Consider the following 288358-nt stretch of genomic DNA (forward strand, 5'->3'; position numbering starts at 1 on the left):
CTGGGAATGCGAGGCTGCAAGATTGTCCAGCAGGAGCGCTTTACTGGCAGCATTCAGTAAGACACTATCAATAATGAGTTCAGAAACTGTTTGCGAAGCTACTTTTGCACAGAAAGAGGACTCTCTTCAATCAGATTTATATTTGGCGAAGTTGTATCTGAAGTTTTTTTTTTTTTTTAACATTTTATGACAGAAAAACTCCAATTGTTCATATCAAGAACAACTACTTGGTTTTATTGTTATACAGGCTTGTTTGGTTAGGGGCTTAACTACTGTCTAAAGCCGACTCCCGCGTTCAGGCCTAGCCATCAACCGGAAGCCTCCAGCTGATCGGAAGTTGGGGTTTGCGGGCGCTCAGCCAAGCGCAGAGACTTTCTCCGGCTGCTAGCGTAAGGCCGCCCTTCGCTCCGCTCCGCAGCGGTCACTTGGCTGTGGCGCGCATGCGCCGACCCCAACTGGCGTCCTCCTAGGCTCCCTCCCCCTCCCTCCGTCATCCGGGTCCTGGGCGAGCGGGAGCCTTGCGCGTGTCCCGCGGCCGAGCTGCTAATAAAGTTGCAGAGCGGGGAAGCGCCGCGACTGCCCCCGGAGAGCGCGCCCCGCCGGCCCGCGAGTGAGTGAGGGATCCCGGGGGCGGGCAGGTGGTATCGCGGCCTGTAAGTTTGGCCCCGACGGACGCTGGTCGCCCTCCGACCCCAGCGGCCCCCCTCAGGCCGCCGCGGCGGGGGCGTTCGGCCAGGGGCTGGGCAGAAGCGGCTGGGCCTGCGGGTGGGAGGTAGGCCTAGCCCTGGCCTGCCCGGGTCTCGGCGGCGGGGAAGGAGCCACTGGCCAGTGGTGAAGGCCTCGCCCATGGCCCCCGGCGTCCCGAGGCGGGACCGGGGCTGGCCCTTGTCCTAGCTCCGCCGTTCCGCTTGGGACTGTGGAGGGAGGCGTTCGGGACGTCCTCGAGGGGCTCCCACCTCCCGGCTTCTGTCCCGTAGAGCAGTTTGCTCCTACCGCATCTAAGCACCACCCTCGATTCACACCCCTGATAGGATCGCCCTGCTCCACCAAGCTGCTTAGTCTGTGGCACCCAACAGCTGTCCAAAGGCCTGATGAATCCGTGCTACAGTTGCTTTGTGTTTCAAAGATAAGGATCCACCCTTATCGATAGTGGAAATTACACTGGGTAGTGTCGAGTTGCTATTACTCTCACTTGGTACTAAGATCTGTTTCCACTTGCCATGTCAGTTAGCAGCTTTACAAAGATTTCTTCTGCTTCATATAATCTTGCCTGAGCTGCAGAGGAGTATATCCAAGCGCTGTGTTTTTAAAATTTATTTATTCCGATCCTGTTAAGCTTCTTCACTTCAGTATCCGTACTCAACTTCATATTCTGGTCTTTTTGTCCTTTACCACCCGGTTTCCTCTCCTCCCTTTTTCAGCTGCTGTTACTACGCAGAGTTTGGAACCTAAGCTTTGAAAACTCTCATAAGGCGCCTGTCTAAAGTCAGAGCATGCTTAGTAGTCAAAACAGACTTTGGTTGCAAAAAGAACTGGGGCGAGGATAGTTAGGGCATTTGGAGGTTTTCTCAGCTTTCTAACCAAATGCTGCAATTCTAGTTTTGATATGGGTATTGGAGAATAGAGCCTAGATCAGCTAGGAGGTGAGGAATGCCCAAACACCCTAAGCCAGATCTTTATCTTGATTATAAAGACAATGTTTCTTGTCCAGCTGGAGGTGGGTGGGGTGGTGAATGGAGGGGGCTTTGCTCTCTGCTTTAGTGTTTGGATGGGTGTGGTGTTAAATAAATCGTGTTTACCTTATCTTTATGTAAAAAAGGTTTTGAAGTCTGATATGGTTTGTCACTTTATGCATGTTGCCTAGCACTATCATAATGCTCTTATCTAGCAACAGAGACTGGATAGGTGGTGCTTGTGGCTTGCTCTCACTTTAGAGGAGAAAAGAGAGCACAAGTGTTAAAAAAAAATACTTGAATTGCCTTACAGTACCTGAATTATTCCCGGGTGAATTAATTTTAAATTTAAATTTGAAAGTTGAAAGGCTGAACATTTTAGTCCCCATAGGTTTAGTAACATTTTAGATATCTTTCTGCTGGACCAAGGGTGGTAGCGTGCGATGAGAGGAAGCAGTATGCTGAATATGACAGTTTCACATTTACTGATCTAAGTATTATTATGAAATTTGCATGTTTCAGATTCTGTAAGTAAAGATTCATTTGCATTTATCTTAACAAAAATTTTTTTTTTTAACTTTTTGGCAATGTTTTTCTCTTAAGTTGAACCCTCAGATAATAAAAGTACAATGCAACTCAAGACAATTTAACAAAATCCAACCTTCGTGAAGATTATACATATGGTTAGATTTAATTTTTGTTTATCATTGTTTGCATGATCACTGTAGCATCTGCTTTCCTTCCCTAAGTTGCTATGCCCTTAGTTAGTTCTTTCCATGCAACTGCTATTATCGTATAATCCTACCAGTACGTCTTTGTTTCTATCCTTCACAGAGCAGAGCCGAAATAAGCAGTAAAAGTTAGATGAACTGTTTTGACTTTTCCTCTTGACTTTTAAATACATCCCTATGATGTAGTCTAGTGAAAGGAAGAGAGCAATAAACTGAAAAAAAAAATATTTTCGTAGGTTCCATACAGATCTAGTAGTGTTATCTGCTTGTCTGGTTCACTGTGGTCGGCGCCAGAAAAATAGGTGGATTGATACGTGATGCATTTCTTATCCCTCTAGCAAAGTCAGCTATTAATTTCAGTGGGAGGCTGTGGCAGAATGTTGTTGTTAATGAGGTTTGAATCAGATTGTTGTTTACTGTTGGTTATGTAATGTGTTGCTGTATATTATTAAAAGTTGCTTTCTGTGCAAGGTAGAGAGGCAAGTAAATGAAGAGGGTAACTCTTCACTTGGTTTTAATTCTTGGCTGAACCTAAAGGCACATTAGACTACAACCATAATTACACCTGGGCAGCCTGTTTCCTGTTTTCATCATGAACCCCAAACATTATAATTTGCAGTGATGATCTTATTCGTCCTTTATATGTTAAACAGAGGCAGTGTGTTTTTCTTTTCTACTGAAAACATTTGTAACATGGTCAAATCAAAGATTTTAATGTTTTGAAGACTAGGTAGTAAAATACCACTTTTTATTTCTTAGTAACTTATATTGAAATGCCATATAAAATCGTATTTCATATATATTCTTTGATTTGCTTTATGTAAATTTTAATATTACCAGTAGCTTGTAGAGTCCTTGAATGAAGAAAGCCTTTTTGTTTATGACTTATCAGTGTTTATTATTACCAGATGTATATTATATGTTGGTTTAGGCACTGAGCCCCACATTTGGTGAATTTTTGGCTGACTATGCCTTTTATCCCCTGGTTTATCCATCTTCTGTATTCTGTTTCTCGGGGGTCTGTGTTCCTAGTCTTTTCTTTGTGTTTAGTAAGAAGTACAAAAATAAACCAAAATACTGTATTCTTTAGACGTTGCAGGCACCTTAAAGGACAAAGACATTGAAAAGATTCCTTTTTGTAGAGGACATTAATAGCTTGAATAATGAGTCATCTCCACTAGTCTGAATATTCTGGAGAAAAGAGTTATCTGGTAAGGTAGGAACGAATAGAGCTGGGGCGTACAGATACAGGGTGCTTTCCCACATAAGATGTTGATGGAACCGATGTGTGTGTTTTTACACATTGTCTTGAAAGGAAGAAGTCATTATTAAGACATTTCTCTTTATGTGAAATTGCGATTTGAATTCACTTTTGGAAGGTACTTGTCAGTATACTTTTTTTTTTTTTTTTTGTCTTTTTTATCGGTACCAGGTATCGAACTCACAACCACACACTTGCAAGGCAGGTGCTTATGCCGCTGAGCTAAATCCCTAGCCACTTCAGTATACATTTTAAAAATAAGCTTTGTTCTTGAGTCCTTCAGGATTCCAATCTTTGTATTTAGAGATTAGGACTCTATAGGAAATTAGAAATGGTTTGATTTGTTGGTAGTGATATTTTAGCTGGATTTTCCCTTTTGATTTCCATATATGTTTTGTTATACTGAAAATAATAGAAAAAAGTCCAGTATCACCTTTCTACCTACCTCTGAGCATAGCAGCTATTGGCCTGGGAGGAACTTTATATTTTTCACATTTAACTGTGATCTCAGAATACAACTGGTGCTTTCAAGGCAAGTTTTGTTTTGTTCAGTTTGTTTTCATGATGTTAGCATCTGCCTACATCCTATGGGTAGGCTGTATAACGAGATCTAGTTATTCTGGTTTTTGTGTTTCCAGGAAGAGAGAGAACTGTAGTAGTATTTCAAAGCCAGTCTTCTTTTTCTCCCCACTTAGTCACATCTTCCTGCCCTTGTTTGTGTGTCTAGTTAACTCATTGACCATTTGCCACCCTTTGGAGTTGAGTGTAAGTTAGGTAAATGATAACTAGAGCTGAAAAGGTGTCCAGAGCCATGTTTACCCTTTCTTCTAAATAGAGGACTTGATCTCTTTTGTACTCCTGAGGTAACTACATCACATCTTCACAGTGCATTGGAATGTATGTTGGGTATACAGGTTAGGTCTTTCTGCTCCAGGGACACATTTTAAAGTAACGGTTTACAATTTGCATTTTGGTACTTTTGTAATGTAAAGGGAATTGCTGTGAAGATTGACCAGTGTGTCTTTGGCCTGTGCCTGCAAGCCAGTACAAGCATGCTCAGATACTTACAGTAGGCAGTGTAGAAAGTCTTGCTGGCTCTGTGGGGGTGAGTGATACATCTAGATCGGGTACTGCTTAATTAGAGGACTTAGAGGGCAGGTGAAGCTTAAAGGGTGATTCAAAACTGGGAAATCAAAGCCTGGATCTGGGAGATGAAGAAAGTAGACTTGTGTGGATGCAAAGAGAATATATGAGATTCTAGGGTAAAAAGTGTCAGGGGTCATGAGGTTAGCTCCTGGATGACTTTAAAATTCCCTGTGAAAACTTTTGATATCTTTGGAATTTGGGAGTCACAATTGGGAAAAATGATGATGTCTGTATTTCTCTAGGAAAATAATTTGGATGCCCACGTGATTGTGTCCTCGCTTCCTTATAGAGATACCCATTAAGAATAGGATGTATATATCCACAGAGCTGTGGGTGAATTCACTTTCAATTTCTTTGTCTTTTTTGACTGCAATCTTGGATTTGGCTTACGATTCTGTAGTCACAGTGTACTTGGATTTAGAGTTGTTTCCACAAAGGTGGTGGTAGTTCTTCCTAACAACCCATTGATATTAGCATCACAAGGGAAGAGAGTTTTTTTTTAAAGCTTTACCCTGACTAACTCCCTAGAAAGTTACCTTTGGGAAAAGTCTCTACCTACCTACCTACCTACCTGTGTGTGCCTAAGTGAATTTCTTCCATTGTAGGTGATCCGGGCCTCTTGGTTCCCAAACCTACTGCATAACTTGAGATTCCTGTATGAAATGTGAGAAATAAGGCAACTACTTCCCTAGCCTAATGAATCTGGATCTTAGGAATGATTTTGAGAAACTGTTTCTTCAAAACTCCCACCTCTAATGCTTTTATTCTGGTCTTTACTTAGATAATGGGGGTCATATCCCATATGGACATTCATTTGTATGAGATGATATGCTCCGCAGATTTGTTTTGGCTAATGATGTTGAGGAAATTTGGGGGATTGGTTTGCTTGCCTTTTTATTTATTTATTGACCCAATCAGAGATATTGGAGCAAAAGTAAAGGAGTTGTTTTAGAAGTCTGGATGTGAGATGTATGTGTGCAAGTGGGAGATGATGTTGCGTGGCTTGTGTGTATTTATGGATTGTTTAGGATTTCCTGCTTCAGTAGTTATCTGATCAGGATGGCCTACTTCAGTAAAGAGCAGCACTTTTGGGTTATTGCTGTTAATATGATTTCATTTGAAGCCCTCCTAAAGCTTAGCAATAATTTATTCTTACATCTAATGTGTGTAAAATTTAACATTGATCCTGATCTTCCTTTAGTCTTATCACCCACCCTTTTCTAGGTCAGTTGGTAAAATACTTCATTTCTTCCAGGCTGACACCTTGCAATCATTCTTGACTTCTCTATTCTCATATATCCACTTCACTTCTACCAGGAATCTTATTGACTCACCTATGTTGGCTTCTTGCCATACTAGTGTTAGCACCCTGTTCTAAACCATTATCATCCCTTGCCTAGATTTTGTCAGCTTTCCACTGGTCCCCTGGCTTTTCACTCACTTGTGGCCCCATTTATTCTCAGCACACCAGCCACAGTAATTTCTTTTCTCTCTTTTTTCTTTTCTCTCTCTGTCTCTTTCTTTTTTTGTACATATTTTGCTTTTTGAAACTTGCGATGTAGAACACGCAGGTTTCAAACTATGTAGCCTAAGGTAGCCTCAAACTCATAGTTCTCCTGCTTCAACCTTGTCAGTGCTGGTGTTAAAGCCAGGGTAATTCTTTAATAATACATTAGCAAATCATATGTCTCCATTTAAAGGTCTTTAGTGGGTCTATATTTTACTTACTTTAAAATCTATTTTAGCCAGCCTGACCTGTCTAGCTCTCTTACCTCTTTGACCCCATTCCTTACCGTCTCTTCCTTTATTTGCTTTATTGTTACTGAACCTCTAGTTCCTGGAGTTTATCAGGCAAGCTCTCACTTTAGGATCTGTGCCTTGGCCTGTTGTATTTAACTGTAATGGCTTCCCTCCAGTTATCTGTCTGGTTTATTCTTTTTTTTTTTTTTTTTTTTTTTGGTACTGGGGATCGAAATCTCACTCGCCAGGCAGGCACTTACACTGCTGAGCTAAATCCCTGGCCTGGCTTACTTTTACTAGTTTTTAAAAAATTTGATTCATTTGGCACTTTCGCAATGAGGCCTGGCTCACTCATATTATTTAAAATATCTCTCCTATAGCATTCTTCATCCATCTTACCTCATTTTATTTTTCTTCATAGCAGATTTATCTAATGCATTACTTATGCCTTACTATATTTTTTTTGCTTCCCTTCACTGGAATGTAAGCTACATGAGGACAAGGGTTTTGGTCTCTTTTATTCACTTTTTTTATTGACTTTTATAATTCCAGATCTAGAATACTACTTAAATAAATATTGAACTCACTGTTAATCATTTTGTTTTGTTTTTAATAAATGAATAATATATTGAATATTGAATGTCTTGAATGAATTTAGCAACTAATCTCAATGTGGATGCTACTAGATCTTACAGATTAGATTCTAGTGAAGAGGCAAATCAAGTAAATTAACAAAGTATTACAATTTGATTAATAATAGTGAAAAAAATGAACATAATATTGAATTAGATAATGAGGAAAACCTACTTTTATAGGGTTAGGGAAGGTTCTGGAATGTTAGCTGAAGCTGAGACCTGAAAGACAAATTACTGAATGGGGCTTGAGAAAGTGCTGAAAAAGTACATACTGAAAAGTGCTAGATACTCTGAATTAAATGCTCTTCTTCTATCCCTTTTCTCTGATCCCTGGGACCTCAAGCCTATCTCATTGTACTCCCACATAGAATATAGTTTGATGTCTGTCATGCTGTATTGCTCTGTGAAGGGAGATTGTATACCATTTTCATTTTTTGTTGTCTTTACTGCTCATATAGTAGCTTCATATTGGATGTAGAAAAAGGCACATCCACTTTTCTCTTCACCCTTGTGTACTGATCAGACTATGTAACCTAACATCAGTTTTGGTAAGTTCCTGAATACACTACATTGTCTAGTAGATAATAGGTGCTCTATAAATGTTTCAGGACCTGTGTATATCTACGACAGCCATGTCAGTTAACGTGCATCTACTTTCAGAAGTAGTTCTTTACTATAACATAATCAGTTCTTTTTTCCCTGTTGAGTTGCCTAGAGTATTGTTGTTACAAAATGTTTACTGCTAGTTTCTGACTGAGTTCTCTTAATTTCTACCTCCACATTTCTATAACCTTAAATATAAGAGCGGGACTTTTTTCAAAGCATGGATGACACTTCATAATGTGAACCCGCTTCTGTAGTAGGATTTTATTATGATTCAGGCATAGCTGTACTTTAATTTAAAAACCAATGTTTTCTTCTTTATAAAGAAATATGTTTATTTTTAAAAAGTAAATTATGTGAAGCAGTGAGAAATATGCCTGTCTACCCCTCTGAAGCTCCTTTCACAAGTTCTTTATGCACTTTACTTTTTACTTACTAAACAAATATTTATTGAACATGTGTATCACTAGGTATATAGTGATAAGTGAACACAAATTATGGCTTTTCTTGGAATTTACATTCTTATGTGACAGATTACATATATAAATGTGTAAGTATAGATGTGGTAAATGCTGCAAAGTAGAAATGTGGGCCACAGTGAGTGTATATTGAGACATTAGGATGACTTCCTGAAGAAGAGATGCTGGAGCTGAAAGAGAAGTGTGTTATGTATGTGTTTGTATGTGTGTGTGAGAGAGGATGGGTGATAATTTTGTAATACATAGTATCTCAGTTTTATAGGATAGTCATTTATGGCTCGGGTACCATTGTATTTCTTTGGATTTCCAAGTCATGTTCTTAGTTACTGTTTAATCATTAGGGCACCTATCACATAAAGATTTCTAAATATTATTCTGACATCTTTTTTCTAGTACTGAGATCGTTTCTCTAAGAAATAATAAAATACATCAATAAAAAGATTTCATGGGGTTAAGTATTCATAAGCCAGGGGCAAACTTTAAAGGACCAAGATAAGCTGGGCTGCAAACATCCAGGCTACTCCAGAGGCTGACATAGAAGGAAGGCAAGTTTGAGGTCAGCCTGGGTAAGTTAATGAGATCCTGTCTCAAAATAAAAAAAATAAATAAATAAAAATAAAAAAAGACTAGGAATATACCTCTACTCTTAGCATCAACCCTCAGTACTTCCAAGGGGAAAGAGAAAAACCAAGATAATAGCAGATAAGGGGTTCATAGTTACTAAATTCCTCTAATTTCTGATGTAAGAAATAGTGTGTGTTCCTGTCTGCTCAATTACTGAATCTCTGTGCTCATTATACTTTTCCCCTCCCTTTCTGCCTCTATTTTTATACCTTATCTCTGTTGGCCAGCATTGGAAAATAAATCGGGGATAAAGTTGATAGACTAAATAATGTGAAACTCTTTATAGTACCTTTTCTCTGTCTCTCTTTCCCTTTCCTTCCTTTTTCCTTTCTCCTTCTCCCCTTCCTCCATTACTCTCTATGATCTCTGAGATTGTGAGCAGTGTCTTTTTAAGTCTGAGTTCTAGCATGAACTATTCTTGGTAGATAGTAGGAGCCCAATCATTCTTTTTAAAAATGCAGTACTGTCACAGACTTAACTGTCATTTTTATTCGTATGATCTTTCTGTGACATTTATACACAACTATTTTAAAGTAGCTTCTTACGGAGATTTATTGCGTCAAAACCCCCCAAAACTTGATTAAGTTCTTTGAAGCCTACTATAAGGATTTTCTTTACAATTAAATATATCCCTTCATCTGTGTATGGTGGCATACCCCTGTCTCCCAGTCCTTGGAAAGGTGAGACAGGATTGCCATGAGTTTGAGACCAGCTTGAACTGTATAACAAGGCCTTGTCTCAGAAAACCAAAAAGAAAACAACAAAAACAACCTCCCTGCACTGCATATATTATACCCAGTGTATTCTTTAGGTATATTTTAGAGTAGGTGTGTTAGGTGGTCAGGATGAAGATGACGGGTGTAGGTAGAACTCATCGAAGCCATGTTTTAGTTTAGGGCATTGTGTAACATATGTGGGCTATCAAGTGTGTCCTGTCTTTGACACTGTAGTTGACCCATCCTGCAGTACCTGGATTATCAGAGATACAAATTACACAGTCTGTGCTAATTAGCTTCTTTTGAGACAGAGGGCTAGTTCATTCTTTTTTTTTTTTTTTTTTTTTTTTTTGTCTTTTTCCTTTTTATCGGTACCAGGAATCGAACTCACGACTGCCTGCTTGCAAGGCAGGTGCTTATGCCGCTGAGCTAAATCCCCAGCCCCTAGTTCATTCTTTTAGATGTGTATCATATAGTAGGTGAGCTTCTCCCAAATCAACTCCTAGCAGAGGCTATGAAGAATGAGGAAAGAGAAGGCAAAAAAAGTTAAAGGAATGAGAACAAACAAGGATGAGGACAAGTGCTGGTGGCACATACTAAAGAACATCAGAAAGGAGTCTGAGAGCTCAAATGCTGCTATGTTTTTCTAAGATGTGCGTTTGTTTTCTACTACATAGTATCTCTGAAATTGGAATTCATAAGAGTCAGTAACATTTGAGCATTGGGGCTAGGGGTAGTTTTAGTGATAGTTACTGTATGTCTCTGCCTCTTGTTGCTAATGCTTTCATTTCAGTCTCCTTACAGTCATTGTCATGTCCAATAACTTTCATTTAAAAGCTTTGCTTATTCATTGCAAGTCCTCAGACAGTGATGGTAAACCTTTTAGGACTTTCAGTGGTCACAGGCAGCCAAATGCAGCCTGTGCTGTAAGCTCAACACCACTGGTCTGGGAAGATCAAGCAGCTTTAAAGACTGTCCTAGAACAAGAGTTGAATGAAGTCTTGATGGCAAGAAGGACATGTTGTGAAGAAAAAAATTTTAAGTGCTAAGAAAAGTATTTTGGGGGCTGGGGATTTAGCTCAGCGGCATAAGCGCCTGCCTTGCAAGCAGGCAGTCACGAGTTCGATCCCTGGTACCGATAAAAATGAAAAAGACAAAAAAAAAAAAAAATAGTATTTTGTGAGTGCTTTTTTTTTTTTTTTCTTATGTGATAGCAATTTTTTCCTCAGGGTTTATGAAACTGTCTTTTGAAGTAGATGGCTTTGTAAATTTGTTAAATTAGCCCAGCTCTATTTTCATAATCCTTACTCTGAAGTCTTATTTTTCTTTCTTAGTGAGACAAAATACCCAAAGTTGCAGGAGAAAAAGTTTATTTAGCTCACAATTGTAGAGGTTTTCAGTCAGTAATTGGCTAGCTGCAAGGCAGGGGGTGGTATATGGCAGAGGGGCAATAGTTCATGGTGGTGGAAAACAGCAAAAGTGACAAGCCAGAGTCCAGACTTTCTGTACTTCATATTGTATAAGGCTGCCCACACCAGGGTGTGTGTGGCATTCACACCTTTAATCCTAGCACCCTTAATCCCAGAATTACACCATCAGTCAGTCACACACTCTAGATTCAGCCACCTCTGAGAAAGTCCTATGACTGCATAAGGCTTTTCAGGGAGATCTAGACACAAATTATAACACCCAATATGAAAACTTTATAGTTATTGCATAAGTGCTCATCCGATTTAACTCTCAAACTGTTGGGCTGTAGTTTTCATTATTCAAAATAGGAAAAAGTGGAAAATTTAAATTCTTAATGTTTGATCCAGAACTCAAGCTCAAGTTCAATATACTTCAGATCTGATGCTTCTGTGTCATAATACTTGGCAGTATCGCTGTATAGATTTGCCTTCTTAAATATTTCTAGCCAATTACCTTGTTTTAGCAAATTGAACTAAATGTACTTTCTCACCCTGGTAAAATAGACTGTTTGAGTCTTTGCAGATAATAGTTTTTATGCTTAGCATATAACTATTTTCTACTTTTTCATGTCACTTTTCACTTGCTCTCCAAAGGAACATCCCCTAAATTCCTTTTGATATCCTTTACATTATCTTCACTGTATGTAGTGTCTAAGTACAGGCACATATTAGTTCTGTTAGTTTGAAACTCTATAGAGTTAAGGTCTGGATTTGATTTATATTTCAACCCATTTGTATGTGACTTGGTGTCTTTTCTTTTGCAGTGACTCATTAAATATGTGTCGTATTAATGATCAGGCTATAAGTCTGAGACTAAGTTTAGCACTGGTTGTATATATTTGTGTTTCTGCAGACCCTGAAAACAGTATAAAAAGGGAGTACATAACTGAAATTTCCCTATCTGCTAATGGGTACATTCTGAAGACTAGTAGTTGCTCAGTGAAGTCTTTTTCTATTGTTGGTATAAAGTTAGAGGTGATGTAGAATACTGTAGATGTCTATTCTATGTACACATCAGCTGGTTAAATATAAAATATGTATTCTTGGTAAATTAGCTTTAGTGGAAGGCAAAAAAAACCAAACATGAAAAACTGAGTCAACTTTTCAATAAGAGACTTAACATTTAAACATTTTGCTTACCAGAAAACCTAAACAAAGTCTTATTTTACAATTTCACTTCAAGGTCATGTAGCATATGCTACTATATGGAAACCAGAGAAAGTACAACATTCCATTTTTTTGTATACATAATGAGAATTTCTTTCATATTCAAGGACTTATGTGTGGACAATAAAATAATCTACTGCTATATCTCTTGCTTTCTGATACTTTATTTCAATCTGTGGATAAAGGTTTTTTTTGTTTTTTAAATTAATTAATTAATTGACAGATAAGACTAGGGATGAACCTAAGGCTTTGAGCACGCTAGGCAAATACTGTACCCATGAACTATACCTGAGAAAAGATTGGGTTAAAGTTTGTAGGTTGATGAATACATTGTGTTAAATAGTACAGAAAAGTCATTTGAAATTAAGCATATTGAACTGTGTTATTCATGATGTCTTAAACTGTATAATCTTACACATTAGCTTGGGTGTTTTGGAGAAGTTAAAGAGATAGAAAACAACAGACAAGGGTTTTTTATTTTAAAGAGAATAAAACAAAACAGAATAAAGCAAATCAGAACAGAACACTGCAAGCAACATAGGTCTTTACAACAAGACAATAGGAAATCAACAGTGGCTACCATAGTTAATGTCTTCTTGTTTTCTTTGAAATAGTTGTCCATACCTTCACACAAAATACAATCAAACAAAACAAAATAGTATAAAACCAATCAAAACAAAAGCATGAAAGCCCTATGGATTTCAAGACAATAGGAAGTCAACAGTGGCTACCATAATGTCTCTTGTTCTCTTCAAGATAGCTGTCCATACCCTCATACACAATGAGATCCAATAATAGAAAACAGACTAAAACCAATCAAAAGAATGAAAGCGTTACAGGACTTCAAAATCAGATAAGAAATGAACAGTGGTTACTATAATGTCTCGTTTTCTTCAAAATAGCTATTCATACTATCACACATAATAAAATCAAAACAAAACAGAATAAAACCAATTAAACAAAAGAATGAAAACATTGTAGGACTTCAAGATAATAGGAAAGCAACCATGATCACCATAGTACATCTCATTATGTTCAAAATAGCTGCCCATTATCATCAGACAGTAAATAACAAAACGAGACAGAAGAGAACCAAACCTAACAAAATTGTGGAAACATTATAAGAGTTCAAGACAAGACAGCAAGAAATTAACACTGGTTATGACCTTGTCCTCCTAAGTGTTTCCTCCCCTATCACTTGATAATATCTGTTGTGTTTTTGGATCCCCTAACTCCTTTTGTTTTTTATGCTAGTGTTCACCTGTCTGAGTTCAAACTTGTTGCCCATGAACATGATCTACAGTTGCATCCATTTACCTACAAGGCCTTGAGATTATCCTACTTTATAGTTGGGTAGCTTTCCTTTGTATGAAAATACCATTATCTTTCTTATCAATTCTGTGGTTGATGAGCAAGTTGCCCTTGCTTTTTTATGGTCTCCTGTGACATGAAACAGTTGTTTTCTCCCCTTTGATTTTCAGTCTGTGAATTTCCTTTTGCGTTAAATGTGTTTCTTGAATACAGTATATTGATGGATCTTGTTTCTCCACTCTCCATTTCTGTTTATTGCTGAATTGAGGCCATCTCCATTAATGGTTACACCAGCATACTTTGATTTGTTTCTGCCCTGCTATCCTCTTGCTACTGGCCCTCCACTTTCCGTCTTCATTCAATTGCCCGTCCTGTTTGGCGATCCTCTTCTGCTGCTATTCCTGGAACCATGATGATCTCTCTCTTTAGACTATCCTTTAGCACACTCTGTGGGGATTGGTTTGGTGGTCATGAATTCCTTCAGTTGTTCTTTATCATGGATGTATCTTACTTTTCCATCAATTTTGAAAGACAGTTTTGCAGGGTACACCAATCTGGGTTGGAAGTTATTTTCTTTCAGGATTTGAAACACTTTACTCCAAACTCTTCTTGACTTGATGGTTTGTGTTGACAAGTTTGCCATGATTGTGATTGGTTTTCCTTTATAGATGATCTGTTTCTTCTAACAGCTTTTAATATTCTGTTCTTGTGCTGAATTCCTGGGATCTTGATTATTGTATGTCTGGGTGTAGATTTACTTTGGTTATGGCTAGTTGGAGTTCTGTATGTCTTACTTATCTGGATACTAGATCCTTTTTCCATGTTTGGAAAGTTTTTTGCTATTATTTCTTAAATAGCCTCTTTATTTCATTTATGTTGATCCTTGCTTCTTCATTGATACCTATCACTCTTAAATTATTTCTCTTTACATCGTCTAGCAGCCATTGAATTATTATTTCCTTGTTCCTTGTATTTTTAAAAGAACTTTCCTTTTACAAATGCTAGCTGCAATCCTGTCTTCATGAACTGGAAGCCTGTCTTCAAGATCTGAAAGCCTGTCTTCAGTCTCTTTCAAGCAGTTTTGCCAGCTTTCAATTGACTTTTTAATTTTGAATCTGTTTCATGCATTGTAATTCCTTTCTATATTGTTCATTCAAGGTTTCTATCATTTTCCTATGCTTTTTAATCTATATCTTTAGTTATGCTGAGCAATTCTTTCATTGTTTTTCATTTCTTCTTGAGACTTTATTTCTGATTTGATTAATTTTACAGTCTCATGAAGTTGTTTCTTAGTTGTTATCCTTTGGAAATTTTAGGTGTATGACTTCCATTTTCTTCCATGACTGTATCTCCCAGACTTGTTCTGTGTGGGCTTGAGGTCTGAGATTGCCTTTTGCTCCTTTGTCTTTGATATTCTCCTGGATTCCTCCCAACAGGCACTTCCCTTGTTAACTGCCCCTTTGTGGGTAGAGGACTGGAACAGGCATCTGTGTTTCTCTGACTCTGAATTTACATGGAGGTAGCAGGGCATAGGGCAGGCTCTTTAGACCAGTTCAGCTGCGCTGGAACTTCCCCAATGGCCAGGGGTGCTTGGTGATGGGTCTGCCTCTCTCAGCTTGCATGTCTACACTGTGACTCCACCAGTGGTGGCAGGCACACAGGGGTTTGTTTGTCTGATTCTCCCAGTGGGTGGTGGCTGCAGAAGGAAGCAAGGGCCTCCATTGGTGGCCTGTGGGTGGTGTGCATGGGGCTCACTTGGCTGCACGTCCTGTTTCCACTGGCTGCCTGGAGGAAGCAAGCCTTCTACTGTGGGTGACCTGGCAGGCGGAAGCTGATCTGCTGGTTCTCTCTGCCTGAGCAGGCTGCCTGCAGGAAGCAGCCTTCTGGTGGCAGGTGGAGGTGGATCTACTGACTCTCTGCGGATACTGGCTGCCTGCAGGAAGAAGCCTTGCAGTGGTAGCAGCCAGGAGGCAGAGGTGGATCTGCTTAGTAGCCGGGGTTTTTGCGTTAAGTTAAAGAGTGTTAAAGAAAATACAATGAAGCATAAGAGAATGAGGCATTTGAGCCTTCTGGTAATACAAAAACATCAATTTTAAGTATAAATTATTGATGTAATTTGTATGTTATACTATGCATATATATGCACTTAAAATTTTTATATGTTTGATAATCGTTTATTTATCAATCAGTGCTGGGTGGGAGTTGAACTTGACCTTTGCATTGTGGTATAGCCCTTTTATTATTTTTCTTATTTTGATACAGGGTTTTATTATATAGCCCAGGCTAGACCTAAATTTATGATTTTCCTATCTCAGCCTCCCAGAGTTCTAGAATTACACGTTTACCACTATACTCAGCTGGTAATCGTTATAATCAACTTTAGAACATTTTTATTTCTGCACAGAGAAGTCCTATTACTCATTACCAGTTACCCCCTTTTCTCTTAGACCAGTGATGGTGAACCTTTTAAAGCAGTGGTGGCAAAACTGTGGCATGTGTGCTGCAGTGGGTTGTTTGTATCATTGAAAGCTCTAGAAGGTTCACCATTGCTGTTTTAGAGTTTTTATTGATAACAGTACATGTGTCATGGGTTCACCACCACTGCCCTAGACTCTGGCAATCACTAGTTGACTTTCTGTCTTTCTAGATTTGTTTGTTCTCAACGTTTCATAGAAATGGAATCATGCCAGGCGTAGTGGTGCATGCCTATAATCCCAGCTCTTGGGAGACTGAAGCAGGAGAATTGCTGTGAGTTCAAGGCTAGACTGGCCTATATAATGAGTCCAAGGCCAGTCTGTACTACAAAGCAAGATCTTGTCTCAAAAAAAAAAAAAAAAAAAGAAAAGGAAAGGAATCATATAATATGTGGCTTTTTGTGTTTGTGGCTGAGTTCTTTAAGCATAATGTTACAAGATTTAACCGTGTTGTAGCATGTACTTGAATTTTTTTTTTAAACTGTTGAATGATACTCCTCAGTATGGTAGTTGAATCTGTGTGTTTGGTTGTGTGTAAGTTGTACTAGGGATTGAACTTAAGGCCTCCCCTGCTGACATCACTGGCCCTTTTATTTTTCTGTTTTGAGACAGATCTTGCTAAGTTACTTGATTGACTGTGCTAGGCTTGCATTTGTGATCTTCCTGCTTCAGCTTCCTAAAGTGCTGGGATTATTGGCATGGACCACTAATTACAGCTGGCTTTTCTAAGACCTCCACAGCAGCCTTTCTGTATAGGACAATATATGTAGTGAGTAGGAATGTGGGTGCTGTAACTGGACTGCCAGAATTTAATTCCTAGCTCTATTTCTTCTTATAAATAAGTTAGCAAGTTATTTTAAATCTCTCTGCTTGTTTTCTCATCTGTAAAATGTGAATAATGGAATTTACCATTTGTGACTTTTTAAATTAATGATTTTTGGCTTCTAGATGTGAGATCCTTAATGGTATTTGACATGAGTGCTCAATAAACATTAGTGGTTAATGAATACTTTTAAGTAAAAGGTTATCAAAGGAATAGTATGATTCTTTTGCTTAAACAATCGATTTTTAGGGAAGTAGGCTGTTGACATCCTTGAAATAATAATATTGTTTTAGAAAAGTCAAATACCCAAAACTCTTCCTCTATAAGTAACTTTTCAAGATCATTTAAGCCTTTTTTTCTCTTTGGTTAAGTTTGAAGCTTAGCACCATAGCAAGTTTGTAATGATACTGAGTAATCAAGAAAGGTTGATAATTGGTTCAAGAAGAAGCTCATTTAAAACAAAACCAGTTAAAATATAGACTGAAGTAAATAAAATGTGTCTGGGCTTTCCACTGAAATTTTGGGAAAGCATTGGGTTATAATGAACAGAGAATGAATGAATCAAGTGTGAATAGACTTAATTTTTCTCATGAAATAATTTGGTAGTATATGTCATTAGTATGTCATTAGTATGACATTGGTGGCAGTGGCAGTGGCATTAGCATTAGGGGTTTTTTTTTGGCAAAGGTATTGATAGCTACATTTGTAAAAATGAGCTAATCTTTTAATAGCTATTATTCTTACAATCCTTACAAATAGATTACTTTCTCATTATTACAAAAGTAGTAGGCTCAGTATTCTTTGTTTTTTCTTTTTTTGTTTTGTTTTGATATTGGGGCTCGAACTCACAACCTTGTGCTTGTCAGGCAGGTTCTACTAATGCCACTGAGTTAATATCCCCAGCCCCTAAGCTCAGTATTCACAGATGCAAGCAAACAGATGGTCATACCCTCCATCAGGGCTGTAGTGTGTGTTGATGGGAGAGAATCCTGCGTGCAGGAAACTGTAACTGACTAACTTAATTGCTTTAAGCAAGGTAGAATCAGATCCTAGACTCCACACTGTTTGCCTTCATTATTATAAGTTTTGTGAAATCCTATAATTTTAGCAAAAATTTCAGTTTCCTAGTTTATAAACTATTATAAGGGTGATGCTAATGAATGGTATCTAATTTTATAAGTGATAGTTACTAGTAAATTGTTAAAAGATTTTTAAAATTGAAGTATATAACAAAGTACATAAATCTTAGTGTATATAGCTTAATGAACTTTAACATATGTATACACTTATGTCATTACCACCTAGATTAAGATACAGAAAAATTCTAGCTTCCTAGAAGGCTTTCTTCACATTTGGTATCATTGTATTAGCTTTAAGTTAGTTTTGCCTGTTTTTAAATGTCATGTAAATGGAATGATACAATGTGTATTCTTTCTTTTAGTATCATATTGGTGAAATTTATCCATGTTTTGTGTCTTTTTAAAATTCATTACCATGATTTATTTATTGTTGATGAGTATTTGGGTTCAATTTGGGAGTATTACAAAGTTGCTGTGACATGCACTTGTCTTCTGGAGGACAGCACTCATTTATGTTGTATATGTATCTAGGAATGAATGTGTACCTGTGTTAGGTCATAGGGATCATGTTTAAACATTAGCAAATATTGTCAGTTTTCCAAACTAGCTAGTTTGTATACCTGCTAGCAATATACAATAGTTGTTCTGTGAGGAACATTATTTTCTTTCTCTGTTTTTGAAGTGTAACCATGATACCTGACTCTGAAGTTTCGTGTTGTAAGCTGTTCATTATTGTTGGTTTGATTGTTTTTGGGTTTTCTTGACATATAGTAATTTAAAGCCCCCTCCCCTTTCACAGGGTACTCCTGTGTAGATCATGCTGGCCTTGACTTCGCTATGTAGTCCAGACTGGTCTTGGCGCCCATCTTCCTGCATCAGCCTCCTGAGTGCCAGGATTACAGGGGTGCACCACCACCAAAATCTTTTACCTATTTACTAGTCAGTTATTACGATGATTTCTGCTTTCTGTTGTGACTTTGTAAGTTGAGATTAGATACTGAGTACTTGAATAACTGGCACATACTACTTAACGTTGTTGAGAAAATACACAAAGTATTTCTAGAAAGAATTTTATCAAAAATTTAAAACTTTTAGTCATCTGATAGTTAAAGGATTGAGTGCAGTTGCCAGGTGCATGCCTATAATCTGAGCATACCTGTATTCCCAGCATCAGGAGGCTGAGGAAGGAGGGTTCCTGCAATTTCAAGGCCAGCCTGGACTATATAGTGGACCTTGTCTCAAAAAACTGAAAAAAAGAATTGAACACACAATTTGACCTTTCTCCTCGGTTAGTTTTAAGAAAATGCTAATTTTGAATATTAGGGTTTTTAACATCTGACATCCATTGTTCTTTCAGAGATAAATCTGTAGAAGTGTAAACTGATGGCATTCCCATTCACTAAGACACTGGCTAAAATTTTCTTTGTTCACATTCTTGTTAAAGTCTCCCATGTGTTTATTCTTCTGCAGTACCATTGTATTGAGTTCTAAGCCTGTCTTTTTGGTAAATCTTTATCAGTAACTCTTTAAGTGAATTTTTTTTTTTTTTTTTGAGACAAGGTCTCGCTATGTAGTTCAGCTTGATATTGAACCCACTATGTAGTTTGAGGCTTGCCTCAAAACTCCCAGCAATTCTTTTACCTCTGCCTTCGGAGTGCTGGGATTACAGGTGTGTGTCACCATGCCTGGCTAAATTTTTTTATTTTAAGAAGGTCTAGCTGTGTAGTCCAGGCTGTCCTTGAACTCATATAGCCCAGGCTAGCCTTGAACATGCAGTGATCCTCCTGCTTCAGCCTCCCAAGTGCTGGGATTACAGGCATGTGCCACCATGTCTGCCAAGGGAATGTTTCTTTTCTTTCTTTCTTTTCTTTTCTTTTTTTTTTTTGTACTAGGATTGAACTCACACCTTGTGCTTGCCAAAGTGAATGGTTCTTATATTCAGTGTTTACTTTTTCTTTTTACTTTGTTGAAAACCTATTTTCTTACTGCTTTAGTTCTTTGTGTAAAATCTTAAGTCTTTTTCTCATCTTTGACTCACTGACCTGTATTTGCAGTCCTGACCTTTCCTTTGGAGTTTACCATTATCGCTACCAACAGATACACCTACTGAATGTCCTTAATTGTTAGTGGAATTATCCTTATTTTAGTCATTTGGCTGTAAAACTTGAATTTATTTTTAAGGTATAATTGGATCAGTCCTTGTATTAGTCAGCTCCTCATTATTGTAGACAAATGCCTGAGGTAATTAGTTTACAAAGAGTTTACTTTGACTCACTTTCTGAAAATTCCAGTCTGAGATTGAGTAGCCATTATATTGGGCCTCTTAGCATCAGGACTGGAACATGCTGCTGAGCAAACTGCTCACTTGTGGGCCAGGAAGCAGAGGAGACACAGAATGGGATGGAAGAACCCCAGTCTCCTTCAAGGGCCTCCTGCAGAAACTACCTGCCACAGGCTACACTGTCTGTCCTTCAGTAGTGTTTTGCTGGGGACCAAGCCATTAGCACTGGCCCTTTAGAGAATATGCAAGTTTCCAAACCACAGTCATCCTTTCTTAGTTGCTATAATGAAATAGCCAGTGGTGGATAACTTACAAAGGAAAATTCATTTAGCTCACAGTTTTGAAGGCTGAGAGCCCTAATGGCCTGGGTCCTGGCTTTTGCAAAGCTCCTGACTTCTTCACATCATTGCAGGTGGCACCTGGTGGGAGCATGTGTGAGAGGGAAGGTTTACATGGAGCAACAAGAAGGCAAATTGTGGGCAGGGCCAGTCTTGCTGTTTTAGAACAGTTAGTTCTAATGAGAACTAACTGAGGTCCTGTAAGAACTACCATAATCCCTTTCAAAGTAGCACCCTCTGTGGTGCACTTCTTAGTAGGCCTCACCTCCTTAAATTGTCAACTCATCCCACATCACCACACTGAGTTATAAAATATTTTATTTAAATCTACAGAAAAGTAGGCAACATATCTGTATACTACCACAAGTGATTTGCGTACTCTAAACCTAGTTTTAAAAATAAAACAGCTAAATCATTTTATATTATTGTCTGTCATTTCTTGCTAAGGCTGGTATGTATGTTTCTGTGCATATTTCATTTTCTTATATATGTACATATCTATAAATGACAATTTTTAGTCTCAAATTTTAGATAAATGCTTTTATAAAGTTATGAATAGTTGGCCTGCCATGGAGACAGGTTTTGCACCCATTGATTCTATTATCTATGGATCAGAAATACTAAAAAAGCCAGTCATGGTGGCTCATGTCTGTAATATTAGCACACGGGAAGCTGAGGAAGGATGATGGCAAGTGTGAGTCCAGGCTGTGAAATTTAACAAGACCCTACCTCAAAAACAAAAACAAAAACAAAAACAAAAACAAAAACATTAAAAATAGCTAAGGGTATAGATCAGCACAAAGGCCTTGGATTTAAAAAAAAACATGTGTAGAGAACATTTATAGGTTTTGGAGAAGGGTGTCATTATTCTCTACACAGTAGAATCTAACAGCTAATAGCATCCACATTGTAGTGGGTATTGTAAGTAATCTAGAGATGATTCATTAAAGTTATATGTGTTGATTGATGTTCACTAGGGTTTGTGCAAATACTGGATGTCTTATGTAAAGAACTTAAGCATCCTTAGATTTTTTTTTTTTTTTGTGATACTGAGGGTTATTGAACTCAGCGCCATGTGCATGGTAGGCAAGCACTCTGTCACTGAGCTACATCCCCTATATCATATATATATAAAACAGAAAAAATGATAGAAATGATACAGAATTTTTTTAACAGTAGGGAATTAACACTAGTTAATATATTGCATGTTGTTATCTTAGAAGTAGTTGTTTAGGTTATAAAATATAGTCACAAAAGTGATCAATGACAGCACAAACTGGGGTTTTTTTTTTGTTGTTGTTGAACTAACAGATTAGTAGTATAGTTACCTATCTAGCATACATATGCATACATACATTTATATATTTTTACCAACATACATATAATCTTTTCCTTTCTTCCTTTTTTCCTTTTTTCCTTTTTCTTATCCCAGTTGTTCTGTCCTTCTGAGTACTTTGTTTCTCTTTCTTTATTACAATATCTGTTGTATATTTTGGATCTTATTACTCTTTCAGTTTTTTATTTTTTATACTAGGGAGACAATACAGTATTTATAAATGTGAGTTTGGTTTATTTCATTTGTGAGTATGGCCTCAAGTTGCTTCCATTTACCTATAAAAGCCTCAAGATTATCCTTCTTAATAGCTGAGTAATATTCCATTGTATGAGAATACCACATCATTTTTATCCATTCTGTAGTTGATGGGCATTTTGGTTGTTTCCAAGGTTTAGCTATTATAAATTGTGTGCCTATAAATGTAGGTGTACATATATCACTGTGGCATGATATTTTCAATTTTTCTCCAAAAGAGGAATAGCAGGATTAAGTGGGACTTCCAATCCTACTTTTTGGAGGAATCTCCACAATGATTTACACAGTGGTTGCACCAGTCTGTACTCCCACAGCACTGGAGAAATGTTCCCTTTTCCCCCACAGCCCCACCAACATTTGGTGTCGGTTGATTCTTGATGGCAGCCCTTCCTTCTGGAGTGAGATGGAATGTTAGTGTTTTGTTAATTTGCATTTCTCAAGTGACCAGTGATGTTGAGCATGTCTTCATGTATTTATTTGACATTTATATTTCTTCATCTGAGAAGTGTATGTTCATCTCAGGTGCCCATTTTTGGATTGGGTCTTTGAATTCGGGGGGCCTGTTGTTTTTCAATTTTTTATATGCTCTAGATATAAGTCCTTTGTCTGAGGGACAGCTGGCTAAAATTCTTTCCATTCTGTGGGTTTTCTCTTTACTTTGTTGGTGATTTCTTTTGAAGTATAAAGAAAAGATCCCAGTTTTAGATTCTTTGAAGTACTTCCCATGCAGTTTGCGTTTTGTTCATGAACTCTTTGCCTACCCCTACGTCTTCAAGATTTCTCCTTACCTTGTCTTTGAGTAGATTTAGTGTTTCTGTTTTAATATTTAGATCTGTGATCCATTTTGACTTTAGTTTAGTGCATGGTAATAGACATAGACTCTTGTTTCAGTCTTTGGCATGTGGAAAGCCAATTTTTCCAGCAGCATTTTGTTAGAGAAGCTATCTTTCCAGTGAACATGTTTAACCCCTTTGTCAAAGATAAGGTGGCTAAGTGTTTTTGTAGTTGTGTCTATATCTTGTAATCTGTGGCACTGATCCTTAGTATCATGCTGATTTTATCACTGTGACTTTGTAGTGTAATTTCAAATTAGGGATTGTGAAGCTTCCTGCCTTTCCTTTGTTGCCCACGATTACTTTTGCTCTTCTAGGTCTCTTCTGTTTCCAAATGAATTTGAGGAATGTTTTTTCTATATCTTTAAGGTATGCTAATTGTGTATTGATTGCTATTGCATTAAATCTGCATAACAGTTTTGGGAGTATGGTTATTTTCACAGTGTTGGTTCTTCCTAACCAAGAACAAAGGGTATCTTTCCATTTTCTGACATCTTTTTCAATCTTTTTTTTTTTTTTTTTTTTTTTTTTTTTTTTTTAGAGCACTATAATTTTCAACATGTAGGTCTTTTACATTCTTTGTTAGGTTAATTTCTAAGTATTCGTTGTTTTGGATACTAATATGAAAGGGATCCATAATTTCTCTCTGAGTTTTTTGTGTACAGGAATGCTATTGATTTTAAAGTGTTAGCTTTGTATCCAGCCACACTGCTGAATTTGCTTATGAACTCTAGTAGTCTTTGGATAGAGTTTTGGGGACCTTCTGTGTAGAGTATCATGTTGTCTGCAAATAGTGGTAATTCAATTTCTTCCTTTCCTGTCCTTATTCATTTTATTTCTCTCTCTTGTCTAATTGCTTTGGCTAATGTTTCCAGAACTGTATTGAATAGGACTGGTGATAGTGGACTTGCTGTTGTCTTGTTCCTGATTTTAGAGTGAAAGCTTTCAGATTTTGTCCATTTAGTATAATTTTGGCTGGCTGTTTGTTATAGATGGTTTTTATCAGATTGAGGTAGATACCATCTATTCCAAGTTTCTATAATTTTTTTTTTAATCATGAGCAAGTGTTGGACTTTATCAAAAGCTTTTTCTGTGTCTATTGAGATGATCATGTGATTTTTGTCTTTGACTCTGTTGATGTGATGTATTACATTTATTGATTTGCATGTATTAAACTATCCTTGCCTTCCTGGGATAAATCCCACTTGGTCATGATGTATAGTCTTTTTGATAATCAGCGCATTCTGTTTGCCAGTATTTTGTTGAGCATTTTCCAGTGATGTTCATTAGGGAGCCTGGTCTATAGCTTTTCTTTTTGGTTGGGATTTTCTCTGGTTTTGGTATCAGAGTAATACTTGCCTCCAGGAATAAGGAAGAATTGCTTCTCTTTCAATTTCATTGAAAAGTTAGGGGAGTATTGGCTTTAAATCTTTTCTAAATTTCTTACAGGATTCAGCTGTGAATCCATTAGGACCTGGGCTTTTCTTTGTTGGTAAGTTTTGAATCACGTTCTCAATTTCAGTAGCTGACACTGCGTTACTCAAAATTGTTATATTTTCTTAATTCAGCTTTGGTAATTCATACATTTCTAGAAATATTTCATTTCCTCTGTGTTTTCTACCCTATATGAATAAGATTTTCAAACTAGGTATTTATGATCTTCTGAATTTCCATGGGCTCTGTATTTCACCCTTTTCATTCCTTATTGCATGAATTTGAGTTTTTTCTTTCTTTTGCTTGATAAGATTGGCTAGAAGTTTATCAATTTTGTTTATTCTCTTAAAGAACCAGCTCTTTGATTCATTAATATTTTGAATTGTTTTCTTAGTCTCAGTTGCATTAATTTCTGCTCTGATGTTTATAATTTCCTACCTTTATGAGCTTTTGGCTTTACTTACTCTTCTTTTTCTAGAAGTTTGAGGTATAGCATTACGTTTTTTATTTGTGCTCATTTGTTTTCCTGATGTAACAATTCATTGCTATATGTTTCCCTCTTAGGACAGCTTATATTGTATCCAACAGATTTCAGTACACTGTATCTGCATTTTCACTGAATTTTAAGTATTGTTTAATTTCTTCTTTAATTTCACCTGTAACCCATTGATTGTTCAAAAGGTTTTTATTTAATTTCCATGTGTTTATGTAGGTTTTACAGTTTCTTTTGCCATTAATTTCCAATTTCAGTGCACTATGGTCAGATAATATACGTGGGATAATTTCAGTTTCTGCATTTACTTAAGAATGTTTTATGGAATAATACATGGTCTAATTTAGAGACTGTCCTATGTGCTGGTGAAAAGAATGTGTATTCTAATGTGGTTGGGTGGAATGCTCTCTAAACATCTACTAAGACCATTTGTTTGCAGGTTTGGTTCAGTTCTGTTGTTTCTTTGCCGACTTTGTCTAGTTAATCTCTTTGTGACAGTGGGGTGTTAAGGTTCCGTTACAATTGTGTTATTGCACATTTGCTTTTTATGTTCATTAATATTTGTCTTATATAGTTGGGTGTTCCTGTATTTGGTGCATATATATTTATGATTTTTAGCTCTTTCTCTTGGATTATTCCCCTAACAGGTATGTAGTGACCTTCTTTATCACTTTTAGTCATTTTTAGTTTGAAGTTCACATTGGCTGCAAACAGAATAGCTACTCCTTCTTTTTTCTGGGTTCCTGTTGCATGGAATACTGTTTTCCATCCTTTGACTTTTAGTCTATGACTTTCCTTTTGAGTCAGCTGTGTTTCTTGTATACAGCATACTGTTGGATCTTGTTTCTTGATCCATTCTGTCAACCTATTTCTTTTAGTTGGTCAATTGAGGCCATTTACATTTATGGATATTACTGATATGCACTGACTCAGCTTTGTCATGTTATTTTCCTGTTACTGGTTTCCTGCTTTTTCCTCTTGTTTAATTGCTTACTCTGTCTGGTGGTTTGTTTCTGTTGTTGTGCTGGAAACTGTAATCACTTTTATCTCTAATTAGTATGTCTTTCAGCATTCTTTCAAGAGTTGGTTTGGTGGACATGAATTCCTTCAGTTGTTCTTTGTCATGGAAGTATCTTATTTCTCCATTAATTTTCAAAGAAAATTTTGCAGGGTACATTAATCTGGGTTGAAAGGTGTTTTTTTTTCAGGCTTTGAAACACTTCACTCCAAGCTTGTCTTGACTTGCGGGTTTGTAATGGGAAGTCTGCAGTGATTCTGATAGGCTTACCTTGATAGGTGAGTTGTGCCTTTTCTCTAACAGCATTTACTATTTTTTTTTTTGCTTAATTTCTGGGATCTTAATTATTATGTATCTGAGTGTAGATTTATTTTGCTTATGACTGGTGTCTATCTGTTGGTGTCTATCTGAGTGTAGATTTATTTTAGTTATGACTGTTCGGTGTCTCACTTATCTGTATATCTGATTCTTTTCCCATATTTGGGAAATTTTCTGCTACCATTTCTGCGAATAGTTTATCAGGATCATTTGTGTTGATTCCTGAATCTTCAGTGATGCCTATTGTCATATATTATTTCTCTTTGCATCATCTTGAAGCTGTTGAATTGTCATTTCAAGCTCTCTTGTTATTTTTGAAAGTGCTTTCCTTTCATAATCACTAGTTGTGATCTTGTCCTCAGTGTCTGAAATTCTGTCCTTAGCTTCATTCAAATGGTTTCACCAGCTTTCAATAGAAATTATTTCCTGGTATCTCTGAATTTGTTTCATGCATTCTACTTCTTTTCTATCTTGTTCATTCAAGGTTTCCATCATTTTCTCATGGTCCTGTACCTTTTTTTTTTTTTTTTTTAACTATGTCTTCTTTAGCTATGCTGAGAAGCTCCTTTATTAAGGTTGTCATTTCTTTACATGTGAGATTATTTCTAATCTGATTTTCTCTATAGCCTCATGGTTTTATTTCTTTATTTCATTTGCTATCTTTTCAGAAATTTCAGTTGTATGACTTTTAATGTCTTGTATTTCAGTGTCTTTTGTACTTGTTCCTGATGGACTGGACATTTGAGATTGCATTTTGCTTTTTCGTTTTATTATTTTTAGGGGTTAATATTTTGCTCTTTTCAATCCCACTAGTCTCCACTGTCCATGTGTGTGTCTTAGGGTCCTACTAAATGGTTGATATTTGTCCAGTGCTGGTTCCCACAATGAAAGGAAGGGGCCAGTCACCTGAATTCCTCCTGTAGGGCCTGTTGGGTGAGTCCTGTATTCTTCCAGAGATGACTAGCCTAGGAGTATTGATGTAAGCCAACACTTAGCTCATGTTGTTACCGTGACTTCAGGCTTTTCTAGGCTGCCAGATATACCTGGTATAGTGTACAACTCAGCTGGAATCCTACTTTGTCACTGGGTGTCTTATCAGCCCTTTCGATTTTCTCCAGGTTAGGGGATGCCTTTTTGGCACTCTCCTCAACCCACCTAGTGTTCTCTGTATGGAAAAAAGATTCACCCACACTCTTGCCACATTGCCAAGGTCCTACAGCGGGTGGAGAGTTCACTGCTGCACCTATTTACTCACTGAGGTCCTCTAATTGAGGGAGAAGTTCAACACTGTTGTAAGCCGGCTGAGGTCCTCTATGTGGCCAGTGGGTTACTGAGACTCCCACCAGCCCACCAAGGTTCTGCAGGCTGTTAAAGGGGTTGCTAATTGTCTGTGGGCTGCTACAGTCTTTTGGGCGGGTCAGGAGGGTGATGGATGATCCTGCTGATCTCCAAGGTCATGGGACAAGGAAGAGGGGAAACCATCGATACTGCCTGCACTAAGTCTGTAGAGCCAGAAGGAGGCTGAGGCCAATCATCTTGCTGGCCCCCAGGTCTGTGGGGAGAGAAAGGGAGCGAGGTCAGTAATCCAGTTGGCCCCTAGGTCTGTGGGGCGAGGTCATGTATTTTTGAAAGTTGCTTTTTTGTTGTTGTTGTTTTTAACTTCACACATTTATTTTATAAATAGGCACTTCTCCAAGTCAAGGGCATCTGATACTGGGTAGGAAATATAGTACTACCTATCTAACTAATATTTCAGTGGGGGGAGATATAGTAAATAAAATTTATTATAATATCCTGGTAGTAAATGCTGTGAATGATAACTGAACAGGTCAGGGGAGAAACAATGATGTGGGAATGGGACGTATGCTATTTTTAGATGAAGTAGTCAGAATTCTTCTTTCAGAGGTAACATTTGAGCAACTGAATTGAGAGAGTAAACCACATGAAAGTTTGGAAGAAGACAATTCCAAAAGGAAACATCAAGTGCAATGACCTTGCTGGGCTTGTTGGAGCAGGCCTATAATCTCAACACTCAGGAGGCTAAGGTAGGAGGATCATTGTGAGTCTGAGGTCAACGTAGCCTACCTAGTGAGTTAAAGGCCAGATGGAGCTACATAAGAAAACCCTGTCTCAGAAAAAAAGAAAAAAGAAAGATGAAGTAAAGATAACCTTCAAGTGCTTGAGAAAGAGACGTCAAGTGTGGTTAAATGTAGTTACTTGGAGAATGCTTATGAGTTTGGAGGAGAAGCCAAGGGCCCTCCAAATCATGTAGGTCTTACAAAGTAATGTTAAGAAGTTTGTAGTTTGGGTTTAATAAAAAGTCACCAGATGAGTGTTTTTTGAGCAGAGAAATGGTATGAGTTGACCTATTTATGGCATTAGTTTTATGCTGGAGTTTTGTGTGGTAGAAAGAACTACCGAAATTCTTACTATATTGATATAGAAGGATTTTCAAGATATATATCTTGTTCTTTTTCAGTATATAATTATTTACAGGAAACTTTTTGTTACTTGCTTATTTTATGTAAAATTTCTCTGGAAGGATGTTAGAGGCTTATAAAGGGATCCATATGCGAAAGTCTCTCCCCCATTTTCTCTTTACACCTTCCTCCTTTCCCCCTCCCTCTCTTTTCTCTTTTCTCCCCCTTCCTCTCCTCCTTGATATTATAGGGAGTTAAACTCAGGGTTTTGTACATGCTAGGTAAGTGCTGTACCCCTCAGTTTCTTCTCTGGTCCTTTTAAAATTTTATTTTGAGACCAGCATATTTCCCGTGCTAACATTGAACTTTCCTCAGCCATCTGTACTGTATTACAGGTATGTGCCACCATGCCTGGCTCTACTTTATTTTTTTTTTAAGGGACTAAAAACAGTAAAGTGGAAAAAAAAAAAAAAAAAAAAAAACAAATAGTGAGAACAATATTGACTTTCAAAAGCAAGACAAAAGGAAACCCTGCATAGTTGCTATGCTGCATATTGTTATCCTCTAAACAAATGCTTAGACTACCAGCCCCAAGCCTGCAAAGTCAGTCAATACAAGCATTAAGTTGTTTTTGTACCTCAGTTGCTATCATCCAGTCTGTGTTCCTCCAAATCAGCCTGTGGGGTAGGATGTGAGGTGTTTTTGTTATCCCCCAGTCTGCTCTCTGGTTGGCTCCTGGAAAAGGCAGGCTGGCTTTTTGGTTCTTTTCTCGGCCCCTGGTTGCTGCTGGCTTCTACTTTCTGTATGTCAAGAAAGTATGTTAAAATTATACCAAAAAATATACAAATTATTAGTACCTAACTATCTGAATTTTTACAAACTGTCTTCCACCATGCAACTACCCAGAGCAATAAGCAGAATTTTACTAGGCCAGTAGAAGCCCCTTAGTTTCCCTAATGTAGTTATTACCTCTAATCTTCCATGCTAATTTTGTAGGGTAACCTCTATGCCAACTTTCTGTTGCAGGCATGAGTTTTGCCTGTTTTTTTTTTTAACCAGCATTCTGTTTATCATAATTTAATTTTATATTACTCTTTTTATTTTAGCATCCTGAAGGTAATGCTTAAAGGTTTCTAGTTTCACTCCATTGTGGTGCGAGAGATCACTGTAGGATTTCCTTCCTTTAGATATGATAAGGTCTTTATTGTTGCTGTGAACATGTTCTATTTTGAATTAAAAAAAAAAAATTTCGGAATAGGATAATATATGGAGATAGAGAGTAGCTCAGTGGTTGCCTAGAATTAAGGGTGAAGGGTTGGGAGATGACAGGTAGTGGGTGGAGTGTTTTGTTTTGGGATAACAAAAATGATCTCTATTTGATTGTGGTCATAATTGTTCAGCTTTGTCAGTGTGCTAAAATGTAATGAATTTTACACTTTAAGTTTATAAATTGTGTAGTATGAAAATTTTAGTTCAATGAAGCTACCATTTTAAAGAAAAAAGTTCAGAAGTACATAGAACAAATCGTATGGGATCCCTTTCTTCTATCTCTTTCGAAGTTAAGTGCAGTAAATAATTTAGTCCTGTGTGAGTTTCCAGTCTTTATCAGTTTACATACACACAAAACTTTATATTTTTCATGTTAGTACATTAGTACTGTGGTACTTATTGATGATGATAATAGAGTAGTACTTAACATTTATTGTTTTCTATGTACCTGCAGTTCTAAATTATTTATATGTAACAAGTTATTCACATTTTATAGATGGGGGGAAATAGGCAAAGGTGAAATACCTTGACCAAGTTAGCATCTGTTTTATTTTTTGTAATGGCTACATATTCTTATCACATTAAAACTACTTTTATCATCATAATTGTGTTAAGTTATTCACATTTTATAGATGGGGGGAAATAGGCAAAGGTGAAATACCTTGACCAAGTTAGCATCTGTTTTATTTTTTGTAATGGCTACATATTCTTATCACATTAAAACTACTTTTATCATCATAATTGTGTTGTTTGTATTCACTGTTACATTTAGAATGAAGGATCTCTAAATTCATTCGTTAGAATCATTTTAGTTCTTTAAGCTTCTTTCACAGTATATCTAGCCAGTGCTTATGTGGCTTCTGTCACACATGCACTGTGTGGCCTAACCTGCATATGTCTGCCTATGTATTTTTTGTTCGTATTTCTGTGCCTTTGCAATTTCTCTGTTCATCTGAAGCACTCAAACCATGCCTTTATTTTCTGACTTAGATGTATTTTATCTTACATCTTTGATGTAATTGTAACTGAGAACAGACTTTCTTAGGATTTCTTTGCCATGTTACATTTTATGATCTATGTAAACTGTTTTATTACATTTCTGGTTAATGCAGGCAATTTGGCTTGCTTGGAAAGTTACCTTGCTTAGGTTGGGGAAGAGGAGGGACAGGGCATGTAGCACCTGAGATCACCTTCACTTTTCTGTACCTGCCCCACTGCTTCCAGGACAGCAGACTGGAAGCCATTGCCACGTGTTGGTAGTGCCTGGCTGTTAGTATGTTCTCAGGAGGTATATGCTGAATAAATCAATTTGTTGGCTGTTGAGAAGCAGCCTATTTGCTGCGACTTTTTAAAAAGCCCCAATATGGCTACACATAGCAGAGAGCACATAACAACTAACTGGTAATTGTTGAGTTTAACTCAGTTTTATTTTGTTTTACCTGGATTTTAACTGAGTACTTTTAGTCTTTCTGAGAGGGTTCATCCCAATCCAGAATAGTCTTGACACTTAAGTTTGTCAGAGCTGCAGCACTATTTAGTAAAATAGTACAAGAAAGGAAGCATTCTTTGTACTGGACCTTCTTTTTCTAAATATTCCTGTTCACTAGGTGCTTGCTTTCTGTAGTTGGCCGGCTATATAGTGATCTACAAGAGATTTTATTCTTAACAGTAAAGTACCACAGCGTGTCACTTTCTCTTGTTATTGCCAATAACTCTTTAATGATCAAGTGTCTTCATTAAGTGATACTGCTTCACAAACCAGTAAAAATTAGAAAATGTAAGCCGACTTTTGGGTTAGATTCTGTATTTATTTTCTTTATGCTTACTTATATTCCTAGTTTTAAGAATACATGCTTGCCACTTTTCTGGCTGTTATATGTGTTACGATTTATTTGCGGGTTTGTTACATCTTATGAGAACTTGTAATACAGTTTGTAATAATGTGACTTGAATAGTATCATGGCTTTTGCCTAAGACTTGTAAAATACAATTTTTTTTCTTTGATCCTTTTTCTTTCTTTCCTTTTTTTCTTTCTATATTTGACCTGTAATAGTATCTTTCTTTTGTACCAAGAATCAAACTCAAGACCTCACATTTTGCAGGTAGGCAATGTGCCACTGAGCTGTGTCCCCAGGCCCTATTGGTACACGTGTGCAGTATATAATGTTTACATCCATTGGAGAGAATTGATACATGTACATAACGCATTTCATTTTCATTCTTTTCCCCTTTACCTCTACTCCTTTTTATTTTTCCAGCATCAAATTCATTTATATATTTATTGTGCAAGACATTATGAAAGTAACTATCATATATGTAGATTGAAACCAAATTTAATAGACCAAAGAACATATAAAACATGTAAGACAATTGTTCTAAATCAAGGTATGTTTTTAGATACATTGTCTGCATTGGATTACAATACCTTTTTTTCTTTCTGTTTCCTAGTATCTGTCTTTTGTTATCTCTGTATCTAATCTGTATTTCTGTGTATCTACTGAGTTTTTCATAGAAGAGAAACCATGTGATATTTAAGTTTATATGTCTGAGTTACTTACCATTATGGTCTTAGGGTGCATCTATTTTCCTACATATGACTCTTTTACCCTTTTTTAATGGAAGAGTAATACTGTGTATAAATACCATATTTTTAATGCATTCATATGTTGATAGATACACAGACTGTTTTCCAAGATTTAGCTGTTAAGAATTGTGCTTCTGTAAACATGGGTATGCATTCCTCACTGTGGTATGATGTCTTTAACTCTTAGGAAGATAACTACAAGGAAGAATAGATGGGTTGAAAGGAATTTCTACTTTTTTGAGGAACCTCCATACTGATTTCCATAGTGGTTCTATCGGTTTACAATCTTCACCAACAACGAAGAAGGGTGCCTTTCTCCCCACGGCCTTGCCAGTATTTGAGTTTTTGATGAGAGCCATTCTTTCTGGAGATGAAATCTCAGTGTTGTTTTTTGCATTTCTTGAATGGCCAGTAATGTTAACTTTTTTCCCCACATATTTATTGCTTTATCTGAGAAATATCAGTTCATTTCAGATGTCTTTTTTTTTGTGTGTTTGTTTTTTAAGACAGAGTTTCTTTACATAGTTCAGGTTGATTTTGAACTCTCAGCATCCTCCTGCTTCAGCCTCTTGAGTGCTGGGATTATAGGCATATGCTGCTGCCATCCCTGGCTTAGATGCCCATTTTTAAATTGGGTCTTAATGGGGGAGTGTCTTATTTTTTCAAGTTCTTTATATATTCTAGATATTGATCTTTTTATGAGGAGGACCTGGCAAGAATTTTTTGCTGTTTTGTAGGCTGTCTGTACTCTGTTAGTGGTTTCCTTTGCTGTGCATACTAAAACATTTTTAAAAGAACAGTGATTTTTAGGGAAGACATAAATTTCTCTTAGGACTTTTGGTTAGATCAAGATATATTTCAGAATTGGTTTAGTTTGTAACATTTATTTCAGTAAAGGAAAGTACTACTTCAGAAGCAAATCTTAGAAGTCTGTTAAACGGCTAAGTGGTCTCATCAGAAGAAATGAAGTCTAGGCCTGTTTTTTGGATAATACCAAAGTAGAGCAACGTATTTGTGCTTTTGGATGTTTGGCATTGACAGTAGAGTTTGGTATTATAAAGGAGGAAGTCAGTGGTCACAGACTTTTAAGAGAAATTTTTTTCTAGACTTATTTTTTGTTTTGTTTTGCTTTACAATGCTTTTTTTCCCTCTTGCTTACAGACAATGTGCTTTTTAAGTATATTGACTAAAATGCATTAAATTGAATTGGTTTAATTTAGGATCCTTTCCCCCTTTCTCTTTTAGGACTCGAACCAATGAGAGAAGCATATGGCACTTGTGAAGATAAATGTCATTGCTCCTTCTTTACTTGGAACTCCTGCTTAGGACCTGTATGTGACTTTTCATCTGAGATCTGTTCTCCCACTAGCTACTGACTTTGATTACAGGAAGGCTTCTGAAGATTCGTATCAAATGACGTCAATGGCCAGCTTGTTTTCTTTTACTAGTCCAGCAGTCAAGCGATTGTTGGGCTGGAAGCAAGGTGATGAGGAGGAAAAATGGGCAGAAAAGGCAGTTGATGCTTTGGTAAAAAAGCTAAAAAAGAAAAAAGGTGCCATGGAGGAACTGGAGAAAGCCTTGAGCAGTCCAGGACAGCCAAGCAAGTGTGTCACTATTCCCAGGTCTTTAGATGGACGCCTCCAGGTTTCTCACAGAAAAGGTTTACCACATGTTATATATTGTCGTGTGTGGCGGTGGCCTGATTTGCAGAGTCATCATGAGCTAAAACCATTGGATATTTGTGAGTTTCCTTTTGGATCTAAACAAAAAGAAGTTTGTATCAACCCATACCACTATAAGAGAGTGGAGAGTCCAGGTATGTTGTACTCCTTTGAGAAAAAATTTTTTAAAATTGTGTGCCTGATTCATATATATTTAGATTTATTAATCACAAGGTATATTAACCTTGTGTTTCAGTTTTAAAACTTCAGTCTTGCAAAGAGTACTGGATTTGAATTTAGCTTTTTTAATGTAGATGATATTACTCCCAAGTGTCATATCTAATTCATTATACACAGTAAAGACTCATGTATGTGCTCTACCTTTCTGTGGATGACCTGTCTCTATTTATCTAAGAGTTAAACCCCTTGTGTACAGTGGATCCTGTTCCTTTTTATCTGTTCAAGAGCTTTGTACCTACAATAGCATCCCTCTCCTTTGTATTGTATTTTCTCATTTTCCTAGACTATTTCTGAAGCATACAAGCATTTCATAATATTGCCTATCCTAAAATAAAAGTTAAAAAAGAATTCCTGTCATTCACAAATCTCCTACCCCATTTCCCACACTGTTTCTTCTAGCCATTTTATGAGTCTTTTATTATTTCCATATCTCTCTTTCCTTTCTTTCTTATCTTTCCAGTTAGTCTTCCTTCCCTATTGTTTCATATGTCAAGATCACTAGTGACTCCTTTCTTAAATATCCAAGGGTCATTTCTCATTCTCTTTCTACTTACTGTCTCAGTAGCATTTGATACAGTTCATCTCCTGCCCTCCCACTAAAAATTTTCTTTTTGTCTTTTGAAGACACTCCTCTTGTGGTTGTCCAACTTTACTATTCTTGCTCAGGGTGTTTGCTGTTTAGTCTCCTGTTTCACAGTATTCAGTCCTTGGGCTTTATTTGTTATCTATATTCCTTAAGTGTCTCATGTTTTAAAGTAATCTATAACATGTTTTAAAATTATAACATGATGCTGATAATTTCAGTTCTAGAATCAGCTTCTTTCTTTAGTTTTAGAATTGTATAAAGTCAGTTACATAATAGCTCAAATGTCTAGTAAACGTCAGCTATAATATGGCTAAGCCTCCCCACCAAATGTTTGTCTCCTGTTTTCTCTATTGAAGTACATAGCACCTCATTCATTCATACAGCTGTTGCTGTGGCATAAAGGTTGGCTTTTATTCTTTTTAAGTCTTAGATTTGATCAATGAACAAATGCTCTTTGCCGAACCTTCAAAATATGTCTTGATGCCATCACCTTTTGGTAATAGTACAGTTTTTCACCCTTGGTAGTTTCCTAATTGGTCTATCTGCTTCTTTTTCTCCCAACTCACTGTGTTTTCTGCACAGCAGCTAGAATGAAATATAAGATAACATCAAATCATGTCAGTTCTCACAAAAAACACTTAGCACTACTATACTAAAAATCAGAATTCTTAAACAGAATTCTTAAAATTAAACTTAAAATAGATGGTTTCAGCACTACACCTGTCCTTAAACACCCTATGACTCTTGAACTTGCCATACTCCTGTCTAGATTTTAATTCATGCAGTTTCCCTTGCTTACAGCGCCCTCCTTGCAGAATCTTTTCGTGGCATACGTTCTCACTCCATTTAGTCTTTGCTCAAATACCCTCATCACTAGTTCATTCTATATAGATATGTAGTTGATTGACTGGTGCAGAGCCTTTCTCTGTCTCACTTATTACATCCCTAGTGTTCAGGATTAGTACAATTTCCTGAAAGTTGGTAGCTAATGACCAATAAGTATTTTTTGGTAATACATGAATTGCATAAACCGATAGTTCATGTACTGCTACTCTTAACAGAATACCAGCCTAGGTAAATTATAAATGATAAGTGTTTATTTGCCTCATAGTTCTGGATGCTAGAAAATGCAAGATAGGCTGCATCTGGTGATGGTCCTCTGACGGCATTCTAACATGGCGATGGCCAGTGAGTGTAAGGCGGCAAGAAGGGATCGAACTTACAACAAACCCTTTCTCGTGATGAGTAATTTACTCCTGCATAACATTACCTAAGCACCTTTTATCAGATCCAACTCCAATACTTTTGCATTAGTGATTAGTTTTCCAACACATGAACTTTGAGGGATGTATTGTAAATATTAGCAGCTGAGAATAATAACTGTACAACAGATTATCCCAAATGTAATAGCTTTCAATACATATTTATTACTGCACAGTTTGTTTGGAGTAAGTCCAGGAATTTTGTGTATTCCCGTAGCCAGGAAGTGAGTAATAATTGTCCATCACAGCTTAGTAGGATTTTTGTAAGCTTCCAGTCCATGTTGATTAGAGCCAGGATCTTATCAGATGGGAAAGGATCTATTTCCAGAGCTCACTGTGGAGTTGACAGAATTCAGTTCCTTGCAGACCATTGGACTTTGTGGTGATATCAGCTGGAGACTGCATTCAATTGCTTACCACATAGTCTTCTTCAGGTAATTCACATTATGGCAGCTTCCTCAGAGCCTGCAAGGAAGAGAGAAAGAGGGTCTTCTAACAGGAAGGATGTTCATATGGAATGTGAATCCCCCTTCTCCTCCTCCTCCTCCTCCTTCTTCTTCTTCTTCCACCTCCTCCTCCTCCTCTTCTTCCACCTCTTCTTCTTCGAGACAATGTCTCACTAAATGGCTAAATTGTCCAAACTAGACTTGAACATGTGATCTTTCAGCCTTGGACCTCCCAGAGTGTTAAAATCATAGATGTGCCACCACACCTGTCATTTATTTCTTATGCAGGCCACTAAAAATCTATTCTGCTGGTCTTCACATGTACATGGAGATTCCCTAGAGAGAGACATTCCATTCCCTGCAGAAATATTTAAGGTCCTATTCTGTGTCAGGCATTGTGTTAGCTAATAAGGAATCAATACGAACAGAAGGAATCAATACGGATAAAGCTTGTGTCCTCAGGGAGGTTCTTTCTCAGGCACAGGGAAAACATGTGGTGCTCTCAGGAGACAGATAGGGATGGTAAAGAGCAGTTGAGATTGAAGTAGAAATATGTAACACTAACAATTACATGAAATACTAATATTTTTGATTATTGCATATGTTGCATATTATTGCACATAATCTTCTCACCTTGCTGTATGCTGCTAGTGAGGAACAGGTATACCACTGAGGGGGAGAGAGATTAACCAAGGATGTGAATACCCAGAGGCTGTAGTTATAAGGTTGTCTTAGAGTGAATCTGCTGCATTTGAGGGAGTATGAGCGCAGTGTGAAAAAGATTGAAAATAATACTGAGTGTTAAAACTGGCGAAAAAAAAAAAAAGAAAAGAAAGAAATAGCAGTAATTGTACTCTACAAGAACTTAATAAGAGGTTTAGTTGAAGTGAGATGATATTTGAGGTAATTTTTGATTTCTTAAGGCTATGGAATGGAAAATTTGGAGGATTTAATAGAAAAATGTTTGAAAAACTCTCCTAGTTATTTGCTAGGAGAAAGTCTAGGAATTCGTGTATTTCCATAGCCAGGATGTGACTAATAATTATCCAGCACAAATGCTTTATTTTTTGGTAATTCTTTTTTTAAACTATAATCATTTTATAGAAAGAATAAAGCATAGCTCTAATACTTTCAAGTGACTCTGGAAAACCTGTGTCTTAATGTAGAGAGACTGTAGAAGCCAGCTTTTGGTCAAAAGTTCAAACATTTTGGGGAAGAGGACATATTGGCCCAACTAGGTTAACTTGTATTCCTTTTTGACCAAGCTAATATAGCAGGAAGGATAATTTAACAGTACCATGTTAATAAAGTAATAGTGGTGGTAACATTAAGAGCAGTTGACATTTACTGAGCACTTATAGACTAGGTACTTTTCTAATCTTGTGATTGAGCACTTACGGACTGGGTGCTTTTTTTGATGTAGAGGATTATTGTCTGATAGGTTTAGAAAACGGTAGTAAAACGTTAGAGCTCTTTAAGTGTATTTATAAGATTATAGACAAGAAAAGTAAACCTTGAAGAAACATAAGGTCACACAATTTTTGGTATACAGAAGAGTAAGTATTGCAGAAAAGTTAAAAAAAAAAAAAAGGAAGATGGTTGGAAAGCAATAATTAATGTAAGAAAAGTGGAGGGCCAGAGTAGGTGATCTTGTGTTTAATTGGCAATATTGCAAGTAGTTAAGACTGTAAGTTCCACAACCAGACTTCCTGATTTGAATTCTGGTTTTACTGTATCCTACCAGGTTACTTATGCTTTTTGTGAGTTAATATGAGAATAATCCTACCCACTTGCCATAGTTATTATGAGGACTGGATGAGTCAGTGCATGAAAAAGGGCTTAAAGTTAAGCATATTGTGGCTTAGAATCAATGTCAAATTAATTGTATAAAATAACACGTTCTGGAAAAAGGAGCTGAGCCTGGTGACTTATGCCTGTAATCCCAGCATTGTGGAGGCTGAGGCAGGCAGATCCCATAAGTTTGAGACCAGCCTAAGCTATGTAGTGAATTCAAGGCCAGCCTGAATTGCATAGCAAGGCCCTGTCTCCAAAAATAAAAAACGAGAAATAATACTACAACAGTTTGTAGAAATGAGAATTGAAAGAGCCTACTGACAAAGTAGTTAGAACTGGGACAAAAAACTAATACATGAACTTTTAACATACCATGGATTAAAAAATTACATTCTGATAGTGTCCAGAGAAAAAATACAGGAACAAAAGGCTAATACATGAACTTTTAACATACCATGGATTAAAAATTATATTCTGAAAGTGTCCAGAGAAAAAATACAGGACATATTCTGCTAGAAGTCAGAATATTGGATTTCTCCCTGCGATTCTGTATTTTAGAAAAAAAAGTAAAACAAATTCTGCTGGCAGACAAGCAAACATCCTGTTTTTCTTACCTTTTCTTAGGAAGCTAATAGAGGACAAGGCTCATGAAATGGGATACACAGTGACTGAGACACAAAGTAGGGGGTCCGAGGACTTCAGGTTTGTAGGAGGTTTAAGTAGCAACTCATCCAGACCAGAGGAGAAGGTGGAAGATCTGGGGGAAACAGAAATCAACAAAGTATTTGATAATTTATAGCATCTGAAAGATAATCTTGATTGTCATTTGACAAATCTATTGGAATACTGGAAATAATAGTACATAAAACTAAACAAGTGAAAGAATATTAACTTCAATAAAAGCATTATTCAGGGAAAAAAATCACTACACACTTGGCTTACTGATGAATTATAGACATACATAATATAAATATTAGATTGTGATTTAACCCAGTTTTTAAATGTAAATTTACTCTGGGGTAAAGAAGAATAATGTGAGAAAGCTGCCCCATTTGCCATAAGACCAAATTTATAAAGAAAGTCTTCAGAAATTAATAATAACAGAAACATATTGATTGGCAATACATACATAAAGTAAATGGTAAAGAAATGGCTAAAAGGTTAAATTTGCTTATGGTAATGACCTGAGAAAGGCCTAGATAATTATCTTTTTTGTTATAATACCATCTTTTTTTTATATGCTCGTTATAATGTTTTAAACTCCTTACTATTTTGGATGAAAATAAAATAATTCTTAAAAATCATGTGCACAGATAAGATACAAGCAGGAGGGAAGCCAGTGATTTTAACTATGTCTTAAAAAAGAAAATCTTTACTTAACTGAATGGCAGTTATTAAGTCTTTCAGCAGATAAACAGCAGTTCTTACTGCCTAATGCCCCGCTCTCCACGGCAGCTGCCCATCACTCAGGGAAACAGCAGTTGTTATACACAGTGTAACAAAGGCAGTTGGACTTATTGTTGACTGCATTTGTCCAGCAGTAACTCATTCTGCAAAAGATGAAACAGTACAAACACTGACTGAAGAGCCCGTGGTTTGTTGTGTCCAGTCTACTACTTTGGGGAACCAGACTGTGATTTAGTTAACTGAAAAAAGTCATTCATTCATTCATTCATTCATTGATTCATAGTACTGGGGATTGAACCCAGGGCTTTTACACTGACCTACATCCTTTTTCACTTTTTACTTTGATACATGGTTTTGGTAAGGTTTGAACTTAGCCTTGTGTCTCAGCCTCCCAGAGTCAAAATGACATTGACCAATACAGGAAAATTATAAAAGAGATAAATTATATATTAAGAGTGAAGAACTGGTATCAAGTTTCCTATAGGGAAAAGAAATGTTTAAGTGGGGTGATGAAGTGAACATTGGACTTAGGTTAATATTTAACTTGAAAATTTTTCTTTAAATGTTTACACATTACTATATATACAGTAACACAGTGTGGTATCTGAGATTGTGAACTCAATTTGTTTTATGATTTTGGGGAAGATGGCTGCATTTGTATCTGTGGAGAAGATAGCTTTAGTCTTGTTTGTCAACCGATACAGAAGATGCAAACAAGAAGCAAAATTTTGCTGAATGCTTTTGTTTGTGAACTGACTTGCTTGCAAACAGAAGTGTTTGTGAACTGAGGCATGTTTATTATCAAATATGTAGAAGACTGATTTTGAAAGACTGATTTTGAATGGAGGACTTCTGCCTGGAGAATATTCTATGTTCTGTAGAGAAAACCTTACGGAAGAATTTAAAGTTTGAGATTTCTCAAAGTAAAAATGATGAAAGTGTTCAGAATTGGAAATGTGAAAGTTTGCGGGGCATCCACATTCTGACCTTAAATGTGTTGTCTTACTCTGGATCAGTGCATAGGCCAACACTTTTTTCTTTCCCTCCTCCTGTCCTCATCCCTAACACCCTGATGTGAAATTCTTCCAGTTGGTTAAGGTCCAGTTGGGTTTGTCTTTTTGACAATATTTTAATTCCTTAAACTTTCACTGTGCAGTAGTGGCTGTTAAACGTTGTATGTCCCATAGAATAAAGTGGTATCTTTCCTGAATTTTCTTTCTTCCAGAGCCCTTTTATAGGCTAACTGTTGGCAAGAATTTTGGGTCTAGTTTTTATGTAAACATGTATTCAAGTTTCTATAAAACAGCCCTTCCTAAAAGTAAACTGTTCTAACAGATTTATAGTATGTGAATCGTTTCTGCCAGCCCCTTAAGGATTGAATGGTACATTTGTTGTAGTCATTCTTGACCAATTACTTTTGATTTTTGTCTTTCAGTCTTACCTCCAGTATTAGTGCCTCGTCATAATGAATTCAACCCCCAACACAGCCTTCTGGTTCAGTTTAGGAACCTGAGCCACAATGAGCCGCACATGCCACAGAATGCCACGTTTCCAGATTCTTTTCACCAGCCCAACAACACTCCTTTTCCCTTATCTCCAAATAGCCCCTACCCGCCTTCCCCTGCTAGCAGTACCTATCCCAATTCCCCAGCGAGCCCTGGACCAGGAAGTCCTTTTCAACTCCCAGGTAAGACTTCACTGATACAGGAAGGAAAAAAAAAAAAAGAAAGAATCCTGGAGAATCAGTAACCATTCTTACTTTTGCCCTCTAGGTGAACTGTTATACAGAACTCCTTATTTCTTACTGTACATTTTTAAATGTAATTCTTTGATTTTGAGATGAAGTTGGATTTCATTGTGTCAAGTACTATTTGTTTAAAATCTAGAAGTAGAATTAAATACTGTTTAATGTATTAGGAATTTGCTCAAAAGCAAATTTTCATATTTTGTCTTAGATTCAGTGCTTGTTGTAGCTGTATCTCAAAATATATTTTGTACAAACCTTGATGTGAAATACAATTTATATTGTTTTACAGTTACTGAGACAAAAGTTTAGTTGTTTCTGGAAAAAAAATTCACTCATTAATGTTAGTGCTTAAAAGATTCCATGGTTAACATTCAGTTTTCTAAGCTCCTTACTTAATCATTTAATAAGATACAACAGCCATTTTTGAACATTGCAAAAGTATTAGACATTTACTGTTAGTGTTGATGACAAATTCTAAAGGGACATAGTTTTATTTTCTAGTTTTAAGTGATGGTGTGCGGTATGTAATGACTAATTTAAAAATGTCAGTAGTATATATATAAACTAGGATAATCTGTGTCTTTCAGATTATTTTACAGTTTTTCTGAGCATGTGATTCTATGAAAATAAAGATGAAATTGATTTTGAATTCTGTTTCAGTGTATTTTAGTAATATTCTTAGTATTGTGGATTATCAGAGATCTGGACTAAATAAATATGGGTTTGTAGTAGGTTTTGAGTAGCTGTTAGATGAGCTGACTTTTCTGTTTTAGGATAGGATCATATTTTTGTGTGTGTAATGTTGAGTAATGAACCCTGCTTGCTTTGAGAGGATGATGGTTTTACCTGCTCTTTTGGGATTTGTCTCATTTTATTTCTCTTAGCTGATACACCTCCTCCTGCCTATATGCCACCTGATGATCAGATGGGTCAAGATAATTCCCAGCCTATGGATACAAGCAATAATATGATTCCTCAGATTATGCCCAGTATATCCAGCAGGGGTAAGAGAAGTATAGTACTTATTATATTTATTTTGTTGTTGTTAGTTTTATTTTTTTAATTAAAAAATTTTTTGTTATTGGGAATCAGACTCAGGACCTTGCACTTGCCAGGCAGGCTCTGTGCCACTGAGCTGTATCTCTGGCTCTATTTTTATTGTTTTTTAACTTCTTAGCCACTTTCACTTACTTGAATTTTTTTTCAACATTGAGAGTTAAACCCAAGGCCTCCTACATATTAGGCAAGCACTTCACTCTACCATTGACCTACGTCTTGAATCGTGGCAACTTTTAAAAAATCTTCTGTGAAATAATTTATATACTATAAAATGTTTGTAAATATTTACTCCTAGGCTAGATTTCTTTTCATTTTTTAAAAATAATGTCTTTTGAATCACAATAGCTTTAAATTTTGAAGTTTATCAATTTTTGTTTTCTGTATCATGATTTTGGTATCACATCTAAGAAAGTTTTGTTTGTCTACTGATCTTGCAAATATTTGTTGGTATTTTCTTTCTTTAAATTTTATTTTTTTTTGTTTTTTGGGGTTTTTTTTTGGTATTCTATAAAATGTTCTGTAGTTTTAGTGTTTACATTAGTTTAGATTCACTTGGAGTTCAGTTTATGTGTGGTATATGATGAATATATATAGTAAGTTTTTTTCCATCAAAAAATCCAGTTAGTTCCGAACTATTGGTTTTCTCATTGTGCTGTTATCTGCTTGGGTCTCAACTTGCAGTTTATTTGAGTATTATATACTTGGGAGTAGAATTGCTGTGCCATATGCTGATTATGTGTTTCAGTTTTTGAAATACCAAACTTGTTGGCTATTGTGAATAATGTTACTATGAACATGGATGCACCTTTGATACACTCTTTTTAGTTCTGTGCGTTTTGGTCAAACTAGTTGATAGTGTAGTTTGAGCTGTCTGTATCCCACCTTATTTTCTTACTATTCTATTAATTACTGACAGTGAGAGATTGAGTTCCTCAACCATTATTGTTAAGCTGTATATTTCTATTTTCAGTTATTTGTTTGCTTTTGGAACTCTGTTAAAGTTTAAAATTCAGTAGCATTAAGTATGTCCATGTATTATGCATCCATGTCACTATACTTTCCCAGAACTTTTTTATCATCCTATACAGAACTCAAACTATCACAAAACTCCCCATTCTTTTTCATCTAGCCCCTGAAACATACTATTTGACATTGTCTGTATAAATTTGCCTGTTCTAGCTATCTCATCTAAGTGTGATCATACAATACTTGTATTTCCTTTGGTGTCTGGTGTATTTCAGTTAGCATGGCATTTTCAAGGATTATCCACATTACAGTGTATATTAGAATTCCGTTTTTGAAGGCTGAATAATACTCTGTTGTGCATGCATGCAAATTTTGTTTATCTATTTGTCTACTGAGGGATATTACATTTTATTCCACTGTTTTGGCTATTGTGACAAATTGCCACCATTTCTGAGTTTCTGCTTGCAGTGTGTTTGAGCATTACATACTTAGGAATAGAATTGATGTCATATGCTAATTATTTGTTGGACTTTTTGAAATGATGGAGTTGTATCATTTTACATTCTTGCCTTAAGGGCATAAGGATTATAGTTTCTCTATATCCAGGCCATACTTATTTTTCTGAGGCTTTTTGGGAGTGGGATGGGTGTAGAATAATGATCGTCCTCAAATTTCGTAGAACAGTGGTTGGTTTTTTGTTTGTTTGTTTGTCTGTGTGTGTGTGTGTGTGTGTGTGTGTGTGTGTGTGTGTGTGTGTGTGTGTGGTGGTGGTGGTGGTAAAAAGCATTTACAGAAACTGGGTGCAGTGGGGCATGTCTGTTATCCCACCCTTTGGGAGGCTGAGGCAGGAGGTATCACCAGGAGTTCAAGGCCAACCTGTGCTGTGTAGGGAAACTCTAACTCAAGAAACCAAACAAAAGAAAAAATAAAAACAAAAGACACAGCCCACAGATAACATCATGAATAATGGTGGAAAATAGCAGGTTTACTGCTCAAGGATGACTCCTATGAAATACTTCCGTTCCTAGTTTGCAGAAAGTGTTGTTGTTTTTTTTTTTTTTTTAGTTAACCTTTTTGTTTAGAATATTATTACAGATAGTGATAGTTATGTCTTTCTAGTTGCTGAAAAAGTTTTAGGCCTAAAGTAGATTCTCCTAGAAACGTAATTTAAAATATGATACTGCTATTACATTCCAAATTCATATTATGAGGCCCTAACCCCCACTTGTTGTTATTTGAAAATGAGAAGTTTTGGGGAGATAAGTGAGTTTAGATGAGGTTGTAAGGATAAGGACTCACCGTGCAATTAGTGTCCTTATAAGAAGAGGCACTAATCTCTTCCACTTCAGAGGTCCCTTTCTCTGTATCTTTTTCTCTACCTCTGAACTCAAACCAAAGAAAGGCCAAGTGAGTACAAATTGGTAAGGTGGCTGTCTACAAGCCAGGAAAGAGCCCTCACTGAATTCTGACCTATTACTGGCACCTTGGATCTTGGACATAACACCCTCCAGAAGTGTGAGAGATAAATTTGTGTTGTTTAAGCCACTCTGCCTGTGGTGTTTTGTTGTAGCAGCCTGAACCAACTGAGACAATTTGGTACCTACAAGTGGAATACTGCTGTAACACATACTGTGTGTAAAAATATGTAAGTGGCTTTGGAGCTTGACACTAAGGAGAGGTTGGAAGAATTTTGGGGTACGTAGTAGAAAAAGCTGATACTGGTATGTAGGGACTATTGAAGGTGATTCTGTTGAGGGCTTAGAAGTAAAAGAGGAGAGCCATAAGAAAACTTTCATTTTCTTAAGAGAATATATAATTTTTGTATAAAATGTTAGAAATACAAATGTTAAGGTTGATTCTTTTGAGGCTACAGATAACAAGGAACATTGTTATTAGAAAAGGGAAAAAAGGTAGTTTATTGAAACAGTGACAAAGAATTTAGCTGCTGTTTTTGTTCTAGTGTTTTGTAGAAAGTAGAATTTTAAGCTATGAAATTGGATACTTACTTGATGAGATTTCTGAACAAAGTTTTGAAGAAATGGCTTGGTTCCTCCTTGCTTCCTACGGTAAATAAAATACCTGTGGGAGGAGAGCAGTGAATTGAAGAAGAAATTGTTTAGCAAAAAAAAAAAAAAAAAAAAAAAAAAAAAAAAAAAGCAAACCAGAATTTAAAGATTTAGAAACATCTTCATATTTGAGAAATGAAAAAATATATTTGATGGGGAAATTAGTATGGATGTGAATGATGGGCCTGATTAAGCACCTCAATAGGACACTGCTAGTGTAACTCAAAGGGAACAGAGGCCAGAATTAAGGAAAGCTGTCAGACGTAGATTGTGTAAACAGAGCAATGAGCTATTTGGCTGCAATTCCTCAAAACTGAAGTGATTCAGAGAGCCTCAGGATCAGTGTTCTAGTGGCTGCAGGCTGGTTGAAGCCTTAAGGTGCAGTTACCTACAATTTACAGCTCATGTGGTTTTACATGCTATCAATGGAGAGGAATTTTGCTTGGAATGTTGTCTCCAGTCTTAACTTTTTTCTAATTTAGATAAGATTGGACTTGTTATATTTTTTTCTGGAACGAGTTAAGACTGAGGGTTTTGGGAATGGAGTATTTTTTTTTTTTTTGCATGTGAAAAGAGAATGAATATTGGGAGAGTAGGGTTGAACACTGATGGACCAAATTGTGTTCCTCCCACCCCTGCCCCATATGTTGAAGTCCTCACTCCCTGTGTGATAGTACTTGGAGATGGGACTTTTTAGAGGTAACTGAAATTTAGAGGAATTCATGAAAGTGGAGCCTCATGATGGAATTAGTTGCCCTTATCAGAAGGGAAACAGATCTTTGAGTCTTTGTAATCACAAACTGAGGAAAGACCTTATTAGCACACACTGAGAGGGGGCTGTTTATTTACAAACTAGGATGGGAGCCCTAGATAGGTATCACATCTGCTGACATCTTGATCTTGAACTTCCCACTCTTGAACTGTGGAAAAAAATTATTTAAGCCAGCCAATCTATGGTGTTTTGTTACAGTGTCATGAACAGGCTGAGGTTGTTGCCTATCTTTATATTTATCTAATTATTTACATTGCCATAGTTAAACTTATTTTAAATGTTTTTTTGCATATAGATGCAAAGTAAGACTAATTGAAATGATTTTTTTTTTTATGGAATGCTTTTGAAAGAGTAAACAAGGTGAATCTGCCATTAAACTTTTCTGTCTTGTTTGTTCATAGACGTTCAGCCTGTTGCTTATGAAGAGCCCAAACATTGGTGTTCAATTGTCTACTATGAATTAAATAACCGTGTTGGGGAAGCTTTTCATGCATCATCTACTAGTGTATTGGTGGATGGATTCACAGACCCTTCAAATAACAAAAGTAGATTCTGCTTGGGATTGTTGTCAAATGTTAACCGTAATTCAACAATTGAAAACACTAGACGACATATTGGAAAAGGTAATCTTGTGTTTTGCTACATTCAGTTGAATTCCTTTGTTGTACTGTTGGGGTACCATGTATTATTTAAGGTTTCTAGAAGAATATAAAGTATATTAAGGCATAATTGCTGCCTCAAGTTGCGAATATTGAAGAATTAATTAAATAAAGACATGATGTGTCCCCTTATCTTGCTTAGTTTTTCTCTTACTACTGAAGATCTGAAATCATACTGTATCTTTGAATTTTGACTGATACATTGGCTAGAATATAAGTTTCATGGAAATTTACCCTGTTCATGACTGTTGCTGCAGAAGATAGGTTCCTAAACTATACAGTAGTTTCTTGAAGTGTACAGCAAATACTTACTGAAGGTTTGAATGCTGGTGAAAGATTAGAGTTTAATATTTATGTTATTTGTGGAATATCTTTAATTGAATGACCTGTAAGAATTACTGGAGTATTGGAGTTCGAGATAGGAAACCCAATTTGAATGGCAAAAATCTTTAGTGGGTTTATACCCCTTTCCCCATTTTTAAAATTCAGGTAACAAGGTTCTGTTTATAATTCATCCTGCAGTGTCAACACAACACACAAGGTACTTTTTACACTTTAGCGGTCAGGAAAGAAATTTTCCCAGGACGACTGAATTCCATGTTTCTTGAGATATTTTGTTTTTACACCTTGCTACTTTTTTGTTTCTTTGACTTAACAAAAACTTAATTTTTCTTAATTAAGGGACTGAGGATTTAGCTCAGTGACACACCATCTGCCTGCCAAGTGAGAGGTCTTGAGTTCTATCCCCAGTACCAAAAAAAAAAAAAAAAAAGGGAAAAGAGAAACTTAATTCAAAATAGGAACAATAGCTAAGGGAGGGGGAAAAATAAAGCAAAAACCAAAATAGGAACAGTAGGAAAATATAATCATGATGACATAAACATGGTATGGCCAAAAGTGTGTTGACGCCAAGCATGGTGGTTTCTGTCTATAATCCTAGTACTCTGGGAAGCTAAGGCAAAAGAATCATAAATTTCAGCCCAGTCCAAGCAAGTTAGTGATTTAGTAAGATCTTGTCTCAAGATAAACAAATAAGAAGGGCCAAAGGTATAGCTCAATTGAAAGACCCTCTATGTTCATTCCCCAGTATTGCAGGGGAAAAAAAGAAGTTGGAAACTTTTGTTTCTATTCTCTTTTGACTTCATTACCAATTTGCCATGATTTTTTTCTTGTGAAATGCTTTACTTGTATGCATTGGCCCTACCTTCCCTAACCCCTACTATAGCAAAAATACTTTAAGGGAAGTCTGTTTGGTAAACTTTACAATTATACACTCAATTTTCCCTTTTTTTCTAGTATATCATTCTAGGATCCTGTTGTTCATGGGTCATTTTTATTTATTGAAAAGCAAAACACATTTTTCAATAACCACAGCTTGATACAATTCTGTGGCTTGCATATATGCTAAAGTATATTGTGTACAGAGATGGTGCTAAAAAGTACTGTTTGAAAAATTTCCCATTAGAGATAAGAAAAAATACATATTTATCCTAGAATTCTATACAATATTTAGGGTATGTGAACAGTGGCAGATTTATATTTTGGAGCCTAGTAAATTCTCTAAGATTGGTTAGAGATGGTTGTGATGATTAAACTATGCTACCATTTACATTAAAAAACAAAGTAAAACACGCCCTTTACATGAAACCACATAAAAGTATTCCTGAGGAATATACGTATACATATTTATACACACACATGGGTGTGTATATATATATATTCCTGAGGAGTATACATACATATACATATGTGTATGTATAAAATGAACTATATGTTAAGAGGTTTGAAAGGACATACATCAAACTGACAGCAGTTTTTGAGGTGGTGGAAGGGTATATTAGGAAAATACTAGGTGACACCAGCTTTACTTACATAATGTGATTTTATTTTATTTTTGAGGCAGGATCTCACCATGTAGTTCGGACTACCCTTGAACTCACTGTGTAGCCCAAGCTGGCCTTGAACTCATGGTGATCATCCTACCTCAGCCTTCCAAGTGCTGGGATTACACATGTGTGCCACCATGCCTGGCTGTAATTTGAATTTTAGTATTGAAACTGTTTTCATGTAATATATATATATATATATATATATATATATATATATATATATATATATATATATCTCAAAACTTTTTAAAGTAAAATAAATCTGTTATTTAATAGCTTTTCCTGTGACCTGAAATTACATCTATGCTTTGGGGGAAGGTTACTTCTTTGCACTTTTAAAAATTTTAATTTTAAAAACAAAACTAAAAATAGAAAAATAGAAATGATATATATATATTTTTTTAATCGGTACCGGGGATCGAACTCACGACTGCCTGCTTGCAAGGCAGGCGCTTATGCCGCTGAGCTAAATCCCCAGCCCCTGATACAGGATTTTTAAAAAATAGAAAATTAACACTAGTTAATATAGTGTATATTGTTAGCTTAGAAGTAGTTGTTCAGGTTACAAAAATGATGACACAAACAGTAACAGCACAAAATGTTCTTTTTGATGAATTTACAGAGATTAGTAGTATAGTTATCTTTTTATACATACATGCACACACATATGTATACCTGTACACATATAATATTTTACCTTCTTTTCCCCTTTCTCCTATCCCAGTTGTTCTTTCTTTTTGAGCACTTTCTTTGCCTTTCATTTTCATAATATCTGTTGTACATTTTGGATCTTATTGCTCTTTCGGTTTTTTTTTTTTAATACTAGGGAGACAATGATATATTTACACATGAGTTTGCTATTTCACTTATGAGTGTGGTCCAAAGTTACATCCATTTACCTATAAAAGCCTCATGTTTATCCTTTTTATAGCTTAGTAATACTCCTGTTTCTCTGCTTTTGTTTTACCTTTTTTTTTTTTGACTGCTGTCTTTGTTGTTAGAACAAGTGCAAAATTGCCATATGACTATTTATAATGGTTGATAGCATCAGGCGTTCCTTTGAAAACAACTCACGAAATGTAATTTTAGTACACCTTTTTAGATATCTTATTCATAGAAATAATACAATGATTACTAAAAATGAAAAACCCTGTGGATAATATAGTAGATTGAGGCAGACATTAATCTCGTGAGTATATTTGGTGGCAGATGGCCATCTAGTGGTAGGTTCCATTTATGACTTCGGGAGATTGCTGTGGATTTCTGGGAAGGTTGGCTGCATCATTTAACCTCTTGGGTGTCATTATCATTCTTTGTTAAGCTGACTCTCCTGCTGCCCATCTTTTTAAGGTGTTCACCTGTACTATGTTGGCGGGGAGGTGTATGCGGAGTGTCTCAGTGACAGCAGCATATTTGTACAGAGTAGGAACTGCAATTTTCACCATGGCTTTCATCCCACCACCGTCTGTAAGATTCCCAGCAGCTGCAGCCTCAAAATTTTTAACAATCAGGAGTTTGCTCAGCTTCTAGCTCAGTCTGTCAACCATGGGTTTGAGGCAGTGTATGAGCTCACCAAAATGTGCACCATCCGAATGAGTTTTGTCAAGGTGAGTGGATTGTGATGTGTAATGTAATTTGAGTCACTGGAGTGGAAGTATGTGTATCTGTAGGTTATAATAAAAAATTTTGTTAAATTCAAACATGATTATTACTTTTGATCTGATTTACTAGGTTTTAATTTTAACCACAATAGGTCTAAGATTTCATTTTGTAATCCATATATTATAAAATGCATGATTGATTTTGATTTTTGATACTCCTACTGAATAGGTGTTGAGTTAAAGAATTCTAGTTAAAAGATTAAATTACGGGGCTGGGGATTTAGCTCAGTGGCATAAGCACCTGCCTTGCAAGCAAGCAGTCGTGAGTTCGATCCCTGGTACCGATAAAAACGAAAAAGACAAAAAAAGAAAAAAGATTAAATTACTAGAAAGCAGTTAATATGAGTGTCTTCGCTTCCACAGTTTTAATTATTAGATTGTATTAGAATGACTTAACTGAATTAGAATACTAAAATTATTTTACTTACATTTAAGCTTCAATTTGAGGACCTTGCAAAGTTCAAATTTATCAAATTTATGCTCTTGGCCTAATTTTGTTGAACTTTCCAAAGATTATGATTCATGAACAAATTGGGAAAGAATTTTAGTGATACCTATCTATCCATACATCCAATCCGTCTCCTAAACTGTATCCACGTAGTTCTTAAGGAGTCAAGATTTAGTTCAGAAAAAAGCTGACCTGTTTGTAGGGTTTTCTTCCTTCTTGGCAGTAAGGCTCGGTACTTCCTTGCTGCTTTGTTGAATGTCTGTTGTTACGTATCACTTTATCAGTTGCCTTAAATATATTTCCTCCTCCCTCTTCAGAAATATTTATTTTAATCTCTACTCCCTCATCTTCCCCAGTGTTCTGTCCTTTTTATTCTCCTTGTTTTCTTGGGCTAGGCCTCCTAAAACCAGTATGATAGAGAACTTGATAAATTCAAGACAATAAATGTGAAGTTTTTCTCTTAATTTTTATACAGAATTTTAAACTAGCATGTCAGCTCATTGCACCTCATTACTTTTCCACCTTTAAGCATAAAGACTGTATGATTACATTAAATTACTTGGGCACACATTGATCAGTGTCTACAATGTCTCATTTAAAAGTTTTTTTAAACCCTCAAAACCCAAACTTGACTAACAAAGTCTGATGTAAAGTTACATGAGGCTGTTTGTGGGTGTTATTTATCCTAGTGAGGATGTTTCTCGTGGCAGAAATATTAATGTTTAAATTATGTTCACCATATGACATTTTTAAAATTTTGAAAAATTGAAATCTGTCTAGCCCCATGGATTTTTTAAAGAAGAATATATATTATTTAAAAATTCATATATTTTTGAATAAATATATGAATTTATTCTTTAAATATGGTGAGTACTAAGCTTGGTTTTGTGATACTGTTTACATTTGCTATTCTATTGTATTCTATTTAAATATGTTAAGAAAATCTATTTAAATATATTAAAAATCTTTAATGTTAAACTATATTTTGTTTTAAAATTGATTGAGAGCAGTTGACAGCTCAAAGAGGGACTTGCTGTGATACTGTTTATTTCCATAGGGCTGGGGAGCAGAGTATCACCGGCAGGATGTCACCAGCACGCCGTGTTGGATTGAGATTCATCTTCATGGGCCTCTTCAGTGGCTGGACAAAGTCCTTACCCAGATGGGCTCCCCTCTGAACCCCATATCTTCTGTTTCATAATACAGAAGCATCCTTTTCAATTGTATGAGTGGACTTGTTTTAATTTTAGAGAAACCTCCAGTACAGATACTGTGGGTTGACATGGGAAAACAGATATTACAGATTATTTTTTTCTACACAATTGTGACCAACACATTTATATTATGTGATGAATCTACATTTGTTTGTATTCATGTTCATGTGATTAACTCAGAAGTTCTGAAAGAGGCAGAGGATTGTGCCCCCATTGAGAAGTTTGGCGTTGATCTTAGACTGGAACATGCTTTTATTTCCCCAGTTGCTCATTTTTAATTTGTTAAAATTCCTTAAAGTAGTGCATCACATGGTGAAAAAGCGTAGTGTTAAGAGAACATACATAGTGAAAAATAAGTCCTCCTTTCTTGATCTTCCAGAAGCTATTTCCTCCAAATTCTTCATCCTATAAACTTTAAAAAAAGTGTAATATGTTGTTTTTCAAAAGCATATTTTAGGGGTTTAAACTATTAAAAAGTCTTTTTTTTTTTTTGAAGGAACACTATGCACTGCTCTAACAAGTGGTGTTCAGTAAAAACGAGGTGACAGTTTTCTAGATGGCATAAAATTTACGTTTAATAATAGGTAAATGTCAGTGTAATGTGATGTCATGCTATATAACTTTTGTAAAACATTTCCTTTTTTAAAAAATTATACAAGTAATTGATCTATTATATGTCATTTATTCAAAATCTGTCGTAAGTACAGTATAGCTTTATTGCTAGTGACAGTGCATGCACGGTCCTATTCGGCTGTTAGCTGTGTTGGGCCAATGTCGCAAGAACTCTAATTTTGACCTGCATTAATCTTTTATTTTGCACTTTTATGGGTGACAGTTTTTAGTGTAACCTTAGTAAAACATACTCAAGTGACTTGGATTTGATGCTTATCCTTAGTGGGCCCCTTTTGTATTAAAGACACTGCAATATAGATTACAGTTGTAGAAAGCTATGCAGTTTTTATTTTCAACCTAGGTTATAACACAAGTATTCTGCAGCCCCAACTAAGGTGCCTTTTAAATTCCGTACAATTTTATGGATGTTACTAATGCTGGCAAATCATGTACCTAATGATGTTACTGTCACTTTGTATCATTTCTCCCCATGCAGAGCCCTGGAGGTGCCAAGGTTGAGGCTACTGCTCTCGTATTAAATGAATCAGCAGTAGGTGTTAGGATAGCTGATTTTAAAACACTCACATATCAAAAAAAGCGGACTATTCTTTCACCGTCAGTGCTCTTTTTCAAAAGTACCCAGATGGATGCTAGTCCCACAGAACACACTCCTCTAGGAGAAAAGGCATAAAACTCTGAAATGTCCATTGAATCAGTCATGCCTTTGGCACTGATCATAGGACTTTTAACCACTTTTTCTAGGGAGCAGTCAGGTATATCTTAGTTGTGGCATGAGAATGAAGAAATTATTGTGAAAAGATAAATGACCTAAGTTACTTATCAAAATGAGCTTTCTTTTCTGGTACCTTTTTAAAGCATATAGAGCTGTGTCATTCTTCTGTTAAAAATACTTTGGTTTGACTTTTGACTTTGCCCTTTCTGCTTTTATGAGAAAAAGTGCATTTTTAAGGAAAGGACTTTGTGATTTCTTTTGTTTTCTGTGTAATTATTTATTGCTTTTTCAAAGTGCAGCCATTGGATGGTTTTAGTTCCTTCTGATGAAATGCCATTTGTGTGTCAGCCCACCGCAGTCCTTTGCTGGGTAAAATGGATTCTTTCAGTCATCCGAGCCTTAAACATATATGTTATTTACATGTATTCTCACATTTCCAAAGTTGGATCAGCCACATGCAAGAGAATTACTTGCTTATTGATATTATTTAAGTATTTTCTTCATTCTTTTATTTGGCAGGCTCATAGCAATCTTTAGAACAAATTTATAGAAAAAAATCACTCAAGTTGAATGACAGATACATATAATCAGCTTTTGTGGGTTCTGGTAAACTAGTGGAAACTATTATTTAATTGATGTTTTTTACAAGTAAGCTAAAAATTTATTTGTAGTCATTGTGTAATAGTCTTTAGAAGTTGTCCTTTTCCATGTTTTTTTCAAGGAGTTTTTCTCATGAGTTAAAGTATTAAAGATATTAACTGTTAAGAGTTTCATGAGAACCACAGGTGGACCCACCTGTAATCTCAGCACTCCTGGAGTCTAAGGCAGGAAATAACAAGTTCCATCCTAGCCTGGGCAATTTATAGACTTCAAGTCGCTAAGGATGCACATGTATCTGGGAATAGGAAATGAAAATTATTAATAATATTAAATAGAACTAAAATTCTGGCCAACAAAAAGAAGGCATCTTTAAAAAGAAGCCATTTCAGAATAGAGTTAAGTTTTTTGTTTGTTTTATTTTGTTTTTGAGACAGGGTCTCAAAGGAGCAATCCTCCTGCCTTAGCCTTCCAAGTATTGGAATCACAGGTGTGTGCCACTGTGTCTGGCTTTTTTTTTTTTTTCCAGGCAAGGTCATGCCATGCAGTTTAGGCTGGCCTTGAATTCACTGTGCAGCCCATGTTGGCCTCAAATTTGCAGTAATCCTACTGCCTCAGCCTTTGGAGTGCTGGGATTGCAAGCATTGCGCCACCATACCCAGCAAGATTTTTTTTAAATCTAAAGAGTAGCTTATAGTCAAATTTATGAAAACAGCACATTAGAATAATTACATTTTATAGCATTTAAAATATATGTCAGCTAAAAGGTAATAAAATTGTATCATTTGGCATATGTATAAAGTAGAATAGAATAAAAATTAATCTCAGTAATGAATTAAAGCAACAAGTAGATGTTGGCTGGAAAAAGCATGATAAAGAGGTGTATCTGACTGACATTTCTTAGTGTATTAAGATCTGGTTAGTCTAATAAACGGTGGAATGCAAATCAGTAGGCTTGTTATTGGTCTACTGAAATTCATCCTTTGAAGAACTGTAAGAAATCAGTGAAAAACATCAAATGTATCCATCAGAGTATAAATAATTTTTTATGTTTTGTGGTTGTTATTTAAGAAAAGTGATTATAGAACTGGCTGGATTCAGAGGGTGAAATTCAGAATAAGGTTACTAGATAGTTCAACAAGCCACATCTAAATTACAGATAGAGGATACGCTATTTTGTATTTTTCATAATACTTGGGAGTAAGCATCCTTCTGAGATACTAAATAATAGGTAAATCTTCAAACTTGAAATCCACTGTCAGAATAAGATTTGGGGCCACCTTCCAAAATGGCATACGGCATATTATCTGAGGGGTACCTGTGTGGAACAGCTCCTTCTCCATCCAGTGTCCTTTTTCAGGAAAAGGTTTATATAAAAATAAAATCCTATTCAAGCAGACAAAGTCTTATGTTATAGAGAACATTTAGTATACTAGTTTAGATCCATTTCAGTTTTTCCTTCCTTTTTCCTGCCCCCTCTCCCTCCTTTTTTAGTACTTTGAGTTGAACTCAGAGTGGGCTTGAATTTGGAATCTGACTGATCCATTTTCTTTTCTTTTCTTTTCTTTCTTTTGGTGATACAAGGCATTGAACCTAAGGCTTGGTGCATGCTTTGTTTACTCTCTTTAAGTTCCCAGACTGGGTTCGACCTTGTGACCCTTCTGCCTCACGATCCCCGACAGCAATGATTATAGGCCTGCATCGCCACATTGGAGTTCCTTGTTGTTCTAGTCATTTAGTTAACAGTGCTTTGGATCGTTGTCACCTTTCTCACTTAAATACATTAATATCCTTTTTACTTCCTCCGAAGGAAGATTCTTCTGATAATCATTGAACTCAGCCTCCAGTGGTGCCTTACGTTTTAGACTTACTTACTTTAAAGACATCAGAGTCCTTCTTTGTCTTACTAGTTACATCTTTTCTTGATCTCTGGGGTCTGAATATATATGTGTCCTCAGAACCATCAGCTAGATAAGCAAGAATCTTTCAAGGTAGTAGAAAGTCTGATGGTTTTTGAAATGTTTAGTGATTTGCATAGGAAGGAGTTTTCCTAAGTGGTAGTTTTTAGATTTTTTTTAGATAGTAACTAGGCAGCTTTTGGGAAGATAATTTCCAGCTTGATACCTGCTTTTCCCAGAGTAGCAGCATTTTCTTTATTGAAACAGGTAAAATTCTTGAAGGTTTTTCTTATCACAAAATATGCATGTATGGAAAGTAAAAATTCAAGGCATTTTTTTTCCCTTGTGGAAACAAAAGAATTTACATGTGTGAAACTTGCAAAATCTCTTGGAATCCACTGGATTACAGTTTACTATATCCTGATAACATGAGGTAACGGTATTTATCAAGCCTTTGTTGTACCAGATTACTCACAAAAGAAATGTATCTCCCCAGTTGGGGCTGCTCAGAGGCAGACCTTTTACCTAGATGCTGGAGGCCCTGCATTCTGTCCCTACTGACCACAGTGATGGGCTGGGGGAAGACCTTCTATAGTTCCTAAAATACGCCTGTGTTATGATTGAAATGACATGCTAAAATTTGATAGTATACCACAACCAATGAAAGTATTTACACAATGATATTTTTTGGTAGTGGAGGATTTTTAGGTATGAATACATGCTGTAAGATTGCTGGCAGCAGTTGCTATGAAATAAGTGAGGAGTTACTTCATTATAAAGATCTAGTTCTAGAGCAGGGTTCTTTGATCCTTCATGGCAGAGTGAAACAAAGTTATGTGATTCTTGTCTAAACATCTCAGTTCTTAAAATTACCATAAGCCATTATCCTTTAAGGATTTATTTAAAGTTGCTATATTTAAAATGTTAAAAATTTTGTGTACAGTAGATTTCTCTCCCATCAATAGCACCTTTTTAAATACTAGCTGGTGTTAGCTAAACTCCTATTAGGCCAAAGAATCCCACATTTCTAATAAATAAATACATTAGTATCAGATTGTCCCATTTAATACTATTGGAGATGTGGCTTGTTGTACTGATAAAAGTATTTTAACTGTAGGGACTCTTGGTAATGGTTGGCGGAGTGGTATTCATTTTGACCTGGTTGAAAATTCATTTATTTTAAATTCGGATAGGATTGTAATTATGAAATCTGAATGTGTGTAACTACCCACATTCTCTTTTAACAGAATATTTTATGTGCAAATGATAAAACACCAAATTGATGGCTGCACTCTTGGTCTGCTTATTTGTACTTGTTCTGCTTCTGTTTATGTTGTAGAAAATGAAATTCTAGTAACATGCTTCAGTTCTATTATCTTTTTTGATACTTACAAAAATGTATTAGGTTTTACTATATTGTGCTTTTCAAAGCCATAACTCTAAGAAATTTGTTGTTACATTTTGTTTGCTAAATTTTATTTTAATAAACCTCAAAATCTTCTCACTGTGTCATATTTATTTGTGGTACTTTGATCTGATTTACGTTTTATTAAGTGGAGTCATAAAAGAGGCATAAAATTATCAGTTGCTGCAACCAGCTGAATTATTTTTCCGTGTGCTAGTGATAGAAAATACGATTATACCTTCCCTTCCCCACTGAGCTCAAAATAATCAGATATATCAGAACAATCACTCTCCCTTGTAAGCTAGCTTTTCTTTCTTTCTTTTTTTTTTTGAAAGGATGATTTGGGCCTACAGCCTTGGTTTTTCTGAGTTTAACCACTCCTTTTCCTTCTCCAGATTTCACTGTCTGTAAATGAGGGGGCTTCATAAGATAATTGGGAAACATAATAGGCAGATTGCATGTAGGATAGCTGGCTGCGGCATCTGCCTGCCTACATTTGAGTCCTGGTCTTTGTAGCTCCGTGCTGTTAGGCACAGTCTGTGCCTCAGTTAACTCACCTATAAAAGTGACTTCGTAGAACGTGAAATGAAGTAATACAAGTCAAGTATTAGAACAGTACAAAATAACTCATACTTCAGGTTATCATTCTCTTACATTTCTGTTGCTTACATGATTCAGAGTAATGATTTATGATGCTCCTTGATCTTGGTATATCAACCCTTGATTATCTACTTGCGAATTAGGTGTGCTTTTCTTTTTTATCCTTTTTTCCTTTTTTTTTTAAATATAAATCACAGGCTAGCTTTTTATCAGCCTTGTATGGTATACACTTCCACAATACCCTTTATATTACATATAACAAAAGCAGAAAAGCCCAAACTAAACAGCTTCACCTAAAAGAGTAAATACAAAGTTCTTCAAAGCCTTCCTCAAGAATTTGTAGCTCTATTACTTCTCATGTGATTTATTTGAAAGTATTGCAGTAGCTGTTGTAGAAGCATATTTTTTCTGTATAATACTTTTTCTGGCAAAAGATTTCAGTGAACAGAAAGTTGTTGACTTTTTTCAGATGTATGATAATTTTCAAATTGATGTAGCCGAAACAGTTAAAAATGATGAAGTGGTGACACTCAATGGCTAATACTCTCTGTTACAGCAGTTTTTGTATAGTTCATATTTTCTAAACATATAAAAGAAAGCTTTCAGCAGGCTGGGCAGTGCTTGTCAAAAAGTGACTAGAGCTCTGTATAGAATATAGAATTGAAAAGACGTTTTTCAAAACCCCTCTTCCACCTCATCACTGAACATTTAAAATATTACTGTGATTTTTGTTGTTGAATTTGTAATCCTATCTTTAATAAACATTCTGCAAAAAAAGTGTGTTTTTTAATCATAAAGCATTGTTTTGTTTTTGATTGTATTTTAAGGATTAAAGAAGTGAGGCTGAAGGAGCTGTTGGCAGTTTGGTTAAACAGCTCCAATTTAGTGTTGATTGGGAGACGGGAAGGGGAACTTTAAGTGGGTGATTGATTATTTTATGATCCTTGCAGAGATTATAAGAACCTTGTAGTTTAATTTTATTTCCCTGGTTTAGGCAATAAAAAACTCTTCGTGTTCTTCCCTGTGTGAGGGATAGGTCTTCCATTGCACTTGGGTCCCCTGCAGGGAGTGTCTGAGAAAAAGAACACATGACTTAATGTGTGTCACAGACAAATATGTGTCCTATATTTTGCATTTCAGATTAAAATACTAATATTGCTGAATTGTGCTGAGTGTGTGAAGATAGGAGGAGAGCGAGTTAGGGGAGAGATGTCAAAGGAAGAAAAGAACAGGGCTCTGCAGGGCTCTGGATGGTTGTGACAGGTTTTGCCCAGTTTTTAGTTTTGTCAACATTGTTTCAAAAACAATTACTGGAAGCATTCCCTGATTACCTTTTCTTTATATAAATTGTGAAATGTGGTTTCATTAACTTAGAATTGTTTAAACCAGCTTGGTGATGTCAGTGAATGTGAAGATGAATGAATCAGAGTAATAATAGGTAAATAGTAAAGGCTGAAGATACGCTGTTCATATGTTCAGATGCTGTTCGTATCCTTGTCTAATAAACCGCTTGAAGTTTGCAGATCTCACACTTCTGTCCTCCTTTAATTATAGAATGTCTATGGTCAGCTGGATTCTGTATTTCCCACCATCCTTTTCAGCTAGGCATGGTCATGTGACTAAATTCTAACTAATGAGGTATAAGCAGAAATAATACATGCCGTTGGAAGAACAGTGCTCCCACTCCTTTTTCTTGCTCAGAATGCATATACTTGAGTAGCCACTTTCAAGTAGACATGGAAGCCAAGGGATAAAGATTGTAGAGCTGTGCCACCCCTGGAAGGTGACAATGGAAACAGCCCTGTTGGGCGTGGTGGTGCACATGTGTAATCCCAGCACATGGGAGACTGAGGTGGGAGGATCACACAAATTCAAGGCCAGCATGAAATACAAAGCAGAACTGTCTGAGTAAATAAGATAACAAATATAAAAATAACCCCTTGCCATCCATCCTGGTAGGGGGTGTCTTTGTTATAACTACTTGAGTAACCTTGATGTTGTTACCTGGTTACTCAATTACTCTCAGCAAACCTGTATTTAGTGCTTATTCAGTTGAGCTTCTGGTACCTGTGGTCATAGTTAACTGCCCTCAGGAAAAGCAAAACTAAAACAGGATTAAGTTCCTACCTGTCTAGGTGTTAATCTGATTTGTAGTGGAGAAGCAGGAACCGAGAATGAGGGAAACGAAAATACATGTTCTGCTCCTGTATTTCCGAATATATTTTTGTCTAACCCTAAGTAGTAGCATATTGTTCATTTATTCAACCAATAATTGAGAGCTGTTGAAGTCATACTGAGGATTAAAATAATTATTTCCTTCATAGATCTTCATTCTAGTTAGTGGGATCAACCAAGCAAGGTAAATGTACAGTGTGTTTACTGGTAACTTCTAAGAAGGAAAAGCAGAAGGTAATGTCAGAATGGGAAATGGAGAGGAGTTACAATATTTATGTAGTAGGGAATATGTCATTGAGAAACTAATCTAAATTCAAGAAAAGGCAAAGAAGTCAGTAGTGGAAGTAGATGAAACAGTCTTAAGGCCACTGAGAGGGCTTGTGAATGATACTGTGAAGATTGCGCTTTCCTATAGGAAAAGGAATACTTCGAGCAGAAGTTCTTTAGTTTCTGGTGTTACGCAGCTGGAGCAGGACATGTGAGTTGCTAACAACTTTGTGGATCACTATCCCTGGGAGACTGACTGATCAGTAAGACAGAGTCCAATTTAATGTTTCATCTGTTACAAGTTTAGTGTAAGGTGGAAAATCAAAGGAGACTTGTTCAGATAATGAATAGATAGGCAGGCGTGGTGGCACGCATGTACCTGTAATCCCAGTATTTGGGAGGCCGAGGGAGGAGAATTGGGGGAGTTCAAGACCAGCCTGAACTACGTAACAAGGCCCTGTGTCAAAATCAAAAGAATAAACAGGTAAATGTACCTTAACTTCTACTTTGTTTTTCCATTATATACTGCAAATACTGTTGTATGCCTCTTTTGTGTTTGTAAACTGTGCTACACACTGAGGAAATGCAGAATGAAAAGGTGTCCCTGACCTCATACAAGTTAAGTTTTAGTATGGAAAACGGACATTAGGCTATTAATTATGCAGCAACTTAATAGCTGTGTTTAAGAAGATGATTTGAGACTGCTAGGGAATACAGTTGTTCTCTGCAGGCTCAGGAAAGTCCTTTTTGAGAAAGATTTTCATGAAGGATGAAAGCAATAATCAGAGGAAAAAGAAAACTGTGTAAGTAGAGGGGTTAAAAAGACATCATGAGCAGAACCTGGAGTGAAAGAGGAATGTGGGCATATGAGGAGAGTGGGATCAGGAGATTCTGGGCTTTGTAGGTCAAAGTTAGGATTTTGCTTTTAGTCTGAGCGAGGAGAAGCCATTTAGAGTGTACGCTGGGGCTGTAGGCGGATGTGTGTGTTCTGATTGGAGAAAGGCAAAAGTGAGTGGGAATTTGAGATGGAGTATCCACAGTGGAGGTGACTTGATGGAGTAGAGTGGAACCTAAGAAATGCTATTCTGCATATAGAAGGATGAAGAGTTTGGGGTCAAAAATGACTAGATGCTTTTTTTGTTTTTCTACAAAATTTGGACAGCCATATGCTGATACAATGTATCGAAATCGAGAAATTGAAAGAATATCTAATCAGAAAAAGGATGAGTGTTAGATTTGCTGAGTTTGTGGCTTGCTGTGAGATTCCAGAGTTACTGGGTGGGCTCAGAGATGCTGTGGAAAAGCCGCTGGAGCCAAGAAAGTGCTTTGCACCCTAACTTTGGGTGTACCTACTGGGGAGTAACAGACCTCTGTAAGCAGCGTATCCCTGACATAACAGCATATCCCTGACAAGGAGACTGCTGGTCAGTGTTGGAAAGTAGTTGCTGTTTGTACCATTGCAAGCACTTCCAAAATGTTTTCCTGGTTAACCATAATGATAGCTCACATTTAGAGCCCTTCCACATTTCAAACATGAGCTGCACACTTCTATCTACAGTGTCTCATTCGAATTTGAAGATCCTGTGAGGCAGGTACTACCCATTTTACAGATGAGAAAATAGGCTATTGAAAATTCAGAAGTGTGATCCAGGCTTGAGGTAATCAAGCACGGTCACCGGGCTCCAGGACTCAGCATTTTTGTCACCACTCTTTCCTCTCCCTGCAACCCTTGCCCTGTGTTGAAATCTCTTCTTAAACCTCTTGCCTGCTCACCATGGCTGGTTATAACACAGGAGCCCGCACATCTTTGATATGTACTGTATTCCTGTTTTTAGCTTGCCGTGTTCAGCTCTCTAAAGGTAATTTTGAGAAGCTCGGAATTGGTAGGACAGCAAAGGACAGGAGGATGCATGTGTACACATCACCTCCCCAGATGGCCATCTGTCTTACCTTTGGTTACCATAAGAAAATACTGTACATTAAGTGGCTTAAACAACAGAAGTTTATTTTCTCACAGTTGGAAAGCTGAAAGTACATGATTAAGGTTGGTTCCGTTTCTGCAGAGGGCTGTCTTCCAGCCTTGTAGATGAGCAACACCTTGCTTAGCCTTTTTTCAGTTCCTGGAGAGAACATGAGCTCTGGGGGTTCAGAGGATCAAGATCCTACCCATGACTTCATGTAACCTTAATTCCTTACTCCAAATACAGCTATTCTGAGAGTCTAGGTTCAACATACATTGTTGGACATATATTCATTGAGTCCATGACACCGTTCGATTGTATAACATTGGCGCTAACTTACTCTGTGTATTAGCAGAGGGCAGACATGAACTTGGCCATATCCCTTCAACCGAGGGAGAATCTGAGGCAGGATCCAAAGTGAGAAAGACCCTGTAACTTCTTGGCTTTTTCAGTGTTATCCTGAAAAGGGGAATGATGTTGTTTAGGGTCACAGTGCCAACAAATAATAGTCTCATGGGCCCGGCTTGCTTTCTAGGATGCAGGTTTATATAAGCCCAATTACCCAGGAATTTATTCCAGAAGGATCTATCTGAAGTGGCAAGTTTTGGTTTAGGTGGCAGAGGCTACTGTAACTGCACAGAGACATCAGAAAGATACTCTCCAAGCTGTGTCCATCCATCTACACATTTTTTGTTTCTAATACCATTGATTCCTTGCACCAGGGTTTCATTAAGGGACTCTAAGAGTCTCCTCAACCCCTGTGGCTCTAGCTGTGAGGATTTAGGAACTTCAAAGCCAGTCATTCACTCATGTTCTTCCCTGAAGAAACCAGCCCCTACATGTGTTTGTGATTATAGAAGTCAGTGGCCCCAGTAAAGAGCACATGGATCTGCATCTGTCAGCTCTGCTGCCTGAAGCCTTCAGCAGAGTTAAAGTAATAGATATCATTTAGGTGCCCACTTTGTGCAAGCATTGGGCTAGCTGGTTACATTGGTTATACTAATATTCAGCCTTGGAGAGCCAGGGCACAGACTAAGGTTATAATTCACGCAAGGTAACATATTTCTCAAAAGGAGTTGGAATTTCAAACCAGACCACCCAGAGGTGTGCTAGAGGTGTGCTGTGCCCTTGCCTTGGTCTCCTGCTTTTCACAACTCTCCAATCAAGGCTGAAGGGGCTTTTAATTCAGCAGCATACAGTTTTAGGGGTTCAGATTTAGCACTTTTATTCCTAGTTAGTCCTCTGTGCAGCTAAGGGTCATGCAAAATAACCAAGTTACCTTCACTGTGGACCAGATTAGTTTGACCACATTTCCGAAGCCTAAGCTGAAATGCTCTCTGGTGCCTAGAAGGTGGGAATCTTGGAGAGTGGCTGAGGAGACATGACTGCCTGCGGAATAATTCAGTGTCTGATAAACATTATAAATGTTGCAAAACTTCCTAGCTATATATTTTAGCCAGGGGCAAGAGTCATTATCTTGCTTCAGATTCTCAAATAATCTGTCAAATTCTTTTCCAGTCAAAATGTCTTTAAACTCTACTGTACCTTTGATCCAGGAGATTCCTGGAAGGATTTTTTTATTGTTCCCTCTCCACCCCCCCCCCACATTACTAAGGAATAAACCCACAGTTTGCTGTATGCTAGGCTAGTATTTTCATCCCACCTGAAACTCTTAAGCTCCTGCACAAAAAAGATTCTCTGGATGTGCATTAATTTTGAAAATGATCAATGGTATTGCAAACTTCTCTATTTCTTCTCAAGTTTGAAACTCCTCTAACAGGATTTAAAAATTTATTAATTTATTTTTTCTTTCTTTTCCTGTAGGATTTTCCAAGGCTGGCTTCTGCCTACTTAGAAGGAAATACTATGCAGCTGCCCCACTGTCCCATCCTGGATGAGTCTGGTCCAGGATGGCTCTCCTGAGGCTTGAGACCTAATAAAGTTTCTGAGAGAGAAAGGGCAGACAGGTGGGAGGGAGAAACTGCCCAGCAGAGAGTCTAGTGGAGTCAGTCCTGTTACCTAGAATTCTTTCCGCAGGATAGGTAGCAATTTTCCCTGGATTCAGCTCTGAAAAAACTTTGCAGAGTAAGTAATTGGCCCTGAGGAAAGCTAGAAAGGAGGAGGCGACATCAAACTGACCTGGGCCAGCCACAGCGAGCGGGGAGGAGGCCCTTGCAGCTTGGCTCTCTTCCTGCTTCCCTCTACCTCTCTTAATCCTCTTTTCCAAGAGTTGCAAGCAGTGACCAATTTTCTCAACGCTGGATCTAATTCGTTGAGTTTTTAATGTGGAAATGTGATCCCTGAAGAAGTGAGACAAGGATTCCGTCTGCAGCGCCCTGTAGGTGCCCCTCCACCGGGCGCCCCTCCTCTTCTGCCCAACAAAGGAATTAGGTAGTTCAGTCATTTTACTGGGTGAGGTGGTCTCCGAGTGCCATCATTCCAAGGTCCAGCTGAATTCACGCTCGGATCCTGGGATCAGTGCCAAGGAGCAAAAGAGGCAGGAGCAGCCACCGGGAGACAACTGAGGAACCAGGCAGTCCGCGCAGGCACCCCCTGGCTAGTTACACGCTGGTGCTGGCCCCTTTTATGGGCAGCGTAACAAAGTCAGCCGATAGCAGGTAGGGCTCCTGTGCCCGAGTGGACACACGGTCAGTCGGGCTGGTTCCTCGCTGGACCCACAGTCCTGGGAGGAAAGACTCTGCCAGCGGAGGACCTGGTGATACTGGCAGCGGGACCCCGCGCAGCCAGCACTGCCTCTAGCCCCCTTTATTCTCCGGTACTGCTCGGGGCTGAAATGGGTCTTTGGGTCAGGCGAAGTGTTCGGGGCCAGCGCCCCTCGGTGCCAAGTGTGCTCTGCCCGGCTCATGGTGGAGGCTCTGGGCGCCTGGAGGGCTAAACCGGCCGAGTCTTCCAGGGTGCCCGGGTGTCCCTCAGAGAGCGGTCGTGGGGCAGCGCGGCGAAGGCCGAGTGGCGCAGCTGGCAGCCGATGAAGAGGATGACGAGCGCCACGGAGAGCAGCAGCAAGAAGAAGAGCAGCAGGTAGGTAGGCAGGTCGGGCTTGGTGGCCGAGCAGTCCCGCACCCCGCGCGCGGTGGCCAGCTCCAGCGGCAGGGCGCCCTCCGCCTTGACCGTGGCTCCCGGGGCCAGGGCGCCGCCTCCCGCCGCCTCGGGGCTGCCCGTGGCGTTGAACAAGTCGCCGTACATGGCCCGGCGTCTGTCTGGCTGACCCTGGCGGGACCACCTCACTTGGCCCGCGCAGTTCCGCAGTACCCAGTGCCTACATGGCGCTCCTCGCCCTCCCTGCCGCGCGCGGCTGACCCGGGCCGGCAGACCCCGCCAGGCGCTCCCTTCGGGCTCTGCTGTCTCTGCTGCGCGGCAGCGGACTCCAGCCCTCGGAGCTGCACAGCTCTGAGCCCGCGCCCCTCGCCCCGCGCTTTCCCGTTTCTTTCAGATCCCGGCCCCTGACTCCTCACGGTTTTGCAGTCTTTCTCTTAGCTCTCATCTCCAGCTCAGGTGAGCTCGGACTCCGAGGCTCCTCTCGGGTGCAGCAGCGCTAAGATGCCTTGATGTGACCGCAGCTCAGGGACCTTGATAAACCTGGACGCGGAGTGCAAGGCGCGTGGGTGCCGCTGCTGCCTTGTCTCGGAGCAGTCCTGCAGCTGTGGGTGCCTATGGAGTCCTCCGGTGTGTGGCGAGCCTGGCCCCACTGGCTCTGCTGCGGTGTGCCACTCTGGAGATGGAACGCGAGACTGAGCGCTGAGGCAGCTCGCTGCTCCCTCCTGTGTGTGTGTGTGTGTGTGTGTGTGTGTGTGTCTTTCTCAGGGGCGGGGGGGGGTGCGTCTGCCCCCAGGAGAGGCTGCGAACCAATAAGGGCAAGAGAGGACACTGCTGTGACTGCCTTTGGCCAGCCCCACATCCCTCACGACTGAGGATCCTTAGGAGGGAGAAAAAGGGGGACGAGGGGAAAGAGGGAATGGAGGGAGGAGGTGGGGAGAGAGATGGAGGGGCGATGAAGACACACTTCAGACTTAGAGCAGAGCACCAGGCCTAACAGAGCTGCTGATGAGGGCAAGGGCTCAGCGAGCTGGGAACTCTTTCTTTCCCCTTCTTTAAGTCTTCCCTTCAGGCAGAGCCACTTTGCCCCGTGGGGAACTTCCACTGACTGCTGGGTAGCCTGGGCAGGTACCTGGGGCACAGGTGAAGCCTCTGGGGAAAGCAGGTCAGCTGGGGTCTGTGGGTCCATGTGCTCCCCCACCTTGCACTCACTTGCTTTGCAAGCCTTTCTGCTCCTGCTGCAGCAGAGGGGCCACAGGAGGAAGTGGGGCTGGCCCTGAACCACCCACCTGACAGCCGTGGAGAGGCTTGGTGGCCAGGACAGAGGTGGGACCCCTCAAGCCAGGGGATTGAGGGGCAGAGTTCCTTTTTCTAGGAATCCACACCCACCTCCTAACCCTTACAGAAAACTGGGGCCACTAGCCCCTTGCACTTCTACTGCCTGGAGGTCATTGCCCAGCAAGGCCAAACAAGCACTGAAAGGCCCCTGCAGAGTCTCCTATTCAGTCCCATGGGCCTCCAGGGTGTCTCTCTGGGCCAGGAGAGGGCTCTGTGGAAGGCAGGACACAGCCAACTCCTCACTGCCCCTTCTGCTCATCACCATCTCACACAGAGCTGGCTTGTCCTGGGCCATTGCCCAGTGTGTTTTAAGGTCACAGGACCCTGGGGCCCTATGCTTCACTCCCTTTTATGCTAACACTCAATTTTTGGATGGGAAAGCTGGCTTGGAGAGGGGCCAGGGCTTACCCTTGTTAACACAGGAGTGTTACCATGTAACAGGGGTGCAGTGCCTCAAGGGCAGCGGGCAGGAGTCCCTCTTTCAGAAGACCTGACCTATTTTGGACATTTTTCTCAGCCAGTGGGATCTTAGAGAACATTTTGAAAACCAGATCAGGTTTCTAGCATGTTGACTGGATGGAAAGATTTACCCAGGAAAAGGTTCTGATCGCCATTACTCACTTTGTCCTATAAGGCTTGAAAGCAGGATCTGAGTAGCTCAGTTGGGGGCTTGCCTGGAATTTCCTCCTAGGTTCTGCATGGAGGAGTATCAAGGCCTGCTTTCCTTACTTCTTCACAGGGCACACATCATACCAGATGAGAACCCAGGAAGTGGACTTCCTGCTGTCCCCTGGGCAGCTCATGTGGGAGGTCCTAGGTAAAATTCGTGGCAGGGTTCAGCCTTTGGCTACAGAATGAGGAGTGATGGAGGCAATTTGTGGTAGTGCTTGGGAACCATGATATGATCATCCAGGAACTGGCTGTGGAGCAGGGGAGTCTGCAGAGGGTTTGTCGTAAAGGGAGGATCCCTGTAATTCCACTGCTTATGGTAGGAACAAGCTGATCCCTGAGCTTAGGATACTGCTCACTCCTTCCCCGCAGCTGCTTTTCATCCTCAGGCTTCGAGATGCCACACCCAAGAATAATGAGCTGGGGCTTGAACCTTAACAGGGAGCTGCCTCCTCGGGCTGAACTGTTCTGCTAGCTACCATTTGTGATCCTTTAACCACAAGCTGAGCATGACACTTGGGCTTCAAAGTTCATTTTTCTTACCCCCAACACCTGTGATAGCCCTGCTGTCTTCATTCTCAACAGGAGGAAGCAGAACCCCAGGAAGGGGTGTCACTGCCAAGGTCACACAGCTAAGTTTTGGTGCAAGGGGAGCCTCAAACTCAGGAGCCTGTACATGCAACTCAGTACTTGCTGCCTTTCCTAACCAGAAATTTAACAAAGAATATGTGATCAAACTGTCTTTCTCTTTGCAAATTAGGAAGATGTATGCTTCCTTTTTTGGGGAGGTCCTTTAGTCATGACATAAGGAGGGAATGGCTTCTTTTTCAAAAGATGTTTCAAGTCCTGAGAGGGTAGTCACGTTCCCTGCACGTCCTGGACAGGAAATTAAACAAGACTGCTACTGAGTAAATGCAGAGATTAAGTTTACACAGCTTTTTATACAAGCCAGGGCAACCTTCCATTAATGGAGCTTTGTGTACTCATACATTTAAGTCTTCAAAAAGATTATAAAAGGGGACTCAGAGGTCTGCTTTGATAGGCAGAGGTCACAGGGCTGAGACCTCCGAGTGACCTCTTTCCCATTACGTAGTTGTTGAGTGGCACACGTGCCTGTCTGCAGAGAACCTGAAGGAGTCAAGGCAAGGGCGCTTTCCCTGTCACAACAGAGCCATTTGGCAGCTGTTGAGTGGAAACTCAGAGACAGGGAGTAGTAGAGCCCCAGGATTTTGTAAACTGTTTTGCAATGGCTTGTGGTGCTTGATGAAGCAATCTCTATTTCTGCCACATGCGAGCGAACTTATTACTAAACTACATAGTGTCATATGGCAGCTGGCAGCAGAGATCAAGGGTGAAAAGTTGCTGTCGAGAAGGTTAGGGTTGGTTGTTCCTATGGTAGTGTTCCCTATGAATGGAGGTGAGGGTGAGTTTAGACTGCTGCAGTGAATGCTGATAATACTGATGATGATCTGCCTGGAGAACTTTTTTTTAACCATCAGCCTTAGCATTACCCCTTGTTGTTGCTGTTCTATTTCTACCTTTTTTTTTTTTTTTTTTTAAATAGGTGACGTTGACAGTTGTAGTGGTGGGTGACTTAAGGTTTAAGGTCTTATTTTAGAATAGGCATTTTAAGAATGAAGCAGCAAGGAGCCCAAGTCTAGGCTCCAAAGGCTCAATGTGCCTATGGTTTGGATCACGAAGTGAGAAATTGTGAGCTTATAAGGGAGGGATGATTCCCCAAAGAGAGGTCACAAAGGGATACAGATGCCTGTTGCAGGGAAATCTCAGTTCTGTGGGGCTGGTAGTCTATAGTTTCCCGGTCAGATCAGATGGTGGATTGGAAAATCAAGATGCCCAGTTCTGGCTGGGGCCATCTGAAGAGGGTACAAATTCACTTGCAGGCTGTAGGGGTTTTTGGCATTGACACTGGTGATAGCTGACTTGGGGTGTGCTGATTTTCAGACCAAGTCTCGTTGTTCACTGGTTAGTGCCTTCACATCATTCTCTATGTTCCGCTGTTGTATGACCTTGCCAGCCTTAGACTCAGCCATGAGGACTGGAGGCAAGATGAGGAGAGGATGCCGTCCAATCAGTGAGGAAGACCCATCTCTGTGCACAATGATGGAGAACTACTTTATGGGAAGGCCTGAGACTTGGTGGCAAGAGAAGGATGGAAGAATTTATGCAGGAAGAAGTTGTGTTTTGCTAGGTTGCATCTTCCAAAATTTACCTACCTGCAGTATGCAGTAGCACTTTAGGTAGTACCTGCATATAGTGTTAAACATCACTGGATTACCCAAGGGCAAAATTTCTGTCTTCATCTGTGTTTCTTATTCTTATTATGGCAAGGAAACAATTCCAATCTGGTGCTGTGTCACTCCTGGTCCCCCAAGAAACATGTATGTGAGAAGAATTGGGTGAAACACTTGAGTGATAAAAGGCACAAGAGCAGGTGGCAGCAGGGAGAACCTTCAGATGGCAGTGCTGATGTGATCCCTGGGAGAGAAGTGAGGGAAGGGGCGGGAAAGAAGAGCTTCACACTAAAAAGGCTCATCTGGGCCCCTGGAGGGTTCCTAAGCAAATGATAGGAAGTCCCAGTAAGCAGGCCATATGTGAGGTTTGCTGGCCCAGTGCAGGGTTATCTTTTCTCTGTTCAGGCTGGAGCATGGTGATCCTTTGCAGAGGGCTGTTGAGTCTTGGAGAAAGAGACAGGTGCCAGGGGTGGAAGTCTCAGTAAGACTTACCTGTCCTCAGAAGCCCCCTTTACCTGTCCCTAACCCTGACATAGCTCACCTTTTCTCACTGTCACAGTGGGAGAGGCAGTACTGACTGTCTCCTGTTGGTTGTGTGTCTCTCACTCAGGGTCTTCTCAGGGTGTCATTGAGACCCTTGGGTTTGCTTCTGACTCTGGCATGATGAGATCAGTACTCAGGAGATTGGCCAGGGCCTCATTTCTGTGGTCAGTGGTAGACGATCATGTATGTCCCAATCTTTGGGTTTCTGTGAGCACTCTTCCTCTTCTTGCTAGCAGTATTTCTATTGACTTAATTGGTCCTTAAACCCAGAGCTCCATTGCTGAATGCTGAGATTACAGCAGCCTCTTGCCCTTTGCTCAGGCTGGGGTCATCTTCAGGAGTAGATCTACTTGTCTGGAATCTAGACATTGTACATCTTAGGGGCCCTTTATGAAAGTAAGATCCCAGGGTTAGGTTTTAAAATGAATTTCCTTAGAACAGGAAGCAGAATAAAAGTGAATTGAAAATATAAAAAAAAACTGACAAAGATCTCAAATGCAAAATGAATCAAAACATTATGTAGAGTCACTGTCCAGAAAGGAGGAACTTAGGAAGGCCTCTGGCTCAACCGTTGTAGGCTTCAGGAGCAAACCTCCTGGGAGGCCAGGGACTGGGCCAGGTAACCTAGACCCCAGCCATAGATAGGAGAAGCGTCAGCTAGGAAGATGGGTCTGAGATGGTCCTGGGGTTAAGCTAGGCTGGGTGTAGTAGATGGTGCAGACAGGAACCCTCTGCTTGGATTCTTTTTCTGAGCTGGGGGCCTAGGTGGGCAGTTAGGACCTAGCATCCCTCTTGAGATTAGGACTGCCCTACATGGATAAGCATGTCCTCTTTATTACCTCAGCTCTCCCAAGAACCAGTGCACACCTGTGACACCTGTCTTTGACAGAAAGCTCTTCCATCCTTATGGGGACCCATGTGATTGGCCTGGTGTTATGCTTTCTGTCTACATATCTGCCCGAATCCTCATGCACTTTTCCATGGGGCTTTTTCAGAGGCAGCTGCATCTAGAGTTTGTGATTGATTCATCGTTCACTGCTATGTTTAAGGATGCTGGGATTAACGGTGGGCGATTCCTGGATCAGGCCACTGATTGGATTGGCACCTCCCTAATTCAGAAATCTGGCCAAAAGTGAGCAGAAAGAAGTTTGCTTTCCCTTTTTCCCTCTTGTTGCGTTTGCTGTCTTCTGCTGCCATGAACTGTTGCCCCTCTGCCACACCACGATGCCTTGGAGCCAGCTGATTATGGACTGAAACTACCACAAACTGTGAGCTGAATAAACCTTTTCTTCTTTCATTTGGGTGTCCGGTATTTGGTCTCAGCAATGCTGGAAAGGTAACTGAGACCTCTGGTCTTCTATAGAGCTGTCTTCATGGGCACCTATCTCCTCATTACTTCTAAAGGGAGGCTGACCTAGGAGAATCATCCTTTGGCAGCATTCCCTCATTTTGCCACTGACAATACAGGGAATGAGTCCATCCCTGACTAAAAGAAGAAGATCAAGTTTATAAAACTTGGGGGCATATTCCTTCAGGGTTTGAATTTTTTTCACCCCCAAGAGTTGAAATGACTCAATAATTTGGTTTCTCCTCCATAAAACCAGAGTTGACCTTCTGCCATCTACATTGGCAGATTCAATAACAGTGGGTCAAGAATATTCACAATGGAAAACATATATCTGTGTTGATGTCTATAGACTTTTTACTCCTTATTAGATGATACAGTGAAACCCCTATTTACATAGCACCTACATGGAATTAGATATTATAAGTAATCTAGAGATGATTTGAAGTAGATATCAAGATATTTGTGGGTTATATGCAAGTATTACATTTTACATAAATCTTGTATATCCTTGGATTTTGATGTTCAGGGGTCCCTGGATTTTCTGCCCCATCCCGTGATGAGGCCTGACTGAAGAATCCCCATTCTCTTTCTGTTGGGAGCTATTGAAACTAGACATTGAATATATGTGCAGGGCTGCTGCATGTCTGGGGCAAGTTAAGAATGGCTGAGGACACCTGGCCCCAACTCCAGTTAACTAAATACAGACTATCTGCTGGCATTTCATTCTGGTACTGAAATGCAACATGGAGATCTCCTAAGATACTTCTTATTAATGTAATTTGTTACTTGTAAAGTCCTTGAACCACTCCCAAGGTCTGTTCAGTTTCCTGTGTTGTTTGAAAAAAATAATAATAAATACAGTTTCCCAGAGGCTTTCCTGTCTCAGCCCTCAGAGTCATGAACTCTGCAGAAGGGCAGAGCCCTAAAATCATAGCATTTATCTCATTTATTTAAGCCTGTGCCATACACTCATTTGGGAGATGGGGGATCTAGACAGGTCCCCGATATTGTACATTTGGTTAGGTTCCTTCCTATGGCCAGTCACACCCTATTCCCCACCTTCCCTTTGGCCATGGTTTAGGGCAACTCTCATGTCTTTACTGGTGATTGGACAGTGCCATCTCCTTCCACGGGAGGAGTGGTGGATCACAGCTAGTTGCTCTTAGGTGTGTGAGCAGGGCAGAGACAGGCCCAAACCAAGGAAGCAGCACAGTGGACTCTGCAAACCTGAAACAGATGATCCCATCAGCTCTACTACTGATTGACAGGGAGGGAGGGAGGGATGCATGGGCCCGTGGCCTGGTTCGTGAGGAAAAGTAAAAAAAGTTTTGAGAGAGCTGACGCTGTCCTTTAAGTGGCATTTTAAGATCTAAATTGGAAACTCCATTAGCATTGCCATTTTGTGCTGAGGCGATAGAAATTCATCATTCTTCTTCCCTCAGGGGCCTACGGGAGGTATTAGGTTGTCTGGATGCTGGAAACTCTCCTCAGGGGTGGGGCGCATTGATCCCCTGTACCGCACTCCTGCTAAGGAAGGGGTGTCTTCCATCCTGGCCTTTGGGAGGTTTCCTGCAGGCTCGTGTCTAGTGGATGGCAGAAGTGGGCTGGATGGTGTGGAGTCATCTGCACCTGCTGAGAGAGTGCCTTTCAGTTTGCACTCCTCCGGAACTGTGCCATGTTCCCTGAGCGGGTGGAACCACAGCAGGCACTTGGGGGTGGAAAGGGCATTTGAAGATATGACAAGCTACCATCCAGCTCTGGTCTCCTGTTCCTGAATTTGCCTATCATGGTGAAAAAAGCAGTGTACAGCAGATCTCTGATGGGGGCTGAAGGACTGCAGGCGGTATTCTCCAAGGACTGGTGCCCCAGTTTTTGAGACCTCCGCCCTCCTGACTCCATCAGAATCACTGGTTATACTTTTTAAATAGGAGGCTTTGGTCCCAATCTCCAAGATTCATTCCAACCTGGCATTTGGAGTTGCCATGTGGGCTGTATGTTTGCGCCCATGTCCATGTACACATGCGAAGGTGTATGTGACACTGTCAGGTATTAACTGAGGCACGGACTGGTACCTGTGACCCTTCCAGGTAGCTCAGCAGCAGCTAGGCTCCCCAAGCTCAGTTGCCTCAGGAAGGGCACAGCATTGTAACACTCAGCTCTCAAAGGAGTAAACTTTTTGTTTTTGTGTTTTAAAAGCCTAGGCTGAAATTTGGAACTAGACATGATGGACAAGGGCAGGGTCATAACTAGCACATATGGTTAGTGATATAGGTGAGTTATGGCAAGTCCTCCCCTGTCACTTCCTACTTCCAGCAAGGCACTTTGTGCAGAGTGCATACTGTTTAACCTTATGTGGAAGCCCTGCTTAGGGCAAAATTTTCCATTCTTAAGTTGGAAATAATCTCTCTGATCTTGGGGCAGGACGGAATTGAAAGTAAAGAGAGTTGATTCGGAGATAAGGAGACCTTAGAGCAGCCATGGTGAACTTTTTAGAGCTTTCAGAATACAAATAGCCTTGGTGGAACATGTGCCATAGGTTCACTGCCACTGCCTTAGAGACTAATGGGTCCCTGAAAATGGGCCATGGGGCTCTCTGCCTTAGGAGAAATAACAGACCCAAGTAGTCTGTGGAATCAGGATACAGAGGGAAAAAACAAATAGCTTTGTCAAGGAGTGGTCCACAGAGACAAAAGTCCTCAGGGTGTAGCTGGCTCCCCAGCCCCAGCGGGTATGAGACAGTAAGATCATTCCTTCAAACTCACCTGTGTGTACACAGAAGTACCCAAAGAAGCTGCTTCAGAGTTTCAGAGTGCTTTGGAGACCCAGGGCTTCTGACTTAGTGCCCCGAGCAGGGGAAGTTAACAGATGAGCAGGCATTCTGAGTGTTTCTGGATGGAGATGAGGGTCTGTGCACAGGCAGGACTCTGGATATCAGTGCATACAGAAAGGACTGGGGTGGGACACTGTGTGCCTTCCCATGTGGAAGCTAGCCCAGTCCCTGGAAAGTGGGCATGGGCATTCTGGGCTAAGCCCTGAGATTTTGTAGCCCTCAGAGGAATGGAAAGTTCCTGATAGAGGCTGACAGGAGAGAGATAAAGAGAGAGAGAGGAACCGTGCATATCCTACCCACTTGAGTTTGTGGATTAACATTTATATAAATATGCAAAGAAAACCACAAGCAAGTACCCCTTAATAGCTATTTTTGGGTGGCTGAATTAAGGTTGATTATCATTTCCTTTTTTGAGTGCTGTGGTTTTTGAAAATTTCTCCAGTGACCATGGCTTTGTAATGAGAACAGTATTTTAAGAAACTGTATAAAACAAAACAGCAAAAGTAGTTTGTTTTGTTCCTTCTCTCCTCCTTGCTTAAGTGCCTCCTCCCTGGCTTCCTCTGACCCCTCCTCCTGCACAAAGCAGAGGCCTGGCACCCACTAGGGCAGCCTCGAGTCATGATGACAGTGATAGTCCTGTCACAAAAACAGTTTTTCATCCTCTCTGCACCACTTAGAAGTACAGCCAGAGCAGAGAGAGAAATTCATCTCTGGCTTGGGGAAATGGTGTCTGCTCTGGCCACACGAGCACATCTGGTAGGGTTCTACTGAGACAGAGCAAGAGTGGATTGAACTGTTTCATCATATCCAAGCTCCGAAAATAGCACCCAGATAGTTCCCCACGTCATTACAATCTGCTTCTTTGGCCCTGTGGAGCCCTTACTCAGAGCATCATTCTGAATCATGATAGAGGAACAGGCCCACCCTCAAGGTCCCACTTGGACACTTGGAAAGAATGACAGAGCCAGCAGGACTCCTTTAAGGAATCCTCACCTGGGCAGTACAGAGATGAAAATAGAACCAGGCAGGCAGGAGGGGGAGGCTTAGTGGGCTGGTGGGAGAAATGCTGATTATTAAAGAGCAAATTACCTGGGTCTAATTATGAATGTGCTTAAACAGCACATTTCCTCCTGGCGCAGATCGGAAGCGGCTCCCTTTTAGTGACAAAGAATAGGGAAGGATGAGACAGGTAAACAGTAAATCTCCAGGGCAGGGGCCAGCCCCAGGGCCTCGCCTTCCCTCCCTGTTGCTCCTACATTATTTGTGCTGCTAAGAGGAGTGGACCCCCTTTCCTCCACCAGCCCCACACTTGCTCAGTCTGACTGGGCCTTTTCATCCTGCCATTTTGTCACAGCACATGCCAGCATGATGGGGACCAGGCCTCCCCTCCGCCAGTGGATGTCATGCCAGGCATCTTGGCAGCTCGATGCTTCCTTCATGCCCACCTGTGGTTACCTGCTTAGGCTCTGCTCTCTGACTCCTGGTGAGTTCGGAGATCTGAGGACAGAGGGAAGGGGAGCTTGCTCTAGCCTCCTTACATAAATGGTAATTCTTCACCTCTGAGGAACAGGAGACAATTCCAACTCTGCCCTCCCTGGACCACTGTCAGAATGTTTGCTGGCCCTTTACTGTGAGTCTTCACTTAATAGCAACACTTCTGATGATAGCATAGTTTAAGGTAGAGTGAGCTATTCATTCCTATTTCTTTCTTGCTACCTCCAGTGCTTTATCACTTTTCTCCATGTTTAAATCTTAGCTATCCTTCTGAATCTGGGTCAGTCTCAACCCAAGCTAGGGCCCTGCACCAGGCTTGAAGTCCGATCTCATCTCTCCTACCCACTAGTCAGGGGGATGACAATGATGCCACCCAGTAGAGGATATCTCTTGCAATAGTGCTCAACTATGGTTGAACATCAAAGTCACTGGGAGGCATCTAGGTCTACACTGCCTCTAGCTCTGCATTAGCAATGCACGTCCTAGGAGATTTTAGGTAGGAGTTCCCAGGAGCACTTTGGGAAATACCCCTTAAGAAGCATCCCTCCTCCCCAGGGTGCCTTCCAGGAAGAGTACTCTATATCCACTGCCCAGGCTAAGAAAGAGCTGTCTTCCTAGTCAGTATTTTTCATTTTGTATTCACTCTGCAGCCAGGCTTTTTGATCTTTCAGTTTATAGGGGAGTCTCATTCTAAGGGACACCCACTCTGCATAAGCTCTTTCTCTGAAATGGAGGTAATAAAACCTCCTTACCCCACTCACTAAGTCGTTTAAACCAAATGAGATAAAGGTTATGAAGACTCTAGATAGTACAAAATTGGAATTCTAAGAGGGTGTTGTTATTGTCCATTGGACAATGTTAGCTGGCTTTTTGTTGCTATAATGAAATACAAGAGGATTACATTTTTTTTTATAGAATAAGGTTTATCTTGGCTTATGGTTTTGGAAGTTTTAGTCTGTGAATGATGGCACCATTTTGGGGAACCTGTATCTAGGCAGCCTATCATGGCAGGAGCACACTGCAGAACAATAATGCTTACATCATGGGCCAGGACCAAAGAGGAAAGATACAGCGGGCAGGTCCCACAACCTTCTTTGAGGGTATGCTCCCTGAAATCTGCAGAATTAACACTATGCTACTTTCTCTGAAGTATCTAGAACCTTCCAGTAGAGCCTCTCTGCGAACCAAGGCTTTAACACATGGGCCTTTGGTGGATATTCAACAACCAAAATATAGTAGGCAGTAATCTACCGGTTTCCTAGTGACAGTTCCTCTATAACACTCACCACTCATGGGGCTGGGGATTTAGCTCAGTGGCATAAGCACCTGCCTTGTAAGCAGGCAGTCGTGAGTTCGATCCCTGGTACCGATAAAAAAACAAAACAAAACAAAACAAAACGAAAAAAAGAATATTTACAAAACACTCACCACTCTTACTAAAATCTCATCAACCTGCCTAACTGTTCTCAGCCTTATTTCTTTCCAGTGAGATGTAACACCCCCATGCCCAGTGTTAAGTCTGTGGAATCCTTCCAGTCTTCCATGCACGGCAGTATGTGAGCTAAGATGAAGACCAAGTTATCTGGCTGCATTCACCTTGTTCAATAAAGTATCCATCCCCCTGAAAATGGCCAAAGCTATTTGCAGGAGGGAAAAGGAGGAGGTTCTGTTGGTATCTAGAAATAGTGGGGCATGGCTGCCCTGGCTAGGCTGGGAACCCTGACTGTAGTTTTATTAATACTTACCAACTTGTACTTGTTGAGTACTATTATGGTTTGTGTCTGGATGTCCCCTCAAAGCCCCATGCAGTCATGGGAGCAGGCTTCTAGAATTTCTGATTGACTCATGGTCCAATGTTGGGATTATGGATATGAGTGCTACATTCACCCTATGGTGGTTAGTCTACATACAATATAAGGGACAGAAAAATGTCTTCTCGTCATGCTCCACCCTATTTGTGCTTGCTGTTTTTTGTCTTCTGCCATCGTGAACTATTATTGCCCTCTGCCACGAACCACCCTGAGTTGGACCCAGTAGATTATGGACTGAGACCTCCATGAACTGGGACCTGAGTAAACCTTTCCTTCCTTTGTTTTGGGTGTTGGGTATTTTGTCTCAGCAACAAGAGAAAATAACCAAGACAAATACTGTCAATTGATGCTCAGCCACATAATTCAGGGATAGATTATTCTTTTGGGATGAATGGGTAAGATTACTTTCCTATATATGTGCAGAGTACACCATCAAAAATTCCTGGACCATCCCACAGCCCTTTTGTTTTAATTTTGTTACTCGAACAAACCATCCCAAAATTAGTGGTCTAAAGCAATAACACTCTACTATTCCTCATGATCCTGTGGTTGACAAGAGTGAGCTGGGTGGTATTCTGCTCCATGTAGCTGAATCACTCATGCGCCTGCCCTCACCTGCAGGCTCAACTAGACTGTAAAGTGTGAGGCCTCTCATCCTCTGAGGTTTATCCCCACGTATCCTCTACATATTCAGTAGTCTAAATGACTGCTGTCTTTCTAAACATCAAAAGGCCTCGGAGTCTGTGGCGTAGCTGTTGGGATTCCTAGTGGTCTCACTAGTCTATGCTTATGGAAAGCAGAAAAAGTCCTCATTACCCAGTATTGAGTTTATGTAAATTGAATAACCCATTTCATCAATTTGTAAGTACAAAATAAAGCTACACATCTCCTATTTATAGCAGCAACTCACCAGCCCAAAATTGGTCATCTTCAAACTGTCTACTGGTTATTCCCGGAATCTCTGAGGGATGGCCCCATAAACTTGCTCAGTCTCTCTGCTTTCCCTTCCTTTTAGCTTCCTCCTTGTTATCCACCTCCATAGCTGTTGAGAGCTGCTTCACTGGGTCCACTAGTCCTCATAGAAATGCCTAACATGCTAGTTACAGGTCCCCCTGAAACCTGGGCAGAGCAGGAAGGCTGTCCGCTTGTCAGCTCCCATAGCTTGGTCGATTCTCTCTTGAGCAGCTAGAAGAGGTCTTTATCATTGTCCAAAATCTAACCAAATCTCAAGGAAGTCAGCCCTGGCTGATTCTCATCTTGGATTCTCTAACCATAGAAGCTCAAAGCAGACTCAGGGGATGGGTGGGAGAAAGAAATTACAGTGTCATTTCAGTGTTGATCAGGACTTGGAGGAGATAAATGAAAGAACATCAGCATGAATTAGCTTAAACAAAAGTGAGGTTTGTTTGGTGGTGAACTGTGTCATCACGTGGAACAGGTCCCCAGATCTAAGCTGTAGGAAACAGCACCAGGGTTGGGCTTGACCCGGGGTCAGTGTTCTGCTTCGTCTGTCCCACCTCCATTCTTTCTTCTCTTTTCATCTTTCTTCTGTCTCTCATTGTCCTTTGGCTTTTTACAGATTATCCTCTTCTAAGTGGCAGGGAGGAATCTATTGGTGTCAGTCCTGGCAGATGTGCCCTCTGGCTGGCGACACTGGGTTAGGTGCTAGCCTCTGTCTGGGAGGGGGTGAGATCTGCTTGCAGCTAGCACAAGGCCTGTATGCTGCATACCCTTCTTCCCAGTGCTCTCCCCTCACCTCTGTACCTGCCATCTCTCTGTTTCTCCTCCTCGGACAGAAGTGACACAGATGAACGTCATCTCCGTCCCCAGCATTAGCTATCCTACAGAAGCCCGAAAGCTACATTTTTATTTGGCATATTTCAATTTTTTGAAAATTGTCTTCTCTTTTCCTAACATGCTCCCCATCTGCCAACTCATGGTGCAGGCTATTGACTTTGGGCAGTGAGGACTTGGGACAGCTTCTGCCTACAGTCACCCTACAACACATGGACCTCTTTGTCAGCCAGTGTGGCTGACACTGCATCTATGTTGTGGTACAGATGGCTCTTTTTAACCCAGATATGCTGAGGACCTGACATCTGTATTTTTGAAAGTTACCATTGAAAGAGGAAACTTTGCCCTTCCTTGGCTGGGGAACCCCCCTCCATGCCTCCGCATCTTCCCTCCCAGGTCCAGGGCAGAGACTGTCTGCTGCAGAGTTGTCCCTGGATGCTGACAGCAGATGGCCGAGCCGGTCTCTGCTCCTATGGGGCCGGGCAGTGCAGAACTGCTCCTTGTTTCTGCAAGTGTTGGAGAACTGGTCTCCCACCAGACCCTCTCTGCCAGCTGTCTTGGCAGCTCTGTGCTCATGACCAGCCTCTATTTCTCTCCTGCTCCAGTCTGAGAAAAGTCTTCCTGTGTAGAGGAGAGCCCTTTGCTCCTTTCTCACCGGTTTTCTCCAATTTAGATTCTTCCCTCAGTCCCCTCCTGCTTCCCCCAAAGACCCAGGCCTTAGAAACCAGAGCCACACACCTTGATTTTTCCCCTCACTGTGTCTTTGTTTCCCTGAAGCAGGGGCACAGGATGGCGGTGGGGGACCTATGGCACATGTGCCACGGTGGGCTGCCTAGGCTGTCCCATCTATTTGCTATGGGAAGCAGAGGAGTGACCCCAGGCACCTGGGCAGCGGGCAGTGTTCCACGGTGCACTCAGCCCATGTGACCTTGGACCTCTGAGCTTGGGTTTGCTTAGGAGTTTTCTCTGTCTGCGAGTTTGGGGCCAAAGGGTTTCAGAGCCTTTGACCTGTGTAGTCTGACTTACATTTGTGTGATTCTCCTGACGTCTCTTTCCCCCTGTATTTTCATGTGCCAGAGATGAAGGGGAGAGCTGAGACAAACACAGAAAGGAGGCGCGTTTGCCTGCATCAGCAACCCGACAGCTCTGGGGTCTCTGACTCTACGTTTCCTACAAGCACAAAGGAGCCCTTGGGGAGCTATATGAGGAGGCCACTTATGTGAAGAGGTCCTGGCCTCCCTAGAAGGCATTTGGTCACAGCCTTCTCAGGCCTGTGGCTATGCGAATAGCTTTCTTCGAGTTGGACCCGTGCCAGGGAATCTCCCAATCTTGCGTGTATCCAGCGATTTTTGTCTTGAGACCTTGCTGGAAGCAAAGGAGATAATCTTCGATGTACAAAGGCTGGCGTTGTGCTTTTTCAAGTGTGTGAGCACATGCCCATCAGCAACAGCTCTGGAGGCTAATTGGGGTTTTTGTCTGGGAAGTGTCACTAGGATTTGTTGAGTTCTATTAATTGGGTCCTATTAATTGCCGTCAGAAAGTGACAAGTGATTGGAGACGTCTGCTTAACCACCGGTTATCCCTGAAGTGTGGCAGGGGCTGCTGCCACTTGAGTTCCTCAAGCAGGAACAGGGTGGTGCATTGGGAAAGGCATTGGGGCCTCCTGCTAGGCTGTGACTGGAAGGGAAAGGGGCTGCATGGTTCAGTCACACCCAGGCAGGAGGGTGAGTACGGGATGGCTCATGTCTTTGTGCAAACTCCTGGAGTGTTTTGGGATCTAAGGGTTCTGTGTGAAGGAACCTCAGAAAATTTGGACCACAAGGGGCCAGCACAATACACCAAGTACCTTCCTTTTTGCCCTACACTAGATCTCAGGGACAGACTTGACACCCCCATCTGTTTTTTGCAGTTCTGGGAACTGGACCTAGCGGGTCCTCAGTTACCTCTCCAGCCCTTTTTACTTTTGATTTTTTAATTTGTAGACTGTCTCACTAAGTCGCTCAGGCGGGCCTCAAACTTGCTGTCCTCCTCCCTTAGCCTCTCAGTGTGCTGGGATTATTAGATGCTCTACGATACCCAACTCCACCCAGGGAAGCGTAAGCCTGGAGGCAGGCACGAAATGCCTAGACACAAAATTAAAGTCATGGGCGGAATGATGACAGGCGTGTAGAGAGAGCTTCAGGGGACAGGCAGAGCTTTGGAAACATGTATGCTTCATGGGAATTTTGTGAGTTTTCAGGGAGGGTCTGGGCCCTTTCTCCTCCCCAACTGTTAGTGAGTTCTCTCAGGTTCCTTTCTTCATTTCCCTGTTTTGTGTCTCCAAAATCTGCCTCCCATGTGTGGTTAATTCATTGTGAGCCAAGTACATGAGAGTGGTTGTCTGTACCTGAAAAACTGGGAAGCTCCAGGCTAATGTGCTCTGCAAGCCTGAAGTTTCAGCCTTCTCCAGCAGCACGCCACCCCAGAAGGATTCCTGCCCCGTTTTTCCGCATCAACTTGTGTGTATTGCTGGGCCACACTTACCTCCAAGTCACGCTGTTAAAAGCCAAATTGAGTGGAGCTGTTTTGTGTTTTTGCAGTTTTAATTACTCAATGATTTGTGCTTTCCTTTGTCTCTGTAAGAAGCCAATTTGAAACCCAGGTTTGATAGACAAATGGTACCATATGGTTTGAAAACCAGCTGCCCTTGGTTGAAGGCAAATAGAGAAGTTGAATAATGTATCTCAGAAGTGTTTATTGGCATTCTGATGAAGAGAAGTGGGAGATCTGAAAGAAAATCTGTCAGAAATGGTGATAATTTATCTCCTGGGAAAATCAACTGCTCTGTCTTCAAAACGTATCAGTTTCTCTGTTCAGAGTCCAAGGCTGGGAACTCTCCTAGACCCTTATGGACATTCCAGGTCCCTGGAAGGGACTGAGTAAATATCTGCTGAAGGATATTCATTCCTCTGTGGGATCATGGGCCTAGAAGTGTATAAGGGAAGCTGCTGAGATGTGTCATTGCCAAGAAGTAGCACACAATCAGAACTCCATCTGTGACTGATCACCCCATGCAGCCCAGGTTAATACTGCTGAACCAGGGTTCACATCTGCAAGGTGTCCTGTACATGCAGAGGCCCAAAGAGGAGCCCATTGGATGCTTGCATTTCCCTCTTGCTTGAGCCTGGAGTGGTGGTACAGGTGGGGCTGCCACATCTTCTCTGGTCACCTGTCTCAGGGGTGCAACAAATGTTGACATTTTCTACGTAGAAATGGGTCAGATTTGGCGAAACTGGGATGGCTCACTTATAGCAATTGTCAGCTGGGCTGAGCATCTGGAACCTATTTTCAGTTGATGGGTTTGTCACGGCTCATCCCAACCCTCCTCCATTATGGGACCAACTTCACTTCTATTTATCAATTCACCTGATGTCTCTTTTCTTATGGTAGCATTAAGTAAAAAAAGTTTTGCCACTGATGATATACTGTATATCTTGAAATATAAGCTGTTTCTCTATGCTTTTACATACAGACATTCTCCAACTTATGGGGAGGCTGCATCCTAATAATATCAGCATAAATTGAAAGTACAGTGTTTTGTATTTGACAAATGCATCTAATGTGCCTTAATCTACAGAGCATCATAACTTAGCCTCACCTACATAAAGTGTGCTAAGAGGCCTTACATTATTCTCTATTTGAATAAAATGATTCAACACAAAGCTGATTTTATCATTAAAAAGTTGAATATCTCATGTAATTTATGGAATAACTATCTCTAAAAATGCTGGCAATAGAGTCCACTGTAGAGTGTTGGTTGTTTACCCTTGTGATTGCTCAGCTGCCAGGGATCTGCCACTACTCAGCAGCATGAGTGTGTTGCACTGCATACCAATCACCAAGGAAAAGATCAAAATTCAAAAGTATGGTTTCTGTTGAACAGTATCATGTTTATACTATTGTAAAGTTAAAAAATCATTAAGTCAAATCATCTTATGTCAGGGACCACCTGTACATATATAATTATACATATTTAAATACAAACAGGTTAGGGAGTAAGACATATAAACATATATGTGTATAATTTTATTTCTTCCCTTTCCAAGGCATCTTTGAGATAACCCTACCACTCCTCACAAGGTTACTGTGAAGACTCAGGGATCTGATGCACACAAAGTCCTGAGCACAGTGCTCAAGCCACAGTAAGAGTTTCCTGTCTCTAACAACATTATTAATACTTTCTTGGGACCAGTGGACTCTTCTGGAATCCAATGGCATCTTCTGTGGGCTGCTCAGAATGGGCATTGTTTGGGACTGCACGCCCTCTAGTGGCTGTTCTCCCCACTCACACAGGCTCCTACAGACCAGAGTTTTGGGTCTCCTTCCTGGCACCTTCCTCTCCCTCCTATGCACTGGAGGAGAGCAGTTCCAAAGCTGGGCTGGGAGAAAGCTTTCCAGCTTCTTCACCATTCCCTCTGCCTCCTACCTGCCCTTGATAAGGCTGGGGTCACTCAATCTGGGAATAGAGTCTTGGCTGTGAGCATCCCCGGTGGTTGGTGCCTCTCTTCCCAAGGCATCCCTTGTCCAAGGGTTCACAAGTCCACCTCCAGACAGGGTGCAGGATTCCCCCAGAAGCACATCCATAGAGATCCCCCAGGCTCTTGTGAGGTAATTTTATTTCTTTCCATTTTAGGTAAAAATAGTAAATACAAGATAATCTTAATAAAGGTAAAAATACATCATTTGGATTTTCTTGTTCTCTAAACAGTGCTACCTACAGTACAATTTTTGATTTAGGATTTTTAAATTTTTTTATAAACAAATAGAGCTATTTTGCTATTAGGCTATCTGTGTTCTCATCTGGCACTTAAGAATAGATCACAGGTCACCTCCCGGTTCTGGTTGGATATGGGGGTAGGCGAGGAGAGTGAGAAAGCTTTGGAGGGATGAGGAGGTTCAACTTCCCAGGACAAAGCCTGAGCTGTGGTCCCATGTGCAGTGGAGGACATACAAATGCATCCAAGATGGCCTTTTCCTGCTCTGGCCACAGGGACGGATTACACTGAGGTTGGACTGAAGGTTTCAGTAGTCACTTCCTACCTTCCTCTCACCCACCAACTCAGTTTCACAACAATTCTGGGTCCAGGCAGGCTCCTGGGCTGGAGAGTCAGTGATATGCTCCAGACTGAGCCAGTGGGTCTCCTTGTGTTCTAGAGGAGTGGGCGGGGCCCTTCTCCACTAGGCAGCAGTGAGGGCCAGGACATCCAGCCTGACCTGGGAATGCTGGTAGAAGTCACAGATGCCCACTGGGCTGCTAAATGTCTTTGCCCTTATTTACCCTCAAGTGGTCTTTGTTTAAGTTCTTTCCAAATTTCTCACTGAGCTGTTGGATCAGGTCTGCCAGTTCACCTGTAGCTTGGGACTTCTCCTCAAGAAGCTCATAGCGCAGGCTGGAGATATCTTGCTTAATTTCCTTCAGCTCCCCTGCAAGGACAGATGAGAGTTTGCTGAGTGTGACTGAGGAGAAGGAAGTTGCTCATCCTCCATGTAGCAAGTCCAGCCCACAGGGGCACAGTTGAGGTGGTGGGTACCACCCAGCTTTCTACCACCAAAGAACACATCCATTCAAAACCCTCTCTCTTTATAGCTGGAAGCAGGAGTAGAGATCTGAGCTGTGAATTGTGTCTAGTACCTACTTTATATTATGATAGTTAAAATGTTGGTTTGGGAACCATTAAGGGCAGATTTGAAGACTAAGCAACACCCTCATTAATTGGAACATTTATTTTCATGACACTTAATGTTTTATTGTGTTGATACTTGCAGAGAAGAGAAACTCCAAGTGCCCAAGAGAATGGCTCAGTGCACTGATGTTTTCAGGAAACTGTCTAGCCAGCTTCCCACTCCAGCTTCTCTAGCTCAGGAAGCAACTTCCCTGTTACAAACCTCATTGCCACCTGATACCATAGGTGCTTATAACCAGGGACCACCAGGGGCCCTTTCACTTTTTAAAATTTCATAGTGAGCCATGAAGTCCAATGAATCTGGGCTACAGGAATCTTTTTATTCACCAGAGTCAGAAGGTTCTTTCCTGATTCCAGAGATACAGAACTTGACTCAGGTAGAGCGTATTGGTTTAGAAATACTATTTATTCATATCTATTTCCGGGTATGCTTTACAGAAATAAAATGCAGTGATCTCATTAAATGCATGGTTTGACCCATTTTGTGAAATGCACTCACGTCCTGTGTATTTTTGTCCAGTGCTTCACTGGTCCCAATTCATGGGACCGTAGAGCCGTGTTTAAGTTTCATGACAGTGGGGTATCCCTTCTCTGTCAAATGCACTGAGGTCAGCCACAGTTATGCACTGTGGAGGAGGCAGGCAGGACATCTGGAGGTTTTGTATTTGAGATCTATAGGCATATGTGGGGGTTTTGAAGGGCTGCTACCCAATCCCAAGGCAGTGTTGGCTAAGGAGTCAGTTTGGTCACTGTTGAGGTTGAGCCTGTAACCTAGGTGGTCCTGGAGTGACCTGGTAGCCCCCATGGCTCAGTCAAGGGAAAGACTTAGGTTCTCCTGTCACAGAGGGGGCTGTTTCTAGGTACTAGGTGTTTATCCTAGGTGTGCCATAAAGATTAATGACCTACTACAAGGTCATTTGCTTTTGACTTAAGAGTACTTGCTTAAAATAGACTGGAAAATAGGGGAAAGGAGAAAAGAAAGAAGGAAAAGATATAAATTCACATATATATACACATGAGATAGCTCAGATGATTACACTGCTAATTCTATTCTTGGTAAAGAATAGTTAATATTCATATACCATTTGATCATTTTGCTTATCTATATCTGATAATCTAAGCAACTCTTTTAAAGATAAAAGTATGCAACCATTGTTAAGTTCTTATCATCTTATTTTAAAAGCATATATTGTTATTGTTTTGGGTTCTTTGTTATTCTTATAATTGTCTCCTTTTGTTTTTCTTTTCTGTTTATTTTCTCTTTAAAATAAAAAAATAGACTGGAAAATAACTCCAGTGGTGAACAATGTAGCTGGAAAACTTTGGTGGGCATGAGTCACCTGGTGCTATCACCCAAGAGTGGACCCTCAGGCCCCTCCCTGGCATGCTGATTCATTAGGTCATGGTGGGCTTGGGATCTGCAGTTTTAACAGCTAGTCCAGTGGAGGGGATACTTCGAGGAACACAACTGGTCATCAAAGACTGAGAACCTGAACCTGAGGCAGGATGGGGTGGCTGACACTGGGTCAATGGCAGACCCTAAAAATGGTGTGGAGACTGCTTCCTGTACGTGTGCAGCCACACAGTGAAGTGTGGCCACGGGACTCCGGACCATCCTGAACTCAGGGGGCCTGAGGTTGACTCAAGGCAGCCATCGCTGTGGAAGGGACAGAAGTGTTTCTCTCATCCCTGATGTCTCTGGCCTAATCTCTGGCGTTTTACCTGAGAAGATGGTACGCTAAATACAAACGGGAAATAAAACTGTAAGCAGAATAAAGGTTGCTTGACTACTCAGGTGGAGCCAGTCTAATCACACCCTTCTTAAAACTGAAGGGGGAAGCTGAAAACTGGGGTAGAGACATGGGATGACAGATGCCAGGCAGAGAGGCAGAGGGTGACATGATGCGGGCTCTGGGCTGACTGACAGACAGAGCCATATACATACAAGTGCTGCAGTCTGTGCCCTGGCTTTGGGCTCACAGCAGCCACAGCCACGTTGGCAAAGAAGTGGAAACTTGGGTGCTTCCTCCCCATAGAAATGTGTCATGACTATAGTGGACAAGTGAGGGAACTGGTCTTCCTCAAGAGCCACCAGACAGGAACCCAGCACCCCAGCCACACACCCCAGCATTGGGAGATTCATCCCTGGCCTCCGCTCTGCAGAACGTGATGTCTTAGAGCCCCTCATTTGTGGCTTACCTTCGTTGACTTCATCATTTTCTCTGTCCACTTGGGCTTTCAACACGTATCTTTTTATGAGCCGTTTCATGATTTTCTGAAATGAGAGAAAGCAAGGAAGGGCTAAAACACACCTGATCCAGCACCACATAGGGTGGCACAGGGCCTTCTCCCCACATAGCAACCCAAGAGTCAGTAGGGCTCCCACACCTGGCACCTCACTCTGGAGGGGAACCCCGTGCAGTGGGGAAGCCTGGTCAGTCACTTTGTTTAACTTCCTTGTCTCCCAGGATTCAGTGTCCACCTGACCCTGGGATATAAGAACAGAATACTCATCAGTGGCAGGAGGCTGAGCCAAGGAGAGACTCAACTTGGTTGTCTAGCACTGCTAAAGGGTCCTAGGCTGATTCTGCCTTGACCGGTCACATCCTCTTTCCTGGATATCAGTTCTGTTTCAAGACGAGAATCCTGGGGTGCCTTAGCAGGCCAGCCCAAGTGTAACTGCATCCCTGGCAGGTGATAATAAGAAGTGTGCCATTCATCACAGGAGACTCATTTTGGTGTAGAAGTCAGGGCCAGACTTGGAGGACAGGGCCATTGCACGCTGGAAGATTCTAGCCAGAATCAGCAACAGTTATAGCTGGGCCTCTATAGGTTTCGTGGAGAGATAACTTCTCTCACAGCCCCAAAGCCTGACCCTGTGTTGTCAGCCATGCTGGATGAGAGGGATTTGGCTCTCCGGTATCATAATTATGCAGGTTCTGTAATCTTTAAGTAAAGGAAGCATGAACAAACACTTAAGAGACACCAAGAATAGAGGCAAGTGCAAGAAAGACTGCAGGAGATGAACTTTGGATTTTGCCAGCTAGTCATTCCAGGGTTCCTGTGAAATCACAGAATTTAAAAATATTCTGTAGTCTGAGACTTTTGACTTTTGCAAGAGATGAGCAGCATGGAGAGGTGGGAGGGATTTCCCTGCTTCTTGGTCCTTCCATTCTGTGATATCTGCTTACGCCTAGGCAAGAGGATGGAGAAAGCATTTGCTATATGGAAGAAACCCCCTCCCAATCCAGGGATTTGAACTGTTTCCCTGCAGGTTGCTAGCTTCTCTCTGACTATACAGGCTCTGCACAAGCTTCCTGTAAGTTAAAGGGGATAAAAGTGGGTGCAAAGAGCTGGAAGAGTCAATTCATTTTAATCACCAAGTGATGGTTTCCTCCATTACTTTAATAGTGAAGACCTTGCTAATGAGGTCACTCCGGACTGAGATTCCCAGGCTTCTTGGGCATCCTCCTGCACTCACTCAGGGCAGCCTGCCCTGACTGCCTGAACCAGCTGGCCCCATGGCTTAGGTGGTGGGAACAGCTGATAAGCAATTTGTCTTCCTGCTACTCTACCCCAGAGAGCCTGCATTCTAATCATATCGGTGACTGAATTACAGAGTTTGATTTCTCAGGGACATTCTTCTAGTCAGGATAACAAATTATCTAAGTTATAAGACTCAGGGATGATGCTTCCTCTTGACTAAGAAAAAGAACAAAATCACAGTCCTCATCTAGATCTCATGGGAAAAAATCCTGCAGACACTTAAATAGCTATCATTCTGATTGAAAAAGTTCAGAAATAGTCTTCTACTGTACATTTTCAGGCTGATACAAGTTAAAGGGACTTACAGTTTGCTACCTTATCAAGACAAACCTCAAATTAAGTTTCTGGGCCCATCTACTAATTAATAGCCTTACTGTTTATGATGGAAATGACCAGCCAGAACCTGGAAGTGGAGTGGCATTGAATGAGAGCCTTTCATGGGTACAGCACCAGTCAGTTTCAGCCCTTTCTGTTCAGTGAAACATGATTAAAATGACTATTTTAAAATAACCTATGGGCTGTGTTTATCATTATTACAAAATATGTCCTGCAAACACCTTTCGTTGTGAATATATGGGGTCCCACTCACAGCCTCCTTCTGTGCAAAGAAGCCCTGAGGAGGAAGGGAGACAAGCTGAAACAGAGAAACAAACATACTCAGTGCTTCCTAAATGTAGGATCATGTTAGACTCATTCATAACAGTGATCTGAATCTTCCCAGGAACTCAATGAGATGATAGTTATTATTTCCACTTAGAGTAGACGAAGACACCCAAAAAGCCTCAAAGAGCAACGTGGCCTCTCCAAGGTCACATAGATGGAAAGCTTGTAGCTGTAGGATTTGACCAAAATGAAAATGAAAGCAGTGGTTTGTCTGAACTTCAGAAAAGGATTAAAATTAATCTGGTTGAAGGACTGAGGTTCATTACTCATCATCTAGGTCTCATTAGTCAGGTAGAGTTTGGGCTATTTCTACATGCCAGGACATTTTATGAAGAGGAAGCCTCACTAGATTTCAGGGGATGGGTAACTTCATGCAGTGGTTACTCCTTGGGAAAGAGGATCGATGACAGGGCATTACCACGAGTGCTGCTGGCCCCCTATTGAGTACTGGCATGCCTGAGCTGAGTGGGTTTTCTTGCAGACCTGGTATCCAAAGACTAGAAAAGTAAAGGTTTGCTTTTAAAACCTCAGTGTGAATTAGAATTATAGAGGCTTCAGGTAGACATAGATTGAGATAAGCACTGTAGACATGAAGCAATGTTTGACCTTTTTTCTTAACCCCAAATTATTGCTAGTGGCAGGGACCTTCTGAAGGAGCATTGTGATCACTTGCTGTCCTCAGAGACTTCATGTCCTCGTGGGGACCCAGTTTACCTTCTATTAGGCAACATGGAATCTGCAAAAGCAAGATGCTAGCATTACCACTAGAAAGTGTACAATGCTTGGAAAATCCCAAAAGTTCTATTTAACATGGGTGCCAGATGTCTGTGGACATCAAAAACTTCTCTTCTTCACTATGGGAGGAAAAGTGTGTTCTGCTGTGATAAGTTTGGGGTATCTCTTTGGTTTCTTTCATAGGGTACTTTCAAGTTATGAAGATGAACTTTGAACAAATTAATATGCCTCTGCCTCTTTCCCCAAGCAAGCGCTGGGGATGAGTCTATTTAGAAACATTATCCAGGCAAAAGGAGACACAAGCAGAAATGCACAATGGGTAGAAATTGTCGCCTCACAGGTGCCTACATCCGGGGAGGAAGGCAATCGCTTCTCCAGTCCAGACTCCAGGAACCAGGTGGCCTCCGGCTACTTCTAGTGGAGGGGAAGACAGAGTATCCTTCCGAGGGAAAGACAGGCTCCCTGTGCAGCCAGATGGCTAAAACACAAACAAGGAAGAGAACACATACTGTATGTTGAAGACCCTCAACAAAGTAGAATCCAGAGGGAAGCATTGTTGCTACCTAGGAAGACAGAAATTGAGGAAGGTTTGGAAGAGAGTGGAAAAAATGAATCCCAGGACAAGTCATTTTTGAGATTAGGGTTTTTTGGATACACCAGAATAGAGGAAATAAGCACTGACAAATATTCTGTTCTATTAACTTTGATCTCTACAGCTAACATCTAAAAGGGAAAAAGGAGGACTCTCTACTGGATTTGGAGAAGACAGCATCATAAAGATTGCGATTTGAATAATAGGATTTGTCTGGATTCTACAGTTTGAGATGTGGCTTTATTTTTTTGTCAGTGAAGAAATGTACCTCTCAGAGATTAGGTATATGGAGTCTGTAACATACTTTTCTCCCCAATTTGACACAAAGCCACAAGGTAGGTTTGAGAGGAGGTGCATTTTGACCATCTTGCCAATACTGTGATTTTATTCCATTGTTTGGTCTCATGTCACAGAGCCCAGATTGGAAAGAGATGCTACAAAAGCAAGAAACTAGTGTTTGTGGAATGTAACAACTGAGACTCTTGGGAGCCTAAGCAAAACAGAGAGTCCAGAGAACCCCTGAGTCTAGTCTGCCACACTGTCTTTCTTCACAACACAGGGGGCCACAAAATTGAAGGATTGACAGGCTTAAAATAAATTCTCAACACACCTTCCATCACAAAGATCAACTGAAGAGACAGAAATGAAGCAAGTTTACTAACTAAATGTGTCTGAAAGACTGTTGGGTCTTCTTGGGAATGCTACAGGATTTATTTGGATCCACGATAGTGTGTGAGGCCCATGGACTCATTGAGATGGCAGTTCTGGGGATATCCTGGAGAGGAGGGGAAAGAGAGTGAACTGGGCTCTCATGTGCTTTGCACATCTGGGAACCGTTATGGGATGGAAGCAATGTGGAAGGTCCCCAAGTGGCCTAGGAACCAGATGCACATTGTTAGATTCTTGTCTGTGTCTGTTCCTCAGTTTCTGCTGCTGCTGCTCCTGCTAAAAACTAAGGGATACCAACGCCTCCTCCTGATCATTGTGGTTGCCTCAGGCTCGGAAGGCTCAGACAGACCTACCCGAGTGATCGTGGAACCCAGGCAAGGAAGGTTCTAAGGAAGGGTAGGAAGCAGCACTACGAAGATGGATGACAGAAGGGGGCCTGGGCAACATGATGTGGTGAAAGAATCAGACACATATAAGCTGTGTGAACCAAGACACAGGGCCTCTGTTCCCTTGGCTGGCAGATGGGGTAAAAGGAGCATGGTGAGACTATACCCAGTTTGTGTCTTTCCTGCTCACAAGTGACTTGTGGGACCCTTACAAGGTTTCCTCCTACAGCCAGCAGATGGAGATTGCTTAGGAAGATGCCCAGATGCAGCCTAACAGGGTGAAACAAAGTGCCCACGTGCAAGTAGGTAGAGGGTGCTCCAGCTCCTAGTCCTACTGTTCTCTCAGGCCTTTCCCTCTGATGTCTATTAACTAGATTTTTCACTTCTTTTTTGTGACAACTATTTGAATAAGTATCCCAAGGATTTTCTCCTTGTAGTCACAAAATACAAGGTGAGTAAAGGTCGCTTTGTGTTTTCCAAGGTCACCAATAGCTTGAAGCTGCAAACTAAGCAATCTTTGTAATCACAGTAGGACAATCTCAGGGAGATTTAAGAAAGAAGGATTCAATTGGCAATGATGGAAGACAAACAGGATTGCTCTGAGACTGATTTTGAAAACAATCTGTTCAGAAAAGATTCATTCTCAGTAGAGGACATACACACATAATCAGTCTCTATCTCAGGAGCTGATTCTGCTCAAAATCAAAAGAAAGAAGGCCCTCACTCATTAGATTTTTCTATCTGTTCTGTGACATATCATCTTTCTCTGAGAAACTGAGAAATAGAAATTCTTCCACCGATCAAAGGGTCTGGCCTGTAAAATAACTCAAGGCAGATAAGGGTGGGCAGTCCCAATTTTGTGCATGATTAAATACAAGATTATCCTATTGCCGATTTTTAGCCCATGCCACCTAATAAAACTGTAAGTGCTTTGGGGGATGAGCTGTTTCTTAATTGTACAATTAACTGTTCCTCACTGCACAGCTATCTTCTAAAATATGGATGGAGAGATTCAATTAGAGACCTGTGTCAGGAAAAAGCTAAGTTTATAATTGCTCCCCGTGGGAAGCTGGCACCAGGAGATAGTCACCTCGACCCAAAGGAACAGTCAGGACAGCTTTAAATTTACATCTGATATGGATCAAACTGTTGATGGTAGAGAAGTAGAAGGCTGGCAAAGAATGGCCTGCACTTTTATATCATTAAATGGTAGTTATCAATTATTATTGGCTCATATGCTGGTTCAAGTTTTTACTGAGACTTGTTTTTCATTTTTAAAGACAATGTAAGGATTGCCAGCATAGAAGGCCTTTTTAATAATTTTTCTAATCATAGATGTGGTAGACTGACAGTCTAAGGATCCATCCTTACTGAAGACCCCAATATATATCTGGTTGCTTATGGCACATACCTGGGAGTCATGCTGGGTGCTGGGTATCCATCCCCTAAGAATAATCTCAGCACCAGATCTCACTGACAATATGCCAAGAACATATACTGAATCTAACTTTCTCTATTGCCCTAGTCATGCTCCAGGTGAAAACTACTAATTCTTGTACCAGAATGACTGTTCCATCTTCCTCACTAGTATTCTGTTTACTCTCATTAAGACATAAATACAAGGGAAGATGGCAGAATGGTGAGCAGCAGAGAAAGAGTCTCTGAGATTTGACGTCCAGATGCTGAAATACAGCAACATGAGGCAGAGAAGAAGGATGGAAGTGGGTTCCTGTGGCTCAGGAAGGATCTTAAGTGAGAACTGAAGCCAGAAGGAAGAACACAGCAGAGGAGAAAGAGAGAGAGAGAGAGAGAGAAAGAGAGAGAGAGAGAGAGAGAGAGAGAGAGAGAAGAGAGACAGAGACAGAGAGACAGAGAGAGAGCAATGAAGAAGGAGGTGGCCAGTGGTGCTTTCTTCCTGATCCTGAACTTGCTGTGTAGGAAGAGTGGCTCAAACCTACAGATGCATGGTAACTACTGGAGACCTTAGAGGCCTCCATAGAGAAACACACTAGTGAAACAGCAGTAGACACAGTGAACTGCAGTGGCTGGTGAGTTATTCAGGTTCAGATGCCCCCAGGATAGTGCAGCTGGCTGGAGAGGGGACAACTAAGCTTGGAACTCAGAACAGCTGCAGGCTGGATCTATCTAGTGGCTCCCAATGCCAGAGTGAAGTTTCCAAGTTCAAATCAGCAGAAGATCAGAAAGTCCACTTCAAGCTGGCAGGGAACCGAGTTCAAGCTGGCAGGAGGCACATAGAATGTTACAAGCTGAGCAAATTGGGTTCCAGCCTCATAGTCAGAAACCAGCCTGAACTTCACTGGACTTGAAGGTGCAGGCTTGCTGGGATTATCTACTACCCTGCCATAAAGCTATGGCTGGCTTGCTGCAGTGAACCAATTGGAATCTGTCTGTCCACATTGCTACTAATGACAGCAGAAATACACCGTAATGTGGACTTTTCTTTCCTTTCTTTCTTTGTTTTCTTGTTTTTTTTCCTTCATTACTAGTTCTTGTTATGAGTGTGAGCATAGTCGCTAGTGTTTTTGTTGTTCTGTTTTTCTTTCTTTCTTTTCTCTTTCCCCCTTCTTCACCATTTTTTGAAATTTGTGCAATCTTCTTTTGCCCTCTAGTCTTGCTCTTCCTTTTCTTTTATTTCTCTATTTTTCCCCCTAAGCACTTTGAAATTTTCTTTCCAGGGGGTAAAATCACCATACTGAGGTTATTTTCTATATACAATTTTCTAGTTTGTTTTAGATTTTGTTATAAAATGACAAATAGAGTTCATTTGGTTAAAGGTGGAAAATTAATAGCTACCTCAGTTTGTCATTTTGATACTACTGGAATTGTTAATTGCTCTACATTTGTCAAGGTGACATAATTGTTGTATGTTCTTCCTGGTGTAAAACCAAGACTGAGATTGCCTAAGGGTATGAACAATATTGAAGGCCAGTGCCAAAGAACCAGGGACTGGGCCAAGTAGGCAGGAACTTCTCATCCACAATAAATGAAGAGGCAAGATCTTGCAACAGACTCAAAACTCAAAAGCCAACTATAGCTAAAAAACATCTCTGAGAAGTAGTCATTTGCTAAGGCCTCTAAATACTAACAATAAAGTTACTCACCACAGATAATTTACAAGCATCCCCAGGAATTAGACAAAAAAAAAAAAAAAAAAAAAAAAGAGAGAGAAAAAATAAAGAAAATGAGAAGATACTTAAGCAAGATGCAACTATAGACTTCCAGCTCACTATAGGCAAATCCAGTGGGCAATGAGGTGAAACAACTAAAAAACCACCCACCTGGACTCTCTGAAGTGGTAACAGCAGAAGTAACAAAGCAGATGAAAGAAACTGTAGAAAAAATCAAACCAGAAACAATTTCTCGTTAACTACAGAGATAGTCACCATAATGAAAGTCATGCTTAGTGACTGTAGATCAGACACAGATACAGAAACAGATGAGCTTAAGAGAATGATGGAAATCATGAACGCCAAATATAGGAAAGAAATGGAATTCATGAAACAGATTCAAACAGCTATCCAAGAGATTAAAAATTCTATTGAAAGTATACACAGCAGAATGAGTCAATGTGAGCATAGAATAGCAGATATAGAAGAAAAATTATGGTTACTGACCATGAAAAGAATGATTTCTTAAAGATAGCAAAGCACCATCAAAAATCAATACAACAGCTACTAGCTGATGAAAAGGAGACTAGCATAAGACTGATTAGAATCAGGGAAATAGCAGGAGATCACACAAATGACATTATAGTCTGTTCAAAGAAGTAATGGTAGAAAATTTCCCAAACACAGAAAAAGAATTTGACATACAGATAAATGAGGCATATAGAATTCCAGTTAGTCGTGATTAAAAAAGAGTCTACATGAAAGCATGTAATAGTCAAGATTCCAAAAACTCAACACAAGAACACATTGAATGGGTTATTAAAAATGAGTAGAGAAAAAATAACCCGTCAGAATCACAGCAGACTTCTCTACACAAAGTCTCAAATCAAGGAGAGCTTGGAATGAAGTATTTCAAGCCCAAAAGAAAACAGTCTCCAAACCAGACTGATGTACCCTGCAAAACTATCTTTCAAAATTGATGGGAGAAATAAGACATGACAACATTTGAGGAAATTCATGAGCACCAAATCAGCACTTCAGAATGTTCTGAAGGACATTCTAGAAAGAGATAACAAGGACTACAACTCCATGAACTTCAACAGAATGATTCCAGTAGGCAAGGAAAACAGTTAAACAGAGAGGGAAAAAGGGAACCAACAACAGGAAAATAACATGGCAAGGATAAGTCAATACATATCAATTATAACCATCAATATTAATGGTCTCAATTCACCAATGAAAAGAAATAGACTAGCAGAATGATCAACAAGCAAGATCCAACAATATGCTACATTCAAGAAAAACATTTAATTAAAAAAGAAATGCATAAGCTGAAGGTGAAAGGTTGGAAAAAATGCAAAATAAAAACCTGGAAGGAAGCAGAAGTAGCTATTCTATTTGCAGACAAAGTGAATTTCAAGTCCAGACATTAACGGAAACAGAGAAGGTCACTACACTCTTGTAAAGGGAAAAATCCAAGGGGAAGCAATAACAATCATAAATATATATGCACAAAATACCAGGGCACCCAATTATATATAACCAATACTAACATATAAAAAATCAAGTAAGCACTAATACAATTGTAATGGGTGACATCTGTCCCACTATCACAAATAGACAAATCAACTGAATAAAAAAATCAACAATGAAATAGCAGAATTGAACCAAACTTTTGAACCTAGTAAATGTCTATAGTGTTACACTTGAGAACGTCAGAAAACACATTCTTCTCAGCTTCACATGGGACATTCTCCAAAATAGATCACATATTAGTGCATGGGACATGCTTCAGTAAATGAAAAGAAACTGAAATTATCCCATACACATTATCAGGTCATAGTGCAATGAAATTTGAAATCAATGCAAAAAGAAATCACAATAACTTCATAAACACATAAAAGATAAATAATGCCCTCCTGAACAACCAATGGTTCACAGATAAAGAAGAAATTAGGGAGTTCCTACAATTAAATGATAATATCAGTAAATCATACCAGAATATTTGGACACAATGAAAGCAGTCTACAAGGGAAATTTGTAAGTGGTAAACACCCACATCAGATAAACACAGCAAGGTCAAGTAAACAAGCTAATATTGAACTTCAAGCTTTTAGAAAAAGAAGAGCAAGTCAAGGCCAAAGAAAATTATACAAGGGAGAAAATTATAAATGTCAGAGCAGAAATTAATGCAATGGAGACTAAAAGAACAATATAATCAATGACTCCAAGAGTTGGTTTGTTGAAAGATTAAATAAAATTGACAAATCATTAGCTAAACTTATCAGAAAAGGAAAGAAAGACTCAAATTCATGTAATCAGGAATGAAAAGGGTAAAAATCACAACAGATCCTGCAGAAATCCAGAAGATCAACACCTATTTTGAGAATCTGTACTCTAACAAGATGGAAAATGCAGAATCAATGGATAGATTCCTAGATACATATAAACTACCGAAGCTGAGTCAAGAAGATAAAAAATTCTAAATAAACCAGTATCAGTCAATGAAATTGAAAACGTAATTAAAATCTACCAACAAAGAAAAGCCCAGGCCCTGATAAATTCATTACTGAATTCTAAAAAAAAAATTAAAGAAAATCTAATGCTGCCACTTTTCAAATTCTTTAATGAAATTGAAAGTGAAGCAGTATTCTCAAATCCATTCCAGGGAAGCAAGCATTATCCTGATACAAAAACCACAGAAGGACTTAACCCAAAACAAGAATTACAGGCCAATCTCCTTAACTAACATAGATGCAAAAATCCTCAACAATATAGTGACAAACAGAATGGAGCAAATATTGAAGCAAGTAGGATTCATTCCAGGGATGTGATGGTTCAACATGTGCAAATCAATAAATGTAATGCATCATCTCAATAGAGCCAAGGAAAAATCCACATGAACATCTCAATAGAAACAGAATAAGCATTTGACCAAGTTTAACACCTATTCATGACAAAAAACTCTACAGAAATTTGAAATAGATGTTCTTTATCTCAATCTGATAAAAAGCCATGTATGACAAACCAACCACCAATGTCTTACTAAATGATCAATAATTGAAAGCTTTCACCATAAAATCAGGAACAAAACAAAGATGTCCACTATCATCACTCCCATTCAATATAATTCTTAAAACATTAGCCAGAGCAATAAGAAAGAAAAAGAAATAATGATTAGAAGGGAAGAAATTAAATTATCATTATTTGCAGATCATTATTTGAGTCTCCACCAAAAGACTCCTAGAATTAATAATCAAATTCAGTAGCACAGCATGATACAAAGTCACTATTCAAAAATCAATGACATTCCAGCACACAAATAACAAACTCACTGACAGAAAAATTAGGGAAACAATACCTTTCACCATAGCATCAAGAAAAATGAAATACTAGGAATCCATCTAATGAAGAAAGTAAAAGACCTTTACATTGAAAACTATAGTACTCAGAGAAAGAGATCAAAGAGAATATCAGAAAATGGAAAGATATCCCTTGTTGGATATGCAAAACCGACATAATGAAAATGGCCATATTTCAAAAACTGTTTCAGGGATTTAATAAAATCCCAATCAAAGTACCAAAAATATATTTCAGAGAACTAGAGAAAATGAACTTAAAATTCACATGGAATCAGAAAAGACCTAGAATCACAAAGACAATTCTGAACAACAAGGCAAGGCAGGGAGCATCACAATCTCTTACGTGACGTTACACTACAAAGCTACTGTGATAAAAACACCATAGTACTGGCAAAAACCCAAACAAACAAACAAACAAACAAACAACTTGATAATCAGTGGAGCAGAATAGAAGGTACAGAAACAGCTGCTAATGCTCTCAGCCACCTTATGTTTAGCAAAGGGCCCAAACACCTTCACTGGAAGAAACACAGTCTCTTTAATATATGGTTCTAGGAAAACTGGCTTTCTACATGCTGAAGGTTGAATGTAGAACCATATCTCTTACCATGCACTAACTAAAATCAAAATGGGTCAAATATCTATATATTAAACCAGAAACACTAAATCTGCTGGAAAATAGGACAGCTAAAACTCTTAAAGACATTGGTTTAGGCAAATGTCTATGGTTTAGGTTTATGAACAAAACCCTGACTGCACAAGAACTATCACAAAGAATTAACAACTGGGATCTCTTCTTATTAAAAAGTTTTACACAGCAAGAGAAACCACCACCAGAGTGAAGAGACAACACACAGTGTGGGAAAATTTTTTACCATTTGTTCATCAGACAAAGGACTAATATCTATAATATATAAAGAACTATAAAAAATCAGACCTCCAAAATTTAAAGACCCAATAAAAAATGAGCATACGAAATGAACATATACCTTTCAGATGAAAAACTATGAACAGCAAATAAATACATGAAAAATGTTCAAAAACACCTGCCATTCAAGAAATGCAAATTAAATCAATGCTGAGATTCCATCTCACTTTAGAAAGAATGGCTGTTACCAAGAAATCAACCCATAAAAAGTGCTGTCAGGGGTTAGGGAAAAAAGGACCCTTTTCCACTGTTAGTGAGACCATATATACTGGTGAAACCACTGTGGACATCAGTTGGCAATTCCTCAAAAAACTAAAATTAGGTTTCCATTTGATTCAGTTATCCCCCATCTTGGTATTTTCCCAAAAGAGTTAAAAGCATCATACTATAATGATATATGTACATCCTTGTTTGTAGCAACACAGTTTGTAACAGCTAATTCTTGGAAACAACCCAAATGTCCATCAACCAATGAATAGGCAAAGAAGATTTTTTCTCAATACAACACAGTACTACTCTGTCATAAAGAAGTATGAACTTGAGACATTTCTAGGTAAATGGATGGACCTTGAGAGAGTGTCCGCTTAAGTGAAATAAATCAGATACACTTGTATAAATATTGCATGGTTTCTCTGGTGCGAGAAACTTAAAGTGTAAATAAGGAATAAAATGTCTCATAGATACTGGAAGATATTAGGAAAATGTTTAAATCAGAAGGGGAACAAGGGTTGGGGGAAGAAAGAAGGGACAAGAAAATAAAACAGCGAAAAATAGAAACAAAACTTTTGTAAGTAAAGAAGGGAAGAGGGGATGAAAGAAGGGAAGGGGAATGGGAAAAAAAGAAGCAAGATATACCATGCACAGGTACATATTCTTTATGACGACTGTTATCACTATGTATATCTAAAGTATGTTAAGAAAATAAACATGAAGACACAATTTTATGACCTCACCTTCTCTGCAAAGTTATGCTGCCACCCTTCCAATAGTATTGATGAATTTGGAATATAATTCAAATCCTGACAGTGTCGGACTCTACCTCCCCAGTTACACTTCTAATCCCCTCTCCAGCTTCTCAGGACTGCCAAGTTCTCTCTCATCCTTCGCGGATGCTGCTCCACTGGCTGCACCCCTTCCTCTATGGTTAACCCCTTCTTATCCGTAAGGTTTTGGCCAACTGTTTTCTCCTTGAAGATGCTCTGTCAAATAGGGGCTTCCTATTATTCTCCACTTGTGAACCTTATTCTTTTCTGCTCGGCTCTTTTATCAATTTGACATCATAAATTCATCAGTGTGTTTTCTTGTTCATCATCCGTGACCCTCATTAACCTGAAGATGCCACTAAGGGAGGCACCATGCCTGTATCTCCAGTAAATGCCACAGTGCCTGGCATGCAGCAGCCACTCAATACATATGTGTTCAGCAAAGGAAGGTGTGAACTGTGTCCTGTGAAGACAGGACAGTCACATGACTAAATTCATGTCTTAGTGACATCTACTGCTGCCCTCCCTGGGGAAAGGGGGTGGTTACCTGGTATCTGGTGGGCTTGCTGAAAGTGTTGTTTGCAGTCAGGTTTTCAGAATTTCTCATGCCAGCCTGGTAGCGAGTCTTCTGAGGAAAAAAACAAACGGACATATAAGTATGGCAGGACTCGAATGAACAGTATCTACATGTAGGACTGATTCTATAAGGGGCTTTCTGGAAGCCGATTTACCCCTTGCTGCTTGGTTTTTCAGAACAGATCCCAGGGACTCTAGCTCTGCAGTGTTCACAAAGGTTATAGGATATTGTTTGGGAGACTCCAACTGGTTTGGGAAGCACTGAGTTAAAGTTATGTGACTGTCTTTCCTCTAGCACTTCTCAGAGGCTCTACTATGTTCAATGTTAAGACTACATGAGGAAGACAAAGTAGGCAAAAAAAACTTTTGCTCAGAGTTCATTCTCCAGATACTTTCTGGAAAAGACCATTTCAAGTCCAGTAAGGAGCTCCCCTTATGAGACTGTGGCTCAGCCAGGGAGCAGGCAGCAGGTAGCTTTCTAAGTCCTCAGTAGTGCACCACTCCAAGGAGTTACAAGGAGGAGGGTTGGTACCTTGGGCCATCTCTGCTCTGCTGGAGCTCTATCATGAGCCCGGCAGATTCTGGAAGGCAATAACCCCTTGCATCCCCCAGCTTACCTTGCATCAGGAGCCACCATGAGACTCAAACATGTATGCCTCCCTTTGCCACCTCTTCCCCCTGCTTTTTCTAGCCCCACAAACCAGATGTTACCTACCCTGAATTTGGAATTCAGCATGCCCATTTCAAGGTCATTTTCACAGCTTTTGGCCTTAGATTTGCAGAGTTTTATGAGGCACATCTTGATTCTTATTATGAGATAATAAAATGATTTAGGACTTGGCACTAGATTAAAAGGGGCAGGTAGCGTTCTTCCTTCATCAAAATAAGACAGCCAGAGTTTTGCTCGGGCGAATTTCCACTCCACATCTGCATCCTCCTGTGGAACAAGGGAATCAACAGCACACCATCAAAGGCTACAACTTAACAACTGAGCTCACCATGAGGAGTGGAGACACAGGCTTCAAATCTGAGGTCAGACTTCTAGTGCAGACTGGTGGATGTATGGCTGCTCATGCTTTCCTCAGAGATTCAAAAATGGGAACTTGCTCTTGCTAATGCACATGCATCCATTACCCTTACAGCTCTCCACCTACATCCTTGGGATTCCTGGGAAAACTCTCAGCCAGTGTATGATGCTTTCCTGTGTTCTCCACTGCATATATTTTTTTTTTTTTTTGTCTTTTTCCTTTTTATCGGTACCAGGGATTGAACTCATGACCGCACACTTGCAAGGCAGGCACTTATGTCGCCGAGCTAATTCCCCAGCCCCCACTGCATATATTTTTTACCGACATTCTCCACTTGCAGTTCATCACTTTCACCAAAAATTCATTTATATTTGCAACTGTGTTAGTAGATTAATCAACCACTGCAGCACCAAGGTATTTATTTATTGTTTAGAGATGTGCAGTCCAGTAGAAATGTATTGTGAGTCCCCAAGACGAGCCATTTAGGTATGTTTCTATTTTCTTTGTCAGATTATAAAAGGTAAAATGGATCAGGTAAAATTAATGTCAGTGATCTATTTTATTTAACTTATTTTTTGTCTTTTTCATTTTTATCGGTACCAGGGATGGAACTCACGACTGCCTGCTTGCAAGGCAGGCGCTTATGCCGCTGAGCTAAATCCCCAGCCCTATATTTTATTTAACTTAATACATCCAAAATGTTATCATTTCCAGAAGTAATCATCATCAAAATTATTGCTGGAGATGAAGCTCAGTGGTGGAGTTCATGCTTAGTGGCAGGCATGACCTTCAGCACCACTCCAAAAAAAATTATTAATGAGAATTCCTTTTCCTTGCATACTAAAAATTTGAAGCCACCAAGAATCTTATACTTGCAGCATACCTCAGTTTGGAGCAGCTTCTTTCAAGGGCTCCACAGGCTCATGTAATTAGTGGCTACCATATTGGACAATATAGCATATACATTAAAAAGTGTATTTCATACTAGCAAGAGCGCTGCTGGGGATGTTAATGGTTCTAACATATGTAATTCAAGGAGAGCAAAGACTGACTCTGGCTTGGGGGAGGCAATCCTGCCATGTTTTCTTCTCTAGTGGTGGGGTTAGATTGAAAAGTAGGGCTGCTGACTGGTGTCAGTGCCAGAACCCTGAGCAGGCCCACTGAGAGGCATCAGGGGTGTTTTGCTGTGCATGGGCTTCTTGAACCTCTGTTGCAGGAGGGGAGACAAAGAAGATGAGATCAAGGTTTTTAAATTAAATTTTTATTTTGAATTGTACATGTTTTCACTCATTTGAGGGTGGGATTTAGAATCAGAAAGATCTGATTTTAAAACCTCCTGTTTACTTTGCAATTTCAGATAAGTCTTGAAGTTGCTCATCCAGACATAGATGATGACACTGTCTTTTAGCTCTCAGGTAGACGAGCGGTAGATACACTCCAGGGGTTGTGAACCCAGCAAGAACCTACACGAGGCTGTGGGAATGTGCCAAAAGAGCTTGACCGCTTTTTGCTTTTGTCAGGGCTTGCCCTGCTTGGAGCCATCTTATGTGTCTCTTTTCGACCAGAATGAAAAGCTTGCTTTTTTCCTTTATGTGTTTTGTATTTTTGAGACAAGTCTTGCCATGCCTGGAACCTGCTATGTATTCATGTTAACTCATGATTGCCCTGCCTTAGCCTCCCAAATGCTGGGATTATAGAGGTGCACCACTATGTACAGTTTTTGAGGACATAGGTTACTCTGCTCTCGCTGTTCAAGAAAACTATAACAGGTACACCTCGATTCACCCAGATTGAAAGGAAGGGTTGTACAGAAGTAAGAAGAGCATGGGTTCTGGGGCTGGCCAGGGTTCAAACCTTGGCTCTGCTCCTTACCTACTGCAAAACCATGGTAATTGACTCAGTTATCTCATCTGTAAATAAGAATAATATCTATCTATCTATCTATCTATCTATCTATCTATCTATCTATCTATCTCATGATGTGTAGTGAGAATTAAAAAGAATTAATGCTTAGAAGACATTTAACAGTGCAAGATATTAAGTAAGCCCTAAAAAAAACAATACTATTTCCTTTTCCATAGTCTAGCACAGGCCCTGCACAGTGGTCAGCCCTTAGTAAACATCTATAAATCATCCACTCCATGACCCACCTATTCTAAGGAGTAACGTGGCCTGCGATCAGAGAGCCTGGTCAACGAATTGGGTACACTGCGCGTTAGCCAGTCTGTAGGTGTGTTTATGCCACACTGGGCTCTAATCTGGGGCTCAGCAGCCTCCCCATAGCTGGTGTCAGAGCTGAATAGCTTTCAACCAGGTCAAGTGGGGGCAGGTGGGGTTGGGTGAAGGAGGAGTAGGAGTAGGAGGAGGAGTTAACTATCAGAGAAGCAGTGAGAAGTGTAAACAGCTCTGGAGAGGGTTGGGAAGAAAGCACAATGGAGAGAGAGTGTTCTGAGCTGAAAGTGAGATGGAACAAGGACTTTTTATAGTTCCTTTCTCTTTCTTTTTTCTTTTTTTTTTATTTAAGAACAAGAGACTCAAATACTGATAGGAAGGATTGGGTAGAGATGGAGAGGGTGAAGATGCAGGGAGGCTGGGCTGGGGTGATTGCTGGGGGTGGCTTCTGGGCCCAGGAGCAGCTGCTCCAGATAAAGTGGGATGGCTCTGCCCAGATGGGGTGGAGGGGCCAGCAGGTAAGATGCAGGCCAGGATGGATTGGGGTAGTAGGTGTTCAAGACTTAATACATGGGAGGATACAAATATTCACTTCATCAAAGCTAAGCTTGGTCATGATTACCTGTCATTTTCCAATGAGACAGCTGGGCATACGTGCTCTCACCCAAGAGAAGTTTAGAGTGCAAAAGGAAGGTGTGGGGCTGCAGGGAGTGCTCTCTGTCTCCTCCTTCCTTCCTCCCTCCCTCTCTCTCCCTCTCCCTGTCCTTTTCCCTTTCTCTCCCTCCCTCTCACTCCCTCTCCCTCATGCAAATGCATGAGGCCTGGGGGCCACCAACATAAACCATGACACCTTCCTTCCCTTTCCCTCTTTCTCTCTCCCTGGTTTTGCTCTCTCCTTCCCTCCCTGTCTCTGTCTCCATTCCATGCTAAGGTAACTTAACCTCACACGCTGTGAGCTTGTCTATTCCCCTAAGTTAGTGGCATCCCTTTGCAAACCACATGCACTCTCATGCTACAGTCATTAGGACCAAAGCCTGACATACTTGTCCATCTGTGGTGAGGCTGCCCTGGGTAAGCAGCACAGAGATCTGCAGATTATGCAGACATCATCTGAGTTTCTTTTATCTGTGGAGAAACTGAGGCCCAAAGGGCAGGACTCTTTAGCAACAAGGTATTCACCATCCACATGGTAACCAAATATAGAAAGGTTTTTTTGTCTTTTTTTTTTTTTTTTTTTTTAAGAATTTAGTTGCCTACACAGTGTTGTGTTTTCCTGAGAGCACAGTAGCAGACTGCTAAGGCTTTACGACACAACTCACCTCTCCTCCCTGCTCAAGCTATGCTCTGGTGATGCTGAACACTCACACTGTTCTGCCCCTTCCTATCCTGAGATGGTTTGAAATACTCCCTTTTTTTCCTTTTTCTTCTTTCTTTCTTTTTTTGTGGTGTTATTGGGATGAATTTTACCCCCTTAAAATTCCTATGTTGAAGCCCTGCACCCCCTTACCTTGGAACGTGACTGTGTTTGAAGGTGGATTCTTCAGAGAGGTGGTCAGAGTTAAATGAAATCACAGGGTGGGACCCTAAACCAGCGGTATTGTGGGCCACATGCAAACACAGCAAGAAGACGCTGTCTGCAGGCAGGGCTCACGAGAACCCACCCCTGCAGGCACTTTTGATCTCCTCCCCTCTGGAACTATAAGAAAATACATTCCTGATGTTTAAACCATGCAGTCTGTGCTATCTTTTTTTTTTGTTTGTTTGTTTTTTGTAATTGAAAGTCATAGCAAATAAAGACCAGAGATCTTTACTTTCTCTACATGAGGAATATAACTTTGGGTTTCTTAAGGTAAGTACAGAGCTATACCAAGCACATATGAAAGCTCCCTTTGAATTCCATTTTCTCTTTACACTCCCTTTCTGAGAGGATTCCCAACCAAGAGGCTGATACTATCCCATTTTCTCTCTTTTCTTTCCATATATTTATAATTGCATTGTTATGTAAATATGAGATTTTCCTGTTTGCATTTTTCTGCAACTTGCAGTTTTTCCACAGAATAATACCTGAGGGATTTTTCCACTTCAGTACAAAAAGTCTTTATCATTGTTTATATAGAGTAGTCTAAAGTGTGACTGTCTCAGTTTAAACATTCTGATATTTATGAGCTATTTCTAAATTTTCCCTTGAGTAAACAGTTATGTAAAAGTCACATTCATGTGTGGATCTATTCTTAGAACTGGAAATGCAGACTAGATGGGTTAATGCATTTTAAATTTTAGATAATTTTACTTAACTCTATAATAGGTAAACATGGTTTAGTAAAGCATAAGAAAATATGTATAAAGTAAAAGAGATCCCACCTCTAATGCCCCCTCCAAGCAGTCACCCTAGTCGTGCTTTTCTTAAGGATATTTTCAAAGGTTTATTTCTTTTTAAAAAATGTGTGTGTGGTAGTACACACCTATAATCCTAGTATGCTGGGAGGCTGAGACAGGAAGATCCCAAGTGTGAAGCCACTTTGGGCAACTCAGCAACTTAGCAAGAACTTACCTCAAAATAACAAATAAGAAGATCTAGGGATTGTAGTTCAAAGCTACTGTGTTTCAGTACAGCAAAACAAACTAACCAAATCAACAAACCAAAAACCTTTTGCAATTACAAACGAGTGCACATTCTACCATCAGCGTACAAAGAACGTCATCTTTTTTATTAAATTGCACAGCATCTTGTTGTTCAGATGCATAAAATTCTATTTACTAGATTCCTGTTAATGCTCATTTAGTTTGCTTTAATTTCTTGATATTCTAAGCAAGACTGCAATCAATAGCTTATGGTTTATAAATTACAGATTTTGATAAATTGCTTCCTGGTACTTTCTCTTAATCTCCTTATCTGCATGGCAAAATTGTTTTTGTGTTTAAGTGCTCTTCAAGTAGCCCTGGAAGCTTATATCCCCATGACCAATCGCTCTTTCCTTTAAATCTCCTATACCCAGTCGTGCTGGCTTTAGAGCCAGTGATTTGTTGATCGCCATAGCTGTTTCTCTCTCTGGACTATGAGTTCCTCAAAGCAGGGGCTGTGTCTTAGTCCTCTTTGTATCCACAGTGCCTAGCACAGGCTTGACATATAGTAGGCACCTAAATAGCAAGTGAGAAGCAGAAAGGGAGCAGGCTGAACAACACTCATTTAGATGTGGCATCAGCCACGTGGATGGTGTTCTAAGGGCCCACGTGTCAAAGAGTAGTTCTTTGCGTTTTTGTTGTGTCTTTTCCTGTGGGTATACTAGCCATATTACGTGGCAGACCAACCAGTGCATTGCTTAGGCCACCGGAAGAATGTTTACTGTTTGTTGGCGAAGCCTCGCATTTAATTGTAACTCAAGCCTTCTGATGTCATCACCCTCATTGCTGAAAGCAACAGTATCAGTTACACAAGGAAGGGAGAGTATTTCCAATGAACTAGCCTTACCTCGATTTCCTGGTAGGAGTTGTTAATCATGGCTATTAGCATGTTGAGCAGTACGACCACCATGGTGACGTTATAAACACCGTAGAGAACGTAGCCTATGTTCTCAATGAATTTGTGGTCGTATTTCAGCACCACCGAGATCACTTCCGATAAGCCGAATATGGACCAAAACAAGGTTTTAAAACTTTCTTCAACTCTACAAGGAAACAAGCAGTCATTCATGCGTTCGAATTAGTTCACACTTTAAAAATGAAAGCTGTTGTCCAAGCAGTAGGGATCCCCTCAGAGTGGGGCTAGGGGTGGGGTGGTGGTGCCTATGTTCCAAAATACTTAGATTTCTAAGAAGACTTGGAAAGGGTATTATAAATGATAAATTCTTCCATTTTCATTCAATGCATTTATTGGGACTCCTAGACGAGGTATTATTTTTCTCTTTCTGTAATTAATGAAACATTTGAAATTAAAAAATGGGGCAAATATTTGTTGGTGAGCATTATTAGCCTCAGAAAGCAAACTACTCTTTGAGTTGACTCTTCAGCCTCACTTCTCATCCTGTGCACTCCATATGATGGGGAGCTTGGGGAGTGACCTGGGCAGCGGGTGGTGTCCACTCATAGAACTGGCCTCCCTGATGCCTGGCGCTTGACATAGAGCAGCTATTGAGTCTTACGACCATCTTTATGGTGGGCTCATTTTTATCTCCGTTTTCCATGCCCGAGACTCACCACTATATTAAGTCCTCTAAACTGGGATGGAATGATTAGAAATGGCAGTGGGGCGTTGGTTTGCCTACACTGTCCAAAGTCCCTAAGTAACTGCCCAAATCTTACACTGTAGTATATCCATGTAGAGGCTGAGTGTGCTTTAAGGGTAGCTCAGAGAAGCTCTAGCTTTTAGAATATTTTTCTTTGACCCTTTTGAGACTATGAAGCTATTGAAATACCAGTAGTTTTAAGATGAAGGTGCAACCAAGCATATTCCACACTTCTTATTTCATGTGCTTTATGACCCTCTGTTAGGTTTATGACATAAGATCCCATAGGAAAGCTGGATATTGGGTAGATGTTTTAGAACATGCAGATGTGTCTGGCAACACTGGAATGGCTCAGTGCAGTTTTTTTAGTTTACATCCAAATTTTTGGTGCCATAATGAGGAAAGACTTTTTTTTTCTCTTTAACATTTCAGATTCTCTACACTCTCCCACAAAGGGCTAGGGTTAAAATATTAAAAAAAAAAAGTCAGTGTCTGTCAAGGATTGATATTTGTTTGACAGGATGTACAAAAATACTACTATTTATCACTTGGGCTAAAAATCTCCTCTTGACATGCATGAATTTGCAACTCTTTTGAGTGTGTGTATTTGGGGGCGTATGTGTGTATGAGTGTCTAGCCAGCTCTGGCACGTTCTCTCTACATGCCATAGTGTGAATAACTGATATTTGAACTGGATTTGTGCTGTTATTATTTATCTTAATGCTCTGAATTTTGAATGTTTAATTTATTTCAAAAGGAATTTAGTTACCAGTTTGTTTTTGTTATTTATCTTTTGGTTTTTTGAGACAGGATCTTGCTGTGTAGTTCAAGCTGGTCTTGAACTCAGAAAGTATCCCAGGCTGGCCTCAAACTGACAGTGATCCTCCTGCCTTGACCTCCCAAGAACTGGGATTACAGGTGTGCACGACCACACCCAGCCTAGTAACTCGTTTTCAAAGCAATGATTGGGTACAAAGCCAGTGTCACAGAGCTCCAGCCCTGATGCAGTTTTAGGAAAGTGGAAAAAATCTTCTTCATGCAAGATGCAGACTCCATTTTGTGTGAAAGGGTGACAGTCACTGTGTGGCAAGATTTGTTGTCACATGGTCTCCCAGTATGAAACAATCTTGGTTTCTCACCCTAGTGGAAAGGAACAGTGGCATGAACCCCTGAATGAACCCAAATTCCAAACTGGAGGAGATGGAAGGGAATGATCTTGCTAGGCAGGGCTGGGCAGGGCTGGGCAGGCAAAGGCTGGCTCGGGACTATATACTTGCCATGAACAACCTCAGAAATGGGTTTTACTCAAACTCATTTTTCCCTTCTTACCTTGAAACACCTTACAAACCTTTGGTTGCCACAAATAAAGAAAGCAATTATAGAATACATCCAGGGAAAGCCTTTTGAATTTTGATAGGTGAAATGTGTCTAGATTTAGTGTGTATTTTTTTTTTTTACTCATTTGCTTTTATGAATTTTTCTATGGAGTCCATATGTTCTTGATTCCTTCACTTAGGGATTCTAAATCAAAAAGTAGGAGGGAGACCCCAATAAGCAGTATGTGTTCTGGTAAAAGAATATTTGTAAATCTCTAAATTTAAATAATAGCCCTTTCTTTACCAGAACATACAGCTGAAGATAATTAACCTTGCTTGGACTCTGTTTGAGTTGCTGTCTGTTTTCCACACAATCTTCATTACCCTATACATGTTTGTTTTCCATTCTATAGTTTAAAAATTAATCACTAGGCTTGGACTTGGCCACTGTCTGTAAAGGACCCTATAGATTCACCGAGATTGCTTGAGACCAAGCCTCCTCCCCCATAGCTAACCACCTGCCCCTGCCTGGCCAGGAAGGTGTCTGAGCTGAGCTTGCATCTCTAACAGCTGTTTCTACATTCTTTAGGGAGACCGTTTATGTCCTTTATTTCTTGTTTTAAGGAACCAAAATGAGATGAGATAACAACATTCTTCTTTAAAGAGAAAATAGATGTATTGGCTTGAATCCTCCAGGATAGCCAGATTCATCATTTGGGTGTCTGGATTTTAATTTATACCTATCACTTTGACATGAGCATTCAATGTATTACCTGAATAGATCAATTTTATTGCTCTTTTTTTGGCAGAAGGGACCTTATTGGATGAGTTATTCTCAGTTAACTGTGGTAAACTGTAAGAATATGGTATTTTATCCACATAATGTAACTAGACAAATTCTGAGGAGAACTGAAGACTTAAATATTAAAAATTGCATCATGTTTCTGAGTAGCATATAATCTGGGGATGCGATAAATCCCAGAAACTAGAGAGACTGAGAGATTTAGTCACACAAAGCTTAACTTGTTAATATCAAAAACATAACATGTAGAATAGAAGGCAAAAGACTAAATGAGGAAAGAATTTACATTTGTAAAAATTATTCAGAAAATTGATGACATCTTTCTTACATAAAGAGCACTTATAAATTAATATGAAAATTATAGAAACTCTAGTAGAAAGTAGGGCATCAATGAAAATTTAGTGCCTTTTAGGGTAACAAGAATTTTGCAATTAATGTGAGATGCCAGGCTGATATTATCTTCTAGTTTAATATGTGGCAGGAAATAAATGGAACTTGGCCTCACTGTCTTGGGTGGGAAAAGATTTGTGCTAGCTTGACCTTGAAAACCTACAATAATATATTTTCAGAAGCTGATCTTGGAAATCAACCAATAATACATTATGAATCCCAAGGGCTCAGGCCCTGGAGCTAACCCTTGTGTCCTGTGAGGTTATGGTGCCTTATAAGTCATGTGTTAATATCATCTATAATTTTCATTAGCCAAAGAACCCAGAGGATAAGGCAAAAGGCCCACCCCTGAGGAGGTCTGGGCCTGGCTTTCAGGTAGAAATTATCTTGGAATTGGCTTAATTGATGTTTACTGTGAAGCCATGTGTCTCACAAAAATGCCCCAAAAATGCCCCCAACAGGCAGGTTTAAAGGCTAAATATGAGATTCTTTACTAATAGAAATGGCAACTATGGCTCCCCATCTCCCACCTACCTGGTTATTAAGGTTGACACAGATTCCTTTAACTATATCATTCACAGATGACTTCACAGATAGTTGGAGGAGTATGAGCAAAGGTGTGTTTCTAGGTTCAAATCTCAGCAACACCATGTACTGCCTATATGTTGGGCATGTTACAAAGTCTGTTTGAGATGAGCATTATGATACCCTATTGTTTAGTTTGTCTGAAGCTAAAATGAGAAATTCTTGTATAATACATAGCAAGAACCTAGTAAGTGGTAGCTATTGTTTTAGATTATTTCTTTCTTTATTAAACTCTGTTATGTGCCAAGTGTCATGTCAGGAGGTAAGGATATGGTGATGTCCAGAAGAAATGTGTTTCTATCCTTTTGGAGACCCCAGTCTGAATGACAGCTCAATGTGGTGAGAGAATGCTGTAAAGCTGTAAGTAAGGTGCTTTGTTTGCCTCTGCTTTCTCCAGAGCCACACCAGCCTTATCAGCTACTTGGATGCTAAATGAAGTTAATAATTCAGCTGCTTATTGACTTTTTTGAACAAGCTTTATTTTCATTCCTGTCTGTAGGGGTCATCACAGGCCCTTGATTTCATGCAAATTCTGATTTTTTTTTTTTCAGTCTATGGTGCCTTTTTATTTTTGGTTCTTGGCTCATGGTGGAAAGAACTGAAATTTAGTCAGTAGGCTACCCTAGCTCCGAAGAAGAGCTCCTAATGAAATAAAAGAGCAAAGTGCCTGTGAGTGCTGTTGAATAGACCATGATTCACCCTTGTTTTGCTGGGTGGGTGTGTGTGTGTAGGGGGAAGGTTGGGGCTTAGCTGTCATGCAGAAAGCAGGGACGAGGTAATCAGTTCTCTACCAGGTCTGTCGTGCCTGGATAATGAGACTTTAATAGCAGGTTACCTGAAGAGGCAGTGCATATGGCACTCAGAGAACAAACTGGTAAACAAGGCAAGAGTTTTGGGCGATTGTTGTTAAAATTGCTACTTCTTCAGAATGCCATGATTCCCCTACCCCAACTCCAAGAATCTGGTGCAGTTTACCCACCCAAATATGCACATAGCAGGCTAAAATTAAGCAGGAGGATTAGATCTCAAAGGCTGTTTTTCAAGTTCAGAAGATAATAGCTGGTGCTCTGTTAGAGTTCTATGAAAGAAGAAACAGTGCCCACCTGTCATCAGGGCTGGGTTAATGGAGGAAGATATTTGGAATGGAGAAAGACCTTGCTGGAGGGTTGTGTTTCTCTACTGCCCAGACCCAGAGATCCAAAGCAGTCATACTGGAGTTGAAGAAAGGAGAAATAGTGAAATTTCTGAGGAAGTCTTATCCTCAGACTTCTCTTGTCCTCTGTATCAAGGTCTTATCCTCTGTATCACCTCCTGGTTCTAACTTGGGTCCTGAATGAGGAGTCTGATTTGGACTCAAGGAGAGGGGTCTGGCTGTAGAGTCATTGCCAAAGAACTGGGATGGGCAAAGCCTATGGATGGAGCCTGGATTTGTTTATAACAAGACTTAAACCGTACTTCTGAGAGACTGGAGGTTCTTTGAGGGCAAAATCGATGTCTTTTCTATCCGTGAGACTGCACACAGAATTACACCCAGTAACTCTGTAAATGCAATGCCTATTGCATAAGTGAAAGATTAGTCTCTCATGCATACGTTGACTTCCTATTCCCTGATCTTAGTGTTGGTTGCTGATTAACCTGTTAAAAGTGCAGACTGTGAAGCCAGGCAACCTGGGGTTTGACTAAATTTTTGGCCAAAAAACAGCCTCTGTATACCTGTTAGTTATAGAAATGGGAAGATCATAATCTCTACCTCATAAGGTTGTTGTAAGTACTAGGTGAACTAAAAGGATGCTTGCAAAGTGCAGAAAATATGGTTTGGCTTACACCAATTGCTCAGTAAATGGTACTACAGTAATTTTATTTCTTGTTAGGTCTAACTCCAATACCGTACCAGCTACAGTAGGCTCCAATATCTGGTTGAAAGCCTCTTGAACTCTGTAATTATTTTTCAATAAATCTTTCACAATTAGAAATCAGGTACTGCCCTCCTGTTTTAGTGGCTTTTGCCATGACAGAAAAACCAATCAGGCCCCAGCCAAATTCTTAAGGCCATGGGTGAAGACTGGCTTTTTTCACTCCCTGGAGTCCCCTAGAGAGTCCAGCTTCCTGTCATACTGTCACTTTAAGGAATGACAGTGCAAACCTTACTTTCCTCACAAATGGAATTTTAGTGACTAAAAAGGTAGGAGTCTTTTCTTGATCAGATGGCTCCAGTTAGCCTGAGAAAAAGATTGAGGATTTATGGATAATGCCCAATTGTGTGCCATGGAAACAGTATTTAAAGAAGCAGATTTTCTGTGTATCTTCAGTTCTCTTTCCCCTAAACCTTGTGAGTTTTCAGCCTGTTCCAGAGACCAGGCTTTAAAAATTTATGTCTTGAATAAACATTAAACGATCATATAAATAAGCATTAGCTGATACACTGTTGTCTCGGTTTAGTTATTTTAAAGTAGCCCAGGACAATCTATATTATTTTATCACTTACTAGACATCTGTGAAAGTACATGAACTTATTTAGGTTCAAAGCTTTTTGACTCATTAAGATAATTTTCCTTACCTGAGCATCTTTTGGCTTGACCTGGGCTACATTATTAACTATAATCCTCCTCCATCAAATCTCAGAACTTCTCTGAACTGGCTGATCTACATGAAATGGGCTTGGTAAGCTCTCTTATGCTCCCAAACACCCTTACTTATGCCTGACTTGAATTTTTAAGGTGAGAGGTAGAGATGATGACATCAAAATTAATGAAGTATGGTGACAAAAGCCTGTAGAGTCTTGATATCAAGGATGCCCATGTTCCAATGCTGACCTAGGATCCTGGAAAAAAATTGTCCTCTATGAAGCCTGAGAGCTGATTTCCTTCCATGTTCCCCACATGCAAACATCTCCGGCATGCTTGTACCTGTTGTGCCCTGCCCCTGTGATAGTGGTCCATTGTCCTATGCCCTACAGAGTGACCTTTCCCTGGTTTTTCTTCATAGGTCACTGGTTTTGGTGAGTTTTATGACATAAGTTAGCCTTGGTTGCCCTAGCAGGGTCCTGTGTGGTGAGTTCCTTCCATTCTTCTCCTTAGCCTACCTTGTCTGTCTGCACGACCACCCACTTTGTGTAGCAGCACACTCCCTCTCAAGGCTCCCTGCTCAAACTAGGAGGTTCTCTAGTAGTAGGAGAGCTTCAAAGGGTCCAGTTCCCTTTGAAGTTCCCCTTCCTCCAGGTTCCTTTATTATAGAACATTTTCTGGCTGTAAGCATGCCTCTTTCCTGTGATGATTTAATGAACATTTATGTTCCAATCAGTCTGCAGATTTCAAGGGAGGGGCCATGGCTGTTCTTACCATTACCTTCTTAGCCCAAAGCTAAAGGCAAGTTTGAATTTTCACTCTCATCCCGTCCAGCCCATCCTTTACATAGCTGCCAGTGTTCTTCCTAAAAACAGCTTAATGGTGACTCTAACACCCTATCAAGACGTACAAAGCCCTTCACAATTTGGGTTCTTCTGGACTCTGATTTATTCTGCTTCCATCTCTTCAGATGGCCAGAGGTTTTGCTCAACAGCTCAAGCACCTGCTTGGTAAGTGCAAGATCTTGAGTTGGATCCCCCACAAACCCCAACCCATCTGTAGTTGCTTCTATGTCATCCCATAGTGTGGATTAAATGAGAGGGCTGACACATATTTTTGTCACAACTAATCACAACTGTTCAGCACATGATACTTATTATTATTATTCTTGTCCTTTACAGTCTCCAAAAGATCTGTTTGGGAGATTGATTATTTTCTGATGGGTGGGGGGACTTGACTTTAGCTTTGAGCGGGGTAAGTGAGCCTCAGTCTCTGGCGTGGCCAGTCTACAGTTGGCAGAGTGGTGCTGCATTCCAGGGCACAGTGAACATTCATGCTATTCTCTCAGACCCTCTCCTCAGCCCCAGGTGCCTCTCCAGAATTTGTCAGGGGAAGTTGGCTTTTCTTTGACCTGGAGAAGCTGGGAGCGGCAGAATCAGCGACTCCTGTTCCTTATAGGCATCTATGAATCCCCTATAATAATGAAAATTTTCTATAATTTTGTGGAACACAGAAACTTCTAATTTTGCCTAGCACTGCTGAAACTTTTTTCACTAGAATATTTCCTAGAAGGAGAGAACAGGGTTAAAAGAGGTAAGGAGAAAACTGTCAATCCAGCTCTCCTATGAAGCTGACTCCCCAGCAGCCTATAGAAAAGGTTTGCTGGGTCATATATTGATGACCCACATTTAATTTCCAGTTAAAGTGGAGGAGGTCAAGTTCATTCATATGGGAGGCGAGGGATCCTTATGTGCTGTTAGAGAGCCTTCCTCTTCCCTGCTCTGGGTTACCTTACTGCCCCTACTCCTTCTATCTTGTGTGTATTTTTCTAGTTATAATGATGTTTCTATGACAGTGGACCACATGCATCTATGATGATGTTTATATAGCTCAGATGTGTAGAAGGTTTTACACATAGGTTTGTGTAAGTACACTCTGATGTTCACACAAGGACCAAATTACCTACTGACGCAATTCTTAAAATGTGTTATTGTTAAGTCACACATGACTGTATAAGGAAGATAAGCTACATTTCCTCTGTGAGCTCAGGACCTTTTCTCATTATCTAACACGGTAACAAGAGTGCTGGGATCCCAAGGTTTCCATTCAATCTCTACTCAGAAAGTCCTTGCTTTAGGGAGCATGTGCATTTCAGCCAAGTTTACTAAAAAACAAAACACAAATCTAGTTCTCCACTGACTTCAACTAAAAGATTAAAAAAAAAAAATGTTCCCAGTAACAAAATTCCTAACAATCTGAACTGAGAACTTTTTAAAAAGACTTTCATAAAAAAGCTGGGCTTCCAGGAGATTTTTTAATTTCCATATCCATGTTCTGGGATAGTTCATTTCTCCACTCTGGGAACTTAAAACTGGTCTGAATGCTTTCTATTCCTCCCCGTTGGTCATTTGCAGTTTCCAGGAGAAGTGGCTTGGAGATAATGACCTGCCAGAAGATATGCTATCTGTCGTGTCCAGACAGCTCCCAGCTTACCAGCCAGGGTCCCAGGTGCTTATATTTAGGCCAGGCCCTGTCACCAAAATGGCTATGAAAAACAATGCAGGATCTGACTCCAGGGCTTGCTCCTGCTGGATTTGGTTACCTTATTCAAAGGCTTTTTGTGCTTAAAGAACAAAACAAAACAAAACAAAGCAAAAGCTGCCTACATGGCCTGGAATCTTATTAATAAGATATTCGCTTGGATTAATTAAGCAACTTGCTTTTGTGCTGTACACACTAGCTGAGACTAGCTTCCATCTCATCTGTGTAATGATGAAGTTGGGTCAGATCCACGTTTTTAGCCTATGGTCCTAATATAGGAATCCTACAGTGACTTCATTAATGCAGATTTGTATGAGAATCCTACCGTGGTTTTGTAAATGCAGATTTCTAGGTCCTACTCTGGAACTACTGTAAATAGATGCTAAAACATGGGGTCTGGAAGTTCCAAATTTAGCCATGTCTGTAGGTGATTCTGGCGCAGTTCGAGGACCACTGAACTCAGTTAAGACAGCTAATACTTTACATTTATTCACCCTTGGGAGTGAACTAGTTCAATCCATTCATTTCCTTCTGACCTCTTCACTGAACTCTGCTGGATGGAAGAAATGAGAATTTAGGGGGGTGGGGAAGGAGGCAGGTGACTCTGGAGTTAGACACACTGAGACTCATGGTGGGGCTTGGTTGGGGGCTGGAAGTTGTAATCTCAATGCGTGCCCTATCCTTCTCCTTTGGAATGGAACAGAAACTCGGTGGGACTCAGATGGGACTGGCTTTTGTGAGCTGGAACCAGATTCCTAGGGCCATTGAGTCTCGTGTGAGTAGCCTCCCTCTGGATTCCCAATTGTCCTTTTGAGTAGACTCCTGAGGAAAACCAGGTCCCCTTGAACCTGGCAGAAGTATAGTTGGGGAGCAGTTCAGAAGTGAGGGAAAAGGACTCCTGCAGTGTGTTCCAAACCAAATTTTCCTTCTGTAAGACTAAGTTTTGCCACAGACTCTTGAAACAGATGAGAAGAGCTCTGTCTTACCCCCCAAACTCAAAATTCCCCACAAGGTAGGCCATTTCCCCGTGGACGGGCAGCAGGAAAACTCCAAGTTAGGTGGGCAATGTGAGGATGGGTGGCTTGAAGCAGGAATGCCCTTAAGTAGAATCGTCTGGCTTTATCACCGGCACAGCAGCACTCAGCATAGCTTGGAGGAACAAGCCTTATTTATTCTTGTGTGACTTATTTTTTCATTATTATTAAAGAAAGTCTCTTGGGGGTGACATGCTCCAGAGAGCAGTCAAAAGGTAAAAGATGACATTTACAGAAATCCATTCTTTCCTTTTTCTACTTCACTGCTTTATTGACTTTTCTTATTCAATCAAATCCTATTTACAGCTACACATCCCATTTCAGGAACTGCCAAGGCAATGGATAGCCTGTTCTTCCTGAACTGTGCTGACACCTCCCTCCCTTTTCTGCCATGTCTTTATACTGGAAGGCCTGGGGTCTTTGGTTGGATTCTGGTGTGATTCAAGTACACTAACCTCAGTTAAGACTGCTCAAACTGTGGGTTTGTTCATAATTTGAGTAACTGGTTGAATCCATCCATTTTCAGAAAGGTGTGCTAGACAGTCTTCATTTGGATCCTAGCACATAGGAACCAATGAATTTGTCCTTTATCCTGATATTATTTTTCCTCATGACTTCCTCATCAAGAACCTAGCTTAGCAGTGCCATATATGGTGATGAATTGTAGCTAGATCAACCTTTTTGACGGTCATAGTAAAAGAAGGAGAAGAGCTACACAAAATGCCTGGGCAGTCGAGATGGGCAGAAGCCCATACTGTCAAATTCCCAGTCTACTGGTTACCCTGCGCCTTGAAAACTGACTTTATTTCAGTATTTACAGTACCTATGAAGGTACTGTGCTAGGCTTGAGACATAGGAGGGAATATCAGGTTATGACCATGGAGATTGTTATGGCTTTTATCTGGATGTCCCCCAAAGCCTCAGGTGCTCATAGTCAGGGCTCATGGACCGTGGGGGGACTGTAGCTAAATGGGATGCTAAGAGTTGGGCCTGGTTGAAAGAGGGAAGTCACTGGTGCTATGACCTGGGAGGGTGTGTTTTCCTTCCTCATGATGTGAGCAGAACCTTACACTATGCCATTTCCAAGATGGAGTAAGAAAACACCCACTGAAACTTTTGAAACATGAGCCAAAGTAAACCTCTCCTCCTTTAAATTGTGAATGTCAGATATTTTGTCCCAGCAATGAGGAATGTGACACAGATGGAAGATAAGAGCCTTTGTTTATTGGCTGAAATTTTGTATCCAATAACAATCTATCTCATGATGGCTGGATGCCATCTTCTAGCACATCCACAGCAAATTTGCTTTTGAGTGATTCAAACTACACATATTTCTTCAACAGTTAACTGCTGAGTATTGAAGTGATATAAAGTAGTTCAGGCTGCCTCCACACTGTTCTTGACCTGAGCTAGTGGGCAGTTTGTGGGCCAGGCCACTGCCTAGAGGTCATCCTACAGTGCTGAATGATTACCCGGGTTTCTCTGCCTCTCATTTACCCTCCTCCTACCCCGTCCCTCATCTGTATTATCATCACTACCATTTATTGAAGACTTATTATAAGCCAAGCACTCTGTGTATCTCATTTCTTTTCAATGGGTGATTTCTCCAGAAGCAAGGTAAGCTTCCAGGTAGAAATGCTCAGGGAGATTGTGTGAAGCCTCAGAGTCATTTTTAATGTCTCAAACACAAAAATACCAGCCACTCAGGGAATCCTCGTGATGTGTCAGGGAGTGTTTAGCTCTACTAGTCCCTTGCTGTGATTATGGTGGAGTCCTGACTCTTTTCAAGATTTTGGAACGAGCTTGCTGAACACAAGGAGGTGTTCTAGAAACAGGATGGTCTTGGGAAAGACATAGCTTGCAAAAGATCTGTGGCTAGATATTTTCAGGAATGTCCAACCTGTGGCATGTGGGTTGGACACAACCAGATTATAATAAAAGTAGTTTTAAAGGAAGTTTTGTCACATGCATACATTAACTGTGTTGTATATTTTATATGAGGTCTAAGACAATTAAAGTTCACTCAGCACAGTCCAGGTGAGGCCATAGGCCACAGGAAAGACATACCTGCTTCACATAAACTACTGCATTTATCCATGAGGACATTAATAATAAGGTGGGACATCTTATTTCCATTTTAATGATGAGGATATACAACCTCAGATATATCAAGTAACTTGGCTTATCAAGGTTCAGTCCTGCCAGACCCTTTCATTAGACCCTGTTTGGTGACAGGGGTGATCCTTCAGGAGAACACCTGACATTTATCACAGGAAGGAAGAGTTTTGGTGGGTCCTGTGGAGATGGACTTGGTGAGCTCTGTCTCCATTTCCATGCAAAGACTGCCATTGTGTTGTTCTGCCTGCTTGGCAAGCTGGAGCCACCATAGCAGCTATTTCTAGACCACAACATCAGTGTCTTATACCCAAACCATATGTCTTTTGCTTCCCTTGTCTGGCCTCTCTCTGTGACTACAGAGGTGTGCAATATTTCCAGCTGCCCATGCACAGGCAATGGCATGCCTAGATGCCCAACCAGGTAGGAACAGCTGCTAATCTGTACTCACTTGCGGACTTACCTCTATATTATGTGGGCACAATTGCCCTAGCACTGCCCTGAAAGTGTAGTTGAGTTCATGGATCTGACTCAAAAGAGACTACAGAGGGGAAATTTTTATTGATATATTTTCTGTTAAAAAATTCTGATTGGCTCTCCTGAGATGTGTGTGATGCTTCCATGTAGTATCCCTCAAGAGATCTGTTATGCCCAGGCTTTATGTTCTGGCAGACAGAGGTCATAGCAGCAGCCTTCTTAGCTTTTTCCATGCCTGACTTCCCATACCTCGTATAGAACGATGACACCTTATTCTTGCTTACCTTCCTCACATTCTTTACTCTCCTTCTCTCCTCAATCTCATTTCCCTTGGATTGTAATCTCTGCTCTAATGAATTGTGGGTAAGCAAGCTTTTCCCAGGGTTCTGTTTTCTAGAGAACACAGGATAAGATGATAATAATAGTAATTCTTTCCTTTTATTGAGTGTTTCCCATGTGAGTTATAGCATCTCACTGAATTCTGGTACTATTTCTATGGAGCAGGTGTTGTTATTATCATCTCTATGTTAAAGGCTAGGAAGTTCAGGCTAAGAGAAATTAAGGAATACACTCACAGCCCTAGCATGAAAGTGGTAAGATGATGATTTAACCCAGCTCTTTAACCTTCTGAACTTGCAATCTTAAGCTACCTTTGAATAAAGTTGCCTTTACGATTGAGAAATATCAAAGAAACTCAAGTTTTGCATGAAGCCACTTGGAAGACACTCTGCAAGGATTTCCAGGAAGTCCAGAGACCCTCAGGGGAGAGCCTGAGATACTCACGTTGTAAACGCTGGGTTGTACTTTGCACCTCGGTAGTAAGAGTACAGGTTGAACATTCCAATCATGAAGGCCACAAATACCATGATGAAAATGACCATGAACTTGAAGATATCTTTCACAGTTCTCCCCAGAGAGATCTGCAGGGGTCCAAAGCTCTCATTGGCTGGCAGGATGTATGCAATTCGAGAAAAGCTCAGCACAACTGCTATTGCATAGAGTCCTTCCGATATGATCTGAGGGTCTGAAGGCCACCACTTGTCCCTGGCTAATAGAAAACAATCTGGGTTACTCACAGGGGAGGGGGTGGGATCTGCTGTGGAAGAGATATCAGTTAGGCATCTTTTGTGGTCTCCAACAACACATGACTTGCCATTTCTGCCTTACCCGTAGATTAACCCCAACACACAGAAACTATTGCCCTCTTTGAATGTGCTATTCTACCTGCCTGGAACTCCCCTCCTCACTTCGTTTCTAGTATCCTTTAAAACTGTGTTCTCATGTCACTTTTGCAAGACAGCTTCTGTCACTACCACAGGCTACGCAGGATCCCCATTCCCTCATGTGCACCCATGGTAGACTGTGAACATCCCTGTCATATAACTTGCCACACTGCTTGCTATTGTATCCCCTCAATGGTGTTTAAACTACACATACAGGATCTATGGCACCTCTTGGAGAAGCAGCCAAAGGAGGTGGTGGGCATGAGGTTGGGTTTGGAATCAGTCAAATTCACATGGGAACCAGGAATCTGAAGGATCTTTCTTGAGAAAACACTTTTGGGTTTTGTTTGTTAGGTAATGTGCCGATAAGTTTGTCTCTTGATTTAGCTAAGGCCCCCAGATGGCGACCGATTGGGAAGCTTTGTCATAATTCTGCTCCAGATAAGTAAGAATCCTAGGCCAGTCCTTAGCTGGAAAGACTGCATGTGGTCAGTGATGACTGCTGCCTTGTGTTAGCAGAGCAAACCTCCAAAGTGTTCCTTTTGCAGTTAATGGTATGAGGCATAGCATTTATTACTAATAATCTACCTACTATATTTTAGGACACTCAGAGAGTCTCAAGGAGGCTAGCATCTCTTTCTTAGGGAAAGTGTTGGGACTGCCTGGTTGTCACCACAACTGGGTCAGAGTATTACTGGAATGCTTAATGTTTTACAATGCTACAGACAGCCCCATAGCATGAAAATCACCCTGCTGAAAAAGTCAATAGTGTCACTGTTGAGAAATGCTAAGTGAGACTTAAATTGAGAAACATTGAGAAACCTAAATTAGCCCTTACACTTACATTAGCTGTAATTTTCACAACAACCCTGTAGAGTAGATATTATTATTGCCATTCTAGAGATTGGATTTGGGGTATGGGGTCTTTCTCAGAACTCAGTAAGTGCAGATAGCAAGAATATTACATAACATCTTGGAATCCAAGAGTGATGAAAGAGGAAAATTTTTATTCTTTATTTTCAAAGATAGACTTTGTCAAATATTTATAATAATCGCAGTAAGGAACCTTTAGTAAGGGAAGCCAGGCTACAGAATTTCATGTGGCACATTCTAAATTACATTTGGAAATATAATAACATTATAGACTCTATGTTCTCATCAAGACCATAACTCAAAAGTCCATGAAGGATAAGGACAAGAAAGGAGAATAAATTATGTATTTTCCAATATATCTGTCACTCTTTATTGATAAAGAATACATCTGAAATAGAATGTGGTTTCATCTACTAGGCACGTACCAAAAAGAATCTCATTTTTCTGCCACCTATAATTTACTATCTCCATCCTCAGCTATAATAACAGAATTCATTAAAATGGATCTTGCTGTTTTCAGATCCTAGTGACCTGGCCAGGACTTTCAGTGAAAAATATTTTATTTAGATGGGCTTGTAAGAGTGGTAACTGGTGTAGGACTAGCAGCACTGTGGTGATTCAGACAAAGGGAACTCCATCTTGGAGCTGAGAAAAATTGTCCTACTACAAACTGAAAATCTGGGTCTGCTTATAGTGCTGCTGAAGTTTGAAGGAACCAGTGTCTATCTGGCCACAAGAGGGCACTCTGCCCCTGTTTCTAAAGCATGAAGAGGAGACTTCCAAGGGCACGGGGTGAACCACAAAACCAAGGACAATAATGTGGTATGCTTTGGGTTGGGTGAGACTTAATACAGTTCTTCGGGAGTGGAAGTCACAGATGGACAATGCTGCAGACTTCATCGTGACATTAAGAAAAATATCTCTCATCTTTCCCTGATGAATCTTGAGCAATAACAGAAGTGAAAACATAAAAACTCATTTTGCTTTAAGAAAGTCTGAATTTGCTAACGGGGGAGAAAACAATTTCTTTCTTTCTTTTTCTTTTTCCAGTACCGGGGATCGAACTCACAACCACACATGCTTGCAAGGCAGGCACTTATGCTGCTGAGCTAAATCCCCAGCCCCAATAAGATGATTTCTAATACAAGTCTCCATTTCTTAATTCAGGTCTTGTTATCACATTTACACATAATATAATCTATACTGAAAGTGAGCAGCAACTGCAATTGTGCATAGCCAGTTCTCTATAGCTTATTACTGTACCCGATCACAAAGATTCTGTGGCCACAAAACTCACACAGTTTCTAACAGGAAAATTTGACACTCAAACCCTTCAAGATGTAGCAACTGCAATTAATGAATGCTTACAAAGTGTCCAGACAGTTTTTACTGGTTACAATAAACCACTACTCTGATTTTAGGCTCTCAAATCTCTTTCTCCACTCCATCCCCACCTTGCCAGCGTTTGCAGTGAGTTGCATGCCCAGTCCCCCACCTCTTTTAAAAATTTTCGAGTCAGGATCTCTGTAAATCTCTAAATTGCCTACGCTGGGCTCGAATTTGTAACTGTCCTGCCTCAGTCTCCCAGAGTGCTTTTGGATTACAGGTGTACACCACCATGCCTGGCTCATGCTTCTCTTTTACTACAGAAAGTATGTATAGCAAGAAAACGTTTGAGCTAGAAAATGACCCAAGAGGTAGTAATGATAATGTCTGTACTCATTTAGTGAGCATTTAGTATTTTCATGACATAGTTTTAAAACTCTTCACACGCACTATTTTATTATCTTCAAAACAAACTTTTTGATTAGGTTATTATTATCTCTGTTTTACAAAGAGAAAAATAGAGACTCAGAAAGGTTAAGTAAACAAGGTCTCACAGTAAACTACAAAACTAGAATTTGAAGTTTGGTGTTCCAAATTCCAAAGCTGGGAGATATAACTGCCAGGTCATTTGGCATGATTTTCAATCAGTCTCAGGTTAGGATTCCCTGATATACCCGGCAATACTCTACCTCTGGTAATATTATAAACCCTGCCAAGAAAACCTGTTTCTTCAGTTATTAAACGGGAACAAGTGAAATAGACTAGTTTTGCAGGGCTTTTGCAAAGACTGGAGTTTATGTGTGTAAACTGTCTACACTTCCTGGAAGCATAGTAAACCCTCAGTAAACGGATGCTATCTTATTCCTACTCAATTTATTGCCTCAAATTCTAGGCCTTTTGGCTTAAACGAATTAAGTTATCTTAAGAACCTATCATACCACAAGAAAAGAATTTGTAAACTGGAAAAGTAGGACTTTGTACAAAACAGAGGTATTCAATATAAAAGGAAAAATTTTTTTGGCATATACATTCCCTTTAGTCCTGAATCCATGTCAAGAAAAAAATTGTTTATAAAACAAAATCATAAGAACTATGGAAATCTCCCAATAGTCTTTCTAAAACAACAACAAAAAATACTTCTTAATACCCTCATCCCAAAGATATGCATTTCTAAGTCACTAGTTAATTGCACATTGAGAAGACTAAAGTTGGCCACGTCACAAATCACTAACTGTGACAGCAACTAAGGAAAACATCCCAACAGGAAGTCCCAGAAGCGGCTGGGGCAGAACACAACCAGGAGATGACCCCGCCGACTCACCGTAGGTGAAGTACGCCACTTCCGGCGGAAGTGACACGTTGTGCAGCGTGTCGTCCTGCACGTACTGATCCACGTACAGCTGGGCCTCGCTGGCCTTCAGGAAGGCCATGAACCGCGCGGTGAAGGAGGCCACGAAGATGGAGAGCATTCCAAAATCCAGGAGGTTCCACAGGTGCAGCACGTACTCCCGCGGCCCCTCCTCCCAGATTTCTTTGCATTCAGACCAGATCATTCCTGCGGGAGACACAGAGAAAGCCAAGCCCATTTTTCGCCACAGGAGAACACACGGGATCGGAGTACAGATGCAAATGTCAGTTCTTGGAAACAGAGGACGTTGATACGCAGAAGTAGACTGAAATGTGTCTAAAAAGACATTTAGAATCAGGGTAAACTCAAACTCTGAGAAGATAATTCATGTCTGTTCATGCAGACAGACGTCTCCAGAAGTCAGGAGAGAGTTCTCGCCCACTGATAGATTCTTGGAGACAATCTAGGTATGGTTGCTGGCGCTTATACACTTTAAGAATTGGAGGTTGTAATCATTCAGTTGTAAAGTGAATATAGGGAAGTTGAGGTTCAGGAATTTCTAAAGTCCCACATATGACCGAGACCCCCAATTTTCCTAATTTATAGGTTAGAATGCTTTCATACGTGTGTGTGCGACGGTTTCATTGAGCTTTAGTTCAGGGTTTGTTTGTTCGTGATGGTTTATTTTTAATTTTTAAATTTTTATTAATTTTTTTGAGACAGGGTCTTGCTATAGTGGTAGTGCAGGGTGGCCATGAACTCACTGTGTAGCTCAGGCTGGCCTCAGACTCATAGTGATCCTCTTGCCTCAGCTTCCCCAGTGCTAGTTTTAAAGCTGTGTGCCATCACACCTGGCCTAGTTTGAGATTATTATGTTTTTTCTTTTTATAGTTTATGGACATTTAAAGACAGGCCTTCATTGTTACATTGTAAGCAAGCAGTGCAAACAACATTTACTTGTTCCCCATCCCTGCAAACTAGTTTTCTGAAGTGGCCGGGCTTACTTTCATGCATGTCTTTCTAGGCCTACATTGTGTAGTATTAAAGCCACCATGCAAATATCCTCCAGTTTAGACCTTTAAAGCTGAATTCCTACCATTCAGAGATTGCTGTTAGTGCATGTTCCACCAGTGTCCAAAATTCCACATGTACTAAGCTATCCTACTTATGTCTTCTACCTTTGTATCCTGTCTGGTCCCATGTGTCATACCTGACTTTCATCCCCCCTTGCCCACTATTTTTGCTCCCAGTAGAGCTCATGGTTCTGTAGATCTCCTTTTGGTAGATTCTTCCATCAATCTTTCCCTTTCAGTTTTTCTTATGTAATAAAATACAGGTTATATCTGCAGACAACTGAAATGTATTCCTCATAACCCTGAGATAAATTTGAGGCCTCAAGCTAGAGTGTCAAACTTTCCTGTGGTCATCTACTATTTGCATCATCCGTACTCTAGTAGAGCCGGTGAAAACACTAGGCCCATATTTCAACCCTTTGCTTGTGTACCTTTCTCCTTTTTCACTTGACCTTCAACCCAAGCAGACTGATAGATTCCATATTATAATACAGCATTCTTGGAGGATCCAGCTGCTGAAAAAGCCTGGAATCAAAGATAATACTGGGGCAGACAATGATGTATGCTGTACCCTGGCCAGAGCATGACTGACTGACTTTATCACAGTCCACCTCAGAGCACATGAGCTGACTGTAATAGCAGCATATGAGGAGCCACCAAAAGCCTGAAGCTGTGGGGAATATCAGATTTTATCCCTCTACCTACAGGCAGTCTGACACTGGAGTATCAGCAACTTTCTAAAGCAGGGACTGAATATTTTTTTGTAGGTTTTAAGGTTGGGGTGCAATTTTAAGGAATCTCAAAAAATCTGGATAAAATGTTTAGGTTTGAGGCCATAATGTAATCAGCATAGGTTAGTACACAGAGATGGCATCAAGGTGACTACGGGGTGACATTAGCCATGTGTTAAAATTTTTATTGCCCTGGCTTCTTGCTGGAAGGATGGAGAGCTCTTGCCAGTAATGAAGCCCACCATTGTGGTGCAGTCCAAATCTCTCTCAGGTCATTCTCAGGGCAGGCCTGACACTGACTGCCTCCACTCTTTTGGGGCTTTTCTCAGGAATTGTTCTAATCAGAACTTTCCCTTTTCTGGCCAAAATGGCCCTCCAAATAAAAAGATTTAAAATGTTTTTCTAAGATGAAAAGTAATTTGAAAAACAGCTATTTAGAGAATAGCCATGGCTTGGTTTTCTGAAGCTCAAATTAGAGTACTAACAATGGTAAAAGATGAACCTCCCTTCTGCTTTTTTCCTTAGCAAAGCTGCTTCACAAGCATAGCCTACCAAAATTCATGTGATAATTCGATGAAGTCATAATTTTCTAAATACTGAGATATACTTTCATCCATGCCTGTTAAAACAAACATTTACAAAGTCTTATTAGAAGAACCATTACAGGCTGGAAAAAATGTTTGCAGAAGAATGTTTGTTGATTTTCTCTTCCCTTAAATTAAAATTCCTACTGTCTTACTGGAATGGCTTTTAGCTGAGCATTAGGACAATTACAAGCTTTCATTTATGATGGTTGACTTTAATTCAGTAAACCCTAGCTTCAAGTTCTAGCTTACCCTTATTGGCAGTAGACTTTGGATAAGTCCCTTGATTTGCTGTTTTATGTTACATTTTATGTTTGTAGATACTGTGCTTACAAAATGAGTGAAATAGCCCAATGAATCTGATACACAAATTATTTACAGAAGACTGACTTTTCTGATGGGTAGAGTAGTATCTTATGGGCATTGCAAATCGCTTCCTCCATGGTTAAATGCCTGCATCAGTCTTCCTAGATTTGAATATTAACTCACCTAGACTAATTTAAATTATTCCAAGGCCACAAGTAAAAGTAACAGGGACCCAAGGGTTTGAGCAGCAGGAATGCTTAGTGAAAAAAGAAATGTGTGAAATTAAGTAGTACAGTGAGTGAAATTAGGCCCTCTGCTTCCAAGGTGTCAAGGGCAGTTTAGGATTTTATATGGGAGCCAAGTCCTGGTCTTTAACCTTCAGCCTGTCAATCAGGGAAGTATTTAGAGCCCTGGGGCTCAAGGGATAAGGATGCTGCCCACTTTCTGCTTCTTTCAGCAAAATTCCTGGACTCAGGGATGGCTAGAGCTTGGAGAACAAGGTCACCAGTAATTAAAAATGCTGCCTGGCTGTGAGACAGGCTGGGATGCATCAGGAAGTCAAAGGAAAATGAGTAGGGTGATGCAGGTGGCTTCTGAGTAATGGTCTGCTGGCCAAGGAGATGAAGCCTGACTGCTGAAAAGGCCTTTTTTCACTACATCCCGGCCCACTGAGAGTATTCAAAAGGATTCTCTTCAGAATTCCATGAATATGCACATTCCTTAAATCGTCATTGTCCCTAGGGATTCCTCTACTCTGCACCAGGGCCTCCAATCTGCCTCTCTGTTCTTAGGACAACATCTCCCCTTTGGTTTAGGGTAGGGTGTTCTGCGAACTCACTACTCCTAGAAGCTCTCTATTCACAAGCTCTAACATCTAAACACTAGCTCAGTGGTAGGTCTTTTGCAAGAATCTGGACTTCATACTTCTAGGGTTCTTATGTTTCCTAGGTGGGAAGATAATATTAATAGTTTCAAAAATCTCCTAAGAAAGGTCGACTTCTTTCTTCTACTCCCCCCGCCCCATACTTTTGGGAATTGAACTCAGGGCCTTGCACTTGCCAGGCAGGTGCTGCACTGCTAAGCAACATCTCCAGCTCCTTTTCCTCTTTTCTAATTGCAGCGGTTAGCAATTTTGAGTAGTTTTAAGCCTGGTGTAAAGCACTTTACAGTGACTCTTTATAATAGTCTGATAGAAAGCTACTCTATCCCCACTTTCTAAATGAAAAACTTTAATGTACCAAGTGGCAAAGCCACATAAGCAGTCCAGACCCCTTGGTGTCCACCGTGCTATTCTACTGTACACTTTTCTAGGTACAGCCTTATTGTCATTGGTCGGGAACTCACCCACTGTTCAGATATGACTGAGTTGTTTCTCTGTTAAGCAGCATTCTGGGATACAAACAAAATAATGTCAACCCTAACAAGCTGGAGACAGATGTGTCCATAAACAGTAGTGCTAATGGTGAGAGATTTTGTAGAAAATGGCCAGGATGCTGACATGGGGATTAGAGGGTCAGTGTGATAGTTGGGATCTAGCAGCGCCCAGCACACTGTGTGTCTGTCAACTCAATGACAGTTTATGCAGGAGGTCACCCTTAGGGTGAGGAACTAGTGAGAGAGACCATCACCTAGGGTGAAGCTGGACAACTACGGGTTAACTGTGCAGCTAAGCTGCCTAGATTTATTGGTGTAGCCTAGCACTGTGAGGAGATTGATGGAGTTGACCCTGCCATGTAAGGGGTACAGCAGTGTGGAAATGTCAGTGGACCCGAGAGGACTTGGAAGGCCTGTGTGAAGTGCCTGCCTTACTTGATCACTGTTCATTTCTTTTTAATCATCGCTTTTGCCTCTTTAGCTTTGTTCTGTGCTGATTTTCAATGAAAAATTGCCCCACAGAATAGAAACAATATAAAAGTGAAAACAGGGCTTTGTTCTCAGCTCTCAAGTGAATGCTAGTCACTCGAGGGATGCTGGCAATAAAGACCCCTTTTTTCCTGCTCCATGCCTAAGTGGTTTGGTTTGCTTACTAGCACTTAGCTAGGTGAAGGGGGAGGGGCTGGCCAAGTACTTGTTCCAGGTGGTGGCCCTGAAAGTGTGAGAGAGGAGCCCTTTCTAAGAGACTGAAGTGCTCAGTAAGGGCCAAGGATCAGGAAGTGCTATAGGTGAGAATAGTGAAAGACTTCTTTAGGTCATGAAGAGGAGACCAGAATGCTCCCTGAGTACCTGGGAAGCCCACATGATAAGCAATGCCGCAAATGGTTGTGATAGAACTGTGGAGGGAAGGAAGAGGAGGAGGAGGACCAGCGGCGGCTGAAAAGATAAGAAGTATAAAATAAATAACCTTTATTTTGGGAATGCGGGGAGAGACACCCCAGACCTCCTGGGGCATGGCATCTCCACCCCGGGATGGCAATCTCTCCCTGGAACACTTGGAGTGAGGCACGTAAGTAGCCTCGGCCTGGGGTGGAACCTAAGGGGGCATTAGGGATGCACAGGTAGCCCATTGGTCTTAGTTTGGCGCCAGAGGCAATTCCTAAGGGTGGGGGGAGATAGGAGCTCCTTGGCTTTACTGGCTATAGTATCCGGCCTGGGCCAGCAACCCTTTCATATTGGACTTGCTGGAAGAAACGCAGGCAATTTGTCTGGGATAGTCTGTTTAGAAATCCTAAGTAAATGAAGACACCATTCAAAGAGTGAAGTAGGTAAGAACCTAGCCCAGATGATTTTACAGTTTTACTCCTGGCCAAACTAAAGTTTATAATTCTGGATAAATTAGAGTGGGAGAGCAGTCAAGCTCTCATATTTTATAGATGTAAAAAGTGATATCCAGAGAAGAAAGACCACCAAAAAGAAATTACATAATCTGGATTGGATTTCCTGGCACCTAGTTGAAAGTGCTTTCACCTTTCTAGCATTTAAATATATTTTGATACTGTACTAGGGATTTGCATGTGATACTGTCCACTGAGTTTTCAATATTGTGGCATCTGTTTTAAGAAAACACTCGTAGGTTTTGTTTTCTATGAGACTGAAAGCAGAGAGCTTTCCATGGAATGATTCCTTTCCTAGGTGGAGGCATCATAAATGTTAGGAGAGTCTTCTGACTCCAATGTCTGATGGCTTTTTGTAAATGACTAATGTTATTATAGTCCTCTGATTAATGTCTCTGGAGACACACTCTCCAACTGAAAATCTTACAAACTCTTCAGCTACCCAGAAAATCTGTTTGTAATGCAGTAAACAAAGATAGGAAGCTGATGTTGCAGATTCTTCAGCCTAGAAGGTGTCTGGTCTCTGTTGAATTGTTGTACTCCAACACCACAGATCTGACAGCTTTCAAGAATATATGTGCCTTCCAGCAAATTTATCCTTCCTTCCTCAGTCAGGCTTCTATTTGGCTTCCTTGAAGTTGGATCCTTGATTTTCTGCTTTTCTGTGTCTTCTTAGTCTCTTTTTCTCTTCATCCTCTTCTCATGCTTTAAATAACCTGGGTTGACAACCTAGAATTTTCTCAAAATTCTGCTGGAAAACCAGGTAAAGGTTTTGGAGTGAAGGAAGAATATATTTCATCTATGACCAGAACATCTATTCTTGAAAGGAGTGAGTGGACTGCTTAGGGTTCTAAAGTTCTCTTCAGCCGTAGAGTTGCTTTTGGTAAAGAAAGTGTAATGGCTTAAATCTTCATATAATCAGTCTATCCAAAGTGCCACAGTTATCAGTGTTATATGTCGTGGGAGAAGAGATCAATGAAGCTATGTTTCTAGCTGATTCAAACCTTCCTGGCAGTGCCTAGGAGCAGAATTCCAAGATGCCATCAGCAAGTGTTTCATGCTCTTCCAAATATGAACAAAGTGAATTAAATCCTAGATCTCAGGATGCATCAGCACAAACAACCTTCTATATGAACACAATATTCAGATCTTTCTCTTTAAAGTTATTGCTATTTTTGTAATAATTAAGAGCCCCGGAAAGTATTTGGAACCTGATAATCTGATAGCTGCTTCTCTAGTACCTGGCACAATTATCTGATAAGTAATATAGTGGTCACTAACTGGAAAATATTTATTGAGAAAAAGTTGATAGAATCAGAAGAAAACTGTATTTATCTGCTGTAGCCACATTAGTTTCTTTGCTATTTCTTGACTATTCAGCCTTTTTTGGATTTTAGGCTCTAATAACACTGTTCTTTCTGCCAAGAATACCTTTCACCTTATAAGAGTAGGGGAATGGGCATGCATGTTCTTAACTCCTCAGCTACACTGATAAGATAATTTTTTTTTTTTATTTTAAAGAGGGTAAAACTAAACAGAACAAAACAGAACAAATCAGGTCACAAGAAAACAATGTAAGTGACACAGATTTCAAAGCAAGACAACAGGAGTTCTACAGTGGCTACCATAATGACTCTGGCATTCTTCTAAATAGTTGTCTATATCTTCACACTCAATGAATTCATACAAAATAAAATGGTATAAAACTGGTCAGAACAGAATAATGAAGGCACTATAGGCCTTCAAAACCAGACAATATGAAAATTAACAATGGCTGTTATAATGTCTCTTGTTCTCTTCCAAATAGCTGTCCATAACTTCATGTATGTTGAAATTAAACAATACAAAGCAGACTAAAACCACCTTGAACAAAGAACAGAAGCATTGCTGGATTTCTCAGCATGATTATACAGTATCAGCACTGCATACCATAACATCTGTTTTCCTTCAAAGTAGCTGTTCATTTCATCACACATAATATCAATTCTTGTAAACTGTTTAGGAAAAGTTCTAGGCATGTATAAGCCTTTACAAGTACACTTATTATTTCTGTATTAAAGAAAAAAAACAAAAAATCAGATTACTGGAAAAATAAGAAACAAAAAAGACAAATAGTAATATCAAAGAGCACAAAACAATGACAATATAGGTCTTCAAAACAAGGTGGTAGGAACATAACTAAGGTTGATAATTTACATGGTGATCTTCACGAGTTCCTCAGATCACCAGACATAAACATGCAAAATTGTTCTAATCCCAAGAATATTAACTGTTTTGTTCTATGAACTTATAGATTTTGTAGCACAATCATCTTAGCTATCTTAAATGCGTTTATACAAATTTAGATACTTTTCTTTTTCCTCCTTTTCCCTGAGATACTATTTTTCCCCTTTGAACAGATTCTTACCCTTTTACTGTATTCATTGAGGATTTTGTATCTTATGTACTCTTACCATTTCTTACACTAGGAAGACAATATGGTATTTATACATGTCAGTTTGCTTTGTTTCACTTAGGTGTATGGTCTCAAGTTGCATCCATTTACTTATAAATATCTCAATGTGATCATTCTTTACACCTGAGGAATACTCCATTGTATAAAAATACCACATCTTTTTTTATCCATTCCTCAGTTGATGGGCATTCAGGTTGTTTCCAAGATCTGGCTATTACAAATTGTGCTGCTGTAAACATGGGTGCACATATATCACCGTGATATGGTATTTTCAGTTCTTCTGGGAATATGCGTAAAAGTGGAATAGCTGGATCAAATGGGACCTCCAATCCTAGCTTTCTGAGAAATCTCCAAACTAACCTCCATAGTGATTGCACCAGTCTGCACTCCTACCAAGTGTGCAGAAGAGATCTTTTCCCACACAGCCTCTCCAGCATTTGTTATTGGTAGTTTTCTTGATCCTGGCCACTCTTTCTGGAGTGAGATGGAATCGCAGTGTGTTTTTAATTTGCATTTCTCTAATAAGTAATGATGCTGAACGTTTTTCATGTATTTATTTGCCATTTGTATTTCTCCACCTGAGAACTGTGTATTCATCTCAGATGTCCATTTTTGGATTGGGTCTTTGAATTTCAGGGGTTGATAAGATAAAATTTGAACAGAGGCCCAAAGGAACAAAGAAAGCAAGTCATGTTCCCACCATCGCGTTCACCAGGCCACCTGCACTGTGCCTTCAGTTTCACCCTCCCTTCTGTTACAATGAATGAAGTATCCATGCACAAGTCTTCTGCTTGGAAACTGGATAACATTTCCTATTATCTACTCAAGAAGTTTGTTTCCAAAGCTGATGGTCAGGTCTTGGGCCTCACATTATTCAATCTATTAGAAGCATTCAACATGAGTAATCACTCTCTGGTTCTTCACATAGTAACTTTGATTTACTTCTAGGTTAATACTCTCTTGGACCTCCTTTTATCTCATTTCCTTTGCTGTATATTTCTCTAGTTATAATTCCATACTTTAACATTATTGTGCCTATGGCTTTATCCTTACTTAGTTCATTTGTAGCATTCAAAGTTGAGGTAATCTCATATAATTCTCTTAAATACAGTGACATGTCCAGCTTTGCTTCTATTCCCAATTTCTTTGAACTCCAGACATGTGGATCTTTTACTTGACATTTCCTCTTAAATATATACCATGCACAGAAGTCTTGATTTTCATCTATTTCTTTTTCTCTTTCCATCTTGATCTCCCTTTCAAAACTATTCCGTCTTGGTCTTTCCTGGATTAATGAATGGCTTTCTGTACCAGTGTTAGAACTTGGAATTGTTCTTGACTTCTCTCTTTCTCTTGTATCTCATGTATTATTCAGTAATAAGTATTATTGATTTTATCTTCAAAATATAATCACCGTCTATTATCTTCTCACACCAACCATTTGCTGTTTATATTATTTCAGTGACTTTATAATTGGTGGTCTCTTCCATCTGTTTTTGTCCTGGAATTGTTCTTTCTTGACACAGGAGTTAGTGACTTTTTAAAAACTGAAGCCATATGATGTCACTTCTACGTTCAGAATTCTGCAAAGCTTACCCCTCTGCCCTTCTGTGGACTTCTCTCCTCTGTATATCTACTGTAGGCACATTGGTATTTCTTGAAAAAATTCAGCTTGTTCTGTGATAGCCTTCAATATATACTATTCCTTCTTCTGAGAATTTTTTTTACTTGATCAGAGGAAGGAGAGTGCATGTTCTAACCTCCTCCGCTACTCTGATAAGGTGAAATCTGAACAGGGGCCCAAAGATAGAGAGGAAAGCAAACTAAACAGATATTTATTTAACTTGCCTCTCTCAATTGAAAAAAAATTGGTTACTGACTAAATATATAAAGATATTAAGAAATTGTAAATTTGTTTTTAGGCTTAATAATGGCTTTTTGATTCTGTTTTAGAATAAGTGTCATTTCTGTTACCAGCCATGATGGAGTAACAAGCAAGCAAATCCTTTTCAGTCATTAGAAATAGCACACAAGATTATGATTCCTCAGTAAAGGAAAATATGTAAGATAAATGCCATATTGATGTTACCTGTCTTCCTGGAGGCTCATTCCAATCTGCTACCAAAGGGAGGAAGCCCAGAAGTATAGCAGGCAGTTTCAGTGAATTGAAAAGGCAAGAGAAGATTGGAATTCAGGAAGGCAAAGGTGATTAGCTATTACATAGCAGAGCTCCAGAGAGAAGACTACTCTGTAACACAGGCCACCTAACGAACAAACAAAAATTCCTGAAACAAAGATTCCAGAAATTTAAGGGTCCATTTGAAAGTTTGGGAAATACTAAGCCATGAATACACAGAATGGAATCCCACAAACTATAGCCTGGGGAGCTGTAAGCTGAAAAATATTTGAGTTCTGCCCAGTCAGGGCTGAGAGTCCTTGTGGACTTCACAGGGCATTCAATGAAGATCCCAAAAGTGAGTATCCATAGCACAAAAGTAAGCAATTGTTATATTGTTAGCTTCTCTAGATCCACTCTTAAGAAAGCTTACAAAGGAATTAGAGTGATCTACAAGTAAGTTTACACCTTGTCAGAACAAAGCCAAAAGAAAGATGGTCTCCGGTTTCAGTGTGTTTTGTCCCCATCATAACTCATGTTGGAGCTTGGTGCCCAGGGTGCCAGTGTTGGGATGTGGGCCTGGTGGGAGGTGTTTGGGTTGGAGATAAAGCCATTATGAATGGACTAAGGATTTTCCCATTAGAATAAACTCCTGCTTTTGTGAATGGATTAGATACTGTGAGAGCAGGTGGTTATAAATTGAGGCCACTCTACTAGTTAATCCGGACAGAAATTAATGTCCAATTAGAGAAGAATTGTGCCTTTTAGGAAGTCAGCACAGGAGAAGAGACACATAAAGATTGTGGGTGGAGGTGAATCTGAAGACAGCCAGGCCTCAAGATGAAGATACAATAGCCAGGTTTGCATCTCTCCTTAGGAATAAACAGCAACTTGAGATTATGCCATAATGAGCATCATCTGGTCCAGGGAGTCCAGACAGTAGCATCTGGATTCATCCCTTTCCAAGAATGTCATTGTTTTTCCTTATGCTTTTACTACATGTCTCATTTCCCTATTGAATCAATATTCTGAAGCTAAGCAACTATACTTATAATCCTATAGGTTGATTGTAGCTTGACACATACTGTACTTACATTGTGATTTTGCTATATGAAGTATACTTGACAAAAAGCCTTAGTGACCACCCACTTAGGACCCTTCCTGGGAATCTAGAAGCCATTCTTTTCCTAATTCCCCATGAAACTCTCTTAACTTTCTCCTTTGGCTCATAACTTTTATTCCTTGAAGTTTTGAGACTGCAAACATGGCACATCTGACATCTAACAGTTTGGGAGTTATTTTTTCTGTAACAACTCCTAGTGTTTTTTTCTCTGTCATATGTACCTGCTTGCTCTTCCAATTCCTGTCATGAATTAATATAGCACAAGTTCCTCATCAGATGTAGCTGCCCTAACTTAGATTTCACAGCCACCAGAATTGTAAGCCAAAATAAACCTTTTCCTTTATGAATTACAAGGTTTTCTAGAATAACAACAGAAGTGAATTAAGACAACAAAATCCAGGTATTCAACAATGACTACATATAATGCCCATCATTTGGTCAAAAACTACTAAACATGCCAAGTACAGGAGAAAGACTGGTCATTAGAATTGCCTAGAAAGGACAGCAATTATAGAACTAAGTCAAATTTTAAAACACCATAAATACATACAATATGTTTAAGCATTTAAAGGAAAATGCAAGTGCGATGAAATAAATAGGAGATGTAAAAGAGAAGCAAAGAGAATTCCAAGGTTAAAAAAAAAGTACCTGATTAACATACCTTACAGATCTAGAGAAAGTATTCCTAAAATTCATTTGGAAACAGAAGAAACCTAGAATAGCAAAGGTGATTCTGGGCAACAAAGGCAAGGCAGGAAGCATCTCAAGTCCTGACTTGAAACTATACTACAAAGGAACAGTAATAAAATCAGTATGGTGTTAAATAGATGACCATCTTAATGTTTTTGGTTGGATCATTGAACACAACTGTGGTCTTGCTGTTTGAATGTCCACTTTGTATGCTTTGATACTGTGACTTGAGCAACTATCTCTAAGATGATAGTGTGTAATCTATTAACTGGTGATTTTTTTTTGTAGTTCTGTATTACTTGTACCCTTACACTGCTTTGTTTTGTTTTGCTTTTTCCCTTTTTCCTTTTAAATAAAATTTTAAAATCAGCATGGTACTGGCAAAGAAATAGACCTGAGGATCAATGTAACAGATTAGAAAATGCAAACACTGCTAAAAAGACAATCAGCCACCATATATTTGACAAAGGGGCTAAATATGTTCACTGGAAAAAAGATAGCCTCTTTAATAAATGATGTTGGAAACATTGGCTTTCCACATGCTGAAGACTAAAAATAGACCCATACCTATTACCATGCACTAAACTAATGTCAAAATGGATCAAGGATCTAAATATTAAAACAAATACTAAATCTACTAGAAAACAAGGTAGGTAGAATTCTTGGAGACATAAGGGTAGGTAGAGAATTCATGAATAAAATTCAAACCACATGGGAAATGCTTCAAAGAATCAACAACTGGGATCTCGTATTACTGAAAAGTTTTTGCACTTCCAAAGAAATCACCAACAAGGTGAAAAGAAAACCCACAGAATGGTAAAGAATTTTAGTCAACAATCCCTCAGACAAAAGACTTACATTCAGAACATATAAAGAATTGAAAAACATCAGGCCCTCCAAATTCAAAGACCTTCTCCAAAAATGGGGATCAGAGATGAACATACAGTTTTCAGATGAAGATATACAAATGGTAAATAAACATATGAAGAAATGTTCCCCATCACTGGTCATTTGAGAAATGCAAATTAAAACAGCATTGAGAATTCATCTCCAAACAGAATGGCTGCCATCAAGAAATCAACTGATAACAAATGCTGGTGAGTCTGTCAGGGAAAAGGAACACTTCTGTATGGCTGGTGGAAGTGCAGACTGGTGCAACCACTGTGGAAATCAGTATGGAGATTCCTCAAAAAGCTAAGATTGGGGGAGAAAAAAGATGGCAGATAGGTAACAGAAGGCTATAGAGACTCTCTGAGATAGTCAACTTAGATTCCAAAAATAATACAGCGTGGGGTCCCAAATAGAAAGAGATACAACCTACCAACTCAGGAACAAACTAAGCTGAGAGAAACCAATTAAAAATACAGTCCTGGTGCTACAATTGGACTAGCTAGTCTCAGTGCTGCCACTTGAACTCACTGCTTGAACTCACTGCTTCTGCTGCACTTGAACTGGCGCAGCTGAGATAGCCCGCCAGTTTCAACTCACTGGAGATGCATATGCACTGAGGGCAGGAGTCGGTGAACAGAATTGAGAGCAGAGCTGGCGGGGAACCTTGGATCGACTTGTGGTGAGAAGGGGAAGCTCCAACAGATGACATTCTGGGGCTGGACAGACTGGCCAGAACAAGGGGCTGCAGTGACTTCAGTCAGTTATTCCCTTCTCAAGTGGGATTGGTGGAGAGCACTTGAACTGGGTCACACAGCAGACTGAGACCCAATAGGCTTGCCCAAACCAAGCTTGTACGCCTGGCAGTGCACCCTAACACAGTGAGGCTTTCATCAAGTTGACTGACCTGGAGGGGTGGGCCCAGCATAGGCTGCCCGGTCTGCACCTCCCAGTACACTACAGTGGGTGGGAGCACCTAGCCAGCATGCTTCAGACAAACTGAAACCAACAAAGAAAGAAGCTGGGCCCCCTATATAAGCCTGTATGGAAGGAACAAAAAATATGAGAAGAGGAGGCAACAAGAAAGGGCCCTAAGTCCCTTAATACTGATCCAGGAAAGGTAATTGCAAAGGAGAATGAGAACAGCAAACATGCAATATCATACATGGCACCAATAGACATAAAACGATATTTTCGGGACCTCATAGATGAGTTCAGAAGTGAAGTATTTAACAAGTAAAGCAAGATATAAATAGAATAATTAAAGAAATGCTAAGCACATCCCAAGAAAAAACATGGAAGAATGGCAGAACAAAAAAAAAGGGGAGAATTGTTTGATGGAGAAAATAGAGAAAACATAGAATACATGAAGCAGGTTCAAAGAGATTACCAGGAAATTAAAAACTGTATTGAAAGCTGGCAAAACTGCTTGAAAGAAACTAAGGATAGATTATCTGAACTGGAGGACAGTTTTGCAATGTGGAAACATGAAAGGAAAAATTTCTTATAAATAACAAAGCAGTAACAATACAAAGGCTAGAAGATGACAAGAGGATCTATAACTTAAGAATAAAGAATGTGAATGAAGAAGCAGGGATATAAACAAAGGGACTGCAAAAGCTATTTACAGAAATAATTAAGGAAAACTTCCCAAACATAGGAAAAGGAAAAGATACTCAGATGTATGAGGCATACAGAATTCCAGCCACCTACAACCAAAACAGAACTACACCCAGGCATATAATAATCAAGAGCCCAGAAATCTGATATAAGAGCAGAATATTAAAAGCTGTCAGAGACAAGCAACATCACTTACAAGGGAAAACCCATCAGGATTATGGCAGACTTCTCAGCACAAACCATCAAATTGAGAAGAGCATGGAGCAAAATAATCCAAGCCTTGAAAGAAAATAACCTCCAGCCCAGATTGATGTATCCTGCACAATTGTCCCTAGAAATTAATGGAGAAACAAGATGCTTCCAAGATAAAGAGGAACTGGGGGAATTTGCAACCACCAATCCAACTCTACAGAGAATACTATAGGACGTTCTAAAGAGAGAGAAAAGCACTAGGATTTCAGAAACAGTGACAGAGATACCCCAATGAATGGAGCAAAAAGTGAAATGAAGAAGACAAACAGATAACTAATGATGGAAAAAGAGCACAACAGAAATGAGGCAGAGAAGGTTGGATATAATTTCTAATATAGATGGCCTAGAGTGTTGGGGAGACCCAAAAATACACAGTACATCCTGGGGGAGTGAAAGGGGAGGAATAGTGTTAAAAATGACAGCAGAAGATATTGCTAATAGTGTGTCAGGAATTAAAACCCTTATTACTCACACTACTCTGCTTAGATGGAACTTGTTCTGTCCCAGTTTGTATACAACACTGGATCTGAAGACAGCTGTCCCGAACGTATTAAGATATAGCACAGTGGTCATCTTTAATTTCCTATTAACTCAGTCAGGATCCCTGTATGGCTTATACTATTGTATCATGCCTGATCTTAGTTAAATCTGACTTGTTTGATTCCTGCTTATTATTGATAGATTTTATTCAAAACTGTTAGGTTAATGGTATCAATTGGAGAGTATAGACAACTATACTGAAAATGACAATGATTCACTATGATACCCATTCTGATTTGATTACTACCTGTTTTTGTAGCTCTACACTATCTACAAAATTGTATTTCTATTAATTCTGTTATATGTTGATATATTCAGTTATACTTTATCTGATGATATAACCAATTCTGTTCATGATAACAAGAGACAGCACAGTGACCATGGCAGAACTCCTTAAACAGCAGTTTTATATGTCTTTATAGTTTTATGTGTCCATAGGAATATGTTTAGTTCTGTCCTGCTACCTATAAACAGTTTACGAGAACTGATCTTATGACACATGATGAAATGAACAAATTTTTTGAAGGAAAAAAAGGGCTCTGCAGTACCCAGTGCTGATTCCACAGTGTCATGATATGAAATCCAGCAATACTATTAATTTTTGTTCAGAATGATTTTAATCTGCTATGTTTTGTTTGGTCTCAACATAAATGAAGATATGGATAAATGCGTACATGTCTAACTGTATAGGATTGATAGCCATATTTCTTAGTTTTTGTTGGATAGTTGAATAGAACTGTTTGCAGTCTCCCTGGTTGAATTCCCATTTATATGTTCCACTTTTGTATCTTGAACAATTATTTGTGGGGGGACAATATGTATACATCAACTAGTGATTTATTCCTGTTTATTTCTTTTCTTTGAAAGTATGTACTATTTCTGCCCAGTTTCTGTTTTGTTTTGTCTTTCTTTAAATAAAATTAAAAAAAAAACTAAGATTGGAAGTACCATTCAATCCATCTCTTCCCCTCCTGCATATTTTCCCAGAAAAATTGATAAGGTCATGTCACAGTTATATATGTGCACCCATGTTCATAGTAGTATAGTTTGTGATCGCTAAATCTTGGAGACAACCCAAATGCCCATGAACTGCAGAATGGATGAAAAAGATATGGTATTTTTATATAATGGAATGCTACTTAGCTATAAAAAGGATGATCCTGAGGCCTTTATTGGTAAATGGAGGCAACTTGAGAATATCGTCATTAGTGAAATAAATAAGACTCACAGTAAATATCACATTGTCTTTCTAGTTTAAAAATAATAAAAACTGACAGAGTAATAAGATCCAAAAATTATAATATATATATTATAAAAATGAAAGGGAAGGAAAGTGCTTTAACGGATATAACAGTATGTATAGTGTATAAGATAGATGACCATATTACTAAATTTCTGTTAGCTCATTGAGCAGAAGGGTTTGCACTGACAATGTTTGAGTGGCTAGCCACATTTTATGCTTTGATTTTGCAACTTTGACAACTATTTTTAAGATGACAATAATGTATCAGCTAGCAATTTTATGATGTTATTTTTTTTGAATTCTGTATTATTCTACCTTTTTTTTGTTTCTATTTTGTTTTTTCTTTTCTTTTCTTTTTTTGTCTTTTTCTTTTTTATTGGTACCGGAATCGAACTCATGACCACACACTTGCAAGGCAGGCACTTATGCTGCTTAGCTAAATCCCCAGCCCCCATGTTTTTTCTTTTCTTTAAATAAAAAATTAAAAATTAAAAGAATATCTGAATAAGCATTTAATTATTAGTATTAAAAACCACAGGCAGTATGACATTAGCGAATATGAAGCACAGAGAAAAAGGACTGAAGAAGGGAAAATGAGATTGTCTTTCAACACACACAAATATTTGCAGGGAAAATTTTTATGATATCTAGATTTTGCTTCAAAATAAAATGATAAAAAGGGAAATGAGAGAAGTATAGATGCCAGAAAAGAAAGATTGGCTGTGAATTGCTGTCCGCTGATTTTGTTTTTGTTTTCCAACACAAAGGTGTTTTTATCACAGTAGGTTTGTAGTATAATTTCAGTCAGTTTCCAAATAAATGTTAGCTTTATTTTCTCTAGTTCTGTGAGCATTTTGATCTCTTGTTAGCATTTTGATCAGAATTGCATTAAATCTGTATAACAGTTGGGAAACATATTGGTTTTGCAATCCAAGAACAGAGGATATCTTTCCATTTTCTGATATTCTATTTGATTTCCCTTTCCAAGAACTGTAATTTCTGTAAAAGGTCTTTTACTTGTTTTGTTAGATTGGTTCCAAAGTATTTCATTTTTCTTGATGCTATGGTGAAAGGTGTTGTTTCTCTAATTTCACTATCAGTGAGCTTGATATTTGTGTATAGGAATGCTATTGATTTTTAACTGTTGACTTTGTATCCTGCTATGCTACTGAATTTGGTTATTAATTCTAGGAGTCTTTTGGTGGAGACTTAAATAATGATCTGTAAATAATAATAATTTAACTTCTTCCCTTCCTATCATTATTCCTTTTACTTTTTCTCTTGTCTTAATTGCTCTGGTTAATGTTTCAAGAACTATATTGAACAGGAGTGATGACAGTGGACATCCTTGTCTTGTTATTGATTTTAGAATGAAAGTTCTCAGTTTTTGACCATTTAGTATGATGTTGGTGGTTGGTTTGTCATGGATAGCTTTTATCAGATTGAGAAAAAGACCTTTTATTCCAATTTTCTGTACTTTTTAATATCATGAATGGGTGTTGGACATTGTAAAATGCTTTTTCTGTGTATTAAGATGATCATGTGGATTTGTCCTTGGTTCTGTCAATGTGTTTTATTATGCTTATATATTTATGTATGTTGAGCCATCCTTGCATCCCTGGAATGAATCCTCCTTGGTCATGGTGCATAATGTTTGGAATGATTTCCTGCATTCTATTTGCCAGTATTTTACTGAGGATTTCTGCATCCATGTTCACTAAGGCAATTGGCCTGAATTTCTCTTTTTTGATTGAATCTTTTTCTGGTTTTGATATCAGGGTAATGCTTGCTTCCAGGGATGAATTTGGGAGTACTGCTTTCCATTCAATTTCATTAAAGAGCTTGAGGAGTAGTTACATTAGATCATCTCTAAATTTCTTGTAGAATTCAGAAATGAATCTGTCAGGACCTGGGCTTTTGTTTTCTGGTAGTTTTTAAATTATATCTTCAATTTCATTGACTAACATTGGGTATTTAAAAATTTTATACCTCCTAATTCAGCTTTGGTAATTCATCTATTTCAAGGAATCTGTCCATTTCTTCTGCCTTTTGATCTTATTAAAGTACAGGCTCTTGAAGTAGATATTGATGATCTTCAGGACTTCTGCAAGATCTGTTGTAATTTCACCATTTTCTTTCCTAATTGCATGGATTGAGTCTCTTGTCCTTTTTTGGAAAAGATTGGCTAAGTGTCTGTCAATTTTATTTAATCTTTCAAAGAATCAACTCTTTGGTTCATTGTATTGCTTTCTTAGTCTCCATTGCACTAATATTTTCTCTGATCTTTGTAATTTCCTCCCTCATACGTGTTTTTTAACTTCTTTTTCTAGAAGTTTTAGATCCAACATTAGGTTATTTATTTTAGTTCACTCATTTTTGGATGTGGGAATTAAACACTATAAATTTCCCTCATAAGACGGCTTTCATTATGTCCCATAAATTGTGTGGTGATACATCACTTCATAAATTTAATTCTTTCCACAATTTTGGCTGCAAACTGAATTGGTTGCAAACCAAACCAAATTTACCCATAAGGTCAACATTGATACTAACTATAGAATTTGATTTGGGTCATGACCAATTCAATTTGTGATAAGGTGCATGGAAAAAATTAAGTTCGTGAACCAAGGTACCATTGTGTGTTGTATTGGCATTGTCTTTTAATTGTAGAAACTGTTTAATTACTTTAATTTCATCTGTGACCCATTGGTTGTTCAGGAGGGTGTTATTTAATTTCCATGTGTTTATGCAGTTTTGTGGTTTCTTTTGCCATTGATTTCTGGTTTTATTGCAGTATTCATATGATAGTATACACTATTCACATATACAGTAAATTTCATATGACAATTCCAGTTCCTTTGCATGGGCTAGTGTATGGTCTGTTTTGGAGACTGTACCATGTATAGCTCAGAAGAATATGTACCTGTTGTTGTGAGGTGGAATACTGTAGATGTTTAACTACACTTGTTCAAAGGTTTGGTTCAGTTCTGATATTCCTTTGTTGATTTTTTGTCTAGTTGATTTGTCTATGTGTGGCAGTGAGGTATTGTGATGCCCTACTAAAACTGCATTAGTGACTGTTTGGCTTTTCATTTTCACTAATGTTTGTTTCATATAGTTTGGATACACTGCTATTTGGTACATATATATTTAGGATTGTTATCTCTTCTCCTTGAATTTTTCCTTTAACAAATATATAGCAACCTTCTTTGTCTCTTCTGATCACTCTTGGCTTGAAATCCACTTTGTGTGCAAGTAGTCACTCTTGCTTTTTTCCAGGTTTCTGTCACATGAAATAATGTTTTCATCCTTTGACTTTCAGTCTATATATTTATTTTTGAGATACATGTGTTTCATGTTTGCAGCATATTGTCATATAATCATTTCTTGAGCCATTCTGCCCATCTGTTTCTTTTAATTGGTGAATCAAGACCATGAATTTTGATAGTTATAACTGATATGTATTGAATTATCTTTGACATATTATTTTCTTGTTGTTGGTTGCTTTTCTGTTCCCCCTCTGTTTAATTGCTTGCCTTGCGTGGTGGATTCATTCTGTTGGAGTTCATGGACTTGTAGGCCTTGTTATATCTTTCTTCAGAATTTCTTGGAGTGCTGGTTTGATGTTCATGATTTTTTTAAGGTGTTCATTATCATGGAAGTATCTTATTTCTCCATTGATTTTGAAGATAATTTTGTGGATACATCAGTCTGGTTTAGAGGGAGTTTTCTTTTAGGGTCTGAAATACTTCACTTCAAACTTTCCTTGACTTAAGGATTTATGTTGAGAAGTCTATTGTGATACTGATAGGCTCTCTTTTACAGGTAGTATGTTCTTTCCCCTAACAGCTTTTAATATTCTGTTCTTATGTTGAATTTCTGAAATGTTGATGAGTATTGTGCCTTGGTGTAGTTTTCTTTTTTCCCCCTGATCTTGGCTAATTGGAGTTCTGTATGCCTCACTTATGTGAATATTAAAATTATTTTCCATGCATGGGAAATTTTCTGCCATTAATTCAGTGAAACAAATATTTTTTAAAAAATGTCCTTTGTGCTATCTTCTGAGTTTTCATTGATTTTGATCAATCTTATGTTATTCTTCTTTGCATTGGCTAGGCACTATTAGATTGATTTTTCATGGTCCTTTGCTATTTTTAATGTCTTTAATTTGATGTTCTGTGTTCATTTTGGCTCATTCTGCTGCATATACTTTTTAATCTACTGGATATCTGGATGTTTCATGGAATCCAATTCTTTCCTGTGATGGGCATTCATGGTTCCATCACTTTCTTAAGCTGCTCTATTTTTTAAACTTATATCTACTCTAGTTCACTAAGCACATTCTTTATTATGGTAATCATCTTTTTAGTTAGCTTTGAAATTATTTCTAATTTGTTTTTTTTTTTAAGCTCTTCATTCATCTGCTTTGTAACTTCTGTGGCTAACATACTAGAAGGTTCAGCTGGGTGGCTTTTGATTTCTTCTACTTCAATGCCTGCTGAATTTGCCTTTGTGAGCTAAGATCTGGGGTTGCAACTTGCTTTTGTGTTTTTTCATTAGCAATTTAAAAAAATTGTTTTTCTGTATTGGTGCTTATAAATTGCTTATTTGCAAGAGCTCTTTAAGAAATGACTTAAAGGCCGGGGATTTAGCTCAGTGGCATAATAAGCACCTGCCTTGCAAGTGTGTGGTTGTCAGTTCAATCCCTGGTACAAAATAAATAAATAAATAAATATTTTCAGAGATGTCTTTTAAGTGTAGCTGGATTTTGGCTTTTGAGTCTGCCCCAAGATCCTGCCTCTTCAATTTATTAGGCATAAGAGGTTGCCGCCTATTTAGCCTAGTACCTAGTTCTTTGGTACTGGACTGTGGTATTGTTTATTAAACAAAACAAAACAAACCCCTTGAAAATAATGTTTCCACTCATAAAAAAACCAAAAATAATCAATGAAAAAGAAAAACACAGAAGCAAAGAGAAACAAAAAGAATTAAAGAGATTTCCTTATGATTTCAAGCCTGTGGTTATCGTCTATAGTTTTGTTATAATGTCCAATTCAAGGCAGGTCTCCACTGTAACCAATGGACAAAGGTGGCAGACAGGCCAGATCTGTGCTACATGAACCCAACAGGCTTTCAGTACGATTAGGGTAGGGTCCTGATTCTGGTGCTCTCAATTCCATAGATGTTCAGGCTGATCGTGGCCTCTCAGTGTTTGGTAAGGGCTTGAATTCTTAATTGTGTAATAATCTGGATGTCTCTTCCCAACCTGATGTCAGTTCCCTGTACCTAGATGTCTCCACTGTTGTGCCTCACTCAGTCTCTTGGAACCCTGATAGGAAGCCAGTCTGTGGTTGCTCTGAGTCCAGGATTCAGCTGACCCCTCTAGAACATGGCAGGGCATCTGGCCCTGTAGTCTCTTCAGGGTATGCTTGGGCTGGAGTCATTCACCATGTAGTTCACAGCATGCACTGCTCTGTTCCTTTGCAGCATTTCTCTGTGGAGGCCCCCGGAGTCACCTGCCTTCATTGTGTCTCTGTAGACTTGAACCTCCTCTTTCATGCTGAGAGCCAGGAGTCAGGAAGAGAGTGCAGTTTGACAACTTCTTTTTCTGCATTGAGGTCTGTATCTTCACTTTTCTTGACTGCAATTCTCCCTTCAGATTCTTCCTAAGTCCCAGGATCCACTTCTCCTTTTCTTTTCTTCTTCAAATTGTTATATTTCAGTGTCTGGATTCTAAATCAGCTAAGAGAATAATTTGCTTCTGTTTAATTGCTCCTCCATCTTCCTGGAAGTCCAGAGCTACCTTTTCCACTTGCCTCTTTATTGGTTCTTTAATTTTAAGTGGCTTATTATTTATTTCTTAATTCTTTGTATATACTAGAAATTAGTGCTCTGTCTGAGGAGTATCTGGAAAACATATTTTTTTTCATTCTGTAGGTTATCTTCTCACTCTACTGATTTTTTTTTGCTCATAGAAGCTTTTTATTTTGATATAATCTCATTTGTTGATTCTTCCTGCTGTTTCTTATGCAATTGAGTTTCTGCTTAGAAAATCCTTTCCTATATCTACTTTGTTTTACCTGTTTTTTCTTTCAGAAAGTTTAATGTTTAGGTCTCTGATCCATTTTGATTTTTAATTTAGTGTACAATGAGAAGTATCCACAGTTTCATTCTTCTACAAATAGATAACCAATTTTCCCAGCACCACTTCCTGAATAGGCTCTCTTTCCTCCAACATATGCTTTTGGCCCCTTTGTCAAAGATCACATGGTTGGGTATCTCTAAGGAGGTTTCTGTATGCTCAGTTCTGTTCCACTAATCCACATGTCTGTTTTTGTTTCAACACTATGTTGTTTTTATCACTATTGCTTTGTAGTGTAGATTGAAGTCAGGTATTGCTATGCCACTTGCTTTGATCTTATTGCCCAAAATTACTTTACTATTCTGGGTCTCTTCTGGTTCCATATGAATTTTAGGATTGTTTTCTCTAGATCTGTAAAGTATGCTGTTGGTATTTTTATTGGCACTGCCTTGAATCTGGGTAACAGTTTTGGGAGTATGGCCATTTTGACAATATTGGTTCTATCCAAGAGCATCTTTCCATTTTCTGAAGTTCTCTTCAATATCCTTGAGAAACTGTAGTATTCTTTGTAAAGTCTTTCATTTCCTTGGTTAGGTTAATTCCTAGATATTTCATTATTCTTGAAGCTACTGTGAATGATATTGTTTTCATAATTTCCGTCTCCCTTAAAAGTAATAAGAACTGTGGGAATAATAAAACCCCAAATGTGTAATTGTTATTGTAAAAAAGAGAGAAAAAGAAAGTGCTCTAAAGGATACAACTGCATGTATGTTTAAGTGTGTAAGATAGACAACCATATTATTAAGTTTTTGTTGGATCATTGAACACAACAGTTTGCAGTCTTTGTATGCTTTAATTTTGTAACTTGAACAACTATTTCTAAGATGACAATATGTAATCTATTAACTAGTGATTTCTTAATGTTTATTTTTTTGAAATTGTATTACTTGTACCCTTTTTCTGTTTTTTTCTCTTTAAATAAAATAAAAAAATTCCTTCTCCCATTGCTGTATACAAATGCTAATAATTTTTGTTGCAAATTTGATGAAATTATTAATTTTAAGATTTTTTGGTGGAGTTCTTTAGGTCTTCTCTGTAGAATATAATGTCCTCTTGCAGATAATGTTAATTAGAATTCTTCCTTTCTTACGTATATCACTTTTATTTCTTTCTCTTATCCAATTGCGCTGACTAATGTTTCAAGTATAAATAAAATATATAGTTAAATAGAAGAGGTAATAGTGGACATTCTTGTCTTGTTCCTGATTTTAGAGAGAACGCTTTTAGTTTTTCCCCATTTAGTACGATGCTAGTTATTGGTTTGTCATAAATAGCTTTTTATCATATTCAGTAATGGTCCTTCTGTACCTTTCTTGAGGGTTTTTATTATGAAAAAGTGTTAGGTTTTGCCAAAAGACTTTTCTGCATCTATTGATATGATCGTGTTTTTTTTTGGGTACTGGGAATTAAACTCATGACCTTGTACTTGCCAGGCAGGCACTTACACCACTGAGCTAAATCCCCAGATGATCATGTGATTTTTAACCTTGCTCCTCATTATGTGATGTTTTATATTTATTAACTTACATTTGTTATACCATCCTTGCATCTCTGTGATGAAACCTACTTGATAGTGATATATGATCTTTTTGATAATGTGCTGCATTGTATTTGCTAATATGTTATTGAGGATTTTTGCATCTATGTTCATTAAAGAGACTGGCCTGTACTTCTCTTTTTTCACTGGCTCTTTATCTGATTTTGAGATTAGGGTTATAATGGCTTTCATAAATGAATTGGGGAGTACTTCATCCTTTTCAATTACTTTGAACAGCTTGAGGAGTATTGGTGATATCTTTATAGGTTTGTAGAATTCAGCTGTAAATCCATCAGATCCTGGGATTTTTTTTAACTTAGTAGGTTTTTTACTACTGAGTATATCTCATTGCTTGTGATTGTGACTGGTTTAAGTATATTTATGTCTTCCTGGGTTACTTTTGGTTATTTGAGGGTATTTAGGAATCTGTCCATTTCTTCAAAATTTGCTAATTTGTTGGAATATAATTTTTCAAGATAGTTACTATCTTCTGGATTTCTACAGTGACTGCTCTGATTTTACCTTTTCCACATCTAACTAACATTTACATGAATTTTTTCTCTTTTTGTAATTCTGGCTAGTGGCTTATCTTTCATTTTAATTCTTTGAAAGAAGCAGCTCTTCAATTTGATTTTGTTTTACTGTTTTTTTTAGCCTTTATTTCATTGATTTCAGCTCTCATCTTTATAATTTACCCCTGTAATTGTGGCTTGAAGCTTGTTCGTTGTTTCTCAAGTACCTTAAGATGTCTCATAAGATTATTTACTTCAGCTTGATGTTTACCTAATGTATTAATTGTGTTGTTTTCCTGTGAGAATTGCTTTCATAATGTCCCAGAAGTTTTATTGAATTATATAGTCATTGACCTTAACTTCCAGAAATTTTAGAATCTCTTCTTTGATTTTTTACTGTGACTCACTGCTTGTTGAGGAGTAAGATGTTAAATTTTCAGGAGTATTTGTCTTTTCTGAAATTTCTGTCATTGATTTCTATTTTCATTGCACAGTGGTAGAATGTAGGTATGGAAAGATTTATATTCGTCTATGTTTACTTAAGTAGGCTTTGTGGACTAGTATGTGATTTATTTTGAAAAAAGTACCATGTGCTGCTGAAAAGAATATGTATCTGTTGTTAGAGGGGTGGAATATGCTATCCATTAAGTACATATATTCAAGGGCATGGTTCAGTTCTAAAATTTCTTTCTTTCTTTTTTTTTAGTTGATCTCTTTACAAAAGTAGATTGTTAAAATCCCCTATTACGATTGTGTTTGCATTTATTTGACCTTTTAATTTCAGCACTTTTTGTTTTACGAAGATGGATGCTCCAGTGTTTGGTTCACATATCAGTGTTTGGTCATATCTTGTTGGATTATTCCCTTAACTAGTAGGTAGTGAGCTTTTTTGCCTCTTCTAAAATCAGTTTTAACTTCAAGTTGACCATCTCTGATATTAGATTTGCTTCTCCTTCTTCTTTTTGAGATTCTGATGCATGAAATGTTATTTTTTGTGTTCTTCCTTTTTCTTTGTTTCTTTGTTGTTTTTCTTTTTTTCCTTCTTTCTTTTTCTCTTTTGTACTAGGAATAGAACTCATGGCCTTGTGCTTGTCAGGCAGATGCTCTGCTGCTGAACTACATCTCCAGCCCGCAAAGTTGTTTTCCATCCTTTAACTTTTAGCCTATGATTATCTTTTTGGATTATATCAGTTTCTTGAATGCAGCAGATCATTGGATTCTGCTTTTGATCCACTTTGCCAATCTGTGTCTTTTAACTGGGGAGTTGAAGATATTAACATTGAGAGATTACTTAGATATATCAGTGACTTAATATCATTGCTTTCTTTATCTTTTTGTGTATCCTTTGTTTGTCTTTTGCTGGTGTTTTTTGTTGTTGTTGCTGTCTATCCATTGCCCTCACTAGTTTCCCTTGTGTTTGTTAGCTGTGTGCAATTCATTTTTTTTCTGTTGAAAATATTCTTTATTATTTTCTTCAGAGCTAGTTTAGATATGTTCTGAGCTGGTATTTTTCATAAAACTACCTTATTTCTCCATCTCTTTTGGCTAAGTTAGAAGGATAGATTTGTTGGCTAAGTTAATCTGAGTTGGAAGTTGTGTGCTCTTAGGACTTGAAATATTTCATGTAAGCTCTTCTGGCCTTTAGGATTTATATTGACAAGTCTGCTGTGATTCTAGGTGTTTTGCCTCAATATGTGATTTTTTGTTTTTCTCTGGCTTCTTTTAATTTTTTTGGTGGGGCTGGATATCTGTTAATTTAATAAGGTTGCATTTTGGTGAGCTTTTTATCACCATAATTATTGGTATTTAATAAGCATTGTTTATTTTTCTTTTAAACTATTTTTTATAGTTGGGAAATTTTCTTCTATGATTTCTGTAAACAAGTGAGTGAATCCTTCTGTGCTACTTCCTAGTTTTTCTTTAACTCTTATTAGCCTTAGATTTGTCTTCTTGTTATCTAATAGCTGCAGGGTAATCCTTTGTTTTCTTATTCTCTCTTTGGCTTCTTTGAGCTCCTAATCATAATTCACTATTTTTGTCCTCAGTTTCACATACTTTGTCTTCACATTGATCATTTCCACAGTGTTGGAATTCTATACAGTTTATTATTTTGAGTATTTTTGTCTGATACCTTTTTGAGGATTTCATATCCATAAATCTGTCATTAAAACTTTGAAGTCTTTTGGTTAGCTTGATCAAATTTTTACCTATTTCTCTGAAATTCACTGTGGGCATATTGAGTGAAATTGCTGTGAATTTTTAGTTCATTTTTTCTTTGATCTCACTTATTTTCTTTATCTGTTCTATGTGTTGTATTCTAGGAAAAAAATAGCTTCGTTATATATGTGTATTATAGCAAAACCTGTAATGCGGCCTACTGTGTATGTTTTCCTTTCCCCTCTGGATGACCTAATTGATATGTTAATCAATGCTCTCCTCTGTAAAGAATTGTAAAATCTTAGCTAATTGATATGTCCATTGTTGCCCTCTACAAATAACAGATGTGATGCTAAGATAAGCTAACAGGAGTTGTTAATTGCTGTTAGACTTCTCTATTCTTTGCTAAGGAAAACAAGATTTCTTCTTATCTAAACTTGCTTGTATGCAGGGAGACTTGCTTGTTAGCACAACCCTTACCTGATCTTGCTCTTCCCAAGACTTGTAATTGCTGTGTTTCTGTTTTGTAGTGCGCCACACCCCATCCCCCTCCTTACATTGTGTGACCAGCAGCTGTTTGTGGATTTACAAGATAAAAGCCCTGACTTTTAGCTGTCAGGTGTACAGTCTCCAAATTGGCTACTGGAGGCTGTGTCACCAGGCCTGGCCTAAAATAAAGCCTTTGCTCCCTAAATTTTAATTTCTTGCTTCCTTGGATTTTATTCTGGGGTCTGAGTTATCACACTATGAACTTTTTTTAGATTTCTGCTATCTGGTATTTGTTTTCTTCTCTCTTTGTAACCTCTTACTCTGCTTTAGAGGAGTTGGGCAGTTTGGAGATCTTTTTTTTTTTTTTTTTGCTTTCATATATATCCATATATCTATATATATATGCATATATGTTATGTTATATATATATTATATATATTATATATATATACATAACCCTCCTTTCTCCTTCTTTTTTGGGGAGTTTACTGCAGGTTGGGGACTGGTGAAGTGAGAAGAGTTTGTGGCTTATGTGGAAATCTTAGTCGGATGTTGCCTCCCTATGAATAATTTTCAGCTTTTTATGTCTGGTGCTAGTATCTACTCCTCCTATTATTTACTTCAAGTGATTTTGATTCTGTCCCTATGTTTTGCTGAGTTACTTCAAGTTCTAACACACCTACAGATTCAATCTTACAACTTCCATATGACAGTCTTTGTAGTTATACTTCCCCTTTGTCTGTTTGAACTATGACTGTTTATTATTTGTGGTTGTTCTGCAGTAAGATAGTTGAGGTAGGGTACATAGTTGTGTGAGTGTTAGATACTAAAGCGGTCTTTTGAAGGAGGAATAGTGGTAGATGAGAAGGAAAGGTTGATTTGGGGTATGATTTACTGAAGTACTTCTTTTATTTGAGTATAAGTGTCTGAGTACTGTTGAGTACTGTGAGTATTTATAGGATATTTTGTGGGGGCAAGGTGAGATATGTGAGAAAGGTGGTTTACTTTGTGACTGAAGAAAGGTATGCAGTTGTGAGAAGCTGCTGATAGGGAGGACAATAAGGCTAGGTAAGATCTGAAAGAGACAAAGGCTGAAGATGGTAAAGTTTGAGGAATAATACTAGAGAAACTAGAAGTAAATATGAAGGAGCTAAGTATGGGGAATTTAAAAACTTGGGAGGAGGAGTTTATGTGTTTGAAAAGAGAATAATGAAATATGTTAATATTGTCTCGGGGCTTTGAGGTGAAGAAAGTGGACAGGGAGCTGAGATGGAGAGAATCTACACCTATTAATATGGTGATAATTTATTAAGTCAGAGCCAATGAAAGAATAAATATGCAAAAGTAACATCCTAATAAACACAGGAAACTATAAAAGAATATAACATAACCCTGCATTGTTAAATAAATAAAAAATACAAAAACTTAAAGCCTATATGATGTCTGATGGAAACAAAGATTAAATGTCCTTTCTTTTTTTTGGTACTGGGGGTTGAACTCATGACCTTGTGCTTCTCAGGCAAGCACTTGAGCCCTGAGCTAAATCCTTGGCCTAGATTAAATATTCTAATGAGACACTGCATAGGTGATAACCAAGTAGCCTCTTTGTCCGAGAGTTCGAATGTTCACATTCCAATAACTCCTCTGGTCCCTCCACCACAATACTGAATCTAACTTAGACTTGACTTCTTTCTGCCAGGTTGCAGACATTCTTGCAGGGTCTGATTCAGTTTGAGTTCTTGGGTTAAACTCTTCCTTTTCCTCTCCCTGGGTGTGATGATAGATTCAGCAGACAGATTCACTGGCACAAAATTATCAACTGAGTCTGGATTATTCTTCTGCAATCAAATCAGCTATAGTAGTAATAAGCAAATGCATTACAGTGGTATCTATCAGTGCTAGTGGAGAGATGGTATAACATAAAATCCTGTTTTGGGTCTTCCTTTAACTTAGAGAAGAAATGCAGACTTTTTTTTTAAATTTTTTTTTGTTTTTGTTTTTTTCTTTTTTATGGGTACCAGGGATTGAACTCACGACTGCCTGCTTGCAAGGCAGGTGCTCGTGTCGCTGAGCTAAATCCCCAGCCCCCATTTTTCAGACTTTTTAACACTAAATTTTTATCTGTAAACTCAACATGTGATTTTGTAAAAAGTGCTTAATGTTGAAGTACTTAATTTACTTAACCCATAGGTGTTATTTTAGAGAGAACTAGGATCGATTTTGAAGAGTGAAAATTATGTCACTGAACTAATTTATAACAAATTTCAGTGTCCTTCTCAACTTTAGTGCCAGTGACTTCACTAAATGAGCTTTGGTCTCAGGTTTGCTCTCTGATTAAAAGTTCCTGGGAAGCCTGGTGTGCTATCCTGACTTTGCATTTGTATCAAACCATTCTCTTTTCCCTGTTAAGAAATCCAGCTTAGGAATCATTTTCCTAGTTCTCAGCTGGGACTTCATAGGATACTTCATAGTAGTGCAGCTCTTTTAGCTGTATTTGTATGCCAGTAACCATAGATCATGTATTTGTTATCATTTCATTTGTTCTTTTGTGATTTGGTTGTTTGATGCCATAGACACTCTGATGTTAAATGCCTTCTGAATGAATATTTATGTATGTAAACATAATGAAAATGTACCAATATTGAATTTTGTCAAGAAAGCAAAATCTGGGATGAATATTATTACTCCAATTTAATTAGTTGACCAGATCTTTACCCTTTGTAAATTTATCATCTTTTATTTTACTCAAGATATCTCAATCAAACACAAAACTTTTAGATGCAAATCTAACAATTTATAGAAAATTATATATTGAGTTTTTGCTTGTATGCAGTATTACTGATTATAGTTTTGGCAATTCATGTTTTCTACCATGACTTATTTTTTACTACTCTATTTCACAGTTTTCAGCATTAGAAAATAAATCTGTAGCTTTTTTGTGTGTTCAATTTTAGCCATGACCAGTTTTATTTTATTTTGATTATTTCTGTTAGTCATAGTTTTTATGAATTGTGTAAGAGAGAGCTTTTTTAACCAATCAGTGGGGAATTCAGGTACAATTTCTTTGGCAATTCTAATAGCAGACTTGGGCCGCACAACATAGCCCCATAAAGAGGAATTGCACATTCTTTAAGTACACTTATTTATACCAATAGTGAGGTGTTGCTCCCTAAATGTTAGATTTATTTTTATCATCAAACTTATACTATAGACCTGAAGTATGATGATTTAGATCTAGAATGTTCCCTCAAACTCTTGCACTGTCAGAGGCAGGGCTTTTAGAAAGTGAATGGATCATGGGGGCACTACAGCCGACTTGCTGTTAGAATGTGGGGCCTTGCTTGAGGTGATCAGTGAGGGCATGAACAGGAAAGATATATTTTTGTCCATGATTCTTCCTCTTTCCCTGTCTGTCTGCTATGAGTGAGCAGCTTTACTCTGTCTGGCCCTTCTGCTATGTCTCTTTGAGTCAGCCAACTTTGAAATGAAACTTTGAGTCAAAATAAACCTCTTCTCCTTTCAGTTGTGGGTGTTGGCTGTTGAATCTTAGTGATGAGAAAATGACTGAGACAGATTTTGCTACTGAGTGGGATCTCTGTCACATACCTGACCATGTGGTTCAGTGGACTTTGGAACTGACCTGCATTAGGAGTTTGGAGATACTGGTTATAGCCCTAGAATGCTATAAGCTGAGCTTAATGGGAGATTCTGGTGAGAGCTAAGATGAACATAATATTGATAAAAACACAGATAGTACTGTTAATGCTCAGGTGGTTAGGAATAAGGACTCCACTGGCAGTTGGGCTGGAGACTATATATGTTATGCTGTGGTAGAAAACTTGTCCTCATTTGCCTCAAGTCCTGAGACTTTGAGGGAGACTGAGACTAGGTGTTGTGGGTTAATGAATCTGGTGAAGGAAATTTAAGGCAGCCCATTATTTATAGGTTGTGGGATGGATATTTCTGCTTGGTGCTTTTATAAAGATCTATAGTGAGAATCAAGAGCAGATTGTGAGTTAAAGGTTTTAAAAAGCTTACAGTTTTATCAGAAACTAAACATCTGAAAAGTAGAGAGAAAGTATGGCTGCTGAAAAGACTAGCATTAAAACGAAGCCAAGTACTTTGCATGAGGATGATAAGAGTGATACCTTGAGGGCATCTCAGAAATCAGCAAAAATTCACCTTTCACCAATTTAAGAATGAAAGAAGATAAAATAAACTCAAAAGCCTTTGCTATGAGAAAAGAGCCCTAGGGAGCCCTATTTCAGAAAGTATTCCATAAAGAATTGGTTCATAGATTTATTTCACATTTCTCATCCATTTGGGCATTCAGAGGCCTCTATAGCCATATTTCAAGGGGGCCTGCATACTGCTTGAACTAGAGGCAGAGGTTGGGGTCGTGTACGTTTTACAGGCATGCACATATGACAGTTGTGGGACTAGGGAGGCTTCTGCCTAGGGTAGTGTGTGAAGCTGTGAGAGTGAAGCTAAAAGTGCAGCGAAGACCCAAGAAAATTGGAAAAGCTAACAACACGAATGTTTGAGGAAAGCTACTGGCACTGAGCAGAACCAACCCAAGAGAAACGGTATGAGGGCTACAACTGGTAATGCTGCTGGGGTAGGGTAACCCAAGCCCTTTGGAGCTTATATCTTGATACTGCTTATTTTGAGTGCTGGAAATAGAACTACAGGATTTAATGTTTGCTGTGCTTAGTTTTGGCCTTGCTTTTGTCTCTATCCCTGTACATCGCCCTATTTTTCCTTTGGGGATAGAGATATTTACTTTGTGCTATTATATGTTGGAAGTATTTTACTTTTTTAAAACATTTTTTTACAGGGGCTCACAGTGAAGAATTTGTCTTGAGTCTCAGAGGAGACTATGGAGTTGGAGTTTTCACGAGTTCTAGTACTGTTAAAACTTTGGTGACTTTTGGAGATGGATGAAATACATTTTTCATTAAGAGATACACATGAGTCTTTTGGGGACAAGGCTGGAATGTTATTTTAAACATCGGGTATGGTGACCCAGTTACCGGAAAGTGACTAAGACATGCAATAACAAAACGTATCTTAGGCCATGTAATTTTATAGTCATGTTAGAAGCAGAATTTGATTTCCTAAGGCTTTCAGGAAACTTACTTAAATGATTAGACTAATATATTCCCCATGCAAAACACATTTTACAATCATTCTTAATATATGCATAATAAAAAAGTACTTAACAAATTTCCTTCCAAATGTTTCCTTCCAAAATGAGGATTTACACTGTAATCTGTGCAACTCATATACGAGCACATATAGATATTTACTTTGGTTTTCTTGTGAAGCATTCACACTCCACTTTGTCAGGAATACACTTATGAAAAGGGAGATCGTTCAGAAGTTAGAATTTAATAATCTTTTGTTGTTCTGGAGATCAAACACCCAGAACCTCATGCATGCTAGGCAGGTGCCATGCCACTGAGATATACCCAACACCTGGTAATGTCCTATTATAATTAGGGCAAGGGAGAGTAAAAGAGTAGCTTACCTAAGACCCATTTCATGATGAGCATTTCTGTCCAGGAGAACTGTGTGGTTTTCACTCTGAAGATCTGTTTTGGGTAGTCTGTGAAGGTTTCATTGGGCAGGGTTTTAACACCTTCAAATCGGTCAGATGCATTTACAACTAACAATCCCAAGAAGATTGTAAAAGAAACTGCATGGGCTACAAACTTCATGAAAGGGCTCCTCAGTGTTCGTCCTAGCTGGAAACAAAATTGGTACAAGACATGTTACACTGGCAGTTCTTCATTGGTGCAGGTCTATCTTTTAAAACACTGATTTCATTAAATCAAAGTTTAATCAAATCCTCCACTTTGCGCAGAAACCAAACATTTTCTCAGCACTTATGCGGGAAATACTGCTCGACCAGAAACTTAGTTTTTTCCTCACTTACAAGTTTTAGTGGAAGGGAGTAATGAGGAATGTAACATTCTGACATACCATCATGTTATATGTGATTATACAGACCCCTCCCCGGGGGGGTGGTGTAATTTTATGTCTTTCAAATATTGGAAAAATAATCTGAGTAGAGTTCATGATTTTAAAATACACTTTGGGTATTTTATGTTGTTGTTTTACCCTTGGATTTTATGCTTACATTATTTTCAAATTTGTTTAGAGCTACAGATTCCTACAAGTAGATTTACATATATTCTCATAAACTTGATGTGAAGTATTTCACTACTTTCAGTTGTAGGTACTTTAATTTCTCTTTTGATTAGTTTTCAACTCAGAGGTTACTTTCCAGACATATAAGACTTTTTTCCTGTTTTAAGTAATTTTAATTGTGTTGTAGCATGTTTAAAGAACATAGATTTGTAAATTTTTTAGTTTTCTTTGTGGTCTAGTGTTAATTTATGCAATTGTTCTTCGTGAGCCTGAAATGTTCCAAAAGTTGCCCTTGTTGGTAGCCAGTGTTAGTTACATCTTTTCTATTTCATGACATCCCATCCAAAGGCCATTGAGATCTTTGGGGGTTAAACTAGGGGTTGCATATCCAGTCTTTATTGAACTCCTGTTAATGAACCCACGTCAGTCTCTTTTAGGTCACTGTCATCACTGTCATCTAAGCACCATGCCTTACCCCTGATTCAGGTACACTAACAAGGCAAAAGCAAAGCAAAACCTGAATCTCAGGTCGTTCTCCAGGGAAGATATTCATTTATAACTGGTGGCTGATTAATTGATGTTAACATTCTGCCTCGTTCAGTAGTCCTAGAGTGAAATGTCATCCAGGAGATGCAGTATTGATCCAACAAAAAATCAATTACAGTAACTTTTCTAGTTAAAACTTCCCTAATTATGACTGTGTTCAAAATAACATTTGTAAATCAAATGATTTGATAATGCTCTTTTAATTGGATTCAATATAATTATCTATTTTAATTCTAGTGATTAATTATGATTTAATTCTCTAAAAGCCATCAGTTTAAATTTAAAAAAAATAGTTGGCTGTTGTCCATCTTAAAACCCACATTGCAGGTCTACACACTAGGAAACCTTGATTTTGTTGATAGTGTCACATGACACTAAGAATAACTTTGGAAAATTAAGGGAAAGTTTATTTGACATTGATATGGCCACAGGTACCTTATAAATAACATTTCTTTATATTGTAACATTTAACTTTATTTACAAAAGTAGAGACTATAAAGTATTTTTGGCAATAGACAAATATAAAAATTCATAATGCAGAGATTAAGTGTAAGGACAAATAAAATATCTCACATATATTCAGTGAAAATCAATTAAATCATAATGCATTTTGATTTATATGATATTGAACAGCTATTTTTAATTTTTAAACGTTCTAGCTAGTGATGTTGACATCTTGTTACCTCTTTTATATTGTTATACTCTGGCAGAAGATGAATCTATAAAAATGGTTATGTTTGTTATAAAACATAATAGGAGAAAAAACCCTGATAATGCCCTGTGATTTGGATTATGTGATTTGGAAGGTTATCCTGGCTTAGTTCTCACTTGATCTCGGTATAGGGAGAAAAAATGAGATTAGGAATTGATACTGTTTCCCTTTTATTCTAGCCTTAAATACATCTTTTTAACTGTTAAAAATTAAAGATCAGATGAGATACAGTCATCGCAGTGGCTTTTTCCTTTTATTTTTTGTGTGTGTGCATGTGGGAAATTTCCTATTTTAATCACAAAGATAATTTTTTTTGAAATAAATTACCTATGCAGAACACTCTCTGCCCTTTATAGGGTGTCCAGATGAGCTAAAAGAAAGGTCAGAAGTCAACCAATATACGCCAGCAGTCCCTAGCTGTGGAATCAAACCAAAGGTAAGCTACCTCAGGTAACCATTTTTGATTAAAATAGATCTTTGGGAGATGGGGACTGTAGTCCACTCTGTCCACTATGCAGAACCTTTGAATCCAAAAACATACTAACACATCTTAGTCATTACTAGGGCCACATGAGCTGAAAACAGTAGGAGGATCAACTCTGTGGACTCTCAGTCTCTGGCTTGCCCCGTCATGGGTACTCTTTTTATTCTAAGAAATATATTTCTGAGAACATCTGATTAGTGCCCTTGCATTAGCTCCAAGCATATGGTATTCCAAGAGCCTTAAGGGTTGACAACCTTCTACTGGTTGGCATAACTTTGTTCCATACCCTGAACCCTTGTCCCTAACCACAAGTGTAAGCACTTGATGGAGACCTGGTGGCTTGTGGATACCAACATTGTGACAAAGCAGGTCAGTGGTTTTAGTGGAACACAGAAACAGTGTTTTGAAATCATATTCCTGCTCTTAAATCTAGAGAGTCTCCTTCACCAAATACCACTTTCAATTTCTGGCAGTTGCCAGTCATCTTAAGCAAGGCCTTATTCTACATTTGGAAAGCTGAATGGAGGCAAACTTTGGAAGCATTCCAGAAAGAAACATGCACTTTTTTTTTTTTGGTCTTTTTGAGACAGGGTCTTGCTATGTAGTTCAGCTGGCCTTGAACTCACTTTGTAGCCCAAGCTGGTCTCAACTCACAACAATCCTCCTGCCCCAGCCTCCTGAGTGCTGGGATTACAGGTGTGCACCACACCCAGCTAACACACACTTATTTTATGGCTCATTGGTTCTCAGATACTGTATCAGATGTCCTAATGAAATTAGTGGTAGATTCCTGAATAGGTTCCCCCAAAATTCTTATTCAAAATGTCTATCTAGAACTTAGGAATCTTCTTTTTTATGATATGGGATGTTTATTTAGGTATCTCCAGTTAGGGTACTGTCACAGTGTGAAGCTACCCTTTATTTTGTTATATGTAGAGATGCTCAGTGATAATGAGATTTACAAAGTAGGGCTTCTAAAGAAAGAAAATAAAAGGGTAGGTTTTGTTCTGTGGTAGTTTTGATTTCTCCATTCTAGAAAGTCCTGCCAGGTAATAGAGATCAGAATTGAATCCTTTCCAAGCTCAGTTGTTTAGCAGCTAATATATGTCCAATAAGCATTGAAGATTGTAATGCAGTTGATGTACCTAGGGAGGTGTACACACTTCTGTGTGTCTGTGTATGTGTAGCAGCAGATCTCTGCAGCTAGAGACCCTAGATGTAAATCACAGTTCAATAGATTTTTGTCAAGTTACTTACTGCCTTAGTGTCTGGGTTTCTTCTGTACCATGAAGATAAAAATAGCACCTCCCACATAAGTTTGATATAATCAGTGATTATGTAACACAGGAGCCACAGCAGAAAGTACTCAACATATGTCAGTGAGAAGTTCACAGAATTGCCCAGAGGGGAAGCTTAAATGAAACTTGACTGACTCTTGCAAAGGTTAGAGGCAGTGGTTCATGAAGGCAGTCCCACAGCCTCATTTGGGGAACCACTGTGTGCAACATGATGCTGGACACTAAAGGTGATGGAGGCATGTAATTTATCGACTAGTGATTTCTTACTGTTATTTTTTGAAATTCTGTATTATTTCTACCCTTTTTTATGTTTTGTTCTTTTTCTCTAAATAAAAAAAAAGAGTTGGTTCTTCCTTTCAAAGTTAGTGGGGAGAGACACAGGCTATAACCTGGTAAAAACTAGATGATGCAAAGTGTGGTGGTGCATACCTGTAATCCCAGAAGGAGGCAGGAGGATTGCTATGAGTTTGAGGCGAACATGGGCTGCATAACTGAGTTCAAGGCCAGCCTGCACTACATAGTGGGACCCTGTCTCAAAAAACCAAACCAAACCAACAACAAAAAACTAGATGGAGAGACAGGGAATAATGTTTCAGGCCTATGACAGGGTTCAAAGGGACCAGATCCTAGTATCTTCAGTTCTATCCCAGTTGGGTGACAGGTGCTAGACTATCCTTTCAGACTTGGGGACAGAAGTATTACTAAAGTAAGAGCAGCAGCACTCTGTTTCCTGACAGATTTTCCCTTCTTGGCCATGGTTTTCTGTAATCTACTGAAGCTGTCTGATAGAGACAAATGTAAGGGGAGAAACAGAGGCCTCTGAAATCATTCTGTTCCTCGGGTTGACTTCTGGACCCTGAGGATTGAGGATTCTTTTAGATCCTTAGCTTTGGGTAAGGTGAAGCAGAAATCTTCACAAGCTGCTCGCTCATGTCCTTCTTGCTAGATGTTCTGTCTGGGATGTTGAAGTACTCTTCAATAACGCTTTGACATTCTTCAAGCCAAGCTTGTGTGACCATAAGAACTGATAGGTTACACATTACAAAAAAACACAAGGTTGGATATAAAGTTATTTGCAGTACTCCTCTGCTTTTTGGAAGTAATTTCAGGGATAATTGAACAATGATATTTTCAGAGGTAAAAGAAGAAATATCTGCTTGTTTCACACTTTATAATCAGAACATACATACTTCTTCAACATTTTCCCAATGCTGACTTCTGCCTTTGTCTACCTACTATTGAGGCATTGTTTGAACCTTTAAGGATGTCTGTTATTCTTTTAGATCACAGTCCAAATTGTGAGTCACAGTGGAATAGCAAAGGTTATAAAACAGCCTAATAGCTATATAGGCACTTTGGCATTGGCACTCTTAATGAGAAAATGGAGAATTCTAGGAAAAGATCTAATGCATGAATCCATGTGGCTATGAGCTCACAGGTCTCCCAGTGGCCTCCCAGGGGCTCATGATGACAATGAGAAATGATTAACAAAATCAATTTTTTTCTTGATTGTACCAAACCTGTTCCATGCTCCTTGCCTGTTCTTAGCATCATATGTACCCATTTCTGACTTGTTTATCTCTTCAATCAACATATTAGCTGAACTCCTTTTTTAAACAACCTTTAGCTTTATAATCTTCATACTCAACTACCCTTTTTAGGGACTTTCAGAAACTTAGAAAAATCTAAAAATAGAGTTAATAGCCTTGGGACTTCAATAGGAAATAAATAATGAGTTCATCTTGGCAGGCTAAGGTAATTTTGGTGTTCCTAATAGTCCCTAAATTAGGACAGCAACTATTAGGAAGTAAATGCACCATTAGTTTGGAAAAAGAAGTTCCAACATTTGCTAGATGCTAATGGACATTAGCCAGCTGATGAAATTTGGCACTGACATTGTGTGAATGCATTTATAAAAGAATATTGATTCTAATTTTTTAAATAGAGTTGTAATAATATCATTGGATCATGCAATCCCTAGAATGACATTGTATTTTTCATAAAATTACAGAAATAAATACAAAGACAGTGACACCACTGAGTGTGAAACACCAACTTATTAATAGACTTTTCCACTGTGCCTTCTTTCTGGGAGGACATGGTATTCTGTGCATCAGAAGTCTTAGAAGGGGGTAGTTTTGTTGCACAGTAGATGTGACCTCTCACTAATTCCCAGTAATATCACTGCCAAACTTGAAAAGATCTATTTCTAAGTGGTGAAAAGGAAGACTAAAAATATCTTGACTGCTTTATCTATCCTTTAGCTGCCTCAGCGCAAGTCTGACAAGCTCTTTAATGAGGGGATCTTTCCTTGTAATGAGCAGTGCCACCCAGAGTCATCTCATGCTACAGACTAAGGCTTGTCATTCAACTGTCAATGTATAGCCCCCTCTGTAGTGCTTGGAATCTAGAAAGCTCACAGAAGTAACAAGTGGTTTAGTGATTGGGTCATGTTTATTTCAAGTAATTATTTTTTAGTCTTACTGGAGGCTTTAGGAGCACCAAATGTCAATCAGATAAGTATCTGTAAGGAGGAGAGAAAGCTCCAGTTATGGGCCAAACTTTCCTGAAAGAATTTTCTCTAGACGTTAAAGACTGCTGTAAGTCTGACCCCTATATCCTCTGATCATGCTTAAAGTTTCGGAGATTTAAAGGGCCTAAGAATTTCCTGTCTATAGTCACATACTCTTTTTGGCTGATTGTATGTGCATATTTCCCAAGAGTTGCCTCAGATCTGCCAAAAATTTAAATTTAGTCAATAACTGACATACTGTCTCTTTCTGAATTTTTTCCCACATGACTAGGCAGGCAGAGGCAAATGAGTTATCTGATGTTGGCTTGTCCCAGTTTCTTGAAGCCCATCACATTTAGTCTTGTACCAAAAGTGAGAATTGGCAGCGTTTTCTCTATACTGTTACTGTTATCTTAATTACTGAAAGCATCGAATTAGTTTTGAGGCTCAAAGACTGTAGAGAAAGGTACACCTATCTATGGAGGCTCTGGGTGAAGGCAAGACTCTATCCTCCATTATAGATGATTCTACCATCAAAACATGTCCAAAACCAGTGACCAATTCCAAATCAGCTCTAAGCCTGGTTTTACTCTTTGATCTTTTTCAGCTCATAATAAAGGACAGGGAAATATGAATTTTGATTTGCAAGTGCATAGCACAAGATGACCTTAGAAACAAAACTTTCAGGAGATATAAAGTTGAATACTGTGAATATCAGCTTTCTGGCTTTCGTTTCTTATGCTATCCTGTGGAAGATGTGCTGAGGCCTGATCTCTGCCTACGACCCTCACCCGTTCTGAGGCAGGTATTTCATTGGCTGCCTGGCCAATGGCCTTAGCAGCAGCCTTGAAGTCTTCAGCCCAGCAACCTGATCTGAATTCTCCATATTTGGGCTTGTCAAGAGGGTCAACTTGCTGGTGATACTTTTATTAGTGTGAATTAGCTGATTGGATTTTCTGTGGAACTGATCTCCATGTAGCCATACTGTTTCTACTGAATGTTAATTACCTACACTTAATTCCTTTAAAAATATATCACTAAGTCAAGGTAGCTTCATAACCTTCAAAGACAGTCTTAAACCCATGAATCATATTTCAAAATTTCTGCATGGGTTGCTTTTCCAGGCACTAACTCTTGTCTGAAGATGAGGGTGCTGGTGCTTTCTGTGGCTTTGGCACAAATCTGTGGGCTGTGGGAATGATGGTACAACCAGTGGGATGGTTTTGGTACCTGGAACTTTCATTCCTCCTCTTACAGGTGGTCACTTGACACTCTCCGTTGTATAAAAACCCAGTCTTGCACCTTTTGAATTCTTCTTTTGCCTTTGTCCTCTTTATAACCTAATTAATTGCACATGCATCAGGGCTGATCAAAGAGGCTGGAAACTGAGGAAGATGTTGCAATGGATCTGTAGTGTTCCAGCATGAACCACATTTGATTTTCAGCCTACTAGCTATTTCTGATTTCTGAGCCAACGTCATGAAGTGTATGCATTATAATGAAACTGAAGGAGTAAAGGAAATGTTCCATGAAAAGGCTTTAGCAAAGAAAAAATACTAAATAAGTACCGGCTGTTACTATTACCATGATTATAAACATTATACTATAGGTTTGGAGGATATGCTTAGAACATTGCATAATTAAAAGAGAAAAAAATGCCTTTGTTGCTCTTTTTATTCTGTTATTCATTCATTTAGATTACTCTTCACATTTAAAATTCCCATTTTATCATTTGCGTCTTTTAAAAAATAATACACAAGACAGGTCTTAACGTTTTCTCTCTTAAATTGTTGTCTACTTTTGCCAGATATCTCAAGACATTTTTTTTGGTTAACTTATGGTGGTGTTGGGATTAAACTGAGGGTGTTGCACATGCGAGGCAAGTGATGTACACTGAACTACATCCCCAGCACAGAACTGTTACCCTTAAACGGTGGGAGAAGATCCACTGCTGAGTATAGCAATGTGAGCTTTAGGTCATGCTAAGAAAAGAAGAAATAACTGCAAACGACATGCACCTGAAGCAGTCTGTACCTTGCTGCACGGAGCAATCCAATAGGCTATGGCGAGAAAAGGGAGGCCTATGGAGACTCCAAACACAGCCAGGAATTTCACAGCGATAGACTGTTGACGTAAGCCTGAGAGATTTTCATACCACATGGTAAGCAATTGCTGCTGACAGTTAGGATGAGCAACGAACTGTAAAAACAAAACAAAAACAAAAACAAAACGCAAACAGGAAAATGGCATCGATATAACTTAAACAGTATACAACCTAGGGCTGACATGTTTCACTTGGGGTTGGCTTACGTGTTAGAGCCAGACTGGCTGGCCTAAGTACTGGGTTAGAGTGAGTGGGGCTTCGGACAGTTTGAAGGAAAGTTCTGTGCTGTGGTCAAATCCCTGTAGGGACAGGCTAAACTAGTGCTTTGCAAAATGAGGTCCTGGAGAAATCTTAGGCACAGAATACAACAGATTTGGTGTAAATTTTTACTACAATTTAGGCTGGTCATCTGATCTGGGCAGAGTTCATTGGTGAAGCAGCACTGAGTAATGAATGGATCATGAATGGGATTTTGGAGTCAGAATTGGGGGTTTGAATTTTAATCTACCACTTACTAGCTGAGTGTCCTTGGGCCAGCTACTTTACCTTTCTAACCTTCAACAGTTTCATCTGCAAAACGTGTTTATCATTGTCTGGGAGGATTAAATGAACTATTACAGGAAAGTTACCCTCTCTTTTCCTTTGTGTTTCCAGAGAATTTATAAACTTAGTACTTTTTAAAAATTAGATCTTAATGGTGTTTAGCTTGGATCTATGGCTCTTCCTGTGGGGGTGTGGGAGCACTGACGCATCATATCCTCTGAGTACCTTTCCTCTGGGACATCATGCACCCTTCTCACCACCACTTCCATCTCCTGGAACTGTCATGGCCTAATGCCAAGGCCACAAAATGACCAGAAGAGATCAGGATATTATTATTTGACTAGGGGTAGAACTTTGACCTAAATTGGGCCCATTAGGTTTTCTTTCTAAATAGTGGACAGTTAACATCTAAATGGGGGAGATCATAGCAGCTCTCTTCTACTGCGTGGACTAATTGAGAAAACAAAGCCAGTTAAAAAGAGAGAAAGGATGAAGATGTCCAGCAAGAGGCTGAAGTAGTATCTGACCCTTCCCGGAGTGCAGCTCCACTCTACTCATGTTCTACCAGGCGTTTCTATATTTATAAACAAAACAATAAACAAAATAAAACAATTGCCTTTTTTCCTTGATCTAGCACATTGACGAGTTGCTGCACCTAAAACCTTGATTTTCTGCAAATTGTTTTTGTTAATTGGCCATTTACTTAGTTGTGTTCTGATCAGTGACTGATTGTGGCAATATTTAAGTAAGATGAATGGGAATAAAGTTTAAATTTGAGATTTTAAAATTTGTTAGCTTTTTCTCCTCCTATGACAAGAGGAAAGCACTGTTTACCCTTGTTAGGCCTGTTCTTTGGTTCTTGCTCAGGATACTTGTGAACTGTACAGAAGCATAGATGGGATTCACAGGAAGAGACTAACTTTACCCTGGAGTGTAATATGCCCATTTTCACCTCATTTGCCTCACTGAATATTAAGGGTACATGTTTGATGATTCCTGGGAAACAAGAAACACTCTTTTTTTTTTTTTCACTGTAAGAACAATATAAATAGAGTTATTTTGAAGTTCTCAATGCAGATAACAATGCGTTTGTAAAGATCTCCATCTTCTAGGAACTCAGAGTAGCAACAAAGAATCTGTAAGGATCTTATTAAAGGATTCTTGGGTCCTGTAGCCCCTAGTAATGGTATTAACTTTAGTACTGGATGAAAATGAACATAATTGTGTCATTACTGGATTTATGGCAAGCATTGTAATTGTTCCCTGCAATATAGTTACAGTGAACTTTCAGTCCAGAGAGAAACTCTCAAGCCAGTAGATAATATGTTGCGTCCCATTTTTGGCTCACAATAAAAAGGAACAAACAGAAAACAGTGTAGATGTTTTACTAAATCTTAGAGTCTAATCAAAACATGGTCCTAAAATGACTTGGTAAGTGAGCACAGGAAGTAGTCATTTTTGTTTTTGAATGGTGCCAAGATGGCCCTGCTTTAAAGACTCACAGTTTGGCTAGTGGTGGGGGCATGCCTCTGTGGTATAGTAGAAGACGTACTACTTCACTCCTCTGTGCTTCCCTGTCCTGTAGCTCCCCTGGTAGCACTCTTTGCATTCATCATCATTAGCTTCTCTGTGTCTGGGAGAAGCCAGTCTGTGCTTACTCTGTTGCTTCTCTCCAGGTAAGTCAGTGCAACAGATTACAGGGTGGTGGATGGACAAAGGTTTTGAGAGAGAACACAGTGAAGATGAGCCCTAATTTCCCTTTTCTACCTGAGAGGAAGAGTGTAGTCCCAACTGAGTAAGCGGAGTCTCCTGAAACTCTCTTCCCTTCACTATAGCTTCGCTAATTTCCACAGCTGTACTTGTTTCTCCATAATAAAATAACCTTGCTTCATAGACAGACTTTATGATATAATGCCTCAGAAAGCTGACAGCAGCTGGTAGCTGGAGCCCAAATTCATATTTATCTTTTTATGTGCATTTTTCTATACTTGTGGCAGGCCTTGGAAGTCAACTTTGTGACATCTGGTTCAATGTATATCAAAGGATTTTTTTTTGCTATGATTTTTAAATTTAATTTATTTATTTATTTATTTATTTTTGAGATTCTGCTGTAGTTTTGAAGCAGAGAAAAATATCATTCCTGTTCCAAGGAGGATGAGAGTAGAAAATGAATTACACCAACAGGAACAAAGAAAACTCTAATCAAAAGGGCACACAGGCAAGGAACAAAGTCAGGAAGAACTCAGGGTGGAAAGAGGATTTTCAAAAGCAAGGTCAGAGTGGAATCAATGGAAGAGAAGCCCAGGGCTAGAAAAGAATGGAACTCAGAAAATTGGTATTGTCTTGGACTTGTTTTCTTTGATATCAAGCTCACAAAAGAATGGAATGATCAAAGGATGGGTATTATTAAGAGCTTTGCCCAGGCCATTCCTGCTCTGAGCCATTCTGGCTTAAAGAATGGTACACTTTTAGGAACATTCTTCAGAGAATGTGATGTGAGGTGACTTGATTTTCTCATGACATGATTCACACTCTTCAGAGCAGGGAGTTTGTAATAGGCTGGAGCTGAGAATCTTAAAAGGTGGGTTTATGTGGGGCTGAGTAGCATTGTAAGAGAAAACAAAATAAACTATATCCATCATTGGGATGGACTGCAAGAGCTAAGAAAAGTTAAACTGCAAGGAGGAATAGGAGGGGACTCTGAGACAAAATTCTTTATCATAGAGCTTCTGGGATTAGCCAGACTGAGGAACAGGTCAGGAAAAGCCGGAATTCATGTGGCTTCCGGTTCTTGACTCCATTCCAAACCAATTATCCTGGTAGCCCATTTGTATCAACCCCAATGTTAATGTAACATTTGTACTCAAACTTAGTTTCTGGTAATATCACACCTAAAAGTCTTCATAGCCATTAGCAACAATGTAACGTTAGTTTATGGGGAACTCTAGGGCTATTGACTAACTATGGCTCTTACTTGGATTTTAATTAGTCTATCACCTACTATTTCTTCTGCTAAAGGAAAACCACACCCTTCATTCTTTTCCCTACTTTATATTCATTCACAAGGAGATACCTAATGTTTTAGAAAGTGGTTGTTACAGAGCTACATAAATTCCTTAATTAACCACACAGTAAGTATGTTAAGGGCTGTCTTATGGAACATGAGCATCCACTATCCAGATATCATGGTAGGATATAAGGCTTTTTCTGCCAGTGAGAGGTCAGATACATGGACAGCCTGCAGGAAACTCCATTGTCTTTACTCCTCCCGCACCCACCTTAGAGGTTGCTAAGTCCTGCATGTTGTCATTTGGGGTGAGGGGAGGAGGACTATCTTTGCAGCTGTATGATTTCCACATTCCTTAAGCATAGATGTTTCTCTCTGATACAAGGGTTCATTTATATAGTAATGAGATGTGATAGTGCATGATTTGATAAGCTGTAAAAATAATTTAGCTGGAGAAAAATTTCATGAAATTCAATTCTTATGGAGAAAATAATGCTTTTAAAAATAGATATGCCACCAAAGGCCTCACTAATGTCTGATGTAACTGTGGTCAAGATGTTTTCCTTCTACACATTAGCATTTGCTGGTAGAAATCTTTTCTTTTGGAAACTGTTTACATGGGCAGAAGACCAGTCATCAAGAGGCTGTTCTCAGTATGGACAGTGGATCTGAGTTGGGCAGAAGACCAGTCATCAAGAGGCTGTTCTCAGTATGGACAGTGGATCTGAGTTAGACTAACTTAATGTTTCTCCCTTTCACTTTGCCTTGGCAGTTCTTTCAAGTCATACAAGTTGGAAGGGAAGGAGAGAGATGAGAAAGGTTAGTAATGTGTTGGTTTGCTCATTTGTTCATTGGTTCATTCCTTTAACAAACCTTTTCTCAGTGACTGCTCTCACCAGATACTGTGCTCAGCACTGAAAATGTGGCCACATGGAGCTCCCAGCTTTATGACAGTGGGAGTAGAATGAACATAGCAGTAACCCCATGCCAGTTCCTGAGCAGGTCCTCCATGATGGGTGGAGAATGAATGCCCGATGCCCAGTGGAGCATGGACCATTAATCGGTGCCTTTCATGTTGTTTTATTGTGGATCCTTTCACTTCATGTGTGAAACCCAGTGGTGTGTGCCCCACACTCTTGAGCAATCTAGTTACTCTGCCTCCACTGACAACATCTTGCAAACTACAATTCTCTGTGCTAATGGCATGGTTAAAAGCACAAATTCTGAGGTTAGAGCACTCAGGGATAAATTCCAGATCTTCAATTCTTAACCATTTGACCCTGGGAAAACCACTTCACTGCTCTTAGTTTTGTGTTCCCTGAGAGGAAAAAATGTGTGGTGGCGTTCAGCACATGGCCCTGTGCTTAGTCAGTACTGAAGGTTGGCACTGGCATGATTGCAGGTGCTAATTCTCCTCTTACTTCTTCTAGTTCCCCCCGACCCAGGGATGTCTGGTTCTTTTACCTCTTTCCTTTGCTAAGTTTATGCCATAAGCAGAGAGTGCTGAGTGTCGCATTCCTGGAGTATGTAGTATGTCGCACCCCTTGGTACTAGGGATACTATATAAATGTATCACTGAGCTACATCCTCACCCCTTTCCCTTTTTATTTTGAAACAGGGACTTGCTGTACTTTATAAACTGAACTTGACTTGTGATTGTCTTGTCTCAGCCTCTATAGTAGCTGGGGTTACATACATTTAACCACTTCTCGCTGCCACTATTTCATTAAATTTTAAATTCATTTGGTATGGCACTGACATTGTCATCATGCTCATTAAATCTGTGTATTTAGCCAGTCAACTCTGGAGTGGCTCTCATAGGAGGATGATCCATTGCAGTCTTGAGAGGATGGGGTAGTACATTTTGGGAGGGAGGCCCATAAAATCAGAGCTCTTTCAGAGACCCTGTAGGAATGGGCACCAAGCAAAATGAAAAGTTTTAAAAGACATCGTGTAAGTTTTTCCTGAGATTTATTGAAGATCTACTATAGAAGGAACTTCAGGTACATTATTATTTATAATATTCTTTATAATAACCCTTCAAAAATGGATGTATGCTATATCTCCCCAGCATAGTGGGGTGTCTTGTCACCCCATTTCAGCTGAGGAAATTGAGGTGTGGTCATCTCAAGTTGCTCCCAGTCCCACAGCTTTAACACTGAGGTTTCATTCTCAGCTAACATATAAGCTTGAGCTCATTCACTGAATGTTCCCTTGGTTTGGTTGCCATGGACTGTAACTTTTCCTGATCTTAGTTTCGTGTCATAAATAAAGCAATATAAAGAAAACATTTACTGAGCACTTACCATGGATCAGACCCTGTGATGAGCACATTATGAATACTTTTTCTTTTACTCCTTGTCATACAATGTGGTGGCCCAACTTTTACGGCCATTGAAAAGCTGATAGTACTGTGACAGTTACTAGGACACAGAGCCAGGATCCAAATTCAGATTTGACTCCAGAGTGGCCGTTCATAACCACTTCCTTATATTGCCTTTCCCAGCTGAAGGTTCCTGCATCTCTTCTGGGTCAGGCCACTGTCCCATTCTGTCTGCCAAGCAGGAGAGCATCTCTGTGAGCCTGTGGATTTCAGATGTGCCATGAAGAAGCTTGTATATTGTTCCAGCCAGAGTCTTGGGTGTCTTTTTTCCACCCTGCGACAGTGGGCTATGTCTTTGTGGGAAGAATGGTTGATTTCTGGCTTTCTTCTCCAGAGTAGTAGAAGTTGCTATGCTAATCCCATGTCCACTTCATTTTCACTGTTTGGGGTGGATGGAGGGATAGAGGGATAGATGGATAGGATGTTAGCTGGGGAGAAAGGAAATAACTAAAAGGGAATGAAAGGACAAAGGAGGAGAAGAACAAATCAAGGGAAGGGAGAGTGGGAGATAGAGTTAAAACCTGACCTTCATCTACTTCAAGGGTAGTTTCTACTCTTTTGCTTCTTGTTCCTAGTCTCTTGTAAAATTGCAGCAAGGCCGTTTCTAGAATTTTCCCCAGGTTTAGCATCCCTGAGCCTCTGCTCAGGATTCCTGGTTCCTGAAATGTCTTTGCTCTTATCTCTACTTGTCCAAGTTTTGACCATTTCAATAGTGATCTCTTGGGGCTGAGGATTTAGCTCAGCGGCATAAGTGTCTGCCTTGTAAGCAGACAGTCATGAGTTTGATCCCTGGTACCGATAAAAGTGAAAAAGACAAAAACAAAACAAACAAACAAAAAAATAGTGATCTCTTTCACAAAGATTTATCCTATGCATTATGGATAAATCTCTCTTTCCTCTAATGTGTTTCTTATTTTCTCCCTCTTATAGTTATATGCCTGTATCATCTGTACTGGAGAGCAGAACCCCCCTGGAAATTTAAAGATCTTACCAGGAAAAACCCACACTATCTTTCTGGGGAGAAATCTTCAGAAAAAAAATGAGTCAAAGATGGGGACAGGAGTTGGAACTGAGAGCACAGTATTTGCAGCTATAATCTGAGGTCTTGGTGTTCTGCCTGGGCGCATTGTGCCTCTCTCCTATTTATAGTTATACATGCAAATTTTTTTCATCTGCTGACCACATAAACATCTGTCAGACATCCTTTCATTGTTGGGAGGTTCCATGTGGGTGCATGTTAGATGTCTCTCACTTGATTCCAGCCTGCCCTTCCTCCTCTTCCATATGTTTACTCTAAATCCCAGCCAATCTGGAATACTTCTTGGTTGTCTCTACAGCTGAAGGTCCTGCCAGGCAGCTGCTCTCTATGATTCCTGGGAGTTTTGCAGGCAGCAAAAGGAGAGCACATCTCTGAAAGTGCTTCACTTCCACACATATTTTCATATTACCTACTCAGATAGCTCGCTCAATTACTATTAAAGACAGCTCTCTGTTTCTATGTCTCAGTGATAGCAGAGCATAAAACATTCTGACACCTCTCTTTAAGTAAACTTCTGTTTTTCTAAACCAACAAGAATTATTTATACAAATGTTCCCACTTGGTGGGCTGTTCTGAGAACTGTGCTTGTGACTCAGTAGCATCTCTTTTACCTGAGAATGAGTAATGTTAGGATAAAGATAGTAATCTATGAACTACCTGTTCCTGCATATTGGCAGTTTAAGGACCAAGACAGATGGCTCTGGACTCTTATGGCTGCAGGCAAACCATTTTCTTAGTACAGGTGGCCAGGGAAGAGGTTGTGGCTGGCCTTCTTGAAGAGTGATAGAGTGCTGTAATTTTCCAGTGCCCACTAGGCATTCTCTTACTTCAGTGAACTTGCTAGTGAGGTGACTCAGTTTCCATTCTGGCTGTGTTGTCATAGCCAGGATTCTAGATGACTCTTTCCGAGCCTCACAAGTTGCTCTCCATATCTAGGCATCAGTACCTTGACCCCATGCAGGGATGGGATGTACCCTTTGTTATTAAAGGAAAAGTAATAACTACTTCTAGCAAACTTTCTGGAATTATTTTCAATTACTTCTTTTCTTGAGTCCTTCCTTCTAGCTGAGCAGCTCTACATGTAGTAGTTCCTACGCATGGCGTATGTCATCATCCCCTGTCTGTGTTCATGGAACTTTCGTCCTTCAATCTCTAGTTCAGTAGTTAGCCTTCAAGATGCAACTTCCTGTCTACCTCCAAGTCCCACAAAGTCCCTCAGCCCCTACAGATCTTTTGGACTTCTGTGGGTCTTTATTCTGGGTCCACTCAGTTGGCAATCTTAACTCATGAGTCAAGCTGTGAATAGCTATATTCTAGTGTTAATGTCTGGCATTTTCTGCTATTTTAAATCTCCTCTGTGTCTCCAAGAGCATGCAGCCATATGTTTTGCCTGTAATAGGTGTTCACAAATTTCTGTTCAGTGATTGATAAACCAAATGCTTTCTTGAATCCTCTAAAGATTTGTTCCATAACTTTCTCTGTGACTCATCAAAGAATAACTTCTAAATATAATAAATCCTCTATCATTCTGAGTAGTCTGGTAAACACTGAACTGACTTCATATCTTTACTAAGCAGAACACAGAGGTGATGAACACTAAGCTGGGTTCTTGTAGAGGAGAAGATTGAAATGTGAATGTAAAATAGGGTTTGAGGATTATCTCTTGGATTGGATGAAGATCATCTATTTTCTCTCTGTGTCGTATACCACTTTGAACTGACATTAACTTACCATTGCGACACCAATTCAAATGTTTATGCAACAACAATAATTATAATGCTAGAGAATATTTGTTGAACACTGTTCTGTCAGTCTGTGCTTAAATAATCATCATATTATTTAATCCTGTATTTGTCTGTTTTCAGTTTCTATTACAAAATAGCTAGGTACTTGTGAAGAAAAGTTTATCTAGTTCACAGTTTTTAGAGATTATAAGTCCAAAAAGAGTGGCCCCATTCATTCTGCCTCTGATAAGGATTTCCTGGCTACATCATAACAGGGCAGATGGCATTGTGATGGGAATGTGTATGAAAAGGAGAAACAATATGGTAAGACAGGGAAGCCCAGAGACCAACAAAGAGCAAGCCTTGTTGTTTTATACAACTTGCTGGTTTCAACTTATTCAAAAGGCCAGCATTAATTCTGTCTGGTACTACCATGGTCTAATGAGCTTGTACTAAGCCCCATTTTAAAGGTCCCACCACCTTGCAACACCACTACAGTGAGGACCAAGCTTTCAGCGCACGAATCATGAAGGGGTGTACCCAACCCATATCCAAAACATAGGAAACCCTCACATCAGTGCCTTGAGGTGCATAGTGTTATATCTTTAGTTTAAATATGTAGGCAAAAGACATGGATGGGTAACTATAATAAATCATAGGCAGGCTTCCGTATATCAGTAGATGGGCTCAAATATAGATTAATTTGACTTGAAAGATAAAGTTTTAAATTGTTATCCTATATCTCCGCAAGACAAATTTAAAACCAGGGAGACATGACAAAGTACACGGACCATTATTTCTCCTAGCCCACAAAGGCAGCGGATCTGACCATTCCTAATGTTAGAATTCTCATGTCTCTCTGTACTGCTGTCTGTTGTACTACAGGGTCCCAGTGGAGCTAACGATTAGGAACACTCAAGGTGCAGGCAGCAAAGCCAGTTTCTGTGGTAACTAGATCCTTAACACGAGTGAGTCATCATGTTAAAGATGAAATCCTGGACTCTTTTTCTCCCATATGTAGGCAAGGGTAGCAGTGTAGCAGTAACTGATTTTGTGATGGCTCAGTTGCTTAAATCACAACTTTTGTCAGGAGCCAGATTAGTGTAGAGGCCATCTCAGCCCAGATTTACAGCCTTGAAGAGAATAGACTCCACTCAAAAACTGCTTTTCTGAGGGGCCTAATTAGGATTGCAGGCCCCTTTCCAATTCCCATCTAACTCTGACATCTTACTAAGAAGAGTTCAGTTATAGACAGTTTGCTGAGCCTAAATTCTGCCTAGATAATGGATAAGTTGGTTTATAAGTCTGCACATCTTGTTGTGTTGTCACTTCAGTGAAATACTCATAGTTGATTTCAAATTTTAATTTTTTAATTCTTAAACTTATAAAATGTTCCTATTATCAGTATTTTGATATAATGATGCATAAATGCTGAAATAATAGCATCACTGTTGGTTCAAGAATTAGAAATAATGTGTGTAACACCAATGTCTTAGCAGCTGATGAGTATAAAGCTATTCCCACCAGTACATAGCCACCTGTCTGTGCATTGATTATAAGGTAAGTGCCTGTCAGTTCTAGGTAGCATGTACCTTAAAAGATGGAAGACATGGTAAACAAAATGGTTGATGCCCTACCTTAAGAATCTTGTTAATTTCTCAATCTTGATAGTACTGGATCCTTTCAGATTTGATGACAGGGAACTTTTAACAATGATAACTGCCTCCTATGAATTCTTATTTAATTTGAATTTTTCACTCAAGTTGCTCCAGCTGTCCCTAAAATGCACTAAGTGCAGAATATCAGCTGCTACTTCCTCATTCTCTAAAAGAGCCTCAGGTGGACCAGTCCAGCCCTCACATACAGGTGCTTCTGTGTCTCTGCAGCCTTGTTCTGGCTACCTTTTCACCAGCTCTCAGATCTTGCTTCTGCTTCTCTTGAAGTTGCCTGCACCAGTCCATTCTGCTGCCAAGAATGACAAGCCCTCTGCCAAAGGCGTGCTTCCTCTTGAAATCTGGTGGTGGGTCAGAGAGGCCCCATGTTATGCTGGGTGCAGTCTTTCTTTGGACCTTGATGCTTCCTTGGAATGTGGGGCTTGATTTCTTCACAGAGGCACACACTTGCTCTCCTTTGCTTTATTCTCCAGATATCCAGTGTTTACAGAATACCTATCTCTTCTTATGCCTATGTTTTCTAAAAGGCAGTTCCCTATCACAGTTGCTGGGAATAATGCCTGGAGTGAAGGAATATTTTTCATTGCTCAATAATTTCTCTTTCCCAGGGTCTAGGCTTATATAACTCTACTTCTGATGAGCTAAAGTGGGGGATTACTTGTCTTACTTCATGTTCTCTCCATCTGACTATGTGAGTTAGCTTTCCACTAGGATAAGCTTTCCACTGGAAAGAGACAGATATAAAATCCTAAAGCAGTATTCTTAGCTCCCTACACATAATTCATCTTGACTTGTGAAAAGGGGTATTTGAAGGTCTGATGCTTCAGGTCAAAATCACTGCTCATGTTCCACATTTAGGTCCCGGCCAGATTTCTTTGGGGGGAGGGGGTGGTTTCTCTCCAATTTTTAAAATAATTAACCTTACTTTTTGTTCTTCTGCCTTCCAGCACCAACTCAACCAATAAAGTTAGAACACATACTTATCAGTAAATGCTCACTTTGTTCCAGTATCAGCCATCGTTCTTCACATGTAGAGCTCATACAACAATTAAGGAGTATCTTCTAATTCTATATGTCACACCACCCATTCCTATTGTTTAAGGCTTGAAGAGATATTGTTACTGAGCCCAAAAACCTGGCACATATCTAAGTGCAATGCTTACTACTCTGTCCTCCAAGGTACTGGGTTGGATAACTTCAAATGGTGCTTGTACTTCTCTGAGAGATGTGGAAATTCATTACATCTCAAACACTAAGAAACATTATTTCTAGTTAAGTCATTTCTGATCATACAGTGATCTCAGGCTCCCAGATCTTAGATGCCAGATGAGGACATGAATATTCAGTATCCAATGCAAAGGTCCCCCAGGCACTTACTCATATTTGCTATTTGAAAAGTAGTCCCCACATGCTTTGACATATCCAAATAGAGAACATTTCTTGTTGAGTTGGGTCAAGTTTGCTCATACTTTGAGGGGATTTTTTTTCTTTTTCTATTTTCTTTCTTGGTTCAGGAATCAAACTCAGGGCCTTGTGCTTGCCAAGAAGGTGCTGCACTGCTGAGCTATATCCCTGACCCTGTTCATATTTTGAATGATGATTTTTATCAACCAAATGGCAAATACAATCTTTTCCCTCTTTTCAGTGTATTCATATTCTTTAGAAGAGGAAACTGAGTCTCGTAAGATGAGACATATATTTACACTCAAAAGAATCTACCAGAATGATTCATCTGCCTACACTCAAATTTATCTAACCATCTTTAGCTATTCTACCAAGCCAGCTACAAGGAGCACAAAGATTAATAATTATGTCTTCTCTCTTTTGAATCTTAAGTCTAGTCAAGGGAACAATGAAACAGGTACATTCAATATAGCTCAACAGGTGCCACATACAGGAATTAGTTAAGAGTGCTGTGGGTTTGCACAGACGAGACATCTAGTCCAAAGTGAGATGTGGAGAGACAATAAGAAAAATCTATGGGAAGGAATTTTTAAAATTTTAAAATTTATTAGTACTGGGCTGGGGATTTAGTTTAGCGGCAAAAGTACCTGCCTGGCAAGTGAAAGGTCATGGATTCAATACCCACACCCCAAATCATTAGTACTTATTTTTGGTACCTGAAGTTTATGGTCATCTTAAAGAGTGGTTACATATACATACTACAGCTTGTTTACATTTTTAAACAATTATTGTCTCCTTTTCTCCCTCCTCTTTCCCTCCTCCAATGCCTCTATCCTAATTTTCATTCTTGTTGACCTTATTAATCTTAGCTCATATTATGGCATACAACATTTGCATTAATTGAAGTTATTAATTCCCATACATGGCATATCTTTATTATACTTGTTTTGGGGAAGGGATTTTGTGCTGAGCTATAAAGATTATACCCAAGTCCAGAGAGTGTTGGGAATGGTATTTTGAAAATAAGGACCAGCAAAATATTTGGGCTGTAGAGTCACATACATCTTGATTTAAATCTTGCCTCAGTTTGTGACTGGCTGTGTGATGCTCAGCAAGTTATATCACCTCTGAGCAGCAGCTGATTCATTCCAGATGTAAAGTGACCTGATGATCTTCATGACGCATGGAATGAGCACATTCAGAGCACTTGGCACAGTAAAGGGCACAGATTAAGCATTTAATAAACTGTTGTTGCAGCTGTTAATATTATTACTGAAGCCTGAGAGCCTGGCATGTCAGGAAAGCTGCAGGTAGCTCAGTGTGTTTGGACTGTTGTGGCGTAACAGGAAGTGATGGGCCCTGAAGGTCTGGACCCATGAGTCACAATAAGATGGAGACTAAACATGACTTGGAAAAGCCAGGTGCCTTGGAGACAGGTAAAGTTATAACGTATACTTTACTTTTAGATACATGGCTGAGGTATCCATAGTGTAGGGTGTTGTCTACGTGCATATGCCCTCAATCTTGCCTCCTGCTGTACCCCGTGTATAAAGAGCAGAACAACATCCTGCATCTAAATTACAGCAATGAACAGTCTCTAACGGCTCCAGGAGCACCTGATTCATGAAACCTGCCCGGTGGACAATGATAATTTATTGTTATACTTAGTATTCTGTTTGGAGCCTCTTTAAATGTTAATGATCACTAATACAATTATGATGGGGAAAGTTCCTGGGCTAGTTGTGGGCTTAATTTAATTTACAAAGCCATCTGGTGCTGAGAAGATTTTTTTTTTACATTTCTTTTAGTCCAAATTTGGGTGGATTCTAGTCACTATAATATCAAGCTCGTGGCAAAGACACTGACCCTAGGTCCTGAGATCCAGAAGGGCAGCCCAGTGGCCTGGATCTGGGTTGGTGCAAAGCTGATGCTGGATTTTATAATTTCCCTTCCCACTGCAGGCAGGGAATGGGGCAATATTTGGCTAATAAGGATAGGTTTCTGTTAATAACTGAGCCCCCTCTGTTGAATGAGAGGCCAGATGAATAGATGCTTACTATGCTTAGAAAATATTTATATTTGTGGTCATTTTCATAAGTTTCTTGGCAATCTGACACTTGACTGCTTTATATCCCTCCATTCTCTCCTTTGTTCACTGTGAGCCAGTCCTGCTGGTCTCCTTGCTGTCCCTGAAAGATACCAAAGCCTTCTTTGAGCATTCTGTCTAAAATAGTCTTCCTTCTTCCCTAGACTCAGTCTCTTCTTGTTCTCCTGCCCTTCTTTTTTTTTATCATTTAGAAACCACTAGAGTTATGCATTTATTGTGTGTTACTGTACTAAAATGTAAGCTGTGTAGGACCTTTTAAAAACTGTATTTTATCTGCGTACCCATAACAATATAGCGTACATTGTGGCCTCTCGCCAAATAGTTATTGAATGAATCTTCTGGTTCATTTCCTTGATTGCATACTGTGCTCCTACATGTAGGAACTCTGATAACTCTTCTCTCCTCTCCTTTGGAGTGCATGGCATTTCCAAAGATCGTAGCAACAATATTCCTTATCCTAGTTGCTCTGAAATAAGTTCTGAGCATTTGCCATCAAGAGGTAGAGTCTGTTTCCCTGCTCTGGGAGCTGAGTGAATGCTCAATAATTTATTTTGACCAATAGAATTGGGTAGAAGGGATGCTGCAAAACTACAAGACTGGGCATTAGAGATCTTCAGCATCTCCCTCTACTTCTTGGAGAATTCCTTCTTAGAAGGAAGCTGCTATGCAAGAGTCCTATTCCCTGGAGATCACTGTGCTGTGAGGAAGCTTAATACACCTGAACAGAGGGAGAGGGACCATGGGAAGGAGCACTTTGGGGCCAGGCATCTAAGTGTAGCCTTTTGACATCTTCCATTCAGCCCAGCCACCAACTAAATATAGTGAAGTGAAGAATTTTACCATGACCTCCCAGTTAAGGTCTACCTGATTTCCTGACCTATTATAAGCAAATAATGCTTTCTGTTTCTCCTAAACCACTAAGGTTTTTTTTTTTTTTTGTCTTTTTCTTTGTTATGGGTACTGGGGTAAATCACTAAGTTTTATATATCAAAAGGTAAGTTTTCAGTTCCCATCATTCTGTCTGACCACCTCTATAGTGCTGTGGGCAAGTGCTCTTTCTCCCCTGCCCCTGCTTGATGTTCATCCTGCATCATTTTCTCAGAGAAAGAAACATCTGTCTCAATCACTACTGCTATGGTCTGTGTCTTGATCTTTCCTTTGGCCTTCAAACCATCTGAAATTTAGAAACAGGATTTCCTGGCAACCTAGGCAGGGGCACTGAGCCAGATTTCTTATGATTTAGAAAAAGTACAGGATAGTAACAGTCAGTATTCAGTGAATGTCAAGCACTGTTATAGTTGGTTTTCATGTCCTGGTTAATATTTACAACAATAAATGTGACAGAGTTACAGTTAGGTTTTTTGTTTGTTTGTTTCATAAATGAGGAAACTGAGACACAAAATACAATTAACTTGTCTAAGGTCATACACCCACGGTGTGAACCCAGGCATACCTATTTGGAGCTGAATTTATATTAAAAAACCTCTTGAGATATAAGCTTTTTATTCTTGAGAGTCATGATGCCAATTCATACATGGTAGCCTGTTTACCCAGGAATTAGATATCTAATACTATATATGCACACATATAGGTGACAGCAGATTAAGGTTAGAGACAGTTTTCTCTCTAGTAACCGAACATAACAGTATATGGAATGGGCTATGTCTTGCCTGCCATCCAGATGACATTCAGCCAGTTCCCTCACTAGTATTAGTTATGGACCAGTACACTTGCTGAGAGATAACATTTGTAATTTGTTGGAACCTTTGTTTACCTGGTATTTACTATGTATTGAAAGTTTATAAGTAAAGTATTGTTATCCTTACCCTAGAGGTGAGGGCAAAGCAAGCTAAATGATATATTTAAGGTGACCCAGAGTTGTGTCATTCTAAAGCTTATGATTCTAACCACTATTCTATGTGAATTTTTTCTACATCAGATTGAAAGGTAGAGTTTTTTTGTTTGTTTAGCAAAAGCATATTCTTTGAGTGTCTTGGAAGGAGTCAATTATTTCAACAATGTAAAGGACCTTCAGTATATTTGTGCACTCTATGTAAATACAATAACCAATTATGGTTATAACAGAATAATGTATCTATATCTACATATCCATATCTGTATCTGTAGTGGCAAGTCAGTTTTCTCTAGGTAGTGGTTTGTTATCAGCTAGTGTTTGTAACTGGTTTAATGGACTTGGTTTTTGGAAATTTGTCTCTGTGACCTCTCCAGAATATGTCTTCTTTGTTTTTGTTGGTACCAGGAATTGAACTCATGGCAGGCACAGTGCTGCTGAGCTACATCTCCAGCCCAATGTGTCTTAATTACACTAAATTTCAACCTGAAATCAGCTTCCAAATTAGCCAACACTTTAATATTTTGTTTTTCCCATGGAATGAGGCTCCTTGTTAGAAGAACATGTACTGTATTATATTACAGTACTTGAAAGGAATCTGGGACAGCTGGATGAAGAGGGTTAGCTGAGTATCTGGTGAGTACTGTAATATCTTTGAGTATCTCTGTGGACTAGAGCAAGAGTGGCCTGCTCTGTGAATTCACTTGTCACCCCCTCCTCCAATTATGGGAACATTGCTTAGCTCATCAGTCCCATAATAGTGTTTGGTAGCGCACTTTGACGGTTAAGAACAAGGCTTTGGAACAAGATAGATGTGAATTCCAGCCTCTGCTTACTCTCCTCTTCTGGGCTTCCCCTTCCTTCATCAGTAAAACAGAGAAAATGTGAAGGACTGATATGAAGATGCTACATGTTTGTGAAGAGCAGGGACACAGCCGCCTCTTTCTGATTACTTCTCTCTAGTCCTGGTTACTCTTTCCTTATTCATGGCCTCAGTCCCCATAAGAATAGGCCTAGGCCTCTTTCAGGCTGCTTAGAGCAGCCTGATTTTACCATGAAGTCCTTCACGCTCTTAAATTGTAATTCCCTTCTTTACTTAAATGACACTTCTCTTAAGGTAATTTGTAATTTCTCCTATCTGTACCATCTCCTATCGTAAGTGCCTAGGCTGACTTTATGTCTGGACTTGCACCTCCAAATTAGCAACTATACACATTCTTTTCCTCACCATCTCAACATTTCAACTGGTTTCGCTTTATGGATACACTGTCAAACTTTTCTACTAAGAACAAGGCTGATATTGAATTGAGACTACATATGGTCATGACATACCACTAACTTGGTCATAAATGTGTAGTGAATTCATTATTGCACAAGAATTACACAAATAAACATGGAAAACAGGCTCAGATACAGAAATACTAAAAAGTATGGTGGTGTGGTAAATGACTAGAGGTGGGAGCAGGATTCAGATACAAGGAGAATCATTCACCTGGTAATTAGAGGAATACATTTTAAAATATGCATTGGACAGTATTTTTCACGTATTAAATCACTGGAAATATCTTAATAATACCCAGAACTTGGAAAGTACTAATGAAATCAGCTCATCTGGATACCACTTGTGGCACTGAAAACTAGTATAGTCCTTGGGGAACATAATCTTACAGTATGTTTCAAAAACCATAACAAATATTTATTTTATTTGAACCAGTAGTCCCACCCTCAGAAATGAAATTTAAGGAAATCATGAAAAAGATAAGAAAGCTGTATGTATGGAAATAACATTAAAATATGTGAACATACTTTAAGAGTGAATATTCAACAATAGAGATTATAAACAATGGCACATTACTCTTCTGCTAACAAACAGTAATTATAGAAAGCATAGAAAATGTTTACATTCTACATGAATCAAATAAAAAATAATCCTACAACTGTAAGTATATAAATAGGTCTCTGTATATGAGAAAGAAATAAGAAATTGTAAACAAATGGAAATAGTTGACATATGGGGGATAAGATTGTACATTAGTGTTCTCTTTTAATTATCTTCTTTATTATTGTAATGTTTGCACAATAAAATAAGATGAGAAATACAAACTGCAGACCCCACTTAGGGCAGTGTACACCCCTTAGAGACCAAGTGCCAAACTGCAACCCCAACCCATTTATTTATTGAAAAGTGCCAATACTGCAATTAGATCTGAATACTGAAGTCTTAGTTTAGAAAGAATAGCTGCTATCCAGTGCTTGGCTTCTAGGGCAATGTGGGCCATATGCCAACAGAGAGGGCTCTGTGTGACCACTGCAGCATGCGTGCCACAGATGTGCTACCACTGATCTTAGGGGCACCCTTTGCACTACGGAGTAGAAGTCTTGCCCTTTATACCTTTTCACAGCCTTTTATGCTGGCTCAGCCTCCTCTGCCAGTCATCTTCTCTCCTACCCCAGGCTTTTTACTTACATGTCTTTCTCTTCCCATTTACCCACCCCAGACTATCTACAAGTTCCCAAACTTTATCGCATTGTCATGGCTTTCCCACATTTCCTCTTTCTGGAATGCCTTTTTTCCTCTTTTGAGCTTTGAGCCATCTTTCAAGTCCTGACTCAGATGCTCTTTTTCTCTATGAAGCTTTCCCACACCATTTTTGTCTGAATTAACTTCTGTTAATTTGTATCGGTGCAGCTGTTAGGACAGACAGTCCTGATGAGCAGGGGCTGGTTTTAATTATTTTTATATGGCCCATAGATTTTGCTGATAATGTGTTACACGATTAGTCTTCTTTCAGGCTTGCTCTACCTGGAGACTCCTGTCAAGACAGGAGTAAGCATAGCAGTCAGACGCTGATGTATCAAATAAGTTCTCATGGAACAATAAGGATTAATTAATTTATAACACTGATACTTCTGTAATAAGCATAGTTATTGTATAAGTAGGTTGCTATTATAAGTATGGTAATTAGTAATAACTGGAAAGATAAATTTATAATTTCTTCAGATGAAATTTGGAGATCAAATTTTTAATTTTATTAATTAAATGGTATTTTGTATTAAAATTGCTTTTTAAATTGTAAAGTAAAATAAAGCCATGAGTTATGATCTAAGATTTCATGGACCTAGTAACAGTAGTTAGGAACATTCAAGAGCCAGACAAAGAATATCTAATCTAATATTGATCACGGACTACTTTCTTGTTTACCTCCTTTAAATCCTCAAGAAAACCCTGTATGTTAGCTCCATATCTTTACACATGCATTTCACTTTGTACTTAATATTTGGTTGTATTTTGGAAAAATGACTGGAAGAAAGCTCAGGTATGGTACATTTATTTATTCATTCAGTCATTCACTTACTGAATAAATATTCTTGGGAATATACTTGCCTAGGCCTGCTCTAGGATAGACAGCTGTGACCATAGGCTTTATTATGTTGAGGATAATAGAATAAACAAATACACAGAAGAAACAAATGGCATTCACTACAAAAGAGGGTAACAGGGTGAAAGAACGGTGACGAGGGATGGAATATGATGGTGACCATGTTCTGACAGGGTAGTCAGAAGGCCACTCTGAGGACACTACTCCCTGAGTCATGCGTGCTGAGGAGTGTCCAGCCATCAGAGACCTGAGGGAAAGGGACCAGTAATTTCAGTGCAGTGGTAACTGGAGTGGAGTGTTTCAAGGAAAAGAGAGGCAGGCTGTGTAGATGGTGATTAGGGAGCAGAAGACTAATGAATGAAAAGAGAGGTAAAGGAAGGACCCAGGCCATGGTTAGCAGTTCAGTTGTGATTGCTGTAGGGCAAGAAGATGCCTTTCCCAGATTCCCCTTGCCAAGAAGGTGTGGACATCCCCAGATGCTGTGGGTAGTGGTTGCTGAGGACTCATAGATAGTTTCATCCCCCATAAATTCCCCTAAGATAATGGAAACCACTTCATCCAGAAATCTTAGGCAGTTTTGTCATTTCCTTGGGGGTAGCTCATCACTGCCTAAAGTAGGTTTATGTACCAAAGGTCAGCCCCAAGCCCAAATATGGGGCCATTCCATGGTGCTACCAAGGTAACACCCAAGGCTCCTTGCCAGCTCAAGCTGAGACTTGACTTCTCTGAAATCACCTTTTACTAACTTCTCCAGACCCATCCTACTTGTCCTCCTTCAATATAAATTTCTCCTGAGAGCGTATTTTTAATCACTTATTTGCACAAGAGACCTTAGGTCAAGCTCTGCTTATAGTAGTGATAATTACTAGACTGTGAGCTCCTTGAGGTCAAGGACTATACCTGGCTTATTCACTCTAAACTGGAGGTTTAAACTGGAGTATGGCATAATCTGATTGTTTTTAAAACTCTCTCTCTCTCTCTCTCTCTATATATATATATATATATATATATATATATATATATATATGAAAGGGCAGATGTAGGTAGACCAGTTAGATGCTATTGTAATCCAGACAGGATGTGCTAATAACTAGGATTGTAAAGGATTAAATAAATTTAAACACCCTTTTAAGCAAAAGTTTTCATTTCTGATTATACTAACAAAATCCCTTCCTTCAAGACAATTTGCTTGTGATTTTAAGTAGATGAATGTTTAAAAAGAATAAGACATTATGATATGTAATGAAAGGAATATACAAAAGATCAAACACACATTAAAACTATACATATGACCCTATAGTACAGAAATAATGTGATGGAAATGTGCAATTGGTCTTTAGCTCAGTTATTTGGAGTTTAAATAACTGAACACCAAGCTGAGATTTCTTTGGATGTTAAAAGAGTTCTTTTTCAGTGTTACAAACTTAGAAGGAAGACACTTTGGGTTCTGTTAGATGGAAAGAATTTATTTATTTAGTTATTTATTTTCACAATAGGGAATTACAGGTATTTGGAGATGCAACAGTGTCTGGCTTCCCACCGAATATACCATCTATTCATTTACTCAACATGGAAGCTGTACATTACACGCAAGATGTGTATTGTTCTCTGCCTTTAGAGGCTGTTATAAATGAAAAAAAGGGTCTTCCTTCTAAGAGCTCCATCTTTACAAAACTTAAAATCATTAAACAGCCTGTTGCAACCAGCAGTTGCAGTGCTTTCCCTACTGAGGTGGAGTAGACTCTGGATGTGAGACTGAGGGACTGGTGTTCTTTGTTTCGTTTTTACAAAATTCTGAAGTGATGCAGTAAAATTTGAGAACCTGGTCTAGACACATATACTGCATTCTTGGCTAATTATAAGCCCAGTTCTGAAGGGCTTGTAGTAAGGGCTTATGGCCTACATTCTGAAAACTGGAGGTTTTCAACAGCAGATGATTTTGTTTTCCCATTTTCCCTGAAGACATTAGAGATAATCTGGATACATTTTTGGTTGACAGAAGCTGAGGGGGATGCTGCTGTGTAGAGACCAGTGATGCTGCTAAACATTCTGTAATGCACAGGAAACTCCACATAGCAAGGAGTTACCTGGCCCACATATTAGTTATGTCGAGACTGAGAAGTGCCTGCATAGTTTTAAGGGTGATTTCTTTTACAGAACCAATATGGCAAATAGCTTCCTTTATCTAATTTATTATGCATTTATGAGGTTCTGGGTGTATTATGTGTGTAAATAAATATTTACTGTTGTTTATCACATACTATAATTTGCTTCTATTGTATGGATGAGAAAACTGCGACTAAATAACTTGTCTGAAATCACATATCTAGTAAGCCAAGGACTTGAGACTTACATATGAGCATTCAGGCTCTTGGCCACAACACTCACTGCTGCCAAGCAGGCTCTAATTTTCTTTTCCTGGATGTTTTCACAGGTAGAAAAATATTATGATTCATACACAAATACCTATTTTGATTATTCCTCCTTTTCTTAGCATTTGCCATTTGATAAAAAACTTCCTCATGCAAAATAGAGAGCCCTTCTGAGCCAGGTGACTAATAGATATTATCATTTATGTGCCACGTGGCCAGCGGAACCAAGGAAGTGCTTAGAGGAATCTCCAAAGAGGATGATTGATATTTTTGACAGCAACAGTGTTTGGCAGCCACCTGCATCAAGCAGCGCAGTTTGGGGTAGTGCCTGACCAGCCAGACTGTTTGTGACAACTCTAATCTTCTTAACTCTGAGCACCTGCTAGAATGGTGCCTCAGCAGGAAAACACAGTTGGAGAATGTCTGCTCAGAGCATGTGAGTGTCTGACAGGCCCCTCAGATGTCCTCTGGAAAGGACTGATATCTCCAAGTCCCCTTTACTCACTGGCCCTGCCCATACTTTTTGCAGACATAGGAAGGGAAACAGGATTCTGCAGAGATCATTTGCCCTCTCGCCCTCTCTCCAGCATCCTATACAAACCAGAGAAAGGATATTAGTCAGTTGTGTTCTATTGTTCAGCATCACTCTGTAAGCATGTATTTAGACCAGAGGCTCTTGAGGGTTGGAGCAGTGTCCACTGTGTCTGCGAGGCCCTGCAGGCCATGAGGTTAAATAACTTGTCTAAAGCCACATGTATGGCATAGTCAGAACTTGAGCAGTCAGGCTTCCTGGCTGTAGCAGTATGCTGTTGCCTACAAGTTCTATTTTCCAGGTAGAAAAATGAGTCAGCTTATGGCATGACTGTAAAATGTGTGCAAGATGGTCATTTGGTCGAGGTGTAGATGGAGAGGGGGTGTAGGTGAAGGTGGTCCTTCTAATTGCCCCTTCACTCCTTGACATTTTACTTTGAGGGCAACTTTCCATGGTGCTGTGACCTATAAACCCAGTGTGTGTGATTCTAGTCTTATGTCTATTAAAGGATTTTGAGATGAAGCTGACAACAGAGAATTGAAGTTTATGAAGGACACTGGCTTGATCTGTCACTACCTTTTGTGGGTGTCTTCCATCTGTATTAAGAATGCAGGCTACTGCCAAAGGCTTTACAATTCCCAGCCTTATTCCTCTCTCTGCCATTTCCAGCAGATTTTTCTCAAATGTTTGTTTTTTAAAAAATTTCTTTAGGTTGCCTTCTATCTTATAAGATGATTCTGTTTCCTACTTATAGAGGAAAGTTGAAGCTATCAAAATGAATTCTCTTTAAGTTTTCTTCTGTGGTAATCATTAGCACTATCTTCCAAATAGTTATATATTTTTTCTCCTCCTTTCCATCGCATGGCAAGATTATACTTCTGGTCTTATAGCACAGGGAGTTTGAGGCATGGCTGAGTATTTACAATGTAAACAGAAACAAAGAGTGTCACTTTCAGGTAAAAACCTGTGATTGCTGGATGGGGCTCCCCAGATCTGAATTTCCCTCTGGCATGGTAGAAATATTTGACATTGTTGCTGTCACATCAGCCTGGGCTCCTGAGTGAATTCAGTTTCAAAATGGAAACAGGATAAACAGTAAACAAATCTTATTTTGCTAAAAGTCACTGTAGCTGGTTTTGTTTGTTAACACAACACAATTTAGCTCATTTTAAATAATATCCTGTGCTTCCCACCCAACAAATATTTTGTATTCATGCCCATCTTTTCTTGCCTTTCCATCTGTTTTACTTTTCTTGTTGCTGAGACAAAATACCCAGCATCCAAAGTTAGTGAGACAAGGTTTATTTCAGCTCACACTTTGTAGAGATATCATTTGATAGGTGGCGGGCTCCAGGACAGAGCAGCATGGTAGAGTGACATTGCAGAGGAAAACCAGTGCATGGCAGAGCAGGCAGGAGATAGTGAACCAGCAACAATCAACAGCAGTGGCAGTGGCAGTGGTAGCAGCAAGTAAGCAAGCCTCCTTTTCCCTTTTATCCATGTAGGCTACAAACCTTTTGTGTGGTGCCACTCACTCCAGGGTAGCCCTTGTAATTGTCCACACCCAGAGCTGTGCTAAACCAATCAGCACACTAATTTAGCACCATGCATTCTTTATCACAGTATCACATTCCCTAGATCCAGCCAGCTTGGAAAAATCCCAGGAATGAGTATGTGAACTTTTGGGGGACATCTATGTATAAACCATAACACTATCTTTCTCAGAGAAACACTTTCTCTTACTAAGCTAGTATTTACAACCTACTCATGATTAAAATCCTCATGTAGCTTCCTATTTTTTAAAAAATTATAACCCTTTAGCATTGTCTACAAAGCTCTGAATAGTTTGACACGTGTTTTTAGATTCATCTTTCTGTTCTCTCACTTGGCCGCATTTCCTTCATGAATGCTATGTTTCTTCTTACCACAGGGTCTGGAAATGTCCTCCCCATCCCTGGTTAGCTTTTCTCATTCTTCAGCTGTGAGAGCAAGCCTGAGCTCTTCAGAGGACTTTGATTGCTTCCCCTGCCTAGGTCACATTTCTTTTTAGAATTTTGCATAATTTCATCTACATCTCTTTTGTAGTACTTATAATTGCACTATTACTAGTTATTTGTGTGAAGGCTTGATTATTGTCTATCATTCCCATGATAGCTAAGACTATGACACTTTGAATCACTACCATGAACCCAGTGATTTGCAAAGCATGCTTTGCAATCATTCAGTAAAAGCTTGTTGAATGCAAGAGTAAGCATGTATAGCAGTGCTATCCAATTTTGGCAATCACTAGCTATCTGTTGACATTTAAACTGATTAATTAAGAAAGGTATTGATGAATCAGTTCTATAATCACCTTATCCACCTTTCAAATGCCAATTAGCCACATGAAATTCATGGTTACCATGTTGGGCAATAGAAAACAATACTGCCATGGTGATAGCTTGTCCTACTGGATACTCCTGGTGGTGTAGTCCTGGCATCTGTCCATGGCACATTAGTGTCTTTAGGGATCTGATTTTTGGCAAGACTCTTGTTTCTTTCTGCACAATAAAGTAGCCACAGAGAAATAGTTATCCATTTCTGAATATTTTCCTTCAACATGCTTCTTTTATGAGGAGATCTACTCAGAGATCGGCGGCCTTCTCCTTTCACTTCTCCCTTCCTCACCTGGCATTTCTCATCAGTGAAGATCACCCCAGCCAACCTTTCTGTACTGGTAAAACTTGATGAGCTGCCATACAGAGCTGTTCAGTCCTTCTTTTGGACTCGGTGTTGCCCTCTCTTTGCTTCTGTATGCCCTGTTTATACTCTTTCTTAACAGTATATGACCCCATCAAAAGTGAGTGTGGGTCTTGGTCTTCTTGGTTTTCCCGGTGCTCAGCACATACCTGTTGATGTCACAGACATCAGTGGGTATTTGCTAAATAAGTAGTAACTGAATGAAAACCATAGGGAATATTACTTCTTAAAACAACCATGTGAAGAAAACGGGAACTGCTTTTCTGAGGGAGGAATAGTGAGGCTCCGCCCAGACCTTTGCCCCCCCCCCCCCCATGCTGCTGTCTCCTTTCATTGTCATGTGAGACTAGCTTTCACAGGCATCAGTAAGCCAGGCAGCTTGGCAGAGCCAGGAAGAGGTACCTCCAAATTTCTAGGGTCTGGAAGCCTCTGGAGCAGTGGAGCTACTTCTCTTCCTGCTCTTGCTCTCCTCCTCCTCCTCCTGTCTCTGTCTGTCTCTGTCTCTGTCTCTCTCTGTTTTTGTCTCTGTCTCTGTGGTACTGTGAATGGAACCCAGGGCCTTTGCTCTGAGCTACATCTCCAGCTCTTTTTACATTTTTGAGACAGTGTCTAACTAAACCACTAAGTTTCCCACGCTGTCCTTGAATTTGAAATCCTCGAATCTCAGGCTCCCTGATTGCTAGGATTATAGGCGTGCACCACCATGTTTGACTGGGAGCTATTTCTTGAGGAGAGTAGGAATATCATAGTTGTAAAGAAAGATGTCTAGTATCATTATCAGTGTCCCCCAAGTCACATTGCATCCCAAGATGCTAGAACTAGAAAGAAGTTTGAAAGAACTCAGAGCTGTGAATTGGACTTTGCTCAGCTAGTGAAGTATTTAAGGGACAGCTTTCGCTGTGCTGACATTGCTGCTGTTACAGTCAAGATGCCTTCCTCACCTTCCTCACTAGACCTAGCTTGTTTGGGGAATGACTCTGTCTTATTCTCTTTGGCTTTTCTAGCTGGTTGAGTGCAGTATTTGCAGAGCTCATTGGTGATGGCTAAAATGATTTTTCACATTAAAGTCCAATAGGTGTATGTATAATTTCCCCATAATAAATGTATGCATTATCCATCACAAACATGTACTAATAAAAAATTTTAAAAATAAATAAGTAAATGATTTGTCAAATGGAAGTAACCATCCTTGGTGATATTATCATACTGCCTTGTAGCTAACATATTTTCAGTATGGGAATAATATATTTTGCAAAAGATATTCATGTATTTTCATTCTTCTTTTTTCCCCTAGTAATGAACCTTTGCTTAGTTATGGCCAAAGAAGCTTCATCCTATTTATAGGTGGAGTTAAGGCTTCTATCATGGAAGACAGGACATTCTGGGTCTCCTTGTTGTACTCACTTTTGGAAACTGAACCTACAGAGTGATGCCCATGAAGTTATCTTGTAGTTAATAAGAGATTCATCTGATTCTCATTAAGGTAGACTGGAGGAATTAATGATAAAGAGATGATCTGGGGAAAAGATGGGAAAATATTCCTATACATCCAGAGATGAAGAAGAAATAAAGAGGAGAGGAAGGAGGGAATGTGTGTTCCCTTACAGCATCAGGAGCTGCGTCAGCATGGGCTACCCTACCAGGTTCCTCTGTGGGTACAGACTGGGACCAGCTGAGCCTAATTTTGAGTCCAGATGGGCGGAGTTCTCTCCTTTTATCCACAGTTGGTGGGGCTGGAAATCTTGTAAGCATTTATTTAGAGCTAATATGTTGTGAGAGAAGAGGCATGATCCCTGGGGACAGAGAGAGAGAGAGAGAGAGAGAGAGAGAGAGAGAGAGAGACAGAGAGAGACAGAGAGAGAGAGAGAGAGAGAGAGAGAGAGAGAGAGAGAGAGAGAGAGAGAGAAAAGAAGAGAAGAGAAGGGAAGGGAAGCGAAGAGAGGAGAAGAGAGAAGAGGACAGAGAGATGGGCGGAGGGAGGGGGAAGAAAAGAGATAGACCTCAGGTGTGGAATAAAAATAGAGCTGCTACTAAGGTTTGGTATGATTCAGGAAAAGGAGCTTTCCCTTTTTAAAAAAAATCATAAAATAAGTTTAGCTTCTGAAGGGCTTGAAGAGGGTGTGAGATGATCTGAGGAAAATAACAGAAATGTCCTAAATAATGTGAGTCGACTTGAAGCCATTGTAATGTGTGTATTAATAGTGCCACACGTGTACCTATATACTAAAGATGTTTGAGGGACATGTACTCTATCCTATGTGTACATATCCTATGTGAGTGAAGTTAGCATATTGTCTTACTTTTACCAATGCAGAGAAGCTAAGTGACTCAATTAATAAATGATTACACCCAGAACTGACTTTAATGGGAATCCTCTTAGCCACATCTCCAGCACTGCCTTCTGAACACCATAGCTAACATTTCAGATGATGAATCCATTTGGGGGAGCCTGAGTTACTCTGTTACAGCATAAGTCATGGCTAACAACTATATCTTCACAAGGCATCTGATCTTTTGGGGAGAAGTTTTGGGCTCTACGATGTCCTTTCCCAGGTGGACATTTCTAGCATTCTCTGGGGGAATATAACAAAAAACAGGATAGGAAATGTCTCTGAGGGCACCCAGAATCTCCAGAAGGAGTTGTCACTGAATAACAGCAATGATGCTTCCTCTTGAGATGTAGAAGACTTCATAATTGCCAGAGCACATCCTCTTTTATTACCTGAGAGCTCATAAAAACTCTGGAGCAAAAGCTCATATGTCCTTTTGGTTGATGAAAAATGAGATTTAGCCTCAACGATTTGCCCACATGGTTAGTGTATGAATCAACCTAGAAAACCAGTTCCTGGCACCCATTTCAGGCTGCTGTCCTATTTACTGGGCACTCATTTGTATGATTGTGGGACACTCATCTTCATGTAATGAAGGCTAACGTTGTGACTGAGCCAAGCAGTGGGCCAGGCATTTGGCTGTGGCCTGAAGCAAAAGGCCACAATCTAATGAAAGGCACGATCCAGGTGCAGTACTGGCCATGGAGCAGCACTCACCTCCTTCAGGTCCAGGCATTTCCTAGTCATAAAAGGCAATTTTATGTGAGCCTCCTACGACTGATCTGTGGAAAACTAGTCTCACACTGAGATACTGAATTCCATGGTTGAGCAAGATGTACTATACTTCCTTGTTTTAAAATATTAATGCACAGTAAGGAGTCTATCATGTCTTTAAGGAAAGAAATTTCTTTGATTATGTTTAATTTAGGTACCCAAATCTATTTGAGCCTGAAAACTTTTCCCTTCTCTTTTTAAAAGCAACTTAATTAGCAGCCATGGAAAGTCAAGAACAAGTAGTTTGCTTTGATCATTGAATTAATAAGTGGGAATGACATCCTTTAGAAATTCTTTATTGTATAAATACCCAATATGTATATATGTGTGTATCTTAATGTATCTTAGATGTAGGAGGCAGTGTATTTGTAAATAGGCCTTGTTGCTACTCATTTTGCAATTCAAATACCCAGAGTTATTGTTTCCATTTAAGTATGTTAAAGTTCATAAAAATGGAAGCCCATTTTGATATTAATAAACCTCTATTTTTGTCCATAATTCATGATGGAATAATGTCAAGGAAAGCTAGGAGTCTATCTGGTGTTGCATGATGGCATACATGGTTTGAGAGAATTTATTCTCTGGAGGTCTTTGAAATGAGTAAGTCTGGCATTTTATGTAAGTTGTTTGTCATCTTCCTGCTTATGGATGGTGGCAGACATTTGACATTCATGATGGATATTTCCTGAGACCTTTATGACTACCCTAATTGGAAAAGAGCACTAGAGTAAATAATTTCCCTCATGAAACCTTTTTATTCTGACCCAAACTGTCATGTTTATGGAGGGCTTCGCTTTTTCATCTCATTTATTATCAGAACCATTTTGTACTTGGTAACTGACAATGAGAGGGATCATGTAACTGTGTGCCAGTGACACAGTTCTGGACTTACTGCTTTCCTCGACCCTCACTGACAGTATTGCTGGGAGATTTGAGTTTATGTTTTAGAAAGATGGTTAACACCTACATAACATGTGCTCTAAGAAACTGCACATGAATAGTTAAAACTGACTGTAAATTTGCAGATGCCAAGTATGTCTTACTCTTGATTTTTAAAGACATCTTTACCTTTCCCCTGTGCCGATAGGCAAGAAGATACTCTGCCTTGGGGAAGAAAAATATTTGTGTAATCCGAGAAACTCAGGCTCATTTTTATGAGAGCAAAACAGCCTTCATAGCAGAGCTGGCTTGAACATGAACCCAAAAGTGTGGACATGTCATTAATTGCAAGAAGTGATTGTTGTGCCTGGGAAAACAAAACAAACAAAAAAACAAACAGCCAAATCTCTGTGAGACGTAAGCTAAAGCTTAAGTTTCCCTGAGTTAGGAAAATAGCAGCACACTTAAAACTGCAATGTAACTTCCCCCAACACTATAACAACTCTGTACTTTCTAATATGTATCAAAGGCCATCTCATCCATATTTTATTAGTTTAGTTTAGTTTAGTTTATTAGGTTAATCTGATCTTTGGGACTCAGAGTCCTAGAAAAAAATCCTCCGTTTTTGTTTTTAGCATTTGTGATTATTATTGAAGTAAAAGGGTAGGAAGATTTTTTCAAACTTGGAAGGTTTCTCTCAATGAATTCCACAGACAGATGTCACTAATTAAAGGCAGGCTGACGCCACACAAGTTAAAATAATCAAAGAAGAGAAATGCTCAGAGGCCAGTTTGGGGACATTAGAATAGCATTCGGTTTTGACCATGTGAAAAACTTAAAAAAAAAAAAAAGGCTTCTTGCCTTGCTTGTGTGCAGTGTACATTGATGTTTAAACACAGGGAATGTTTGGGACTGTCCAGTTTAACAGATGAACCATGTTATCTAACAGAGCAGATTCCAAAGAATATGGAGTATGTCCAGAGCAAAAATATCATTGACTTTTGCCACTGCGGGTGTGAGGGTTACTGAGTGATAGTGGCCATTTAAAATACCTAATGTCTGTTGAAATGGGATGAGCTTACTCAGGAGAAAGACCACTTGAACTTCCTATTAAGGGTTTTCATGTGCCTTTGGAGTAGAACTTTTATGAGTCTTATAGGATCCTTATAGAATCCTATAAGATCTTTACATAATCATTTGTTACACAACTGATCCCTAGTCACATAGAAAAAGTTCAATTTATGCTACTGAAAGACCTGAGGTACAATTTCTCTTAAGATTGGCTTGCTAGCTGATAGAAGCCCACCCTATAACACTGTCCTTCCAGTAATTTGGAGGCTGAAAATATCCTTTTCTGTTCTCTATGCTAATGGCTTATTCATGGACCAACTCGTTACTCTTCTCTCTTTCCTGGGGGTTTGGGGGTTGAGATGGGAAGGGGTGGTGAGATTTGAGCAGCCCTAAAAGACTAGTACTTAGTTCTTTGTCTAGAGAGAACTTGGGTGTCAACACAGTCACCTTGTGGGACTCTGAAATATTTATGGACCAGCAGCCCTGTGAGGTGAGGCAGGAAGGCCAGGAAAACTGGGAAGGCTTACCTTCTTGACTTCGTATTTAATGGCGAGTTTGATCCGGCTCAGACTCGGACGGTGGTGATCGGACCAGACTTGGAAGTTCACATCACCATTTAAAATTGCTTCTACTTCTTCTGTGTCTCGGCACAGGTCCAGAACGCCCACCACAAAATCCTTGCATTGCATAGATAATTTCCTGTAATCATTCTAACAGAATAAAAAGAAATCAGGGTTGTGTTGCACCAAGCCCTGAAGATTGGCTTGCTAGCACAGCGGTTTTGATCAGCAACTAGTCCACCAAGTGTGAGATTATGGAGCCTTGGAAACAAGGGGATGTGCTGGATCTAGAAGGTAGGGCTGTTTCTCTTGACACACTGCTTAGAATACATCATCCCTAAGCTAGCATTTGTCAGGGTGTGGTCCATGGGCCATGTGCATCAGAGTCATCTTGGGTGCATGCCAGATTTGTAGATGCCTAGATATCAGAATTCCTGGGGGTAGAGAGGGCCAAGGAATCTGTTTTTTAAGTCTTCTTTTTAAGTGATTTTAGTGCCTGTCCACAGACCATCCTAATGCTTTCTCCATGCTCAATTCTGAACCAGTTGTAAGGTAGGAATAAGTAGATGGACTTTTATATAATAGTGATGGTTTGACTGGAAAGCAAAACTTTACTAGAAACTTATGACTCAAAGGTAACACTTAAAAACACTTACATAGGTATACTTTTTTAAAAAATGCATTGGAAAATTGGCTTGTAAAATATAAATATAAAAATCAAATGTAATTTACATATAACAGTATTCTTTCTTACTACAAATCCACGTATGGCAAATTGTGGCTTCTTAAATTACCATCTGTTGAATAAACATTTTTTTTGGTCTTGACTTTTTGTTGTTAAATTTTTTAAAATGAGTTGCTCCTGGATTTTACTTTCTTCCCCAAGCATATCTTTATGAGTATCTTTGAGAAGTTTACTTTCTTTTCTATTGATATGCCAACTTTTCTCTCTTCCAAGACAGGCTGCCTAAATTTCAAATAATGACCTAGTGTGTTGAACAGAAGAATGTTTCCTGTCATCATTATACTATTACTCCTCTAAAATATTTCCCCCTAGGGGCTTCCTTGTTGGTTTCTTGGTTGAAACAAGTCTATTCTGGAACTACAGAAGAGCCAAGTTCACTTTCAGTTTTAATCAATGTCAGCAGACCCTGGACTCAAAAATAGTAGTTGGCAAAAAGAAGTGCCGTTATGTTTTTCCAGGACCTGGATTCCTCAGCAGTGGATGAGATCCTGGCAAGCTACAGAAGCTCAGCCATATTTCTGTATTAATGGTTCTTGTCTCCTTCCAGGACTGCTGCGTCAAAATGTCACTTTGTGTTACCGAAAGATATAAGTAAATGCTTATTGACTGGGAGAAGGAAAAGAATCAAGAAAGTATTTTCTGACAAGATTGACTATCTTCATTTTTGTATGTGATTTATAATAAAAGAAAGGGGTTTTAGAAATTATAAGTAGAATAATCACTACTCAGCCAAGGCAGGTTGTCATAGAGAAAAGTTCAGGTAGGATACTTGAAATGTTCTTGGTTTTAGCACCTAGTGCACAGCTGGATAGTGACATGAAGAACTGTGTTCTGTGCCTCCTCATCTCTAACACTCACCTGTCCACCATTTATTTGTTCATTAGAGTGGAACTGCTGTGTATCAGACAATCAAAAATGTTAGTAGTAAACAAGGCAAATGTGGTCTCTGAGTGGTGTTGGACTGAGGGAGGCAAGGGGTACACTCTTAGAATTTCCATAACAACAGAACTAGTAAAACTTGATCAGAGCTTGTCCTGGCTAAAACATTCTATAGAGGCCTGATGAACTAGATGTGAGAAACATAACATATATTGGGCTCAGCAAAATGGACAAGGTGGGTCAACTCAACACATTAACCCATTCAACTCTGGAAGTGCCTTTATCGTAACTCATATTCTTTGGATCTCCAGCCCCCACAAAATAAACTTTGTAGCCCTGCTTTGAAGGAGTAATCTTTTTTGCTTGTTCCTAATAAAACAGGTCCTGTTGACTAGAGAAGACTCAACTCTTGGTAGAAACTATCATCTTTAGCGCTAACCAGACAGGTGGACACAGGAAGTGTAAAAGGCTCTACCTAGTTCTTAGGTCCCCATGCTAGGAACATAGATCATACAACATGGGCTGTACTGACTGGAGCCTGCACATGTCTGGCTTTAGCAGTCTCGAACAGAAAGTACTACTTCGTTTAGAGACAGTCTTTCCCCTGGCCTCTTTTAACCAGCCTGCCATCTAAGAGGAATCACTAGAACACTGAAAAGAGGTCATTTGCATTTTACTTTTGCATTAGACACTTAGGCTTGAAGGCAGTAACCTTTCTGGTATCTGTAGATGGCTGAAGGGGACTGACAGAACCCATATACGCCAGTGAGAAACAGACATGTATAGTGAACTCCTCTGGAGAAATGTGATGATTGTGTTTTATTGGGTCAACCATGAGCTCAGTGAGCCTTCCAAGACGTACTCCTCATGTTAGTTAGAAGTAGATGAGACATAAAAACTAAAACTAGAAGTTCCATTTGACCCAGCTATTCCCCTCTTAGATACCTTCCCAAAGAGTTAGACATCATACTACGGTGGTACATGCATTACTATGTGTGTAACACACAACTCATAATAGCTAAATTTCAGCAGGTTGAAACCCAAAAGGCTGAGCCCCAATCATGGCAGAGTTTTGCCTTTTATATAATTTTTGTGTCTTTGTCTCTCACACTACAGCCTGATTGGATACAATCTGTGTCACAGAGCTGTACTGGAGCTACACATGTGTATCTAGGAGCTAATTGTGACATGTTGCCTTTCTCGCTTCGGAGAAGGACACCCCCTCCACCAAATTCCTTCAGGAGGGCCTGTCCACAATCCTCCAGGGAAGGGCCCTGCCATACCTCAAGATCATAATGTTAAGTAAAATAAATCAGATGCATAAGCTTAAATATCTCATGGTTTCTCTTATATGAGAAACCCAAGGTATATAAAAATTAAAGAGCAAAATAAAAGATAGATAATAGGAAACAGAGAGATAGAACTTTTGCAAAATTGCAGGGTGCCTACAGATAGGGGAAAGTGGTTAAAGAAAAAAAATTCAAAGTCCTATTTGTTTAATTCCCTATCTTTGGGATCACCACATTTAATGATCCCTTGATTCTACCTAACCCACAAGCCACCAGCCATGCCTCCTCTCCACTGATCTTCATCCTCCCTCTTTTCGAGGTCTTTATTGTTCTCTGTGCAGTGCTTATATTTTTCATGGTCAATTGTGATAACCCTTGCATGGAACATCAGCTCTCCTCTTCCCTCTAATTTTAGAGGTCTTACTGATAAAAGCGTGGTCTTGTTTGAATCTAACTGTATGCCACTCTGGTCCTACTTTGCATGGTAAATATGGCTGAGAACACATGATGGCACCAACTCTATCGTGCTGTTAACTGTCTCTGACTTCAAATAGCCCATAGTGCTCCTGAGCAATTACTCATCTAGTTTCCTAAACAAGCATTTTTTCCCCACCATTTCACACTTTCTTCTCATCTCCATATTATTATTACTGAGACAGGGTCTTGCTGTGCAGTTTAAATTGGCCTTGAACTCACCATGTAGGCAGGGTCAACCTTGAACTCATAAAGATTCTCCTGCCTCAGCCTCTGGAGTGCTGAGATTACAGGAGTGAGTCACCACACCTGGCTCTATCGTCAGTATTCTAAAACTTCTTTTTTTCTTCTCACACAAACATTGTTTCTTACTTTATTAAGAAAATAGAAAATATTAAAAACTCTTCATCTAATCATCACATGCATGTATGCTCACATACTCTATTTTCCCTTCTTTTTACCTTGGCTGAACTCTCTGCTCCTCTCTAAGGCCAACTGCTCCACTTGTGTGCTGCATATTAACCTTCTATGCCTACGCAAGGACATGGCTCCTGCAATCCTATTTTCTCTCTCCTGTAGTATCAGTTTTTCCTTTCCCTTCTAGCTCTGCATTAACACACACTGCTTTTTGTCTTTAAAATATATTTTTCTTGACCTCTCTTTCCAATTACAGCTGCAATTTCTATTCTGTTATCACCGAAATCTTCTATAGAGCTGTCTATATTCATTGTCTTTCACTGCCCCCTTGCATTCTTTATTGGCCTATTTCATAAGGCTTCTACACATACTCACCCTACAGCAACTGTTCTTGTCACAGTTACAAATGATTTGCATACTGCTAAATTCATTAGTTGGTTCTCGGTCCTCATCTTGCATGACCTCAGAAGTACTTTGACACAGTTGATCATTTCCTCCTCCTTGATAAATGTTCTTCATTTGGTTCCCAGCATTATATCCTCTTTTGTATTTTTTCTTCTCAAATGACTACTTTTTGTATTCTTTGCTGACTCACTTTCATTTTCCTTAATTTTGGAATGTCTCACAGGTATGCCCAGTCCTTTTTATTTATTCCCATTGCCTTAGTGAACTTATCTTGTCAGGCTTGTCAGTGCTGGTCATGTACTGATGAATCTAAAATTTATATCTTTAGTTTCTTTCCCTGAATTCAAGCCTTTCATGTCCAATTGTCAACTTGATTTCAAACTTAACAAAACTAACTCTGGATTTAGGCATTTCTGCACATTCAGTTATTCTGGCCCAAAAAAATCTTGTATCTATCCTTTATCACTATTTTCCTTTTGTAATATAACTATATAATTTATATAATTTGGGGGCAAATCCTGCCAGCTCTACCTGCAAGATATATCCAACTGTAATGTCTTTTCCCCAGTTCCACTGTTTTTATCTTGGTCCAAACCATCATCATCTTTTGCTTGGACTAACTCAAGAGACTCTTAACTGATGCCTTTAATTTGTTCCTTATAGTCTGTTCTCAATATGTATGACAGAAGGATACCTAGAAAAAAATAGTCTAATATAATCATGACATTTATTACTCAAGCCCTTTAGTGTCTCCACATCCAAAGTAAAAGTTGGGTCAGTATACTGGTCTCCAAGCTCCCCATTTTCCAATTTTATTTTCTATTACCCTCTCTCTCACTTCATCTACTCTCATCACTCTTTCGCCCTGTTTTTCTTCATATATTTTTGATGTGGACCAGAGCTTTGTCCCAGTTATTCCCTGTAGAAGACCACTTAGATGACTCTCCTTGAATGCAGAACAATTACCTCCACTTTAGTCAAACCTGGCCCTCTCTCCATGTACTGATATGTACAGAGCTGGCTAAGCTATTTCCTTCTCCCTACAGTTGGCTCTAAGTAATGTAAATAGGGCTGGCTGAGGCACTGATGTGTAACCTCCCACAGGTTCCTGTTTCTTCACCTCCTGTCTCTCTGTAAAATGGTGGAACCCAGAAGGATTGTAGAGCAAATGCTCCAGGAATGTCAATTGTGTTACAGCCTCAAGATAAGAGGCTGTGACTTTCCAAAGCAGAAAAAATGTGCACACTGGAACTGAAGCACCAGCCAAACTGAAGGTAGAATGCTACCTCAAATGTGTTAATGCAGATTGGTCTTTCTGCATACACTTCTCTACATGTTGCAGAGGTGCTTTTTGGCCACCTACCTAGCTCAGCTCACATTGCTCATGTAATTTCTGGTATTCTCACCGTCACTCATCCTCGAGCTACTCCATTCTTTATGAATTAATAAATCCTTGCTTAGGTGCTGGGTCAAGGTTTTGGTTCCATGAACCCATATCTGGACAGGTCTAAGGGCCCCTTGGCTGCCTGTAACTGTAAGTATGTTATTGGAGGTGGTAGATTGCCATTAACTTGTCAGGCATTCTAGTAATGTTTTCATGGCACTACAAATGTAAACATCCCAGACCATGAGGAGGATGGGAAAGGACCTCAATAATTCCCTTTCACAGAGTGTTCTTCCCCCGAATGTCTTCATGAATTGCTCTGACTTCTTCAGATCTTTGTTAAAATTTCAGTTTCTCATTAAAATCTTCCCTATCTTCTCACAAATGTAACTCTCCTTCAGTTAGTCATCTTTTTATTACCTTAATGAAATACATAGCACAGACTAACTAGGTGCTTATTTTCTCGTAGTTTTGGAAACTGAAGGTTCAAATAGCATAGTGCAGGCTCTGGGTGAGGGTCATCCTTTGGCTGCATCCCATAATGGTGGATAGCAAGTGATCACATTTCTACCACTTCTGAGAAAGGATCAGAGGAAGGGGGAGAGGTCAGGGTTTTACATTTTATAACAATTTTCTTGTGAGAACTACTGAGTGATAAAGCCAGAACTACCTTCCTCCCTTTCAAAAGCATGCCCCTTCATGACCTAAACACCTTCCACTAGTTCCCACCTATTAAAATTTCTATCATCTCCCAATATTGCCCTTGGGGGCCATGTCCTTAGCACATGGATCCTTGGGGGACAACCAAAGCATATTCTACAGCATTCCTCTACTCCCCATTACAATCCCCTGCTTTTAAAATGATATTTATAACCATATGATGTATTAAATATTTTTAAAAATATATGTATATGGTCCATGTCCATGTAAGCTTCTTGAGAACAAGATTGTTTTTCCATTTTGTTCAGAAATGTATCCAGAGATCCTGGAACATTTCCTGTAATGTGATAGACATTCAGTAAATACTTTTTGAATGAATCGGAGAAATGAATTGTTCTAAGACAACCTGACAGTAAGTCAGAGAGCTAAGATCCAAGTCAGGTTGTTCTGACTCTCACCTTATCCTCCCTCCTACCCTGATGCCTCTTGGAGAAGTATATTTCCTTCTATTTAGCAGACTTTAAAAATGAGGCACAACTTGTACTGGCACTAATTTGGGAAATAAAGCATGGGGATATTTCAATTTCTCACAGATTCTCTGATGTAGTAGTAAGTAAGCAGGTTTTGAACTCAGAAGGACCTGAGGTTTGAAATTATACTATTTTCCAGTAAAGTCAGGAAACTGAGTAGACCATTTACCTCTCTGCATCTCAGTTTTCCATCTGCACTGATAAACATATGATATGACCATTGGGAGAATTCAGTACCAAAATTATGTGAAATCGTTAGTATATTTGATAATAAATAATATAAATAATATAAAATTTAAATAAAATTAATAAATATAACAAGTGTCAGTTTTTACTATTGTTAGTATGTCAGTATAGCCATTGATTTCAAACTCCTAACCCTTTGCTCTCTGTGGCTTTTAATTACTGGAGTGAGAGCAAGACCAGTGCATGGATAGAACACAAAATACCAGAGAAATGCTTGATGTTTCTGTCACACTGAAGGTTTAATACATACATTAAAAATGTATGCCAGATCTGTATTTCTGTCTACCCCTGGTAATCATGCTAGTTCTCCTGATTAATACATCAGTCACCACACGGGTTAACAATGCTAAACTTGTGAACTCTGAGATCTTGCATCTCCACATCAGTCAATATAGTGATCATCTTGCTGAAGCCATCAGAGCGGTGGATTAGGGTGAACATTCTGGTTCATCATGAGGGATTCATTTTGTGCACAAGTATCTTTCTTGCTTGATAACTGTATTTGACCACTCAGGAGAAAAATAGTAAATAGCAAAACAACCTTCGGTGCTGTAGGTCAGTTGGAAGTTTTCTCCCGTCTTGTTAATGCTGGTGACATTCATAAAATCATCAGCGTAGGTTATATGGACATAGACCTCACTGTATAACTTATTGAATTGCTAGGAAGGCCTAGATCTTACTTTGTATCCCTCTTTGGTATACTCAAATCTGTTTGAAAGGAAGTCGTAGAGAGGAGGCAGTCTTAGCTGATGGGGACTGTGACTATGTGAGGAGTAAACACATCAGCTAGTCTGTCCAGCATTCAGTGCTTTGGAGGTGCTGCATGCTGCAGTGTTTCTTTGGAGTGTTGATGTGAATCTGCTGAACATGGAAAGAAGCTGTAGCATTTTGCCTTTCTCAGAATGTCACACAAATGAAATCATACAGTTAATAACTTTTGTAGATGGGGCTTCTTCCCCTAAGTGTAGTCTCATTTTCCTTCGTTCATGTTGTTGTACACAATAAAAGTTCATTGCTTTCTATTTCATAATTACTATATGGCTCTGTTTGTCTATTGATGAAGGCCATTTGGTTTTTCTTACTTCTTAGCTGCTATAATTTTTTAAAAAATCAAATAAATTTTTATTGAAGGAAATTCACATGTGATTTCTTTAATATTCATCAAGGTCACTTTAATGAGGTTGTCTTCAAGGCAGCAAAGGAATTTGATTCTTAATCCAGTCTGCTATAAGTTTTTTATTTATTTTTTTGTCTTTTTCGTTTTTATCGGTACCAGGGATCGAACTCACCACTGCCTGCTTGCAAGGCAGGCACTTATGGCACTGAGCTAAATCCCCAGCCCCTGTCTGCTATAAGTTTTTGTGTGAACATAAATTGTTATTTATTTACTTATTTATTTTTGGTGCCAGGGATCGAACTCATGTCCTCACAATTGCCAAGCAGGTACTTCCACCACTGAGCTAAATCCCCAGCCCATAAATTCTTATTTTTAAAAAAGTTATTGGTATTGCTGAACATACAATAAATACATGTTTAACTGCATAAGAAACTGAAAATCTGTTTCTGGACTAGATACACCACATTATATTATTATCAGCAAATTACTACCAGTTACTCCACAGTCTTACCAGCACTTGTATGGCCAATTTCATTACTGTGTTCTGGAACCTACTGGAGTTTTAATTTGCATTCTTTAGTGGCTTCTGATCCTGAGAATCTTTTTCTATGCTTATTGCCTTTTTTTTGGGGGGGGGATGTCTCTAGGAATTCCTTTGTCCATATAAAAAACAAATGAAATGTTCTATTTTACTACTAAGTTTTGGGATTGCTTTATATATTCTAGATACAACTCCTTTTTTTTTTTTTTTGTCTTTTTCCTTTTTATCGTACCAGGGATCGAACTCATGACTGCCTGCTTGCAAGGCAGGTGCTTATGCCGCTGGGCTAAATCCCAAGCCCCTATAAAACTCCTTTTTAAGAAACAGTTTATAAACATTTTGTCAGTCTGTGGCTAATCTTATTCCCTTAACAGTAACTTTCAAAGGACAGATATTTTTAATATTGATGTAGTTCACTTTATAATTTTCCTTTTATGGTTATATTTTTGATGTCACAATTAACAAATCTTTTCTTGAAGTCATGCATATTTTCCTATGTTTTTCTCTATAAGTTTTGTAGGTTAGATTTTAGTGTTACATCTATTTTGTGTTAACTTTTATATAAGGCATGAGGTAACTTATTGCACATTGATGCTCATTTATTCGTCTCATTTGTTGAAAAAAATTATTGTTTTCCTATTGGGTCGCTTTTGCCCAAGTCTCAAAAATTGTCTACTACTTTGGTATATGTCTACTTCAGTGCTTTCTGCTCTGTTTCCTTGCTCTAGGTACCTACCCTTTCACTAATACCCACTGAATTTATTTTTATGGGTTTACATTAATTCCCCAAAATAGGTCCTTTGAATTCTCCAACTTTATCCTACATTTTAAAATTATTTTGGCTTTTCTTGTTTCTCTCTTTTATATAAATTTGATAACAGGATTATTTTTGTATATAAGAAATTCTGTTGGGATTTTTACTAGGATTGTGTTCAATCTCTGAATCATTTTTGGGGAACTGGCTTCTTGGTTCTTAATTTTGTTCAGTCTTCCAAACCATTAACATGGTACCCTTCTGTAGATGTTTTTTGATTTTTTAAAACTGATGTTTTATAGTTTCCAACATACAGATGGCATTTTTTTGCAAGATTTATACTCAAGTATTTCATTTTTCACCTGCTGGCACTATTTCTAAATGTTTTCATTTTCAGTTGTTTGTTATATAAGGAAATAATATTGATTTTTGTGTTTTCCTATGATCTCAATAATTTCACTTATTGATTATTCATAGATTCCTTGAAATTTTGAGATGATGTCCATAGACAAATATGGATTGTTGATCTTGAATGAACACCTAGCTTACTTGCTTTTATTAAGGAGACTGATAATTACTGAGCAACGTGCTTCTCCATTTGTTTGTTTGAGTCTTAGTACTGTTTTTAGGAATAATTTTTTTTCTAGTTTTCAACCCAAAATGATTTTATATGTACTTTTTTATATGTACTTATATATGTATATTTATGATTTTATATGTAGTTAATGCATACGTTAACTGAAATTCTGTGGTTCTCAGCTAGTTTAGAGTTCTTTCTCTCTCTCTGTCTCTCATCCTTAAATCTATAAACATATATTATTGAGTGAATTTGTCATCCTAACACAGAGGACAAACCAAATGTCCAAGATATACTAAACTTTTAAGGATGAGGCTATTGTTTCGAAAGCATCAGTTTTAGGAAATTATTAGTTTACTTGATGTGGGCTAAAAACCTCATCTGTCCAATTCTGGAAAAGCTACTGACAAACTTAAAAGAGAGAGAGAGAAACTCATTACCTTGATCCATTAGAAGTTAAATGAATTTCTCAGACCAAAGCTATGGAGACAGCTGCACAGTACAGAATAATTAACACTCATTCCTCTATGGAGACCTTAGAACTTGGATTTAAAAAGAGTGTGGGTTTCACATCCCCTTCCCAACCCTTCTCTTAGAGGACTTGGTTATGGCGAAGGAACACTTATGGGCAGCTTCATTTGAAATACAAAAGGACATAAGTCAGCAGATATATGCAGATGTAAACTTGAGATGTATTTCTGCTTTTCACATTTAGGCTGAGTTTAAGAAATGGTTACATTAACGGTTCACCAGAAAAGTGTTCTGAGCATTTTAATATGTCATTAAATGGTCACAAGTGTTATCATTCTTTGGTAAGATTGAGAGTTGACTACTGAAGTCATTGTTCATCTTGGCTGAAGCAGTTCTGAGAGATAAAGGGCATATCTGGAAGAATCAGAGGAGAGGTATCAGGGTAGTGGTATAGATTTTTTTTTTGAGAAGTTTCATTATAAAAGAGAACAGAAATGGATAAATATTTGATGTGAGAAATAGGGTCAAGAGAAACATTTCTTCTTGTTTTTTCTCTTCTTCCTTTCCTCCCTTACTGCCTGTCTCCTTCCCTGTCTATTTTCTTCCTCTCCCTCCCTCCTTTCTTTCTCTAATTGATGAAACCATAATATTTTGTATGTTAATGAGAATTTTCCAGTGGATAATTGTGCTAGTCATTGCTTGTGATATTTTTTGATCCTTATATTACTCTAGCAGGTTCAGTAGCACAAAGGGTGAATATAGGGCATATGTGGAAGAATAAACTTAAATAAAATCACATGCAGTTTAAGAGGAGAGAAGTTCAGTTTTTAAGGAAGAAGGTTGGTAAAAATGCATTGATGGATGGGGGAGGGGGTCTAGGTATTTTCTTACTATTGCTGTAAGTTATTTAATTATATAGTAATAAAAATTATTGGCTGAGAGCAAGAAGAGGTACTGGAAGTTTGAGGAGAGCCAGTCTGACACAGTTTTAGCAAAACAGAAGAGTTGATGGACTAGGGAGATAGGATGTGATTTCTAGAGAACCGTATGAGTCTGTTTGAGGCTGATGGTCATAAATTTAAAATAAGGTCAATTAATGTAGTGATTTTTTTCCTAGTTATATTCACCTTGGATATCAGCATGGAAGAGATTGAGAATTAGACCTGCACCAGTTTTTACTCAAGAGGACAACAAATCATGAGTGACAGAGGAGTTGAGCAGTGCATGAAGGAGTATTATGATCATTCATGGAATTTAACCTGATATGGAGGGAAAAGTACTTTATTTTATGGAAAAAATGTAAAACAGAATTTCATAACAAGATGATAGGAGAATGACAATAGTTAACACATTGCATATTATTATCTTTAAAGTAGTTACTCAGAGTATGAGATGTGGGCCTAAAAATTTCTGCCATCGATATTAGCACAAACCTTCCTTTTCTGTGAACAAAGAGACAATAGTAGTACAACTTTGAGTTGCATTTTTTTCCCTAGGAAAAGTATTTTAAAGGGGAGTCAGAAGTGAAAAGATGGTTTATACCCATGAATTGGGCATCCTGGAGGGAGACAAAAGAGTGACAAAATTGTATGATCCTTAAATGTGAAGAGTTTGCATTTACTGATCATGACACATACAGTCTGAGGTAGGATCATGGTGATTACGGTAAGGTGTAGGATAAGACCACCGGGAGAAATAAGTCAATAACACTGACTCATTGTGTTGGAAAGATCTGTGTGTGTGCTGAAGTGCCAAGAATTTAAACGGTGGAAACTAAAATCACAGGAAATGACTAAAAGCAATCTATCATTGTGGACTGCAACAATGAGGGATAATAGAGGATAGAATATATGAAATGTTATTCAAATATGAATATTCTCAGAGAAAAGAGATGGAGAGGAGTCTGGAAGTGGTAAGGAATAGGAAAGGTGTTGCCCACTCCATCACTATGCCAATCTTATGACGACTGGGAGTAAACCCAGCACCTGTTGAGTTGAGACAGCTACGGGAGAAGCTGCGTCCTAGGTGGAACCCTCAACAGGAAGAGTAAAAAGATGATGCATTACTCAGGAAGAGTATCAATGACCAGAGGATCTTTGATGAGGAGGGATAGTGACTTCTTGCAGATGAAGTAGAAGAGTATCTAGTTGGAGAAAAGACGAGTACTAAGAATGAGCGACATGAGGATTCTTTTGTAGAATGGAGTGCAGGTTTGGAGAAGCAATCCAGGAGAGAGTGCTGCCCAAGAAGGACACAGAGAGGCTTGGTTAGGTGATATTATGAGGGTTCATTGAAGTGAGACAGGTAAAGCAGACAGCATAGCACTGTTCACGGTGACCTCAAGTGGTACCTTTTGCTAAATCGGGACTTCAGGACTGCATCTTGCCCCAGCACACTGCTTTCTGCACACTCCCCACTTGGTTGATGTTAAGGTTTAACACACATGGCTGAATTTATATTAATTATGACTAGTGCCACTGAAATAATTAATGGAGGAGCCAAGGATTTAGCTCAGTGGCACAAGCACCTGCCTAGAAAGCGTGATGTTGTAAGTTTGATTCCCAATACAAAACAAAACAAAACAAAACAAAATTAATGAATGTGAAATGCTGGGTAAGAACCTAAGCCTGGTGTTCATTATTGTAGATGAAAATTGAAAACCTTCAATCCATGTTTTAGCTTTTATGCATACAATTAATTGTTTCACTAAACTTAGTCCAGCAACACAAATATTCAGCATTTAAACTCCTAGGTATACAGGTACAAAGAAGGTGGTTTGAATTCAGTACATGTGACAGATAAGCAGTATTTTTCATTTCAGCTTCCTTGGTGGTGGTGGTGGTGTTTATATAACTCCCTTGTCCTAGGTATCCAGGGCTTTCCCCGGGTGAGGTAGGATAGGGTTGGCTCCTTGTCCAGTGACTCTTACCACTTAAACATGTGACCCTCCAGTCCCGCCACTAGTTACCCACTGTCCCCTGAGTTCATTTGCTTTCTGTAGGATGCCTTTGTTTTTTCCAAATGTATTCCTTGAATTTTCCTATAGGTTCTCTGTGTTTTAATGTTTCAGGATTTGGAAAAGATGCTTGTGTTCATGTCCTTGGTGATTTTAAGGTTGTTATAACCAAGTACACTCAGTTTTGTCATGAGAAGGACAAGCTAATGCTTGGATGCAAATCCCACCTCTGCTGCACACTGGTTATGTGATTGTGAGTGTACAGATTAATCTCTGTGTGCTTGAGTTTAGTCTGCATCATGCGGATGAGAAGGCCTTCTACCTTATAGGATGTTTGCAAGGGTAGAATTAAAAGAAATAACCCATATAAATTGCTTACCTCAGTAAGTGACAAGAATTGAGCAATATTATGATGGTCTTGTAGCTCTGCAGAGAACATAATAATAGGTATTTGTCTATTTTGATGTTAATCTTCAAATGTCTCTTTTAATGCTGCTGACAGATCCCCTTACTGGAGGCCCTCCATTGCTTTGCCCCACATGAGTCTCCAGATAGAAGGTGCAAGCAGGACAACAGAAGTTCACCTCATGGGAATAGCGGTTCAGGCCTCTGGACATGGACTTCTGAATCTACAGGGACTCTTGTTTTCCACCAGGCAGCACTGACAGTGTCTCTGTGGATACTTTAGTTTTCCACCTGGTTTTGGTTTATTTAATTGGTAGGTACTGACACGAGCAGCTCTGAGCATATCAAAATAACATTTGTGAAATCTCATAAGTAACAAATTACTGTGCTTCTTTATTCTTTTAAACAAATCCTCTCTGTGGATTCAGAGGCTTGCTTAGAGATGCAGGCTGTCTTTCAAGGAAACAATGTAGGTGTTTTATTATCTACTCCAATTTTTTTGAGGCAAGTTCTTGCTGGCCTTGAAATTGCTATGTAGCCCAGGCGGGCCTTGAACTTGGGGCAACCCTCCTGCCTCAGGTTCTCAAGTGCTGGGATTGAAGGTGTACACCACCATTCCTCACTCTAGGAACTCCAATATTGTATCTACTAATTCAGCAGGTGTACTTGAACACCCAGTGTGTGCCATGCAGTAGTGAAATGGATCTAAATAAAATGCAGCCTTTGCCCTTGGAAGGCACTGTCTTGCTAGACAGGATACAAGTAAGTAGATGAGGAGCACAGACAGATGTCAGTGCTAAGACAGGATCGGGCAAGTCACCTGAGCTACAGAAACTGAAAGGTTTTCAAGGAGAGACAGAGTAGGAACCAAGAACTGAGGATGAACAGAAGATAGCCAGCCTGAGGGAGTTACAGCAAGAGACAGCAGCGAAGGGACATTCTGGGAAGGGGACCTGCAAGTGCAAAGGTTCCACGAGCAGAGAACCTTCATCCATGTGTGGATTGTGCAGGATACTAGCTGACTTTAACAGGGAATGATCATGTACATAGGTTATGCACATTTTTCAATATTTTACAAATTTTTCACAATTAATTGAACTCAAGAGCGTTTATGTACCTGGAGAGGGGTTTGTGTATATGTTTTGTACATCCTTGTCTAGATTAAATACGCTGCTCAGTTCTCTGCTGTGGCACTCCGAGAACTTCTTTTCCTGCTAGAACCACAATGTACCCAGTCTGGGAGGCAGATCTGTCTCTGTGTGCTTTGCCCCTTCTCCGCATCCCACACCTCACAGCCACCTAACCTCCCTGGGAGGCTCCTCGGTCCTCTCTCCTGTCCCTCTCTCCTGTCACACACCTACACACCACTCTGGCAGCCACAAGTCTGTGCTCTGTGACACAGGGATTGCTCTAAGCCTTGGACCAGGAAATTGCTTGGGATGCGTGAATTCAAAGAGGGAGAGGGACCCTCCGGAACTGTGAGAAATAAAATTCTTTTCTTTATACATTACCTGATCTGTGGTATTCTAAGAGCTTAAAACAGACTCAGATACAATATTAAAAGATATGACTATTACCATTATTGCTACTATTAGTTGTTGTTTATTAAGTGCTTACTTTGTGTCAGGCCATGATCTGAGTAGCTTACATATTTAGCTAATTTATTTCTCACAGAAAACTTAGGATATAGTGTCATCATTTCTGTTTTGTAGATAGGGGAACTGAACCCAGAGACTTTAGTGGCACCTAAGATCTGAATTCATGCATGGCTGATCAAATCTGTGATCCTAATATTCATAAGTATCAACTTCATACTGTACTATGAAATTGTATATATTATTAATAATATGCTGTTAATTAATATTATTAATAATGTGCTGTTAATTTCATGTCATACTATCCTGGCATATGCTCTGAACCCTGAATACCACCCTTCCTAGTAAAGATGAAGACCTGTTTCAAGAGGAAATGATGCTGAAACCAAGCAAGCAATATGCTGTGTTTCTGCACTCAATGGAAGGCTAGAGGATGAGACTGGCGGGGGGATTTGAGTGTACCTCCTACTCTCAGTCACCAGAAGCTGTGTGGATGATCAGAAAGTAATGATAGAAGTCAGTCCTCTTGGAAAGGGCCACACCTATCACTCCCAGAGCCTTAAGCCTATGATAAAAATGCCAATCACACCCTGCCCCCATTATTTTTGGTCTCATGGTTTCTTCCTGGAGGTTGGTTACATCTTTTATTGGTAATGAGTCCCCCAGTGCCAACAAGCATCATGGTGAGAAATTACAGGAATGGATGGGTAAGCAGAGGGTTTGTAGTGTTCTCTTTTGTAATGGCTTAGAGGAATTTTTCAGTCCAGTGCTGAGGACACAGAGAAACAGAGCATAACAGAATAAGGCAGCATTGCTTGGGCTGGCTCAGTCCCTAAGAGGGCAGCACAGTAACTGCCCCCTTACTTCTTTATCGAGTCCTCTGTGTGCCAGAAGCTGTGCCTTGCACTGGAGATACAAGAAGGAGTGAGATGAGGGCACTGCCTGCTCATGGAAACAGCATTATACACATCAATCATTTTAATATTATATGGTGAGTTCTGGTCTTTCATCCAACAAACAGTTGTTCTAAGTCTCTGAGATACAGTCATAAACAGAGAAAGACAGTCCTTGCTTTTACGGGCCTTATAGTTTACATATAAGGGAGAATAGGATGGCAGGGAAAAGTTTGCTATTTTATCCTGATGAGGATAAAGTTTGCTATTTTATCCTGATGAGGCAGGAGCTCCCCGAGGAGGTGATTTTGAGTAGAGAGTTGAAGGGGGTGAGGGAGAGAGTTATGCCAATTTATGAGATGTTTCACACAGGATCAGAGGACATAAAGGTAGAATAATGGTAAGCCAACAGAGGGAGAGTGTCAGGGATTTGTAGGAAAATATAGGAGATCAATGAAAAATTGGGGAGTGAATGGGAAGAGATGGGGCCAGAGGGGCAAGGGAAGCAGATGACATGTGCCCTGACAGGCACTTGTCAGGACTGTCGTTTGTCCTCTGGTGAGATGGGCAGTCACTACAGGGCTTTAAGTAGCAGAGCTGACATGATATGATTTATGCTCTAAGAGGATCATTCTGGCTCCCGGGATGGAATACATTGTAAGGGGTGAGAGCAGGAGCAGAAGGACCAATTAGGAGGCTGGTGCAGTTACCCAGAGGAGAGATGAAGGTGGCTTGGATCAGAACAGTAAATAGTCAAGGAGGTGAGGAGTGCAGATGTCTACATGTCTTTAAAAGATAGAGACAAGAGGGCTTGTAGATGGGTTGGATATGAAGTACGGAGGAGAGGTGATAAGGATGAATCACAGGTTTTTGTCTTAAGCAACTAATAAGACATATTTACCATTTAGCACTAGGATTTACCATTTAGCACTAGAATAGGATAAGTATGTGTCGGGGATGTTTTACACGAATCCCATTCTTTTTTTTTTTTTCCTTTTCTTTCTTATTTTTCTTTTTCTTTTTGGCACTAGGAATTGAACTCAGGACCTTGCACTTGCCAGGCAGGCATTTGTGCCACTGAGCTATAGCCCCAGCCCTTAGGCTAGACAGTTGTTAGCAAACACTTCCCTTATCCCTTTCCTTGTCTTCATGAGAAGAATTTACTTCTTTCCTGCTGATGCTGTCTTGGTCATGGTGCTTGCTTTAGCCAGTGAAATGGTGTGGCAATGATAGTATGTGAGTTTTAACTTTGGCCCCAAAAAGGCTTCATGCAATTTTCTTTTGGCCTCCTGAGAGTTTCTGACTGCTGCCAAGAGAAGAATATGCCCTATATAACCACCCAATATCTATTCATACTGAGCCCACAAGATTTGTAGTGCATCCTGCCTCTGCTGACCTTCAGACTATTGAACAGGAAAATAAATTCGATAGATAATCGAATATTTTTGTTACACAGCCTTATTGGGGCAATAATTGACTGATAAAGGGACTGAGGTAGGCTCAGTGCTTTGAAACATGGACATCAAGGCAGCCCTTTAGCCCTGCCTGAGTATTCAGGGGCGTGGCTCTGCGGGGAATAAGTCATTGGTGAGTCTTGAAACTAACTCAGTTACCAATTGCAAGAAGTGAAGGAAGCCAAGCTAGAGACATAGCATAAACAAATGCAGAGAAGCACAAAAAAGGTACAGGAGTACATACCAAGAACTAAGCAAGTGGAAGCCCAAGGTGGGAAGATGAGTTTGGAGAAGTAAATAGAACCTGGCTCAGAAGGGTTTCCGTTCCCTCACACAGAGCTTGAACTTTTCCCCATAAGCATTATCCACCACTGTTAATGGTTTAGATCTAAAATGTCCTCCAAAAGTTTTGTGTGTTTGGAAGATATGTAACTGAATAATGGAGATGCTGTACTCATGAGTGAATTCATCTGTTGTTGAGCTCAATAGCTGAATGTGCTGTAGGTAGTAGGGCCTGGTTGGAGGTTGAGCAGTGTAGGTGTGACCTGGAAGGGTGTATTGTACCGGGCTTCTTCTCTGTCTGCCTCTCGCTGCTGTGGATGAGCAGTTGTCCTCTGGCCCTTCCACCATGCTGATTCTGGCTGGGACCCAGCTAACTTTGGACTGAACCCATTGGAAACTGTTAGCCAAATAAACCTTTACCTTCTCTAAATTGTGCAGGCATTTTGTTCCAGTGATGGGAAAATGACTAACATAACATTAAAACCTTTTAAGTGAGAGGATGTCAAGCTCTGGTTAGTACTGGCTGTGATTTTTTTCTGGGTCCCTGTGGAGAACTGCCATAGTGTCCTGATTGGAGGCAGAAGGGTCAGGTAGTATCTACTGCAATCACATGGTCATGCAGAGTAGTGATGAAGATGCAGACATGGGAATGGATTGGGAACATATTTTGTTAATACTAGCAGGATTTAAGGTACACAGAACTCAGTGCATAGCATGCTTGAAACATCAATCACAGGAAGTAAGTTTAATGTATGATAATTATGTTAATGTATGATAGGGTTATAGATGAGTTTTCTTCTACACAAATCATTTGCTATATCAATCACACATTATCAGTATAACCAAAATACAGATTTGGATGTGTTATTGTATTTAAGTTGTGATCTATTTTGCTTTAGATTCAGATTTACTGAACGCTGCAATGGTGTTGGAGAAGGCACCCATAATAGATGCTGTCTTGTCAAGGTCACTGTCTTCTCTACTTGGTACCTGACAATTTTGGTTATTTTTCAGATAGATTGAAAGAAAATTTAAAGAGAGGTTCAGAGTAAATGTCAACTTTGCATCTTATTTGTGAAAACATTTCAGAGAAACACTAATTTGGAACTGACATCACCAGAGAACACCCTTCTGGAGGATTATGTCATGATTTATCTGATTATAGATTCAGAATAAGAATTCATTTAGAAGAGTAATTAAAGTGCAGCATATGTATAGAAGTAAATTTTTAAAAATTGCTTATGATTGCTAAAAGTGCTATTGACTAAGCAAGGCTAATAGTGAGATAGGAAGTAGGAATTAAATAATATAGAGCCTTGCTGAGGATCAAATCAAGTTAGGCAAATCAGTACTTGTGATTTCCCTGCTCAGAATCATACCTTGCCTTTCACTTTGGTGCCTCTGTCCAAGCCTAGATTGGCATTTGTCTTTACCACCTATAAAAAACCCTAGTCCTTCTTAAGGCCAGCTTGAAGATAACTCCAGAATACTTTTCCTAAGTCCTTGGGGAAATTCATTGTTTCATGCTCTGGGCTCCTACTGAATTTTATTCTTAGGGTCTAAGAGCTATATATATTTATGTATTTAGTGAACTTGTATGTTCATATTTATGTTCTAGGCAATGGCATGATACACACCCTAGAAATGTTACATAACATGACTTAATTCACATGCTCTGATTTTAAAATCTTGTTTGTAGAAAGTTGAGAAGCAAGTAAGCTTCTTGGTGTGTGACTACCAGGAAACTGATCTGAGAGCTATGAGTGGGGGTACTTGGCTCAAAGGGAGGATAATGAATCTAAAGCTGGTTTTTAAAAATCAGTACTTTGTATATAGATGAATGCAATGACTTTCTAAAAGTCCTGGAAAACATAGGTTCCAAATGAGTAAGTGATTGCTTTTAAATAAGTTTAAATCTAATCAGGAACATCAGATTCCAGTTTTGAACTTTACAGTGATTTATCTAATGAATGACTGGGTAACAGTTGGAAGCAGGTCTAATGCTTGTTTTATTAGCTAAAAGACTGAGGCTTGAACATGGTTTCATTTAGCTTCACAGATCTATCATCTATGCTCTGATTTCCACGCTTTTTACTTCCAAACCTAAGCTGTCCTTTAAGGAGCTAATTTGAACATTTAACTGCAAAGCGATCATCCATGCTGGTGTGTCCCATGGTTCAAAATCTGTATGCCTCAAACTAAACATATGAGTCTTCATCTAACATCCTAAGCTGATCTTCAGGAAAGAGTGTCCCCATCCACCCAGCTTCCAGATCTGGACACTCCGAGTTCATTTTCTCTCACCAATTAGTTACTACGAACTACAGATTCTGATCCAGCGTATCTCTTCTGTCTGACCCCTGACCTCCAAACATGTAGCCATGGCCTTAAATTAAATCTTCTTCATTTATGTTCTAGATTTTTGTGCTAACTTCCTTATTGGTTTATCAACAAACACTCCATTCTTTCACCCAGATGACAAGTAATCATTTCCTTGGGTCAAAAGCTATAAGAGCTACAAAATCAACGTTTTGTTATGCCTTAATATACCTCACGGACAGCAGCCCCTTTCCCACAAACCCACCTTTCTATCAGCCATACATGACCCCCAGTATACGGACCCTTTTTCTGCTGCTTGCATAAACTCATTTTCCTGCCCATATGCCTTACTTCCCATTCTCCACTTGTCAAACTCTTACTCATCATTCAGGAACATTTCAAAATATCCCTGCTTCTGGGAAGGCTTCCAGGAAGTTTGTTACTCTCTTCTGTGTTCTGAGTAAGCATTTTTCTCCTACTCTGCTACATCGCAGGTCCTCTAGCCTCTCCCTTGTTTTGAAGATAGGGCCTGGAGCACATTTCTGTTCCTAGTACATAGCACGGGATTTGGCACATAGATGGGAGTCTACCTTTTGCTGATATTTGAACCACTCTCAGTTTGTTTCCTCCTCCTCCTCCTCCTCCTCCTCCTCCTCCTCCTCCTCCTCCTCTTCTTCTTCTGCTTCTTCTTCTTTTCTTCTTCTTCTTCTTCTTCTTCTTCTTCTTCTTCTTCTTCTTCTTCTTCTTCTTCTTCTTCTTCTTCTTTTTTTTTTTTTTTTGTACTGGGGATGGAACTCAGGACCGCGGGCTTGCAAGGCAGGCAATTATATCTATGAGCTAAATCCCCAACCCCTCCTCCTCTCTTCTTAAATCTTAATTTAGATGTTGTTTAGGGCTAAAGAAGTAAAGAGTTATTAAGAGATGATTTAGTTTAAGCACCTGGCTTTGTGATTTAGGAACATGAGCTACAGAGCAATAAAATGAACCAGCCAAAGTCACACAGAAGTTCCTGGCAGAGCTCGGATCTCCTGACCCAATGCCTTTTCATTCTACTTGTGCCCCCTGTCCAAGTCCTATCCTAGTATTGGCCCAAAGGTCTTTTATGATGCCACATCTCTTGTGATATATGTCATGTTCTGGGAAGAGTTTGACGACAAGGTGCAAGTTATTTGGTTCCCTTCAGTAATCTCTGATGTGAGCCCTCCTCAAATATTTGCATGAAATATTTGGTAAAGAATAGATTCAGCACTGAGCTTGAAATCTGGTTTCTAAAATTACAATCTTAGAGGAGATACTATTTAGAGGAAAAATTTCTGGCTCCTGATTTTTCAGCCTAATTTAAATTTTTTTCTTCTTCCTGAACATTCTCTGGACCCCATTTCATGTTTATATGTGTTTTAAATACATCAAACATCAAGTTTCTCATGTGCTGTGGGAAAGTATTGGGCAAATCCCTTGGAGTATGAACTTCAAATAAAATTAATAATCATTTCAGAAAAGAGAAACTGTTATCAGAAAGATTCTTGGTCCAGAGCTCCTAAGTAAAATGGAAAAAGGCCCCCACCATTGTTTTCAAGAATTCGTAGCAGCCTACACTGGAGAGAGCTGTTAACTCAACAGACAGAGCATTAACCGTCATTGTGCAAAAGGCTATCAGCTGCTTTGTTTTGCCATATTTGACTTTATTCTCTCCCCCCCCAAAAAAGTAATAACAACTAAGGAGTAATAAAATCCAAAATGTGTAAATTTTGTTGTAAAAAAGAGAGGGGGAAAAAAAGAGCTCTAACGGATATAACAGCAAGTGTGTTTAGGGGTGTTAAATAGTTGACTATATTAATGTTTTTGGATCATTGAACACAGCTGTTTGCAGTCTCTCTGTTTGAATGTCCACTTTGTATTCTTTGATACTGTGATTTGAGCAACTATTTCCAAGATGATAATATGTAATCTATTAACAGGTGATTTCTTACTGTTATGTTTTTTTTTTTTTTAGTTCTGTATTACGTGTACCCTTACACCACTTTCTTTTGTTTTGTGTTTTTCTCTTTTTCCTCTTAAATAAAAAAAAAGGCTGTCAGCTGCATACTACTGCTCCCAAGAATGAAAACATGAGCTTTGACCTCCCATATCTAAGCAAATGCATTATGAATAAGGATATGTTATTGAAATCATATATAACTTTATTTACTCATTTGTTTGGATGGTTCTAGGGATGAATCCAAGACTTTGTACATGCTTGAAAAATGCTCTACCACTGAACTGTACCACTATACCTAAGGGTATTATACTGAGAGGGTGATGGGAGGGAAGAGGAGAGATCAGAAGAGGGGAGGGCAAAAGAAGAGAGGGCAGCTGAGGGAAAGAGAAGGGCAGGGATGTTGGAAAAAGGAGGAGATGAAAAGAGAGAGAAGTAAGCAAGTGCATATAAGTACTTGGCATTTCCACTCTGAATTTTCAAAGCATTTGTTGATCAGTAATAACAATCTTGCCTTGGAACTCAGAAAAACCCGTTATTGTTACTAATTCCACACTGCAGGTATTGAAGATAGAGAGATCACAGTAATATAAAAGATGATTATGCTATCAAGCATTTGGTTAACTCTTTTTCTCTGAGAACTGATGTACTTAAAAAATTTTAGCCTCGATAATTCTTGAATGAGTGTAATTTTCGGAGTAGGTGTGCAACTTCAGTTTACTGGATCATACACTATCCTCCATTTACCAGAGTTTGCTCCTATCCCCCTAGACCTCTTCGCATGGAAAGAGTAGTGAAAAGGGTATAGATTGTACTACACCACATGAGCCATTTCACTTGGGAGTAGTGGAAAAGTGCATTGCTCAGGCAGTGCATATTTTGGAAAGGAGCTCATTCCAAGATAGTTGAGTATTTAGTTCAGAGTTTCCTATTCCTACGTTATGTTTCAGCCTATGCCATGTATGGTGGGTGCTAATCACATAGTGTATAAATGAAACAGAGAGCACTTTGTTCATCAGTGTAAGAGAGATTTCCAAATAATGGAGACTCACTTTTTAGTCACATGGAGTTCTCTCAGTTTTCTTGATTAGCATTAAGTGGGACTCTATCTTGAATACAGGGACTACAATGGCGTTTGCTGATGAGAGAAGAACCATGATTTGTTACCAATGCGCATTTAAAAACTGAACACTAACATAATCCAAAACCTAACCAAACCAAACAAAAATAAAACCACATCAAAACCTTTAAAAATGAACTGAATGTGGCTGTGTTTCAATCCTAAACTTTATGGATGGAAAGTACCTATGATGGTTAATCTTCATTGTCAAATTAATCAGCTTGAGAAGAGATTAATAAAGTACACTCCTTAGATATGTCTGGGTGGACCATAGGAGGTGTAACGTTAGGGACTGTATCTGATCTCTGGCCCCTTTCTCTCTGGCACCCTTCTCCTGTTCTCTGCTTCCCAGATTCTGTAAATTGAACAGTTTTCCTCTACCATACACTTCCACCATGAAGTTTCTCTCTTGGAACCAGCAGACCATGGATTGAACCTCTATAACCATGAGCCAAAATATTCTTTTTGTTTTTTAAATTGTGAGTGTCAGGTATTTTGACTCAGCAATGGGAAAACTGACCAATACAATACGTATCTGGGATTTAATGAGGAAATGAATAATCACTTCAAGTGGTGTCTTCCTTCTTCTGCTTAATGAAGTTTCCTTTATTGATACTTTATCAGCATGTATTTCCCACATAGACTTGACTTTGCCTCAGTGCCTGGGGCCTACCCCACACCATTCTAGGCCACAAAAGTGCTCAAGGGTGGGAGGTTGTTACTGTTAGAGATTGATACTTATTATTGGGAATGCTAAAGTTATTTAGGAGCAGATATTTAAGTATTAGCATAAAGTAGCTGAGAAAAATAGGATTTAAAATTGTTTACAAGTCTTGTCATGATTGTGAAAGAAAAACAAATATGTATGTAGAGAAAAAAATTCAACAACAGAATCTCATTATTATGTAATGAGCCACAAAACAAAGTCCTAGGAAGGAAATGTGGAGGAGTGTATAGAATAGCAGTCAGAACACTAGACTACAATAGAAAGCTTAGAAATATGATATATGTATTTAGGAGTTGGTGTAATAAAGGTGACATCACAGATGACTCGGGAAAAGTTAGATTATTTCATAGATGATGCTAAGAAACTAACCATATGGAGAAAAAAAATCTGTTGGAAACTCACTCTGCACAAAAAAGAAAACTCCAATTGCATTAAAAGCTTAAACATAACTGGTAAGTCTAATGAAAGAAACAGAAGAAAAATAGATGTAATACAGGAAAGTATCTTTATGACATTGGTTGGAAAAGGAATTTTTTAAACAAGATTAAACACAAATTACTTCAAAAATTAGACGTCAACAAAGGGCAACATAGGCACATTTAACAGATCTTAGGACTCAGAGGATATCACCTGAAAGTACTTTGAAATGAAGGACATTAGGGGGCCCTCAAAAGCAATCATCTTTCCCTGCATTTCTGTAGGACAGCTGGCCATAAAGAAAAGACCTACCTCCCCAGAAAATAGGTAATAGGCCCTCATTCCAAAGGTGTTCTACCTTATACCCATGGGAAGGAATGGAACGTAGAGAAGACAAAAAGGATCTGGAAAGACCTTACTGAATTTCTTCCCTCAGTCTGCTTCCATTACAGTTAACTCCTTTGTCAATCACGGCTGTTTAATTCTTCTTTGGACCTTAAGTATAAAAAGAAAATTTTTCCTAGGACTTCATTTCAGGAGGCTCTTGAATCATATAAAACATCTAAAATACATTTTACATACTTTTCTCTTTATAATTTGTCTTTTGTTATAAGGATGTCAGCTGTGTCCCTAGAGACAGATAAAAAATACACATCCTTTCACCCCTACACAGATAAGTGACAGTCTGGGAGAAGTGACAGACTCCACGGATAAGTGACGGACTAAGAGCATTCTCTGAAATAGGTGAGAAACTATTTAGAATATATAAGAAATTCTTGAAGAAAATTTAAAAAATATCCCAAGACAGAAATCTTGTTTAAAAAGTGGGTGAAGGGTAGATCAAAAGAGGCAATTTATAGAAATCAGAAACTCATAACTAAACAGTATATGAAGTGCTCAGCCTCACTAGCCATTTGCAAAGCTCAAAGGGATTTTGCATTCCTCATGTTGGCAAACATAAGAAAGAAAGTGGCATAGCATCTAATATTGGCCATATGTGGCAAACCAGAAACCCAAAGGGAGCAGAGACTGGCGCAGGCCTCCTGACAGCAATGTGCTGTGTGTAGTTAGTCGTGAACATTTCTGCCAGTGTCTACCACACCCTAAAAAGGGTTGTAACAGAGTGCAGGTGTGTCCTTTGCTGCCTCATTTCTGAGAACAAGAAGAGCCAATCTAGGTGGCAAGCACTATAGCAATGAGTAAGTAAAAGGCTCTAGGTGCAGAGAAGGAATACTAGATGGTGGATAGAAGCGATGAACTAAATTCACATATAGCAACACAGAAAACATGGTGCTGAGTGAAAGAGAGTAAGGAAGACCATACTTTTATACTATAATCCTTTGTGTGTAATTTATGAACACTCGAGTCAGAAATATACTTTTCTATAGTTTCTATTAGAATGTAAATTCCATGCATCAGTTTGATGACCCTTAAGTTTTAGAATTTTGAGACCATAGTAAATACAAAGGATATATTTCTTAAATGAAGGATACTTCCATATCTATGTACATATATAAGTAGGTTGAAGATGGTTTTTTTGCGGGGCGGGGGGTGAGGATTAAAGAAGGAGAGGAAACAGAAAAGTGGCAGTAATATTCTATCAACTGAATTATTCACATTTTTGTACCTGGGAGTAGGGAAAGCTTTTAAGTGGAAACAAACTTAAACAGTTATTCATACATGGTGGGATTGGTGCTTCTTTGTTCCCTCTGCTATAATGAATAGTGTCTTATTTTATTATCCCCAAATCCACACTTGAAAATGGCTTTTTCTTGAAGGGGGCAATGCTCCCAAGTTTCCTCCAGTTGCTCTGTCAGACGTTCTCTTACCCGATCTTCCCAAACACTGCCCCACCCCACCCCATAGACACATATTTTTATGGAATTCTCTTATCTTTGGCTTGGCCAGTGCCTTGTTCAGCAAGAGGCATCAACTGTCTCTCCTTTTCCCTTCAGAATTCCAGTTTAGAACTATTTGTGCTTCCAGAATAACCATCTTTTACCCTCTACCCTTCTGTACTCTCACAGTGCATCTGGATTCTTGTTCTTAATCTTCTCCATTTCCTATCAACCTGGTATTTTCTAAAGTACCGGGCTTAACAGTGTCACCCTAATGTATATCTTTCCTGGACTTCAGAATGTGACTTTATTTGGTAATATGGTAGTTCTGGAATCCTTGTTAGAAGAGAAGAGACATAGGTGCATTACATGACAACAGTGGCAGAGATTGAGTGATTCATTGACAAATCAGGGATTGGTGGTGACTATGAGAAAGTACAAAGAGGCAAGGAAGAATTCTGTGTGAAAGCTTTGCAAGAGAGAGACAGACAGACAGAGAGAGACAGACAGAGAGAGAGAGAGAGAGAGAGAGAGAGAGAGAGAGAGAGAGAGAGAGAGAGAACGACCTTGCAACCATTAGCAGTGCCATTGCAGCATCAGCCAACTAATTCACTCTGTCAGATTCAATTGCGCATCCACTAACAAGGATTTTAAGTCACCAGAAAGGCCTTGTGGATACTCAGTCTTATCTTGGCCTGCTTTTCTCAACATCCAAAGACTCAAGGAGGGAAAGGAAAAGGAAAGGAAGAGATCTACTCCATGCCTTATTTGTGCTAAAACACTCTCCTGTTTAGCACACAGCACAAATAAGAGTCCTTCAGTGAAAAATTTCCTTGCTCCATGAAGCCAACAGAGGAACAAAGCTATCTTCAGAGTATTGAAGTTGCAGTGGGAGATTAAAGTGGGGTCTCTTCCATACTGGGACTATCACTTCTGAACCCTCTTTTCAATACCTCTGCCCTCTGAGTGTGTTGTAATGAGCAGTTTGGTCAATCCTGGAATATAACCTGCACTATCTCCGAATGTCAGGGTGGTAAACAGGAATCTGTATCACTGTCCTGTTCTCTCTGTACTGCACTGAGCTTCTGCCTAGGAGGAGAAATTAAACAGCGGCCTCTATTATGCTTTTTTCTTCCTGTTCCTCTTTACTGCCTGCTGCACTGTGAACAGTGTGAGATCCCAGAGATAGGAGAAGCAGGGTCTTAGGAAACTCATAACAAAAATACTGTCCAGGGGACTGTCACATCCTCTGTACTAGGACTTCATCTGTGATGATTCATCTATGGGCCAAGATGTGCTGGTCTTTTTGTACTCATGTGCTATTCACTCCTCTTCCAGGGAGGATTTCATTTTTTTTTTTTTCTTTTTGTGCCTGGAATCAAACTCATGACCTCATGCTTGCCAGGTATATACTGTGCCACTGAGCTATATCCCAGTGCCTGGATCTTGACTTCCTACAGCAATCTTCTAACTCCTCCTATTCTTGTCCTCTCCAGTCCCTTTTCTGCCCCCAGACAGATTGGATGTTTCCAAACTGCAGACATGAGTCATTGACTCACACCTGCTGAAAGTTTCCAATAAAGACAATTTTTCCATTACCATTAGTGGTTAAGACCATGCAGAAGGCCTCATAAGCATCCCTGTTGTCTCCCTTTTCTCCCTTCTTCTCCATGTGATGGAGCCATACTAAGGCATTCACAAGTTTTTGAGCCTCTTTATTTCTCTCTGCATTTCAAGAACCTCTTCTCTGCCTGGGGCCCTCTTTCTTACTCCCTGTTGCCTGTTTATCTTTTCTAGCTTTGGATTTCAGGTAAACATTGCATACACTGAGGAGCCTTTGAGTGCTTGTACACACATACACACAATCAGTCACCCACTCAGTACTAATTTAGTACATGTAAAACTGTATCTTATGGTTGTGTATCTAATGCCATATTTATTAAGATTACCTATCTCCTTCACTAGACAACAAGTTTACTGAAGGTAGGAACTTTGTCTTCTTCAGCTTTTATCTCAACACCTCTCCTGGAGGTTTACTAGGCATTTGTTGCGTGAATGTTGGATTTCCAGATAGCTCTGTAACTAGGGTCATCTAGCTTTGATATTCTATGAATCTAGAGACTTTGTTACTCTCCCACCACCCTGACATATGTTTTATGCATTTACTGTGATTCTGAGTTTACTTCTAACAAAATGCATACCTCCATCCAGCATATTCGATTAGTTACTGTACTATACTTCATTTATATAGCATTCTGATTTATTTCTTTTCTCCAAAGAAAAGTCCTTGCATTTTCAATTTTATTTGACTTACGCTACTACTCATTGGCCAATTTTCTCAAAGAGCAGACTCTGTTTTCTCTACATCTCTGCTATTTTAGGTTGATAGTCTCTGTTGTAGAGGAAATGTTTTTTTTCTCTGTTGTGCATGTGTGTAGTGATGAACCTTTTCTATAGAGATAGTTTTCAAAAAGATAATCTGTATTTGCCAAGAGCTCTGCCTGCCCATTTCCTCCCTCCTCTCTTCTTCTCTTTCAGCCTACACTACTTTCACAGTGATATTTTACTCTTAGCTTATTTGGTTCTAGTGGTCTGCATTTTTCCAATTGAGAAATAAAACCCTGGCCTATTTTTAACTATGAAACTCACACATACTGATTAGAGATTTCTTATTTTGGAAAGACCGCTGAGGGAGTGGTAAGCTTAGACAAAATCAGAAAGGCATGCTAAATACAGGAGGAACTGAAATTTAAGCTGTGTCTACTGGGAGTAAAACTTGTGGTGTTAAAAATTCAGTGGGTTTGGACATCCAAAAGGAAACCCCACTGAGTCCTCTGTTGAAAAATTTTTAGTGCTTGTTTATGTTAAGTTCTCTGCAAAGACATTTATTTATTTATTTATTTATTTATTTATTTATTTATTTATACTGGGAACCAAACTCGGGGCCTCACATTTGCCAGGCAGGCTCTGTGCCACTGAGCTAAATCCCCAGCCTGAGTTTTATATTCTTTATCTCATTTAATCCTCACCTCCATTCTGAGAGTTCATTATTCATAAGTCAGTTCACCAACTCATTTATTTACTAAGCTAATATTTACTGAGTACCTAATGTGTGCCAGGATATTTTTAAGATTAAATTGGGTGAGGTGTGTGATGTTCTCAGCAACTTGATGAATCATTATGTTATCTACAGAGCTGGGCAAATGAGGGAAAGAGAAAATGTGTGGGTGAGTAGCCTGTTCAATGGAAGTATGATCTCTGTCTCCCATCCTCTATTTTTAAATAAGTCAACTTCCAGCAGATGGCCAAGAATCCATGCTTAGTAGGGAACAGAACCTAAATCAGTCTAGTTCCAGGCCCAGGTACTTTGCTCTCCACTCTAGCCTCAAGAAAAAGAAGCATGGCTGCATCACTTGCCTGTCTTCTTTTAGCAAAATAGCACCCTTTATCTCATCTGAGTGGCTGCAACCCAACATATAGTGTCTACTTGTATTTCTGATGATGATACTCTTTGGCACAGATCTAGAAAAGCATCATCTAGGTTGAGGCATTATTTGTGACCCAATGGAAAACCATCATTAAAGGACATATTAGTCAGTTTCTTTTCCTCCAGTGAAACTCTGGTGAAACTTCTCCTCCAGACACTTAGGCAGTAAAATAGAAAAGGACAAAGCTCTTCTTGGGCAGAGTCACCTTTGTTCCCTTTCCTGAGATAAGCCACTTCCTGGCTTATACTCTGAAGTACAGGGCCCTGTGATCACAGCTCCAGTACAACTGATAAATATGTATACTCTGACTCCTAGGCATTCTTGGGCCACACCTCATCTATGTGTGATTAGTGTGGGACAGAACCATCAACTCATCTCTGATGCCTGTGAGCCTACCCGCTTCTGCTCACTTTGTGTATTGTCAGGTGCTCAAACACTGGGCAGAGTGACACAGATTCTTGAGGGTATGCAGTTGATATATAAGTGAATGTTTTGTTTCTCCCACATTCTTACACACACACACACACACACACACATACACACACATACAATATGTGCATACAATATTTTTCACTTCAATACCTACAGTGTTACAGCTTAAAATATATTTTCTCAGTAGAAAATAATTTTCAGATAATCATCTATATGTATTAGTTTTTAAAGAGTAGCCAAGTTCTATTAAAGGTAAGAAAATAAACAGGCTTTGTGGAGAGAGCTTGGGCCACCTAAAAGTAGGAAAAGAATGACTACAGCATGCAAGATGGAACACAGTGGCCTGTGCTGCATGTTAAGCAAACGTTTGTACTACCAGCCAAGCCTTCAGACTTCAAGGGGTTGTATTTTGCTAAGATATTGTTTTATAAAATCTAAAAATCCTAAAAATCTTCAAAGCATGTGAGAAACTGGTACAAACACTAGGGGTGGGGACAACAGATTATTCAGCCTGAGGTATTGCCTCTGGTCCAGGCTAGGCCTTTACTCATCTTCCTGTCTCCCTGGCTCTGGTTATCCAGTGTTCAAATGTGCTCTGAGCTTTCAGTGTCACTGCACTAAGTCACTTCTCCTCCCCTCCTCTTCTCTCTTCCCTTTCAATAAGTTTGCAAGCAGATTACAAACTTCCATCTCAACATCTTTACCTTCCACAATGGGATCTCACTGGCATCATAGCAGGTGGCAAATTGGTCTGATTTATCATTATTTGCATTTTTAATTTGTGGTATTTTAGGCTCAGAGAGTTTTTATGCATCTTAAAGTGACAGCATAAACATCAATACATAATTCATCATCTACTTTTCATAATACATGTGGTTAACATCAATTGATAGGCATAGAAGTTATTAGCACTTTAAATAGGACGAGTTACAGTTTTAGCTTTCTTGCCCCCACTCTTCCCCTCTGAGGTTTATAAGAATAAGTTGCTGTGACTGAAGCGCAATACACAGCCTTTATGCTGATGTTGTGTCAACAGGAAGAGCTTTCTCAGTAGCAGTTTTGCTACTCTTGAGAAGGACCAGATGCTAAATAATTGAGATACACGCTTGTGGGCTTCTATAGTTACTGACTTGGGAACACTGGATGCTTTTAAACTGAAGCAGAATGTAAGAGAACAAGAGCAACTCCTGAGCTTCATTCTGCTTTCTTTTTTCCCAGAGCCTTAAGCCTCACTCTGTAATATTCCCTTATCGTCCTTTCTTTCCCCGTGTCCCGCCCTGTTTGACCAGGCATTGCTCCCACTGTTACTCTTAAGTTGAAAGAAATATTAACTTTTAATCATTTTGAAACACTGATAATCAACATGCATAGACAAACTGCCCAAGCATTTGACTAGGATTATACTAACAAAATAAAAACAATTTTATCAGAAGGATGACAAGAAAGCCAAGCAGACTGATTTAGGAGAGGTACAGAGGCATCATTATGTTCTTGTGGGGCAGGAACTATAACCCAACTGCAACAGACAAATTAGCTTTTTTTACTGCTCCAGATTCTTCTACAAAGACAGTACTTTTCACCAGGACAAAGTACCTCTGAATAGTCCAGCTTGCACTAGTTTTCCTTTCTAAGCTCCTACTACCATAGGTAAACCCATTAACCAAAATGTCAGCTATTGGCTGTGTTCCCAAACCTAATATTAGGTAAGACCAAGAAGATACACCTTGCCTTACATATAGTGGAGTAGTGGAGTATGTGATTGGTTCTGTTATTTAATGTGTGGGCTTTATCACCAGAGCCAGCTTGTATTGTCTTTAGATCCTTCCTTTTTACCATCCCCTCAGATGCCTCCATTAAATACAATGCATGGAAAGTCTAAACTACAGATAAAGGTAATCACTTGTTTTTTCAGCTGAAGTGATTGTCCTTTAGGATTTCTTCATTAGCTTCCCTAGATAGTGCTTATTACTTTGTTGGGTACTATTCAAGGTTGCTGGGAACTTCTCAGTGATTACAGGGAATTTTAATAACTTTCTAGCCCCAAGAGGATTAAGAGACATAAGAAAATCTTTAAAAACTATGTAGTTCCCTCACCAAAAATAATGGCATCTGACTTTAGCCAGCTTACTGGGGACCTTGACATTGGCTCTTCTTCTTGTTAATGGCAGGAAACTCTGTTGTGGCAATAGATCAAAACAGCTTAAAAAAAAAAAGTGCCTGGGAACTGACTCAGATTTACTCTAAGTGATATTTCCTAGTTAAGGAAGAGTCACTTCAGGAGGAGTATTTTAGAGGGGCTGGATGATGACATATGACATATTTTCAGGGAGACCCCAGAAGCTTTTTGTATAATTGATGGCATTGAGTTATCTCCATACTATGTGGTTACAAGCAGCAACATGTGGTCCTTTGAAAGCAGAACAGACTCATTTGGAGTGCATTTTCAAGCACATCCACTTGCTCTTTCTTCTTTTATTACAATTTGACTTTTACTGCTAAGCTGTTCTTTGACAAGATTTATAATGTCAGGAATGCACATGCAAGAATAGTTGAATAAGTAATAAAGTTCTAAAGGAACGGTTATGTTAATTTATAATGCACCATTTGTGGTTTATCTGAAAGACATTATTTCAAACAAAGGTAACTAGATGGATGTTAATAGCCAGAAAATGTATTTATTCTAGCTTTTATTCAGAGTAAATCACTGCAATGCAGAAAAGATTTGTCATTACGTTAGCAGTGTTCTTAATTGTCCACAATTTTTGTAATTTATGTTTTAAATCAAAATATCGTACTAGATGCTTTCAACAAACTTCCAGTTTTAGATATTATGTATACTAAAATATGCCAGACTTTGGGTTTTAGTAAAGGAAACAAATGGCTCAGATGTATTTCCAAATGTTAGTCTAGTATTGTTTCAGTTAGTGTGGCAGGCTTCCAGATGTGAGATAAATTGAGAATTGTGTAATTATCCACATAATTCAATCCAAAAAATCCTTTGCTTGGCCTTTTTTTTTCGTGGCCAGATCGCTATGCTATTCTTCTCGGAAAGCCTGTACAGAACTGGTCTGGAGGTGGGGGAATAAGCAACGTTCCGCTAACCTTTTTTGGGCTGTCAGTGCCTCTATGTGAGTAGATGAGGCTTATTGCACAAAAACAAGAAAAGAAGAAGCAATAGCTACAATTCTTAGGAGCTTTTTCAGGGCTCTGTATCTACATTCATTAAGTTTTCTTGATGAGGCCACGACAGTGCAGGCATTATGAAAGTGGCTTCAAGTCAGTGGGTAGGTCCAAGTTGGAGGAACAGATAGAAAAAATGAGCTTACTTACAGAATCCTTTATTAACCATTTGCAATACCTGCAAACTTCAGTTGGTCTACCCTGTCTATCCTAGGCTTTTAGGGCAAATTTCTTCTTACAGGATGGCTTCCATGGCCTCATGTATGTGTCACTAAATTTCTCCTCTCTTTCATCCTACTGCCCAGTCTCTGTTCAAATCTTATCTACCAAGTACATTTGCCAAATTTTACTTTTCATCACTTTAGTTTCTTAATTACAAACTTACAGCAGCTCTCAGGTACCTACAGGGCAGTATTCAAAGTGCAGGATCCTCTGAAATCTGTGCTCAACTCATCTGTTCAACACTCTTGTGTGTCCCTACAGGAAGGCTGTGTTCTAGTTCTATGGAACCTCTCCTCTTTGGGCTTTTCTGGGATATACATATATATATGTATATATATACATATATATATATATATATATGTATATATATATACATATATATATATATATATATGTATATATATGTATATATATATATATATGGTTTTTGTTTTTGTTTTTTGAGACAGGGTGTCACTATGCAGTCCAGGCTGCCCCACACTCATGGAAATCTTGCCTTAATCTCCCAACTGTTAGCATTACTGGTCAGCTTCTGGGCCTTGTCTTTACTTGGCTCATCCATATGCATTAAAATACCTTGCTTTTTCTAGTGATCCAATGCCTTCTCCTGAGTAAGGTCTAACCCCATTCCATCTCCTTCTAAACCTCAACAGTGGTATAGCCAAGTGGAACACCTTTGGGATGGAACCTATCCTTGGTCACCTAGTTGTATCTCATGCAGTCACAGCTAATGTACCCAGATGCATTTTGCATAATGAACATTTTTGCCGAAGGTAACATCTTTCCCCAGCTCAGATGGCAACTCTGTGTCTGACACCTCTTTGGATATTTTATGGCATCTAGCAGATAGTAGTCTCTGATCAAATGGCAGAATGTGAACTGATGAGCCCAACTGTAGTTCCTACTCTCCTAGCCACACTTCCCCAGTGAGGGAGCCCTTATCATTCAGAGAAAGATCAGTAAAAGTCTGAGAAGCTCAAAGCGTGATCAAGGCTACTGGCATTTACTTCTTGGAATTGGCTGAGTGAGCTGTGGGATCTGAGCGCCTGGACTAGAGCAGCAGTTTTGCTACCTACTGACTGTCCGTTCCCTTTCTATCTCTGTGTGCTCATAAACAATGGGAATAATAGTAAGTACCATGCCATGTGGTGTTGAGGAGGATAAATAAGATCGCCTGAATAAAGCAATCAGTGTTTGGCATACAATACATTTAATAAGTGTTTGTTCTTGCTATGAAACATCACATCAAAAGGATTTCTTAACATTAGGTCCCAGTCCTTGCTGTGAGGGGCAGTGTCAGTTGATAGGAAGCACAGGACTGCTCTGGAATAATGAGCTTTGGAAATGGGTCTCCAACCTCTAGGGCACCTGACAGGCAGAAGTGTTCTGGTGGCTAAGTTTGAGGACTTTGTCTTGGGGCTTTTTACTGGAGTGACAAACTCAACTCTACAAAGACGGTCTTATTTTCCTTTTCATGTGCCTCCTCCATAGGCCATTGATAGGACAATAGCAATAGTTTGCTGGGCTTAAGAAAAGGTGCCCCAAAGTTTTTAAAAAAAGTTATTTGATACAGACTGACTCTAAGATCAGCACTGCCCAGGATGGGATGGAGATGTGGACTGTGGAGATTAAATGATCAGGGAGTGTAAGCCCTAGAGGCAGTCTAAGCCTCAAACTAGGAAATATCCTCAGGCACTTAGATATCCCACACATTTGGGCTCTCCCTAGGGTACAGTTGAGGTCTACAAATCATCCTGCCTGCATGCTGCTCGTCTTTTACCATATGGATTTGTGTGAACATCAACTCCTTGCCACATTTATGTAGTCAAACATATCCCAGGTGGTGGGCTGCTTTTCTCTTAGGCTTACATCTGACACAGGTGAAAAGGCTCAACTTTCTCAGCTGAGCTAGAATAGCAAAGCCTACAAGTTCTCACCCTTTCTAAAATTGAAAGACAGCCCATTTTGCTGCTGGACTCACGGGGAGGAGCGCGCCGGGCTATCTGCCTGCAGAGTGGTGAGTGGGAGAGTTACCTTGAACTCAGTCTCAATGTTGGCTAGTCTGGCTAGCTCGTTGCTTAGCTCCAGTGCTGTGAGGACAGGGTCTTCGCTGGACAGGGACAGGTAGGCTGCACTTGCCAGTCCTTTGTAGGCATTCATGCGGGAGCGCGAGTGGCTGAAGGAGTCCTTGCGCTGCTTCTCCGTGCACTCCGTGCACTTGCAGAAATAGTCGTGGGGCCGCTCTATGCGGGCGCCCTTGAGCAGCAGGATGTGCACGATCTCGTACTCTTGACAGTGGGCCGCCAGAATGATGGGCGTGATGTCGTGGGAGAAGCGTGTACCATCCTCGTCGTAGGCGTAGAAGTCGTCGTCCCGCAGCTCCTGTTCCAGCGGGCTGAGAGTCAGGCGCTGGCCCTGTGCAAAGGCCGGGTGGTTGAGGATGGCTTCCACGATGCGCACATAGCCTTTGCTGATGGCCAGCAGCAGTGCGTCCCCCACCCGCGCCAGGTTCTCTTTCTTGAGCAGCAGCTCGGTGACCTCCAGGTGTTCGTTGCCCACAGCCAGCTGCAGTGCGTTCTGCCCCATGTAGTCCACGCAGTTGAAGTTGAGAGTTTTGGATTCTTCCAGCATTTTCCTGACCACTGGGATGTTGCCATATTCGGCTGAGTCCAGGAAGCGCTCTTCCTCCTGCGTTAGGCTGGTGCCCTTCTCGTTGAACATGTAAGCGGGGCCTCGGATGGCCTGGCGGCGGCCCTTCTCCCTCAGAGTCGTGTGCCGGCGCTGCATGTTTTTGAAGGTGCTGCTCCCCAACCTGTGGAACAACAAGGCAACAATGCTCACTTTCCCAGAGGCTTGTGGGCTCCCTTAGTGTCAAAACTAACCACAATTGCTGAGATTCAAAAATAGTGCCGTAATTGGAACCTTATGACAAACTGTGAAGTCTTATTAGAAGTCATTGCATTTATCACTGAGATTAATCCAAATTGGATTGCCCGAACTGTTTTTTCCAGTGGAGGAATACCGAGTCGCCCTGAGCTGGAGGAAGGGTGGGAACCAGAGCTGAAAAATGGGTTGAGGTGGTTGTGATATGCAGTGGAGTATGAGGTGTGGGGAAAGGGTGTGGCTGAAGCGCGAAAGGGCTGTAGGTTTTATGTAAAGTTAAGCAAGCCATTCCACCCTTTCTGTGTTTGTTTTCTTACCTTCACAACTTTTTGTTTGTTGCAGTGTCCACGGGGAAGATTAATAAAGTAACAGGTATTAATGTTGTTTTTATTCTGTTCTTTCTGTCTTTTGTTAGGCATCTTTTCCAAGGACAGTCCAACAAAATTGGCCATCACAGTTACTGCTGCGTTTGGTTCGGATGCCTCACTCCTAATGATTTCTTGCACTGCAGTAAAACTTCAGTAAACCGCAAGTATGGCCACACCGGCTGGCAATACATCTTGGGCTCTTCTCTATGGGGAAGGTTTTCTGGTCTCTGCTCAAGTCAAACACTCACTCAAAGGCAAGATATGGCAACAGGAAGGGATGCAGTCATTGCTACTTTCTGATGCCTATGGAATCAGCCCTCCAGAGGAAATTCTTACACTTGAACTTGGATTTTTTATATGGGATAAAGAAATAGGTCAGTTTACATGCAGGGTTCACTAAAAATTCTTTGCTCTTTCCCAACCGGCATAGTGTGGAGGTTAATACTAATATTACTAACAGTAGCAGTTAACATTTATTAAGCTCCTATTATGTCCCAGGTGCTATAGTAACAGTGCCACATATATTAATGAGTAAAATTCTTATATCAAAGTGAGGAAGACATCATTGTTATCTTCATCTCAAATGAAGATAGTGAGTGAAGGGGGCCCAAAAGACAACCTTTGCAGTCAAAAAGTTTATAGAGCAGAAATTCTGATTCTGGTATTTGCTAGTCCTACAACTTTGGAAAAGTTAGAATAAACAACACCTCTCATGTAATTTGAATTCAAGACAGGCTATTCCATCTCCTGCTACCCCTCAGATCTTGAGAAGTTCCTGGTCTCAGGACTGTGAAATCTCTACCCTAAGTCTCTAGACACTTTGCTTTCTTGATTCTTCAGATTCTTCAGTTGATCATACCTGAGTTTTCTATTCAAATATTACAATGGCATGAATTTTAACAACTGAATATCTTTTCTAAAGATCCATTGCTTAGAGATTTGTTTTTAACTATTTTTTCATGGTCCCAGAGAATCAACTCTTGTTACGGATTATGCCACCATGCATAAAGAATATTCACCATTTCACTTAAGCTATTTTAAAAAATAAAAACAATGGATTTCAGCACATGTGTATACCTTAATCTTTAAATTAGGGTGAACCTTTAGGTGAACCATCTCCTCTTCACATTTCTTTATGGTGAGAACATTTAAAATCTCTTCTTCTAGCTTTTGAGATGTCCCACGCATTATTGTGATCTGTGGTCACCCCAGCACACCAGAGCTTCTTACTGCTATCTGACTGTTACTCAGTGTCCACCCATCAGTGTTCCTCTATCTTTCTTGACCCCCACACTCATCTACTTCTGTAACCATTGTCTTATTTTCAACAACTATGAGATCAATTTAAAAATGACTTCTTTTACTCTTATAAATGTAGCAGTTATAGGGTCCAGAAAGAGAAAAGTCAGTGCCTCCCAAGAATTGGCCATGCTAGGAATAGGAAGAGATCACCAAGAAACCAACTAGCCAGCCTTTCTGGTAAGCCACGCCAGCCAAGCAGGGCCTAGGAAGAGAAAAGTCAAATAGTGCCTCCTGTGAGCCTGGTGGGCTGAGAATCAATCCCCCACCCCCGAGAAACTTTCTGGTTCAGAGGACAGGATGAGTTGATAGCAACTAAGGTACAAAAAGCAACAAAATGCTTGCATTATTTAGTTGATGTTGCAGGACTAGAGCCAGCAGTCTGAACATCAGTTGGGAGGATGACAGTATGCAATGTAGCAAACATGAGGGATTTCCTTCTATCTTGTTTGTGAAATCCAAGATTGCTCTCACTGTTTTCTTTTGTTCTGATTGTTTTGCTTTATGTTCTGTTTTGATTGGTTTTATTCTAGTTTGTTTTGGTTTGATTTTACTATACCTGATGGAATGGACAACTATTGTGAAGGTAACAAGATATCCTATGGTAGCTACTGTTGTTTCCCTAGTATGCTGCTTTGAAGTTCTGTACCAATTTTGCTGCTTTGTTTTGATTGGCTTTGTTCTGTTTTGTTTTGTTGGATTTTATTAACTTTAAAATGAAAAATATAGCAGTTATTAAAAACTATGCAGAACAAAGCTTTTAAATAAAATGAGATGTTTCGAGATTTAAAATAGAAAAATCATTGTCAGTGTTGTGAATTTTTGAATTTTGAACTCCTTTCATTTTTTTCTCCCTTAACCTTTAACCTGTTCTGATCTCTTTGGTTTTAGGTCCTTGTGGTCCTGAGCCCTGATATAAAGATTGGAGGTCAGAACTTGATACTTTAATCTGGCCTAGAGCTGAGTTACATTTCTCTTAGGAAATACTGCTGCACTCCATGATGGAGCAGCTTCTGCACAACATAAAAGGAGTAATTTTGGGCAACTCCCTCCAAAAGCAATTGTAAGTGATAAATCCTAATAGAGAGCTCTGCATGCCATTAGGGGAAGAATCCGAACTGTCATTCACTTTTCTAACATGCACTTCCATAAAAGATTGCTGGGGGAAAAAATCGTCAGGATTTAAGTTCATGAGTTTCTTCTGAGCCCATTTTTCAACAATACTGTCGTTCTAGAGAGATACGCAATTATTCATACCAAGGGCAGACCTTAGCCTGGGAATCCTGTAGAAATGTTTATAGGAGACAAGGATTCATGAACAGCATGCAGGGCCTTATTATTATAGATTTTTCCGAAGGAGAAGTTTAACTGAGTTGAAAGCTAAGCATTTACCTCGCAAGTATTTTCAAAGGACCTTGTTTAGGGAGGTGTAGTGAACTTTGTTTCAAGGTCATCTCGGCATATACAACACACAGATTGAAGTTAAGCACACCGAAGACTAATAATTTTTCTTATGGAATTACTCAGCTCATCCTATGATAAGTTTCTACTTCTGGAGAGTACCTCTCTGGACATTTCTATCACAACTCAAGTTAGGAAAAATCAGTTTCTATTCAAGAGCATGGGAGCCATATGTCAGATATGAAGCAGCAGCTGTCCTCAAAGAGCACAGCATACAGTGATTCCAAGTCAGTGTTCTATCAGAGATCTATCTAAGAGGGAGAATCACTCAGACTACAAGGTCAAGGGTATCCAACTATTACACAGCAAGAAGCCTTGGGGAGACAAATTCAAAGGAAATGTAATAACTACTGGACCAAGTCAGAGCAGAGAAGCATTTCACAAGGAACATGTAAGTACCCAATCTAAATTCAGAGTCCATATGAATATCACAGACATCACAAATGTCACAGCCTCCAAATTTAAAGGATGTTCAAGTGTCTCTTGTTAATTCCTTTCATTAACAAAACAAAGCAAACAAAACATACAAAGCAGGTGCTAGCATTCTCATCTTCTAGATGAAAAAAACAAGGTAATTGAAGTGAAAATACTAAACTTTAGAACAATTTCTGTAAAAGCATAGAGCATCATATAAACCTTGATTTTCCTATACTGATTATTTTTTCCTATACAAAATTATTAAGTATGTGTGTGTGTATGTGTAGTTAGTCCTTGTCAAAAGTTAAATGTCTTCCCTAGTTGTCATGCATCTTTTTTTCTGAATATCCTTGAAAGCAGACACCCTGATGTAGTAAGAATTAAACAAGTTTCTCTTTCATATCCTTTAAAATCTGTTTTGTGATACATTTGAATGCTAAAACAATGGTTAAATGCATATCAACATATAATGGGACATGCTCCTTATTGAGAATACTTCTAACATGGGTTTGCAACAGACCCTGTATCATATAAATTGAATTAGATTTAAAAGAGGACATTTAACTTCACTGTAGGCTTCTTGATAGCTTTGGCTCTTCCTACCCTGATATGTTCTAATGATGTTTTTAAGCATTTATACTCTTATGAATTTATTCAGCTATGATATCTTTACCATTTAATTTTAATATTACAGATATTCATGTTTTAGACATGTGTCACATGGGTTGGAAAGAATCTACAGAAATGATGTCATAGAGTTATTTTGATCATTAATAGCTGATGGTCAAAGATCACACTGTGTTGCTCTGCTTGGCTTTCATGATCTTTCCCAATTTTAGGGTCAATTATAAGCAAAATGATTTTTCCTAAATTTAACAAGCATTTGATTACTTGTACTTTAGTATTTTTCTTGAAAATGAAAGGCAAATGACTTTTTATTTGCATACATTATTGAGATAATGAGAGATCACATTCATCAAATACCTCAATTAAGATACTGTGTTTTTAATTTTCCAGAAATGCATACATTGACATTTGGTGTTACTGAGAAGATGGGTTCCATTGGGAAAAAAAAAAAAACACATTTGAAAAGAAGACTGATCATTAAGTTCCCTATTCATCCCTCAGTTACTATTTTTATTAAACTGCTCTTACAGATGCATCAGCCAGTCTCCAGGAAGCCAGATGTGAGTAATCTAAGAAATGTATCAATCTTGTACCTTAAGTCCAGCTTTCAGTGAGCATGAGCAAAATGCTTTTTAGAAATGAGAATTATGGTTAATTACTGATGAAGAAAAGACCAGTTAAAATTGTCTTTTTAGAGATACTTTAGTCTTTTTTTTCCCCTAAAGTTGCTACAAGCATCAAAAATCTTTGAGGAGCCTAAAATCAATTCTGTCTGTAACATTCTCAAACAAAACAAAAGAAAATTCAGGAATCAGGTCAGATATTCAGCAAAACCCAGCTGTGTTTTCTCTTCTCCTCTCCTGAGTGTACAGGTCCTGAGTTACAGTCCAGAGCAACAGTGATGAAATAGTCTAATGATTTGCAGTCTTCTCCTAAACTTCAATTCTCTCCCCAATTTAAAGGATATAATAAAATTCATCTCTCATGTTCCTCATGATCATAGTGAAGATGAAATATCATATATCCTGAGTATTGTACTGCTTTATACAATTGTCCATGACAATAATGACCAAAGTCTTACATATTAGTACACTTAAGTACACATTTATTTAAATTGATTCAGATTTTATTCTAAAGTAATATACTCAGCTAATTTCTCAAATGACTATGTAATAGTGATAGTTAAATAATACACATTTACCATGTGACAGACATTGTACTGAGTGCTCTGTATGAATTATTATTTAAATAAATTATCATGTAAGTTTAGCTATTCTCCTAAATGACTACTCAATCATAAAGATTAACATTTATTGCACATGTCAACTTTCATGCCGAGTACTTTACGTGAATTATCAAATTTTCACAAGCTTCTAGATTATTTAGGTGCTGTGTTCTCATTTAACAGATGATGAAATGAGGTTTAAATAACCATATGTCTCAAGCTGTAAAACCCATTATCAGAAGTCTAGTCTGCTTGATTTTAAAGCTCTTGCTTTTGACCAGTTTGTCACTGCTACCTGTCTTCCTTGTGCATTTTGCCTAAGGATTTTTAATTGTGAAGTTTTTCATTGGAGTGCAGGATCCTTGAGGGCAAGAGGAGTGTTTGTATGGCACGTGCACCCAGTGTCCCCTGATGGTTGGCGCATGGTATATGGTCAAACAACTTAGTCAAGTTTTAAATACTTGATTTGGGTTGATCACTTAAGAAGACCAAGAAAAAATAAAGCAAAATAAAATAACAACAAAACCAATGAAAGATGTTAGTATTTATGAGCATTTTTTAAAAACAAATGCTGAAGTCCTATAATCTTCTAAGTACTATTTCTTATTCATGACAGATAGATTTTCAAATAGGGTATGAATTCCAAAGTAATGTAGATTTTCCACTGTAAAGGATGGTCCATATATTGCTAGATGAGACACTTAAGTTAGTGAGAGGGTATGTTTCCTGCCTTGAGTGATTGGGGCAGAAAATTGAGACTTTCCATGTCTTTATATTACTGAAAAACTTTTCGTCTGCCTAAAGGCACCTAACTTGTTTTAAGTGTCATCTTCCTTATTCTGCTGAAGTTGCAATGAGTTAGTACATATATTTTTTTGTGCCTCGTAAATACTCTAGTGTTATTAAATATTATTAACTCTGAATATCTCCTAAGTATATTAATTGTGGATCTAAATATTTAACTTCCTGCCTAAGCTAGTGATAGTAATATGCTTATTACAACTTATATATTTTGAATAAAGTGATATCCACCCAATTACTTTATTACATACATGAGTTCATATATCTTACCAGTAATACTACAGGGAACAATCACAGTATCTCTCTGCTACTCATTTCAGTGTATTAAGATAGACTTTCCAAATAATTCTTCTAATGCAGGATAGTTTTTCCATTGCATATTGTATTGACAAATATTATCTAAAGTCCCTGAATGATAATAAGTGATTCTATCTGTAACACATTTTTTCAAAAAATATCATTTAGAAAAGAGGTTATTCTCAATATTTTCAAACTAAATTATATATTAATTATTTAAATTTAACTAGTGCTCGGTATGTGCTTCTATCTTTTCTAGTTATTTGCAAAATGTTTATTTACCTATTTGGACACAGGAAGTTACGAAACTACGTGTCTGTGTTTCATTGTGTACATCTCTAGGTGAAACTAAGACAAGTTTAAGTTTAGATAGTTATATTTTAAAAAAAAATTGTTGTGGAATAAAATAGATATTTAAAATGTTCTTATAGTTTCATTGACCTCTGTGATAAAAGCCTGAAATGAACATCTACCACCCGGAAAAACTAGAGGCCTTAAATTTTGAAATGAAAATACCAAGAGAGGTAACATGCTGAATATTTATCTAGGGGAAATGTTGATTGCTTTTACCAAGCAACAGTTCCTTGTAGCTTGCATCCAAGACACCACATGCATTCTGCAATTAGCCTCAATGAGGCTCCACACAGTTCTGATTTTTTTCTGGGTTAATTACCGCCTAAAGGAGTTAGTCTCCATATTTCTAAGCATAAGAGCAATTGGTTTTGAAAATAAATGTTTATGAAATTACAGTTGTGACACAGAACGTTGGTGAGTTGTTAGACACTTGAATCAACGTCATTGTTAAAATTATTTAGAGAGTGGGTTTGCATCATATCCATAATGAATATTCTAGATTTTATGTGAGTTCATTCATAAATCTGATGTGTGGCTAGTGTTTCAGAAATAAAAACCCACCAGCAGGTGGCATTCTGAGGCAAAAATTCACCGAGTGCCACCAGACAGGGTCAATCATTATTGCCTTTTTCAAATGTATCCTGAATTCATTGTCTTTTAATTATGATTGATAGAAATATCATCTTGGTTGTATAACTCAGTCATACATAAATAAATTTACAACTTCGAACTTTAAGAGGAGACTCTGGTGTTCATAGTTTCAAAGCTCATGTCAAAGGTGTACCAGGGTCACATCTCTTATTTAAGGGCATATTTGTTATTTTGAAATGGATGTCTAAAGGACTGTATGGCTCAGACCACATTTTCAATTAGAGTAAAAGAAAAGAAAAAAAAAAAAGGCTTTGCTCACCACCTGTAGTTCTGTAATGGTGATTATTTAGTAGAATATAGTCTTCCTTCTCCAAATTCCTTTTTTATATAAGAATAAATACAACATTAAAAACACCACCTCAGAAAAAGCTCTCAATAATGAAAAAAGAGAGAGAACACACATACTCTCTTTTAGTAATAAAACTCCAGCACAAAAGGACTAGATTACTAGGGTGAGTGGTCTATTTCTAAATGGCTTTGTAAACTTAGACTGTCAGTAAAAGGAAAAGAAAATTCCCTTACCAATTAAACACAAGGAAAATGTCATAACCAGCAATGCACAGAGGGAAAGGGCATATAAAAGTTACTTGTTTCAGGGAGAAAACAACCTTTATTGAAAAAATAAAAAGATCAGCCTGAAAGACTCATCGTAGCTACTTACATTGAGGGTAGAACGCGCGGGCTTGTCCCTCCTCTAGATGACCGGAATCCCGTGCTGGGTTGCTGGAATCTGGCTCTCCATGGGTGGTAGCCAAGGAGGTGCCGCTCTCCGTGGTGCTGAAGTATAGAACTGACCGAGAGAGTGGAGTTGCGTTGATGTGAAAGCGCGCTCCGTTTTTCTTTGTGCTGCAGTGGTTAAAAACTCGCCTTTCGTGGCAGACCCGCCTTAATGTCCTTTTCCTAATCTGGGAACATTTTTCCAGAGAACATGAAGGAGAAGCATCCGTGTGTGAGACTGGCAAGCGGCGTGATGATGGGTTGATATAGTCCCCACCCCCCTCTTCCAGACCTAGCTTTGAAAGGGAGAGAGCAACTCTGTCTTCCAAATAACCCCTCAGGGTTGTTACTGGCTCCCTCCTTTCTGGATTAACGCATAACACACACACACACGCACACACACACACACACACACACACACAGTCGCACGCACACACGCACCCCCCACACACCTTCAGTTATGTAAGGCAATGTTTTGGCTCTTGATATTTACCAGTTTAAGCCAATGAAAAATTAAGAATGAGCTGAAGCTGGTTTCCTACCTGTTGGGTCTGAGTGTATTTACAGAGGGAGGGAGTGGAGAAGAAATCTAAGAGAAAAGGAGTTTTAAGAGTGACATAAGTAATTTCCCTTAATAAGCTTTAAGTCCACACCCCACTTTGTCTTCTGTTAGTGATGCATTTTCTTTCTAACTTTGCTCTTTGGATTTATGATTTTTAAACATTTATATAGGATCAGGAACAGGTTTGTGGCATAGATCAAGTCTAATGTTAGTGAAAAGACTAAAAGAAATCTCTCATTGTAACTGTTCATCTTCTGAAAGAAAATTACCAGTGCAAAATTCCGTTTTCCTAACAATCCCAACTCTTACCAATTACTGGGTTACTTAATGAGCTGTGATTCTTAAATACTAATATGTTTGATGACATCATTGGAGAGAAACTTTCTTGACTGAAATAGTGCCATTTAAGAAAATCCATGACGTTTCAAGATAGACTATTTCTATCTGGAATAAAAATCAGAATGGTTACGCTTTGCTTTGAACCCAGTTCATGGATTAATTACTGGCATCCTGTAATGCCTGTTTCTTTGTACAACTGTGATATTTAAGATGAAAGAGTTGGCTTATAATGTATTTTGCACACTACCATCCTAGTTTCATATGCAAATCAGATTGTACTGGTTCATTAATATGCTACTAGTATTTTTTTTTCTGGTGATATCACAGTGTGTGGAAAAGACCCTTAGATTTTAATTCACTTATTAACTGTGTGATTATGGACATAATAGTTAACTTACTGAATTACAGTCTCTTCATATGTAAGTGATGAATAAGTAGGAGGAGGAGAAGGAGGAGGAAGAGCACCAAGTCCACCGATGTGGGCAGAGAAAGGACCAGTTTTGATACAAACATATTAAATCAGTTCCAGTTTTTTCCCTGAGGGCACATCCACCCACCCACACACACACACCTATTACATATAATCTTTTCCCCTTTTCCTTTTCTCCTTTCCCTTATCCCAGTTGTTCTTTCCTTTTGAGCACTTTCCTTCCCCTTCATTTTCACAGTATCTATTGTACAAGGGCTTATATCTAGAACATATAAAGAACTGAAAAGCACCAGATCCCCCAAATTCAAAACCCAATCCAAAAATGGGCATCTGAGATGAACACACTCTTCTCAGATGAAAAAATACAAATGGAAAATAAATATATGAAGAAATGTTTAACATCACTGGTCATTTGAGAAGTGCAAATTAAAACAACACTGAGATTCCATCTCACTGCAGAAAAGTGGCTGTCACTGAGAAATCAATCAATAACAAATGTTGGTGAGGCTGTGGGGAAAAGCAACACTTTTCCACTGTTTGTGGGACTATTCACTGTACACTATTCAACCACATAGTGTGGAGATTCCTCAAAAATGTAGGATTAGAGGTCCCATTCAATCCAGCTATTTCCCTTCTGGATATTTTCCCAGAAGACTTAAAAACATAATATAGTGATATATATGCACCTATGTTTATAGCAGCATAATTTGTAATAGCTAAATCTTGGAAACAACCCACATACTCATCAATCACATAATGGATAAAAATGTTGTGGTATGTTTAGACAATGAAGTATTAACTATAAAGAATGACAAACTTGAGGCTTTTATATGTAAGTAGATGCAACTAGAGAGTGTACTCATAAGTGAAATAAATCAGACTTGCATGTGTAAATATCATATTGTTTCCTTAGTGTAAATTTAAAAAAAGAGTAAATGAGATCCAAAATCTACAATAGATATTGTGAAACTGAAAGGAAAAGAAAGTGCTCAAGAGAAAGAACACCTGGGATGGGAAAATGAGAAAAGAAAGAAAAGATTATATATATGTATAATATGTATACACATATATATACACATACATATATGTATATGTAAGTATACACATACATACATATGTAAGTATGTAAGTATACACATATGTATATGTAAGTATACACATACATATATATGTATATGTAAGTATACACAATGATACATAATAATACTAGTAATCTCTGTTAATTCATCAAAAATAGCAGTTTGTGTTTTCATTATCTGATTGTTTGATCAGTTTTTTCATGCCTAAATCTTGGAACTAGTACAACTACTTTCAAAATAATTTTGTTTGGTTTTATTCTTTTACTTTTTCCAATTAGTCTTTTATTTTTTATTACACACATCAGTATTTTACAGAAAAAAGAACTCCTTAATGTTAAAGAGCCAATATGCAATACATTAACTAGAGTTAATTCTCTATCTTTCATGAAATTCTATATCATTTTTTATCCCTTTTTGTTTGTTTTTAAAATAAAAGTAGAGGTTAAAAAGACCAAAACTCTATAAAAAGAAAAACATGTTAATTTTATTCCCTAAACCTCCACACAAGATTTCAAGTGTTAATGATTATGTTTTGCTGGATCAAATTTCTTTTTTTGAATAGAAACTTCCTATAAATCAAGACTTTTAGAAACAATTTTACAGTTTGAAAGATAAGGGAATTTTGTATTTCATTAACTTCAGAAAAAAGTAGGTTTAACTCATTTGAATAAAATGCAAATGAATTGAGTTCCTTAGCATTAGATTGAAGTGTAGAACAAAATATAATATGTGAAGCTAACAAAAGCATCTCACACAAGTTAGAAGATTAGCTTTGGCACTGATAATATCCTTTTGATTGGGATCCTCATCACCATGATTAGTGAATCAGTATAGGATAAGATACTCATAATTATAAAATGTTTTCTCAAGAATATTTGTTGTTACTTTTAGTTGATAATGATGGAATTATATATTTTATTTTAATAAATAGCTAAGAACATATTTTCATTAAATTCTGACATGAGCCATATTATTATTTCCACTCAAGATAATCTCATTAAAATGTCAAACCATATTTTAAAGTGTACTATTAATGGATGGTACAGCAGATCTATCTATCTATTTGTCTACCTATCTATCCTTCTACCCATACATCCATCTATATTGGAGGGAGAGAGAATATTAGCTCATTATTTTGTAGCTAAATTATTTGAAGAAATTTCAAGATCAGGCTAGACATCTCTTCAAAAGTAGGAGAATAAGATTAGATGACACCTGTGAATAATTCAGTCCTCTGGGTCCTCATTATTAAATGTATTTTTCTGCTTCCAGAAGATATCTTATGCAGACATTTGGTTCAACGGGGAAATACATGGAATCTGAAAAAGTTACACCCTTATCAAAGTGTGTGTGTGTGTGTGTGTGTGTGTGTGTGTGTGTGTGTATCTGAATTAATTAAATTTTCACTGTCAACAATGACTGTTTGGAAGACTCCTAACTCTTGGACTTAGGTTTCTGCATAAAGTCCTGAGATTTGCCTTCTTTTAGTCTTAATTTGACATAGGATCATAGTTGGGCATAGTGGTTAGAGTATTTAAGACTAATTCTAATTGACTTCTTGTATTTAAATCCAAACTCTTCCGTTACTCAAGTTCATCCCTGTTTAATCACCTGTAAAATAATTAATCACTGTAACTCTACAAGTTACAGTGAAAGTAAAGCGAGATATTTGACATAGATTTTAGAGTAGTGCCTGGCACATAGTCATAACTTACCACACTTGAATGTCAGCTTTCACTATTGTTTAAAAGTTTACACTGAAACTGAAGAGTGGACTTACTATTATTGATCAGTGGTTCTCAGAGTTTTTGTGCTCTCCCTTAATTTAAACAGCCTGTGTCATGCTTCTCCAGACAAATTACCCTTTGAGGAAACATTACTATTATATGCTGTAAGATTAAATTATTTTAGAAGCCATAGCCTTAAGTGTGAAAGTCCTTTTCAAATACATGAATCTTTTGAGATATTCTCTCCTTTGTTCTCTTCTCATAAGTTCTTTAATAGTCTATGTTACTTTGTTTGGCTAGTAAAAACCCTATCTGGCTCTTTCTACTATATAGAAATACACTGACAAGAGTTCTTGGGCTTTTGACCTTAAAAATTTTTTCAAAAAGCTTTCATGGGACAAAAATTCTGATTTAGATTACTAAAGCCCACTATGTTGAATGCATCTTAAAAAAAACAGGAGCTCTTTTAAAGAGACCTCTTTCTACCACTGCAAAGCTTCTCCAGATAGGCACAGATATGGCAAAAGTTTTATGTTCTGGACTATTCTCAAATTGGGAGTAACTTGTGGATAAAAACTAAAAAATAGCTTGATGTGTCAAAGTGATGGTAACAAGGATGCTAGCCAGGTATGTGGTACATACTTGTAATCCTAGTGCGCTGGAGTGCGCTGGGAGGCTGATTGCAAGATTGAGCCCAGCCTGGTAATTTAGCAACTTGGTGAAACCTTGTCTCAAATTTTAAAAACAAGTCTATGTAGCTCAGTGGGAAGCAATCAGGTTCACTAGAAAGAATAAATAAATAAATTAAAGAATGATGCATTCTTCACACACACACACACACACACACACATATGGTTTATGAAAAATTGTGACTCTCTAGATTGAGTTGCCAATTTCAAAGGGTGTGTTTTTACAGGATTTGTAAGCTATAGTTGGCCTATAAATAACCTAGTAAAGTTTTCTTTAAAATGCAGACAGACACTAATGTGAAATAGTAGTATATATTTTGTCTTGAAAGGAGATTTAAAATACTGTCGACTGTGGTCGACATGGTGATCTCTGTTCAATAAAGGACTTATTTAGGGATGGCAGGAGCTGATGGCCTCCAACTGTCATATCCTTCCCAGGATGTTTCACCTGCAAAGAGCTATCTTACCTCAGATCACACCCTTTCAGGCCATTTTAGGGGTGCTTGTTTTTTTAAATAAAGAATTAGGGGTCAAACCCAGGCCACTCTAGCCCTAGGCTACATCCCCCTTCCTTTATGTTTGCTTATTTTTTTTATTTTCAAGTGAGACTTGAATTTGAAATCCACCTCCCTCAGTATCCCTCAGTGCTGGGGTTACAGGTATGCACCACAGCATCTGAGTAGGGCTATTTTATGAGCAGTACACATTGTCCACAGCTTGCTATTAAACTGACAAATTATAATAGTTTTATTTCTTTCTCTGCCCAATTCTTTTTTTCCTCTTTCTTTTATAAATGTTGATCCATAATAAGTATCTTTTGCCTAAAACTCCATATCAATCAACTACATCTAGAAAATCTTCATTAATTAGTACCAGGAATGAATTGGGAAAGCAGGAGTCTTGTAACTTGATTACCACCATGCTACTGACAATGAGGATTGTATCACTAGTCATAGACAGAGCGCAGACGGCTGGTGGAACAAGGTCCAGTTGTTAAATTATCACTTGTGGTGAATTGGGAGGTTGTACTGGGGAAGAGAATGCATTATAAGTGTGACACATCATGCATTTGAAACATAAAGGAGAAGTAATAATGGCAGGCAGAATGGTATTAGATAGCTATTCTCAAAAACCACTGGTTTCTGACAGAAGACCTACTGATTATATACAAAAAAGCTTTTATGGACTGCAGTGGAAGAGCAGCAAAAGTCAGTGCCCCAACCTTGGATTTTCACAGTTAACTCTGTGCCTAGCAAGCATGGGCCTAGCATACCAAGGTTACTGTGAAGGACATCTCCATGGACATTCTGATGATTTGGCTTCACATATGACCTTCTAAGCCTGAGGGTATGACTTACCCATCCTTATTAAGAGATATTCTTATCACTGCACATGAAAGACATTTTATAGGCCTCTTCCTCACGAGGTAATGTGTGTGTGCCTCAGAACCACATCACTCTTTCCAGCCCACAATACAGTAGTAAGGTTAAATTGCAGTACAATGAAGCAGTAAGACCAGCACACTAACAAGGTTAGATTGCACACAAGGTCTACAATAGCAAGATCTAAATTCCTGAGACTAAGGCAGAAAAAGAACACTTCTCCAAACAGTCACAGGAACTAGGTGATACACCCTGAAAAGAGCTGGGGGAGGATGTGTGGACTGAATTCTGAAGATGCTTGATCAAAAAGACCTGAAATAAAAACTAAATAGTAAATTTATTAACTTTAAAGCATTTCCTTGAATTATAATATTTAACAGCTTGGCAAAGATCCCAGAGGATATGATGAACCCTTTGTTAGAATGGTCTCTGGAAACTTGAAAAAAGCAATGGTGTTCTGTATATGAAGTCGAAAAGACAGAATTTCCATGGTACAAGGTGGAAGAAGGGAATACAAAGCTTACAAATATGAAGATCCTGTAATTAATATATGTTGTTTGGCTATGGTGTGATTATGTTCCTGGGTCCTAGAGAATGTATCTTTTACCGCAGACATAAATATGTTTTTATTAGAAGTACAATCAGATCACTTAAACTTTTAGTGATGGTGGTTCTTTTCTGTAAGCTAAGGCTGACAGTAGTATGGTCTATTAGAGACTTGATTCACTGATGGCAGTGCTTAAGGTAGGACTCCAAAACAATAGAGGCTGGGTACCAGAGCTTAAAGGTCCTAAACCAGGTCATTGACCAGCAAGATTAAAGAGTAGGTCAAAGCCGAGTAAGACATAGGAAAATGGAAATGGTTAATAGAACAGAGCATCCCAAGAGACAAAATATATAGGTAGATATCTAAGATATTCAATTTGCAAGGGTCTAACATACTTTTTCAGAAGAAAGGACTGGTATACTGAGAATTGGTTACCATTTGAAATGTCATGATTCCAGATTATATATGTAAATTACTAAATTTAAAAAGCCAATCTCAAAAGGCTACATACTGTATAATTCTAAGTATATGACATTCAAGAAAAGGCAAAAACTATGAAGACAGTAAAAAGATCAGTGGTTGCCAGAAACTAGGGAAAGGAAAGAATTAATAGGTAGAACAGAAGAGCAGCAAAACTACAATATTCTGTGTGATATTACGATTAATGGAAGATGCATACTATATTTGTCAAAACATAAGCAAGAGTAAAGGTACACTTTGGAATTTAGATGATAGTGATCTGTCCATGTGTATTTATTTATTATAACAAGCACTTCACTCTACTGTGTAATGTTGATACTGGTGGAAGAGACTACATGTTGGGTGCACGGTATATATGGAAACTGTACTTTCCACTTAATTTTCCTGTGAACCCAGAAATTCTCTAAAAATATGGCTTTTTTAATATTTATGATCTCTTCCCTGTTTCCTGGATCTAATCTAGTTTTCAGATATGAAACTCACTGAAGAGGTGGGTCAATTCCAAGAGAAAAAAACATAGCTTTTTACATAGTAATAATTATCTTAATCTCTCTCAAAAACATCTGTGGGTTATTTATTTGAATACTTTTTAATTAGGGAAAAGTGAAAGAGGAAATGTCAGGTATTGTGGGCTCTTTTGACACAGAATATGAGGTGATACTAATATTCAAATGTCCAAAGCCTTATCATGGCCCTCTTGTTAAACTGGTGACAAATGATGAACAGAACATGCTTGGAGTTCACAAGTCTGTGGACTCACTTGATGGTTATTTCCAATGTCCCAAAATAAGTGGATTTGGTATTCTTGGCACTTGGTGTCACCTCCATGTTGAGTCCTAGTCATAAAAATTGTCACCTCTGAAAAGAAACACAAAGATTAGTACTTTTGTTGTTCTAGAGGTAACAAATTCTACATTTTCAGATTTTGTTCCAGCCAATATTCTGGAAAGCATGAAAGTTTCACTGGAGCTCTGACCTGGACAAGACTTTTCAGCTCAACCAGGCTGTGGTGCAAGAGCCTTACTTTTTGGGTCACAAAGTGTAGTGATCAGTGGCAGGAAAATATGTCTAGGATAGTTTGAGTCAAGTCCTAGTAAGAAAATCACATCATGGACATTTAATATTCTGGCCATGTCATTTGCCGTAAGATTTATCTATCTTTTGAAAAAAAAAAAAAAAACAAGTTCATGTGATGCTGGAGATCCTAGTAGAAATGAATTATGTGATCATGAAAAACTAAGTGATTGTATGTCTAGAATTGTTCATTATGAGTCAGCCTACTAGATGCATTTGAGTTATAAGGTCATATTGATCCAGGAATGCTCATTGTGAAATGAAAGTGGTGTGCAGGGGTAAGTGCAAGGAAGACAAGGAAGACAAATAGACTTCTTGAGCATGAGCAGGTGGCTGTAGTCCTTGTGACTCCTGTCACTGTGACATAAAGATTCCTCCTTCAGCTCCTACTTAATGCTTTATAGAGAATCTAAGATGCCGGTTGGAGGACGGAAAAAGTGAGTTTAGTGTACAGCTAGGTTGGCCTAGTATTTGTATAAGTGAAAGTTAAATGGCAGCAACATTACAATTTAATTCAGGGATAACCTTGAAAGACAAGGGAAACCCTTCTAATACAGGGGTGAACACAGCTATCTCCTGGCATGGAAAGAGAACCAATCTGAAGTTAAACACACTTCTGATGAATACTGATGAATGGCCTGGCTGTCTGGTCTGAAGCCTGGTGAGAGGAAGAATGAAAGATTGGTGACAGGAAAATATGGTGAAGGCATGTGAATGTACACATGAGATTGAGTATGATTTTGAGTACTTTCATATTAATGCCTATCAAATAGTTTATACCAAGGACATTATACTAAGTAATCCAGTAAACAAAGTGACCTATCTATCTAATGTCAGCTAGTATATAATAGATACATAAATGATGGCAGAAATGGTGAAAGGTTTGTATGACCCCAACAACTTGAACTGTCATACACCAAGCCTTTTGTAGTTGTGATCACTGTTGAATATCCAATACACTGGTAACAGAGACCACTGTTAATACAACACTATTACTTGTGAAGACCAATAAGCCTTTAGGTAGCAGTCTGACTACATTGTATTTATTTCATCATGAGTTAGTGCTTTATTCTTACAAGTCTCAGAGAAAAGGATATGCATTATGGCTATAGATTTGCTTTTTCTACAGACATGGCCTTAATCGGGATTATTATGCCAGAGTTTATAAAGTATTTTACTCATTGATCCAGTGTAAGTAAGGCACCTACTTCATAATAAAGGCGTTTCATGAGTGAGCCTAAGACCCTGATATTCACTGTTGTATCTGACATTGTTCCACTCAGAAACTGCTAGTCTGATAGAATATTGTAAGCTAAGGCACAACTCTCTCTATATAGGGTAACAGCCTCTGAAATTCAGTGTATGTGTCATATCAGGGACTATTTTATGATACTTTGGTCTCAGTAGGAAGAATAAAAGAAACAAGAATCAAAAAATAGTACCAGACTTCAGTGGAAATACATATTCTCAAGAGCATATATCAGGAATCTCAACTATAAGCTTGTCATCTGGACATTTTGAACTACTTGTCCAGGGACCAAAAGGAAAAAGAGGAGTCATCATTTTGGGAGGGTAAGTGACACTGATCATTAAGAGGAGATGGTGATGTTATTGCATAGTTGAGTAAGAGAAGGATATGTGATCTACTTAGGCTTGTCTCAGTACTTCCAACAGTATGGTAACTGGTAGCTCAGGTCCTTGGGACTGAACGTCTGAGTCCACTAACAAGTAAGCACTGAAGCCAACAGAAATGATAGTCAAAGGCCAATGGCACTTAAAGTGCATATTGAATGAAGAAAATAGTGTTTCAGTTGGAACCTTGAGATCCAATTAGGCTTAACATATGTAGTTTATTCAACTGATATCTCTCTTCTAAGTTTCCCTTTAGAAAAAGAGGCACACTAGACATCTGAAGGAGCTGGACTTCCTAGATCTAAGCAGTAAGAGAGTTGGACTCTGGTAGACCCAAAGACGTGTCACTCAGCTTCTCCCTCCAAGAAAGACTTGGTGTGAAGCCAAAGATAATTATCACAGAATCTTCATTTCAGTTTCATTTGAATCTGCTTAGCTCTCTAGGTTCACTTTGCCTGAGATCACATTCTTGCTGGGATAGGCTGTGGCTGGTGACTGAGAAAAGGGTGTGTGTGTGCCAGCCATCTTGACCTGACACTGGATGTTCTTCATGGGCATAGTTGAGTGCCTTGGTAAATTGGCCATTTGTATCAAGCCTACATTCTCCTTCTGCTCAATCTTACTTCTTTCTTTTTCTCTTCATCAACGTTGATTGTAAATGAACGTCTTGTACTACATACTTCACCTTTGCGTCTGTTTCCAGATTACACACTGAGCAACAAATTCTTATAAGATGTATATTGAACAAGTTACAAATAGGTGAAAAAGGGTATGATAGTAACAAAAATAGAAAAATAAAACTTCATGACTTAAGCCAACATATGTATATCTCTCTTGAGTCCTTTCCAGTGACTGCAATAAGCTCCATGTTTACTAGAAGCTGAATAAAATAAAATAAGCCAAGTAAATCAAAACCCTGTGACCAGGTGCAGAACAACAATTCCTCACTCTAAGAGCAGCAAAATTTTCTGAGAAAGGACACTGTGTAATGAAATGAACAATATTAACAATAAAAATTATGCTACATGGTTAAGTAGATAGCTCATTGCCATTTGTTATACTTACTTCAGATGGAATTATAATCAATCACATTATTTTAAGAAGATTTATTGTTTGTTGTTCATACTCCTTAAGCTCTGGATTGCTTAGTATTAGTCATTAGAACTAATTATCCAAGGGTGCTTGTTAAAATGGTTTTATTGGGGACAATCTAAGCAGACCAATGATGATTAATGTTGTCTTCTACTTATTATTATTTATTTCATCTCTCTGTATACCAGGATGTTTTTACTTGACCTGACATGTTTCCCCTAGTGACTCTAATTCTCTGAAAGGATATTAGCTAAGGCAAAGAAAGAAAACAGGCAAAGAGAAGAATGGAGGAAAGAAAAGTAACAGAAGCAATAAGTGGAGCATTGAAGGATCTAGAAACTCCTCGACCTGGAGAATTCTTAAATAACTAAGTTGTGAAGTTACAAGATTTTTGATTTTGATACTTTGATTTTCTAGGAAGTTGGGAAGATATATTATTGATTCCTTCACAAAAAATGATCTTATCTCATTGGACTAATTCTAGGAATAACTCGTTCCTTTAAAAAGACAATTTTGCATCTTTTCTATTAACTAAATTTTTTAAAAAATAGGTTTATCTTTGGGTTTTGATGAATGAGGATATATAAATTATTAATGTTTGATAGATTTCTTATGGTATAAGCTGGAATGGTAATTAAAAGTGTGATAGTTGAGTGATTGTATCAACTTGAGTAAGAGAAACTTAACTAATTGACTCAGCAACTCTACACCTTAGGGTGTGGAAGTCCCACTGTAGGACAGCTTGTCACTTGGATAGCACAATGGAGAAATAAAGAAGGATGGTTCTACTTCTCTTTCTTCAGAGGAGCTCCAGACTTTGCCTTCACCTTGAACATCATCTTCTGACTTCCTGCTCAGACTCTTCAGTTTCTGGTGCAGATCCTTCAGTCTTCCAGCTTAGAGTCTTCAGCCTTCCACTGCAAACCTATTGGTCTTCCAATAGGCCTATGCATAGGACACTTCAGTGAGCTCCAGAACTTTTACTGAAGTTTCAATTTCCAGTGTACATTTAGACCCTCTGCACATTTCCTCTGTAGGTGGCCACTGCAATACAATCTTGTAAATTCATACATATTTGTATATCTTGTGTTATTTAAGTTTTTCTAGTAAATACTGGCCAATAAAGAATTTGGCATTAGAGAAATTGGGTCATTGCCAGGACTGTACCTGACCATGTGATTCAAGAACCTTTGGGATTGGTTTGTGCGAAATGTCTTAGTTACTCTTTTCTGCTGCCACAAAATACTTAACACCCAAAGTTAAATGGGGAAAGGTTTATTTAGCTCATAGTTTGTAAGGGTTTTACTCCATAAGTGGCTTGACAGAGAACAGTTCAAAGTAGGGCGGCTTGATAGAGAACAGTTCATGGTGCCCACAAGGCAGGAAAAAAAAAAAAAGATTCTTAGTAGCATCTTTCTGCCCCTTTTGTACTCTATCTAGTCTGTTGGGATTAAGACAGTGCCAAATCAGTTAGTTATCTGATCACATATTCTTAATCCCTGCATCACAAGCTCTAGATTTATTCACATCTGAAAAGGTCCTATGACTGAGGCATTGGGAGACATCTAGACTCAAACCATAATAGTAAGTGTTTGGAAAAGCTTGGAGATAATGGATTAAAAAGTAGAGCCAGAACATTTTAGGTCTACTTGATGGGAGATTCTGGTCAGAGCTCAGACCAGTAGGATGATAGAAATGCTCCTGGGAAAGACCAGGCTTGGGAGGTTTTGGCTAGAAAGAAGGACCAAATTGGCTGTTTGACTTTGGGCAACATGTGTTATACCTTGACTGAAAGTTTGTTTGCATTTTGCTGGTGTCCAGAGACTTTGCTTAGACTGAGATTAAGAGTGGCATACTAATTAATCTGGCAGAAGAAATTGAAAGGAAGTTAATGTTGAGGTGGTAGCATAGCTACTGTTGGGGGCTTTTAGCCAGATTTATGTTGAGGATCAATAACAAAGAACCCTTTAGAATAATTTAAAATACTTTGAGTTTGGCTAGAAAAGAAACTCTAGTAAAGCAGCAGCCTGAAAAGAAGGAACATAGGAGAAACTGGTCATTGAAAAGACTAGCAAAAAAAAAATTTTTTTTTCAGAGGACAAGATGACCTGAGGACAACACAAGAACCATCAGTACTCCAACCTTTGAAGCCTCATAGCTGCAAAGGTCAGAGACTTTGCTTTGAGAAGAAAGCTTCAGAGTACCATGTTCCAGAATGGCAATGGCCTAGGGAATTTATTCCTCAGAATGGGGTTCAGAGTGTAGATAGCTGACATCTAGGAACTCAACTCCTTCAGCCAAGAGAGAAGGAAGCCTGGCTCCTGCTCCAAATGGTGGTAGACCCTGGCATCATCCATGTAGTGCTGGTTTTAGGTGTAGGCAGAATGCAAGAGTTGTGGGGTCAGGAAAACTTCCAATCAGAAGAATGCCTGGGAGACCAGGCAGTGTGTTTCTGAGAGGGCAGTATGTAAAGCTGTGAGTGTTCAGTAAAGACCTTAAAAGTTTGGAGAATCCAGGAACATGGATTGTCTGAGGGAAACTGCAAGTAGGAAGCAGCGACAGCCCAAAAGAGGAGCCATAGGAGCTGCTGCCACCAGAAATACCTTAGGGGTAGAACTGCCCAAGTCCTTTGGAGTTCACATCTCGTCACAGATTGTCTTGGATGCTAAATGTGTAACTACAGGATTTAATGTTTGTCCTGCTGCATTTTGGACTTGCTTTGGTCCTGTTCCTTGTGTTCCCCTGTTTGTAATTTTAAAATGGTAATATGTATCTTGTAGCATGGAGTGTGGAAATGTTTAACTTTATTTTTACTTGTACATTTTTATTTTACAGCTAAGAGCTTGCCACAAATCTCACAGTAGACTTGGGACTTGAACTTTTCAGCAGTGCTGAAACTGTTTGGACTTTGGCAACTCTATTGCATGGAGGAATGTGCCATGAGTCTTTGTGGAGTGGGTGGAATGTTATGATTTGTGTCTAGATGTCCCTACAAAGCTTTGTGCAGTCATAGGTAAGGTTTTTTAGAGGTGGCTAAATCCTGAGCGTGTGATTGATTCTTTTTTTTTTTTTTAATTTTTATTTAAGGAGAAAAGAAAAGAAAGAAAAAAAAACAGTGAAGAGGTACAAGTTATACAGGTTTACAGAATAAAAAAATGCGCAGTAGGAAATCACTAGTTAATGGATTACATATTGCCATCTTAGAAATAATTGTTCAAGTCACAAAATTAAAGCTTGTAGAGTGGACATTCCAACAATGATACTGCAAACAGTTCTGTTCAATGATCCAATAAAACTCTGTGATATCATTTTCTATCTTATACTTTTAAATATACATGCAGTTATATAGTTTAGAGCACTTTCTTTTCCTCTCTTTTGTACAGTGACTATTACACATTTTGGGTTTCATTGCTCCCACAGTTCTTGTTGCTTTTTTGGAAGAGAGTAAAACCAAATGTGACATAACAGAACAGAATCGGTCAAGTCAAAAGGGTGGACATAATAGATAATATAAAAAACATAATACAAGGTGATCAACAATGGTTACCATAATGCCTCCCGCTATTTCTAATAGAATTGCCTATATCATTAGTTGTAATACAATTGAACAAAACCGTAAAGAATAAAACCGACAAAACCAAAACATTGGAGATATTGTAGGTCTTCAAAAGTAGATAAAAGTCAACGAGAATGGGCGTTATAATGAATCTCATTATCTTCTCAGCTGATGCCTAAACTTTCGAACCTGATACTATCCAGCAAAACAGAATATAGGAACCTCAGTCAAAAACAAGAAGGTGAGAGTAATACAGGGCTTCAAATCGAGATAATAGAAAGTCAAAGTGGGTTACTATATTATATCCTGCTATATTTTTCCCTGTAATTAAATGGATAAAAATAAAAAAGTAAATAATGGAGTGGAGATTGAGAAAAAAAAAAGAGGGCATAACAGCGAAACAGGGCAGATCAAAACATAACCATTTAAGCAGAATAGTGTTTCATCACCAGCTAATCCTGACCCAAAAATGGTTACCATATTGACTCCCTCCCTGAAGTCCTTGAGTACAACTTCATATACTGTAGCATTAAGTATATCAAAACAATGTAAATCCATTTAAGAGAATGACAGCATTATAGAGTATTTAGAATCGACTAACAGAAAATGAACAATGGTCTCTGTATAATCTCCTTGTCTTTAAAAGGTTTTTTCTTATACTATCGTACATAACAAAATCCAATAAGCTACAACCTGTTTAGACCATTGGAGACAGAAGAACAAAAGCTAGATGAGACTTCAAAACAAGATGGTACTAAATCAGCATTACCTATTAAGATGTCATTTTCTCCAAAAAAAGCTGTTCCTATCATCCAATCTTCTCTGTCTCATTTCTGTTGAGCTCTTTTTCTGTCAGTAGCTGTCAGTTTGTCTTCTTCGTTTTGTTCTCTGCTCTATTCGTTGTGGCCTCCCCGCCCCTATTTCTGGGTTCTTTGTATTTTTCTTTTTTTAGAATATCCTGCAATATTTTCTGTAGGGTTGAATTGGTGGTTGCAAATTCCCCCAGTTCCTCTTTATCTTGGAAGCACCTCGTTTTTCCATCAATTTCCAGGGACAGTTGTGCAGGATATCTCAATCTTGGCTGTAGATTATTATCTTTCAAAGCTTGAATTATTTCTCCCCATGCTCTTCGTGATTTGATGGTTTGTGAAGAGAAATCTGCTGTAATTTTGATGGGTCTTCCCTTGTAAGTGATCTGTTTCTTGTCTCTTACAGCTTTTAATATTCTGTTCTTGTATTGAATTTCTGGAATTTTTATTATTATATGTCTGGGTGTTTCTCTGTTAGGGTTGTAGGTAGCTGGGGTCCTGTATGCCTCATACATTTGAGTATCTTTACCTTTTGCTAAATTAGGAAAATTCTCCTGGATTATTTCTGTGAGTAGCTTTTGTAGTTCACTTGTTTGTGTCCCTACTTCTTCTTTTATGTTCTTAATCCTTAAGTTATGGCTCCTCTTATCATCTTCTTGTCTTTGTATTATTGCTGTGTGTTTCTTTGTTATTTTTAAGAAGTTTTTCATTTCATTCTCCCATGTTTCAAGTCTGCCCTCCAATTCAGATAGTCTGTCCTTAGTTTCTTTCAAGCTGTTATGCCAGTCTTGGGTAGACTTCTTGATTTCTTGATAGTCCCTTTGCACCTGCTTCACATACTCCATGCTTTCTCTGTTTTCTCCATCAAGCAATTCTCCCCTCTTTTTCTGTTCTTCCACTCCACCATCTGCTTTTTCCTGGGTGGTGCTTAGCATTTCTCTAACTATTCTGCATACTTCTAGCTTCAGGTCATTGATAACTTCATTCCTGAATTGGTCTATGAGGCTCTCTAAATGGCGCTTAATGTATATTGGTACAGTGTCCACTATTGCCTGATTCTCAGGATTGGGGGTCGAGGAGCCTTTTTTGTTGCTTCCCTTCCCCATATTTTCTGTTCCTTATGAAATGTAATCTTACACAGGAGGCCCGGCTTCCCTGCCTGTCAGCTACAGCTTGATCGAATTGCGCTGGCTAGTTGTTCCAGCTCACTGCTGCGCCCCAGGGAGTTGCGGAGGAGGCAGCCTACTCGGAAGTCGGTCGCTCCTCCGGGCCACCGTCAGGCTCTGGGATCTGGGCTAGGCCAGCCTAGGGGGTCCGCGAGCAGCGTCCCTCCGGCCAGGCACCTTTCACCAATCCCGTCCGAGAGGGAACCGTGCGGCTGCAGTTGCCGCCGCGCCCTGCTCTTACAGGACTGCCCGCGCCCAGAAAATCCTCCGCTGGAGTCAGACTGCGGTAGGGAGTCAGTTCCTCGCTCACCTCGCCTCCAGTCAGCCTTCCTTCCTGTCCGTCGCGTTTCCGACTCCGTTCCCGAGCTCGGCGGTCGCGTCTCTCCTTGCTGAGCCGCTGTGGAGGTAGCCGGCCGCCGCGCGGCGGGAAATCCAAACCGCGGTTTCCAATGGCGCGGAGTCGAGCCTCCACACCGAGATTTTTCTGTTCCTATTTTAGCGCCAGGACTGTATTCCAAGTTGGATTCTCTGAGCCCAGTTTGTTCCTGAGTCAGCAGAGCATATCTCTACTGGTTCGTATCTCCTTAGTCCGCATCATTCCTGTCCTCTGAGCCGAGCCTTTAGAGAGCGTTCAGTAGTTGCTGTTGTCTGTCCACCATGTTCTCCAGAGTCCAATTGATTCTTGATGTAATACTAGGATTAAAGATGGATGCTTATGAAATCAATCCACTGATTGGTTTGGAACTGCCCTAATCCTTGTAACCTGGGTTAGATAAGAGGGCAGAAAGACACTTTTAAGGGCCTACCTTGTTGCCATGTTAATTTCTGCCTGCCATGAACTGTTTTTTCCCTGTGAGGCCTGTATACCACGCCACCCTGCATGGGAGTCATCTGATTATAGACTGAAACCTCTACAACTGAACTAAAAAACTTTTCCTATTTTAACTCTGGGTGTTGGAAATTTTTTCTTAGCAACAAGAGAAAACTAACTAAGACAAAAAAATTTGTATTTCTAAAAACATATTAGAACACAACACTTAGAGAAATTATACAAGATAAACTTTTGGTTTTTTGGAGTTTCTAAACTGCATTCATTGCATATGGCTCATTGTTTTTCTTTGTTTCTTTTAAAATACAATCTTATATTAATACACATTTGGAACAGATAATTAATATGTTCAATGGGAGTTGGTCCGTAAACATATTTGTATCTTGATTCTTTATTTACCCTCCTCATCCCTTCCCTCTCTTTTAAAATTCAGTTTTATTTAATTTTTAAAAATAAAATGTAAGTTTTAAAATTAATTTCTTTCTATTTGTCCTTAGCTTCAGTTATTGGTATGCTTCTTGTTTATGTAGAACTAATTCTATTTTTAATCTTCCTGCTTTCATTCCTACACTATTGATTTCCTCAAATGTTTTCATCCAAAATACACACACACACACACACACACACACACACACACACACACTAATAATCTTACTGACTCAAATTATTTTTCAGAAAGATGATTTGAACTAACAAGAAGGCCATTTTTCAGTATATCTATAAAATATATATCTTTTAAATTTATGTATAGGTATTTGAGTACTTGAATACTAATAAATTACATAACATACAAATACTTAAATACTAATAGGTTACATAAAATCTCAAAATTTGTTTAAAGGGAAAGATGATACATTTTACAAATTTTAAGTGTTGTGCTGTCCTTTGCCTTTAGAGCAAGCTGATTTTCTGTCCTCTCTCTCTATTCTCTTTTGCAATGGCCTATGCTCTGTAGAATGCATTTTCCAGGCTCTCCTATCAGTTGGTTTTTAATATGGTTTAGATCTATTGTGTCCCCTAAAATGACCATACATTGGAGGCTTGATGTGAAAAACAGTGTTCAAAGGTGGGATTTTGGGCAAGTGATTAGGTCATGAGGGGTCTGGTCTCATCAGTGGATTAGTCCATTTAGGGTCCATAATTGAATGGGCTACTTTGAGATGTAGAAACTCTTGGATGGGAAGCTTACTTGGAGAAAGTAGGTCACTGAAGATGTGCCATAGTATTGCATATCTAGTTCCTAGCCCCTTCCTCTCAATCCAGCCTTTGCCAGAGTGTGGGCCACTTTATGTTACCACATGCTCCTCACCATGATGTTCTGCCTTACTGCAGACCCAAAAGCAACAGATGGCTTTGAAATCATGAGCCCATAGAAACCATTCCTCCTTTATGTCATCTCAGATATTTTGTCACAGTGAATAAAAACCTGACTAAACAGTTTCGATTTGTTTTGGCCCATGGGAATCATGGTTGGAAGATCAGTGGGGAGGAGGGAAAAAAGCATTTCTATTCTCCCTCTACAGGGAGGCAGTAGCTGTGGCTCCTCTGTGGCTTCAGAACTGATCAGGTACATCACCACAGTTTGGTGTTTGCTTCTTCACCCTACACCTTGGATATCTGGAACATGTCTTTCCTCCGTTTGATATTTTAGGCCATAGATAATGGTGGTTTCCTTTTGCTGGCAATCTTTGAGCTGTTTTATTGTCCTTCATTTGCTCATCTATTGCTTGTGTCACTACCTTCAGTCCTTATATTTCCTGTTTGGGGAAATAAGGACTTTGAAATTCAGTGATGTTGAGATGATTGTTATTCATTATTTTCATATCATGTACTATCTGAAAGATAGCCACATGAATTGAAATCTAAGTGTAAAGATAACTTACATATATAGCAGGAAAAAAATGAGTAATGGCTCTTTATTTTGGTATGAAGAAAGTTTTATAATGTAATTCAAAACCTAGAAACAATAAGACAATTGATATATCAATTACATAAAAATTAATGGAAAATATTATGTGTAGAATACCACATGCAAAATCAAAGGACAAGTGAAAAACCAGGAGACTTATATCAGGGCAAAGAACTCATTGTTCTCTAACAAGTAAATACAGAAAAAACCTGAAAAACATGATATCTAAGTGGCAGAGAAATTTGAACAATTCAAAATACATACATAAAATGACCCTTAGAAATAAATGAAAGCATTCTACTTTAATCATCATAAAATATAAATTAGAACATTATGAATAAACCATTTTTCACCTACTAGACTGGTAAAATGTTCAAAATTTAGATAATACAATACTTAGACTGTGTAAACTGAGATGTTTTCATATAATTCTAGTAGGAATACAAAATGATATAATTCCTCTGAAGGGAAATTGATATTTAACAAAACTACTTATATATATATATATATATATATATATATATATATATATATTTGTCTTTTAACCATTAAATCTACTTCCAAAAATCTGTCCAATGACACACCTTCACAAGTATGAAATAGCATATCTGCAAAGTTATTAAGGAATAATTTGTGATATCAAATATTCTAGTCAATCCAATCACTCAAGGGGAATAGTTGAATTAAATATAGTGTTCTATTCTGTAGTGTGCATACAGCCAAAGAGGAAGAATAAGGAAGCTCTCCTTTGAATCCAGGATATATTGTTTAATGAAATAAATCAAGTCCCAGTGGAGTGCATATAATAGGCTACCTATCCTATAAGAAAGAAGAGGAAATTGCCTATTCTTACAAAATGAAAGAGTAAATACATACTGGAAATTAATGAAAATATTTACTTACAGAGGGTGTAAAAGTGGCATGAAGGGTAAAGGGACACATGTGACATTTATAGTATTAGTTTGCTTTTATGTAGTTTTAATTTTAAACCATATAAAAGAAAATATAAAGATGAAAATACAGGCACTGAGTTTGAATAAAAAATTGCAACTGCACATCAATTTTAAAATAATCACATGAAGAAAAGAATTTAGTAACTGTTGAACACAAGGCTTTGTCTGTCCACCCTAAACAGAATATATTACAAAGTTAAGAAAAATTGTGGAGCTGTGCTTGTAGGTCAGTGGGAGAGCACTCGCCTAGGCTGGGATTGCTGAAGCCCTGGGTTAGAGCCTCAGCACTGGTGGCAGTAGGGCTGGGCAGGGACTGAACTACCATCTGCCCAGATTTATTCTTGGGACTGAAATAATTCTACAATTATTTTTCGTGTTTAATAGGATAAAATGAATGTGTGAATAAGTATATTGATATTTTTGGGGAAGTAAGGGTTTTATTTTTATAGGTGAGGGCAAACTACATAGGGTTACATTTCAGCCAGAAGTTTCCATATGTGGTCATCATATATAGAAAGACAGATGAATTGGTGAAACAGACACATGTTCTGTCTCCTAAAAGAACTTACAAGCCATGCCACTTAAATGGCAAGCACAGTTGGCACCTACATTGGGACTTTTAACTACCAGTCACTACTGAAGAACTCCTTAGAGAAATGGCTGTGGCTGAACTTAGGAAGGGAATTTATAAGATAAGCCTGAAAATCTAGTGTTCAAAAGCAAGTAAGTGCACAAAGAATAATGTGTTCACTAAAAGGAAAAATGCAAAAGCTTGCTTGGGACAAGTGATACATCAAAAAGAATGATGATAATTGACTATGACACATGAAGTAAAGTGTAAATTCATGAGTTCATAATGATGCGAAAGTGGAGGGGCAGGAGGAAGGGACGGAGAAGGGAGGCCGAGGAGCTCTTTCTTGTAACAGAATGTTAGCTGATGAATGTAGATGAAGTGATACAATCAGAAAATTAGCATTTCAACCCCATTATAATGATTCAAGCAGGGTTCTCAATAAATGCTTTTACTTAGTTGAAAAACAGGATATTTGTGTGATTTCCAATTATGCTTTCCAAGTATTCCCTGAGATAATATTTGAGGTAATGGAAAAACATCCTTTTATAGTGCACACATCTGATACACCATACTTAACTAACCAAATCTCTGAGAGTGAGATAGCTTAATTATTTAGCTCCGAAAGTAATGCAATAAGAAGTCGAAGCATCATGTAGGCAGTAATTTTCTAGAAACATTTATCTAAGTTCTGCATCAGCTTTGGTAAATTCTGTTTTTGAGAAATTTTTCTAAGTGGGCAAATTTATTTATATTATGTCCTTATAATATTATCTTTTCATTCTTTAAAACAAGTAGACTTCAGTGGTATACCCCTTTTACTCAAAATACTGGTAATGGTATCATCTTTATTTCTTCTCAATCAGGATCAGTGAGTGCATTAGTTTATTAATTTTTCAAGGGTTTTTTGATTGTTGATTTTCTTTCTTAATTGCTTTCGGTTAAAAGGTAAAATGTCCTCCTTTTACAATGGAGAACTCTGATTTCCACACTTTAACCAATTTCTACCCATCCCAACGTCTATTCATGTATTTGCTACTTTCTGTTTACTTTGAGTTTAACTTGTGTGTAGCTGAGGAAATGGACTAGGGACTTTTCTTCTTTTCTACCCAAGTTGACAAATTTATAAATTTTCCATTAAGGAAAGGATGCCTGGATGCCACAAATTTTTAGATTGCTGTGTTTTCAATATCATTTACCTTATTTTTCATTTAATTTCTTCTTTGAATTATAAGTTATTCAAACATGATACTTAATTTTTGAGTATTTGGGGGCTTTCTAGGTGGCTTATTGTTATTAATTTCTGATTAATACTGACATGGTGAAAGAACATTTTCTGTAACATTTCTACCCTTTGACATTTTCAGTGTTTTGCCTATGGTACCAAAAATGTCTGTATTGGTAAATGTTCTGTATTCACTTGAAGAAATGTATATTCTAAATTACTGGGAAGCCTGAATCTAATAATAAGGAAAGTAATAGGTGAATCTAGAATCTGTTTTGTTCTGTACAATAACTGGTTTAGACTCTTTATAGAAGTGCATATTATTTTTTTAAAATTAATACACAAAATCATGCAGTCTTGCCTAGAGTTAAAGAACAAAATGGGCAGATCTAGAGAAATATACACGTTGATGGAATCTTGAATCAGAGAGTAAAAACAAAAAAAAAGACATTGTGGGGGCTGGGGATTTAGCTCAGCGGCATAAGCGCCTGCCTTGCAAGCAGGCAGTCGTGAGTTCGATCCTGGTACCGATAAAAACGAAAACAAACAAACAAACAAAAAGACATTGTGGTAACAGTTAAAAAAAATCAAAACCAGACTGCATAACAGGTATTATTATTGGGTCTTTTTTGTTGTGTTAATATATTTAAACTATATTGGAGAATGTCCTTACGCAATGTGTATGTACAATATCTTACTAAAAGTGAAGATTTAGGCATGATGCTTGCAAGTTGTTTTCAAATGGGAGTGGGTAGCCAGGGGTGGTGGTGCAGTCTGTAATCCCAGCACTCAGGGACCTGAGGCAGGAAGATTGCTGTGAGTTTGAGGCCAGCCTGGGCTACAAAGTGAGTTCAAGGCCAGCCTGAACTGCATAGCGACACCTTGTCTGAAAAACACAAAAAAACAATGCTAAAACGAAACAGGAGAGGGTAAAGTGTAAACAATTGGTGGATATAGTAAAGACAATGCACTTAGTTCTTTTTAATGCTATTCTTTAACTTTTTTTAGGTTTGAAAAATTTCAAAATAATGAGAAAAATTACTTCTTGTGTAAATAATTAGAATAAGCTCTTTATTTCTAATTAGATCCTGCTCATCTAAGTTTCAGCCACATTTACTTAATTTTCAATACAATCAGTACTATTATTACTGTCCTTATTTTGCTATGCCACAAAGAAAAATAAGGTCAATAATGTTCTCGGTGTCTATGAATTGTATGAAGTAGCTAGAGGTTTAAATGTGAGTTTAGTTAACTCTGAAGCTTGTGATCTTTTAAAATTTTGTGTTGTCTTTACGTTTGGCCCTCTAAATGTTGAATTACTCATTTGTGCCTGTTTGCTGTTATTTTCTCCTCTTTGCATACTAAATGTTTTCCCTATAAGTAGATCAGAGTTAAGCTTCTGCTCACTCTGTACTGGGCTTCTGACTGTCAAAGCACAAATTGTACCCGACATAGTTTGGGTAAAGATTTTGTTCAAGACTATTGCAATAGAAGAGCTTAGTCAGAATCCAGTCTAACTTGTATTTTGCTGAAACAAAGAATTAGAAACCTTTTAAGAGCTGGACTAGAGGGGTTTATAGGTTACCTGTGCTTGGTAATTACACTTACTCAAAAGAAAAGTAAATTTTCTGTATATTCTTGACAAGCAATAGTTTTACAACTTTGAGCAAAGTGCTCCAATGAAAACTGGGAGATGAGTCTCTTATGTTCCTTGATATTTTCATTTTAAAGGGACAACTTCCAGGTCCTTAACATTCTGTTATAAAACTGATAAGAAGCTTTTAAAGACGTTTATATCTCAAAGGAACAAAAAAATGATGCACAATTGTAAATTTTCTAAAGTAAACGCTGTAAGAAAAGGGGAAAGGGAATAGGAAATAGAATCAAGAAAAAAAATCTAAGGTTTACACAGTCTGGGAAAATATTAAGGCCCTTTGGGTCATGCCAGTGTGGCTTCATAGAGTATTACCCTTGCTAAAGCTCTTTACGTATTCTTGATCTGCTGATGACTCTAAACAACTCTTTTGCTTTACTTCCTTCCACTAACACACTTTTCTTCTTTCCACCTCAGTTCTGCAGAAAATTCCCTTTACAATCCTGTTATTCATTTCTCTCAATTTCTTCCTGAACTTTCAATCCATTTTTTCTCTTCCATTTCTTTCTTGTTTCTGTGTCTAGATGGTCTCTTGGCTCCGTTCCAGATGTGATTTCCTCTGGGCTTTATTCTCTCTCCCTGTCCACCCAGGAAAAGGCAGGGCTGCATCAATGCAATAAGAATGAGTCTGGCTCTTTTCAGATTTTCATATGCGTGATGACTGAGCAAATTATATGTAACCAGGGCTATAGAAATGCTCAGGCTTTTTAGTCAAAACAATGATCACATCCTAGTGCACACATAATTATTTTTTAAAAATGTAGCATCTTATCTGACAGTTGAGTGAATTGCTGACAGGCAGAAGTTACAGAATCAGAGGGCACTGCGTCCCACATTTGCAACTTGTTATGTGGCTTTGAGGAAACCAATTAATTTCTCTAAGCAGCATCCTTCTCTAAGTTTCCCTACACTTGCTTGCAAGGATTATAACCATACTACTATTCTTAATAGCAAAGTAGGATAATGGAGCTAACAGTGTCCGATGCTTAGTAATTGAGTGCTATTTCTTTGAAAAAAGTAAATTTTTGTCTATATGATGTTACTCACTGCTTTAAGCAGATCTACGGTAATGTTTTCATTGGTGGAACATTTGGTTGGTTTCCTCTTGGGCTACATCTATCTTCAAGAATAGACGAGACCTAAGCATTAATGGAACAGATTAGAAGATGCAGAAACAACTCCAGACATACATAACTACCTTATCTTTGCAAAGGAGACAAATACATTCACTAGAAGAAAGATATCCTTTTTAAATCAGTGGATCTAGAAAAATTGGCTTTCCATGTACTGAAGATTAAAACTAGAACTATATTTCTCGCAGTGCACTAAACTAAGATCAAAATAGACAAAGATCTAAATATTAAAGCAGAAACATTAAATCTATGGGAAGATAGGATAGGTAAAATTCTTGAAGACACCAATGTAGGCAAAGACTTTATGAACAAAAACCTGATTGCATAGGAACTTACCACAAAGAATCAACAACTGAGATTTCATCTTATTAAAAAGCTTTTGCACATCAAGAGAAACCACCAGCAGACTAAAGAGATGACCCACAGTGAGAAGAAAATTTAGGCTAGCTATTCCTCAAAAAAAAAAAGTCTAATATTTAGAATATATAAAGAACTTTTTTTAAAAAAAAAGTCAGATCTCCTAAATTTAAAGACTCAACTCAAAAATGGTATCTGAAATGAAGAGACACTTTTCAGATGAAGAAGTAGCAACAGCAAATAAATGTATGAAAAAATGTTAACATCACTGATCATTTGAGAGATGCAAATTAAAACAACACTGAGATTTTATCTCATTCTATAAAGGATGTTTATTGTCAAAAAATCAATCAATGACTTATGCTGGCAGTGCTTTAGGGAGATACTAACGCTTCTTCATTATTGGTGAGAGTGTAGAGTGGTGCAACCACTGTGGAAATCAGTGTGAAGAGTCATCATAAACTAAGATTAGAGGATTCATTCAACCCAGATATCCCCCTTCTTCTTGATATCTTCCCAAAAGAACTAAATCATCATACCACAGTGACTTACATATGTAGGTAAAAGCATCATACCATAACATACCCATGTTTATAGTGGCACATTGGTTGATAGTTAAATCTTGGAAACAGGTATAATGCTCAACTGATGAGTAGATAAAAAAGATGTGAGATTTTAAAATACAATGAAATACTACTCTCCCATAGAGAATAATTTCTAGGTAAATAGATGCACCTTGAGACCATGCTTTTAAGTGACATCAGGCATATATGTGTAAATACCACATTGTTTCTCTGGTGTGAGAAGCCAAAAGTGTAAATAAGGACCAAAATGTATGATGGATATATTTCTTCCTATTGAGAAATAGAAAAAAAAATTAAAATGTGAAGGGCAACTAGGGAGGGGAAGGAAGGAAAAGAAAAGTTGAGGAAAAAAGGAAAACACGGAAACAAAGCTTTTGTGAATAAGAAGAAGGATTGAAGGGGAGGTAGGTGACTAGGAAGAAAAGAATCAAGATATATCATACACAGGTACAAATTCCCTATTATGAATGTGATCGTGATGTATACCTAAAATGTACCAATAAACTTGATTAAAAAATAGATGAGGCTGATGTGTATTATGTCAGCTTAGTTAAACATCATTTATCAGACTTCCTCCCTCATATAATGCCGTTGTTGGGCCCTAATGGCATTTATCAGGAGATGTGGAGTTTGAAGTGAAGCAGTCCTCTGTTCCTGATGCACAGAAAGGCAGGGTTTGAGGAGCTCCTGCAGCCCACACAAGTTGCACCACATTGCAGCTGATCTGGAGGCTCACTTTTGGCTCCTGTTGCATTTCTAACTTCAAGTTTTCTGGCTCTTGGACCAGACATGTGTTTAGCACCATGATAAAGGATGCACCCTCCCCTGCCGGGTTCTTCCGTCAAAAAACAAGAGGTTGAGAGACACTGGGTGCCACCGTTTTTCTTTATCATCACAGATTCTAATGTTCCCTCATTCTCACATTTCACATCCATTTTCTTGTTCTGTGGCCCCACAGCAGGTTTTAGGCTCTAGTACCAGAAAAAGATAGAATAGCTTCATAACTACACCAGTCTTATATAATAAAACCTCTATATTCTGTCTCTGAATATATCTTATCTACCTTAGTGGTTTTGCTTCTCTGATCGAGGCTTGTCAGACACAACAGTTAATGAATTTGATCAGAGTGTCTGTGTGGCTCAAACTTAACATCTTTTACTAGGATAACTCAATAAAAGATTGTTTTCTAGGGAGGAGGAAATGAGGCTCTGTGTTAGTCCTTCGAGTTCTCCTTCTTTTGAAAAAATACACACACATATATATATTCTGATTTCTTTGTCAGACTAATTGTAGGATGATGTTATCACTCAATGAACATTATGAGTTATAATGATAGCCTTTTCTGATGTGATGACAAGATACCACATAACTTTGCAAATTTTACTTTGGTACTTGCTAATATAAGCACTGAATGATTTACGGAGTCATGGTGTGCCACACTGTCAGTTTTCACATTTTGAACATCCTACCTTTTAAAAGATGACTTATTCATTATACAATAAAATACAAAAATATCGGTGGAAATACAAGCTCAAAGAGACAGCAGCTTGTAGTAATTGAGAATGTAGGATAAAATCAGGCTGCCTAGCGTGTGCATTAATGGCTTTGAGCTTGCTAATAATGTGATCTTGAGTGATTACTCAGCCTCTCTGTACCTTAGTTGCCTCCTCTATTGCACTGGGGCATAATCAGGTGTTGTAATAATGTGGTAGTAAATGTAAACATTGTACATGTCACAACATAGGCAAAAGTTTTGTTTTAGTTGGACTTGGTTTGCCTTATAAAGAGAAGTTGCTCATTTCCTTATTTCACAAAAACAGGAACAAGGCTTTCCTTCCACTGAGCTCCCTTATGTAATCACTGGAAGTGCATGTTATGCTGTCCTATTAACTCTCTCTTCAGGGTACGGGAACTTATTCCATAGCTTTTGTTGGTGCTGTCCATTGAAATGCATAGCTGATAAGTCCAAGGGAATGTGCCAAATTTGCCGTTCTTCTAGAGAAATGTCCAAGTGACATAGAGGTACAAAATCTGGACACCTTGGTCTCAATTATCAGGCAATTCTAAAGAGTGACACCAGCTTCAGAGCTCTGTCTGGGGCCTCTGGCATATTTGCAACCCTAATTTTTTCCATGGCAATGCTTTCCTGAAAGTGCTTCTGATAAATCTGCACACAGATCTCCATCTCAAAGCCTGTTCAACCCCTGTTTAAAGGGACATGTGGAGGAAAATTTTGTAGGTGGTGAATATCTTGATCGATGTTGGATATGGTATTGTTAATGGCCACTTAGGTTAGGTTTATATGTGCAGGTTCCAAATCAAGGACGGCTACAGGTTTGGGTAAAAGGAAAAAAGATTTATCTAAAGCTAGCTCTGAGGAAATGGAGGGACCCATTTGTCTCAAATCACGCTCTATTTCCCCTTGACAGGAGCGAAGGATCTTATAGAAAGGAATAGTGGGCAGCAGGGACACAGAGGGACAATGCGAACCTTCACACTTCTTTTGTTGCTTCCAGCCATCTTCAGCTCACTGCCCCATTTCCTATGGAAAGGAAACTGGGCTCCAGACCTCGTAGTGTCTGGAGCTGTCTGGAGCCTAGGACAGGGTCCGGCCCTCAGTTTATGCTGTCACTTCTTCTGGGCTGAGTAGAGGAAGGGCTTTCAGTTGTATGCTCAGCAGGAGGAAGTTTGAAGATATTTGTCTCTGAAAGAAAAAAATCTAACTTTTAAAGTTCTATTTTGCAGCACTGGTTATACTATATATGGGTCAAAACTTGTCTCATTGTTTGGTTTAAATACTTGAATATTTAAATACTTGAATATTTGAATCTTTAAAAACTTAGATACTTTCAATCAATTATACTTTAATAGGGCTACAAGAGGGATAATAGAGGGATAATAGGGAGTAAAAGTCCTTTTTGGTCACATCCCACTCTTGGTGCTTGCCTAACATACTACACCCTTCATGTCTTGCTTATGAACCCTACTGCCCACCAAAAGCAAATTATTCTTTACCTCCTTCTTTCACACATATATTTGTACTGCCATTTATTCTCTTGGGAAGACATTTTCTGAGTGCTCCTGAGGGCCAGATCCTGTCCTAGGCTCTTGAGATGAAAAGAAAAATCAGACTCTTTTGTGCCAGTGAGTTCATGGCTCCATGGGGCATACTGCATAAAAATAATTCCAATGTTTACATTTGGCATTTTGGCCACTCATAGTCTGGCTTCAGCCTATTACATTAGAAACAGGATGTAGTTATGGTATAAAGTGAGACAAATACAGAACCAAATGAATAAGAAAATAATAATCCCACCCAGTGACCAGTTACCATTATTTTCATTATCATTTTCCCATGGACCTTCTTTGAATGCATTATTTTTGCTAGTAAAGCTGTTTATCACATGAACGTGTGCATCATGTGTTAGCAGTTCTCCTGTGTTCTGTCTGCCTCGATGCTTCATCCCTGTCTTTTTTGGCATTATTGTAGAGGTGTAAAATTCCCACAGTACATTCAGTGATCTGTGCCCAATTTTCAGGTTTTCCAAATGCTCTCTCTTCACAGCTTCTTCAAACTGCATTTCATGTAATACTTCTCAGATTTTGGTGAACTAAACTCCATAAAGAACCTATTTTTCTTTCTCATTTCCTGTTTATTTAAATATTTTTATATTTATTGTGGTATTAATGATTGAACCCAGGGTATTTGTGCTGAGTTACACCTGCAGCCCTTTTAAAGATTTTTTTTTTCTTTAAGAGACAGAGTCTTGCTGAGTCTCTGTGTTAACTAGGCTGGGCTTGAGCTTATGATCTGATCTTCCTGCCTCAGCCTCCCAGAGTTCTGGGATAACGGATGTGCACTGCCATGCTTGGCTTTCCTTTCCATTTTTGGGACACATTATGAGTGGAACATGGGAATGTTGTGAGGGCTACAGAAGGAAGAAGGAGCTGTAGATCTCAACCAGTGATAGAAATTTCATTTTACAGTAAATTTGCTTTCCAGTAGTGCCTGATATTTCCCTGGAAAAAAGAAGTTGGCCCTATTAGACTTAGTGCAGGCTACAAATTGACTAAATGTAGCATATTTGTATTTCTAATCCAAGTCACTTTGTTGGTAGTTAACTTCTACTTTGTTGAAAGTCCTTAACACTGTCAAGTATCCGTAATTCCACACTTACCCATGAGAAACTTCAAAGGCCTCCAAAAAGACATTACAAGAACAGTGGAAAAAAACAGTAGTCAATTTGCTTGACAAGAGATAGTTAAAACTTAACAATGTCTGCGGAAACTGAAAGAGGAGTCTCCTTAGAGGTTATGAACACCCAGAGAATCTCAAGTGTATGAAGCTAAAAGAAATTACTTTGGATCACCAGTTTTATAAAGTTGTTACTGGCTTATGGGGTCCTACAGAAATTCCTTCCAGGTTCTTGGTATCGTGAATAAAGAAATGGACAAGATACATAGAAAAGGAAATGAAGATTCACTTTTGCTGAGTATGGAAAAGAATTATGCTCTTCAGAATGCGAGTGGGACACAGAAAATTCACAGTGGCCATGAAGTGAGAGGCAGTAATCTTTTATGTCTCTTGTTTCTCTGTTTGCTATCAGATCTAAGCCATCCTATCAAAAGGCTGCTTAGTTTTGACCCAGATGTAAATGAAGAATTGAAGATAGCACTTTCTAATTCTGGGTGCAATGCTTAGGAACTGTGTTATGTGCATGTGTTCTGGGTCTCTGTGATTGATAGGTCATACCTATTTCATCAGCCAATTTGTCACATCCTAATCTCCTACCTCAGTGCTATCTTTGAACCTGAATCTGTGAATCAGACTTGAAAAAGGGTGCCTTGTGACAGGTCTCCCTGCTCCCTGGCTCCCTGGCTCCCTGCAGGACTTGGCAGACTCTAGAGTTCAGGGGCTGCCAGCGCCATCCATTCCAAAGGCTGGGTGACCTGGGTGAGTTTCCTCACCCCATCCCCCGAGCCCAGCTAGTTTGGGACCCTCGCTCAGCCCAGGACAGGGAATTTTGCAGCTTCCTGTTGCACTGGACCGCTCGGCAGGTCTTCAGCCGGCCTCCCCCACCACCAGTGACCCTCTATCAATCCTGGGAACTGGGTAGCCAGAGTCCCAGGAGCTCGGGCATAGAAGAGGATTTCCAACAGGCTTTGGGGAAGCCTTGGAATAACACTGAAACACAGAAATATAGGAAAATGACAAAATGAAAGGCCAAATTACAATCCCAAACCTACAGCCCATCCCAAGAAACCTTAGGAGCTATGTACGTAGAAGAAAATATATGCCATACACCTGAAATACCAGACATAATAGCAACTGAAATAAACAAGCAATTCCGGGAAGCTTTAAAGGAATTCAAAGTAGAAATAATCTCTCAGGTAAAAGAAGAAATGATAAAAGAAATGAAAGAGATGCTGAACATATCTAAAGAAGACACAGTTAAAAAATTGGAGGAACTAAACAAAAAGGTCGAATCCCTGAATGAACAGTATAAGAAACAAATAGAATACATAACGCAGATGCAAAGAGTTTACAGGAAATCAAAAATTCCATTGAAAGCTGTAAAAACCACCTCAATGAAAGTGCAGATAGAATTTCAGACCTCGAAGACAAGATTGCAGCTAGTGAATAGGAAAGGAAAGATCTTTTAAAAATAACAAGAAATCAGGAAATAACAGGGGCTGGGGATTTAGCTCAGCGGCATAAGCACCTGCCTTGCAAGCAGGCGGTCGTGAGTTTGATCCCCGGTACCGATAAAAAGGAAAAAAAATGTAAAAAAAAAAAAAAAAAAAAGAAATCAGGAAATAACAATTCAACAGCTGCAAGATGATGCAAAGAAAAACAACATCAGATTGATAGGGATAAATGAAAAAGAAGGGGATGACATAAAGGATGTCAAGAGGATATTTAGAGAAGTAATAGCTGAAAATTTCCCAAACATGAGATTGGAAACTGATAGCAGGATCAATGAGGCACATAGAACTCCAAATAGCCATAAGTAAAATAAAACTATACTCAGACATATAATAATCACCATCCCAGAAATCCAACAAAAGAATAGAATATTAAAAGCTGTCAGAGAGAAAAGACAGATCACCTATAAAGGAAAACCTATCATAATCACAGCATTCTTTTCAACACAAACAATAAAATCAAGAAGATAATGGAGTGAAGTATTTCAGATACTAAAGGAGAATGATTTCCAACTTAGACTGATGTACCCTGCAAAACTCTCCTTCAAAATCAATGGAGAAATAAGATACTTCTATGGCAAAGAACAGCTGAAGAACTTCGTGATCACCAAGCCAACCCTGCATAGAATACTGAAAGTTTAGATACAGTTAGGAAAAAAACCACTAAGCAAAGCAGACAATTAAACAGAATGGAAAGATAAAGATTCAACAGCAGAAAGATAACATGTCAACAATAAACCAGTATATAACAGTTATAACCATTAATGTAAATGGTCTCAGTGCACCAATTAAAAGAAACAGACTAGCAGAATGGATCAAGAAACAAAATCCAACAACCACACGCTGTCTAAAAGAAACCCATTTAACCCAAAAGGATGCTCACAGACTGAAAGTCAAAGGATAGAAAACAATATTTCATGCAACAGGAACCCCCCCAAAAAAAGCAGGGGTAGCTATTCTGTTTGCAGGCAATGTAAACTTCAAACTAATAATGATCAGAAGAGATAAAGAAGGTCATTACATACTGGTTAGGGAAAAACTTCAAGAGGAAGAGATAACTATCTTAAATCTATATGCATCAAATTCCACAGCACCCAGTTATACAAAGCAAGTATTAACAGAAATGAAAAACCAAATTAGCAGTAGCATAATTATAACAGGAGACCTTAACACACCATTGACACCAAAGGACAGATCAACCAAACAGAAAATCAGCAAAGAAATAACAGAACTGAATCATACCTCTGAATAAATGGACTTGATAGGCATATACAGAGTGTTCCATCCAACAACATCAAGATACACATTCTTCTCAGCAGTACATGGGTCATTCTCTAAAAGAGACCATATATTAGCTCACAGAACATATTTAGATAAATGCAAAAGAGTTGAAATTATCCCTTGCATGTTATTGGATCATAGCACCATGAAATTAGAAATTAATGATAGAAATTAATGATAAAAGATACTGCAAAATTCCCACAAACAAATGGAAACTGAATAACACACTCTTGAGTAATCAGTTGGTCACAGGGAAATTAAAGAAGAAATTAAACAATACCTACAAGTAAATAAAAATACAAATACAGCTTACCAGAATGTAATGAAAGCTGTCCTTAGAGGAAAATTTGTTGCACTGAGTTCCCACACCAGGAAAACAGAACGAATACAAATAAACAACCTGATGTTACACCTCAAACATCTATAAAAAAAGAGCAAGTCAATCCCAAAGCCAAAAGAAGAGAGGAAATTATAAAAATTAGAGCAAAAATTAATGCAATAGAGACTAAGAAAACAATCCAAAGAATCAATGAATTAAAGAATTGGTTCGGGGGCTGGGGATTTAGCTCAGCGGCATAAGCGCCTGCCTTGCAAGCAGGCAGTCGTGAGTTCGATCCTTGGTACCAATAAAAACAAAAAAAGACAAAAAAAAAAAAGGGTTGGTTCTTTGAAAGAATAAATAAAATTGATAAGCCCCTGGCCAATCTAATTAAAAAAGGGAAGAAAAAGCTCAAATTCATGCAATAAGGAATGAAAAAGGTAAAATTACTACAATCTCTATAGAAATACAGAAGATCATCAACACCTATTTCGAAAACCTCTACTCTCATAGGTTTGATAGCACAGAAGAAATAGACAGATTCCTAGAACCATATGAAGTACCAAAGCTAGGTCAAGAAGATGTAAAACTGCTGAATAACCCTATCTCTATTAATGAAACTGAAAATATAATTAAGTCCTTACCTACAAAGAAGAGCCCAGGCCCAGACAGATTCACTGCAGAATTCTACAAGAAATAAAATGAAGACTTAACGCTGACACTCTTCAAACTCTTCAATGAAATTGAAAGGGAAGCAATCCTTCCTAAGTCATTCCTGGAAGCTAATATTACTCTAGTACCAAAACCGGAGAAAGACCCAACTAAAAAAGAGAACTACAGAGCAATCTCCCTAATGAACACAGATGCAAAAATCCTCAAAAAAATATTGGCAAATAGGATGCAGCAAATCATCAAGAAGATTATACACCATAACCAAGTGGGATTCATCCCAGGCATGCAGGGATGTTTCATTATATATAAATCAATAAATGTAATCCACCATATCAATAAAACCAAAAATAAGAATCACATGATCATTTCTATAGATTCATAAAAAGCTTTTGATAAGGTCCAACACTCATTCTTGATAAGAATCTTACAGAAAATTGGAATAGATGGTCTTTACCTAAATATAATAAAGGCCATCTATGACAAACCAACAGCCAGGATCATACTAAATGGCCAGAAATTGAAGCCCTTTACTTTAAAATCAGGCACAAGACAAGGATGTCCCATATCACCACTCCTATTTAATATAGTACTGGAAATACTAGCCAGAGCAGTTAGACAAGAGAGAGAAATAAAAGGGGTAAAGATAGGAAAAGAAGAAGTTAAATTATCATTATTTGCAGATAACATGATACTCTACATAGAAGACCCCCAAAACTCCATTGAAAGACTCTTAGATATAATAAATAAATTCAGCAATGTAGCTGGATACAAAATCAATACTAAAAAATCAATGGCATTGCTATACATTAACAACAAAATCACTAAATAGAGAATACTAAATAGAGAACACTAAATAGAGAAATAAGAAAAACCACATCCTTCACACTAGAAACCAAAAAAAAAAAAAATTTAGGAATTACTCTCATGAAAGAAGTGAAAGACCTATGTGTGGAAAACTATAATACACTGAAAAAGGAAATTGAAGAGGATCTCAGAAAGTGGACAGACATCTCTTGCTCATGGATAGGAAGAATAAATATTGTGAAAATAATCATTCTCCCAAAACTGTTATACAGATTCAATGCAATCCCAATAAAAATACCATCAACATACCTCATAGATGTAGAGAAATCATCTGGAGCGAGAAGCAACCTAGAATAGCAAAGACAGTTCTAAGCAGTGAAGGCAAGGCAGGAGGCATCACAATCCCTGACTTGAAGCATACTACAAAGCAACTGTAGTAAAATCAACATGGTACTAGAATCAAAACAGAGCTGAAGATCAATGGAATAAATTGGAAGATACAACCACAACTACAAACACACTCAACCACCTTATCTTTGATAAAGGGGCCAAACATGTTCACTGGAAGAAGGACAGTTTCTTTAATAAATGGTGTTTGAAAAACTGTTTCTCCATATGCCAAAAACTGAAACTAGACCCATGCCTACTACCATGTACTAAATTAAAATCTAGATGGATCAAAGATCTCAATATTAAAACAGAAACACTAAATCTATTGGAAGACAAATTGGGTAAAATCCTTGAAGACATAGGGGTAGGTAGAGAATTCATGAACAGGACTCAAACTGCACGAGAAATACTTCCCAGAATCAGTAACTGGGATCACCTTTCATTAAAAAGTTTCTACATGTCAAAGGAAATCTCCAGCATAGTGAAAAGAAATCCCACAAACTGGGAAAAATTTTAGTGAACTGTCCCTCGGACAAAGGACTTCTGTCTAAAACATATAAAGAATTAAAAAAATCAGACAACCCAAAATTCAAAGATCCAATCCAAAAATGGGCATCTGAGATGAATACACAATTCTCAGATGAAGAAATAAACATGGCAAATAAATACATCAAAAAATTTTCATCATCATTACTCTTTAGAGAAATGAAAATTAAAACCACACTGAGATTTCATCTCACTCCTGAAAGAATGGCCAGGATCAAGAAAACCACCAACAACAAATGCTGGAGAGGCTGTGGGGAAAAAGGAACTCTCCTACACTATGGGTGAAAGTGTAGACTGGTGCAACCATTGTGGAAGTCAGTTTGGAGATTTCTCCAAAACCAGAGATTGGAAATCCCATTTGACCCAGCTATTCTGCTTCTAGTATTCCCAGAAGAACTTAAAGCATCATACCACAGTGATATATGTACACCTATGTTTATAGTAGCACAATTTGTAACAGCCAGATCTTGGAAACAACCCAAGTGTCCATCAACTGAAGAATGGATAAAAAAGTTGTGGTATTTTTATACAATGGCGTACTACTCAGCTATAAAGAATGATCACATTAAGATATTTATAAATAAATGGGCGCATCTTGAGACCATAGTCATAAGTGAAATCAAACAAACTCACATGTATAAATACCGAATAGTTTACCTAGTGTAAGAAATGATAACAATACATAAAAGTATGTGGTAATCGTGATTGCCCATTATATTGCTTTGATGCCTTATAATGTTTTCATTCATTAATTGGAATGGTTTTATTCTGGGTTGTTCGATTTTAGTGTCTGTGATGGTATGAACAGCTATTTTGAAGAAAACAAGACATCCTAGTAGCTAGTGCTGATTTGATATCATCTTGTTTTGAAGTCCCATCAAGCTTTTGTTCTTCTGTCTCCATTGGTCTTATCATATTGTGTCTTATTGGATTTTATTATATGTACAAAAACTTTTATAGGCAAGGAGATAATATAGAAACCATTGTTTGTTTTCTGTTAGTTGGTTCTAAATACCCTGTAATACTTTCATTCTCTTGAATGGCTTTACATTGTCTTGGTATGTTTGATGCTATAGTATACGAAGTTATACTCAAATATTTGAAGGAAAGAGACACTAAGGTAACTACTGTTATGTCAGGTTATCTTGTGGTGAAACACTATGTTGCTTAAATTGTTCTGTTCTGTGCTGTTGTGTTGTTATGTCCTCTTTTATCTCAATCTCCTTTATATATTTATTTTTTATTTAAGGGAAAAAATAAATAAAAAATAGCAGGATATATTATAGTAATCATTTTGATTTCCTATTAACTTGATTTGAAGTCCTGTATTGCTCTCACCATCTTGTTTTGCCTGATTTTACTCTATTCTGTTTTGTTTGATAGTATCAAGTTTGAGGGTATAGGCAACTACTTTGAAGACAATAAGATTCACTATGATGCCCATTCTGGTTTGACTATTATCTTCTTTTGAAGTCCTATAATGTCTCCAATGTTTCAGTTTTATTGGTTTTGTTCTGTACTATTTTGTTCAATTTTATTATACCTGATGATATAGGCAGTTCTTTTTAAGATAGCAAGAGGCATTATGGTAACCATTGTTGATCACCTTGTATTCTGCTTTTACATTATGTACTGTGTCCATCCTTTTTATTTGACTCTGTTTGTTTTGTCACATTTGGTTTTATTCTCTTCAAAAAAAAGTAATAAGAATGGTGGGAGTAATAAAACCCCAAATGTGTAATTGTTATTGTAAAAAAAAAAGAGGAAAAGAAAGTACTCTAAAGGATATAGCTACATGTATATTTAAGTGTATAAGGTAGAGAACCATATTACTGAGTTTTTGTTGGATCATTGAACAGAACTTCCTGCAGTCTCACTGTTTGAATGTCCACTTTGTATGCTTTAATTTTGTAACTTGAACAACTGTTTCTAAGATGACAATATGTAATCTATTAACTAGTGATTTCTTCTTGTTTATTTTTTTGAAATTCTCTATTACTTGTACCCTTTTTCTGTTTTTTTTTTCTTTTTCTCTTTAAATAAAATTTTTTAAAAAAGGGTGTCTTGTACCAGAATAGCGCACCTAACAGAAATTCACTTTGTGGTTTTATGAAGCAAATGTTAATATAACATTATAAATAACAATGAAACCTAAGAAACCAAACATGAAATATTTCCTTGTGTCCTTGCTTCATGACATGTGCTGAGTGATATCTTACTTAACCCTCACACAGCCCTGAGAGAAAGGCGCTTTCCTTCCTCTGATGACTAAAAGGTTATTGGCTTGCCTAAGGTCCCAAACAGTAAGCAATGGAGTTATAACCCCATTGGAAATTCACTTCTGTCAACAGATTACATTGTGCATCCTTTTCTCTTTATTTGTACAGGAGAATTAATCTGTTGGGTCCCTTTTCAAGAGCTTAGCAAGCTATGAAAAGTTCTTTGAGAGCTGTGTTGTATGGAATTTTAAAAGCTGTCATTTTGCTATTGATTTCCAATTTCATTGCCTTGTAGGTAGAGAGTTCAGTGTTTTTACTGATTACATTGTTGAAGCTTCTTTTTTTTTTTTTTTTTTTTTGTCTTTTTCCTTTTTATCGGTACCAGGGATCGAACTCACGACTGCCTGCTTACAAGGCAGGAGCTTATGCCGCTGAGCTAAATCCCCAGCCCCGAAGCTTATTTTATGGTTCAAAATATTGTCAATTTTTGTGAATTATGTATGTGTGCTTAAAAAGGTTTTTTTTTGCTCTGTTTTGAGGATATATCTTCTGGGTCAATATTGTTTATTTTGTTGTTCGAATTTTTATGTCCTTACTTTTTCATCTACTTGACACATCAGTTTCCAAGAGAGATGTCCTAAAATATTCCATGGTGATTATTTGATCAATCTATCCTTTCATTTCTACTTGTATTTTTCATACATTTAAGAGTGTTAATTTTATACTTGGTAAGTATTGTTTTATCTTTCTGTATTATCTTTCTGACTTTTTCTTTTATTAAGACCCTGTTTTATCCTTAAATCCTTTTGCCTTCTTATAGTTGGTTATTAATATTATCATGTTACTTTCCTGTTAGTGATTTCTTTAATTTTATTTACTAAACTTAGAAAAAAAAACAGGTTTGTGTCTTGCTGTGTGTATGTGTGTGTGGGGGGGGTTGCTAGGATGTTTTGTGAGGTTTGGGGAATTATCTAATCTGTACAGAACAGCAAAATGCCAATGATACTCAAAACTTCCCAAAGAAGAAATAATGGTGGAAGATATTGTTCTAGCAAATAGCAATGTCTGTTGTAAAAGTATAGGAAATAAGTAGTGAGTTACTAGTATATGGATATTTTGAAAAAGACCAGTTGATTCTATACAAATAGTTTAGTTTCAGACAAAATTAGAACTGCATATTGGTGAGTAGTAGGGTAAACTTTTCAATAAATGGTTTGTAACCAAGGCATATGAAGAATATTTACAGTTGACCTTTGGTAGTCATCAGGGACTAGGTCCAGGATCTCCCATCCCCCAAATACCCAAATACCTGAAGATGTCAAATCCATTATCTAGAATGATTATTTACATAGAACCTATGCATATTCTCCCATATACTTTTTATCTGTATCCAAGCTTCTGGCTTATCTGTACCATAATGAGTAAAGAATTGTTTTGAGCCATGTGTAAAGTTAAGTAAACTTTTGTATTTGCTTAATAACCATAAATTCATTCATCCACTAACACATAAACATGTAGGTAAATTGAAATGCTGTTACCAGTAATCCCTGCATTTAACTTGCCAAGTTGCACAAGTGGTATGCAAAGTTTGATGTGAGTTTGGAGTTTACTGATTATATGTAGTGGGTGCCCTGGGTGAGGGGCTATGGAGGTCTGATGAAGCGGGCAATAAAAGAATTTGCCAATAGACAAAGCATGCAGAAAAGACAAATTTTTAAAAGCAAAGCATATTGCTAAGGGAAACAGCAGTGGAATCTCTAACGCAGGATGATATTGGGGTTTTATGAGGGTTTGAGGATATAGAGAAAGGGTCGAGGCTGGAAATGTGATTATCTAAAGAATATCTTTGCTTGGATCATTTAGCCCCTGGCAGATATTCCTGACCTGTCTTGAGTTTAAAATTATATGTTTATAGTTGCAATTTTTACAAGACTATTTCCTTAGGCCTTCAACTTCAGATAAAGTGCTAAGGAGTTCCATGCTTATCTTTTAGAAATGATGGGTCAGGACTCTTCAGGAGGAATGAAAGGACCTTCTATCAAAAGTTCGCTGTTGTCTTATGAAACAGCCTATATGAGGCTGGATGTCTTTGACTGGATTCTTCTGTAAAATGTTCTGAAAGGCTGTTAATCATATTAAGCCTTTTATTACCAAAGGGCACTGCTGCCACTACAGTGGGCACAGGAAGCAAAGTTAGCACTGCCCGGCTCCCCTCCCCTAGAGTTACATTTTTCTTGTGCAAGCACTGGCCAGCAGGAGTTAAGAAAAATATTGCTACAAATCACATAGTTATAGAAGTTTACAATGTTTTGGGACCACATTACTAGTTGTCAAAGGCCATAGGCAGTCTGTGGAGCACAGGTTGGACATGCCTACTTTAAATCACATCTGGATTACTTATAATACAGCTATGAAAATACGAACTACACTGCATTGTTGGGGGAATAATGTCAAGAAAAGCCTGTGTCTTGGTCTCTTTTCATAACAATACAGTCAGTCCTTTAGAGCAACTGCAAATGATTCCTCCAATCACCAAGATAACTACCTCAAGCAGACTTTAAAATGTCTTTACTATGCTAAGTCATGATATAGACTGGGAATAACAGAGTTAGACACAACTTTTTGAGTATTTTTGATACAGTAATGGTTGAATCCCTGGAGGCAGGACCTATGCATACACATACTGTACTTAGATTTTCTTCTAAAAAATCCAACCAGAAATAAAAGTGAAATTTCAAACATGAAATTTTAGGAAGCAAAATAGGAAACATATACTGTCTTGTTATAGGAAAATATTTCTTGAAATTGTAGCAAAAATCTCCAATTATGGCATAAAGGTTGTTACATGATTATAGTAAAATGAAAAAGTTTATTTTTATTGAAAGTTGTTAAAATAAAGTGAAAAATACTAAGAAAGTGAGAGAAGATATTTGCAATATATGCATTTTGCAAAGAATTAGTAGCAAGAATGTATAAATAATAACTTTCAAACATTCAATAGAAAAATGATCTAAAGGTAAGTTGATACATCAAAGAAGGGTATTTCAACTGGCCAATATGAAATTGCCTCATTAATAACCAGAAATTATACATTAAAAATCACAATAAGAATCATGTTACACCCATCAGTTAGTAAAAATGAAACTATTTGAAAACCATTTGAAAAAAAGTCACATTTTTAAAGCAATTTACATGTGGTATCTTATAACCCACAAATTTCATGTCTAGACATGTAACCTCAAATGCTTTTGTGGTCCAGGAGACTTACTTAAGACTTTATGGCAGAAATAGCTGTATTATAAGGCCAGAAATAACCTAAAAATCAGATGAAGAATGGACACATTTTGGTATAATTATATGTGGGATAATGTATAGCCGGGGTTCTGCAGACCTATTGCAGGTGCCTCACATGAGCTTACATTCCTGAGATGACTGTGTCCTGTGGTTTACTGTATCTGTATCTTGGCCACGTCCTCTGTGACCCTGGGTTGCTGTGTGAATTCAAAACCCAAACTCTTTGTCCCTAGAACCCATGCCTGGTCCCACATTCCCTTGACTCACTTTGGAGTAGCTTCTTTTTATTGGTTTGCCCACTGGTTTCTGGCACTTGAGAATTTTCTTTTCTTGCTTTCACAGTTAGCCTTGAATTTACCATTTTGTGAAGAATATTTTTCAAGCACTCCTATGAATTTGTAGTAGGAAGAGGCCTACCTGCATCAACAGTGGCACAAGAAGTCACGATTCTGCCGGCTCCAAGATTCACTGCTTTGCCAAAACCATATTTCCTTGCCTAAGTTCAGCTGTTGTCTCAGTTATCAGAAAGACATAAAAAAAAGTTCTACAATTTAGAAATGTAATCATTTCTTCTTTTAGGTCTAACTCTGTTATTCCCAGTCTGTATGATGACTTACCATGGTAAAGACATTTTAAAGTCTGCTTGAGGTAGTTATCTTGGTGATTGGAAGAATCATTTGCAGTTGTTCTAAAGGAGTGACTGTATTGTTGTGAAAAGAGATCAAGAATGATATTAGAGGTTCTAAAACTCTGATGTGCAAAAAAAGCTTTTAAAATGTAATGATAAGCTGGAACATTTGGGCTCTTCTTTTTTTTCATTTCTTTCTCCTCCTCTGTTTTTTCGCTTTAAGAATCTTTTAATGCACTATAAAATTCCGAGAAAAAGTTTACCCCACAATTTTGGCTAATCTTAAGCAGTATTTTTGAAGCATTTTAGGGTAAGATTTGATGAGCCAAATTGCCAGAACTCCCTCATTCCTATTTGTACAGTCTCCTATTTTTTCCTAATCTTTCTCTTTATCATGTTACAAGACTCTGCTAAAATACTTTTTACTAATAGAAATTCATATTTGAATGACCCAAAATAAAGGTTTGATACACTCTACCCACAAGGTCTATTTGTCTAGTACCATTTCTTACTCTGGCCTTTGACCAAAGAAAGATATAAAGGGAAAATTTTCAAGTTGGCTATTGGTAAATTATAAACTGATTTATAATTAATACCTGTTGGGTTGTTCTGAATATGACTTTATTTTAAACTCCAGATAAGGTATGCTTTATGTGATAATCATAAATCCAAGAAACAAAATTAGCTGCAGACACAAGAAATATAAATGAAACTACAGCAAGCTCATGATAATCAAATTTCTCAAAACCAATAATAAAAAGGAAATTTTAAAAACAGCCAGAAGAAAATGAAATATTTTGATTATAGATAAATGGAGAAGGATGTGGTAGAAAATTTCTACAATACAAGTGAAAAAAAGAGTAAGTGAAGCAGCATCTTTAAAGTACTGAAGAACAGTGTCCGCACCAGCAAACAAGCCCAGTCTGGGAACCTGTGCCGTGCACAGGCTGCCACTAGATGGGAACAGCCAGACCCCAGGCCCTTCCGGTGTGCGGGCTGGTAAACAAGGTGTGTGAACTCCCCCACCCCAACCTACCCCCACCCCTCGGCCAAGTGACTGGCTGATCCAGAGAAACACAGCTGTGATGATAGCTAGGGAGGTAAAGTACAATTGGATGCCTGGGGTGCTTTGGTGTTTCACTAACACTGCTGGGCTAGGGCCAGTTGGTCTGTGCATAGGTTCACAGGATATCAGCACATAGTGTGACATCTAGGGGGGATCTCCTTCTGAGGGTTGTAGCCATTGTTGATTTCCTATGGTCTTGTTTTGAGGTCCTATGTCATTTCCATTGTTTCGTTGGGTTGGGTTTTATTCGCTTTTTTGTTTTGTTTTATTATGTTAAATCCAATGGCAGGAGAAGCTACTTCAAGGATAGCAAGATATATTATGGTAGCAATTTTGGATTTACTATTGGCTTGTTTGGAATCCTTTATTGCATTCATTGTTTCATTTTTATTGTTTCTGTTCTGTTCTGTTCTGTTTGATTTTTTACTAAGTCCAAAGTTACCACAGCTATTTTGAAGACATCAAAAGGTATTATGGTAACTATTGTTGATTTCATAATGTTTTGAAGTATTGTATCTCTTATACTGGTTTGTTTGGATTGGTTTTATCCTCTTTAAGATAAAAAAAAAGAAAAATAAATAAAGTACTGAAGGAAAAATAGTGTCAACTGAGAATTCTATACCCAGTAAATAGCTTTTTCCAAAATGAAGGCAAAGTAAAATATTTTCTGTCATATTAAAGCTTAAAGAATTCATCCCTAGCAGACTTACAAGAAATGGGAAAGGAAGCCCTTCAGATGAAAAGAAATGGATAACCAGATAGAAACCTAATTTTATTCTCAGAAATAAAGAACACAACTGCTAATTACAAAGTGAATACAGAAGTTTTATTATTTAGATCTTTTAAAACCAAAATTGATTCTTTAAATAAAAAGCATAATGGAAAGTTTAATATAGTGGGAAGCTACTATTAAATATACGTGTAAAAATCATAGTAATAGAGGTGAGAAACGGAAGTATGCTATCATCATAGATTCTTACATTCTGTGCGCATGGTGGTATAATATTATTAGAAGATAAACTGTGATAAGAAAACCTTAAAAACAGCTGGAAAAAGTGAGATATCTTGTGTATAGATAAAGATAAAGATAGCAGTAAACTTCTCATCAGAAACAACACAAGTGAAAGAGAGTAAGTGAAAGTAACAAGAGAAATAAAGATATGTGCTGTGTGCCTTCAATTAGCCACTGAAATAGTCAAAAGTAATAGCTCATAAGTCAAAAGAAATAAAATGAAGTCATAAAATACAAAAAGTAAGGAAAAGAGAAAAAGTAACAGATGGGAAAAAGAAAATGGCAAGATGAAAAATGTAAACAAGATATGAATTATCACATTAAACATAACTACCACTATTTAAAATAAGTTGTACATAAAAAAGCAAGAGTTAACAATATGCTGCTTACAAAAAATTAAAAGACACAGATAACATTAAAAGCTAAAGAATGGAAAAATATTTATTTCGGTGACACTAATCAAAAGGGGGCTAGAACAACAATGTCTGTAGCAAATTATGTTTCAGTGCAAAGAATATTACCGGAAATAAGGAAGATACTTTTATAATGGTAAGGAGTTTGATGCATTTAGAGGATATATTTATATACTAATAAGATAGTTTCAAAATTCATGAAACAAAAACTGATAGTACTGCAGGAGGAATAAACAAAAGCCTAACCATACCTTTGCTCAATAATTGATAAATAAAACTCATCAAGGATATGGTAATATTGAAAAATGCTGTTAACAAAGATAACTTGATTGTTACATATGTAGAGCTATCAGTATTGGTAGAATACACATTCATTTCAAAGGCACAGAGAAATGTTTCTCAAGATAAATTATACTGGGTCATAAACATATCTCAGTAAAATTAAAAGATCCCATTTCATTCTCTGATTACTGAGAAATTAAAATAGAAACCAGTAACAGAAAGATTTTTTAAAAATCCCCAGATTTTTGGAAATAAAATAATATAAATAGGACCCAAGGCAGGGAAGAAATCAGAGGAAATTGTGAAATATTTTGAAATTAAAATGAATACAGATTTGTTAGCATTTATAGGGTGCTACTAAGTAGCACTTGACTGAGTGCTTTTTATAGCATTAAGCATCAATACTAGAAAAAAGAAAACACATACACCAGTAAATTCAATTACCACCTTAAAAATAGAAAAAGAAGATCAAATCAAACTAAAGTATGGAGAAGAAGGAAATAATTAAGTCCAAAACAAAAGCCTCTGACAATGAAAAATCACTACCGAAAAACCAAAATGAAATAAAGAGCTAAAATCAATAAATTTCAAACTGCAGCCAGACTTACTGAGGGATGAAAAATTAGAATACATAAATAACCTATTAGGAATGAGGGAAGTGACGTTATAACAGTTACTATAGCTATTAAAATAATAGTACCAGAATATTACCAACTTTATGCCTATTAGTTTGACTACTCAGATATAGTGAACAAATTTCTCAAGAGACTCAAATTAATAACATTCGTTAAAGAAGAAACATAACAAAAACAACACTAATCAAGATATTTAATTTTGAGTTTAAAACTCCTATAAAGAAGCCAATGCTTAAGAATTTTCTAGTGAATTCTACCAAATATCTAAGGAAAAATAATTATATCAATTTTATCCAAATTCTTTCAGGAAACTAAAGAAGAGGGAACACTTTATGACTGGTTGTTAGAACTAGTTGTTGCTAATTAGTCCAGCTTTAACCTGATAGCAAAACCAGAGAAAGTCAGTATAGTAAAGGAAGTATACACAGATTGATATCTCATGAATAAACATACATTTGTAACAAAGTTTTAGTAAATTATACTGAACAATATTTAAAAGAATAATATATCATAACCAAGTTGGAATTCAAAGTTGGTTTAGTGTTTTAAAATTAATGTAATAAATCATATTAATGAAATAAAACTGAAAAATCATATGATCAACTTCATATATAAGAAAAAGCATTAGTTAAAATAAAAAATCTCTTGATAAAAACTTTCAGCAAAGTATAAATAGAACTTTCTCAACTGAAAGTTATCTACAAAAAGCCTTTGGCTATCAAATACTTAATGGTAAAAAAACTAAAAAATGTCTTTTTAGCAACAGGAACAAGACAAGAATGTTTGCTTTGATCATGTCTTTCCAGTATTGTACTAGACAGTGTAACCAGTGCAAATAACCAAAAAAAAAAAAAAAAAAAAAAAAAAAAAAAAAAAAAAAAGACATAAAGGGTATCCAAAAAGGAAAAAAAAATACAACTATGTTTACTTACAGATAACAATACTGTTTTACTAGAAAATTCCAATGAAATATACCACATGATTTAAAGACTTACAATGTTGCTACAATTAATACAATGTCGGACCAGTGCAAAGATAAGGAAGGAAAGAAGAAAGGAAGGAAGGAAGGAAGGAAAGAAGAAAAGAAGGAGGGAAGGAAGGAAGGATGAAAGGAGGGAACGGTGAAGAGGGAGTTGATAGGAAGAGATGAAAGTAGGTAGATCACCACTGCACTCTGAGAACTCCCTCCAAAGAAGTGCATGTAGAATTACCCAGAGAAGCCTGAATCCCCCACCTACAGCACACACCGAATGATGTATGTGTGGGCATGAAACTACTTTGGTATACCTGAGATTATGAGCAATTTCCCCAGTCTAACTATGACTTCATCCTGATCATCCTAGCAAGTGAGACAGTGAGACTGAAGGCTTTTTAAGTTTAGAAAAACAAATAAATTAAAAACAATAGATAATGTTTATTGAATGCTAGATCCGGAATGCCTTATATTACTTTACTTAGCCCTCAGAACTCGTAAGGGGCAGTTATTAATATTATTTTTTTAAAAAAGCAAGAAAGTTGAAGCTTCAAGAGATTGAATTACTTTCCCAAGTTCATAAAGCAAGTCAGTGAAAAAAACCAGAAATAAATATTAGTCTAATACTAGCATATGTTTATTCTCTATGCTGAAGTACTTCTATTATTTCAAATTTCACTAAAAAAGAGCTTCTGATTAACATCAGAACTGTAAACATAATGATATTGGTTCCTGGAAACCCATAATGTTTGATCTCTGCCAGTGAAAGTACTTTGATGGCCCATAACTGCCGGAAAACCTCAAATGGGACTCTGCAAACCAGAGTAAATATTGCGGGTTCCTTAGCAGGAAGAAATGTGTGACTCAGCTTGATTAAGAAGAGCTATCTTGGCAAGGGAGGCGAAAACACCAGTGACCCCCGAGTCCCCTTGGGGATTACTGATTTTATCAGTGTCAGGATGGA

General features: G+C 38.6%; 3 protein-coding genes across 5 annotated transcripts; 1 reads left to right on the plus strand and 2 right to left on the minus strand.

Annotated features, from left to right (window-relative positions):
* Positions 1-473: 473 nt before the first annotated feature.
* Positions 474-57728, plus strand: Smad5 (SMAD family member 5). 3 transcript variants are annotated; one of them, XM_063230925.1, is made up of 8 exons: positions 495-610; positions 24424-24466; positions 33756-34326; positions 41342-41593; positions 42538-42657; positions 46918-47139; positions 50415-50671; positions 52231-57728. In XM_063230925.1, the coding sequence occupies exons 3-8, from the start codon at positions 33924-33926 to the stop codon at positions 52372-52374; spliced, it is 1398 nt and encodes a 465-aa protein (XP_063086995.1). In that variant the 5' UTR covers positions 495-610; positions 24424-24466; positions 33756-33923; the 3' UTR covers positions 52375-57728. The 3 variants fall into 3 exon arrangements, with proteins under 3 accessions (XP_003473316.1, XP_063086995.1, XP_013011666.1); XM_003473268.5 differs by lacking the exon at positions 24424-24466 and having other exon boundaries at positions 474-610; XM_013156212.3 differs by lacking the exons at positions 495-610; positions 24424-24466 and adding an exon at positions 24502-28282.
* Positions 57729-62658: 4930 nt separating this feature from the next.
* Positions 62659-66506, minus strand: Smim32 (small integral membrane protein 32). The gene has a single exon (XM_063230926.1). The coding sequence runs from the start codon at positions 65837-65839 to the stop codon at positions 65528-65530; it is 312 nt and encodes a 103-aa protein (XP_063086996.1). The 5' UTR covers positions 65840-66506; the 3' UTR covers positions 62659-65527.
* Positions 66507-84405: 17899 nt separating this feature from the next.
* Positions 84406-241729, minus strand: Trpc7 (transient receptor potential cation channel subfamily C member 7). Its single transcript, XM_003473173.5, has 12 exons — positions 241320-241729; positions 232310-233087; positions 196451-196633; positions 166045-166209; positions 157836-158052; positions 125050-125283; positions 121090-121354; positions 107729-107924; positions 101775-101996; positions 101031-101111; positions 87691-87766; positions 84406-85231 (listed from the first exon to the last, which is right to left on the minus strand). Coding segments are annotated over exons 1-12 (2589 nt in total). The 5' UTR covers positions 241322-241729; the 3' UTR covers positions 84406-85061.
* Positions 241730-288358: the final 46629 nt, after the last annotated feature.

Source organism: Cavia porcellus, unplaced genomic scaffold (genome assembly GCF_034190915.1).
Source record: "Cavia porcellus strain 051 isolate PalLab524CR breed Dunkin Hartley unplaced genomic scaffold, mCavPor4.1 scaffold_19, whole genome shotgun sequence".
Classification (NCBI taxonomy): domain Eukaryota; kingdom Metazoa; phylum Chordata; class Mammalia; order Rodentia; family Caviidae; genus Cavia; species Cavia porcellus.

Excerpts from the sequence above, each read along its gene's own strand:
- Trpc7 (XM_003473173.5), bottom strand. Across the intron at positions 121,355-125,049 it reads AGTGGCGTACTTCACCTACG|CCAGGGACAAGTGGTGGCCT; the intron begins GTGAGTCGGCGG and ends GTTTTCTATTAG. Across the intron at positions 85,232-87,690 it reads AAATGATGAAGTCAACGAAG|GGGAGCTGAAGGAAATTAAG; the intron begins GTAAGCCACAAA and ends CTGTCCTTGCAG.
- Smim32 (XM_063230926.1), bottom strand. The coding sequence starts at position 65,839 with ATGTACGGCGACTTGTTCAACGCCACGGGCAGCCCCGAGGCGGCGGGA.
- Smad5 (XM_003473268.5), top strand. The coding sequence starts at position 33,924 with ATGACGTCAATGGCCAGCTTGTTTTCTTTTACTAGTCCAGCAGTCAAG. Across the intron at positions 34,327-41,341 it reads TAAGAGAGTGGAGAGTCCAG|TCTTACCTCCAGTATTAGTG; the intron begins GTATGTTGTACT and ends TTTGTCTTTCAG. Across the intron at positions 42,658-46,917 it reads GCCCAGTATATCCAGCAGGG|ACGTTCAGCCTGTTGCTTAT; the intron begins GTAAGAGAAGTA and ends GTTTGTTCATAG.